Source organism: Pseudorca crassidens, chromosome 1, assembly GCF_039906515.1.
Source record: "Pseudorca crassidens isolate mPseCra1 chromosome 1, mPseCra1.hap1, whole genome shotgun sequence".
NCBI classification, from domain to species: Eukaryota; Metazoa; Chordata; class Mammalia; order Artiodactyla; family Delphinidae; genus Pseudorca; species Pseudorca crassidens.
The window spans coordinates 48,388,587-48,676,944 of NC_090296.1; the positions used below are offsets into that span (position 1 = coordinate 48,388,587).

Genomic DNA, 288,358 nt, shown 5'->3' on the forward strand with positions numbered 1-288,358 from the left:
CTATTGAGTATATTTTGAAATATTTTGCACATAATGGTTTCAATAAAATCGATTATTAAAATTAACTTCACCTGTTTCTTTTTGCTCTTTTGATGTGACTACCAGAAAATCTAGATTAGATATGCAGCCCTGGTCTAGATAGATGATCACGAATATCCTTCTCAGCCTTAGGACTCAGCCAGGGCCACTGTGCACACGTAATTCAGTTTGATTTCCTCGCACTGAGATACGGAAGGACTGGCTGGGAGTGAGCAGGCTGGGGCGGGGACCTGCTGGAAGACACAGACCCCTCCAGCTTTCGCTCCGGCTCGGCTCTCGGAGCGGGAAGGACCCCGACTCCCACGCGGGGCTGGGGGTAGACAGCCCATTCCAGTCTCCGGGCCCCGGGAGTTAAAGGGGCCGGGGGCGGGCGCGGCGCGCCGGGAGGGGCCGAGCCGCGAAGCGGGTTGGTGCGTCAGCCTCACGCGTGGGGAAGGAAGCGGGCCTCAGGCCCCGGACTGCCACCGCGGGGTCCCCGGCACGTCCGCAGGCTGCACCGGGAAGTGGCGGCTTCTGAGAGGCTGGAGAGCCGAGGGCGGGCCTGGGAGGCGGCCGGGAGGTGGGGCGCGGCCGGGGGCAGGCCCGCGCGGGCTTCATCTGCGGACTCACGGCCTGCTCCCGATTGCTGGGGATTCCGAGGCGCGGCGCGAAGACCGCCCGGGGCGGCTATGGACCACCGCTGGGGCTTCCTGATCGGCTTCCTGGGCGCCGTGGGGCTGCTGGGCTCGGGCCACGGCGGGCAGCAGCCCCCGGAGACGGCGGCGCAGAGGTGCTTCTGCCAGGTGAGGGGTGTGCGTGGCGGCGCTGCGGGTCCCGGGACCCCTGCCTCCGCCGTGCGCTCTGTCCCGCGCGCCCGGGCAGGTGGGGCGCTGGGGGTGCGTCTCTGCATCTCCACCCTTCCGGAAGGAACCCCCGTGCTTCTGCTCCCTGGCAGGGGCTGAATCCTCTGCAGCTCGCCTGGGTTGGTGTGGACCGGTTCCCCCCTTCCCCCCCCGCCCCAAACAGCCTGAACCGACGTCGAATCGCCCTCCCCCGCTTCCGATCAGGCGTGGGACGAGAGGTGTGGGTGCACCGCTGTTTCTACCTAGTTGGTTTGTGAGTCTTTTTTGGTCTTCCCTGCCCGGGGAAGGTGTGCGCGCGCGCGGACACACACACACACACACACACACACACACACACACACACACACAGAGTCACACTCAGTATTTTTATTTTCGCAGAACCTGGGTCTTCCTGACTTCTAATTTGACTTGGAACAGTGTGGGCTGTGCCTGTGCTGGATGTCTTCTCCGGCCTTTCTGGCCAGGACAGGCTTTTGCAGGGGGGCTGCCCTCAGATCTCCCTGTCAGGCAGGAGAATGCCTTCGTGTGGCTTTTCTGTGTCTAAGCCTAACTGCCTGGTGTCTTGGGGGCCGCGGTTGCCCTGTGACTACTCGCCCTATGTGTCCTTTGTTTTTCCTGAATGTAGTGAGACTCTTTTACCGTGACATCCATATTGCTGGTCTGAATTGGGAGAACGGTCCTCAGTGCACAAGTTTAATTACAAGCTTATTATGATTATTTCCTTCTGTTAGTAAGAGATGTGGGTTCCTTGAGAAAAAAATTCAAAGAAAGTTACAGGTTTTTGGTGCCCACAATATCTGATATTGTAATATCATTATTCTTAAAGTCACCTTTTGGTTGACTTCTGTTGATAAAAATTACATTTTATACAAAATTGAGATATGGGTATCCAAATTGTTCCTTTTAAGTAGACGTTACTATTAACTTATCAGAAATAACATTTTATGTGTGTAGGGGGGGTAATACTATTTCACAGAGGAAAGAAGAATTTAAATATTATGAGAAGAGGTGTCATCTCTTTCACTGCTTTAAATTCTTGGATTTTATTTTTTGCTGAGTGATTTGGAAGTTGGGGTGAGTGATAGCTGGGAAGGTGTAAGAGAAATTGAAAGAAAATTGCTGCTTTATAACTAAGAGATTGAAAAGCTCCTTTACCTTCAGTGATTATAAACAGTATACAATCAAGTACTTAAAAGAAAAAGGGTAATTTTTCTTCTGCTTACAAATATAATGTATCACAAAGTTTAAACATTTAAAAATAAGTAAATTAGAAATAAGTGGACTTAAAAATAAGGTATTCAGGGCTTCCCTGGTGGCGCAGTGGTTGAGAGTCCGCCTGCCAATGCAGGGGACACGGGTTCGTGCCCCGGTCCGCGAAGGTCCCACATGCCCCGGAGCGGCTGGGCCCGTGAACCATGGCCGCCAGGCCTGGGCGTCCGGAGCCTGTGCTCCGCAACGGGCGAAGCCACAACAGTGAGAGACCCGCGTACCGCAAAAAAAAATAAAAATAAGGTATTCAGTGCAGAAAGATTCCATTGTAACATTTTCAACTATATTCTAGAGATTTGGATAATGGAATAAAAGTACATGTTGAACTTTTAAACGTTCACTCCCCTCCCCCATAACCATTTTAGATATTTGATTAAAATTGGGGAGCTTTTAGTTTTTTATATTCATTTACTTTTTCTTCTGATTAGTGTTAGGCTTTTTTACTCTTTCACAATATTTTCAAGATTAAAATACACAAAAATCTGTTAGACCTCTTTCTTTTTCTTTTAGAACAAGAGTGACTGTTTTTCTTTCCAGAGCCAAATTAAAAAATAATAAAATGAGTAAAAAAAAATTTAAGGGAAATTTAAAATGGTTTAGTTAAATAAACTTAAAAACAGAGACCATCAATTCCAATTCAATAAATGAAACACGTGTACCTTAGTTCTAATTATGTTCAGTAATAGAAGGGATGGGGGAAAGGGGAGGAAAGGAGGGAGGGGACTGTGACGAATAGACATGAAGAGAAAGATGGAGACAAACATATTGACATGCACACCGAAACAGAGGGAGAGACAGATAAAAGAAAAAAGTGGAGAAAGAAAAGATAAGGGGAGGAACAAATTATTCATTCAAAAAACATTTATAAACACTATGTACATTGATCTGAGAGTTTGGAATACAGAAATAACTATGGCATAATCCCTGCTCTGAAGAGCTTACAGTTCAGCACATCATGTTCTTTGGGGCTTGGGAAGAGGTGGGGATCCTAGGTATTTTTAAAAAATTTAAAAAGTTAGTAAATATTGCTAGAAACTAAATTTTCACCTGAGATTTGGAAATACAAGTTCAAATCTTGTCTGGTTCTATTTGCAGTTTCCAACTGGCCACACAGTCCTGTTGACTCTTTTTTGTTTATAGTCACATCCCTTTCTTTCTTCCTGTTGCCTGTGCCTCTTACCACTTCTGCCGTGAGTTACCACACCATCACCCCTCACCACACTGTTGCATGGGTGCCTGACTTAGGGGTTGTGATTTGAGCCAGAGCAGCATGTAGTTAGTTATTCGACCTTAGAAAGTCATTGAAGTAAAATGCACAAAGCTCTACAAATAATCAGACTAAATTCAATAAGCATTTATTGAGGCCTACTATGAACAAATTTTGAGAGATCAAAAAATAAAAAGTTACAATTTAGTCCCAATTCCTGACACTCCAGAGTACGGAGACTGGTAAATAATTGGTGCTCAGCAAGTGTTAGGGAAATTATAATACAAGATGTGAACACTACAGGAGCTGAAGTATATTCTTAATTGAAGATAGGTTGACAGCTTCCAATGAATATTTAAACTTAGTCAGTTACTGCAGCGATCCCCAACCTTTTTGGACCCAGTGACTGGTTTCATGGAAGACAGTTTTTCCACCGACCGGGGCCGGGGTTGGGGGTTGGGAGGATGGTCAGGCAGTAATGCGAGCGATGAGGGGCAGCAGATGAAGCTTCGCTGGCTCTCCCTCCTCTCACCTCCTGCTGTGCAGCCCAGTTCCTAACAGGCCACGGACCGGTAGAGGTCCTTGGCCCCGGGGTTGGGGACCCCTGAGTTATTGCATATGCCTGTTAGTTGACATCACATCCTATTAAAACCATTTTCACTATATGTTGTAAGTTCTTTTGAGAACAGTGCTTCAGCTTAGTTGCTCAAAGTGATCAATTGTCTGGAACTTATAAATCTTCCTTATATACATTCCCTTTCCCCCAATCCCTGTATCATTCTGTTAAAAAAATTTTTTTTACACAGAAAATTGGCTTTTTCCCCCCTGTTGGTATACAAGTTTGTGAAGTCTAACACATGTACAGTTTTGTGTAAAAACCCCATAAATCAGGACTCACCCTTTCTTTAAATCAAAATATCATTGTAGTAGGTATGGGCTTCAAGTAAATGAAGATATTTCAGAGTTTATTCCTTTGTGACAATTATTTCCTCATTATGCACCATTAGATAGAACGAATGCAACAGAACTTAAGTTCCAATTCATGGAATCCCAGGATGCATTTTAAAGAAATCACCTCAGAAGAGATATTGAAGCCCAGATACGGAGGCAGTATGGACATCTTTTTCATCTTTTTAAAATTAATTAGAGATGAGTTTGTAAACTTCTATACTCAGGATGTTTTATCTCTCTTAATATGGCTAATGCTGGTAACCCTCAGATCCACTTGCTTGAATGCAGTAGATCTCCGTCAGGTTAATGAAAGGGGAGTAGTTCACATAATCCATCATAGCTACGTCAAAGGTGGATTATTTTTCCTTTGGAGTGCGTTGTAGATACACTCTGCATTCATGTATTTTAGCAGACTTACTTGTCTGGGTGTCTTGTTTAGGTCAATTTAAAAAAAAGAGTTTTTGTTAGTCAGAGTGGCTGGGCCATGGAAGAGACACTTGAGAATATGCTAAGTGGTGGGTGGAAATAAGTCCAGGATTAATACTTAGTCAGAGGGATCTTTGAAACAGGTTATACTGGAGAGGGGTGCATTGACTGTGAATGCTTCCAACATTCCAGGCTTTTCTGAACAAAGCAAGTGGACCAAAGTGTATTTAACGTTGGTTGCCATACTTTGGGTCATTTAGCAACAATTTAAAGTTCTAGCAAGACCAAGACTTTAAAGAAGAAATAGCTCATAGCATTCCATGTTCTTAGAATGGTGCCTACTAGCCAGGATAGAATCTTTTGGTGTTTCTATTCTTTCTTTAGCAGTTGTCCCAGTCTGCTCTGTCAGTGAATGAATGTTTTTCATGTTCTTTTTCTTTTTTCTAATGGTCATAAAACTCAATAAAATTTAGCACAACTGCAGTTCTTTGCCAAATAAAGCGCATTTTGAGCACTTTTGAAAGGTATTTCGTACAAGTATGAGGAATATATTCTTACAGTGCTTTGGAAAAAAAAATCTATGGTAGGACTGGAAGTTGTTGGGACACAGGAAGACTATTTAGAAAGTGTTTTTTGTTTTGTCTTTCATTGCAAAGTAAAGGATACCTCTATCCAAAAACTAGAGAACAAGCAGGCCAGTGTATTTTCTTTTCCCTTGCCTTTTGTATTTTGGTATTTGGTCCAAACCAATCAGAGTCAATGGAGAAAAAATGGAGCTAGCATTTGGTTATCTAGTTGTGTGTTGCACTGGAGCTTCAGATGTAAAATGTTTGGAGAATTTTAACTGCAAACCTGGCCTTTTGCTTTGGGGGAATAGCAAGCTCCCTGTCACTGGAAGCATTTAAGCAGTGGTAGGGTAATAGTAATGATCAACATTTACTGGGCATTTACTGTGGGTCGTTTTATCTTGATATCAACTCTTTGAGATGGGAACTACTGTTACTTCTATTTTTGTACTCAGATAGGAAATTGAGGCCTAGAGAAGTTAAAAAGCAGGGGCAATGTCAACAGCTAATAAGTAGCAGAGATGGGATTCCACCCTAGAAGGCCTGACTCCAGAGCCTGCCTGCTATCCACTGTTATACACTACCTCCCCTTGAGGGTGTGTGAGGGAGGGGATTGCTGGGTTGCTCTGAAGATAGCAAGAGAAGGCCTTCAAAGGCTTTCCAGCTCTTAAGAGACCAGGACTTTAAACTGGGTGATATTGTGTGTGAGGCCTACCTTGGTCCTTATATCTACCACCCTCAACAAGGGCCTTTCCATTGCTTCCTGTTAGTCTGGCCCTCCACAAAACCAAAGCTGATCATCACCTGAAGCCTAGAGCAGCGAGCTTCAAATTTTAGCATTCATCAAGCACTTTGTGTGTATGTTGCAGAGGCGGGGAGAGGGGTGCGTTTTTAAAAGATTTGGATTCCTATGGTAGGGCCAGAGTTCTATTTCACTTTGGGAGATAGTGTAGTGGTTACTTATGCAGCCATAGCACATTTTGAAGTACAGCATCAAGCCATTCTTCTTATAAATCAGCACCTGTCTTTTGGTCTTAGTTTAGGTAATAGGACTTTGCTTCGTTTCCAAGGTTCTGCCCTGGGTCCATCAACTGGAGTTCTGCCTTAGACTTTTCCTGAGACTCTATTCTGGTAACATGCCTGGTTCTCTACTTTCTAGAACTGGGCCTGGAATCATACCTGCCAGACTTCCTTCCAGGGATCAGGTTCTGCTGCCTATTGGCAAGCTTATCTGAACAGTCAGGTGGCTTGGATTTCCCAGTATCTTCCTGCCTCTCCTTTGCTGGACTCTTTCCATCCAGTGAAACTTCTTTCACCCGCTGCTGTACCTCCTTAGCTGCCCTGTGGCCTGTCATTGTCGTTGGTAATACCTCCTACTCAATTTCTAAGGTAAGGGTCAGGAGATTTTTAAATCTCCCATTGTCCTGCCTTCTCTTCCTCTGTGGCCTCTAGGTTATAAGCCACCTCTGCTCTGGAGGCATCTTGCATTTCTTTCTGATGTGGGGCTTCTTATCATTCCCTTTGTAATTAGGACATAGATCAGTAGAATATTGGACACAAAGGGTTGTTTGCCTTTGCTGCTTGCTTTCCTTGCTCTGTGAGTGCATTCCTGCCCCTTGAGTTGGCATGGTCTGGCACTGAGCACCACCATAGGTGACATGGAAGTACACAGTTATAATTAGGCAGTGCAGTGCTGGGCTCCAGTGAATGAGAGTGACAATGGACAGCATTCATTAATTCATTCACCAACCCATTCCACAAATAATTACTGAGCATCTACTGTGTGCTTTCTACAGTGCTCAGTACCGGGAATACAAAAGTGAACAAACATGAGCCTGCTCTCAAGGATCTTAACTCTAGTGGGTGGGAGTGAGATAGATACATTCAGTACAGTGAGGTAATTCTTGTGTAGGAGTATGTGGAGTGTCATGGGAACACATACGAGAGACAGTTAACTGAGCAGGGGGTGAGTGGTACCTGAGGGCAGCTTTCCAAAAGAGGGGAGGATAGATTTTTACCTTAAAAATGAATTCCTAGGGTGGGGGGAGAAATGGATTGCCTCAAACCCTTCCTCTTAAGATTTTTGTGTTTTTTTCTTTTGTGATTTAATATCTCTATCTGGCATGTGTCTCTTTGGCCTTTGCAGCCTTTGTGCCTGTTGTTCTTTGTATAATAATTTGTGTCCAAGAGGAGAAACAGTAGCTTATTTTATGTTCTTAGAAGTTTTGCTTTGAAGGCTCAAAAGAAAGAGGTGTGAAAAATCAAATCATCTGGGTTAGAAGCACTTCTGTTTTGTTGGTACCCAAAATTAGGACTCTAAGATTCTTGTGTACTCAGATAATTTTTACAGGAAACAAGGACACATTTGCGTATGAAATGAAAATAGTTATTACAGTGACAAAATATGTAGATCAGATTTCTAGAAACTGAATTCTTTAGTCCAAAACAAATAAGACTAGGCAAATTGGCTAAACAAACAAACAAAAAACTTAGCTCTTGAATATTGCCGTCATCATCTCAAGTATTCTTATCTCTTAGGTGAAAAATATCCATTACTGTTTTGTGATGTTCTGAAATTAAAAGATAGTGTAGGATTTTACATATTCCAAAAGGAAAACACCTAAATTCAGTATTTCAATGAAGTATTCTTAATTTGTTTCCTTACCAACAGATTTTTAAATTATTTTTTTATGGTCAATAACTCTCCCTAAAATATAATCCAAAGTGGTTTATAATGTAAATATTCAGACCAAAGTATAAGGATCTCTTTTCTGCAGCATGCTGTATATTAAAAAAATAAAAATTTTAGTTTAAAAAAATCATAATATATTTTTTACTTACTTATAAGCGCTGCTTAATTAATTCTGTTAGGTGTTTGCCTAGTCCCAAATAAACATCTCAGAATTTTAGCTTCACAACTGTTAACAATGTCTGATTATAATATGATTTCCCATTGCCTCTAATTATAACATGATTTAATAGTTTGATTTAGTAAAATCAGTTAAGACATTGGTTTTAAGCATTTGAAGATCAGGATTGGCTTTGTGGTTAACTTGCTATCTCAGTGTTGCTAAGGATAAGTCATTTCTAAGTACCATTTCAAATCTATAAAAATTGTCATGGCCAATATTTGAGGGTTGTTAGATCCTTATAATGAGTTATTGTTTCTCTTATAAATTCAATATCACTTCTTTTTATACATTCACCAAGCTAGTCTGTGACCTACACATCCTGTGGGAAACTAAAATAAAGGAAAGACGGAGACAACTGAATTATAAGAATATAGAGTCTCAGAAAAACCAAGGATGGGAATGCCACTGGGCTTCAGGAAAGATGGTGGAAGTGGGAGCAGGCAAACCCTAGGGAATCCAGCTAGCATAAGTTCTCCATCTCCTATCTCTGCTTCTCTGTGTCTTTAAAAATCTTTCCTCTCTCTGCCAACTGGCTCACGTGGTCCTCAGTTCATGTGATGGAATATGGTCTGAGTTTACTTGTTCACTGGTTTAGTGACGGAGACATTGCTCCTTCTTAGCCTCAATTCCTGATTCCTGGAGAGGGGACCATGACTTGTTTTGGCTTAGATACCCAACCCCGGTCAGTCTTGGGGAGCAGGGTTATAGAGTGGCTGCAGGGGACCAACTCTTTGGGGGTATGTGTGTCATTATGAGCTCAGTACACCCACCCTACAAAAGGTATCCACTGTGTTCCTATAGGTATATAGTAAGAGCAATAGCCTCACTAGATTATGGTCATGTCCCATCTCAGAAAATTATGGGGAGGAGGGAAGCTAGGGGTTGGTTGAGTAAAGGGCTCTTTTATCATAACCATGTAAGGAAAAAACCCTGTTGCGTCTATGACATTTTGATATAATATTCCATTTTCTTTGTAACAGGTTAGTGGTTACTTGGATGATTGTACCTGTGATGTTGAAACCATTGATAAATTTAATAACTACAGGCTTTTCCCAAGACTTCAAAAACTCCTGGAAAGCGACTACTTTAGATATTACAAGGTATTTAAAACAATTTTTTTTTGGTATAGGAACACTTAATGTTTAAATGGGTAATTACATTTTCTTAGGAATCACTAAGCTTCAAAATTGTGCTTATTATTTAAAATTGAGCAAGGCTATATTAGGAAAATGCAGTTCACAAGAATGAACCATATGGTTCTAAAACGACCCATTGGATACTTTTAATTTCAGTAATTGAGTTTTGAACACTAGAGTTAGAACCTAGTTGGTCAAATTGAAGTCAGAACAGAAACTGTTATATCGTTATCAAAGTCATGAGTTGTTCATAACATTCTAAAACATCAGATTTACTCCAATTAATTTAAAAAGAGAAATATTTTTGAGAAGAAGCATGACTTTGTTCTGACCTGTATTGTTCTAACAAGTCACTTGTGACATTTTATCTTGAGATATCTATTGAAAGAGTTTAGAAAACCTCATCATTGGAGTATGTAGTTACAATCTGAGTTCACAGTTGTCTGTTAGCTGTTACTTTCATTAAAAGACTGTGAGTTGAAAAAGAAAAAAAAAAGAAGACTGTGAGTTGAGCAGTGATAACATGAGCTACTTTGGCTCCCCGTTGCCATCTGTTCAGAGTCTGTTTAGTAGCAGAGTTTGTCATTTTAACCAAGTCTACCAATTTATTCATACCAGCTACACACTTATACCACCACTGAAATTTGATAGTGGAAGAAATAGAATAATTGTAGCTGATAACATGACCAGGTTATAGTATCATAATTCCACATCTGTCTGTTATAATCTCAAAATTCTTTTATAACTTTTTTCTAATATTTTATTTTACAGGTAAACCTGAAAAGGCCGTGTCCTTTCTGGAATGATATCAGCCAGTGTGGAAGAAGGGATTGTGCTGTCAAGCTTTGTCAATCGGTAAGAACAGTGTATACGTTTAAGAATTGTCACATGTTTTTTTGAATAATTGTGACTTTTGAAAGGGGCCAGTATAACTGAAATAACATTTCAATCCTTAGGTTAAATATAATGTTGTTTAAAATTAACATATTAAAAACCTAAACTTACAAATATAAAACCTATTTTGAATTATTCTGTCTTCATAATAATAGAATTTAAATTTTGTGGTTAATATAATCCTTTGATTTATTACTGAGATTAATAGTTCTTTTGGCTTGATATTTGTTTTTCTTCTTATGTCTTACCCAAAGTTGTGTTTGTGGTATTAAAAAAAAATGAAATTAATTGAGGTACAAATAAAATCTCTCCCTTTTTCTGTGGATGTATTAATTTTCTTCCTTGGGGAGGGTCTGGACAAAACCACTGGCTTTACTTAGGAATTCTCAGATTGGCTGCCCATAGAGGCTGGACTCTCTGTCAGTCGAAAGGCCAGTTATTTATCCCCTTTACAGTGAATCAGAACAATGTTCTTTCACTTCCATTATTAATTGGCCAATGTGAAAAAGAAAAACAGTATCCAGTGTTAGTCTGGGAATAAGAAATGAGCACTCTGGTGGCTAAGTCTTTTTGGAGATCAATTCAGCAAATGTATCCAAACAATAAAAAAGGTACATATCCTTTGACCTAGCAATTCTGCTAAGAATTTCACTAACTAAAATAATTAGATAGATGTCCAAAGATGGCCATAAAGCAATACTGAATATTGTAAAGATGTCAGTTCTGCTGAAATCAGTCTATAAATTTGGCATAGTTTATTATATGAAAAAATTAGAAACCATCTAAATATCTGGTCATAGGAAAAGACTATACATTGACCTAGTTCAGAGTGTAGAAGAGTACACAATAAAGTGATTGTCCCTGTGTGGGTCCTTCCCTTTGGGCAGGTGTAATCTATTTCAGGAATGTACTGAATATACTTAGCATTAGAATAGGACCCTGCAATTTACAGAGCTCTCCCACATACATCATTATCTCTACTCACAGCATCTCTTTGAGGATAGGCAGATAGGTCCTGTGTTATTAAGTGGCCAACACACAACTAAAAACTAGTACCATTTTCCTCTGAAAGAGGAAAGCGCCTTAAAAAATGGTTGATTCCAAGACTGGAACAAGAGATATATAAGATGAACCTGGAGTATCTTGTCATAACAGAAAACAAAAAGTGCTGTTAAAGATTACTGGGGTAATATAAATAAGACACAAGTGCAGATAAAGACACAGGTCAGATAAAAAAGACACAGGTCAGCACTTAGTGGGTCTTCTAGTGGCCAAATGTGGGACAATTTGAGCATTAAAAGGAATAATGGCGGGCTTCCCTGGTGGCGCAGTGGTTGAGAGTCCACCTGCCGATTCAGGGGACGCGGGTTCGTGCCCCGGTCTGGAAAGATCCCACATGCCGCGGAGCGGCTGGGCCCGTGAGCCATGGCCGCTGAGCCTGCGCGTCCGGAGCCTGTGCTCTGCAACGGCAGAGGCCACAACAGTGAGAGGCCCGCGCACCGCAAAAAAAAAAAAAAAAAAAAAAAGGAATAATGGCTAAGTGGCTATTTTTACATTTCGGTGCTGTAATATAACATGTGTATAATCCATAGCATAACTTGTTGGATTTTTTGTTTACTTTTTTTTTTCCTTTTTGGGTTCGCGGGCCTCTCACTGTTGTGGTCTCTCCCGCTGTGGAGCACAGGCTCCGGACGCACAGGCCCAGCGGCCATGGCTCACGGGCCCAGCCGCTCCGAGGCACGCGGGGTCCTCCCGGAGCAGGGCACGAACCTTTGTCCCCTAGCATCGGCAGGCGGACTTCCAACCACTGCGCCACCAGGGAAGCCCGGATTTTTTGTTTACTTTTAAGAAATATCATAAAGACTGACTAACTATTCTCAGTTAAAAAATAACCTGTTAACTTCAGTAATTTGTTCTGTGAATTTTTCTTATAAATCATAGAGCTTTAAAATATTTTTTCAGAAGATAGAATAAATGTCATCTAAAAGCATTTAAAATTTTTTTTAGGATGAAGTTCCTGATGGAATTAAATCTTCAAGCTACAAGGTATGTACATATACTTATTAACGTGTCTAGTATTGAGCAAAAACTAAAAAAATTCACTTCCCCTGCCAGCTACTACCCCACTTCTCTGGTCCCCTTTGCAGTGAAACCCCTTGAAAGTTATTTGTACTCAGTGGCTGTAATTCTTTTGTTTCTTTTCTTTAACCCTTTATTAAAGAAAGCTTGAAAGGTAAAAGTAGAGGGGAGAAAACAAAATAAAACATGTGTACCCATCATGCAGCTTTAGCAATTACCAATATGTGGTCAATCTTGTTTCATTTGTACCTCCCATTCCATTCTCCCAGTTATTTCAAAGCCAATCTGAGATAACTCATTTTGTTTACAAATACTTCATATACATCTCGAAGACAAAAAGCACTAAAAAAGCCCCACATAACCAAAGTCAGGGTTCCAATTTCTCTAGTTGTTTCATATGTGCCTTAATAGTTGACTTAAAACAGGATTCAAACATATTCCACACATTGCGCTTGGTTGATGTCTCTATGTCTCTCTCTCTCTCTTCTTAAATAAATTAAAAAATTTATAATAGTTTTAGGTTTACAGAAAAATTGTAGAGATAGTACAGTTTTTCCGTATATTCCATACCCAGTTTCCTCTATAATTAACATCTTACATTAGTATGGTGCATTTGTTACAATTAATGAACCAATTTTGACATGTTATCACTAATTAAAGTCCATAGTTCATTCAGATTTCCCTTAGTTTTCCACCTAATGTCCTTTTTCTGTTCCAGGATCCCATCCTGGAAACCATATTATATTTAGTTGTCATGTCTCCTTAGGCTCCTCTTGGCTGTGACGGTTTCTCAGACTTTCCTTGTTTTCGATAAGGTGTTTCAGAGGAGTACTGGTCAGGTATTTTGTGGAGTGTCCCTCCATTGGGATTTGTCAGATATTTTTCTCATGATTAGACTGGGGTTATGTATTTTTGGAAAGAAGACCACAGAGGTTAAAAAAGAAACAGTGCCATTTCATCACATCCTATATCAAGGGTACATACGATCAACATGACTTATCACTGTTAATGTTAACCTTGATCACCTGGCTGCGGTATTTTTTGTCAGCTTTCTCCACTGCAGATTTATTCTTTTTTTGCCCTTTCCATACTTTATTCTTTGGAAGGAAGTTACTAGGCGCCGCCCACATTTTAGGAGTGCTTCATCTCCTTGAGGGTATAAATTGTTTGGAATTCTTCAGTGTGAGAGATTTGTTATCTTTTCCCTCCATTTCCTTATTTGTTCAATCATTTCTTTGTCTTGTGGGTATTTATTTTCTATCGTGGATTATAACCTAGTACTCCTTTATTTTGTTGTTCATATCGTTTCAGTTTTCACACTTGGGAGCTGTTTCAGTTGGCTCCTGTGTCCCTTTGACATACCCCCATCACTTTTTTTTTTCCCTTTTGATAGCACTTCTTTATTTTCTGGTTCTACTTGAACATTTCCTGCTCTTAAGTCTCTTTTAATCTAGATTCATTCCCCACCCCACTGCCCTTTTTCTTTCTTTGCCACTTATGTGTTGAAGGAAATGAATCAATATCCTATAGAATTTCCCACATTATGTATTTAGTGATTGTATCCCTGTCATGTCATTTAACATATCACTCTCTTCATTTTCCATAAACTGGTAGTTAAGTATTATAGCTTATCAGAGTCAGATTCCCCTTTAAAATTACTTATTTTCTGCTTTATTGAGGTACAGTTGACTAATAAAATTGTAAGATGTTTATAGTGTACATTGTGATGATTTGATACATGCATACATTTTGAAAGGATTCCTCTCATTTAGTTAATTAACTCATCCATCATCTCACATATTTATCTTTTTTTTTTTTTGGTGAGATCATTTAAGTTCTACTCTCAGCAAATATAAATGATACAACAACAATGATACATCAACTGTGGTCACCATGTTACACATTAGATCCTCAGACCTTATTCATCTTTATAGCTGAAAGTCTGTACCCTTTTACCAACCTCTCCCTGATTTCCCCACCTCCTTGCCCCTGGCAACCACTTTTCTACTCTCTGTTTCTATGAGTTTGACCTTTTTTTTGTTTCTACATATAAGTGATACCGTGCAGTATTTGTCTTTCTCTGTCTGGCTTATTTCATTTAGCACAGTGCCCTCAAGGCCCATCCATGTTGTAGCAAATGGCAGGATTTCCTTCCTTCTCATGGCCGGATAATATTTCATCATATATATATATCTCACATCTTCTTTTTATATTCAACCATTGACAGATTGTTTACATATCTTGACTATTGTGAATAATGCTGCAATGAATATGGGAGTGCAGATATCTCTTTGATATCCTGTTTTCATTTCCTTGCGATATATACCCAGAAATGGGATTGCTCGAGCATTTGGTAGTTCCATTTTTAATTTTTTGAGAAACCTCTATGCTGTTTTTCATAGTGGTTGCACCAGTTTACATTCCCACCAACAATGCACAATAGTTGCCTTTTCTCTTCATCCCTGCCAATGCTGATTATCTTGTCTTTTTGGTGATGGCCATTCTAACAGGTGTGAGGTGATGTCTCATGGTTTTGATTTGTATTTCCCTAATGATTAGTGATGCTGAGCACTTTTTCAGGTACCTCATTTGTATGTGTTCTTTGTAAAAATGTCTTTTCAGTTCCTCTGCCCAGTTTTTAATTGAATTGTTTGATTTTTTGCCATTAAGTTGTGTGAGTTCTTTAATATATTTTGGATATTAACCTCTTACCAGATAACTGATCTGCATATTTTTCTCGCATTCTGTAGGCTGCCCTTTCATTTTGTTATTGGTTTCCTTTGCCGTGCGGAAGGTTTTTAGTTTGACGTAGTCCCAATTTGTTTATTTTTGCTTTTGTTGCCTTTGCTTTTGGTGTCAAATCCAAAATACCTTCGCTAAGTCCGGTACCAAGGAGCTTACCCTCTATGTTTTCTTATGGGTTCAGGTCTTAAGTTTAAGCCTTTAATCCATTTTGAGTTGATTTTTGCACATGGGGTAAAAAAGGGGTTAGTTTCATTCTTTTGCATGTGGTGCCCTGTAGTTAGATATTAAGGCTTATCAGATTCAGATTAATTTTTTGATATATATTCATTAGAGTTCCTGTGTACTTACAATTGCATCACATAATGTCTGGTTTCCTCTTTTTTTTCATGATGTTAAGACTGATCTTTAGGGTCATTATACGTCCATTATAATGTTCCCTACTAGCTTTTTACCTGAAGGTTTTAGCAGCCTTGATGATTATTACTAGTTGCGTTATTTCATTAGGGGTTTGAAAATATTGATATTCTAATTTTATCATTTTTCCTATACTAACTATCCATTATTATTGTATAAAGACCTTTTCTTGTCAACTCTTTGGATGCCTTGAAATACAGTTTATATAGAACACATAGAATAAATGCTTCATTCTTTTCCTTTGTTTACCAGTTTTCAGAATAATTATGAGTTGATGCCCCAGCACCCTCCAAAGTTGCCCAATAAGGTTTTTATTTTTAAGTATTAATATGAACTTAAGTTTTGACATATTTAATGTATTGGAATCTTCTCTAGTCATTTAGTCATTATTTGTTTCAATACTTGAGTTCCATCTTTGGCCATGAGAAGCTCCTTCAAGTTAGGAATTGTTGCCTTTTGAGATGATCCTAGTAGTCTTAGTAGATTTTTTTGCTTTCCATTATGAAAAGATGTCCTAGGCTTAGTTTGTACCTTTCATGCTTCAGTCTTGGAATTAACCACTTTTCTATGGAACGCTTAGCTCTTTTAGTGAGAAATGGTGTTTAGTGATCATAACCTGAGCCATTGCGGTGCTAATTCTTACTGGGTTGTCATTGTTTCGAGGGCTTTTTGGTGAACAAATTCAATGTTTGATTACAGGGTTTTAAAATACACCCAGAATCTTACAATCTGTATTGCTACTGCTGTATTTCAAGTCATTATCACTTTTTGTCTGGATTATGGCAGTAGCCTCTTAAACGGTCTGCCTACTTCTAACCATGCTCTCTATATTAGTCTGTTCTAAAGACAGCAGCCAGAGTGATTTTTTTCCAATAAATTTATTTATTTATTTAGTTAGTTAGTTTTGGCTGTGTTGGTTCTTCGTTGCCGCCCTTGGGCTCTCTCTAATTGCAGCGAGTGGGGGCTACTCTTCATTGTGGTGCACAGGCTTCTTTCTCATTGTGGTGGCTTCTCTTGTTGAGGAGCACGGGCTCTAGGGTGTGCGGGCTTCAGTAGTTGTGGCTCGTGGGCTCTAGGGTGTGCGGGCTTCAGTAGTTGTGGCTCGTGGGCTCTAGAGCGCAGGCTCAGTAGTTGTGGCGCATGGGCTTAGTTGCTCCGCGGCATGTGGGATCTTCCCACACCAGGGCTCGAACCCGTGTCCCCTGCATTGACAGGCGGATTCTTAACCACTGCGCCACCAGGGAAGCCCCAGAGTGATTTTTTTTTTAAACAAAGAAATCAGATTGTATCTCTCCTCTGTTTAAAGTGTCCCATCTCCCTTGGAGTAAAATCCAAAGCCTTTATTTAGTAACAAGAGCAAATAAAGTGACCATATGCCAAGGTTTGCCTGGGACAGAACCAGTTTATGCTTGTTGTTCTGACATCCTGTCTGATTTATTATTTGGCTCGAGTTTTAAATTTTTTAAATAAAATATTAACAGTTGCATTAAAATAAGTTAGGATAGATTTGGTTGACCAAATGCTTTGTATTTCTAGCTTCCTCTGTTGTCTTCTCTCTTATATAATATTTCAGATGTATGTACACTAAAGACTTCTTACTTCAACACAAAGATGACCAATAATATCTTGTCCTTCCTCTCCTGACCTTTTCTAGATGTCAGGAAACTAAACCTTTCTTTCAAAGACAACATCCTAGGTGACTACTGATAAAATAATTTCAGTCAGTCACAAATGGCTGGGGACAGCTAACTCCTTACAGTCTTTTTTTTTTTTTTAACATCTTTATTGGAGTATAATTGCTTTACAATGGTGTGTTTCTGCTGTATAACAAAGTGAATCAGTTATACATATACATATATCCCCATATCCCCTCCCTCTTGCATCTCCCTCCCACCCTCCCTATCCTACCCCTCTAGGTGGTCACAAACCACTGAGCTGATCTCCCTGTGCTCTGTGGCTGCTTCCCACTAGCTATCTATTTTACATTTGGTAGTGTATATCTGTCCATGCTACTCTCTTACTTCGTCCCAGCTCACCCTTCCCCCTCCCTGTGTCCTTACAGTCTTGGCAAGTGGGGGGAGAAGCATTGGCCACTGCTATGCTGCTGGTTTTGGAGTTAGCAGCCATTTGTACTGTGGTATGTGTCCTACCTGTGATATATCTTAAGCTGCCAAGCTGCCATTTGACTGGTCAGTGAAAAACCTGGGAAATTATAGGTTAGGCTTATGAGAAATATGTATGGGAAACAGAGGATGAGCAATTCTGCATACAGAGAGTAGTCCTTTATAGTGGCTTTATTCTTTATTGCATAGTGCAAATCAACCACTTATTACTATTTAGTACTTTTAAAATTTTACAATGAATCCTTTTGCCTGAAATAACTGAAAGAGGAAAAAGGAAATACATGTTTAATGAAAAATGAAGTACTGAATTTCCATTTCTTAGAACAGTTGATGATGACATGTAACTTGCACAAAGGTCATCGTTTACCCTCCATAAGGGCCATGGAAGTATCACTGATCATATGAAAATCCAAACACACAGATCTGCTGACGCAGCCTTAGCATCTACTTTGTAAGTTAGTGTTTGTTTTAAGAAGACTGCGTTTAAGATAACAATTTGACACGTGTAGCTGGAGACAGTGCATTTACATATCATTCTGGGATATGTGATTTTTCATTTAGACTAAATAACTGTTCTAAATTAAATTTTTCTGATATTTTATTATGAAAATTTTCATGCATACAGCAAAGTTGAAGGAATTTTCCTAAGAATACTCTTATACTAATCACCTAGATTCTTCCATTAACATTTTCATAAACTCACTTTACCACATATCTGTCCATCTGTTGATCCTTCTAGCCATCCATTAAACCATCTTATTTTTTTGATTCATTTCAAATAAATTGTGAGCATCAGTACACATTGCCCTCACTATATGTCATTAACTAGATATATACATAACTGGAAGTATATCATTAAGTAGAGTCCAATATTTGCTTACATGTATGTTTCATAAAATTAATATACAATGAAGTGCACAAATCTTAAGTGTGCATTTGTTAAATACATACACCTGTGTAACTTAGGCTTGTGTTTCAATATAGAACGTTACTGTTACCCTAGGAAGTTGCTTCATACTCTGTCCCAGTCAATCCATACTCCTTCCCCAGAGGCAACCACTGTTCTGCACTTTTTCCACCTTAGATCTAAACTAATTTTGCTCATTTTTGATTCCGCATTTTCTTATTCATACACAGAGTGAAGTCATAGCTATTAATGTGTTGGCTCCAGTGCAGAGCTTTGCACGTAATTAGATGATGCCATTATCAGCTGTTTCCAATAGAAAATCATTTAATTCCAAAAATTGTTTGATTTTTTCATTCAGTTGACGGACTCAAAGTAAAACTTTCGGAAGTTCATTCTGTTGAAGGAAAACACTTGTCACTGAATGTTAGTATAAATTCATTTAAAGTTCAAAATTGAAGACAAAGGGTTTGTTTTGTGGTGATAATACAACTACAGATTTTGATAAAAAACAATGTCCTGGTAAAAAAAAATGTCCTTACTAAATCAAGAAATCTTTGGAGCAGAAATGAATTTGTAATTGGTTGAGGTACATACATAATTCATAATTGCCTCCAAACATGCTGTGATATCTTACCACTTAAGATAGAAGTGGTAATTGCCAAAATATGTAGGTTTTTGTTTTTATATATACACTAAGTAATGACTATAAGGTTTTGAAATGAAGATGATGCTGAAGAGAATATTACTTTAGCATGGCATTAGGACTTTCTTTGCTGTCCACCATCAATCCAATTTTTTAAATGTTTGAGCCTTTGAAGAGCTATTTTGTAAAATAACCCAAGAGTCCTTCTAGGGTGTTGATTGATTTTTAATAAATGAGCCCTCTAAATGTTGGTTGCATTTTCAAAATCAGTAGAAAATCATTATTCAAAGTATGAATTAATGGAATGCTTAAAGAAAAGAACAAAACAAATGTCAGCTTTTGAAGGTTTAGCAAGTTGCACTTATTATAACAAAGCTTGTAAACAAAGACCTTAACTATTTATTCCTATGAAAACGAGGGAGGAATTGTACACATTAAGTGAGGAAAGCTCAAATGGTATACTAGATTAAATTCTGAAATTTTACAATTGTATTTTGGAGAATCTCCCCTTGTGGGAAGAGTCTCCTCTTGTTGAATGCTCGCTTTTAGCTGGATAGATTTATATTCTGACCTGAAATGGAATGAAATTGAGAAGGCTTACAATTTCATAGCATCTCTATTTGGCAAAACATTTAAAATAATTTAAAAAATCAAGACAACTTATTTGATGAGTTTTGTCTTAGAATATTTACTGAAGAAATTTACTTTAGAGGCAAAGAATAGAACTGCGAAAATATGTGGGCTAAAACATTTTCATATATTTACCTGTAGAGAATATTTTCTCAATTAAAAATTATACCTGCAGGGAAGAGTCAGTTGAAGGTATGGATTATTTCAGATTAACCTTAAAATTAACTTTGAAGACGATTGTGGGCAATTTTATGAAACATTGAAAATAATAAGCATATTGGAAAAATTATTTTTCTTCAGAAAAAATGCCAATGGACATAGTTTTGAGACAGACGTGACTTACAAAGCTGATTAAATTATTAAGTTGGAACTAAGGAAAGTTATTTTGTTTAACTTATGTTTTAATATTCAGGTAATTATAATGATAAAGTTAAAAAAATTTTGTTTTAAATATACATAGGTATATTAAAATACATAGGTATATGTTATCTTTTGAACAATTTTGTTTACTTTTTGATAAGTATTTTTAACTTTTTATTTTGAAATAATGTCTAACTTATAGAAAAGTAGCAATATTAATATAAAGGCATTTTGCACACTTTTTATAAACATTCACTAATCTTTAATATTTTGCCTCATTTGTTTTAGCATGCTTTTTTTTTTCTTTTTTTTTTTTGCGGAATGTGGGCCTCTCACTGTTGTGGCCTCTCCCGTTGCGGAGCACAGGCTCTGGACGCGCAGGCTCAACGGCCATGGCTCACGGGCTCAGCCGCTCCGGGGCATGCGGGATCTTCCCGGACCGTGTCTCCTGCATCAGCAGGTGGACTCTCAACCACTGAGCCACCAGGGAAGCACAGCATGCTTTTTGTATATACATATTCTTATTGTTTTCTGAAACATTTGAGAGTACGCTGAATACATCATATCTCTTTACGCATTAATACTTAATTATGTGTAAAAGAATTTCATTTTTGAAAGTAGTTTTTGAATTGAACTGTCTTTAGGTCGACCAGTATAATGAAACAACGTTGTAATTCAGTACATAAGCGTTTCAAAAAATTGTATCATTTCAGTTATTTTAGTGTTCCCTTTTATCCTCAAAAGAGTCCTAGTCTGAACAGTCATTTGTGTGGTCATCCTAACAATAAGGACATAATAGGCACTCAGTTAATATTTGTTGAGTGATTGAATTTGTGGCCTCCTGCTTCCAATGTTGTCTTTTAGCTGTATGGTGGTGATGACTTTTGTGTTGTGAAATCTCATGATCCACACTCACTTCCCCTGTGCCATGTACACAGCTAGCAGAATATATATAGTGACTTAGACATTGAGAAGAAATATGGTTGTTAAAGAATATATTTTAAGCACCTAAAGATATTGGAATACTTTTTATAAGATCTGGTAGGTTCCAGGGCATTTTTAGAATCATGGCATTTAGAGCTGAAATGGATCGTAGACACACAAGATCTAGCCCAACCACGTATTTTATGGAAGAGAAAACCGATGCTGACAGTTAGGTCATTAGGAAAGTGGGACATTGCTCCATGACTCGTTGCCAAGTTGATTTCTTTAACCTCAAAGATTTTCTTAATGGACATTTTGATAATGAGTTATCAGACTATAAACTATTCTTTATTTTGTCAACATAATAGTAAATCGTGTTTGCCAACAAGACAAAGGGCAAAGACTTTTATTTTTTAGCTCCAGGAGGAATGTGGGGCTAATTTTTTTTTTTTGCGGTACACAGGCCTCTCACTGTTGTGGCCTCTCCCGTTGCGGGGCACAGGCTCCGGACGCGCAGGCTCAGCGGCCATGGCTCACGGGCCCAGCCGCTCTGCGGCATGCAGTATCTTCCCGGACCGGGGCACAAACCTGTGTCCCCTGCATCGGCAGGCAGACTCTCAACCACTGCGCCACCAGGGAAGCCCTTTTTTTTAAGTTTTGAAGCCAGGGGGATGGTGCTAGGTATAAAAGAACCCCAAATTCCTTTGAAATTCTTTTTTAAAAGTTTTAAAAATGCAATCAGTTGAATTCTATTTATTTCCCTTTTGTTTTAGTATTCTGAAGAAGCCAATAATCTCATTGAAGAATGTGAGCAAGCTGAACGACTTGGAGCTGTGGATGAATCTCTAAGGTTTGGGGGTTTTTTTGCAGTAGTATTTTATGCTTTTTCATGTGAAATGTTAACTTAAGAAAAAGAATACCTCTATTTCTTTTCTTTGTTTAAAGTGAAGAAACACAGAAGGCTGTTCTTCAGTGGACCAAGCATGATGATTCCTCAGACAACTTCTGTGAGGCTGATGGTATAACATTTTTTTTATACTATACATATTAAGATTGTGCCTAAGGAAAAGAAATTCTTTTAAAATAATTTAAAAAATTATTTCTAACAGTTTGGCAGTTCCCCAAAAAGCTAAACACAGAATTACCGTATGACTTAACAGTTCAACTCCTCAGCATATACCCCAAAATACTGAAGACAGGGAAGCAGATACTTGTACACCCATGTTCACAGCAGCATTATTCACAACAGCCAAAAGGTGGAAACAACCCAAGTATCCATCAGCAGATGAATGTATGAACAAAGTGTGGTATACACGTACAATGGAATACTATTCAGCCATAAAAAGAAATGAAGTTCTGATACATGCTGCAATATGGATAAACATTGAAAACATTAAGATAAATGAAATAGGCCAGACACAAAAGGACAAATATTTTATGATTCCACTTATATGATATATATAGAGTAGGCAAATTGATAGAGGCAGTAAGTAGATTTGAGGTTACCAGGAGTTAGGGGGAGGGGAGAATGGGGAGTTATTGGTTAATGGTTACAGAGTTTCTGTTTGAGGTCATAGAAAAGTTTGGAAACAGCAATGATGGTTGCATAACATTGTGAATGTATAAAATTAATGCCATTGAATTGTGCTCTTAAACATGGTTAAAATGGCAAATTTCATGTTATATATATTTTACCACAATAAAACAATTTAAAAAGAAAACCCAGTTTCTGGAAAAGAAAAATTTACCTCCTGAGTTTTGCAGTTCTGTGTACTTAGTAATATATATAATTTTTGTGATATGTACAGGTATTTTGCATAAATAGATAAAAGGTAGAGATTGCAAAAACCTGCTTTTGATATATTGGCCTTGGATTGTTAAATGTTTTCCTTAATGATGGGCTGTGTTATTTTTGGAAAAGAGAAAAATGAACCATGAGTTATGTCTGTGACATCTAAAACTAAGCCAGAGCTCTGGTATGATTAAAATCTAGGAGCCCTAGAACTCATTAGAACCATTTGATTTATGGATTTATTTATTTAGATTTATAGATTCTCCTAGTCTTCCTTTTTTTTAGTATCTTCTTTTTTGTAAGTTTGTTAGCCTTTTAACTGGCTAAACAAAATTAAACCAAATTGAGTTTTTGTATCCTTCTTTGGTTCTTTTGGAACAGATTAATGATCTTCTAAAAAATCAGTGAAAAGAACAGTATAGATCATTTTAATTATAAGCAAAAGATTAATCTTGCAACACCCCTTCCCCCCAGCAAAAAGAGGGAAGAAAAAGGGAAAGTACTTATTTTTAATTTGTGGCTTCATTTTGGGAAAAAAAGATACATATGCTTTCCTTAATAAAAACCATGACCATATTTTGGCAGATACATATCTATAATCCTTTATTCCTAATTCTCAAATCTGAAAACTTTGAAAAATGAACATTTTTCTCCTTAAATTTAGTACAGTTTCATTCAGTGTGAATATTCATGTTTTTACTGCATGTTTATATTCATGTTTTTATGTGTTTGATTAAAGGTTGCTGTCCCAGTCCCTGCTAGAATAATATTGAACATATGTTGCATGTACTGTATTACCTTTCTAAAATCTGAAAAGTTCTGATTTCCAAAATACATTTGGTCCCAAGGGTGTTGGGTAAAGAACTGTAGACTTATATCTAGCTTTAGGCCAGTAAAGAAAGGGGGATAAAATGCTCTCCCAACCCTAACTTTGCCATCTTTTCTGCAAGGATTCTTTGGCTTAAACATTGCTATGTGAGATAAAATTCAACTTATAACATGCAGCATAATTTTTTTAGGCCTGCAGTGTTAGAGAAAGAATGGTACTACTTTAACCAAAGTATCCTTTTAAGACTACATGCTTACATTTGTGTCACAAATCAATAAGTCACTCCTTATATGGTGGAGTTCTGTTATCTTGGGTGAATAACTTGTCCATTTATATTTGTTTCTTCTGTTAAAGGAGGGTAAATATTAAAAAAAAATGGACAGCTTTGTAAGGAATAAATAATGTATGTAAATGTAGGTAGAGGATAGAAGGTATTTTGTAAATCCTAATTAGAAATTTGAGCTTTTGTTATCTGGCAAAATAAGGTTATAGTAACCTTTTTTTAGTAAAGTTGGGAGAGAGGAAGTATTTGTTGTAAGTAAAATTATGTCAACTAATGTTTATCTCTAATGAGGCAAGATATTAAAAATTTAATCATTCCTTGGTGATTAGTTTTCTGTCTTAAAGTACTTGATGCTGAGTGTTATTTATATATATATTTTAAGAGTCAGAGTTATTTTTTATGAATTTATTATAGTTTGCTATACTGAGGTAATACCTATAGTATTAATTGAGATGAACAGAGATATCTGTTCCTGAACTATGTGATTCCATGCAGATTGTTTTTTAAATTTTTATTTTTACTTCTAGTTATTTTAATTGCTACTTCTGCCTTGGACTCTCAGTTATTTCTAGGTGCTGTCACTGGGCTGTTTATAGAAGCAAATTTTCCCCTAATTTATGACTCTAATGAACTGTGAATTGGGATAAAAATAACCAAGCATAGTTTTATCTTTGTTTTTTAAATGAGAAGTAGGTACTCTAGAGAGCTTGATGGAGTCTTGTGTAAGCATCTTTCTGCTCAGAGTTTTGTCATCTACTTTGGTTGCTTTGGGGCCATTTTCACTCACTTCCTCATTCTTTGTTGGTTCATACTGTTAAGCTTTATCGATGAGTCCGGTATTACTGTGTTATTAACTAATTCCCCAAAGCCACTGAGGACCAGGGGCCATAATTTTTTGGTTTTATTTTAAAGTTATAACACATTATACAAATTTATAGAACATATGAGAAACCAATATCCCACCAATTTTGGTATGTTTTCCATATATCTCTGTAATTAACTTTTCTATAATGCCTTATCTTTTCATTTTATTAGACAGCCTTTGTACTTAACAGTTCTGTTGACTGTAAAATGGTCTATTAAGTTATATCATAATACCAATGCCATAGTTAATATTTATTATACTCTTACTGTTGTGCTAAGCACTCTGCACATATAAACTTCTTTATGTCTCACAGTAATGCTATGAGTATTATCTCCATTTTACAAATGAGGGCACCAAGGCATAGAGAATTTATATAACTTGACCAGGGTACCGAAGTGAATAAGTAGTGGGTCCTGGATTTCTAACCCAGGCAGGGACCGCTCCAGGGACCGTGCTCTGCTCTGTTGGACACTTAGGTTGCTTCTGATTTTCCCTTTTATAAATAATGCTGATACAAATATCATCCTGCTTATAACTTTTTGAATATTTAGGATTATACCTTTGGGGCAGCTTTGTAGTGGATCCTGATGGTGGTCATGTAAGAAGGAAGTATTTGGTAACAAACTGTATGGTACTAACATGTCTTCATTTACCTTAGTTACTGATGAACTCATCACATTGTGGTTAATGTGATGAGAAATGTATGGTATATTCTTTGCCTGGACAGCTTGTAAGAATTGAATTACTATGTTCCTTCAATTCTAAAATTCACATATTCCTATTTTTTTTTTTACCATTTCTAAAACCAAGAGGCTTTTGTAAACAGTGTGTAATTTAATGTGGCTGTGTTTGTTCCTTCTTTTCCCTTCTTTTTAGGATTTCTCCTAAAAAGGTGTTTTTAAATCCTAGACGCATTGTTACATTTGTGGTGCCTTAGAATCGATGGAATACAGTCTGGTCATATTAGCTTTTTAAGGTTACTGAAAAGAAGGAAGATTATTAAAACATTTTATTTTACAGACATACAGTCTCCTGATGCTGAATATGTCGATTTGCTCCTGAATCCTGAGCGCTACACGGGTTACAAGGGACCAGATGCTTGGAGGATATGGAATGTCATCTATGAAGAAAACTGTTTTAAGTATGTGTCATTTTCATTTCGAAATGCCTGAAAGATGTGTTCATTTCTTTTTATAAACAAATAAACAGAATCACAATGATTTAAAAGAACAAATCAAATTCACCTTATTAAAGGATGTATTTGGACATGGAAATGTACTTGTTCATTAATCCCGTTCCCCTCTGGGGAAACATGAGGACATGCGTTTCAACAAATAATTCTTTGTTCTTTAAGAGACTTAGAACAGTCTTAGACTTTTATGGGAATATGGTAGGCATTTCACAAATGTTCCTTAAGTGAATTATAGAATCTAATTTTTTAAATTAATTTTTATTGGAGTATAGTTGCTTTACAATGTTTTGTGAGTTTCTGCTGTACTAGAATCTCATTTTATAGATGAAGTAACCTAGAGCCAGAGAGATCATATAGTTAGTGGCAGGGAATAGATTAGGATGTATAATTCCTAATTCTCTTTTTGGTGCTCTATACTCCTCTTTTTGTGGCTATAGTTATTTTACCGGCTTTAAAGTTAAATTCTTTTCAGAGAATAACTATAATTAGTAACATTTGAGCACTTACGGTGTGCCAGGTATTGTGCTAAGCATGTTACATACATTTTCTCCTTTAGTCCTTGTAATAACCCTGTGTTATAGTCATCACTGTTTATAGATGGAGAAACTGAGAGTTGGAAAGGTTAAGTGATTTGTCTAGTGTCAAAGATCTAGTAAGTGGAAGAACCCCCTTTGTACTGTTACCCACTACAGTGGAAGCTGTCAGTCTGATCACTGAGAGACTGAGACATGCTTCAAGTTTGTTCACTTGCAAGCCTCTAGGTTGTAAACAATGTATGTATTGGTTTTTGGAAGGGATGCGTGTGTTTGTGTGTGCCTGTGTGCACACAAGCGTTACGCTATCTCAGAGATGGGGATAGTTCTGGGAAGATTTCCGGAGTTCCCAAATGTGGCAAAAATACATTTCACTTTTTATGTCAAATATACGCATAAGAGATCAGCAATTTCTTTTTTTGACTTGCAGAATTTCTACAGTTTGGGAAGTGGAGAGTTTTCATTATTTACTCATTTCTGCCACGTGTATCATTTAAATTCTCTTGACTATTATTAGGAATGTTTGGTTTACTGAGTTTATTGACTTACGTTAAAGGTTTTTTTCCTTAATTTTTTTTGATGTGAACTAAAATAAAGTCCAACTAAAGCATTTGTTAGATTTTGTATAAGTTTTGTAGTTATTTCCTAACTAGTTTATATCATGGTCCCCATAATATTTCTAAAATATAAACAACGTATGAGGCACTAAATTGAGGATGTTAAAATACAACTTACATGTTCTGTTCTCAAAATGTCTCAAGCTGGGCAAATTTGTGAAATAGATAAAAGGACATTAAAACAATCCCTACACTCTACTAAAGATACTAATGAATATTTATTTTGAGATTTAAAAACACTTTAGTGACATACTAACTCTCTCTTTTTTTTTCTTGTTAAAAACTACCTATTATTGAAATCATAACAAACTTGATGGCCTCAGGGCAAACTGATGTACTTAAAATTACCAAAGTGGAAAATAATCTACCCACACTGTTTTTTCCCTTTTTTATTTTAGTGCTTGTGTTGGATATTTACATTTTTTGCTTGTTTGTCTTTCAAGTAGCAGTGTACTTTGTGACACACACACACATATATGATATATATAAAAACATATTAGTAACTCTAGGAGAAGAGCTTGACTGGTATTTTTTTCTTCCTTTGTTTGAAGAGGTGATTAGGAAATGACTTTCTGGCTGCTACAATGGGAAAAGATCAGAAACTATTATCACTAAAACAAATAACCACCCTCCCTTAAAGCAGTTAGAGAAAATAAATATTTTATAAGATCAGTAAAACAATTTTATTTTGGATATAGTCATTAAAAAACTTTCTGAGATAAATTCACTTTTACTTAAATAATTATAACATGATGGGTAACAAATTTATATTTTATACTTTAATTCTTTTGTTTGTAGGCCACAGACGATTAAAAGACCTTTAAATCCTTTGGCTTCTGGTCACGGTGAGTTATTTATTTGCACTGTTATTTTTCAGCCAGTGAACTTTGGTTAGAAGGAAGGAGAAGGCAAGATAAGGGTTGGCAAGAGCAGTTGAGATCATATATTCTTGTTTTCACCGAAGTTATGTCTCATTCTTGCAGAGAAATTGGTGTTGAAAATACTTACACTTCAGTAAGGAGTATTTTTTTAATGAAGTTCATTGTGTTAGACTATCATAGGATTAAGTTTAAATTATACATTTATTCTTTTATGCATTTTTGCAGAATGTGTGTGTTCAGGCTTTGTACTCATCTTTTAGTTGAATGAATATCCAAAAAACTTCTGCCTCACATCTTTCCTAAAACTTGAAATTGTTATATATATTGGGAGTCTGATTTCAAATTCACATGACTTTATATCTCATTAACAGTTTTCATTTTCTACTTACACTCAGGGTTTGGCTTAAATGCTGCCTTCCCCGCCCAAATTTCCTTGATCCTCTTAACTGGAAGCAATCTCTCTCTCCTCATAAAGTGATCTTATGTATTGTTTTGTTCCTCTTAACAGCTCTTTCCACTTGCTAGCATTATTTTACTATTATTTATATATCTATTGATCTACCCTGGTACTTTGGACATATGGGCAGCATTTATTGATTTCGTCCCTTAATACAGAGTCTGGAACATAACAGATGGAATAGTTTGTTAGATAAATGATCAATGAAATTCACCCTCCTCACTTAACGGTCTTGTCTACAGTAGTGAAAATCACTTGTTCTTCCAACAAATGATTATCCACCATTTACTATGTGCTAGGCACTGTATAAGTGCAGAGGGGATGTAAAATTGAAGCTCACAAACCCTGCCCAGTCTATAATAGACAGAACAGTTTGTTGAATAAACCATTTCAAGTGTATGATTTCAGGCTTTTCCCTTAGGAAATATATCCCTGTTCTCTGAATATGCGCTTACTGATGAAATCTTTGATGTACTTTTAGCAAATGTGGAAGGGTTTTCATTTTTTAAATTTATTTGAAAAGCTGCTGATCTCATAGAGTCAATAAACATGAATTTCCTCCTGCAAGGCAGTGAGATTGCAACGTTCCCTAAATGTTGGCAGACTCGTCATTCTTAGAAATGAAAGAGCATCTTTAAACAAGGCTTTTGGATTTATATAGAGTCACATATGGTACTCAGTGGAAACTATTGATTTACTATCAGATGAAATGCAAATTCCCAGGCAAGAGATGATCTTCACTATGAACTCACATTATGATCTGATAAGTTAATTAACCACCCTCACTTATTTTAAAGATAAATGGGAACAATTTCAATGTTTATCATTAGGGAACTAGTTAAATGAATTATGGTATATTCATATAGTAGAATATAACCATTCTAAATGTTGCTGAAAATTTATATTCATTTATATCAGTGGTGATCAATAGCACATTTAGGAGAAGAAGCAGGTACCAAACAGTATGTATAATATATATATATATATATATATATATATTTTGCGGTACGCGGGCCTCTCACTGCTGTGGCCTCTCCCATTGTGAAGCACAGGCTCCGGACGCACAGGCTCAGCAGCCACGGCTCACGGGCCCAGCCGCTCCGCGGCATGTGAGATCTTCCTGGACCAGGGCACGAACCCGTGTCCCCCGCATCGACAGGCGGACTCTCAACCACTGTGCCACCAGGGAAGCCCTATAATATATTTTTTATAAAAACATAATTGATATAATATCTAAATATCCTGTACACAAAGAAAAAAGACATTTACCAAAATGTAAACGGTATTTATCTTTGGGCAGAGGGAGTTATGGATGATATTTTTTATTTTATCTTTGTCTTCTTTTTTTTAACATATATTTGCAATGAGCATATGGTACTTTAATAAACAATGGCATTAAATAAAAGTGGCAAAATGGAGACAGTTTTTCAGTAGTTAATGAGCAGCTGCATACAAACTGCTGAACTGTGCATAATTTGAATCTTACAAATAGTCTTTAAAAATATTCCTGAATAAGGTAAAATTTTATAATGTCAGTCCCGGGAGTTTGGAAGCAATAACACACATCTTTAGCAGAAACTGTGTTATAGCTATAGAACAAATAAATAAGTGAACAGACTCTGACAGCCAAATAACTGTGAGTCCTTAAGATATTTAAGAGTACTCTCAGATGATAGATTAGATTTTTCTTTCCTGTCAGCCCATTTTAAATCTTGGACAAGCTGAAAATACTCTTTATCCAGGCTCTTGGAGATGAAACTGTTTAGTCAAATCAGGCATAATTCCTTTCATCACCAGAAAGAGTTGCAGTCACAGGCACATCTCACTCTAAGATTTTATTTATGTGGGTAAACTGATGAACTAAAGGTAACCTCTACTAAGTCTTATTTTTGTGGAAGTGTAGCAGTTTAAAAGGAGCATCTGGAAGGAGTTTTTAATAATAAGCATTTTGTTTTCTTTTTTCAGGGAAAAGTGAAGGTAAGTATAATGTCTTTATCATACATCACGTATATGAATTTGCTTATACATTCAGATGTTTGTTGGGCAAACTTGTTTTGTTCTACCCGCATGTGAGATGAAGAAAAAGTTAATTTTTATTTCTTTACCTGAAATTCTAGGGGTGACAGCATAGGTTAAGGGAAATGTGACTCTTTGTGCCTGGGATCAGGCAGTAGAGACAGCCTGCCTCAGCCTCTGATAAATTCACTGGTACATTTTACCTATTGCATGTGAAAGCTAGACATTTCCCCAGCCTCTGTCAGGGAAAACATCTCCTTTACTGGTTGAACTCTGGTATCTACTAGGTCTCATATAGGAAGGTTCTAGACATGATCAGAGTGTTGAGCTACCGTCTTCCAAGCTTGTGGTGACTCTTGGGTGTAGGTATCATTGCCAGCTCTTTAAGTTAATTGTAAAGCTAAAAGTTTTAACATATTTTAGGTTTACTCTGTCTTTTTGAGAACGTTTTTGCTTTATGAGTGAGATTGAAATGAGTTTTGTTACTATTTGAAGATCTCAACCTATCTCTCATTATCAGAGAAAAGATTGTTAACCTGTAGAGGCTGTTCTTAGAGAAAATATCTTATTTATGAGTATATTTATAAGTATTCATTTTAGTCAAATATGAAAGCTGATATATTAGGTGATTATCTAACTGGATCACATTCAGAGAATATCTACTTCAGGATTATAAAACTGAACTGAAAATTTCTTTAGAAGGCTAGGTCCCAAGCAATGTCACACTCCTACTCCCCCCAATTCATGGTCCAAAACTTGAAAAAACAAACCCTCAAAACCTAGAGGTTCCCAGTAAGGAAACAAATCACTTGTAATCCCACAACCCCAAAATAATTGATAGTGATAATGGCTAAGAAGACATGCTAGTACTTTTCAAAGCAATTTACAAATATGAGTTTATTTAATCCTTCCAACAATCCTAGGAGGTATTATTTTTATCTCCATTTTATAGAGGCGGAAAATGAGTCCCAGAAAGGTTTAGCAACTCAGCTAAAATCTTATGATTTGTAAGTAGCAGAGTCAGGATTCAAATCAGGCAGTTTGGCTCCAGCGTCTGTGCTTTAGTTACTATCTCATACTGCTTCTCTGCTAACATTTTGATAATTATTATTATTTACATGTTTATATTTTTATAATAGATATATCTATAGTTTTATATATTATCATTACCATGTCTACTTGCTTCCTTAGCCTATATCCTCATCAGCTCAGGGTGCTCTAACAAAATACCATAGACTAGGTAGCTAAAACAAAAGACATTTATTTTCTCATAGTTCTGGAGGCTGGGAAGTCCATGATCAAGGTGCCAGCAGATCTGGTTCATGGTGAGGGCCCTCTTCCTGGCGTACAGACAGCTGGCCTTCTTACTGTATCCTCACATGATAGAGAGAGAAAGAGCTCTGGTCTCTTCTTCTACTTATAAAGACACTAATTCCATCATGGTGACCCCACCCTCATGACCTTACTTTGATTACCTCCCAAACACTAATTACCTCCCAAAGACTCCACCTCCAAATACCATCACATGGGGAGCAGTGGGGGTTAGGGGGAGGGTTTAGGGCTTCAACATATGAATTTTAGGGGGGACACAAACATTCACCCATAATAACCTAGATTCCTAGAAATGGATCTACTGGATCAAAGGATAAGGACGTTTTAAGCTCTTGATACATATGACCAGATTGCTTTTTGTCATTGGAAGGGTGTGCTAATTTACATCCCTTCCAGTCATTGTGCCTGCTAGTTTTACCTGACCCTCGTCTGCATTAAGTATTATATTTTTACCTTTACTCTTTAAAGTTGTATCTTTTTAGTTTTAATTTGAATTTTTATTTATTTTTTTATTGAGGTATAGTTGATGTACAATATTATATAAGTTTCAGGTGTGCAACATAGTGATTCACAATTTTTAAAGGTTATATTCCATTTATAGTTATTTTAAAATATTGGCTACATTCCCTGTGTTGTACAATATATGCTTAATTTGCATTTTATTGTTAGTGAGGCTAAACAGTTTTTATCTGTTACTACCATTTATATTTTCCCTTTATGAATTCTCTATTAATATTTTTTGCCCATTTTTAATGGGCACTTTGGCATTTTTATTCAGTTTGTGAGCTCTTTATATACTTAGGATATTATCCTTTGTTGTATTTGCATTTTACCCGGTTTGTTGTTTGCATTTGTTTATAAAGTTTTCTGACACACAGATGTTTTATGTTTTTATGTAGTCTATAAATATATAAATTTATTGTTTATTTCCTTTGTCATTTCTTCCATTACTTTTATGCTTGTTTGGTTCATTATTAATATTACTATAAAAAACTTTGTAAAAAGAACTATATAGTACAATGTTTGTCATTGCTAGTAAATGTATACATAGAATGTTCACATAATTATAATAATTATTTCTTATGCCTTTTTATATATTATTTCAAATAAACATTTTCATGCATTGTCGTGTTCCACGTTCTTCTCATTTCAATAGTTTTATATTATTCAACCATGCTAACTAGTATATAGTATTCTATCATGTCAGCTTAGGCCTTGTATATTTTGATTATTTCAGGTTTTAAAAATTATATATAACATAATCATCTTTCTGCAGATTATCCACCCCCCCCACCTCCATTTTGAGTTATTTCTTAAGACCATAATTCTAAAAGCAGAATTGTCAAGTCTAAGTATATGAACAGTGATCCTATTAGGTCATAAAATATAAACAATGTTTGGTTTTTGTAACATCTCCTTGAATTGCTCTTTTGAAATATTGAATAGCATATAATACTACCAGCTATAATAATATACCTCCAATACTATTTTATAATTTTTATTTAACTTTTCTCATTTTAAAAAGTGTGTAATGAGTTCTTAATTTTTATAGCATGAATTGTTACTAAGGCTAAGTATTTTTCCATGTATTGATTTACTATTTAAATTCTGTGTTTTGACCTCATATAAAACATTTTATCCAGAAAGTTATGAGGCTGGGGCCACCTAAGGTAATGCTAAAGCCTTCTAAAGACCGAGCAGCCAAGTAGAACTTAAAGTGAATCCATACCAAGAACCTCTCTTTCCTTTACAAACAGAATTTGGACCTTTGAATCACTGTTTGTCAAAAATTTGCTATAGTATTTTAAAACTTACGTTTTGGCATTTTTTACAATCTCGTGACTTATTTTTCTTTTTATTTCAGAGAACACTTTTTACAGTTGGCTAGAAGGTAATTGAGCATTTTTAAGCAAATTTAAATAACATTTTTTTCATTTTTAAATGCACATAAAATTAATTTTCTGCCTTACAGATTTCACATATGAAATTTATATTTCCAAATTACTTTTTGTAGGCCTCTGTGTAGAAAAAAGAGCATTCTACAGACTTATTTCTGGTCTCCATGCAAGCATTAATGTGCATTTGAGTGCACGGTATCTTCTACAAGGTATGTGACATTTTAGTTTTATTCACTTTACCACACTTATTTTCAGGTATTCTTAAAATTTTCTTGGTATTTACCTGGATGAGAAAGGATTGACCCTATTGAATATTAGGCAGTAAAAGATTTATTCTTAAATGGTAGTAATCAGGAATGTGGGAACCATGGACCTTATAAGGAAAAGTTCAGCCTGTTCTTAGCGCTCTTCACCTTCTTTTAAGAAGCTGCTCAAAATCATACATGTCACTTTGGAAATGTTCTTTTGTTGTGGGAATTAAAAAAGCTCTCAAGAGCATAGTTTGTTTTTCATTAGATATTACTGTATCAGAATCCCTATATTTGTGTGCCAGCTTCAGGCCTGGAGTTTAACAGGTAAGAGCATTTTTTCTGCTGCTCTTCATGCTTTACGAAGGCTGTTGAAAAATTAGACCATGTTGGAGTTTCATCAATAACATATTTCTTCTAGAATTACGGTATCTTTTACTTCTTAGAAACAAAATCATAGTAACTTTAATTAGGGCTTCAAACTCATTAGTAATGTCAGATAGTCATTTTTGACTTCTGTATCTTGGTTTTATGGATATGTTTATATTCAGAAATTTGATTTTATTAGTCCTGGTTTCTCAGTAAAATATTGAGTTTATTTTCCTTTTAAGGATGGCTTCTAGAAGATAAAATATTAATCTGGAACTATTCAAGGCTAAATTATGTAAAACAGTTTTCATGGTTGTATTGATTATATATTTTAAAATATAAAATCAAATTAGCTTCTGCAGGCATCAATAACCTAATATAAGTAAAATGAAACTTACTTAATTTTAAAATGCAATTTTTTTAATATTTAATTCTTCTTTCTTCTCAGATACCTGGTTGGAAAAAATATGGGGACATAACATTACAGAATTTCAGCAGCGATTTGATGGAATTTTAACTGAAGGAGAAGGTCCACGAAGGCTTAAGAACTTGTACTTTCTCTACTTAATAGAATTAAGGGCTTTATCTAAAGTGGTACCATTCTTTGAGCGCCAGGATTTTCAACTCTTCACTGGAAATAAAGTTCAAGATGCAGAAAACAAAATGTTACTTCTGGAAATACTTCATGAAATCAAGTAAATTGTGTATTACAACTTATACATTAATAGAAGAGTGACAAGTGGTATCCAAAATTAAATTCTTAAATATTCAACTTAGAGAAAGGAAAAGTATCTAAAAGATAATTAAAAGCTAATTCTGCTCATAGGTCTTTTAGAATTGAGTTTTGGTTTTGTTTTCATTTTGACTTATGTACTAAAAGGCACATAGTTTTAGTTTTAAGAGCTATTCTTTTGGTATTTGATACTTGCATTATTTTCATATTTAGTTGAACAGGTTGGGTTTGGGGCATAACTTCTACTATATTATACAGTTAGCGTTTATATTTGAGGATAAGAATTTGTTTGGGGGCATAGAATTTTTGATTTTACTATCTATTCTACTCTATTTTACTTATATTATTCATCACTGACCAGCAAAATGTGGTATCAGCAGGACTTTTAATGTTTTATAATACATGAAAATATTTTCTGTTCTATGCAGAGAATATATGTTATTTATGTTTTTTTTTTTTAATGTAGGTCATTTCCTTTGCATTTTGATGAGAATTCATTTTTTGCTGGGGACAAAAAAGAAGCAAACAAACTAAAGGTAATAATTTTATACTCTAACTTAATTTTTAAATACAAACTCATGCAGGTATGAATAAAGGCCGTGTTTTTATTCTTAACAATAAATCTTGATATACATCCTGAAATTAGAAGAAAAGTCAGAGTCATAATCTTTCTTTTCCTCAAGAAAAAAGATGTCCAAAAGCAGGTCCAACTTAAGATCTAGTTTGTGTTGTTTTCAAAATAACAACAGAAATGTGTACTCTTTACAGAAGGCTTTCATTTCACATTGATGCTCTCATGTAGTAAATAGAACTTATGAATGAAAGGAAAGGGATCTAGAGCACAAGGGGCAGAATTAGTCTTTCGCTGGAGAGAATTCTGAAAATAGTTTTGGCTAAATTACAGGATGCTCTTTAGGAGGAGAGGTTACAGTATTGTTTTGTCAATTCATCTCATTCACTGGGAATTAAAGAAATTTAGTTACACCAGGATGCAGTTCTGGGAAGAACAGAAGACCTGAGATCACACAAAATGGGCTCTGGTCTTTGCCTTACCTCTTAGTAGAGGTATGACCCCGGGCAAGACCATCTTTGTGCATATTTGCCTCAAAATACTACAAATAAAAAATCTCACCGGGAAGATTTATTAAACGCTCACTGGGTGTAGAGCATGATTTTTGTCACTAAAAGGGAGAGATGCTTCTACCCTCAGGGGATTTCTAAGTCTTTTTGAGGACTTAAGTAAAATTATATTACTGTTCTCAGTTATAAAGCTATAGGTAAGTAAAGCAGGTGGCCCTCAGTAGGACTGGGCTGGATCTGATTTCATCAGAATATTTATAACAAACAATCTGCCTTTGTTTCTAATTCTTTGTTTCTTTCGATAATGAAATAACCTGATTTTTTTGCAGCTTGCAAACAAAATACTTTGTGCACTCCATTTTTTTACTGTTAGATAATAGTTATTTTTGACCTCCCATCTACCTCCTACTTAAAGCATTCTTGCTAGAAATATATATCTCAGTGCTTATATAACCTCCCAAACAGTTTCCAGGAACTTAGAAGTGAGGGGGAAGATGCTGTAATAAGACTTTTTTCCCTACTATTTTCGATATCTTTCTTATTTTTAATACACTTGCTGGTTTATGGAGAGTGTTTGGCATTTACTCATTTTATATTGTACAGATTAGAAATATTTCTCACATCGTTTTCATTTTATCGAAACTCTGAAACACTCAGCTTTCATATCCTGTGAAATTTAACATGATTTTTCTGAGTCCTTTTACAAGAGAGGAGTAAAACACCAAGGAAACTTGTTGATATCAGATATTTACTTTTTTTTTAAATAGCAGTTTATGGTGAATATAATGGATTTGAACAGTCATATAAGTTCATTTGAAAATCTCATCTTGTCTCCTTTATACTCTATCAGTGTATGGTTAGAAAGAGAGGACTTGTATGAAAGAGAATTGTTTAGTGTTCAATTCACAACAGAATAGGATCTCACCTGAAGGCTTATAAAACATCTGAGAATTGGGTGAGAATTGTTTTTTGGTCAGTTGGTTTCATTGAATATAGATCACAATGTTTAACCACAGAATGTTTGATTATTCTACCCACTGACTATAATTTTAAGTATTGACTCCAAAACTGTGTAAATTAACAAGGAGAATTTGTAAATGATTTAGGTTCTGGTTATTTTAAGGATCATACATTTTCTAATCTGGGTTAACTTCAGAATATACTCAGGTTATTGGACATTGATTGTCATTTGTGGAAGTCACAAGGATTTTCTCCTTGTTCTGATCTAGTGAATTTCTAGCTTATTAATTTGGTTCTAGCATATTAAGTACATTTAAGCAATTGTGCTTGGTTTTAATTTTGCGACGTTATTTTGGCTCTTGTAAGCAACCACGTTTATTCTCTGTACATGCCACATAGGGATTTACTCAAGAGTTGCCATATTCCAGTGTTTGAATTAGTGAACATAGATTCAAATACCAAGGTTAGACAATGTGTACGAAAGGAAGCACCATCATTTCGAATAGAGGCTTCCAACCTTTACGAGTCTAAGTCAAGAGCTTTCAAGGCCTCTCCCCACGACAGTGGTGTTTTTAGCATCTATTGATTGTGAAAATATAACTGCCAAAAATCCACTATGCATTTAGTAACACTTTTAAAGTAAAAGTTGTGTTTTATTAATCATAAAATTTATATCCATTTGGAAATTTATAGTGCATACGTGTGAGCTATTTGTTCTGTCTATAAACAAATGCTTGTCTACACAGGGATTTTGTAGACTCTTATACCAACTATTAAATCCTCCAGAGGTGAGCCCCTCATTGGATGAGAACATCTACTTTAATTTTAGTGCTCTGTTATTAATGTTAAAAGTGTGAATTTCCTTAAAGTCAAGGTTGAAACACAAGTTTAAAGGAAACGTCAAATCACCAAAAATCTACTTAGGGAAATATTGCTGGGTAAATATTTTTTCTAAGTATGTTTAAAATTAGAATGACCTCTTACTGAACTCAGTCCAAAAGGTACATTGCTAACATATGGTGACATTTAATATTAATTATTTGGGCTTTGTATTAAATCAATAAGATTTAAGATCTGGAATCCTATTGTAAATCTTTTATTAATACATGTAATGGCTGTTTCAAAGTCTCAGGCTGAATGAACCATCTGGGGAAAGACTGTCCCCAGAGTATGAATTGAGGTCTGCTTTGAATAGCAGGTTCCAATCTTTGCTGATTTATTCCCATTTTTAGATCTTTGGTCTTGTTCTCTTTTGATTGAGTCCAGTGTGTGGTTTATCACATAAGAAAAACAAACAAAACATTATATGTTTCCAAAGTTATAGGCCATTTGGTATAATGAATGTTCCATCTGAACTGTATGTCAAATTTCCTGTTTCAAGTACCGTAAGCTTGGGATTCCACTATAAACTCAGGACAGAGGGAGTCACTTGGAGGATTAATTAATAATTTCCACTGTAGTAAAAGAAGGATATGTTCTTGGCTTCCCTTCTTTCTTCTTTATTCCTTAAAGACATGTACTACTTTTGAATGAGTTTAATGCATGTTGCCCTTTTATAAACAATATAATACCCTAGTGTTCATGGATATATATATATATATATACATAAAAAGTATAAATATAAAAAAGGAATGATAAACACCAAATTCAGAATAGTTATAGAAGGTGGGGTATGGGACTTTGAAGGGATACATAGGAGGCTTCATTGTAATGGTTTCTTTCTGAAACTTGGTGGAGGGTACATGGATTTCATTATATTCTATATATTTTTGTGTGTGATAATAATGTCAATAATAATCAAAGGTCTGGTTGATTTACCTAATTAATACCAGAGAGAAGTGTTTTAATTTAACTATTATGAAACCAAAGGTTTTTATTCCTCCCTCCCTCCTTTGTTTTTTTTGTTTTTTTTTGTAAACATCTTTATTGGAGTATAATTGCCCCACAATGGCGTGTTAGTTTCCGCTCCATAACAAAGTGAATCAGTTATACATATACATATGTTCCCATATCTCTTCCCTCTTGCGTCGCCCTCCCTCCCACCCCTCCAGGCGGTCACAAAGCACCGAGCCGATATCCCTGTGCCATGCGGCTGCTTCCCACTAGCTATCTACCTTACGTTTGGTAGTGTATATATGTCCATGCCTCTCTCTCGCCCTGTCACAGCTCACCCTTCCCCCTCCCCATATCCTCAAGTCCAGTTTCTAGTAGGTCTGTGTCTTTATTCCCGTCTTACCCCTAGGTTCTTCGTCCTCCTTTGTTTTTTTCCTCTTTCTTTTTTTGGTAAATGATGTCATACGATCCCCGCCCCCCTCCCCTGATATTGGCATATGGTTAATAATCACATACAACAGAACATCTCAACTCAGTTACCTTTGTGTATATTTATAAATAGTCTAGTTTTGGAGGCAGGCAGGCTGGGGTCTAGATTTGCTGTTTACTAGGTATGGGAATTTAGGCAAGTTACGTAACCTCTCTGAACCTTGTTTTTTTAATTCATTAGGTGTAGACTATAATGATATCTACTTTTGGATTTGTGGTGAAGATGAAATTGTATATGTAAAGATTCCAGTGTGTAGGAGGTACTCCGTGGATGTTGACTTCAGTTCTGTTCCCCACTTTGGTGCCCTCCAGTGCCTTGCATACTGTGAGGCACATAGAAGGCACTCAGAAATACTTAGTACTTGACTATATACTATATTTTAATAAAATTTTAAATTATTTTTAGGAGGACTTTCGACTGCATTTTAGAAATATTTCAAGAATCATGGATTGTGTTGGTTGTTTGAAATGTCGACTGTGGGGAAAGCTTCAGGTAAGCATATCAGGCTCAATCCTATTTTCATCCTTTGCACAAAGAATTTTCTGATTTTTCTTTTTTTCTTGTTTTTATTATAGACTCAGGGTTTGGGCACTGCTCTGAAGATCTTGTTTTCTGAGAAACTTATTGCAAATATGCCAGAAAGTGGGCCCAGTTATGAATTCCATCTAACCAGACAAGAAATAGTATCATTATTTAATGCATTTGGAAGGTTAGTTTCTACCAAAATTGTTTCTGCTAGCCAAGTAAGTCTAATGCAACATGTATACTTTCAGATAAAACTGGGTAAGAAACACGCTTTTTAGTGAAATTATCTCACTACAGAATTCTGCGATCTTATGAAATAACTTTGTAGATACACACAATCATTAAATAATATTCTTTATTTTCATCTGTTGACTTTTATAATCATGATTAATTTACTGAGTGGACTTCAATATTCATCTTGCTGAAACTGTATATTTTTTCTATGTTATTTAAAAGTATTTGTGCTGCCCAAATGTTTTTTTGAAGGTCCTGGAAAAATCATGTTGTGTAATATAGGTGTACACATAAAATTTCCATGTGAACTCACCATTGTGTAAAATGGTTAATAGTTCTTTTAAAAATAATTTGCATCAAAATGATTAGAAAACAAGCTTGAAATAAGGAACTTACCTTATAAAATTTAAGTATAGATACATTTCTTCTAGCCTATTATATCTAAGGAATGCAGAAATTTATTAAAATAACATTTTCTAAGGACTACATTACTTCACTTAAAAAAATTATGACTAATATTTTGGGTTTGATGTAATTGACCTTCAGAATTATTCTCTAGTATACAGAAGCTTGACAGTTATATTTGAGTACTTTGCAACTTTTTTCATGGTGGAGAACAGAGCTAAAGTACACTTAAAGTAACAAACTTTGCTTTTTTATAAAAGTTAGTGAAAACAGTTTGATCACACAATTACTGTTCTCACTCTTTATAGTCCAAAGGCTTTGATTCTTTGTATATTTACTAAATATGGTATATTGATTAGTTTAAGTGTTTATATACTTATGCATATTTAAAATACATATTTTACTGCTTATATACTTTATACCTATGTACTTTAAATACTAAGCATATGAATATACTTCTGAATTCTTAAAATATCCTAATATTTTAATACTTACATAGTTTATAATTTTGAAACTTTAATACTAAGTTATGAATAATTAAAAATAACTAATTTCTGGGCAATATTATCTTAGTTTTGACATGTCAAATTAAGAACTGAAGCTATCTATTTTACATTTGGCATCACCAAATGTAAAATAGATAGCTAGTGGGAAGCAGCCACATAGCACAGGGAGATCAGCTTGGTGCTTTGTGACCACCTAGAGGGGTGGGATAGGGAGAATGGGAAGGAGATGCAAGAGGGAGAAGGTATGGGCATATATGTATATGTATAGCTGATTCACTTTGTTATAAAGTGGAAACTAACACACCATTGTAAAGCAATTATACTCCAATAAAGATGTTAAGAAAAAAAGAACTGAAGTGCATCAAAATAGATTAAATGGTTTATGCACCTTTACATTCACTGAAATAAATTACTTAAATATTTTTCTGTGTTCTGAAAATGGAAAGTGAATAACTTATAGAGAAAAATTATCTAAAATAGTTTCTAAGTGAAATTTTTTTTGGTTACAGAATTTCAACAAGTGTGAAAGAATTAGAAAACTTCAGGAACTTGTTACAAAATATTCATTAAAGAAAACAAGTTGAAATGTGCCTGTTTTTGGACAACGGAGGCCAAAGAATGGAATTTCGTTCAAAGGCATTAATAGCAATGACAGTCTTAAGCCAAACATTTTATATAAAGCTGCTTTTGTAAAAGGGAATTATATTGTTTTAAGTAAACAATTTTTAAAATTGTGTTAAGTCTATGTATAATATTATTGTGAGTAAAAGTAAAACTTTGATAATGTGGTACAACTTTTAAAGTTTAATATTAAGTAAAATCAGGATTATCAAATTCATATATGGTAACCCTAAGTAAATGATGTTTTAATAATTTTGTGTAAGAAGATGTAATATAAATAAAACTATGGCCAATGTGACAAGCATTTATAGGAAAATGCTAAGCAGGCCCCTGATGACCCATTATTAACAGCCTAAAATTTTTCAACATTTAGGGTGACCAGATTTAGTAAATAAAAATACAGAATGCCTAGTTAAATTTAAATTTCAGATAAACAACAAATAGTTTTTTAATACAAGTATGTTCCATGCAATATTTGGGACAAACTTATACCAAAAAATTATTCCTCCTTTAAAATTCAAATTTAACTGGGAGTCCTGTGTTTTATCTGGCAACCCTACGATACATTGGTATGAAACAAATCAGTTTTAGAATTATATTGCTATTTTGATTGGCTTATTTTGGTGTGTAGAAAGATACAATGATAACTCAAAGGCATAGGGGATTTCTAAACAGTGTGAAAAGTTGAATAGATTTATATATTTATTCTCATAATACTTTCCCTAATTCTGAATAAAATTTTGGGGAAACTTTTTATTTTTATATAATTTCAAATTACAGAAATGTTTCCAGGATAGTACAAAGAACTCTTTTACCAGATTCCTTAATTGTTCATATTTGCTTTATCTGTCATGCTCTCTCTGTATACATACACACGTATACTATTTTTCCTCAATCATTTGAAAGTCAGTTACAGGCATTGTGCCCTTTGAACCATGAACACTTCAGTGTGAATAATTTTTTAATGATTTTTTTCAGGAAAAAATATCTGGAACTATATAATACTATAAGCCTTAGAATCAGGAATCATTTTGAGTTCCAATCTAAAATTCTTTTTGAGTTTTGTTACCCTTTTAATGCTCGATCTGTATAGTCATAAGGCATATAATTTTTGGTTTTTGTACATGATGTTCATTTCTTTTTTCTCATGAAAACTAAACTGTAATTTTTAGTGGTTTTCATTAAGAAAAGACCTTCAGTGATAAAAGTATATGAAGGGGTTTAGGAATTTATACCACATGGTAATTGTAGGGAAAAAAGAAACTGTATACCTCAAAGTCATGGGCCCTCTCTGTATGTCTTGGCAGGTATATCATGTTGAGATGTAACATTATTAATAAAGCAGGGTTTATTTATATAATGGCTTAGAAATGCCACTTTATACTACTGTATACTTTTTCTTCTCTATGTCTGTAAGGCCTGGTACAGTGTCAAACACATAGTAGGTGTCCAGTAAATATTCGTTGAATGAATGTATGAAAATGTAGTCAGTATATTTAAATTAATAATCAAAGAACTAAATTTCACAATATATGTCCTATTTTCCTTTTCCCCCTCATTTGAATAGGGCAGGAGAAGAAAGATACTAACCTACTATTAAGCCATTATTCTTGGAGACTCAAAGGACTATGAAGTGAGCGCCAAATATAAAACTCTAAGGACATTTGTAGTACTCTGAAAATATGGTAGATCGGTTTAAATGGTTGTTTCACCTGTATACCTCTCTAACTCTCATCTTATGTCCCTGCCCTTTTTTTTTTCTTAAACAGCTAATCTTTTTGAAAGAATATTCCTATCTTCACTTTGTCACCCTCCACTTGCTCCTTAAATGAAATTTGGCTTTTGGCTCAGTAGTTCTTAACAATATTGTACTCTGAAGTCTAAAATCCCAATTCTAAATCCATGGTTTCGTTCATAAGCCATTTCTTACTTGACCTTTTCTTCTGCATTAGACACTGTTGATAGCCCCTCCTTTAAAAAGCTTTTTTCCCCTGGGTTCCTTATATTTCACTCACTCCTGGGTGCCTCTTTCATTTATTAAGTTATACCTCAGGCTTTCATTCCTGCTCTCTTCACCACCACCACTTCTCACTCTTGAGTCCTTCCCATTAAATGACCTCTAAATCCTTATCTTTACCCCAGACTTCTCAGTCCATCTGCCTTCTACACATCTTCAATTGGTCATCCCATAGACACCTGTGTGTGTCTTAAAAAGTCATTCTCCCCCAAACCCACTCTTATGCCTGTGTTTCTTCCTTTGGTTAATTTTAGAACCATCATCATCTAAATTCTCTAGGCTCACTTCTCTCCTCCACTTCTCCCCTGTCCAGCCGATGTCTAATCTCTAAGGATTTTATCTCCATGTTTCTGATATATCACTGTCTTTCCATTTTCACTGCTCTTCCCTAAATATGAACCTTTCTCCTTGTCCCAAGCCTGTTTCCTTTCTCCTTTCGTCCCACAATGCTACCAAAGTGGGCTTTCTAGAAGCACTCAAACAACATTACTCCCTGCTTAACACACCTCAGAGATTTCATGAGGCTTTAGGAGGAAGCCAAACCCCTTTCCTTGGTGTACAAGCTTCTCTGATATGGGTCTTTCTGCTCCCCTGACCCCATGTTCTGCTAAAAACACACAGTTCTTCAGATGCAGCATAGGCCTCCACACCTTGGTACCTGCTATTCTTTCTATCAAGTGCCCTAGCCATCCTTCCCCACCTGGAAAATTTCTGTGTATCCTTGCAGGCCCAGCATAAAGCAGCACCTCTGTGAAACTGCCCTTGTTCCATCCAAGGAGGATCATCTAACTTCCTCTTTTGTGTCATCACTGTAATTACAACCTACCTCTATTGTGTCACTTATTGTACTGTATTGTTTTTGTTTTATAAAGTCTCCTTTACTAGAATGTGAGCTCCTTAAGGGCAGGAAAAGGAACTTTATCCATTTCTGCATCTCCATAGCATAGTTTTTGGCATATGAACGCTTAATAAATGTTTGTTGAATAAATTGCTTTTAAAGTGACAACTTCATTATGTTAATGGTCATATCTTCACTCCAAATATTCTTTATAGTAAGAGTCAGTAGATGCCCAAGGATCTGTGGATTTTAGGGGGGGGTCAATAAAACTTCTCAAACTGTATTCAAAATTTTGTGTGGTTTTGGCAAGTTATGTAAGGGGCCTATTATGGAAAAAACGGTAAGAACTCTTCTTTCAGAGGAAAACATCACTGAAGAATTTCTTGAATAATCAAAGAGATGCCCAGAATTGTGGGCTAGATAAATTTATACCTGTTTAAGAATCTAAGGGGGAGAGAGACCTTCAAGATGGTGGAGGAGTGAGATGTGGAGATCACCTTCCTCCCCTCAAATACATCAGAAATACATCTACACGTGGAACAACTCCTACAGAACACCTACCGAATGCTGGCAGAAGACCTCAGACCTCCCAAAAGGCAAGAAACTCCCCAAGTACCTGGGTAGGGCAAAAGAAAAAACAGAGACAAAAGAATAGGGACGGGACCTGCACCTAAGAGGAAGCTGTGAAGGAGGAGAGGTTTCCACACACTAGGAAGCCCCCTTGCGTGTGGAGACGGGGTCGGGGGGACTTCGGAGTCATGGAGGAGAGCACAGCAACAGGGGTGCGGAGGGCAAAGCGGAGAGATTCCCGCACAGAGGATCGGTGCCGACCAGCATTCACCAGCCCGAGAGGCTTGTCTGCTCACCCGCCGGGGCGGGCGGGGGCTGGGAGCTGAGGCTCGGGCTTTGGAGGTCAGATCCCAGGGAGAGGACTGGGGTTGGCTGTGTGAACACAGCCTGAAGGGGCTAGTGCGCCACGGCTAGCTGGGAGGGAGTCCAGGAAAAAGTCTGGTGCTGCCGAAGAGGCAAGAGACCATTGTTTCTGGGTGTGGCGCGAGCTGCAGCTATCAGCACGGACCCCAGACATGGGCATGAGACACTAAGGCTGCTGCTGCTGCCACCAATAAGCCTGTGTGCAAGCACAGGTCACTATCCACACCTCCCCTCCCGGGAGCCTGTGCAGCCCGCCACTGCCAGGGTCCCGGGATCCAGGGACAATTTCCCCGAGGGAACACACGGCGAGCCTCAGGCTGGGGCAACGTCCCGCCGGCCTCTGCCGCCGCAGGCTCGCCCCGCATCCGTACCCCTCCCTCCCCCCCTGAGTGAGCCAGAGCCCCCGAATCAGCAGCTGCTTTAACCCCGTCCTGTCTGAGCGGGGAACGGATGCCCTCAGGCGACCTACACACAGAGATGGGGCCAAATCCAAGGTTGAACCCCAGGAGCTCTGTGAACAAAGAAGAGAAAGGGAAATCTCTCCCAGCAGCCTCAGGAGCAGCAGATTAAATCTCCACAATCAACTTGATGTACCCTGCATCTGTGGAATACCTGAATAGACAACGAATCATCCCAAAATTGAGGCAGTGGACTTTGGGAGCAACTGTAGTCTTGGGGTTTGCTTTCTGCATCTAATTTGTTCTGGTTTTATGTTTACCTTAGTATTTAGAGTTTATTATCATTGGTAGATTTGTTTATTAATTTGGTTGTTCTCTTGCTCTTTATTTTAATATATATATATACACACACACACACACACACACACACACACACACACACATATATATATATTTAGTTTTTCTCTTGTTGTGAATCTGTATGTTTTTTTGTGTGATTTTGTCTGTATAGCTTTACTTTTACCATTTGTCCTAGGGTTCTCTCTGTCCTTTTTCTTTTTAAGTATACATTTTAGCGCTTGTTATCACTGGTGGAATTGTTTTTTTGTTTGGTTGCTCTCTTCTTTCTTTCTCTCTTCTTTTTTCCTCTTTTTTGACTACTTTTAAATTTATTGTATTTTTAATATTTATTTTTTATTTTAATAGCTTTCTTTTCTTTTTTTCCTTTTTTTCATTCTTTTTTTCTTCCTTTTTTCTTCCTGGGACTGACAGGGTCTTGGTGCTCTGGCCGGGTGTCAGGCGTGTGCCTCTGAGGAGGGAGAGCCAAGTTCAGAACACTGGACCACCAGAGACCTCCCGGCTCCATGTAATATCAAACGGCAAAAGCTCTCCCAGAGATCTCCATCTCAATGCCAAGACCCAGCTCCACTCAACAACCACCAAGCTACAGTGCTGGACACCATGTGCCAAACAACTAGTAAGACAGGAACATAACCCCACCCATTAGCAGAGAGGCTGCCTAAAATCATAATAAGTCAACAGACATCCCAAACCACACCACTGGACGTGGTCCTGCCCACCAGAAAGACAAAATCTAGCCTCATCCACCAGAACACAGGCACTAGTCCCTTCCATCAGGAAGCCTACACAACTCACTGAACCAATCTTAGGCAATGGGGGCAGACACCAAAAACAACAGCAACTACGAACCTGTAGCCTGTGAAAAAGAGACCCCAAATACAGTACGTTAAGCAAAATGAGAAGACAAAGAAACACACAGCAGATGAAGGAGCAAGGTAAAAGCCCTCCAGACCAAACAAATGAAAAGGAAATAGGCAGTCTACCTGAAAAAGAATTCAGAGCAATGATAGTAAAGATGATCCAAAATGTTGGAAATAGAATCGACAAAATACAAGAAACGTTTAACAAGGACCTAGAAGAACTAAAGAGCAAACAAACAGTGATGAACAACACAAAAATGAAATTAAAAATTCTCTAGAAGGGATCAACAGCAGAATAAATGAGGCAGAAGAACGGATAAGTGACCTGGAAGATAAAATAGTGGGAATAACTACTGCGGCACAGAATAAAGAAAAAAGAGTGAAAAGAACTGAGGACAGTCATAGAGACCTCTGGGACAACATTAAACACACCAACATTCGAATTATAGGGGTCCCAGAAGAGGAAGAAAAAAAAGGGACTGAGAAAATACTGAAGAGATTGTAGTTGAAAACTTCCCTAATATGGAAAAAGGAAATAGTCAATCAACTCCAGGAAGCATAGAGAGCCCCATACAGGATAAATCCAAGGAGAAACATGCCAAGACACATATTAATCAAACTATCAAAAATTAAACAAAAAGAAAAAACACTAAAAGCGGCAAGGGAAAAAACAACAAATAACATACAAGGGAATCCCCATAAGGTTAACAGCTGATCTTTCAGCAGAAACTCTGCAAGCCAGAACGGAGTGGCAGGACATATTTAAAGTGATGAAAGGGAAAAACCTACAACCACGATTACTCTACCCAGCAAGGATCTCATTCAGATTTGATGGAGAAATTAAAACCTTTACAGATGAGCAAAAGCTAAGAGAATTCAGCACCACCAAACCAGCTTTACAACAAATGCTAAAGGAACTTCTCTAGGCAGGAAACACAAGAGAAGGTAAAGACCTACAATAACAAACCCAAAACAATTAAGAAAATGGTAATAGGAACATACATATCGATAATTACCTTAAGTGTAAATGGATTAAATGCTCCAACCAAAAGACATACACTGGCTGAATGGATACAAAAACAAGTCCCGTATATATGCTTTACAAGAGACCCACTTCAGACCTAGGGACACATACAGACTGAAAGTGAAGGGATGGAAAAAGATATTCCATGCAAATGGAAATCAAAAGAAAGCAGGAGTAGCAATTCTCATATAAGACAAAATAGACTTTAAAATAAAGATTATTAGAAGAAACAAAGAAGGGCACTACATAATGATCAAGGGATCAATTCAAGAAGAAGATATAACAATTGTAAATATTTATTCACCCAATACAGGAGCACCTCAATACATAAGGCAAATGCTAACAGCCATAAAAGGGAAAAGCGACATTAACACAATCATAGTAGGGGACTTTAACAGCCCACTTTCACCCATGGACAGATCATCCAAAATGAAAATAAATAAGGAAACACAAGCTTTAAATGATACATTAAACAAGATGGACTTAATTGATATTTATAGGACCTTCCACCCCAAAACAACAGAATACACTTTCTTCTCAAGTGCTCATGGAACATTCTCCAGGATAGATCATACCTTGGGTCACAAATCAAGCCTTGGTAAATTTAAGAAAATTGAAATCATATCAAGTATTCTTTTCCGACCAAAATGCTATGAGACTAGATATCAATTACAGGAAAAAATCTGTAAAAAATACAAACACATGGAGGCTGAACAATACACTACTAAATAACCAAGAGATCACTGAAGAAATCAAAGAGGAAATCAAAAAATACCTAGAAACAAATGACAATGAAAACACGACGACCTATGGGATACAGCAAAAGCAGTTCTAAGAGGGAAGCTTATAGCAATATAATCCTACCTCAAGAAACAAGAAACATCTCAAATAAACAACTTAAACTTACACCTAAAGCAATTAGAGAAAGAAGAACAAAAAACCCACAAAGTTAACAGAAGGAAAGAAATCATAAAGATCAGATCAGAAATAAATGAAAAAGAAATGAAGGAAACAATGGCAAAAATCAATAAAACTAAAAGCTGGTTCTTTGAGAAGCTAAACAAAATTGATAAACCATTAGCCAGACTCATGAAGAAAAAAAGGGAGAAGACTCAAATCAATAGAATTAGAAATGAAAAAGGAGAAGTAATAACTGACACTGCAGAAATACAAAGGATCATGAGAGATTACTACAAGCAACTATATGCCAATAAAATGGAAACCTGGAAGAAATGGACAAATTCTTAGAAAAACACAACCTTCTGAGACTGAACCAGGAAGGAACAGTAAATATAAACAGACCAATCACAAGCACTGAAATTGAAACTGTGATTAAAAATCTTCCAACAAACAAAGCCCAGGACCAGATGGCTTCACAGGCGAATTCTATCAAACATTTAGAGAAGAGCTAACACCTATTCTTCTCAAACTCTTTCAAAATATAGCAGAGGGAGGAACACTCCCAAACTCATTCTACAAGGCCACCATCACCCTGATACCAAAACCAGACAAAGATGTCCTCAAATGAAAACTACAGGCCAATATTACTGATGAACATAGACGCAAAAATCCTCAACAAAGTACTAGCAAACAGAATCCAACAGCACATTAAAAGGGTCATACACCATGATCAAGTGGGGATTATCCAGGAATGCAAGGATTCTTCAATATACGCAAATCAATCAATGTGATAAACCATATTAATAAATTGAAGAATAAAAACCATATGATCATCTCAATAGATGCAGAAAAAGCTTTTGACAAAATTCAACACCCATTTATGATAAAAACCCTCCAGAAAGTAGGCATAGAGGGAACTTACCTCAACATAATAAAGGCCATATGTATGAAAAACCCACAGCCAACATCTTTCTCAAGGGTGAAAAACTGAAACCATTTACAGTAAGATCAGGAACAAGACAAGGCTGTCCACTCTTACCACTATTATTCAACATTGTTTTGGAAGTTTTAGACACAGCAATCAGAGAAGAAAAGGAAATAAAAGGAATCCAAATCGGAAAAGAAGAAGTAAAGCTGTCATTGTTTGCAGATGACACGATACTGTACATAGAGAATCCTAAAGATGCTACCAGAAAACTACTAGAGCTAATCAACGAATTGGTAAAGTAGCAGGATACAAAATTAATGCACAGAAATCTCTTGCATTCCTATACACTAATGATGAAAAATCTGAAAGAGAAATTAAGGAAACACTCCCATTTACCATTGCAACAAAAAGAATAAAATACCTAGGAATAAACCTACCTAAGGAGACAAAAGACCTGTAGGCAGAGAACTATAAGACACTGGTGAAAGAAGTTAAAGATGATACAAACAGGTGGAGAGATATACCATGTTCTTGGATTGGAAGATATTGTGAAAATGACTCTACTACCCAAAGCAATCTACAGATTCAATGCAATCCCTATCAAACTACCACTGGCATTTTTCACAGAACTAGAACAAAAAATTTCACAATTTGTATGGAAACAGAAAAGACCCCGAATAGCCAAAGCAATCTTGAGAAAGAAAAACAGAGCTGGAGTAATCAGGCTCCCTGACTTCAGACTATACTACAAAGCTACAGTAATCAAGACAGTATAGTACTGGAACAAAAACAGAAAGATAGATCAACGGAACAGGATAGAAAGCCCAGAGATAAACCCATGCACATATGATCACCTTATCTTTGATAAAGGAGGCAAGAATATACAATGGAGAAAAGACAGCCTCTTCAATAAGTGGTGGTGGAAAAACTGGACAGCTACATGTAAAAGAATGAAATTAGAACACTCCCTAACACCACACACAAAAGTAAACTCAAAATGGATTAAAGGCCTAAATGTAAGGCCAGACACTATCAAACTCTTAGAGGAAAACATAGGCAGGACACACTATGACATAAATCACAGCAAGATCCTTTTTGACCCACCTCCTAGAGAAATGGAAATAAAAACAAAAATAAACAAATGGGACCTAATGAAACTTAAAACCTTTTGCACAGCAAAGGAAACAATAAACAAGACGAAAAGACAACCCTCATAATGGGAGAAAATATGTACAAATGAAGGAACTGACAAAGGATTAACCCCCAAAATTTACAAGCAGCTCATGCAACTCAATATCAAAACAACAAACAACCCAATCCAAAAATGAGCAGAAGACCTAAATAGACATTTCTCCAAAGAAGATATACAGATTGTAAAAAAACACATGAAAGAATGCTCAACATCACTAATCATTAGAGAAATCCAAATCAAAACTACACTGAGGTATCACCTCACATCAGTCAGAATGGCCATCATCAAAAAATCTACAAACAATAAATGTTGGAGAGGGTGTGGAGAAAAGGGAATCCTTTTGCACTGTTGGTGGGAATGTAAATTGATACAGCCACTGTGGAGAACAGTATGGAGGTTCCTTAAAAAACTAAAAAGGGAACTACTATACAACCCAGCAATCCCACTACTGGGCATATCCCCTGAGAAAACCATAATTCAAAAAGAGTCAGGTACCACAATGTTCATTGCAGCTCTATTTACAATAGCCAGGACATGGAAGCAACCTAAGTGTTCAATGACAGATGAATGGATAAAGGATGTGGCACATATATATAATGGAATATTAGCCATAAAAAGAAACGAAATTGAGTTATTTGTAGTGAGGTGGATGGACCTAAAGTCTGTGATACAGAGTGAAATAGGTCGAAAGAGAAAAACAAATACCGTATGCTAGCACATATATATGGAATCTAAAAAAAACAAACAAAAAAACTGGTCATGAAAAACCTAGAGGCAGGACTGGAATAAAGACACAGACATAGAGAATGGACTTGAAGACACAGGAAGTGGGAAGGGTAAGCTGTGACAAAGCGAGAGAGTGGCACGGACATATATACACTACCAAACATAAGGTAGATAGCTAGTGGGAAGCAGGTGCATAGCACAGGGAGATCAGCTCAGTGCTTTATGACCACCTAGAGGGGTGGGATAGGGAGGGTGGGAGGGAGGGAGACGCAAGAGTGAAGAGATATGGGAACATATGTATATGTATAACTGGTTCACTTTGTTATAAAGCAGAAACTAACACACCATCGTGAAACAATTATACTACAATAAATATGTGAAAAAAAGAAGAATCTAAGGAGAAGGTGAGAGGTGTTGTAAGTTATTTCATGCAAGAATTTTTCTCGGCTTAATGTGTGAATAAACATGTACTATCTAATAGCGTATTGGTATTTTAAATTATGGCATTTCATATCAAATGCGTGTATAATACTGATTAGTGTATACCACCTCTAGATGTGAAGTACATACAGTTATACACTTAATGATAGCTCAACTTAAGATTTTTCGACTTTACAATGGTGCAAAAGCGACACACGTTCAGCAGAAACTGTACTTCCACTTTTGAATTTTGTTTTTCCCAGGCTAGCAGTAGGCAGTATGATCCCCTTTGGTGACCTGGGGCAGTGGTAGCACTGCAGCCCCCAGGCAGCCATGTGATCAGAAGGGTAAACACACCACACACAACCATTCTGGACCCATAGGACCATTTTGTTTTTTTACTTTCAGTACATATTCAATAAATTATACAAGATATTCAACACTCTTTAAAATAGGCTTTGTGTTAGATGTTTTGCCCAACTGTAGTTTAATGTAAGTGTTCTGAGCATGTTTAAGGTAGCCTAGGTTAAGCTGTGATGTCCAGTAGGCCAGGTGTATTAGATGCATTTTCACTTACGATAAGCCAAGGAAGATCTGTAATTATAAGCTCACTGAAAGCAAACGGTCATTTGTAACTCCAGGTATTTTTCTCTTTTCTATGGTAGCACTAGGCTTCTTATCCTTACGTGATAGAAACTCAATCGGTGTAGTCTGTTAAGAGAGATTAAGAAAACCAGACCTCCAGATAAAAGCACAAACACTTTTATTTTTAACAGTAGTGTTTTGTTACAATTTAGTGAAACAACAAATAAATACATTCATTGGCCACAGCTATACTTTTACAACCAGTTTGAAACTGATTATATAGCTGAGAAACACCATTAAACAATAAAAAAGGCAGCTATGCATAAAAAATCCACTTTAGCTATAAATTACATTTTTCATAAAACTACTACCATCTATAATGAGTGGCAAGAATTTCAAAATTAATGACCACCCAAATGAAACGATAAAAACAAGTACTGCTAACCACTGTAAAATTACACACTTAAGCAATGAAATTCTCTGTTCTAATTAAGGAACCAAAAAGAAGGTTTGAAATTGTCATCATGTGCTTCAGTGCAGGATGAACAGGGAATCGATAGCCCTTTGATTTTAAAACAACTCCTTCTTTCGAGACCAGACTTAAAGTGCTCCTAGTGCTTTGGAATTTTTAAGCAAAAACTGGGCCAGAAGTTTATCTTTTTTGTCTTTGGTGATATATTGTGGGAGATGTGTATAAGGAGACAAATGCAAGAATTCAGGTACCCTGGTCAGGGGTAAGAAATTTACAAATCTCAGATTTGGAAGAATCAACTAATGCAGCTGAAAGAACGAAGTTATTTTATCTGAAATAGTTTTAAAAAGTTACCTTTGCTTATCTGGTCAAATAGGAGCATTATCTAGGGAAGTCTAGGGAAGCTTTACTAGAAAAAATTTACTTTATCACTTTGAACCCCGAGGACTAACAAAGGCAACACAGATCTTCTCAGATAGTTCTACATAATTAGATATCTAACATTATTAGGAAAATAAATAGTTGGCATTCTGAAAAGAAACCCAATAACTGAAGTCGCAATCAAAATATACTCAGGTAAGTGCATGTTATGTTGTTCTTTTACTACCAAGGTTAACTTCTATACTATAAATTTTTAAATAATTTGGTTGCATTGAGAGAATTTATTATAAATAAACCCAAAGTAACATTTATAAGTTTATGCTTTTAACTGAATTCAGAATCATTTTGTATGATAAAAAGATGAAATTTCTTTGGCTGTGTACCAGCCTTCCAAAAGATCAAAAGCATTATAAATTTCATTTTTTTCTTGGGGTTTCACTTATTGTTATACTTTTATGAAGTTACTGAATCAATTAATCAAAAAGTTGAAAGGTATTTTATGTAAGAGTAGAAATAAAACATAACTTTCCAATCAAAGTAAAGACAGAAAAGGATAGTTGTATTAGTTCCAGTTCTGAAGAAATAGATCAGCAAACAATTGTATATATAGTTAGTCATCTTTAAGCATGTTGTGACAACTTCCCAGTGTGCCCATTACCTTGGCATCTTGAGGTATTCAGCATCTACTTCTTTCCATATAGACACTGGTAGAAAGTGCATTTTAAAATTCTCTATTACCTTAGCCTACCATGTATTATTTTTTAGATCCAAGGTAGGACATCCAAGACAGTTTTAATGTAATTCTAAAAGTATTCCAATATTGTGAACCACTGGTTTTATACTTACCTAGTTAGTACATTTACATAAGTTGTTCATTTAGTCTACTGCTGGAATTAATTTGAATTAAATTTAATTTGGCCTTTCCCATATACAAGATATAAAAATGTGAAAACTAAAGGAGGAATTACATGTCTTACAAAGTATTGCACTTGAGTTCACTGCAATAACGTATCATGATTTAATTTACCTGAGGATAATCCTGATTCAGTAGGAATAAGTAAGATTACCTATATTTTGTTTCAGCTAAATTGAATGCCTTTGAAAATGTGTTCATGTTTTAACTCAGAATTATACATTTTATGAATAGTTCTTAAATGCATCTGTAAACTTGTTTAGTCCCAAGAAGTTTCTACCGAAATCTCCCTATGCAAAAATTACTATTGCTTTCTTGAAGAATCATGCTTAAACTACTACATATATCTTAATCATACAAAATAATCACTTGACCAAATCTACTCAAAGTAGCCACATAATTTTGACTGGTATACTTTCCTCTTGAAGAAATGACTGTGGCTTTCCAAAGAACACTGCTGGTCCTCACTGTAAAGGATTACTACTGTCATTTGTTTAAAATGATTATTTGAATAATTTCAGTTGGTACTGTACAATCATGCTTAAAAGAACTATCTTCAGTGATTACATACTTTTTGGTAGATCTTTTAAAAGAATGGTACATTTGTATGCCTTCATTCTGTGCACTGTTCACACTATAAACTTTATTGGGTAAGAATTCCACATGGAGTACACTGCTGAATATACAGGCTTTGATTTTTGTAGGGAAATTGCCTCCTAATTCGGTGTACAACATAATATCCCAATGTGAACACTGGGTATGACTTTGGGGACTGCAGTGTACTCTTTCAGGACAAAGATAAAAGTGCAAATATGCAACTATGCATTTGACGTTCCAAAGTCAGGATGCTTGGAGGCCATCAAGTGCCTTAAGATCTAATCCCTCTTTTCTCCTGCTCCAAACTTTCCACTGCACTTCACTTTACCAGGACGAGGTCAAAAGTAACAGCCGTGTCCCCCACTGGACACGGCCACATTTCGAAGCTTGGTTTTCGGTTGCAACAGATAATGGAATGTTTATGTAGATGTAATTTAAACACACAGGATATACACATTCATGGAAAACGATTGAAGAATCACGACTTGGTAATGCCATCAGTTTTGTGGTGTTACATATAAGCTATGGTGATTGTTCATATCTAAATTACTACAAGTAAAGAGCAAAGGAGCAGTATCTGTCATAGGTCCATTCAGGTGGGGAGAGACTGTGTAACTGTTGCTGCCACACCCAGTCATGGTGCCATACCAGCCCAAACCTTGTGAATTTGATAAACTGCAACAAAAAAGGGCAAAAAAGCCAAAGGACTGTGATCAGGATGTAATAAGTCATGTTGGCATTTTTAGTTTTCAATGAATTTTATAATACAGTTAGTATCGAATATATTGAAATATGTTCTTTGCTAAATAACATAATGGTACTCTACAAAATTCAATGACTTTTATCTAATATCCTTGATTCTATATCACATATTAGAAAATAATGAATTAATACCACTCAAAACTAGTAGAACTTGATTATCAGATAATAATAATAACAATATAGTGCTTATTATGTAGTAGGTTCTATTCTAAGACATGTTTGTGTGTGTATATATATATGTGAATATACATACATATGTACAGTATGTTTACACACACACACACACACTCATTTAATCTTTACAACCATCCTATCAGATAGGTTCTATTATAATCCCTATCTAACAGATGAAAACAGACTAAAAAAACTGAGGTTAAGTAACTTCTCCAGAGGAAGTAAGGATTATAGAAAATGCTACATCAAACTCAAAGCATTAAGGTGTGCATTAAGGCTTTCTCTTTGCACTGCCACATAGCTAATGGTATGGGCTTGCAAAGATTTTGGAACAAGTAGGGCACGTGAAGATTTTCTATGGCACTAAGCTTTGCAAGTTTATCTAGGGTTTCTCTGTGGATTTTGAACAGCAGACTAGATATGGAAACATATAAAATCACTATAATAGTATTTCTTCCCTGCTCACCAACCCCCATCAGCTCTGAACTAACAAGGAATCCTGCAATGAAATGGTACCATTTTACCCCCAAAGGCATTTCTCAAATAAAGGTAATATATGGGCTTAGAATCAGATGATAATTCTTTATAGTACAGGTCCCATCATGGGTTTAACATCTACTGTTCTAAGCTCCAGTGTTAAATGATCTTATTTATTGACATATATCAGCAAATCACCCTTTTCATATTTGGGTTAAAGCTTAGATTTGTTCTCTTGAATCTATGTCAGTACTAATTCAGTACATCTACCTTCCTTCTCTTGAACTTCCCAGTCTTGGCAAGTCATCATCACTATCATATCGTCTTGGATTGTCAAAGAAGTATGCTCTGGAACTGTAACTGTGACTATTTATCATGCCAGCAGGTGCCTGTGAACAAAGTATTAGATAGCATAAGAAGATTTACTTTTCAACTAGGAAAGGAGGCCTGGATCTATAATGCTTTTTAGTCTTTGCCAAAAATAGAAAATCAATATAAATGTTCCATTATTTTTTAAAATAAGGAGAACAAACATTAGGTAATATTATGACATCATACCAAGTTCTGGTTTAATCTCTGTGCTCGGAAAAACAGTACCACCGACCATGCTGGCACATGTTCCCACAGAAAGAGGACCATTCCAAATACTATATACTCTTCTCCACTTATGTCTTTTACATGAGCCTGTAAATAGAATATGGCAGAGCAATTTTAAAATCTGTTTTATGTGTAAGAAATCACCCTCCACAATCAACTTGCTTCAGGTAGGGTAAGTTAAAACATCAACTTACAAGCACATAAAACTCTAAATTAATTTTCTATATTTTATGGTTTCTCATGTAGTGATATTTACCCTTTAAAGGTCATAAAAATGCTTTGCTATTAAGTAGAATAAAGAGGTACTAACTTTTTCAATACATCAATTTATGAAAATATTTTAAATCCATGGGTAATGGGGTAGACAGTTTAGGCCCCATAGTCTAAGGAGAATTATAAAAGAGACTACTGGTTCCAGCTGCTCCAAAGGCAAAATAGTTACACTTACCCTGAGTTATACCTGTAGAGAAATGTAACATGCAAGTCGCTCAGCTCTGTTGCTACTTAAAAACATGCTTTTGGGCTTAAACTCCATGTTGGATTTGTTTCTATTCTAATAGATGTGGGAAGAGAGAAATGGGAAAAGGAGTGAAGGGAATCTGCTACATGGAACCACACGTGAAAATTCCTTCTTAGAAAGGTAACTGAAATTCAGATAAAATAGTATCCCACAATGCCTTAAATTCAGTACAAAGTTAAATTAATATAAATAAAGATATGACATGTACCCATGTCAAAATGTACTTCTAGGTAAAGGATGGAGAATGCTGGGAAGTCAAATATGCATAGCTAGGACACCAGGAATCACTACAGAAAACACCTGGACATCCAAGGAACTACGAATGCTCTCCCATTATCAAGACTGATAATGCCAGATTTTCATAAGTCATACATCTAAAACTGAACCAAATATTTAGGTTATATGTAGCTTTTGGGTAAGAGAGAATTAATTTCATCCTAACAAATTAAATATATAACCATATTCATTAGTTAATGACAGGTAACCAATTTATCTAGAGATATTTAAATACTATCCTTTAAAAACTAGTAAAATAGGTTTATGACCAATAGATTTAAGGCACTGTTAGTATTATTAACAAAAAGAAAAGAAAATACTACTTTGAGAGAAGTTCTCTCTGAAGAATGATTTCAAGTGTCACATATAAATGAGGATTTTTAAACATAGAACTTTTAAGTATGATTACTGATAGTAGCTAGAGATTCCATAAAAGTGTTTGTAAGTCAAACACTTAAAACGTTCTCCTAGTCAGGCTAACTTCATTATCATACACTTAGATTGGCAATACATGCTAGGTACTTACCTTATCTGAAAGATTATCCCAGCCATAATTAAATGGACTTTCTAATGTATCCTGAGATATGGTGATCACCACCAAATTATAACATGCTCTTGAAGAGTAGAGAAGAATGACTACAGAGCCTACGACAACAGTCTGGCACAGAGACATACCCTAAAAGAAAAAAATTCATCATCATTAAACCCCGTACATTTGTCATGACAGGCCATTCATCCATATACAATATAGTCACCTCTTGCAATGCACTCCTAGAAAACACTGAGTGAGCACCAGTTGAAATAAACTCTTGATTATCTTACTTTACAATTCCTATTTTTAGAACCACTTGTGTTTAAACTACCCTGTTAATACAAATAAGTTCTTTGCCAACTTGCCCAGTGGCAGCTGGAGGAAAATTTTTTTCTGCCAAGGTTACCTTAAGTAGTATAGGAATAAACAACTTGGCAAAAGATCTGAGCTTTAATTGATGTTAATCAGAGAGGTAGTTTTGTCATAATGAGAAAAGAATGGGAAATAAAAGCATTAGTCCATTTGACACACTTAATTTCCAGTAAGATGAAAAATTAAAATAGAAATACAACTCCTGTGCTATTTGCTTTGTTCTATTAGATTCTGTTAGTTGATGTTATTCCTCTGTTGATGCTGTTATGTTGATGACAAAATGATGCAGGCACCCAAATGCACTTTCAAATCCAAAATATTTTATTACTAAGCCTTTCACCATTTCCCCAAATACTGTAAATTGAGGGAAATTTGTCCTTCGTTTTTTGTTCAGAACTTTATCAAGAATGGTCAACTATTTCAGAAAGGCATGAAACTGACAACAATACTGCTTGTGGTATGTAAAGCACCAAAGCAACACACCTGTAACAGTGTGCATTTATAGCTGTCTCAGTCACAATTTCTATGTATAGATACAAGCATCTGACTACTACATCACCCCAAATTTACATACTGAAATATTTATTAATTACTTTCCTTTTATTTCCTCTTTATATTACAGTTAGGGCAATTGCACTGAACATTTGAAGTTGTGTGTGTAGTTATGTTAAACAATCTATTAATTTCAGATAGACATAGGTTATTAAAATGTTATTAGAAGGGGTCACTGGGTTTGGTAGGATTGAGAACCATTATTATAGCTGATTTCCTTACAAGAACAACACATTTTAGAGGTATATGAGAAGAAAGCAAACTAAAAGATGAAATATATCTTGAAAGATGTTGAAATAGCAAAAGAGTACCTTCTCTGAGCTGACCTACTACCATAGCAAAAAGGATGTGTGAAAATAAATAAAATTCTAGCAAGATTAAATTTTTTAATCAAGGCTAAAATTTTCTACAATGTACATTTTTATTTTTGTGAATCCCCCCAAAAATGTTGTTAATAAAAAGCTGATCTAAAAGCAATCCAGTTTCCATTTTAAAAGTACTATATTATTAAAGAAAAGTTAGGTAGCAAGAAAAGTTAGAATGCTGTAAGCGTTACTGTCCTTTAATATAACGATAAGTAAATTTACAGTCACTGCTTTGAGATATAAAGTGACTGCTAAAAATACATATTATAATATGGAGATACTCTGCTTATACTTGTAAATACTATAAAAACTACAAAAGTATGAGAAAAGAGCAAAGAATAATATCAAAGCAATTAATAAAATTGCAGTCAAATTACACACATAGAGAAAGAAGCCCACCGATTTAGAAAACAAAATAAGATCCTTCTCACAAAATACAGGATTATAAAACAAAAGATAAGGATTCAGCCACCTGGAAAGTGCTCTCGAAAAGTTAAAGAAAATCTTCCTAAACTGAAAAGTCATGACAAACAATTCCACTCAGGAGCAATCCTCAAGGAATGATTCTCCCTTCCTCCACCTCTGACATCTACATACGACATTTTTAGAAATTCCACACTTGACAAGTAAAGAAGAGTTAGACCTCACTCCAGCATGCATATCATTGACTAGAGTTCAGTATTTGTTTGCAGGTATTTTTAGATGCAGATATGCAGAAACCTCAACTTACCATTCATTGAGTTTTGACAAATGTGTATACAAATAGAGAACATTACCATCACTCCCGAACATTCCCTCACATCCCTTCCCCATCAGCCAACTCCCCAGCGCAAATACTCTCCTGCTTTTGTCTTTTACCACAACTTAGTTCTGCCTACTCTAGAACTTCACATAAATGGAATCATAGGATATGAACTCCTTGTGTAGGTATCATTCACTTAGCATAATGTTTTGAGATTCATCCATGTTGTTGGATGTACCAGTAGTTAGGTGTTTGTATTGCTGAGGTGGACTATTAGGGTGACCAATTCCTGGTTTGCTCATAAGTTTCCTATTAAAAAAAAAGTTTCCTAGTTTTAGACTGAAAGTCCCACGTCCCCCAAAACTTCTCAGTTCCAGGCAAACCAGGACAGTTAGCCACACTAATTCCACTGTATAATTACATGAGTTTGTTTACGTGAGAATTTGTTTATCCATTTTTTCTGTTGATGGACTGTTTCTGAACGTTCTTATTCAAATCTTTTTCTGGACATACGCTGCTTTCACTTCTTTTAGGTAAATATCTAACAGTGGAATTGCTGGGTGATACGGTAGGTATAAGTTCAGCTGTATAAGAAACTGCCAGATCTTTTTCCAAAATGGATGTACTTCCAACAGAGTATGGGAGTTCCAGTTGTTCCAATTCCTAGACAACATTTGGGGTTGTCAATCTTTTTCATTTTAGCCATGCTGGTGGATATTTTGGTTTTAATTTGCATTTCCCCCGGTGACTAATTATATTGTGCTTATTGGCCATTTGTATATCTTCTTTGTGAAAAGTCTGTTCATATCTTTGACCATTTTTAAATTGGGTTGTCTTTTTGAAAATTATTGAGTTGTAGGTGGTCTCTATGTATGCTGGAAATGAGTTCCTTATCAGATGTATGTATTGCAAATATTTTCTTGAAGTCTGTGGCTTGCCTTTGCATTTTCTTAGTCTTGTCTTTTGATGGGAAATTTTAAATTTTAATTAAGTCTAGTTTATGAATTTATTCTCTTGTGATTACTTTCAATGACCTGCCTAAGAGACCTTTGCCTATACCCAAATTGTAAAGAGAGTCTCCTGTGTTTGGTTTTAAAAGCTTTAGAATTTTTTCAGTTATATTTAAGTTTGCGATCCATTTTGAATTTGTGTGTGTGTGTATAATATGAGATGGAACTAAAGTTTCATTTTATTTCATGTGGATAACCAGTTCTTCCAGCACTACTAGCTAAAAAGACTTCCTTTCCCTTTGAATTGCTTTAGCTTCTTTGTCAAAAATCAAAGACTATATAAGTGTGGATTGTTTCCAGGCTCTCTATTCTGTTTCATTGATCTGTTTTATGCCAGTAACACACTGTCTTAATTACTGTAGCTTTATACTAAGTTTCAAAGTCATGTAGTCTAAGTCCTCTTCTTTTTCAGAGTTACCTTCTGCACTGTTCAATATAATAGCCATTAGCCACATGTGAGTACTTACATATTTACATTTAAACTAAATTAAATTAAAAGATCGGTTTCTTTCGGACTAGCCCTCTTTCGAGTGCTCAGTAGTCACATACTGAATAGTGCAGATATAGAATATTTTCATCATCGCAGAAAGTTCTATTGGAAAGTGCTACTTTTTAAGTATTTTGGGTCCTTTTTATTTCCATATAAATTTTAGAATAAACTTGTCAATTTCTATTTTTTAAAACCTCAAGGTAGTATTATGATTGGGATTGCATTGAATCTATAGATCATTTTGGGGAGAATTGCTATCTTAAAAATACTGCATCTTCCAATCCATGAACAATGGTCTTCATTGATTTATGTCTTTTTAATTTCTCTCAGTATTATTTTATAGTTTTTAGTATAGAGGTATTGCTTGTTTTTTGCAAAATTTATTCCTAAGTATTTTGTTTTTTTATGCTATTAATGTTATAGAATTGCTTTTTGAATTTCATTTTCTAACTGATTGCTCCTGGTATATATGAAAATACAATGTAATTTTCTGAGAATTTGCTAGTAGCTGTTTAGTAGATTCCTTAGGATGCTTTACATAAACAATCATGTTATCTGCAATTAGAGACAGTTTTACTTCTTAATTTCCAATTTCATACCTTTTTGTTTTTGTTTTATTAGAATATTGAATAGAAATGGTGAGAGTGGGCATCCTTGCTTTGTTCCCAACCTTAGGGGCAGAACATTCAATACGTTAAGTATGACACTGATTGCAGGTTTTTTACAGACCTCCTTTATCAGATTGAGGAACATTCCTTCTATTCCCTATTGGCTGAACATTTCATTGTTGTTATTTTTAAATCATGAATTTTATTCATGTTATTAAATTTTTAATCATGTTATTTTAAATCATGAATTTAAAATTCACGGTGTTGAATTCTGTCAAATGTTTTTTCTACATCTATTCAAATGATTATTTGGTTTTTCTCCTTTGTTCTCTCAATGTAGTGAATTACAGTGACTGATTTTCAAATGTTAAACCAATGTTGCATTCCTGGGATAAACTCTTTTTAGTCATGATGTATTATCCTTTTTATATGTTGCTTAGATTCTGTATCTCTAAGTATAAGAGGTACTAGTGTATAATTTTTATTTATTTATCTATTTTTAATTTTTTTTTTTTTTTGCGGTACGCAGGCCTCTCACTGCTGTGGCCTCTCCCACTGCCGAGCAGAGTCTCCGGACGCGCAGGCTCAGTGGCCATGGCTCACGGGCCCAGCTGCTCCGCGGCATGTGGGATCTTCTCTGACCGGGGCACGAACCTGTGTCCCTGCATCGGCAGGCGGACTCCCAACCACTGCGCCACCAGAGAAGCCCCTAATTTTTATTTGTTTAATAATGTCTTTGTTAAGTTTTGGTATCAGAGTAATGCTGTTCTCATAAAACATGTTAGGAAGTGTTCCTTTCTCCTCTATTTTCAAAAGAGTTTGTTTACTATTGGTGCTATTTCTTCTTTAAATATTTGATAAAATTAACCAGTGAAACCATCTAGGTTTGGAGTTTTGGGAGAAATTTCTGATAACAAATTCAATTTCTTTAATAAATATGGGGCTATTTATATTTGGTATTTTATCTTTAATTAATTTTGTTATGTTGTATTTTTTTTAATTTGTCCATTTCATCTAAGTTGTCAAATTTATCCACAAGGATTTGCTCATAATATTCCCTCATTTTTCTTTTAATGTCTATAAGATCTATTGTGATTGTCCCTCTTTTATTCATGGTATTGGCAATTTGTATTTTCACTCTGCCTTTTTTGGTACATCAAATTTGTTGACCTATTAGAAGAATTAACTTTTGGCTTTAATTTCTCTATAGTTTATTTTCTGTTTCACTGATCTCTATTTTTACCTTTATTATTTCAGTTCTTCTACTTACTTTGGGCTTACTTAAAAACAAAAAACAAAAAACTTTTTCATAGTTTCCCCCAGCTTTTTCTAAGGTGAAACCTTAGGTCACTGATTTTATATCTTTCTCCTTTTCTAATATAGCATTTAAAGCTGTATTTTTCTCTTCAAGCATTATTTTAGCTGCATCCCACAAATATTGGTATATTGTTTTTCACTATTCTTCAGTTTGAAATATTTTCTAATTTCCCTTGTGATTTCTTCTTTTTCCCATGGGTTATTTGTAATTATGTTGCATAATTTCTAAATATTTGGATTTTTAAGAAGATATCATGTTGTTATTGATACTTAATTGCATTGTGGCCAGACTACATTCTTTGATTCCAGTCCTTTTCATTCTTTGATTGATACCTGTCTTATGGTCCACTGTATGGTTTATTTTGATGACCACTTCCATGATCAACTGAAAGGAATGTATATTCTCCAGTTATTGGGAGTCAGTTAGCTCAGAGGTGTTGATAGTGTTGTTCAGATTTTCTATGTCTACTGATTTTTTCTTTTATCAACTTCTGAGTATGGGGCATTAAAATCTCCATCTATGATTGTAGAGATTTTTCCCCCTTTTTTTCTTACTATTTGGTAAGTCTTTTTTCCCCTCTTTATTCCTACAATTTGGCTTCATGTACACATTTATGATTTTTATGTCTTTCTGATGAAATGTACCTCTTTATATTTGGTAATATCCTTTGCTTACCTTTTTATATCTGGTAATACCCTTTGTTTTGAAGTCTCTTTTATCTGATATTAAAGTGCCTTCTAATACTTACTGAATGAATAGTATATTAGTTTCCATCTAATTATTTTTAACTTATTATCTGTCTTTATATTTATTTAAAGTGCATTCCGGAAGCCAGAGTATAGATGGGCCTTGTTTTTTTAGAAATTCATTTTGACAGTCTCTACATTTTAACAGGAGTGTTTACTCCATTAACATTTAATATAATTAGTGATATGTTTAGATTTAGGTCTTACATTTTACTATTTGCTTTCTGTTTGTCCTTCTTGTGCTTTGTTGTTGACATTGTTTATTTGTTGTTCCTCTATCCATCATTTTCTGCATTCTTGTGGGTTAACTGAATATTTTTTAGAACTCCATTTTAATTTATCCATTGAACTTTTAACTATACTTTTCTATTTCTTTGTTTTGTTTTGTTTTGCTTTTTGCCTTAAGTGGTTGTTCTAGGCCAACAGTTCTTAAAGTGTGGTCCAGGGACCTTAAAGATCAAAATCAAAATGATTAAAAAAAAGAGTAATAAGATGTTATTTGCCTATTATATTCTCATTCTCTTTTGTATATACAGCAGAGTTTCCCAGTGGCTCTATGATATATGATGGTTTCAACACTCTGTGTACATGTGTGTTCTTGTGTTTTCTAGGTTCCTGATATAATAGAATTAGGGTATAAATATATGCATTTTCAGAGATTAACTCAGCTTGTTCTCTGTACCTTTACTGGGTTCTTGTTAGTTTTCTTTGGTTATACCTGCTATATCTGATAAAACCTCATTATTACCAAACAAGTAGTTATTTGGAAATCCTAAAATTTTCCTTGTATCTACATGGCAGCACAACAAGAATACGTACAATTTACAGATTTGTTTTATAATATTTAAGAATTTTTTTCAAACACTTAAAAAAATTTTAATTTAATATTAAACTATTTTAGAAATTAATAATTTTACTCTAAGATGAAAATTTTTTTCATATTTAAGAATGGATTATTGGCTGAGGATTGGGGACTTACTGTTTCATTCGTACAAAGTTTCAGTATGGGATGAAGATGTTCTGGAGATGGATAGTGGTGATGGTTGCACAACAGTGTGAATGTACTTAATGCCACTGAACTGTACATTTAAAACTGGTTAGAATGGTAAACTTTATGTTACGTATATTTTGTCACAATAAAAAATATTTTTCTCTACATACAGCTTCTTTGTTTACCTCTAAGATGCTGAGAAAGATGAAAGTGTTAGAATTCTCTGGTTCAATGAAGAAAGAAATCTACATCAAAGTAATTGGGTGAAACTGATTTCTTGTTTTGTTTTATCAAATGAAGTGCAATGAAAACTAACTTTCAATAGGTTTTATAAACGTTAATAATTTACCTTATTGTGTCTGCTGTGACAGAACATTATGTCCAAGTTAAGCTGCAGCATCATTTTGAGACCAATCATTCAGAGTTTCAAGCACAAGGAATTGAAATTTTAAATGCAGGTGTGGTGAGCACTTTAAACACCACAAATTGTTTTTATTACTTTCCAAACTAGAAATTAAAAAGCCACTCAGGCATTTTACAGGCTAAATTACTATATTGCATTGGCTGGCGAAGCACTCATAGTAGCTGAGAGACTAGTAAAGCCTTGTACAGTTAATATTGCTGAATGCCTGCTGGATGAAAAGTCCATAAAAGAAATTATGGCACTGTCATTTTCCAAGATAGAAATTCACTGATTCAAAGATTTAGCTGAAAACATAGTGATTTAATGTCGTCAATAGACTTGTATTTTTGCCTTACAAATATATTAATCTGATATAGAAGGACTAATTTTGTTTATATTCATCAATTATATTCATAATTTTTTTATATTCAAAATTCATTCAGCATTTTGTTTATATTCATTCAGTAGCAACTAATCATCCAAGAGGGCATTCTTTTATGTCAATGCCTGAGAAGAAACACAAGTAGTACTGAAATATTCAAAGTGTTGAAAATTCTTCTGATTGTTTATCCTGGGCCAATTGTACTGATAATCTCACTAATGGTACAAAAGCAATGGTGGGTAAAACTTTCGGTCTTAGCACAAATCAATGCAGTGTCACCAAACTGTATTGTATTCTTCACTACTATGCACTCCCAGTTAAAAAAGAAAGCTTCACTTAAGAATCTCCTTGATGAAGGGACTTCCCTGGTGGTACAGTGGTTAAGAATCCACCTGCCAATGCAGGGGACATGGGTTTGATCCCTGTTCCAGGAAGATCCCACATGCTGTGGAACAACTAGGCCTGTGAGCCACAACTACTGAAGCCCGCTCACCCTAGAGCCCGTGAGCCACAACTACTGAGCCCGAGTGCTGCAACCACTGAAGCCTGCGCACCTAGATCCTGTGCACCGCAGCAAGAGAAGCCACTGCAATGAGAAGCCTGTGCACTGCAACAAAGAGTAGCCCCTGCTCTCTGCAACTAGAGAAAGCCCATGCGCAGCAATGAAGACCCAATGCAGACAAAAAAAAAAAAAAAGAAAAGAAAGAAAAAAAGAATATCATTGATGAAGCAGTGAAAATATTTATTAAATATTGATCCTAGAGTACGTGTCTATTTAATATTCTGTGTGATGAAATAAGACACACACTTAAAGAAATTCTGCCGCATCCTGAAGCATTCTTGAGGAGAGGAGAAGCACTTATGTGATTACTTGACTTGTGAGCTGAACTAACCACTTTTTTCATGAAATCCCATTTTCTACTTAACAGACAACTATGGCAGACAAACAATGGTTATTCAGACTTGGTTAATGGGCATATATTTTTTGAAAAATAAATGAAATGAGCCTGTCATGTCAAAGAAAACATCTGACAGTATTTATGGCCAATGATGAAATATGAACTTTCAAGTGAAAATCAGAATTTTTGAAAACTTGTAAGCGTTTGTATCCACTGTAAGACTGGCAGCTTCCCAAAACTTAAATACTTTTCGAATGAGATTGCTGGTGATATTAACAAATGTGATTTAGGTTATTGTCTAATGAAATGTATCAACATTTTGAAGATCTGTGACCACTCTTTTCTAATGATCAATGCATGATGTTACAAACTCATTCAAAGTGCAAGATAGACCAATGGAGAGTACAGAAAGTTCACTAATATCATTTTAGATTCCACATGGCAACTAACCTTTAAGAAACCTCCACTTCAGAGTTTTGGTGTAGTATTAGAGAAGAATATCCACAATTATCTGAAAAGGCTATTAAAATTCTCCTCCATTTTCCAACTACATATATTTGTGAGGATGGATTTTCTTCATATACTTCAACCTAAACAACATATCACAACAGATTGAATGCAGAAGCAGACATGAAAATCCAGCTGTCTTCTATTATGTCAGACATTAAAGAGATTTGCAAAATGTATAACAATGTCAATCTTCTCGCTATTTATTTTTGTTTTGGAAAATATAATTATTTAGCATAAAATGTTATTCGTGTTAACATATAATGGATTTATTATTGGCATTTTAAATCAATAAATGAATATTTTTAAAATTTCTCAATTTTTTTTCTAAAATGTATATATAGGTAGATATAATCTACATAAACAAAAGCTCTTTGGGGTCCTCAATAATTCTTAGGAGTGTAATGGGAGCTTGAGACCAAAAAATTTGAGAATCACTGCTCTAGGGATTATAATATATATCCTTAACTTTTCATAGTCTAAGCAATAGTTAATATCATACCACTGATGTAAAATGTGAGAATTGCAACCATATAGGCCCTGTCCTTGATGCTACAGTGCTATAGTTGTTATATATACTATATAGAGAATTATGTATTATATCTACATATGTAAGCCTCACATGTTATAATTTTTGCTTTGCACAGTCACATTTATTTTAAAGAAATTAAGAAATTATATTTACCCACATATTTATTATTTCTTGTGTTCTTCATTCCTTCCTGAAGAGCTAAAATCCAAGCCGATTTTATTTCCCATCAGTCTGAGAATTTTCTTAGCATTTCTTGTAGTATAGGTCTGTCGATAATGAACCCTCTTAGTTTTCTTTTACCTGAAGATGTTTTTTATTTCTTCATCATTCTTTATGAATATTTTCACTTGATGTAGATTTCAGAGTTGACAGCATTTTTCTTTCAGCATTTCAAAGACATTGTTACCAAGTTTTCTGGCTCCATTATATCTGATGAGAAGTGAGTGATCATTTGAATCAATGTTCCCTTATGTATATGTCATTTTTCTTTGCTCTCAAAATTTTCTTTTTCTTTTTGGTTTTAAGCACTTTGAGTACAATGAACTTAGGTAAGATTGTCTATATATTTATCCTGATTGGGCTTAGTTGAGCTTCATGAAACTATAAATTTATGTCTTTCATCAAAACTGGAAAATTTAGGTCATATTTCTTCAAATATTTTTTTCCAATCTCATTTTCTCCCTCTTTTCCTTTGGGAATTCCAATTATACATAATTTGGCCCTGAGGCTCTGTTCATTTTATTATCATCTTTACCCCCAATATCCTCTGTTCTTCAGATTGGATAATTTCTGTTGATTTAAGTTCACTGACTCTTCTTTCATCTCCAATCTGCTGCTAAGCACAACTAGTGACTATTTAAATATTGTATTTTTTAATTCTAAAATTTCTGGTAGTTTTTAAAAATAGTTTCTATTTCTCTGAGATTTCTTATTTATTCATTCATTCAAGTATATTTTCCTTCACATCCTTGAGCATATTATAAAATCTTTGTCTGATAAATCCAACATCTGGGTCATCTGTGGGGGACTGCCACCAATGATTGCTTTTTGAGTTTTGATTTTTGTTCTTGAGTATGAGTTAAATTTTTCCTGTTTCTTCATATATCTAGAGACCTTGGATTGTGTTTTGGACATTGTGAGTGCCATGTTTTAGAGTCTGGATGTTGTTATAGTCCTCTGAAAAGTATTTTTTTCTTTTTTTCCCTTAAATTTTTTTTTAAATTTATTTTTAGCAAATAATTAACCTGGCTAGACTCAAATCCCAAACTATCTCCCATGAATGGATAGCAGCTGAAATCTCAGTTCAATTTCTTTATCCTTAACTGTGCTGCTGCTTGGAGTACGTCCTGCACATGCTTAGTTCAGGTATCGGATAAAAATTTGGCAGAGTTCATAATCAGAATTTGGAGCTTCCTCTATCTGGCTATCTTCTTCCCGAGATTTCCCACTCACTTTCCATCTGGAATAGTTTCTTGAATTTTGTCCTATGATTCTTCAAGCAAGTAAAATAGAAGGTTTCTCTTCAAGTTTTGGCTGCCCCATGGATGGGACTTCCCTCAGGCTAGAAGCTGTAAAAAATAGGAAACTCACTGTGTCGGTTCCTTCTTCTAAGGGGTTGCTCTCCAGTGCCTTCAGTGCTTTTTATATTTTGTCCAGAATTTATCTTTGCTTTCTGTAGAAGGTTGGGTCCAATGGAAGCTACTCAGCCAATACCAGAAGTAGAACCCTGCACATGGTTTTTGAATTCATCTCACAAACGCTACTTCCGTTTTGAAATTAGAATGAAAAATAAGAAAATAAGGTAGTCTCAATTAGTAAATTTTAAAATGTATTTTGATAATTATATGGCCTAAAACAGTCTCAAAAAGAGTTTCACTGTGCTAAGACACAATGAAATTAGATATCTGGCTCCTATGACCCTACCATTACAGAATAGATGGCTTTTAGTGGATGGACCTTATGACCATGGAAAAATAAAAAATTCTGAAAATGCTGGCTGGTCTAGTAAAAGAGTCTAGAAGTACAAGGGGAAGCTACTTGAGCTTAGGAGTAGGTAAAAGATATAAACCCAGGGTTGTAAGCAGGGATTTTTCAAATGGGATAAGTGTGTGGAGGGTTGGCTCAGCAGCAGAGTAGAACAGAATAGGAAATAAGGCTTGGGGTATAAGAACTGGAGGAATGAAAGCAGTAAATTAAAGACATACCACAGCTTAAGATAGATAAAGAAAATCCCAGTGACTCAGGAGAGAAATTATAACAGAATATTGGGAAGGTGGCAATAATTCCTATTACAGAGGATGATGCAGCCTCTATTTTTTTTTTACCACCATCCTCACCAAATTCTGGTGAAGTCATATTTCAGGGTGGTGGAAGTGAGACATTAATGGCATTTTAGCCTATTTCTTTAATTATGGCCTAAATTACCATACACTCCTTCTTTAGTCTTATAGGATCAGCTGGTCTGCATGAAAGATCAGAAATGTTGTTTAGCTGAATGTTACTGTGTCTCTGCAAGATGCTAATGATGCCTCCATCCTAATACATTAATTAATATGGCTCAAGGATTGAGTGAACATGGGACAGAAAGGTTTACATAGTAATTAAAACTGTTAGACATTCGGGAGAGAGAGAGAAAATGCATTATTTGTAAATGGCTAACTGGGCAGGGAGATAAGCTGACCTTGAGTCAGATAATGATTCCTTTTACACTCTTATGCAGGTATAAAATTGTATGTGTCCTTGACCAGAGATGTAAGGCTGAAAGCTTAACTTTTATTCCCACCCCACCTTTGAGTGGTCTTTCATGTAGATAATTCCAACTTGCCATTATAGGGACTAAGCATCTACCATCGGTTTATACCTTTTTCTGCCAATTGGTTATTTTTTCCATTAAAAATGATATGTCTCCTATATTTTTATAAATATGCTTATTTTTTTCTAAAATGGAAAGGAATATTAGAATAAAAATAATTTTATTGTATGCATTTTAATGTTAAAAGTTATAATTCTGATAAAAGTAAATAATTTCAAATATACCACAGAAATCATACAAATAAAGGCAAAGCAAACAGCAATAAAAAACCTTAATGGGAGAAAAGGACCAAACCAACAATCATATCAATAAATATAAACTATTTGTTTACACTATAAAGAGTTTATATAAAAAAAAACTCTAAAATATTTTGTTTAAAGTTAATGAGACACACTTGAAATGTAAGCAACAGACAAAAACTTAAAAGCTAATATCAAGAAAAGAAAAAAAATCAAATAAAAAGGCCATTACATAATTTTAACAATACATGTTCCAAAAATTTCTAAGAAAAATGAGTTAAACAATGAAATGTAATCTATCAGAGACTTCAACCCTTACAAAATCTGTGTGGGATGGGATATAAATAGAGTCAAATAAAATTACAATAAATTATTTAAAAGAGAGATCCTGTTCTTCAGGTAATCCTTATTCTTTTACACCGTTCCTTTTGAGAATTTGATTACATATATAGGATCTGTCTCCAGATACAATTTGCCAAAAATTTCAGGTATTCAAGAACTTCCTGAAGCTACATTACCATCCCTTAGTACACATTAGGATAATAATGGCTAACATTTGTAAGTTAGCGCATTCCCAAGTGCGAGGTATTATACTAAATACTTTATATGCATTTTAATTTAATTCTTATAACATCTTTATAAGGTAGGTACTACTTTTACCCTCAAACAGCCTATGAGATCAATACTGTCATTATTTCCATTTTACAGATCAGGAGAGTGACGCTTAGATGTACTGTTACTTGTGCAATGTCATACAGCCAATGAGCAGGAGAGATGGTATTTATTTAGATCATTATCTCTCTGATCCCAGGTTTCCAGCTCTTAATCACTATGATATACTGTCTCTCACTAAGGTCTTTTCATATTAATTAAAAAATCAATATACCTGAAAAAGAGATATAAACATATCCCAAAGTATATCCAATCCCATTTTTTATTTATATCACCCTCATTGCAAAAGAGAATTTGAAGTAGTTACAGAGATACACACAGAATAAAAAATAAACATAGGAATGTGCGGGGGTGGGGGTAAGAAAGTGAGATGAAACTAGAGGTAGACTCAGAAACAAAAATGAGTATCATAAGGTCATCTACGATTGATATAAAGGTGAGTCACATATTTGTTTCTGAACAACATAGTAGCCAGGGAAAAGAAGAATTTAATCAATAATGTTTTACCTAGTACTGAATTGGAGGAAAAGATCTTTTCTAGGGAACACTGATTGTATGGACAATATCCTTAACAACATAATACAGTAGAGACTTTAAGATAAATGTTTCTTACAAGAATTTCATACATATTTCTTGACGTAGGCCAAAGCATAATGTCACAGTATATGTTGGGAAAGACAATTCTATCCAGGGTACAATGCAGTCTCAGAATACAACTCTATAACGAACTGGATTGGGCAGAGGAGAAGATATGGAATAGACAGGGAAATGGACAGACTGTACATACTTCAGGTAATTTTTCCAGCAACTAAGCCTTTGAATTTAACAGTTGATAGTAAATTTTTTCTAACAAGAACCTGGAGTACAGAAATTCTACATTGTTTAGTAGGCCACATTCGTATGCATGGACAATCAAGCAGAGGGTAAAACTGATAATTTCTTATGGAGGTTAGGGGGCCTGAAGAGGACAGATATCTGAATTTTAGACTTTCCACCAAAGGGAGTGTAAAGATAGTATCTATCTATATGTAGAGATAATGTGTAATTCGCACTGATGTGTAAACATGTAGTATTTGAGACATGGCTGGAATCCAAAAGGAAAAATTTTCTTTGTTTTTGTTAAATAAGAATGTTGCTATAATATAGCGATATTATGGAAAGTTGCCAAGGCAGTACTTGAGAAAACATATTGCTCTTAATACCTTTATTAGTTTACAAAATAATAAATTAAGTATCTATATAAGAACATAGATATGGAACAAAGGAACAAAAATTAAAAAATGAAAGAGCAGAAATAAACTATTCAAATTGACAATAACTAATATTTAAAACGCAAGTTAGAGTTGCTACTTTGAAAAAGAACCAAATCACAGCACTGGTCTAGTTGCTAAAAGAATAAAATTAAATTTAAAAGAATTCAGATAGAGAGTTATTTCTAAATTTTATTCTGGAGATGGAGGAGAAGGGACCAAATTGAGGTCATAAAAAGGGGTAACATTAGACTTATGCCTTTAAAGTTGGGTAAGATAAGGACAAACAGGAATAGAGCACTGGGAGGGAAAAACATTCCTGGAAGATGAAACGGCCTAAGGATATACAGACAGGGAAGCATACTGTGTGCCATTTAGAAATAAGGTAGGTAAGACTGGTTGAGACAAATCATGGAGGATCTCATTATCACCAAATATGTAGAAGAAGGAAGGAAGAATAAAGAGAAAAACAGACTGAAGTCTGAACTTTAAGGAAACTCTCTGAGAGATAGCCAGAAACAAGGTCAGTTTGAAAGTGGAGGATATAAATGCTCAACAGACATTTGTTGATGGAATAAAAGAAATGGCCATGACTATATGTTGTTATAGAAGTCAAAACACAAAAATGAGCCTAGTGATTTTACAAAGAGAATGTGAAAGCAAGATGACATACTATTTGAATAAAGAAGTTTATACCCTAATTAGGAAGACCAAGAACTACAGAACATATAATAAAAACAATCGAATATCTCATATTATATTTACCTTTATAGGTGTGTATTTGAACATGTTTCTCTGTAGTGTTCCTAGAGAATTCTGAATCCATGTACCTTTTAAATTTAATACCTTTCATATGATAGCGAGGGAAAGGTATTTGAAATAATTCTGGGGGAGTTATCAGATGAACTTGCCTCCTGAGACTGGCAACTTAACTCTATTCAGAGAATTTTCTATATCAGAGTGAGTAAAACCAAACTTAGAAAGTTGCTAGGTATTCAGAAAAGAAGCTCTTTAAATTCAACCACATCTGTGTATGCTTTATGACTAGACAACAAGAGGTATGGATTCTATGGTGATGTTATCACACTAGGAAAAGATGCTGTTGCTACACCAAAAGGTTATGCACCACAACAACAATGAGTGTATTATTCTTAACACTGAAACTGAAGCCAGAGTTAGCTAAAATATTTAACTTTTAGGAAGTAAAAGTTTAGAAGTTGAATAAAATAATTTTCCGGGTGAGATTAATGGGTTGAAAGTGAGTCTGTCTGTCTATCTGTCTCTCTCTCTCTTCTATTTCTATATTTATATTTCTACTGATATATGTTTAAAAAATAAAGGTAACATCTCCACGTAAACTTAAAGGACAAGTTAATTTCCATGCATTTAATTAACTTTAGTAGGACTATATTAAGGATAATAACAATATAGAAGTCTAAAAATATTTCAGAAGACTGTTCTGTTTAAGACACTATCTTGTTTATCTTCAGTGAATAGGCAATGATGCCACATTAAAGCACGCTTGTATGTATGCATAAGCCCAACGAGCCCAACACCACTCTGGAAGCATAGATGAGGAACTCAGCCTGCGATGGGCTATGAGCCAATATCCATACATCTATGCCCCACATCCAATGCCATACATACACTGGGACACTGATTCATCACTCAACCACATTGTCAATCAACAACAGTAGAAACATTCACGGTTTTCTGTTAATAGGTTAACACTGGTTTTTGTTTACTGACCCAAAGTATAAGGAAAGGGAGAAGCAAGGCATTTATAAATTTAGTTACACGACTAGCTGTTTCAAATGTCATAGGGACTTCATATTATGGGGTGAAGTAACATCTTCTAAACCTTTATACAAATAAACACCCCTTTACCAATATGACACCTTAACGTTGCTAACCCAAATACGAATAGACATCATGCGGTAAATTTGTTTAATGGCAATACTGTCACCCTTACTGATGAAATCTTCAGTTGTTAGTATGGCTTTGTATATTAGACTATTTGTGATACATCTGTATAAATTCTGGTTTCTATCATTTAATTAGCCTCCAGGGTAGAGGATATAAGTTATAGAAAATACAATATGCTCATGATGAGCTTCTTTTTTAAAAAAAACATTGTTTAGTAAGGGCTCAGTTTTGAATACCTTTTAATTTCTTGTGATCATTCTTTCATGCTCAAAAATGTACCTGACACTCAGAATGCTTTCTAAAGAATTATAAAATTTCCATTAAAATATGGTTCATAGGATGAAGATTTGAAGTTAGATTTTCAAGTATAAATTTAAGAAATATACTTACCTTTGATTCGAGGTAGACATTTGCTGATGACATTTTTGTAATTTTGCATATGTAACTAACTAAAGAGATGGCACAAAGAATAAACAGGCTATCGTTAATTAATGCTCGAACAAACACAGTCCATTTCAACTGATTTTCTGGGACATCTCCGTGGACTAGCATTGCACAAGTCAAGTTCACCACTAAAAAGAGAAGACTTGCCAATATAAAGCCCAAATGCAACAGAATTCTGAAAGAAAAAAATGAGTTTATTAGATGTTTATAAAACTAATGAGAAATTAAACTTAATACTGAATTAGTGTGTACTTACTTTAAGTACAAGAATTCCTTCAGTTTAAACTGCTTGTAATTTAATTTAATACAAATTTAATAACTACTCAGAGTTACTTGGGATATTTTTGCCATTATGAAATTAGTATCTAAGCCATTTAAAAATGGCATGAAATTCTAAAGCACTAATTTAAAAATAATCTCATGTGGACTTGAATTCAGTTGTCTCTACCAGGAAGAATAATATTGGACTATTTTAACATTAATTCAAGTAATCCTGAATTTTTCATTTTTGTAACTGCTGAGCACATTTTCATTGACCTTTCCATTCTAAGAATTATCAGGTTTTTATAATTTGCTTGGAAAAGTAATATACAGTATATAAATTTAAATTGATCACTAATATTAACTTTAAGAGGTAAGGGAAATGTGTTTTAAACAATGTTCAGTTTTATGAACATCTGATTATCTATAGCAAACATTTCTTTCAAACAACACTAAAGAGGAACATAGGGACAATATACGTAGAGTTTCACACACTCATCAGTACCTCATCTTCTTATAAAGTTGCATATTTACTATGCATACAGAACTACTCCCAAAGTAAAATGCTTAACCACTTCCCCTAAAAAAAATTGGACCACTTCTAATTTTTAAACTCTTCAGGTAAGGTGTGGCCGTCTGTATCAAGTAGCTGGAACAGCTTCCTGTATGAAAGTAATCCTAGTTCAAATACATTTATACCCCAAATTAACATGATCTAGAAATTTATTTGCCATTCTAATATCTTCCATTTTGGTCACTTTCCATAGTTGGAATCATAAAATGTTGTTTGCCTTTGGGAGTAATTTACACAAGGAAAAATTGAAGGTAATGTGTAATCTGTAACAAGCAATCTTTATTAAGTATACAGGCAAAGTACAAAGATTTTAGTTTGAGAAGTTTAGATCTTAATATTCTCTCAGATTAAACAATAAAAATAATAATTATATACTTTGAAACGCAAAATGGACCTTGAAATTATCCATGCATCCAGGGGATTATAGTAGTTTAGGAAACAAAGTACCAAGAGGTTAGATGAGTTGCATAGCTGGCAAGTTTGTGGGAGAATTGGTCTGAAACCCAAGGCTTCTGATTCCCAGGTTTAGCAATCTCATTTCTGAGGTGAATCAGCACTGAAATATTACTTATTTCATGGAACTGTACTATATATTCTTACTCTAAACAGCATAATCTATCTTGAGTATTTGTGGACCCTATGAAACAGTACTAAAACATCTGACATCTTTAGTGGGCCAGTGACGGAGCAGCAAAAAAAGGTGTTTGGCAGCAATACTGCTGAAGGGGAATGACCAGATTACTCAATTCACTTCCTATGAACTAATCTAACTACTTGATCTTCTATAAAACTGCTAAGGCATCCTCAACTACAAAGCCCTTCTACCTTGGTAAGTGTACTGTGAAAAAAATATAGATCTTGCTACTCATGAAACTTACTTGTGTTTGTCAAGTTCAGTTGCACATCTGACTTTACATATAACCTATAAAGAGAGTACAGAAAGAAAGTTTTGAAACCACGTGTAATATAGTATTCTTAAATTTGTTTTGATTTTGTGTTTCAAAGTGATACAACAAATAATAATAGCAAGTAAAACTCAAAGGTTAACAGTTGAACTACGTTAGAGAAAACATAGGCAGATTTCCAAAGGTTTAATACAATAAATTAATAACTTTCTATGGTATAATCTTAAATTTCTACATTTTTAAACAGAATTAATTCAGTTTAAACATTTATTGAACTTATTTTTTACATTGGAGTATAGTTGATTAACAATGTTGTGTTAGTTTCAGGTGTACAGCAAAGTGATTCAGTTACACATTTACATGTATCTATTCTTTTTCAAATTCTTTTCCCATTTAGATAATTACAGAATATCAATCAGAGTTCCCTGTGCTATACAGTAGGTCCTTGTTGGTTACCCATTTTAAATATAGCAGTGTGTACATGTCAATCCCAAACTCCCTAACTATCACTCCCTGCTACCCTTCCCCTTGGTAACCATAAGTTCTTTCTCTAATTCTGTGAGTCTGTTTCTGTTTTGCAAATAAGCCAGACAATGGGAAGGATGGCTTGCCACCTATTCTAAACTTCATTATATCACTCATGTTTTGTCTTAAAATGGAACGACTTACTTAAATATGAATATGGGTGAGTGTTCTCCCAATATTATTTACCCCTAAGATGAAATAAAATAGTAAAAAGAAAGAAGGGAACAAGAAATGAACACAAAGATGAGATCATATTTAGGGAACTTACTTTCTTCATAAAGCCTTGCAAAAGGCAGGTCCTCAAATATTTGATGAATAAAGTTAATCAGGTAGGTTAAGTAGAATTTGAAATAAACATGGTAACTTCTGAAAACATACTGTGGAAGGTCTCAGTTCCTAACTGGTGAATATGGACTTTATTATTTAGATAATGGGAAGATATGGAGGGTTTTTATGTAAGCACTCCAAATCACAGAATTTCATTAATCTGGCATCAACGTAAGGCAACTGCAGAGAAACTTCAGACTAGAAGTAGAAAGACTAATTACAAGACTACTGAAATAGAGTATGAACTTTGAGCTGGGGGTGGGGGGGCCTGGAAAGAAAGAGGCAAGTACAGAACATTATAAAGGAAAACAGTGTAAGTACTCAATAACTTACTGATTCCATTCAAACAGTTACTGAGCACACACTATGAAGGGTACCATGGATTCATACATACAGTAACTGGTTCTGCCCTCAAGGAGCTCAGTATATGAAAGAAAGAGATAAACCAACTATTTTGAAACATTATGTCATCAATGCAAAAGATGCTACCACAACAGCTAAGAAGGGGGATAGACTAATTCAGTGCAGGAAATGGTGAGAGGTAAGGGGAAAGAGGAGAGACTGTGTAAAGGGTCAGGTAGGCAGGCCTTAGAGAAGTCACATTTGAGTCAAGTTATGAAGGATAAATGAGTGTTAGACAGGTAAAGGCTCAGGCAGAGATAGCAGCTAGTGCGTCTACTCATATCTATTGTATTTTGGTTAACAAGCTAGATGTGATAGATGATTTTAAAATACTACCCTCTTAATCTCAAATTGTACCACTTAAATCATCCTCAGATACATCTGTTTTGTTTGTCTTTACTACTATATAGCCTTTTAATTGGTCTCTCTGCTTCCATTCTTAACTCCATCTGTATCTTTAGAAGATAACTATTCATTTTGCTATTTTTCCTTTATTCTCGCCTCTCTACATGTTTTATTTTTACCTAAAAGTTGTACTCAAATATATATGATATAAAACTACAATTTAACCAGTTTTTAAGTGTACAGTTTCACTGCACTGAGTACATTCACATTGTTGTGCAACCATCACCACCAACCATCTCCAAAACTTTTTCATCCTCCCAAATTGAAACTCTGTATCCATCTAACAATAACTCCTTATTCCTCTCCCCTCCAGCCTCTGGCAACCACCATTCTGATTTCTGTCTCTATGAATTTGGCTACTCTAGGTACCTCATATAAGGGAAATTATACAATATTTGTCCTTTTGTGACTGGCTTTCTTCACTCAGCATAATGTCTTCAAGGTTCATCCATGACATCACACATGTAGATGTGTCAGAATTTCCTTCCTTTTAAGGCTGAATAATATTCCATTTTATGTATATATCAAATTTTGTTTAAACATTCATCCACTGATGTTCACCTGAGCAGCTTCTACCTTTTGGATACTGTGAATAATGCTGCTATAAACATGTCCTATACGTGAACATGTTCTATATATGATTTAAAAAATCATTTGAGAGTAAGTTGCATATGTGATGCCCCTTTACCTCTAAATATTTCAATGTATACTTCCTTAAAAAAGAAATTCTCTTATATAACCAGTATGATTTAAAAAACCATAAAATTGATACTGATAAAATACTATTATCTAATCTGCAGACCTTACTCAGATTTTGCCATTTGGTCCCCAAAATGCCATTTATGGGAGGGAAAAATCCAAGATGATACATTACACATAGATTTCATGTATACTTAATTCCTTAATTGTCATTTTCCCCCTTTGTCTTTCATGATATTCAGTTTTAAAGAGTCCAGACCAGTGATTTTGTAGAATGCTTCTCACTGGGTTTATCAGATATTTCCTCATGATTAGATTCAGAATTTGCGTTTTGGTAGGAATACCACAGAAATGATGGTGCTGCATTCTTCTCAGTGCATTATATCATGAGGTTCATGATGTTGATTTGTCCCATTACTGTGAGGTTAACTTTGATCATTGGTTAAGATGGTATCTACCAGGTTTCTCCATGGTTAAGTTACTGTTTTTCCCACTGTAATGAGTATCACGTGGAGAGGTATTCAGAGACTAGTAAATATCTTTTATTTGTCAAACTTCCATATACTAGTTTTAGCATCTATCAATCATTCTTGCCTGAATAAATTATTACTATGATGGAACACCTTCTTTTAAAAAAGTAAATCTGATCATACTACTCCAGGAAAAAGCCCATACTCCTTTGATACAGAAAAGGTCTTTTATCACCTAGTTCCACCTTCCCATCATTATATCCTTTTATCCCCATCTTCAATCTTATGGTCTGCTCATTCTGAATTATTTACAACTTTCAAATAAGGGGTTTAATTTCACATCTCCGTGCCTCTGTACACGCTTTTACTTTACCTGAAATATGATTTCATGGTCATAGAGCAAATTCCAACTCATCCTTCAATACCTTACTCTTTGTCATTTTTTATGTTGTCACCTTAAGTGCCTTAGGAAGAGGGAAACCACTCTGTATCCCTGCATTACAAATCATACTTTATGGCATTTGTTTACATTTTTATTCCCCTCTTAAGAGAGACCGTAACTTACTCATATGTATAGCCGAAGTGCCCAGCATGATACCTGGTTCACAGTAGGTTCAGAAAATGTTTGAATAAATGAGCAGTGAATTTAGGTCAAAGCAAGTACTTTGGCATGTTGTTGTGGCGTGGGTGAGTATGGGAAATACAGCACAAGCAGAAACTGAAGGGGGAAGCAGTCGTCCAATCACGGAGACCCTGTATAAAAATGTCAAAGGATTAGACCTTAACTCCCACAAACTCTGTAATATGATTTTATGCTCAAGTGATTTCTTAGGTGACAGTGTAGACAATGGATTAGAATGGCATAAAGAATTCCAGTTAAAAGACTGTTGCATTTGAGTGAGTCCATGCAATCTCATTCTCAGGTTTTGAATCTAAAGAACTGATAGAATGAAAGTCCCACTGACAACAATTTTAAAAAGCCAGGTCATAGAATTGATTCTTAGTTTTAAAATTTATTAGATATAGGCAGAAATAGAGATGGCAGATGAGTTTTGGAATATAAGAAGTAAATCACAATCACCTACAGAGGTGACAGCTGCAACTCAAAGTAGAATATATTTGGGGGAGCAAATGTAGAATGAGAAATCAACCTGTGATATGTTCACATTTATTAGTCAAAATGAAAAAGCCCAAAAAGTGAAGAAAAGAAAGATGACCAAAGGACACAGACTTAAGAATCAGACTAGTCACAGCAGTGGAGTACTTTAGAGGTGAAAGGAAGAAAGTTCAGCCATTGTTAAATTCTGCAAAAAGTCAAGAATAATTAAGAAACAACCATTTGATTGAGGTATCTTGAAGAGAATAGTTTTCAGCGGAATGACAGGAAAAAATGCAAGGAAGTAAGATGACAAAGGCAGTGAGCACAGATTATATGAGATATATTTGAAGATAGGAGATAAGAAAAGGAAAATTTGTATTGGAAATCATGTATTGGAATATTGCAGGTTTCTGCATGCCAGGTTTTCTACTATGCAAGGGGTTTGCACAGCAAACATCCTTGAAAATTAGAGATAGTGTCTACCTTAGGGTCAGAGGGAAGATCTGTCTCCTGATTGGTATAATATAGAGAACATTTCCCTCCCTGGAGATATTCCAGGGGAGTAAAGTCTTCCTCTCTCTCCTTGGTGAAGATTTGCTTACATTCCAGAGTAAAGATAAGGTCTGTCTGTCTTCCTCATTTTGGGGTTTCTCTCCTGTAACACACCTTGCTGCATACACAGGTAACATCTGGCTCTCATTGTGTTGCCTTACAGGAATTGGGCTTGGGCGCTTGATTCAAAATATTGCTTTGGTTGCTTTTTGTTTTTTTGCCATGAGTAATAAATGGTATTTTTCTCTGACCCATGGGTCTTCTGTTTTCTGTTGGTGTATGTATTATAAAACTGTGGCAGGCTAACCTGTCAGCTTTCAAGTAGGGTAAAATCTCAGATTTTCACAGTTTCTGATTTAATAATCTGCTGATCAAAAATGAACTAGAGGGGGTGAAATGGTAAATGGAGGAGAGTGGGAGTGAGGAAAGGAGAGTTCAATTGCTAAAGAAGGCTCTAGGTGAGGCAGGTCAGCCCTGAAAAGTAAAACACATACTATTGAGTCAAGAGGGTAGAAAAGACAGTAGAAGAAAAATTTGGAGGTCTGCACAGAAAATTTAAAATAATCTACAAACCTCTCTTTGCTAGAATAAGAAGTGGGGATGTAGCATAGACAAAACATTTTGATGTAGAGAAGATGGATGAGAGAATTTGGCAGATGGATTCTATTCTTTTCTAGTAAAGTAGGAGGCAAGGTCATATCCTGAGAAGGGATGTTAGATTTAAGCCCTTGGAATATGGAAAACATTTGGAACACATGAATAGAAGGGCTATAAAAGATTATATTGAGAAGCAGAGAGGTCCAGTTAAAGTCAGGCAGTTGACAGTATATGTGGTCAATAAGGGTTCCTAAGTTGAAAATTGAAACACTCTAACAGAAAAAAAGATACCATTATAAAAAGTTCAAATAACTACATTGCATTTTTCAAGCAAAAATTTAGAACTATTTAGACACGTGGAACTATTGTAGAGAAAGAAAAAGTGGGTGAGTGAACCACATTGGCACAGCAAAGTCAAGGGATGAGGAATACTAGACTGACCATAGGTTCTAAATGCAAATGACATCAAAAAGAAGCTAACGGAGTGGGGAAACAAAAGGGGTAAAGTGAGTAAAGGTTAGGATGAGGGTAAAAAACATATAAAGGGATGAATTCCGTATGTATAAGGGGAAAGAGAAGAAACTGGTTGGAAAGAATTGCTTCATTTTCAAGAGTTGATCCAAGGTGTGGTCATGCTGTTGAGTAGCTCAAATAGAAATGGAGGGTTTTAGAGCTCTGAGAAGCCACTGAATTGAGAGACATTGGATGCACTATCAATATGGGCTTTGAAGGACATCTATAGATGTTCAAGAGACAGGGCCAGAAGAAAGAAAGTGATGATTCACCCAGGAAAGTGGAAGTTATTATTATAGCCAGTGATGACCTAATCAGATGGCATGGGTTTAAGACAGATGATGATGGTATAACATCAGAAGGTGTACTGGGAAACATAAAACAGGCTGACTGTTCTTCCCACAAATTGAGATGGGGTGTTTACGAAGGGTTGTCTGGAAAAAGCTAGAGTTCAGTGAAGGCATTTAAAAGGTTCAAATGAAGAAGAGAATGGGGACAGGGTAGAAAGTGTAATCTAAAAGGTCATGGGATGGGATAAATAATGAGTGTGAGAGGGAGTTGAGCTGAACAAAGAAAGAATTAAAGGTCAGCAGTGGTCCCAGATTTGCAGAATGTTACAATGCATCATATAAACACAACCAGGTGCTTCAATCACATTGAGATTATAATAAGATTAAAAACGATGACCTGATATTAGTAGATTCCAAGTATTTTGTAGAATATAGCTAACAGGACATGATGCTAGGTAAACAAAATTCATATAAAAAATGTCAAGCAATTATCATTTGTTAAGATGTTAAGACAGTGAATGATAGTTCATGAAGCACAGTAAACATGTACTTTATGTAGATTTCCAGAAGTTTAGAATGGTAAATAGCATACATGTAAATGATTTGCTGATGCCAATTTATGTCAGAGGGGCCATATATTTCCAGGTCTTTCTTAGTATCAGGAAAACTGAATAAATGGGTCATTTTATTTTACTTTTTAATTAAACACTTAAAAAAAATTAAAGTATATTTGATTATATTAGTTTCAGGTGTACAACATAGTGATTCAAAAATTTTTCACAAATTATACTCCATTTAAAGTTATTATAAAATATTGACCATATTCCCTGTGTTGTATAATATATCCTTGCAATTTATGTACTGTGTACATAGTAGTCTGTACTTCTTAATACCCCTATCTTAATACCCCCTCTTCCCTCTCTCCCTGGTAACCACTAGTTTGTTCTCTATATCCGTGAGTCTGTTTCTGTTTTGTTATATTCATTCGTTTATTTTTTAGATTCCACATACAAACGATAACATATGGTATTTGTCTTTCTCTGTCTGACTTATTTTACTGAGCATAATACCCTCCAATACATCCATGTTGTTGCAAATGGTAAAATTTCATCCTATTTTTATGGCTGAGTAGTACTCCACTGTATGTGTATACCACATCTTCTTTATCCATTTATCTGTTGATGGACACTTAGGTTGTTTCCATATTTTGGCTATTGTAAATGATGCTGCTATGAACATTGGGGTGCATGTATCTTTTTGAATTAGTGTTTTCACTTTTTTCAGATATAAACCCAAGAGTGGAATTGCTTGATCATATGGTAGCTTTATCTTTAGTTTTTGAGGAAACTCCATACTGTTTTCCATAGTGGCTGCACCAATTTACACTCCCACAAACAGTGTATGAGGGTTCCCTTTTCTCCACATCTTCACCAACATTTGTGGTCTTTTTGATGATAGCCATTCTGACAGGTGTGAGGTGATATTTCAATGTGGTTTTGATTTGCATTTCTCTGATGATTAGTGTCTGTTGGCCATCTATATGTTTTCTATGGAAAAATCTGATTAGGTCTTCTGCCCATATTTTAATCAGATTGTTTGTTTTTATTGATGTTGAGTTGAATGAGCTGTTTCTATGTTTTGGATATTAATCCCTTATTGGTCATATCTGCAAATATTTTCTCCCATTCAGTAGGTTGTCTTTGTTTTGTTGATGGTTTCCTTTGCTATACAAAAGGTTTTATGTTTGATTGGGTCCCATTTGTTTATTTTTGTGTTTGCTTTCTTTGCCTTAGATCCAAAAAATATTGCTATGATTCAGGTTAAAGAGTGTTCTGCCTACGTTTTCTTCTAGGAGTTTTATGGCTTCTGGTCTTTAATCCATTTTGAGTTTATTTGTGTATATGGTGTGAGAATATGTTCTAATTTCATTCTTTTACATGTAGCTGTTCATTTTTCCCACACCACTTATTGAAGAGACTTGTCTTTTCCCCATTGTATATTCTCGCCTCTTTTGTCCTAGATTAATTGACCATAAGTGCATGGGTTTACTTCTGGGCTCTTTATTCTGTTCCATTCATCTATAAGTCTGTTTTTGTGCCAGGATAGACTGTTTTGATGACTTAACTTTGTAGTATAGTCTGAAGTCAGGAGCATATCTCCAGCTCTGTTCTTCTTTCTCAAGATTACTTTGGCTATTTGGGGTCTTTTGCATTTCCACACAAATTTTAGAATTTAAATGGGCTATTTTAGAAGGATATTATTATTTATTCTAAAATTATGAACAATTATATGGGTTGATGGATATCAAATGTTTTTCATCATATAACCTACTTTTTTCCCTACCTACAAACTAGTAGTCCCTAATTTAGAAAATATCAGTTTATAATTTTTGAATTAATGAAGATTTAAAACACTCATCACTAGCAAACATTTTAAAATATTTAACCTATTTATGAATGATCTGAAATGATTTTGTTATTTTGTAATTCAAACTCTCATTTTTGTCTCCCTATTTAGTTCTTCAAGTAGAGGGAAGAAAGATGAGAGTATGATAAATATATTTTATTTGTGAATGTTATCTAATATAAGTTTAGTTAATACAGGTATCCCAAGATTTGAGGAAGAGTCACCATGGAGCTATATATCATTTACTGTCTCTCATGGCATTCAGAACCATGCTGCTTGGAGATAGTAGATACTGAAATACCTATAGAATGGGTGCTTTTCTATACAATTTCTTTTTTTTAATTTTTTTTTTTTGTGGTACGTGGGCCTCTCACTATTGTGGCCTCTCCCATTGCAGAGCACAGGCTCCGGACGTGCAGGCTCAGTGGCCATGGGTCACGGGCCCAGCTGCTCCACAGCATGTGGGATCCCCCCCGACTGGGGCATGAACCCGCAACCCCTGCATTGGCAGGCAGACTCCCAACCACTGTGCCACCAGGGAAGCCCCTACAATTTCGTTTTGTCAAGTCAATTTTCCCGTGTTTGTTGATTTGAAATAGAAACTTTATTGGAGAACATATCTATATAAACATTGGAATTGATGCAAAAATAAATTGGGGTGAACAAAGTCTCTTCCCCATTCTGAATAGATAGGCATATATTTCCAACTATGTAGATTTCTTTCACAGAAGCAGTTTCCTTAGATTCCATCTCAATTTAAGTTCCTATGGAGAGTAGTGCACCATTCCCAAGCTTGCCCTTGCTAGTGCTGCATATTAAAAAAAAATGAAGCTTTTGGGCTTCCCTGGTGGCGCAGTGGTTGAGAGTCCACCTGCCGATGCAGGGGACACGGGTTCGTGCCCCGGTCTGGGAAGATCCCACATGCTGTGGAGCAGCTGTGCCCGTGAGCCATGGCCGCTGAGCCTGCGCGTCCGGAGTCTGTTGCTCCGCAACGGGAGAGGCCACAGCAGTGAGAGGCCCGCATACTGCAAAAAAAAAAAAAAAAAAAAAAAAAGAAGCTTTTATATGCCTTAGCTATAAGGTGAGTAGCCAGACTTTTCTCAGATGTTCTCTTTCAATGCCTATCCTATATTTCATTTTTTAAAAACTCCTTTTTAAAAATCTTCTAAATATTTTTTCTTTACAGCAGCCTCTTCTTTCTAGGATACAGAGGATACAATCTCTTTCTGTCACTCTCTTAGGATACTAACATCTTTTTTTAAATTTAAAGTTTCTTTTCTTTGCTTAGTCTGTTTTCTCTCAAGTTGCTTAAAAATGATTTTATACAATTAAAGTGGGGTGTTTTGATTTACAATTTAATAAAATTCCATGTTAATACTGAAGATAAATGTCTAATTGTTCTCACCTGAAACTCCACTAAAACAATAGCAAAGGGATTTTCTTAAAAGAGATAAACCCATAAATGTGAGTAGAATGGGAAAGGATACAATAACAAAGTGTTGGAAGCTAGAAAGCAGATGGATATGTGTGCAGAAAAGAGTTAATATAGTATGCCTGAGACTGCTATCCTTAGAAAAGCCTGCTTGTAAGGCTGGTACTTGGCTGGCATTTGGGAACTTGGATTTTTGGGAAGATTCTCACCATTCCCTAAATGATAAATGTATTTCATTGTGCCTAAGCTTTTTGTGCAAACAATATGGTTTATACACAACACCTGCTTTCCTTATGGAAGTCTGGAATTTTGGTGTTGGGCAAAGAGTGCTTACATGACTAAGCCCCAATAAAAAACTTTGGCACTGAATTTCTAATGAGCTTCCTTGGTAAGTAACATTTCACATGTTGTCACAACTCATTATGGAAGAAATGTGGCCCTACTGGGAGAGGACTCTTGGAAGCTTGTTCCTGGTTTCCTCTGGACCTTACTCCATGTGTCGTTTCCCTTTGCTGATTTTACCCTATCCGTGAACTGTAACAAACTGTAACCATGAGTATAACAACTCTAAGTCCTTCTAGCAAGTCACTGAGGCTGAGTGTGGTCTTAGGGATCATCAACAAAATGTGATGAATCCCAAGCCAGTAGTGAGGAGGACTGAGAACCAAGCTGATAAATATTTCAGAACCTTCAAAAGGTTCAGGAACCAAGAGAACCAAGTACCACTGGAACTGAGAGGTGGAAGTGGCTAAAACAGGGGTAGATAAAAGCTGTTTAAGAGCAGTTAGATCCCTAAATCTCTTTCCCTAGCCCATGCCCTGAAATGCCACTTATTCATTCTGCCAGATATCTGGGTGTTTATTCTCTGAAGAGGCTATTCTGGCCTGGAGTAAGAGTTAGATGGCAGGCACAGTTGATAGTTTGGCACCATTCCAAAAAAACAGGGAGCTTAGTAATGAACACCAAGTAAAGGGATTCCCCCATGCCCAAACCCTCTTCCCTGACTAGGTTCTCAAAGTGTTGTAAACTATACCTTTATTCTCTGAAGGATTAGAATACTTTTCCCCCAGAGAAATCTGAGTGGCCCAAGAGGAAAGACCTAAGTATACCATCATCATAGGTTCCCTAACAAATCGTCCAGCCAGATCACCTAGTGTGTACATGCCTCACCCACATGCTTAGAGCTTCCACTCTTAATTATGAACAGACAGCCAAGGATAACCAGATAGCTCAAAAGTTTTCAATGAAAGATAGAGATCACAACAGACTAATAGAAAAAAGAAAATTATAAAGAAAAAACTAAACAATGTTATTATTAATAGAATCAGAGAGATAAAATATTGCGTTCATGAAACAAAAACAAGATGCTGTTAATAAAAAAAAATTCAGAGGAAAAAAAAGAGCTTATAGAAATTAAACAAGCTAGTAGAAATTAAAATGTCAAGAGAGGGGCTAGAAGTTGGGAGAATCTCCCTAAAAAAAGTAGAGACAAAAGACAGATGAAAAATAGGAGAGAAGAGGTAAGAAAAAGATCTGTTTGGATGTCCAACATCCAAATGTTAGGAGTTCCAGAAGGAGAGAACAGAAACAAAGGAGGGGAGAAAATCAATGAAAAATTCAAGAATGTTTCCCCAAACTAAAGGATACATGTGACTAAATTAAAAGGGCATGTTCAATGCCCAGCAAAATGGATAGAAAACAGATCCATGTGAAGAGACATCATTTCAGAACACTAGGGTCAAAGAAAAATCTAATAGTTTTCAGTAAAGAAAAAAACAATTCACATAGAAATGATCAAGAATCAGAATGGCTTTCAAGCTTCAATAACAACACCGGAAGTGGAGCAACACCTTAAAAATCCTCAGGGAAAATTATCTCCAACCTAGAATTCTATAAACTATCAATTAAATATGACAGTAGAGCAAAAAATATTTGACATGAAAAGCCTCCAGAAATTGCTCACCAAGCACCCTTCCTCAAGAAGGCTCTAGAGGATTACTTCACTGAAAAGTATGCAGCAAAGGATTAATTCAGCAGGCCTGAGTTGTCTAAACCCTGCACATTCCACAGAAAGATCTGGCTCTTGCCTAGCTCTTGGAAGATATTTCTGAATCCTTGGAATATCTTGCCTGATAAGAATATCTTTGTTTACCTGGGGCCTTGGGCCATACCAAATAATTTATGCTAACAATGTGATTTATGGTGGCCATGTGACCACCATAATAATTTATGCTAACATGTGATTAATGTGACCCAGGCCATTTGGTATCATTTTGACCTTTGAAGAGGTTGGAGACTGAGTAATTAAAGTCTGCCAGGGAGATGCTCCATGCCTATCTGGCTGATCCCCAATAAAAAACCTGGACAGCATGTCTTAGGTAAGCTCTCCTGGTTGGCAATACTTCATAGGTGTTGTCACATATTGTTGCTAGGAGAATAAGCACTGTCCGTAACACTCTGCTGGGATAGGACAACTGGAAACTTGTCCCAGCTTCTCCTGGACTAAGAGAAACCTTAGAGATTTAATTCAATAACTTAATTTTATAAATAAAGCTGCACTTTAGAGATTAAGTGGATTGTCTAGGAATACACAGGAAATTGAAAGGATTAAAACCCAGGTGTCCTGACTCCTAATTCAAGGCTTATAGGGATCCTGGTTTTCTTTGATACATTTGTACATTTAGATCTTTGATGGTACATAGTTCAAGTTAATTCCTTCATTTTTAGGGTGACAAATACTGCTTTATTAATAGTAGTGTCATATATATGTCACTGCAACTATTTGTTAGCTGCTCAAGATCTGAAGAATTAACATGCCCAAGAAAAATATATTCAGAAACCAAATGATCAGTTTAGTAAAATATAATGATCTAGAAGCAGTTTAACACCTTCATTTTGTGTTATTTTTCAGACTATCAAGTACTTTTACCATACCCTTTACTTAACTAGAAGTGTATATATATATTTTTTTTTTTTTTTTCTTTTTTTGCGGTATGTGGGCCCCTCACTGTTGTGGCCTCTCCCGTTGCGGAGCACAGGCTCTGGAAGTGCAGGCTCAGTGGCCATGGCTCACAGGCCTAGCCGCTCCGCGGCACGTGGGATCCTCCCCGACCGGGGCACAAACCCGTGTCCCCTGCATCAGCAGGCAGACTGTCAACCACTGCTCCACCAGGGAAGCCCTTAGAAGTACATTTTTTAAAAAGCATAAATAACTATTTTTTCAGGAATGAAGTATTAATTTTATAAGGAGGAAAATTTGTGAGTCTTCATTATTGAAAATCACCCTGAAATATAACACATTACTATGGATTGCTCATTAGTTTACTATGCACAGCTCTGAAGAAAATTTAACATATATTAAGGAATATAAAGGATTTATTTCTGAACTAAGAGTCTCATACATTATGGATTTAGAATTGTTAGGAAATTAATCTAAATTGTATTTGGGCTGAAACTGTGCTATCCTTTAAAAAGTTTTTCCAACACAAAATCCCCCATTGTATATTACTGATTTTCATAAAACCTTTCATGCTTTTCAAACTAGGAAGATAACAGAATTGCTTTTTGTAAAGATAAAGACAGAGAGCCAGAGTCATTGGAGAATATCGTTCTGACAGATAATGGTGGGGAAAAAAAGGGCAGAATGTATCAGAAGAAGTAATAGAATATCCCAAGGGAGAAAAAGGCAGAAGGAACACTGCTTGCTTTCTTTCCATCTAGATTTCTTAAGAACAATAACAGTTTGAACATAATCAGTGATGATGATCATTCACATTAGCTTAAAACCTGCTAATTCCACGGTATGACAGAAAAGTTCCCTAGAGTACACAGTATCACCTCAAACCAGCCTAGGTGGCTTCATCAGCAACTGGACAAAGTCCTACACAATAGCTGAGGAAAGAGCACAAAAGTTGAAGAAAATATTACTTAAGCATTTTTATACTGAGATATTAAAGCTGAAAAAAATTGTAGCATGTGATCAACATGCTAATGAAAAATGGCAGCTGTAATTGAATTTTTGTTAAAAGTTAGAACATATTTGAAATATACAGCTACACCTTATTTCAGAAAGCAGATGATTCTAAATATTTAAATATTTATGTCCTAAACAAACTAAACTTTGGTTTTTACATGATATGTGTAATTTAAAAATTGGCATTCATATCTCAGAGGTAGCATTCACAGACACTGTATTAGATTTCAGAACTAGGTCATAAAGTAAGAAGAGATTTTTTAAAGAAACCCTCAAATTCTAGAAGCTTTATCAGTGTCAGACTATGAGAACTACAGGTGTCTTAGATATCACTGAGACTAACCACTTTACAAATTAAACAACTGGCCCAGAAAAGTAGTGATTTGACAAATATCAATTAGCCAAGTAGAATAGGATTTGGACCAGAACTCATATTCTCAGAATTCTAGTTCAGGACTATTGATGAAATTAAACTACTTAAACAGACCCCTCAACAAAGTTAAAATAAAAAGATAACAAGGACACTTAATTTATAGAAGTTTGTCTTTAGTTAAAACAAGTTAGATGCAAAGTTCTACTTCGCTAAGTTAGAGATTCTGATTTTATTTGTGTGGAGGAAACATTTCTTTTAAACTCCTTTACTTTACCATGAATTTGCTCAACCATCCAAGTCATTAAGTATTGATCACACATATTAGGTGCTGAAGAGCATGCAAAATTTCCTTCAAAACAAATGTACAATAATGGCTGACCTAAAGCAATGTATATAGTATAGTAGAGCGAGGCAGACATTGATGGTATATCACAAGGGGATGTATAGTACTTTCTTTATATTTGGTCAAACTTAGAACAACATAAACTTCCCATAAATTAAGGTGTAAATTACTCAGAGTTCATTTTAATGGGTATTAAATGTAATTTAGCTTTGTTATACGGACATTATAAAGAAAATATGGCGTTGATTTGTTTTATTCCTCTAAGGAAGATAATACAGAAAAAACAAAAGGGGGAGGAGAAGGAAATACAGATTAGTAGCCTATGGGTTGGATCTGATTCACAAAATGTTTTGTTTGGCTTAACCAGTGTTAGCCTATGGTATTTTTTTTAAACAATACTTCAATTCCATTATTTAAAAAGTAGATTTCCTATTAAAAAATCCAAATTTCTTTCTCTTGAAAAATCAGATGATTTGTCAATGTCATCTCACAGCTGAAACTGAATTAATGTAGTGCCCTCTTTAGATATATGCTCTCTAATACACCATAGTCACTACCATTCCCTATTATCTCTCAGAGGGTAATATCCAGGGCCCTCTAGGCCTTTGAGTTTGGGACCCCTGTTTTAAAGGAAGCTCTTTTTGAGTAAGACCCAGAGGATATAGACACAGCAATTAGGACGCTAACTGCCATAGACTAGGCAATAGATAGATGGTAGTATGCACCAGGCATTGTGGATGGGAAGAAGTGAATGGACTTAAGAGATGTTAGGAGGTAACAGACAGGATTTGGTAATGGGGTGAAAGTGAGGTATGAGAGAGAACGCAGCAGCAATGACTCATAGGTTTCTGAACTACGTAAATACATGGATAGCAGTGCCAGTCACTGAAATGGGGAAGAAAAGAGGAAGGTGAGGTTTTGGGGAAAATAGGGGTAGCGTGGGGAGAGAGGAGGAAAGATCCTGAGCTCAGTTGAATATGCTGGATATGGATGTGCTGAATCTGAGGGCTTCAGATATCCTTGAAGAGATGTCAAATAGGTGTACAATATAGAAAGCGAGAGCTCAGAGTCTGTGTTAGGATCATAGATATGTGTACGTGAGTCATCTGCTTTTAAGTGGTATGATACCAAGAATGTGGATGTAATCACTTGGCAAGAGCAAGGGACCTAGGCTTAGGTCTTGAGAATCTTCAACCTCTGAGGGCAAGGCAGAGGCAGATGAGCGTGAAGAGAAGCAAGCAAGGTAGTTTTAAAAAAAAAAAAAATCCAGGACAGTGTGCTAGCCAGTGGAAGTGTTATAGAGAAAATTATGGAGTCAATTGCTGCTGAGAGATGAACCTGGGTGAGGACTGAAAAGTGCCTAATGAACTTGTTGATAGGAAGGTCACTGTGAGCCTTAGGCAACAGCTCTTTTGGTAGAGTGATGGGGCAAAGCAGATTAGAGTGGCTGGGGAAGTGAGAAGATGGTGAGTACGTATATGGTCACCCCTGAAGAAATTTGACCATGAAAAAAAAGTATGAGGTAGCTCTTGGTTTTGTTAAGCCTCTTCATTATTATGTTTTCTATTTTATTAATCTCTACATTAATTTCCTTCTGCTTATTTCCTTTGGGTTTATCTTTTTTTTTTAACATAAAATTGGATGCTTACTTAACTTGCTAAATTTCAGGCTCTTCTTTTCTAATGTAAACATTTGAAGTTCCAGATTTACTTCTGTGTGCCAGTTTAGCTGCTTCATATAAAGTTCTGATATATAGTATTTTTATTATCATATTCTAAGTATTTTCTAAATTTCATTGTGATTACATCCTTTACCCATGTGTTCATAAGTGTTTAAAATTTTTCTAAATAAACTTTCACACTTTATTTCTGTTACTGAATTCAAAGAGTTATTTGGGGGTGAGAGAACATAGTCTAAGAAATCCTAATTTTTTGAAATTTAATATTAATAGCTAACAATCATCACCATTTGGCAGGTACCACTCTAAAGATTTTATATGAATTATATACTTTACTCCTCACAATGATTCTATGAGGTAAGTACTATTATTATTCTCATTTTTATAAATGAGGAAATAGGCATAGAGAGGTTATGTCATTTACCCACATAACTTTATGAAGTTACACAGAGCTGCTAAGTGACGGGGCTACACTTTTTACATTCTTCCTCACTTTAGGTCTTATTCTCAGATTATATTTCAAACCTCTGCACTGTTTTTGTTTTTGCAGGGGGAATCAATTTCATTGAGGTATAATATATGTATGTGGGTGCACAATTTGATGAGTCTTGTCATACTTTTGCAACCTGTGAAACCACCATTGCAATCAAATACAGAATCTTTCCACACGCACTAAATTTCATCCTGCCCCAGGCCCCAAGCAATAGGTAATCCACTTTTTGTGACTATAGGTTAGTCTGCAGTTTCTAAAATTTACTATAAATGTAATGCCATAGTGTGAGCTCATTTTTGTCTGGCTTCTTTCATTCTACATACTGATTTTTTAGATACATCCATGTTGTTGTTTTTATCACTAGCACGTTCCTTTCTTACTGCAAAGTATACTCCTTTGTATGGATATACCATATTTTGTTTATCCCTTTGCTTTTTATGGATATTTGGGTTAATTTCAGTTTTGGGCCATTGTGAATAAAGCTACTACGAACATTCACATTCAAGTTTTTGTATGGGCATATGCTTTTGTTTCTCTTGGGCCTCTAGGACTTCAACAGCTGTTTTATGGCGTTTCACTTTTCAAAAACTGTCCAACTGCTTTCCAAAGTGGTTGTAAAACTATATTCCTATCATCAGGGTATATTTTCTTATTAATACACATCTTTGGCAATAGTTGGTATAATCATCTTAATTTTAGTCTTTCTAGTCAATATTTAATGGTATCTCATTGTTGTAATTTTCATTTTCCTGATGACTAACGATCATGAGCATCTTTTCATGTGCTTCTTGGCCACGCATACATCTTCTTTTGTGAAGTGTCTGTTAAAATATTTTGCCCATATTTATTGGATTTTCTTACTGTTGAGTTGTAAGAGTTCTTCATTTATTCTGGATACAAGTACTTTGCCAGATACATGTGCTGCAAATCATTATCCGTTTTGCAAAAAACAAGCTTTTATTTTGATAAAGTCTTGTCAATTTGGGTTCATGCTTTTTGTTTCCTAAGAAATGTTTGGCTCCTACAAAGTAATGAAGATTTTCTTCTACGAGTTTTAGCTTTTACATTTAGGTCTATGATCCATAGCAAGTAGATTTCTAAGTATGGTGTGACGTAAGAATCAGTATTCATTGTTCCCCATATGGATACCCAATTATTTCAGAACCATTTATTGAAAAAAATGTTTGTTTCCTCACTCAATTACCTGAGCACCTTTGTAAAAAGTCTATTGACTATATATGTGTGGGTCTAATTCTGCATTCTCATTTCTTCTCCATTGATCTATATGTCTATCTTTTCCCTAGTATTACAATGTCTCAATTACTATAGCTTTACAGGAAGTCTTGAAATCAGGTAGTGTGATCATCCAACTTTGGTTTTCTTTTTCAAAATTGTTTCCGCTATTCTAAATGCTCTGTATTTCTACATACATTTAAAAATAATCTTGGCAACTGCTACCAAAAAATCCTGCTAATATTTTAATTGGGATTGCATTGAATATATATATCAATTTAGGGGAGAAGTGATATCTTAAAAATAATGGTTCTTCCAGGGTATTTTTTGCCATTTACTTAGGCCTTCTTTAATTTCTCTCAGTAGTTTTGTAGTTTTCATTGTAAAGATCTTGCACATATATTATTTATTCATAAATATTTTAATTTGGGGTGGGGCACTATCGTAGATGGAATTGTTTTTATATTTCTTTTTTCAATTGTTTTCTGCTAGTATATGAAATAGTTTTATCCTGCAAACTTCTTAAATTCACTTATTAGCTCTAGTTGATTTTTGTAGGTTCATTAAAATTTTTTCCTCAATCATGTCACCTACAAATAAAGACAATTTTACTTCTTTCTTTCTAATGTTTGTCTTTTTTTCCTTACCTTGTTGCAATGGCTGAACCTCCAGCACAATGGCTAGGACAAGAAGTGAAGTACCTGCCTCTTGCATAGGGAGTAATCTTTCAGTCTTTCATCATTATTATGTTGGCTACAGGTATTTTTGTAGATGCTCTTTAGTAGATTGAGGAATTTCTGTTCTTAGTTTGCTAAAAGTTGATTTTTTAAAAAAATCATGAATGGTTGTTGAATTTTGTCAAATTCTTTTCCTGTATCTATTGAGATGGTATGATTTTCTCCCCTACACTGCAAATATGGTTTATTACATTGATCTTTGAATGTTAAACCAATGTTGTATTCTTGGGATAAAACATATTTTGTCATGATATGTTATCCTTTATCTATATATTTGGATTTGATTTGTCAAGGATTTTTGAATCTATGTTCATGAGAGATATTTGCAATTATTTTTTTAAAAAAATTATTGTAGTTGATTTACAATGTTGTGTTAATTTCTGCTGTATAGCAAAGTGATTCAGTTATACATATATTCTTTTTCATATTCTTTTCCATTATGGTTTATGACAGGATATTGAATATAGTTCCCTGAAATTATTTTTATAATTATTTTTTTCTGATTTTTGTATCAGTTAGTCCTCACAATAACCCTATGGAGTATGTATTATTATTATCCATTTTTGGAAATGGGACATAGGCAGAGCCAGTAAGTGGTTGAGATGTACTCTCAGTCACTGTGTCTCACTGCCTCTAATTTGTTAAGTGTTGCTTTCATGCTCTAGTATGTTGTCAATTTCTAAAAGTGTTCCATGAAATAAAAAGAAATTATACTCAATGACTGGCATTTTTTGTTATTTCCTTGCATATTTTTTATATTCTTTATATTTTCTAAGAGCAGAAGTAAAACTAGAAAATTAAACAACACATTCTTGAAGAACCATTGGGTCAAGGAAGAAAGCAGAAGGGAAATCAGAAAATATCTCAAGACATTAAAAAAAATGATGTTAGTTGTAGCTTTTTTTTGTTACATTGAAGTATTTTTTTTCTATTCTTTGTTGAGTTTTTATCATGAAAGGGTGTTAAATTTTGTCAAATGCCTTTTCTGCATCTATTGTAAAGATGTGACTTATCTTTTGTTCTGTTAATGTGGTATATTACATTAATTGATTTTCTTGAACCATCCATATATCTCAGAGGTAATTCCCACTTGGTCATGGTGTATAACACTTTTAATGTGCTGTTGGATTCAGTTTGATAGTATTTTGTTGAGGACTTTTGCATCTATATTCATCAGGAATACTGGCCTGTAGTTTTCTTTTCAGGTGGTATCTTTGGCTTTAGTATCAAGGTGATGCTGGCCTCATTGAACTAGTTAGGAAGTCTTCTCTCCTCTTCAATTTTTTTGGAAATGTTTGAGAATAACTGATATTAACTCTTTAAATATTTGGTAGAATTCTCCAGTGAAGCCATCTGGGTCTGGACGTTTCTTTACTGGGAGCTTTTTGATTATTGATTCAATCTCCATACTAGTTAAAGGTCTGTTCATACTTTCTGTTTCTTCATGATTCAGTCTTGGTAGGTTGTATGTTTATGGGAATTTATCGATTTCTTCTCAGTTATTCAGCTTGTTGGTATATAACTACTTATAGTAGTCTCTTATGACCCTTTTTATTTCTGTGGCATCAGTTGTAATGTCTCTTCTTTCATTTCTGCTTTTACTTATTTTGTCTTTTTTTCTTAATTGTCTAGCTAAGAGTTTGTCAATTTTATTTAGCTTTTCAAAAAACTTAGTTTCATCAATTTTTAAAATTGTTTTTTAATTCTCTATTTTGTTTATTTCTGCTCTGATCTTTGTTATCTCCTTCCTTCTGCTAATTCTGGGCTTAGTTTGTTCTTTTTTTCAGCTCCTTGAGGTGTAAAGTTAGGCTGTTCATCTGAGATCTTTCTTCTTTTCAAATGTAGGTGCTTATGGAAATCTCTCTTAGTACTGCTTTTGCTGCAACCCATAATTTGGGGAATGTTGTGTTTTCTTTTGTCAAGACATATTTTCTAATTTCCTTTTTGATTTCTTTGACCCAATGGTTGTTCAACAGTGTGTTAATTTTCACATAGTTGTAAATTTTCCAGTTTTACTTCTGCTATTGAGTTTTAGTTTCATTTCACTGTAGTCGGAAAAGATACTTTGTATGATCTTAATCTTATTAAATGCGCTAAGACTTATTTTGTGACCTAACATGCAATCTACCCTGGAGCAAGATCTATGTGTGCTTGAGAAGAATGTGTATTTTGCTGCTGTTGTGTGAAATGTTCTACATATGTCTGTCAGTGCCATTTGGTCCATAATGTTGCTCAAGCGCTTGGTTTCTTTATTGATCTTCTGTCTGGATGTTCTATCCGTTATTGAAAGTGGGGCATTGAAGTCTCTTACTGTTATGGTGTTACTGTCTTATTTCTCCCTTCCGTTCTGTCAATATTTGTTTTATATGTTTAGGTACTCTGATATTGGATGCATATTTATAATTGTTATATCTACCTGGAGGATTGACCCTTTCATAATATAATAATATAATGTCCTTCTTTGCCTCTTATGACAGTTTTTGACTTAAAGTCTGTTTTGTCTAACTAAAGCAACCCCTGCATTCTTTTGGTTACTATTTGCATAGTATCTTTTTCCATCCTTTTATTTTCAGTCTACGTGTACCTTTAAATCGAAAGTGAGTTTCTTGTAGACAGCATACAGTTTGGTCTTTTATATTTTTAGTCCATTCAGCAACTCTTATGTCCTTTGATTGGGGAGTTTAATCAATTTACATTTAAAGTACTTACTGGAAAGAAACTATTTATATTGCTATTTTGTTGATGTTTTTCTATTAGCTTTGTAGTTCTTTGGTCTGTTATTTCCTCTCTTGCTGTCTTCCTGTTTTGTTAATTTTTTTTCATATTGATATACTTTGATTATTTTCCATTTTAATTTTGTGTAACTTCTATAGTGTGTGTGTGGTGTATGTCCGTGTGTGTGGTTACCTTAAGGCTTACAAAAAATATCTTATGAAACAGTCTATTTAAAGCTGATAAATTCAACTGCATACAAAAACTCTACACTTAAACTTCTTCCACCCACCCTCCAACATTTTATTGTTGTCATAACTTACATCTGTTTATATTGTGTATCTTTTAATATCTTTATAGTTAGTTTAATATTTATTCTTAACTTTTATACTAGAATTAAAAGTGATTTACCCACCACCATTATAGTAATACAATATTCTGTATTTGTCTATATATTCATCTTTATCAATGAGTTTCATACCTATGCTACTGTGTTACTTTTTAGCATCATTTTGTTTCAACCTGAAGAACTCTCTTTAGCATTTCTTACAAGACAGGTCTAGTGGTGACCTTCAGCTTTTGTTTATCTGGGTAGGTCATGATCTCTCTATTTTTTGAAGGCTAGTTTTGCAGAGTATGTTATTCTTACTTGGCGTTTTGTTGTTGTTGTTGTTTTCTCTTAGCACTTTAATAAGATTATCCTGCTCTTTTTCTGGCCTGCAAAATTTCTGCTGAAAAATTTCTTATAGTCTTGTAGGGGTTCCCCTGTGACAAGTCTCTTCCTTCTCTGCTTTCAAAATTCAAAGGCCTTTGACTTCTGATAATTTGATTATAATGTGTCTTGGTGTGGATTTCTTTGTATTCTTTTGACTTCTTGGATCTGGATGTCCATTTTCTACTCTAGTTTTGAGAATTTTTCAGTCATCATTATCATCATCATCGAATAAGCTTTCTGGTACTTTCTTCTCTGTCTGGGATTCAATGTGTATATGGATCTGTTTGATGGTGTACCATAAGTCCCTTTAGTTTTGTTCATTCTTTTTCATTCCTTTTTCTTTTCTGACTAAATTATTTCCAATGACTTGTCTTAAAGTTCACTGATCCTTTCTCCTGTCTGATATCTAGTCTATTGATGAACTCCTCAAGTGAATTTTTCACTTCAGTTTTCATGTTCTTCAGCTCCATGATTTCTGTTTTGTACTTTTTTTTTTTTTTGGCTGTGCTGTGTGGCTTGTGGGATCTTAGTTTCCTTACCAGCGTTTGAACCCATGCCCCCTGCAGTGGAAGAGCGAAGTCCTAACCACTGGACCGCCAGGGAATTCCCTTAACATTTTCTATCTCTGTTGAAATTTCTCATGCTTTGTTCTCTTGCCTGTAGTTAGCATCTTAATGACAGTTATTTTGAATTCTCTGTCAGGTAAATTATATACCTCTGTTTCATTAGGGTTTCTGGAGATTTATCTTGCTTTGTTTGAAACATCTCTGCCTGATTCTTCATTTTTCTCAACTCTCTGCATTACTGTCTGTGCATTAGACAAAACAGGTACCTCTCCCAATCTTCATGGACTGGCCTTGGACAGTAGAACACTGTCACCAATCAACTTGTCCAGAGCCTTTGGGGGCCTCTACCAACTCGTTCCCTCCTCAGGGAGTAGCAGGAAGCTGTAGTTCTGGTTTGCTCGTTCTGTGCTGAGGAAGCAGGGGAGCTATGTTGTCTGCCAGTTCAAATTGCTGTCTCCATTCTCCTCCAGGTGTCTAAACTGTACTGAACCTGTCAGGGTTCTAAGACTGGCAAGACAGAAGCCTGATCTCTGGGGAGCTCCCCAAGAAAAGCTGGGGTGCTGGACATGTGAACTAACCCCTTCCCTCCTCTGGGAGAAGCTGAGACCTAGGAGGTCTCTTCCCAATTTTATGGCACTGTGCTGGGGTCAGGGACTCTGACGAGAGTCTGTCTCAAATCTCCCTACTGGTTTTGGTGATTCTCGTTTTGTGTTCACCTGCAGTGCAGGAGCCTTTCAATTCGTTTCTGGATCTCTCACAAAGGGAATTTGTGACTTGTTGCTGATCAGTATGTTTTCAGGGGGATGGAGGGTCCATCACCATCTTGCTGATGTCACTCCCAACTTAGCTTTTATTTCACCCTTATTATTGATAGTTTTATTGTGGGTAGAATTTTGCTGGTTATTTTCTCTCAGCATTTTCAAGATGTTTCACCATCTTCTGGATTCATTAGTTGTTAATGAAATGCCAACAAAAACTAACTTTCATTCCTTTGTTGGTAATATTATCTCTAATTGTTTTAAAAACATTTTGTCTTTGGTATTTTGAGGTTTTACTCTTTGTTAGTTTTCTTTTAACCTGTCTTGGGTTTTTTGGGCTCTCTGAATTTGAAATTTGGCATCTTTCATAAATTTGGGAAAACTCTAAGTCATTATTCTTTTAAGTAATTTCTCTGAAATTCTAATTAGATATACACTGGACCTGCTCATTATATCTTCATTCTCTCTTAATCTCTTATTTCCATCTTTTATTTCTCTGGGCTATATTCTGGGTGATTTTCTCCCTCAGATCTTTGAGCTTAATGATTTCTTTTTAGCTATTTAATCTGTTCAGTTCATTACAGTTTCTAATTTTAATTGTATTTTTCATTTAAAAAATGACTTTTCTCCAAATGTGCCTAGTCAATTTTGATTATTTCTTTATCATATATCACCAGTGTTTACTTACTTAAATCAGATAAGTGAAAATTTTATACAATCTATCTGATAATTCTGACATCTTCAATCTTTGCAGGGAAGAGTCCCTAGAGTGATTTTTCATTTTGAGCTCATGTTCTTTCAAATTTTATTTGTCCGGATTCTGGGAGTATAGTACACTCCTCAACAGATTATTTGCATTTGCTCCTTCCAGGTCCTTGAGGTTACCACCAACCCAGGATATTTCCCCCTCTAAAATCACAGAAGTGTGATTTCAGGCTTCAAACTTGTGTGAGAATAAGCTTGTTACATATTTTCAGAGAAGACATTTCTTTCCTCAATTTGTACCTCCTTCACCCAGAGCCAAGGCAGACACAAGCATAAATCCCACCGCCAACCTCTAAGGACCTGCTTATTTATCCCATAATTCATCCACTGAAGATGTGTGTTCCGAGAGTCCTGGCATTAAGTTGGAGCAGATGAGTTCTTTGTTTAGACCTCGCCACCAGGTATTGCCTCCTGTGTCACCTCTTCAGAACCCCAGCACATTGAAATCCAGGCTTTAGGTTAGCAGGAAGCAGCTAGCAACTACCCCCAAACCCAAGACAAACATTTGTGTGGTACTTTATAATTTCATATTCACTTCTTTTTTTGTGGTTTCTTGTCTCTGAGGAACTTCCTCACTTACCAGCTCAATCATTCATTGAAAGGGATTAAATGCTCTCTGTAGCATTTTAAGGCATTTCTCGGAATCTCTGTTCAGCCAGATGGCCCTGGTTTCTATTTCTATAAACTAGGAGGCGAGGGTCATGTGCTTGAGTATGAAGGAGGAAAAAAGTTTGCTGGAGAGTGGAAAAGGTTTGAAATGGTGGAAAATGGGAAAGCAAGTTAAATAGTGAGCACTAAATAATAAACAGTGTTAATGGTATTCAGAAAAGTTCACAGGGAGCGATCACTTGACAAGACTTTATAGCCTGTGGGCTATGCAGTAGTCTCATTTCTGATACATATTATATTAGCCATAAAACCTTGGACAAATCACACCTTGTTTATATCTACCTATTTCATAGGGATTATGAAGACAACTGTTATGAAGTGCTTTGAAAATATTAAATCACATAGAATGTAAGGCATTGTAATCAGGTCTTTGCCATGGAACTGTATTGCAAACTCTTGTTTCACAGATGATCTCAGGAAAAACAGAATCAAGTTAATGGATAGAACAGTTTAGAAGATTTGGATAAAAACAGTTCATAATCACAGTTATGGATAAAAACCCAACATTGACAAAACCACGATTTCCAGTAAATAGTAACTGACTCATGATGTGAGACTTGCTTGTTCTGCAGACTTTTCTGTTTAATAGAATTTGTTGAAATCAAATTAGCAAAGCCCTAATTATCATGGGCCATTTGCCATGATATAAGAATAGTTTTGCTAAGCAAAACTCTAATATATTAAAGTGGCTTCATTAGTAAGATTTTACCTGTAGTAATCAGAAGTAACTAACTAAACCAAGAAAATCTAAGAGAATCTTAGCATTCATATCATAAGCAATCTTTTAGGCAGAAAATATAAAGATCCCAGAAAGTACACAAATAATTTACCTCACATATTCATCAAAATTAACTCTCAAATTTTAGATAGCTAAATATTTTCAAGATTTTGGCCTTTTCAAGATTGTCATTCAAAAATATATTCACCATTGTTCTATGAGATTAAAGTATGATAAAATAACTTCTTTTCCTTAAGGAATTTCTATTTTAGGTGGTAGAAATACTTTTGTGAGAAATCACAGAACATGGTAACAAAACCAAAGTACCTGTTAAGTTGCACTCCATGTTGTTTGACATTCCATCAATATTTGGAAGAATATATCCAATGTCAGGGACAATGATAGCATCCATGAATATAAGAGTTAAGATTCTGAATTTAATTTTCCTAGCTGTTTTGGCACTGTGATTTAGTCACTGCATTTTATCCCGATTAAGCAACTGGCACCCATTTTACAAAATTGCAAGAAAAAAATGTCACTATGGGTCATGGAGATGAATTCATTGATTTTGGCATACATCAACAATACTCCAAAGATAGTATACTATCAACACTCATTTTTAGTCCTTTTACTTGTTCCAATGGTAGGTACCATGTTTTATCACATAATTTGTTTTAAAGACTGAAACCTTCTCTGTTAAACATACAGGACTGTGAACCGTTCTCTGGTAAAGTACACGTTCTATTAATCATGCTGGAAAAAGTTCAATAGGTGTTTTTAACTTAGTGTACAGGTTTTTCTTTTTTTCTTTTTTTCAACTATCTGCTTCCAGGAGGTTAAGTATGGTAAATCTAATTATTTCAGAAAGGGCTACTCCCCCTCATTTGAATTCCATTCAAGTGTAGTCAACAAAAGAAAGAGTGGTTTAGGCAGTCTTAACTTTTTTTTTTTTTTCGGTAAGCAGGCCTCTCACTGCTGTGGCCTCTCCTGCCACGGAGCACAGGCCCAGCCGCTCCGTGGCACGTGGGATTCCCCTGGACCAGGACATGAACCCGCGCCCCCTGCATCGGCAGGCAGACCCCCAACCACTGCACCACCAGGGAAGCCCTTAACTTTTTAACATAAATTTATTTTTTATTTTATTTATTTTTGGCTGCGTTGGGTCTTCGTTACTGTGCGCGGGCTTTCTCTAGTTGTGGCGGGGGGGCTGCTCTTCTTTGCAGTGCGCGGGCTTCTCACTGCAGTGGCTTCTTTTGTTGTGAAGCATGGGCTCTAGGCACGTGGGCTCAGTAGTTGTGGCTTGCTGGCTCTACAGTGCAGGCTCAGTAGTTGTGGAGCACGGGCTTAGTTGCTCCGCAGCATGTGGGATCTTCCCGGACCAGGGCTCGAACCTGTGTCCCCTGCATTGGCAGGGGGATTCTTAACAACTGCACCACCAGGGAAACCCAGTCTTAACTTTTCGAAAACTTATTTTTAGAAGAACTAGCAAAATGTATTCAAAGTAGTAATGGTTGTTTTACTAACTTTATTTTTACACTGCTCTATGGTTCTTTGTAACTAAGTCCTTAAAGTTAGGATGTTTTTAATTAGTGAGAAATGGACACAACAAATACTTTAAAGAGGTCAAAAGTAAAATGAAATTGGCATTTAATATGACAGTAAAGACAGAGTGATTTGGTAATCAAGAAGCACAACTATTTAAAACAGATATAAGGGCCTTTTGTTAAAAAAAAGGTCAAATTTTAGTTAAGTTTTGTTTTTGTCACCATGTAGACTTTCCATATCGCTTTGCTATAATACAAAGAACTCACTGGGGGGATTCTCTGGTGGCGCAGTGGTTAAGAATCCGCCTGCCAATGCAGGGGACATGGGTTCGAGCCCTGGTCTGGGAAGATCCCACATGCCGCGGAGCAACTAAGCCCGTGTGCCACAACTACTGAGCCTGTGCTCTAGAGCCTGCAAGCCACAACTACTGAGCCTTTGTGTCACAACTACTGAAGCCCGCGCACCTAGAGCCCGTGCCCCACAACAAGAGAAGCCACCGCAATGAGAAGCCCGCGCACTGCAATGAACAGTAGCCCCCACTCGCCGCAACTAGAGAAAGCCTGGGCACAGCAACGAAGACCCAACGCAGCCAAAAATAAATAAATAAAATAAATTTATTTTAAAAAAGAAAAAACAAAGAACTCATTGGGAAAGCTTTATTCATTCAGAACGATCAATAAGAAGTGTGCTTCCAGTTACTTGAAATTGATATAAAAATTTGAATTCAAATACTATTTTAAATATAGATTCCTTTGGATTTTTTTAGTGAATATGGAAATGATTTCTGGTTAAAATATCTCTTTCTAAACAGGTTGAAAATTTGTTCAAGTTATAGTTATGTGTCTTAAAATTGTTAATTTTACTAAAAAAAAGGATAGACAAACAACCTACACTCTTTCTAGGAGACACTACAAAATGAAAAAAACTTTAGTTCAGCTTCTTTCCAAATTATGTTTTCTAGGGTAATAGAATCTTATTGCTTTTTAAAAAGTACATGAAACAAACAAGAGATCCATTTAACAGGAAGACTTTTAGACGTTTAAATTCTCTGTCACTAGCTTGGAATAACAGCAATCAAAAGACTGAAAACCCAATCTAGATATTGTGTAGTTTATGCCGTAGAAGTATACTTTTAGAATTTTGAGCTTAAATACAGATCCTTTTTTTCTATTGTGATAATGTTTACTCACATTGTGTTTACCTCAGGGTGACAGGTATGACTGGTAAAGGGCACAAGCGGACCTTCTGGGGCACTTAAAATGCTGTATATTTTAATCTAGTGGTGGTAACACGAGTGTATGTAAAATTTCACCTAGCTGTATACTTAAGCTTTATGCACTTTATGTTATATGTTATATTTCAAGAAAAAAGTAAAAAGAGTATTTAGCTACTTTATGAAATGCCCAGCAATTATTTTACGATGAGTCATTAATATGACTTTGTTAGTCAAAAATGCATAGGGGAAAAACAAATTATCTGATACTCATGGCCTAAGGACTGCTAGTCACTCTGAGGTAAATTAACTATATCTGAAGCTAGAGCAAAGCTTTAATGATGAGATGTTGCTGGTAGTGTATCAGAAATTGTGTCAGGAAGAATACAATGTATCAGCTTAACTATGAAGGACTGAAGTGTTATAACAGTTTAAACAACAACTAGAAGATCAGAACATCTTCAAATAAGTGACATGACTGGCATGTTTATTTGATTTATGATTACCCATGCTTTTTACTTACGGCTTCTTAATGTTTGGGTTTTTGTCATTGTATTGCTTGGACTTCCAAATGATGGGGAATTAAAGCTAAATTAGTTTTGTTGCCTATTCTGAACTGTTGTTTTTAGTGTGGTAAAAAGCTGAAGTTATGACTGTGCTTTTAAAATTATGCATTCTACTTCCTAGCTATTATGGGAGAAAAGAGTTGGTTTACGCAGGGAATATAAACACTTAATCTGCCTCAAATGTTTTTTTACTTTTGCTCAGAACTATGTTAATTCTCATCACCTCCAAAAGCCTTTGAGAGGATTAGCTGCATAGACCAATATTGTTCTATATTAGTCAGTATTAAGCATATGATGTCACCTTGTTTCCTCTCCTCCTCAAGATTTTTTTTTTTTGCGGGGAGGGCGGGGGAATTTTTTTTTTTTTTTTGGCAATTCTCAAAATACTGTGGCTTAAATACCACTAGCTGGCACACATGATTGACAACCTTACACTCCCAAACCTGTTTGAAATGGGTTAAATACCTAAGTGCTGCAGAACAATGCAAACCAACCAGCAATTCCTCATAAAAGAGAAAGGGGGTGTGATTAGGTTCCAGCTATTAAGCAAGTTATTGAAAAAACAGTTTGGTGGTTTGTTTCTGCAATAGGCGCAGGTTAAGCTAGTATTTTCTCTCTTAATTAGCTCAAAAAAAAAAAAAAAAAAGACTAGTCTATAAGAGGTAGGATAAATAGCCAAAACAAAACATGAAGCAACTGGGGCAAACACACTCGGGGCTTTACGGAGGTCTTTATACTGATCCTCGACATTGGTTATGGCTTATTAACCCCGCCGGAGAACTATCGAACGGAATCTGTGTGAGGCTTATCGAGCCCGGGGAAAGGAGATGCAGGAGAGAATAAAGCTTCTAATAAAAGAAACGCAGCAACAATAGCAGAGGAACAGCTCTGCCTGGTGACGTAATGGCTGGCAGCAGTCCAGCTTCAGCAGAGCTGCTGCTACCTCAGCATCCAACCTCTCTCAACACAGTCCAGCTTCAGCAGAGCTACTGGGGCTGCTACTTTTTGCGATGCCACTTTGTCGGTGGCACCGACACCTTCCCTTAGAGGGCCAGGACGCTGAACAAAGGCTGGTCCTGCTGTTTCAAGTTGTCGGAACACACACTCTCGCTCACACCCCGCAAGCCCCTCAGTCGCCGAGCCGATCGGCTGCTTAAGTTTAGGACGAGAACCCTGGCGCACACACCATGCGTGCCTCGGTTTCCCCCGGGCTGCTCTCGGGTCCGCCTCTCGCGGTTCGCACCCCCCCCCCCCCCCCCCGCCACCAGTCCTCAGCCCGAGTTGAACTCGGCGGCCCCGCTCTCCCGCCCGGCCCCGCGTGCTGGTCCTCCCGCCTTACCTCCGCTAGGTAGAGGTTGAGGAGACAGAGCGTGGAGAACTGGAGACAGGAGGGGAAGCAGTAGAGCAGCCAGTGGGGGAAGAAGTGCAGGTGAGCGGGCGGCCGGAGCAGGGGCAGGGAGCCGCTGAGCGAGAAGGCGGCGGAGAAGAGGGTGGTCCTGAGCGCTGCCCACAGGAGACAGAGGAAGAGGCAGAGGCTCTGGTAACTCAGCCGCCGCTCACGGTACAGGAGCAGCCGCCACAGCTGCAGGTAGGCAAAGGCGAAGAGCGCGGCGTAGAGCAGGGCGTGCAGGATGCTCAGCGCCAACTGCACGGAGCCCGGCACCGCGGCGCCTCCGCCGCCCCCGCCGGGCGTGGAGGGCTCGCGGCCGGCCGCCGGACCCGGCACGGACGCCCTCATGAGGGGGGCTAGGGGGCGGGCGAAAGAGCGCGGGAAGCAAGGGGCCGGACTCGGAGCCGCTGTCGAGGGGGAGAAGGATGTCTCCCTGACCCCCCACCCACCCCAACCTCCAACCCCAGGAAGCGCCGTGACAGGACCCGGAGCCCCGCGGAGAGCAGCCGCGGCTCCTGGGACCCCGCCTCCTCTCCCCGCCCCCCCCCCCGGGGGGTCTCGGCTCCTCCTGCTGCGGCTCGGCTCGGTAGCTGCAAAAAACAACTCTCGGCTGGAGACAATCAGCTGAGAAACCCGAGCATTTGAGGTGCTCGCTCCGCACCGTGGGCTCCCGCCGATTGGCCCAAGCGGGCTCGCCCCTTGCGCGCCGCGCTCGGAAGGCCACAGGCCGCTGGACCTGTCGCTCCAGGAGGCCAAGCTCTGATTGGGTGCCCGCTTTCCCCTCTTGCTCCTCCCCTTCACTCCCCACCCATGCTGCCGATTGGCCCAGCAACTGCACGGCCAGCTCGCGCCTGCGGGCGGGCTCGGTTGTCGTCTGTCAGCGGGGCGGCTGTCGCTCCGCCCCCTGCGCTTCCCATTGGCTGGAAAGGCTGCACGTAAGACCCACGAGGACCGGGAGGAGCCTCGCGGTTGTTTTTTGCCCAGCAGGCAGACTCCACCGAGCAGTGGAGGCTGCTGGCGCGGAGGGCTGGGAGCGCTGCGAAGCCGCAGGTAGGGGGAGCGGTTCGTGGATGCCCGGCAAGCGAGGTATGGGCCCGCCTTCTGCCTCTCATCCTTCTTGTGGCGGGAACTGTCGGTCAGCCGTCCGGGTCCCAGCCCGCAGGTCTTGTCCTCAGGTCTCGATAGGTAGGTGGCAGCGCGGGTCCTGCAGGCGAGGGCTGTGGTTTCTGACAGCAGGGATGCCTGCGGGGATTCAGACCTGGCGGCTCTCCCCCAGCAAGGACAGCACTGCCCAGCTCTGGAGTTTGGCTTAGAAGGGGCCTCACCTGGATCCTTTTAAGGGACGTTTTGCTTTCTTTTTTTCCCTAGCGTGAGCAGGTAGTAAAACGGGAGCCCTTCTGTGGGGAGAGGGCAAGGAATGAGGCGAAGGCTGAACGGAAGCTCTAAGTAAAAGAACCTCCCTCCCTCGGGATATGTCCCAGAAAGAAGAGTGGAATTAGAATGGGATGGATATGGAAGCCGTCTCAGGGTGGGGGGAAGGTGGGTCTTTGAAACTTAGAATTTGGAAAGATGCTGTGGGCATAAGTTTAGGCAAAACGGCAGAATCAGAATTTTAAGTCTTTGAATGTCTAGAGAGGAAAAGGTAGAATAGTCTGTGCTTCTTAAATTCCACATGTATTCCTTCAAGCCTTAGTCCCCTGTGTGGTGGATGGTGGCGCTATTTCTAGGGCTCAGAGATATACAAAACACATGCTATATTATGTTTCTGCTGTAAATAAATGAGGAATAAATAGATCTTCCCACGTATATTGGACTGAGATAATATTTGTTGACTTTTTTGGGGGGGGATGTTTGGTAATAAAATGAGCAAATTAGTGCAAAATGGTGAGGGAATAATTTGTGTTCCCCTTAGGATGGGTGGCATATCGCTAAATAAGTATCCCTCTGAAAGACAGTGCTACATTTATTGGTGCAGCTAAGACTCAGCCTCTCCTAACTCACCATTCTAAGAAGAGTGTTGCTACTTTCTTTCCTAGCTAAGTGATCCACAGGGAAGGTAAAAATCTCTTGTGCTCCAGATCGTGGGACAGTAGTTTCCCCAGGCACCAGATACTGGTGTGTTTTGGATTCTTTGTAGGTGTGCTGACAAACTGTGATAGATGTTTAGGCCTGGCACTGTTATGTGGAGATCCCTCTGATGAAACATTCAGCTGAGTAGGTTGTGCTGTGCAGCCTACAGTAGAGTACAACTTGCTGTAAGAAGTTAACAGTCCTAATCCAACATCAGCGCTCTAAAGAAGGAGCTCAGCTTTATTGGAATTGAAGACATTTGCCTCATGGATTCATAGGGAATGTGGTTAGGGCAGTACACAGTTCTATTTGAAAGGGGACAGAGTGCTCCGGGCCCCAGTGAGGTAACTGATTGCAGTTATGTGCTTAAGCCCATAAATTAAGCATAAACTCAGAGTTATGTGCTTTTAGGCACTTGTCAAAATCAGGAAAGCCTCTTATTCTCTGGCATGGCCTATTTTTGTATCTTCTATAATCAACGAATCAGGTCATGAATAGATTTTCACCATGAAGGGGTTTTTCTTTTTTTTCCTGTATTCTCTACTCAAAGTGAGAGTAAACGACATTTGGATAGCACCCATACTAGTTTTACATCTTTGTTTGTGAGACTTTTTATTCCAGTGTCATAGCAAATCAGAATATCCGCTTTTTTTTCCCTTCCTTTTTTGGGGGCATATATATGGGGGGTGCAGGTAGAAGATTTTGCCCCACTCCCTTGAGGGAACTCTTAAGTGGATAGATGTTGACTCCTTTTATTGCCTCCTTTGGGTCTTAAGTGGTAAACTGTGATGAGATCTAATCAACGTTTTATTTGAGTCAGGTTCAGTGAGCAGGTTCTGTTCTCTAAAAGCGGCATTAAACTGTAAGCAAGCTAATTTTTGACAGAATGTTCCTACAGGAACTTTGTAAGCATTATATGCCCCATTTGTTGCAGAATATGAAATGTGGCATTTCCCAGAGAATGATGCCTGTAGATCTTGGTGTAATTTGTTTAATGTTTACAGTTGTTAATTTCCTCTCTTTCTTGAGAGGGGAAACCATTAGTTTTATGTTTAATCATAAGGGAAATTTAGGCCTTTAAAGGGGAAACTATCCAAGGGTCTTCTAGAAAAGCTTGCTCCTGGGTAACCTAAAATTGGAAATATGTCCAAATACACAATGGTTGAATATTGTTGTTTTGAGAGAGCAGATTACTCTAGCACAATGTTCTTTCAAACATTTAAAAGCAGAACCATTTGCCAAGTGTTATTATATGTAGGACCCAATCCCAAAGTGTGATTGCTGTAGCTGAAGAGGGCCACCAGTTGCTCCACCTACGCAGAAAGGCAAATCTTTGCCCCCTCCTCTCACTAGCAAGATGATCAGTGTTTTTCTCTTGAAGTACTTCCTCATCATTGCCCTTGGGGGCTTTCTCAGAATTCCGGTGCTGAGCAAAACAAACTTTTGTTGCCTTTAACTTTTTATTTGCAAGCTTTAGCCCTTTTTGTACTGTAGCCTTACTCATCCATTCTTACAGTGCTTGTCATCCTCCTGTATTTGTCCTTAGTTAAATGTCACATATTTTTTCCAACTTTTAAATGACCTGTGCATGCATACTTGTTTAGAGTTTAGGGATCAGGCAAAAGTTACATCTTGCCTACTGACTCTGATTAGTTCCACCAGGAGCGTTATACTGAGGAACTGAGGGCTCCTTCCAGCCCCAAAGGTTAAGAGTCTGCACTTAGTTGTGAGGTGTCTGTGTGTAGGATAGGCAAACATTTGCCTATGACTTCCATTTTCTTTTTGTATTGGCACTGGTTGTGGTACCAGTTGTATTTTAAAGAGTCATCTTCCCTTTTAGAATCTTTCTAAAGTGAAATTGGGTCAATTTCTTGTGAATTCTTTGAAATATACTGCTTTAAAAATCTAGGATATGTATTTATGTTCAAGTCACTCTCCTCTTAGCTGTTACTAAAACAAATAGGGCTAGGTTGGGTTATACTGTAATAACAACCCTAAATCTTCAGAGATTTAAAGTAAAGTTTATTTTATGTTAACACTGAGTTGGCTGGGAACCTTGCCCCATGTTGTCCTCTTTCTGAGACTTGGTTCAACAGAGAAGACCTTGGTTTGAGTGTTTTCAGTCATCATAGCAGAGAACAAAGTGTGTCATGCTTCATGATACATATATGTTAACTCTTAAAAGCTTCCAGAAGTTACATATTCACTTTGCACATTTCATTGGCCAAATCAAGTCATGGCCATACCTAACTCAAGGAAGTGGGGAGTAGGATTTTAACATGTGCAGAGAACTAGAAACATTTGGACAGTCTACCCTTTTTGTCAATAGGTATTCTCCTTCCTACATGTACTTCATCCTTGGCTCTTCTCAGTGGAGATAACCCCTAAATCCCATCCAGTCACTGCAAGCTCAAAGTCTGGGATCTCTGAGTAGTACCCAGTAGCCATAATCTCTTGTAGTCTCTATCTTTATAAATTATCTGTCTCCGTCACCCTGTTGAATACATAGTGTAGGGACAGATAACTATAAACTATAGTAAGTGTTCCCATTTGGAGAGGAGAAGAATGGAAGACATATACCAGACTCTGGACTGTAGCAATTTTGGAATCTTGCTGGGCAGATATTGCTAGAGCTCTAAATTATAAGAAAGATGAAATGAAAAAACACATTGAATGACTAGCCCACTTTAAAAATAATTAGATGCAACAGACACAATATTACTGTGTGAAATTGCTATAAAAGCTTCTAAACATTTATATGCATTTTCTGTGTTTATCTCATTATTGTGGACCAGTGACATACAGTTCATATTCTAGCACATTCCCTGGAGCATAGTTCTCTATGGTCCTTGGCTTTATGCCCTGCAAGAGATCCTTTCATTTTTATTATCTTTGGCCCCACCTGAAGTTGGCTTTGGAGAATGTGGCTTCTTTCCATGGCTGAGCAGTTTTGTCAGCTTGTTTCCGGACCCTACAAGCATGGGGGCTTAAGGATTGTTTTAAGTTTTGAACAGCTTAGTCTTTTGGATGGTGGTGCTTCTTTGAGTACCTTTCTTTTAATACCTCGTTAAACACAATCAACAGCAACTATCACACAGTACTCATTTCTGTCTTCCAGCCTCTTCTCTTAGGGCCATAGATAAGTTCTTTAGCCACGTGAACCTAGCATGTGCTCGTAAATTCATTAGGTACTTGTCACCTCCAACTTACTGTAGCGACAGTTTCATCAAATGTTTTGTTATTCCTTAACATGGATCATTTGTTGAGGTCTTGTCTCTATGTTTCTTTGAGGAGAGTTTCCCTGAGTACTCCCAGAACAGCTTTCCTGCTGCGTGGCGCCTGAGCGAGTATGTGGGGTTCTTGTTAAGGCAGCACCTCACTTCTAGTTTGTACACCAGTGAAGATAAACTAGATTATGCTACAATAAAAACCCCCCAATCTCAGTGGCTTAAGACAACGAAGTTTATTTCTTCCTATATCATATGCTCATTGCATACCAGCTGGGGGTTCTCTGGGCTGTGCTTCATCTGGGAGCCATGCTGACAAACAGCCACCATCTGAGTGTTTTCAGTGACTATGACAGAAGAAAAGAAAGGCAGGCATATGACACAGTAGCTGTTAAACTGTTGCCTGAGACAGGCCACTTTGGCTCCCATTTTATTGGCCAGGGTAAGTCACGTGGTGGCCTCAAACTTCAGTAGTGGTGGGAAGTGCAGAAAGCTAAGTGTGATCCTAGGTATAGCTGACAGGAGAACTGGAACTGTTTACCCCATACTGATGAACCATCACACCAAGGTAACAAGGCCACATTCCTCCCAAGGAACTCAGCACTTTGTGGTGACACTTAAATTTTGAAGCATTAAGTGTTGTTCTCTATCCCATTTTCTAACTACCAGAGAAAAAAGTCACCAAGTACCCTCTGTAGCTTTGTTTTTAACTCTGTTCTTGCTAGGTGTTCTCTTTCCTCACTATTTCCCATCCACACTTGCCTTCTCTTTGTTTAAAGTTATTTTTATGAGGAGACCATGTCTCTGGGCAAAAGCATTTCAATTACCATGCATGTGAAATGAACACTTTTTAGTGACACCACAGGGGTAGATTGGATTAATATGAGTAGTAGCTATGGAAGATTTGATTACATACAAGTAATATTTTTTCTTTTTAAGTCAAAGTGAAAAGGTACACTGTTTAAAAGAGTCAGTTCTAGAAGGCTTCAAAATTCCCCTTGGTATCTTACCCCCTCCAATTTCTTGTTCCTCAGAGGCAATTACTTTGAACCACTCACAGTTTCTTTTGGTGTTGATCTTTCCATTTCCAATAAACTTGGCTTTTGGTCTCGTGAAAAATGAAGATTTAGCTCTCTTTCATCCCTTTTCCCACCCTGACTGTATGCTCCCTTACTTTCAACTCAACTCAACTCTGTTACGGATCTGGTTAAATCATTATTCAGTGTGTATCTTATGACCATATAAGCTGTGTTTCTAGCTGACCCACACAGTATTCTCTGCTTTAAGTAATTTTTTAAATAATCAAACTTACAAAAGGATGGAGAAAACTGCAAAAGTTACTACTGAGTACCTATCTCTGAATAATCACCCACATCTCTAATTGCCGAAATGCATAGTACGTTCATATGGATAATCTAATCTGTCCAATGAGGTGGGTGTGGGGAAGTATTCAAGCATTGAATGTGTGTGGTTAGACCTTTGGTTCTACCAAATACATTCTACGTGAAAAGAGTATGTTAACTTTAGTATCCAATTTAGTGTTTAAATGACTGAATTGTAACCACAGGGCCAGGAAAAAAGATATTTATACTTGGATTTCTCATTTGTGCTTTTACTTAAATGTTTATCCTTTTAATTAGGTTGGAGTTATTTCATACAGTAACATGTTATATTCTTTCGGCCTCAGGATGCATGCATCTCTCCCTCAGAACATAAGGAAAATATTGGATGACTCATTTTATACCATTTTCATTAATATAAAGTGGCTTTAAAATATGCTGGTTTAAAATAGATTTAATGTATAATACTTTAATGTCAAGGATACCTCTTAATTATATTATTAAAATTACTTTTTACATACCTCTCTCAGTCCTCACTCCTCATTCTCCTTGAGTTTTTGAACTCTTGGCTCATTATTAAAAGTTGATGGCAAATTTGTTCACTGCTTGATATAAACTAGTTCTAGTGAAAAGAATTATTAGGAAGTAATCAATAAGTAATTAGCTCCTGTTTTAGGAATACCTGTTCCTTACGGAGAGTTATTATACGCTTATTGATAGTATTGAAAGACCAGAGTATATGGAGTTTCAGTTTATCAATTCTATTGTACAATAAATTGAAGAGTAAATTTTTTCTCATTACCCCTGAAATGCTAAATTGAAGAGTTAATGGTCTTTCATGACCATTGAAATGGTAGGTGTCTAATTTAGTATGATTTTTTCCTAAATTTTTTATTCTTTAATCATTTTTTTACTGAAAAGTTCCACTCCTATCCTTATGAGTAATTCTTGCTATATTCTCCTGTCTCCTGTTTTGACCTAGTGATCTTTGTTTAAAAGATAAGGGTTCGGGCTTCCCTGGTGGCGCAGTGGTTGAGAGTCCGCCTGCCGATGCTGGGGACACGGGTTCGTGCCCCGGTCCGGGAAGATCCCACATGCCGCGGAGCGGCTGGGCCCGTGAGCCATGGCTGCTAAGCCTGTGCGTGCGGAGCCTGTGCTCCACAACGGGGAGAGGCCACAACAGTGAGAGGCCCGCATACAGCAAAAAAAAAAAAAAAAAAGATAAGGGTTCTATTTGAAATTAAAATTAAAACAAAATTCTCACCTATACCTGTGGGTATATCTTTACCTTCTAGAAGTGCGATGTTTAATATAAAAACTAATTTTCCTAAACTATCTTCTTTTAAATGTAGATAATATATATCATCAGTAGAAAAGCTTCCTGAAAGAAGAAATTGTTCAAAAGAAATTTGAAAGTAGCAAAAGTATAAGACAAAGATAATTGACAGCAGATACAGAGGACAGCATGGGAGTAAGTACAGCATGAAAGAAGATGAGATGATAATATCTAGAGCAAATCTGAGTTCAGAAAATAGAATTGAATTAAAATATGAGTTGAAAAAGATATTTGAATTTCTAAACTGTTTAAATAAATCTAAGTCTTAGGAATTACTAAATGTATATTAAGAAGGAATGTTCTTAAATAGTTTTAATAGATATCTTCTAGGGGATTTAAAGTAAAAAGAATGTAAACGTAGTAGACATATATTTTGGCTCTCATTTCCACGTTAGTGGTTTTAATTGCTATTTGAGTGTTAATTGTACATCTACTCTAGGTAGAGAAAGATAAAATACCCAGTTTAAAATAAATGGATTGGATAATGTTTGAAAATTAATTTTAGAATCCTTAAAAATGACAGCTTAGCATACACCATAAATATCTATTAAACTTAACATACTTAGTATTGCATTTTCCAGATATCTTTGATATCTTTTGCAAGTATCAAAAATTCATAGTATTATTAAATCAATGTCATTATATATCATCCCCTCTCATGTTTTTACTAGAAGGAAATAGTAAAGTATTAGTAAAATCAAACATGGAAGTAATGCCTTATATTATTCTTTTTGCAGATTTTACTTCATTCATTTATTTAATGAATTCATTCAGAAAAACTCTGTTGAACGCCTACTCTTGCCAGGTATTGTCCTGGGCAACAGAACACAGCGGTGAACAAAATTGACTCTCCTGCCCATATGCAGCCACAGCTGATGATGTCTTCCAGTTTCAGTGTACTTAGAGTTGGCATCTCTTTTGTCATGATGTGCATTTTTTATATGTCAGCAGTAGACTCCCTACCAGAGCTGAGTCCTCAGAAATTCTTCAGTACATTGCAACCAGGAAAAGCTACCTTAGCTTATTTTTGTCAAGCTGGTAAGTATTTTTTATATTCTAATATGATTTTTGTGATGTTTCTATTGCTGTTTAATCAATATGCTAGGAAGAATTTATTATCAGGATTAATAATAGGTGCTTTAACGCTGCTACTATAATATGCCTGCCTGGGTTTCAATCCTGACTTTGCCACTTGACCTGCTGTGTGACCTTGGTTGAGTCACTTAGCCTCTCCACGTGTCTTTTTTGTCATCCATAATGAGGAAATAGTGTGTGCTTTATAAAATTATTGTGAGGATTAAGTGACTTTACTCATGTGCTTAGTCCATAGTAAATACTAGATAAGAATTAGCTGTTAATAATATCTGAATTTCATCATCATTTCTGAAAGTAAACTTTTGGATATTTTTAGCATGTAAATATTTTAAAAGTGTTTTCAAACTTTAAATATAGTATTAGTAATGCCTTAGTTTAATACTCTGCTTTAGCTGTACCATTAATTATACTGAATTGATTAATATAACTATTGAACATAACTTATCATTATCATGGTTCCATTTAAGTTGTTTTGTGCCTTAAAAAATACTATTCTTGGAATTAGTAAATGAAGTGAATTCATATTTTTGTTGGCTCCCTTATTACAATTGTGATTTGAAAATGGTATTTTAAAATCATTTTGAAAATTTTGTACCTGTGTGTTGTGTATATAGTATTAAACTTGGAAAAGTAACGCCAAATGTGCCATTTAAATTAAACATTTATCCAGTTTATGTTTAGAAAGCATTTAAGGTCACTTACAAAGTGAAAATATGTCATGATAAAAATATTAGAAATAAGAGTAATGAGGCAATAGGAAATAAGGGTACAAGAATTTGTAACTAGGTTCATTTAGTTACTTGATTATTTGTTGTTGCATACTAGTTGGGCAAACTAATATATTTCTTTTTCAGTTTGCAGCTTTGGGCTTTAATTTTAAAAATTCATCTTTCCTAAGGGGCAAGTCATAAAACATTCATAAAACATTTCTTATTTTAGATTCTCCAAGTACCTCTGTATTTCTTGAAGAACTGAATGAGGCTGATAAACCTCTCCAGGACTATGGAATTTCAGTCACAAAGGTAGAAAGATATTTATGTTAATAAATTACTAGTGACAAACATTTTACAACTGTGTGACCTAAGACTGAGTATCTAAAAACACTACATTGTTTCACATCTTTTTCCAAACTGGAAAAATAGTTTTTCTACCTTTTTTTTCATAAGAATAAACAGAAGTATAGTTAATTCCAGATTATTGTATAAATTATAAATACAGGGGAAAAAAAGCTACTTAAAATTCTGGAGCTTAGAACTTTATTTTGTAAACCATTCTATTGGGGCTATGGTGTCATTTATTTTTTCAATCTTCTATTTAAGTTTTTTTTTTTTTGCCTGACAAATATATCATAATAGATGTCCATAATTTAGCTATTAAAATTTTTCTTTTAACACAAACTGAGGTACCAAAATTGAAGTAATTCAAGTGTTTTTTTTTTCTTTCCTATTCTTCTAAGTCTTTATAATTGCTTATGTTGTGGGTTCTCATATTTATTTTTAGAAAAAAGTTAAAACAACCTAATTTGGGACTTCCCTGGTGGCTCAGTGGTTGAGAGTCCGCTTGCCAACGCAGGGGACATGGGTTCGTGCCCCGGTCCGGGAAGATCCCACATGCCACCGAGCGGCTGGGCCCGTGAGACATGGCCGCTGAGCCTGTGCGTCCAGAGCCTGTGCAAAACAACCTAATTTGAAATTACATACTTAATTTTTTTCTCAAAAAGTGTTTGAACTTGCCATGGAGTATTATGGAAAATTTCCACATGCATCATGGTTTAGATAGCTACAGGAGCCTTTCATTTAGTTTAAACTTAGAATTTGTACCTCAGAAAACGGAATGATTAGTAACCCAGTGATTATTAAATTCTTTCAGATTAGTGTCTCCCTGACTTTCTGTGTACATTTATTCTTTCTTAGTTCATTAGCCTTCCTCCTTTGAGAGATGGCTACTGTCCCTCTTGGTCCCTGAAGCTAGAGTTCCCAGGGCAGGAAGCATAGAAAAGTTAACTGTGACTTTTAAAGAGAAACTGTTCACTCTCACCGCAGAACACTTCTGACACCAGATGTGTGTTTTTCATATGAATCAGTTCTGACACTAACAACCCAGAATTAGCACAGACCCCACAGGTTAAGGGCCCAGTCCTATGAGATGCCCCTCACTTCAGATGTCAGTCACAAGGAGTGAGTGGGTCCCCAGGCTCCCTACGACTTCTGTAGGACTTGGCTCCAAATGGCGGTTCTCACAACCCCCTCCTCAGGTTCCATAATTGTCCATAATGTCTCACAGAACTCAGGGAAAGACTTTACTTACTATTACTGACTTCTTATTAAGGATATGTCAGGAATAGCCAAATGGAAGAGCTGTGCGGGGCAACATCTGGAAGAGTTTCAAGTGCAGGAGCTTCTATCCCCGTGTGGTTTGGGGTGTGTCATCCTCCTGTACTTGGATGTGTTCACTGGAAGCTCTCCACACCCTGTAGTTTAGGGTTTTTATGGAGGTTGTTATGTAGGCATGATTGGTCAAATCATTGGCCGTTGCTGATTAACTCCATCTCCAGCCCTAAGGTGGGGAGGTGGGGCTGAAAGTTCCCACCCTCTGATCTTTCCCTTGTCTTGCTGGTAACCAGCCCCCATCTTGAAGCTGTCTAGGGGCCCCCAGCCACCAGTCATCTCATTAGCATGCAAACAGACACTCTTATCACTCCCAGAGATTCCAAGTGTTTCAGAAGCTCTTATATTTCAGGTTAAAGACCAAATATTAGAAGAAAAGATACTCCTGGCACTCTATCATGCAGGAAATTACAGGGTTTTAGGAGCTCTGTGTTAGGAACAAGGGGCAAAGACCAAATATATATTTCTTCTTATATCATGTTTATATACCTCAAAAACCTCTTTTTTAATGTCAATTCTGTTTTGTATAGAGGTCTCAGTTAACTTTGAACCACTGTTTATACTCTGGAATGATAATGGCACTCATCTTTAAGGAGCTTTGAATAAAAATCAAAATTGAAATTTAGAAACAAAATGCTAGGTTGGTATGATACTCTAAAGGGATAGTCATGCTGTTATCTAGTAACTAATAAACTAGTAACTAGTAACTGTGTGTCTAGTAACTAGAGTAGAATATTAAGGTTCATGCCCAGGGGTTACCTTTATGAACTAACAGTTTGTAAAGCTTTTGCAGTTGAGGACTCTTAAGCTATGTGGAAAGGAGACGGTGAAAGAGATAGACCTATATTGAGTACCTAGCTCAGTCCCTGGTGCATAGTAGATACTCAGTACTGTTTATGAGATTGAAACGAGCTTGCTATATTTAGTCTTTTATTGGATAGCAAAATGGCTAAGACCCCAGTCTCTTTCTTTGGAGAGTATATATCCAAAATGGGGCGATAAAACACATTCACAGACTTTTTTCTTTTTTGGCCGCGCTGCACAGGTTGTAAGAATCTTAGTTCCCCAACCAGGGGTTGAACCTGGGCCCTTGGCAGTGAAAGTGAGGAGTCCCAACCACGGGACCGCCAGGGAATTCCCATAGACCATTTTAATAACTAGCAGAACTTGGTCATTATAAAAAGAGATACAAATAAAATGCTGTAGAGGTTTAAAAGAAAGAAATCTTACATGATCATCAAGGTGGAAGGTCATACTATGGTATTGGGAAAGACTTCACAAAAAGTAGCATTTTGAGATTGTCTTCAAAAGTTAAGATTTCAGGAGACAGACATAGATGAAGAAAACACTAAAATATAAATGGACTAAGTGTTCCAGTTAAGAAAAAGATTGTCAGGCTGGGAACAATAACCAAACCTAATTGTAAGCTATTTAGAAATGCATCTTAAAATAAAGGCTTTAGAAATTCTTAAAGCAAATGAAGGAAAAAATATATATATCATGCAAATAATAACCAAAAGAAAGCTGGTATGACTATATTACTGTATCAATGTAGATTTTAAAACAAAAAACCTTTGTCATCCTTTCTGTCATAACCAATCCATCATTAAGTCCTTCAAGTTCTGCTATCAAAACTTTTCACATCTGACCACTTCCTGTACCTTCACTTTTACCCCCCTGCCCTTGTCTAAACTGTCCTCACTTCTCCTCTGGGAAACCACAAGCCTCCTATTTGGCCTTTCTCCTTTCACTCTTGTCTCACTGAACCCTTCTCCACATGTAAGTCAGATCACATTGCTGCTCTCTCAGAAAGGCTTCCCATTACAGTTATACTAACATGGAAACTCCTCTTTGGACATTTAATTCCTCTAATCTCATTTTCTGTTCTTCCACCTTGCTCAGCTTGTTCCTGACACATGCTAGTCATCTTTCTCTTACTTGGACCTTCTAGGTGTGTATTTCCATAAGGCCTTTGCAGGTATTTTCTCCTCTGCTTAGAACTCATCTCTTCCACATATTTGTATATTTGTATGCATCACTCCATTACTTCGGTTCTTTGTGCAAATGTCACCTCCTCAGAGAAGTCTTCTTTGATGACTTACCTAAAATGTTCGGTCATGTACTATCCCTTTAATAGTGCTTTTTTCTTTATAGCCCTTAACATTGCATACTAATTAGTTTTTTTTTTTAATGGTCCGTCTCTACTTTTAGAATGTAAGTTCTAAAGATAAACATTTTAATTTGGAACTTAACTGTACTCCTAGTGATGAGAACAGTGACTAACATATGGTAGGTGTTCAAATGTGTGTTGAGCGGATGAATGGATAAATCTGTCGTCATAATACCAACCATCCCCTATGCTCTGACTTCTAAAAATTAAAAAAAAAAAACTACATACACTAAAATTCACTGTTTTTGGTTATGACCGTACTCTTTTAATTCGAATTCTCTATTCCTCATATCTTTTTTGAGTATCGGTTCTCTTTTAGTAGCTTTTTTCTATAAAACAAATGTAGCTTTCCCACTTGTCACTCTGCTTTCTCAAACTCTGTTAAAATTAACTTGAACAGCAAAAACAAAAAAGCCTCATCTAAAAAAAACCAAAAAAACCCTAACTTAACAAAATCCAAAACAAAATACTAACTGTTCTTCTTCCAGACTTAGTTTTGGTAAGTTATGTCGGTGGCTACCCACTTGCCCCATCTAAAAACCTCTTCATCCTCTTTATCTCTTGCCTTCCCCCATCTATCCCATGTTGCATATTACACGCTCAGTCTTCTCCCTAGTTTTACTTACTGTATTTGTGGAAAGTCGCTTGAATGTCTTCTGTCGTTTTCTGCTTTACTACAGGTCCCAGTCATCCCTGACCTGTACGGATGGGATACACTATTAACCGGCTTCCTTGCCTTTGTGCTCTCATGTCTTCCATTGTATCTCCATGTTGCTGCCAGGATTGGCCTTATGTTTTTCACATAGAGTCCTGATTGTAAGCTATCAAGGGCTGTTGTGGCTTCTCTAACATCATCAGGGACTCAGGTTCATTCTTTCTGTTGCACCATCCTTAGCAAAGGTTTCTTCTTTAAAGATGCCTTATGGTCCATGATGACTGCTGGTGCCTACCTGTCTTGTCAGTTTTTTTTTGTCAGAAAGAAGTGGGAAGAGCAAGAGTATCTATCACTCAACCCCCTTTTAAGATCCTTCTAGGCATCCCAAACCAGTGACTTCTCCTAACATCATTTAGCCAGCCTTAGCTGTTGGGGGAGTCTGGAAAAGTCTTTTAATGGGGCACTTGCTTTTAATGAAATTCTGTTAGTGACGCAAAAGGGTAGCATGGATTTGGGGTTAGGAGCCAGCAATATCTGCTATACCTGTGCTCCAGCTACTGAGATGCTTTCGTGGTCCCAACTTAGCACCACTTCTGTGCTTCCTGGCTTTTGCTCATGATTTTCTTGTCCTGCCTTAATTGTTTCCTTCCTTTCCTACCTCGTTATCTTCTACTTCGTTCATCAGATTGAATTAAATCTTAGGTATAATTAAATATAACTCTTAGGTGTAGGAACAGTTCCTTTCTCCGGGTTACCTCAAGCACTTGAATAAGTGAGCAATTATAGCATACAAATCAGAAAGAAAAGTAAAAAAAATTTGATCTGGAGACAAACTGTAATGTTTAATTTTCCTTTCTGTTTCCCTAACCAAGAAACTTGACCTTTTGATATGTACTCTAAACGTTAAATATAATCTTTTAAAGGTTAATTGCGTCACAGAAGAAACATCGAGGTACTGTGGAAGCGAAAAGAATGTGATGAAAGCATATTTATTCAGGTAAGCTATTTTTAGTTTTTTTGGCTCAGATGGACAAACATAAAGCTATACTTCTAGAATATTCAAGTATATAAAATATCACTAGGCCAGAATAAAGGTGTATGTAGTAGGGGTCATATGAAGCTTAGCAAGAAGTCTAACTAATAGATTTGTTACCTCCACTTTGCTTCCTAATCTGTAAATTGAGGAGATTAATACCTACCTCACAGGATTGTTTTGGCTATTAAATGAGAATCTTATGTAAGCTCTGACGGCAAAGGCCTGGTAAGTGAGCACTTAGCAGATTTAGTGTTCTAAGTAGGTATGTCAGGTCCATATTCGGGTGGGAAATAAATGTACTTTATTTTTGAGGGATCTGCAGATGTCCAGGTTATGGATTCCTCCATTACTTGGGTCTGCTAATCTGAGTTTTCTCAAAATCCTTTCCTCACACTCTTGGGATTTGGCCTAGGAAGTGGGGAGAGATCCTGTCTCCTCAGGGACCTACTGCTGAGGACCCTTCTTTCTGTCTCCTGCTTGTCTCCTTCCCAGCCCATCTGGGGAATCTGTGTGTGCTGGGAGGAAGCCTGGTTGGGACTCCTGTTGCTTCCCAGTCTTTCTGCCAGGCCCAGGGCCTAAGCTTTTCAAAGTCAGTGTATCTGTGCCTGTGTGTTCAGTAAATATTTGAGTGTGTATCATGGCCAGCACTCTGGTAGGTATATCGGCTAGTGGATAAGACACAGGCTCCAAGAACTGCCAGAGCTTCCAGCCTGGTGTGTTAGAGAGACAAGTGAATTGAATGCTAAGGAAATATTTCTGTAATGCTTTTTAAAACTTTTTGCAGGGGTCACATATTACTCAGAGAATTCCCAACCGATACCTTGTTCGATGTGGATGCCATCGTTGCTCATGTTCTCTTGTAAGTACAGGGGATACCCATTTACTTACTCACTTGTTATTTATCTGTTGATTTCATTTTAGACAACCACAGTCCATTACAATATTTTAGGGTCTTAGCATTATACTTGTAAGCATCAGTTTCACACATATTGCTGGTCTGTCTTCCCACACAGAGGATCTAAAATGTCTTGAATGGCAGAGGATACAGAAACATGGAGATATTCTGTATAAAAGTAGGAGGTGGCACAGCACGGCCACCTGGCTCATACAATCGCTCTTGCCTTTGATTCTGTCTGTGGAGTGAGGATGTTACCAGGACAGAAGCTCATCTTTGCTATTCTCACTAGGGTTTTTGAAGTATCTAGCCTCCTTTTCACCCCAGCCTGATTTTTTTTTTTTTTTTTTTTTCCGGAGTCTGTAGCTCCGTTCCTGCTCAGTACGTGCAGAAACATTTCAGGTGTTCCCAGCACGCGCTGAATGTTTATTGAGAGAGAGTGAATCTAATTTAACTTGCCTGGCATGGAATCTTTAGGCCTGGGATTCAGCCCTACCTGGGGTCCACTCCTGCAGTCTCTCCTCAAATGAAGTATTAGTATCTTTGGTAACAGCTAGAAGCTATGACTTTTTCAGGACACGAGTTTACAGGGACTTTTCCAAATTAACGTTTGCTGAGACCTTTGCTGACCTTGACTATCTCTGTTTTCTGTGTGGCTCCCATCTTCCTCCTCTTCTTCTACCTGATTCTCGCAAAAATGGTGTGAAAGTTAAGTTACAGGAAACTCTAAACTTGATAGGTGACAAGTTGTGGTTATCACATGTTCCAGTACTAATAATATATTAATAACAGTCTTTAGAAATCCCGGCCAACCATGGACCCTGAGGCCTGTGGACTGAGCAGCCAGTTGTAAGGCATGAAAGATGGCCTTTTGAAGAAGGAATTCCAAAGACCTGTTGGGCTGCCTTGGAAGCCCTTTCCTGGGATAGAGAAGGGGTGGCTATCTTGAGAGTGAGGGTCATGAAAAGCTTAGCAAAAAGTCCAAGTCATAGATATATTTGTTCTCAAGAAGCTTACTCGTTTATGCTTTTTACAGTGGATACCCAATGACTGTCTTTGACCCAGAAACAAGGGTGAAGAATCAGAGAAAGAAGATTCTTTAAGGGATGAGGGAGGGGAGACTAAGGTTGTCTTTGACAAGTCTGACAGCAAATCCTGGAGCGGCAGGTCCATGCTGGGCAGCCTGATGACAAGGTGGTTTCGAAACAACTGGGCCTTAGATGTGGAGAGGACGCTGTTACCTGAACTGGGTATCCTGTGGGGCTTGTGTCATTCAATCCTGCCATGGTGTCCTATTCCTTGTGCTGTACTAATGCTGATTTATAGAACACTAATTCCACAAATAGAGTATTCCCCACGTTCCTGCTATGTGCCAGACACTTGTAAGGCACTGGAGATGCAAGACAGCGTAAGATGTGGCTCTGTTCTCTAAGAATTTAATGTTTTGTTGCAGAGACAGATATGTAAACAGAAAATATGTAGGAAGTGAAATAGTAGAAGTACGTCTGCATATGTCCACAGGGTAGTGAATAGTTCCTTGTGTCTAGAATGAGGGTGGATGTTTGTTAAGAAGCCTTCCTGAAGGAGGTGGCACCTGGGATGAGTCTTAAAGGATAAGCGGGGGTTTGCCCGGTGAAGAAATGGAAGGTGGAAGAAGCAGGGGAAACTGTGAGCCCAGGCAGGGAGGTTAGGACAGTTTGGAGAGGGTAGTTTTTACTGGAGTCTGAAATGTGAAGCAGGAGGTGAGAGCAGAGAAGTTGGCATGGGGTCAGAGGAAGGGATCTTTGTTTACCACGTGAAGAAGTTTAGGCTTTGGGGTAGCCCCTGAAGGGTGAGGAGGCCAGCTCTGGGCCAGAATCCTTGTGTGATCTTTCAGACCCAACCACGGGCAATTACAAGCTTTGCCCAGCAGGCCTCATAGGGGAAAGGTGCTCTCCCACACCAGACTGGTGCACAGCCAGAGCATTGCAGTTTTCTAGAGAAAATTGAGGTCCAGGACTCAGACCCCCCCCTTCCCAATCCCTCGGACCCCTCCCTCTCCCATCCTTCTGACCAGACTGGCCTTTAGTCCCAGGTGTCTCCATTTGGGGCCTCATTATCAGGGACGTGGCCTGAGGCATCTTCCAGGTGCTTTGCCAAGACCTCCTTATCACAGGTCTTTGGCTAAACACTTTCTCTGCTTTAACTCTGTACTTTTCTTCTCCTCGCCCTTCACCTGCTCAGTCCCCCCACCATTCCACGGGTCCATAAAGAGGCAGGAGCCTTCTTGGAATGAGATGATTCCCACGGCCACTGGCCCCGGCCTGGAGCTGTTCAGTGGCGGGGGATGGGAACGGAACATCGTGGAGGCTGTGCCTCTCCTTTTGCCTCTTGCTTGCACTGTCGCAGTAACTGAATAAAGGCTTGGTTGTTTCTTTTAGTTTGGCTCTCTGTCCTAAGTGACCACTTCAACACCTGATTGCTCAACTGCAGGGTTGTAGGCAGATAAGTGATGTGATCAGAGTAGCACTTGAGGGCTCTTTCTGGTGGGTGAGAGACAAATCTGTGGGGTCCAAGCACATGTAGACACCATTGTGTGGCTATTGTGCAATCTAGGGAAGTAAAGATAGCAAAGAGGGGGTTTTCTTTTTAATTCTTAGGAGGTAAAATGAACCGGGCTTGGTAACGATTAATTTGATTAATCCCTGATCTCTTCTTTTCCTTCCTTCCCATCTCACTCTACCCCACATCTGATCTGATCACCATCTGAAGTAGGCAAGGATGAAGAGCAAATTTACAGGAGAAAATGAGTCTACGTTAACAAGTTGGATGCCCATCTTACCTGAGTCTTGAGTAGGCAGCTGTAGGAATTTGCACCCCTGGGGAGTGTTGTCAACATGTAGGTCATCTAGGGAGCATCCTAGGATAACACCAACATATGAAGGAAGAAGAAACTGAGCAGGAAAACACAAATGTCAAGGAGGTAGAATTCCAAAGAGGCAATGCCCTCATTTTTGTTTCAAATGTAAGAAAACTGACTTGTGGAATACAGTATTTTACAAAAATTTTCAGTAATGATATTTAGAATCTTGAAGAACTGTGCTAAATAGTATGCCATATCATAGCTGTACCTTGCAAATTGCCACGAGGAAAAAAATGCCTCTCAAGCCGTCACCCTACTTCTTTGTGCTAAAAGCATCAGTTTGAAATACCCAGTTCCTGGCAAGCAGTTCCTCCCTTGTACTCTTTTTAGTTGTATACTATTCCTAGAAATGGAACTGAACTGTTGCTTGATATCTTTTGCCCACTTTTCTATCATTTTTTTTTAAAGGGTGATTTTGTCCTAGAGCTGGTTATTTCTTTTATTTATTTATGGCTATGTTGGGTCTTCGTTGCTGTGTGCAGGCTTTCTCTAGTTGTGGGGAGCGGGGGCTTCTCACTGCGGTGGCTTCTCTTGTTGCAGAGCACGGACTCTAGGCACGTGGGCTTCAGTAGTTGTGGCACTTGGGCTTCAGTAGTTGTGGCTCACAGGCTCTAGAGCACAGGCTCAGTAGTTGTGGCGCACGGGCTTAGTTGCTCCGCAGCACGTGGGATCTTCCTGGACCAGGGCTCAAACCCATGTCCCCTGCATTGGCAGGCGGATTCTTAACCACTGAGCCACGAGGGAAGTCCTCTATCATGTTTTGAACTTTTATTCTTATTAATTTCTAGGTGCTCTCCTTATATAAAGGAGACACAAATTGTACATTTTCCTGTTTGTCATTTATCTTTTGAATTTCCCTATTTTGTTCTTTTAAATATCATCAGGTCAAATTTATCTTTTTTCTTTTGACTTCTGGATTTTAAGTTGTACCAAGGTCTCCCTTATGCTCTTGTTACAAAGGACTTCACTTAAAGAAATTAAGACTGTTTTATAGAGCAGTTTTAGGATTACAGAAAATTGAACAGATAGTCCAGAGAATTCCTCCTTTCTCCTCTGTACTGTTTCCTCTGTTAACATTTTGCATTGGTGTGGTACATTTGTTACAATTGATGAATCAATACTGACACATTATTATTAACCGAAGTGCATAGTTTATGTTAGGGTTCACTCTGTGATGTACAGTTCTATGAGTTTTGACAAATGTATGATGACATGTATCCACCATTATAGTAGCAAACAGAATCGTTTCACTGCCCTGAAAATACCCTGTGCTCCACCTATTCATCCTTCCCTTCCACTCCCCAACCACTGATCTTTTCACTGTCTCTATAGTTTTGCCTTTTTTGAGTGTCATATAGTTGGAATTGTAACCCAGAAAAAGAGCTCGTGTGTCAGTTTCACAGAAAGCCAAACTCTGACAGCAGGTGTTTGCAGCAAAGTAAGGGCAGCAAAGTAAGGGTTTACTGCAGGGCGCCAAGCAAGGGAGTGGGTGACTCAGATCCACTCCAGCTTGGTCTTTGAGTTAGGGGGTTTTTAAAGGGAAAGAACAAAGGAGCTGGGATTAATCATTGTCTAGTGACATTTCTGTGACATTTCCTAATTGTAGTTTCAGGAGTCAGGATACCTATGGTTTATTAGCATCTGGTCTGGTGGTCCATGACCCTACGGGGGGTCTGTTAGCTCATCCTGCCCTGGAGAAGCAACTTGTGTCTGTACATTAACAATAAGTTATGAACCACAGCAATTTTAGTACATTAATGCACTAAATGTTGTCGACAATAGCAGTTTTAGTCATCTGACTCTGGTTGATTACTGTTCAGTTAGCACAGGATTGAAGTCAGAGGGGACAAGAAAGGGAATAAAGTTTTGGAGAGAGAGCTTAATCATCACCTTGGCAGGTAGACTTGGTTTTAGTGGGGGCTCGTTTTCAGAATCATATAGCATGTAGCCTTTTCAGATTGGCTGCTGCTTCTAATTAGCAATATGTTTTTAAGGTTCCTCCATGTCTTTTCATGGTTTGATAGCTCATTTCTTTTTATTGCTGAATAATATTCCATTGTATGGATGTATCACTGTTTATCTGTTCACCTGTTGAAGGACATCTTGGTTGCTTCCAAGTTTTGGCAATCATGATTAAAGTTACTATAAAGTTCATGCGTAGGTTTTTTTGTATTGATGTAGTTTTTCAACTCATATGGGCAAATACTGAGGGGTGTGATTTCTGGATCATATGGTAAGACTATGTTTAGCTTTGTAAGAAACTGCTAAACTGTCTTCCAAAGTGGCTGTATCATTTTGCATTACCACCTACATTGAATGAGTTCCTGTTGCTCTACATTCTTGCCAACATTTGTTATTGTTAATTTTTTTTTTAACTGTAGCTATTCTAATAGGTGTGTAGTGGTATCTCATTGTTTTAATTTACAGCTTCCTAAGGACAAAGGATATTGAGCATCTTTTAGTATGCTCATTTGCTGTTTGTATATTTTCTTTGGTGGGGTATCCGTCAGATCTTTTGCCCATATTTTAAATGTTTTTTTTTTTTTTCTCATTGTTGAGTTTAAGAGTTCTTCTGTATATTTTGGATACAAGTCCTTTATCAGCTATATGTTTTGCAAATATTTTCTCCCAGTCTGTGGCTTGTTTCTTCATTCTCTTAATGGTGTCTTTTGCAGAGCAGAAGTTTTTAATAATAATAAAATCCAACTTTACAATTTTTTTTCTTTCATGGATCATGCTTTTGGTGTTGTGTCTAAAAATTCATTGCCAAATCCAAGGTCACCAAGATTTTCTTCTATGTTTTACATTTAGGTCTATGATCCATTTTGAGTTAATTTTTATGAAAGGTGTAAAGTCAGTGTCTCGATTCACTTATTTGCATGTGAATGTCCAGTTGTTTCAGCCCCTTTTTTGAAAAGAGGAGCCTTTCTCCATTAAACTGCTTTTGCTCTTTTGTCAAAGATCAGACTCTATTTATGTAGGTGTATTTCTTCTCAATGTTTTAACTGTTCAATTTAACATTTAAATCTTTGCTTTGTATGGAATTTAACTAGGTAAATAGCATGAGCAGTATATTAGTCAGGTGGCTAAATAATTGTCCCAACACAACTGAAATTAATCTCAGTTTTCAAGGTGTGATTTTTTTATACTAAACGCTCATATATATTGGGGTCTACTTTGGACTTTCTGTTTCATTAATCTATTTTTTTTTTTTTTTACTAGTACTGTTGCTTTAATTACTGAGGCTTTATAATGTAATATCTGAAAGGTCCAGGCCCCTTCATGTTTCTGTTTCTAGAATTGCATTTTTGTTCTGTTTACATGTGACATTTAAAATTAGCTTGTCTGGTTTCTTCCTCTCCCTGACTAAATCCTACTGGCATTAAATTTATAAGTTATTTTAGGGACACTTGACATCTTTAGAATGAATCTTCCCATCCCAGAACCAGATGTCTTTCCATTTATTCAAGTTTTCTTTTGTGTTCTCTAGTAGTGTTTTAATGCTTTCTTCATATATGCTTGGACACTGAAATTTATTACTGGGTATTTTATATCTTTTGTTTCTATTGTAAATGGGATTTTCCTTCCATTATCTTCTGATACATACACACTGATAAATTTTTATGTGATCAGTGATCCACAGTTACACTTGAACTTTGCTTCTTTGTAAACAGAAAAGATCAAGGTTTTAGACAATTTCTTAGTCTCAGAATATAGAAAAATTGCAATTGGGGAAGAATTAAGTTAGTAAAATCTAAGACTAGAATAACAAGTGTAAACTTAGGGTAACCCTATACTAAATATTTACGGAATTGTATATTTTTGAACCATCATGGCCAATTAAGTAGTGTATTTTTGGAGGACATTTAAAATATTCCTAAAACATCATTGATTAAAAATATTCTGAGTAAATGGTCTACTAACATTTTTAACACATTGATTTTTCAGGATATATTAATGAAATAAACCAAGTGTTTAGAGCATAGCATTGTTCTGTGTGTGTAAGAAAGGGAGTGTTAAGTCTAAAACTCTGAAGGGTCTTCGATGTTACCCTCCTTGCATAATACTTGCGGAAACACCAAGCCTCTGAATCAGAAATCAGACACAGCGGTAACAGCAATCACAGTAACATGGTAGTATTGGATTTGCCGTACCCAGTTCTCCACAGAGCTACAAGGTGAGAGCCATACGCTTAAATCTGTACTTACAGCAAGGTTTGGAGAAGGAGAACTTAAATTATGAATCTCTGAGTTTACATAGGAGCTGGCAAATCTGCTTTTTCCTTCTGAAGATAGAGTGCTTATCTTTTTCTCTGGAATTTAAACAAATTGCTTGGGGCAGGAGAAAAAGTTCTCTACCCCTAAATATAAGCATTTAGCTCCAGGGAAGATAAGGAAGGTTTTATTACCTTTGAATGGGACCAGGTGGCTCCAGAGAAAAGGAAACAAGATTAGAACATGAAGAGATGTTTTCCATCTTTGTGTACTGCCAATTTTCATCTTCAGGAGACATGGACTGTATAGGAACACTGAGAAATCTAGGAGGGATAGTTTTCTAACGGAGACATATATAAATATTTATTTATGGCATATATGTATTTGGTATAAATATTTCAAAGCTTCACAAGAACGTGATTATTGGTTTACGGGAAGGGAATGCGGAAGCTGGGATGGGGGGAAGGAGTTGGAGGTGGACTTTTCACTCTTTAACTTTTTGTATACTTCTTGTGTTAGGAGTCCTACAAAAGAGTTAAAATTTGCAAAATAAATAAAATTTAAAATAAAGGTAAGATTACAGATTTATAGTCTACAAATTCTCAGCTCTGTTTTCTAAAATATACATAGTCAAAACCGATGGGGCTTCCCTGGTGGCGCAGTGGTTGAGAGTCCGCCTGCCGATGCAGGGGACATGGGTTCGTGCCCTGGTCCGGGAGGATCCCACGTGCCGCGGAACGGCTGGGCCCGTGAGCCATGGCCACTGAGCCTGCGCGTCCGGAGCCTGTGCTCCGCAACGGGAGAGGCCACAACAGTGAGAGGCCTGCGTACCGCAAAAAAAAACAAAAAAAAAACCCAACAAAAAACCGATGAAATTGTGTGGTTTGGTAACTGTGAGGAAAATTTCACTTCCCAGCTTCTAGATTGGATTAAGAAGGGTAATATTTAGAAAAAGAAAGTAAAGTAACAATCTTTATTTGTTGATTGAGAATATCATATGTAACCAGTCTGAGGCAAGTCAGATGGAGGTGTAGAAGATTGAGGCACTATAATCTCAAATGTGCTTTGGAATGATACATGAAGAAGTCAGGGTTTATGGAGGATTTATCCGTTGTGTGATCATAGCAGTTTATCTTTTCTGATTGCTGGTTTTCCTCATCTCTTAAATGTTAAAAATTGCACTGTCATTAGATTTTTTTGAAGATCAAATAACGTAATACATCTGAAAATATGCTTTGTGTTTTACCGAGCGCTCTACAAATGTTAGTCGCTTTTTTCTATATAAATGCAGGAAATCTCATTTTGCAATTAAGAAAAAAAGCAATCCAAATTCAAATATCTACCTGCCGTTCTGTTGCACACACAGTACTAATAGAAGTGAGTTCATGCAAGTCCGTGCTGTGACAGTTGCTGGGAATGTTTGCCATGAGGCAGCAGTTGCAAAGAAAGGCCGTTTCCCCCCTAGTCATTGTTGACTCATGGAAATCATCAAATGATATTGATACAGAAAGGAAAGACTGTGCAGTACTGTAAGAAACAATGAAATCTCAATAACTCTTTATTAAGGTGTGCTAATTGATATTCTGTGATATTATTTTGTCAAGTGGAAGATTTCTTTCCTTTTAAGTTAATGTACTACTGACGATAATATGAACTACAAATATTATGGTAATTATTTTCAACTATCATAATTTCTGCTAGTAGTTTATTTTTAACACATTATTGCAGAGCCTGGGTTTTGAGCTTGGATAGAACTTCTGGGGAAAGCTCCTCTTGGAGGTGTCTTCCTTTAAAACTCCTGAGCTGTGCTCAAGCTGGTCCCTTCCTAATAGGTTTTGAGCTATTGCTCCTTCCTTTATCTCTATCAGATTTGTTCCTACACAATATTATCAGGTGGGTTCCTGTTTGATAGTAACATACTGGGAAATTGTAATAAAAAATTACTTGCCTTGGATTTGAATTCCTCACAGCTCTATGTTAATTGGTAGTAATGGTTATATCCCCAGACTGTGCCTTCTTACACAAAGTCCTTCTACCAGTGCATAACATCGTGTGTGACATGTATTAGGTGTTGAAAAATATTGGATTGATGGATGAATGAATTGGGAAGCTTCACTTTTTGGTTGTTAAAAATTGGAGGAGCAGAAATCTTCTTATGTTATAAGCCCATAAGATTGTTTCTGGTGTTAAGAATTTTATAAGTGGTAAGCTAGTAGGAAAATATACAGCGTATGACAAAAAGACTTAGACTGATGTTTTTGAACTTTGTTATTACTTGTACTCTCAATTCAAATTTCAGAGATGGCTTCTGTTTGTTTTTTTAACTGTATTAATTTAGAAGATGCCTAATGAAACATTTTGGGATATTTCATTTTATACATGCATCTACCTAGAATACTATACAGTCATCCCTCAGTATCCAAGGGGGATTGGTTTCAGCACCTCCCACCCCTGCGCCTTCCTCACCCTCCGTGGATACCAGAATCCCCAGATGCTCAATCCCTCATATAAAATGGTGTAGTATTAGCATATAACCTATGCACATCCTCCCATATACTTATTTTTCATTTTTTTTGTGGTACGCGGACCTCTCACTGTTGTAGCCTCTCCCGTTGCAGAGCACAGGCTCTGGACGCGCAGGCTCAGTGGCCATGGCTCACGGGCCCAGCCGCTCCGCGGCATGTGGGATCTTCCTGGACCGGGGCACGAACCCGTGTCCCCTGCATCAGCAGGCAGACTCCCAACCACTGCGCCACCAGGGAAGCCCACTGTATACTTATTTTTAACATCTTTACTGGAGTATAATTGCTTTACAGTGGTGTGTTAGTTTCTGCTTTATAACAAAGTGAATCATATATACATATATACATATATCCCCATATCTCCTCCCTCTTGTGTCTCCCTTCCACCCTCCCTATCCCACCCCTCTAGGTGGTCACAAAGCACTGAGCTGATCTCCCTGTGCTATGCACCTGCTCCCCACTAGCTATCTGTTTTACATTTGGTAGTGTATATATGTACATGCCACTTTCTGACTTCATCCCAGCTTACCCTTCCCCCTCCCCGTGTCCTCAAGTCCATTCTCTATGTCTGCGTCTTTATTCCTCTCCTGCCCCTAGGTTCTTCAGAACCTTTTTAAATTTTTTTTAGATTCCATATATATGTGTTAGCATATGGTATTTGTTTTTCTCTTTCTGACTTACTTCACTCTGTATGACAGACTCTAGGTCCATCCACCTCACTACCAATAACTCAATTTCGTTTCTTTTTATGATTGAGTAATATTCCATTGTATATATGTGCCACATCTTCCTTATCCATTCATCTGTCAGTGGACACTTAGGTTGCTTCCATGGCCTGGCTATTGTAAATAGAGCTGCAATGAACATTGTGGTACATGACTCTTTTTGAATTATGGTTTTCTCAGGGTATATGCCCAGTAGTGGGATTGCTGGGTCGTATGGTAGTTCTATTTGTAGTTTTTTAAGGAATCTCCATACTGTTCTCCATAGTGGCTGTATCAATTTACATTCCCACCAACAGTGCAAGAGGGTTCTCTTTTCTCCACACTCTCTCCAGCATTTATTGTTTTTAGATTGTTTGATGATAGCCATTCTGACTGGTGTGAGGTGATACCTCATTGTAGTTTTGATTTGCATTTCTCTAATGATTAGTGATGATGAGCATTCTTTCATGTGTTTGTTGGCAATCTGTATATCTTCTTTGGAGAAATGTCTATTTAGGTCTTCTGCCCATTTCTGGATTGGGTTGTTTGTTTTTCTGATACTGAGTTGCATGAGCTGCTTGTAAATTTTGGAGATTAATCCTTTATCAGTTGCTTCATTTGCAAATATTTTCTCCCATTCTGAGGGTTGTCTTTTCGTCTTATTTATGGTTTCCTTTTCTGTGCAAATGCTTTTAAGTTTCATTAGGTCTCATTTGTTTATTTTTGTTTTTACTTCCATTTCTCTAGGAGGTGGGTCAAAAAGGATCATGCTGTGATTTATGTCATAGAGTGTTCTGCCTATGTTTTCCTCTAAGAGTTTGATAGCATCTGGCCTTACATTTAGGTCTTTAATCCATTTTCAGTTTATTTTTGTGTATGGTGTTAGGGAATGTTCTAATTTCGTTCTTTTACAAGTAGCTGTCCAGTTTTCCCAGCATCACTTATTGAAGAGGCTGTCTTTTCTCCATTGTATATTCTTGCCTCCTTTATCAAAAATAAGGTGACCATATGTGCGTGGGTTTATCTCTGGGCTTTCTATCTTGTTCCGTTGATCTATCTTTCTGATTTTGTGCCAGTACCATATTGTCTTGATTACTGTAGCTTTGTAGTATAGTCTGAAGTCAGGGAGTCTGATTCCTCCAGCTCTGTTTTTCTTTCTCAGGATTGCTTTGGCTATTCGTGGTCTTTTGTGTTTCCACACAAATTGTGAAATTTTTTGTTCTAGTTCTGTGAAAAATGCCATTGGTAGTTTGATAGGGATTGCACTGAATCTGTAGATTGCTTTGGGTAGTATAGTCATTTTCACAATATTGATTCTTCCAATCCAAGAACATGGTATATCTCTCCATCTATTTGTATCATCTTTAATTTCTTTCATCAGTGTCTTATAGTTTTCTGCATATAGGTCTTTTGTCTCCTTACGTAGGTTTATTCCTAGGTATTTTATTCTTTTTGTTGCAGTGGTAAATGGGAGTGTTTCCTTAATTTCTCTTTCAGATTTTTCATCATTAGTGTATAGGAATGCCAGAGATTTCTGTGTATTAACTTTGTATCCTGCTACTTTACCAAATTCATTGATTAGCTCTAGTAGCTCCCGTATACTTTAAATCATCTCTAGATTACTTATAATACCTAATACAATGTAAATGCTGTGTAAATAGTTGTCAGTATATGAGAAATTCAAGTTTTGTTTTTTAGACTTTTCTGGAATTTTTTTTTCCAAATATTTTCCACCTGCAGTTGGCTGAACCTGCAAATGTGGAACCCATGGATACTGAGGGTCAACTGTAATTAATTTAGGTAAAAGTAATTTGTCTGTCTCTCTCCTTCATCTCTCCCTCTGTCTCCTCCTCCCTTTTTGCTTTTTTTTTCCCCCCCTAGGAGTTTTAGTAAGGCAAAATAGAAGGTAACTTTTTTTTTATTGGGTTGTTTAGAATTTGAATAATGGCAGAAATATGATATAAAAGTGGTCTTTTTTTCTGAATAAAGGCTGAGCAACCTGCTGCTCTAAAAGCAGGGTCAGGTGGACTCCTGAGTTCTTTTTTTTTTTTTTTTTCTGACACCCATTCAGTTCTTGGCCATATATCTTATCTACCTAATGATTGTGTTAGGAGGGTCTCTGGAAGAGTATGCCAAGGAAAAGGAAGGCCTTTCTGGGGCAGGAAGAGCTCCCAGGTCAGAGCAGCCTCAGGCTGTTTTACCCCATCTATAGAGCAAGAAAATCGCAAGACAGACTTTTCCTTTAACCCATTTCTCCACTTTGGAACTGGAGTGGAGGAGCACAGGCTCATGGAATGGATCCTAGAGATCCCTAGATGTCCCCATATTCTGGAAGTTAACATTAAAAAATATATTAAAGTTAGGAAGCCATTGGGAGCAATCATGGAGATCGTGAGATTATGAATGTCATTAGTTTTGGTATTATTACCTCTTGGATAATGACTCTTTAATGAGCTTTGGGCATTAGGCAAGGTAACCTCTTTAAGGCCCATGACCTTATCTGTAAAATGGAGTTAATGATAGTACTGATCTCACATGGTTGCCATGAAAATTAAGCACAACTGAGTGTATTGTTGGGTGTTCTCAGTTATAAGCCCCAGAATCTGGGTCTGACTGGCTTAAGCAGAAAAGGATTTAGAGCAGATGTAGGAAAGCTCAGGCTCACTAGAAGGGTTGGAGAACTGGACTCCGGTTTACCTGGCTCTGAATTATTTGGCTCATAATCATGACACGGAGCTAGTCTGCGGGGGACTGCTGCATTACTTCTAGGCATTGGATGCCACAACTTGCATTGCTAGCACTACAGCTGTCATTAGCACTATTGTCATTCCTGCCTTCAAAGCTGACTGTTGCTGCTGCTGCTGCTTCTGGAAATAATTCTGCACTGCTCCTGATTCTGTACATCACTAGCTCCCAGTCTGGGATGTCAGATAAGTGATTCTGGGTCATATAGCCTAGCAGCAGGGAGCCTGGAAAAGCAATTTACAGTATTAGTAGCTTGTATGTGGGGACTTGGGCTCTGCCCACCATGAAGACTTAGAAAACTGGGAATTCCCAAAGCAGAAGAGTCAGGCAATCCCAAAACTGATAAACTGCCACTACTTATATAGTACTTAGTACTATGCCTGACATGTGGGAAGTGTCCCCCCAAACATTGGCTTTTATCAATTTATATTTGCTGGTCTTTATTGAGAAAAAAGGTTAGGGATATTTCTACTCCTAGGTTAGATTTTTGAAGCAAATGGATTAGAGCTGCTAGAGAAGTAAAGGTAAATGGATGGATGTCATTCCCAAGCCGAGAATTTACACGGCAGTCCAATTACTTCACTAGATGGTGTCTTCCAGCAGTTTTGAAGTAACTCAAGGGTAATTCTGGTCTTGCTAGCCAAAACGTATAAGTAGCCAGTAGCCCAGATCGCCACTGAGACTCTGTAGCTATTCATTAGTTGCCTCCCTTTTTACCTGGTTTACCATGTATGAGTGGTCAGTAATAACATAGTTTAGAAAGTTACGGGCAAAGTGTCAGAAGACCTGGATTAGAATCTCAGCTCTATCAGTGACTACTGGTATGACCTGGAGCAGGTTACTTAATCCCTGAGGTTCTTTCCTCATACATATCTGTGTGTGTGTGTGGTGTGTGTGTGTGTAATAAAGAATTTTCCAAGAATATCGTTGAGGATTTAAATGAAAACATGTGAAAATATCTAGCAAATAGTGAGTACTGCCCAGTAAATATTTCTTTTAAAAACAAAACAAGAGCCCTGGGACGTATAGAAATTCAAGTTTTACATTTCTTTTAAAAAGTTGAAATCTGTAATATATAGGTAAATATTTAAGCAGTGTAATTTAGGGCAGCCATTTCAGGGTGCTCCCAAAGTGACAATATTTTTATAATAATACTAAGACGTTTGCCTTTTTCACTTTCCTTCTTTTATGAGTGCGGTTTCTAGAGGCTACATTTTGTGTTGTGTGTGTGATGTCACAACAGAGTGAACGAAGAAGCAGATAAGAGAATCCACCTGTCTTCTATTTAGTCCAATATTAAAGAGACTTGCAAACATGTAAAACAAGGCCACTCTTTTCATTAGATTTTTCTTTCCTTTTGGAAATTTAGTTATTTTTAATAAAAAAGTGTTATGTTAATATGCAATGGTGTTTATTTTTATTTTTTAAGGGATTAATAAATATTTTTAATTGCTATTTTAATTTCTATTTTGGCAACTATTGATAAATGTAACCTACATAAACAAAAGCCCTTTGAAGAGCTCAATAATTTTTAAGGGTATAAAGGGATCCTGAGACCAAAAAGTCTGAGAATTGCTATATTAGTGGAAAGAGCTATGTTTTCCGTAAGAGGAAACTATGACTGACTAATTTATTGGAGTGAACTTTTGCTTACCTAAGTATGTGGAGTTGGAACAGCTTTCAAAAATTCTTAAAGTTTAGCTTAACAAAAATACGCACACACATGCACACACACACACACACACAGATATGCATGTGGAGATTAAGTGAAATTAGTTGTTAGTGATAGAGAATTTATATAGAAGTAAAAAATTTTTAAATTCTTTTGGATGAAGAAATATGATGAGTTATTCTGATCTATACATTAAAAAGATGATTTGGGGGACTTTTCTGATGGTCAGTGGTTAAGACTCCATGCTCCCAGTGCAGGGGACCTGAGTTTGATCCCTGGTCAGGGAACTAGATCTCACATGCCACAACGAAGATCCCGTGTGCCGTAAGTAAGACCCGGCGCAGCCAAATAAATAAACATAAATAAATAGAAATTATATTAAAAAAAAAGATGATTTGGAAGAACTGTGGTCAAGTGGAAAGATCACTAAATTAGGAGTGAGAAGACCTGTTCTATGTTCTGTTTCTGGCTCCTCAGTTCAGTATATGTGTTTTTGAGTAAGTGTTTTGACTTGATCTTCTGTTTCTTCAAATGAAGAATGGCAATAAATAATTCCTGCCCTATGTTTTCTGTCATTCATTCAACAAATACTTATTGAATACTTACAGTGTACCAGGTTCTATTCTGTTATGGGTATAGTGATAAAATATGCAAGGTCCCTGTCACAAGAAGGCAACAGTTTAATGAGAGAGGCAGGGATAAACAAGTAAAAAAATATATGTGAATAATTATAAATTTGATCCTACAAAGGATTAAATAGTGTGAAATTCAAGAGGAAAATGCCACAGACCTACTTATACAGGACCGACAAGGGAGGCTTCTCTTAAGTCAATGATGTTTAAGCTGAGACCAGATATATGAGAAGGGAACAGCTTTCAACAAAGAGAATGGTGTGTGCAAATGCCCTGGGGTGTTGACTAAAGTAGGGTAGACATGAGGAATAGTAGTACAAAATGATGTTGGAGAAGTAGACAAGGCTTACCATTCAGGGCCCTATAGGCCATGGAAAGATGATTTCAGTATAGATGTGTGAAGGGCTGAAATGTATCCATGGCTGAGAGATTTGTAAGGGATTATTTGTCCAGAATAGGATGCTAGTAAATACAGTTTAAATGTATTGAGGTGGTTGTGACGGAGGATACGCACACTGTTTCTCACAAGTGTCCCTGGTTAATGTTCTTAGTGACAGACTAATGATTTAGAGGGTGATTTTAATTCAGACTTGAAATGCTTAGGTTCTTACTATTGAGAGTTTGTTCAAAAGATTAAATTTCTTTTTTGATTAGGTTCTTTAACCTACTCAAAATATGTATTAAATAACTAAGTACATGTCAGATTTTTCTACCAACTACATCTTTATTTATTTCAGTGCTCTTCTTTTTAATGAAGTAAAATATATTACCACTCTGGGGGACCTTCAGAACACAGAAGATGCTCTGAAAGGAAAAGCAAACATTGCATTCTCCTATGTCAGAGCCATTGGAACACCAGGTATGTATCAACTTTTACATTAATCTTCGTCATGCCTCTGTACACGTGTGTTTATGTTGAAGGACTTAACATAGTGTATTTTGACCACAATCTTAATATTTTAAAATAAATTTAAAGTGTCTTTTACTATTATATTTTCTTTCTTCAAACAGGCAGCATAGTATAGTGCTTGAATGAGAACTCTGGAGCCAGACGCCTAGGTTAGACTCCATGTTCCACCAACTACTTACAGTATGACCTTGGACAACTTACTTATTTAGCCTGTTTCCTGGTCACTAAGGTGGTGAAAATAATTGTGCCTACCTCTTAGTGTTATTGTGAGGACCAAGTGAATTTGAATAACTTAAAAAGTTTCCTGGTGCTATGTGTCAGCTATTACTGTTTTTTATTTCCTTACAGTCCTCGTGGTACCTGATATAGTAGTTTATAGTATTTGATAAATGTTGTTGACTGTCTTGGCTTCCTTCTTTACCTTGGTATTTGCTGTTTATGACATATTTTTCTTGATGTTTAAAAAATCTAATTTTGACAGCATCACCTTGCGCATTCATAGGTAATTTTGTCATAAAGAAGTTTTTAAATGTTTCATGAACAAATTATAGTTATGCTTTCAGGATTTTTACTTGTTAATGGTTATAACTTGAACATGTTAATATAAAATGTTGTTAAAGACATTTAAAAAATTATATGTACTCTATGAAATAAAATCATTTATTGGAAATTTCAATTTTTATACACATAAAGGCTTGATGGCTACACAGTATGCCATTGAACTTAATGTACTTGTAAAATAATGCTCCAGAATCAGCCTGTTTATTGTTTACTTTTCAAGGCCCCTCAGGTTATTGTATTTTGTCCATGGTTTGTAATTGTAATTAACGAGAGGGATGAGCTATACAGGGAGCCAGAAATCCCTGATTTATATTTTAACAGGGTCGGTCTGACTTCTGGGTTTGGAATAGACTAGAAGGAGCAATAGTAGAATAAGGGAGAAAATCAGGAAGTTACTGCAATCATGCAGGCAAGAGATGGTGGTAGGTGGCTTGGAACAGGGTGTTAGCAGTGGTGGTGGCAATACATTTGAATTTTAGCAGTAGTTTGGATGTAAGACTAACTGAGTTTTCTGACATATTGGTTGTAGAATGAGAGAAGAATAGCAGAGACCAGGGTGGCTCTGGGATTTTGGCCTGAGCTATGTGAAAGATGAAATTGCTGATAACTAAGGTGGGGAAGAGTGGAAATAGACAGTTTGGAGAGGAAGCTCTAGAATCCACTTTTGAACATTATACTTGTGGAGTACCCATTAGACAGCCAAGTACAGATATCAACAAGGCAGTGGGATTTTACTAGTCTGCATCTGATAGTGGGGATACAGACTAGGGATATAAATTTGTGACGTAAAGTTGTGAGGCCAGAGAAGACCGTGAAGGGAGTGAGGCTGGATGGAAAAGAGAAGAAGACTGAACTCATTAGATACTTCATCTTCCACAGGTTAGTAAAGGAGGCAGAAAGAATGGCCTGTGTGTAAGCAAAGTGATGATAGGATTTTATTGACGAGATAGAAGCAATTGTATCAAAGGAAACTGAAAGGTTAATTAGGATAAGAACTACCAGTTGACCATTATGCTTAGCAGTATGGAAGTTATCCATGCCCTTGATGCACACAATTTTTGTAGAGTGGTAGGGGTAAATGCCTGACAGGGGTGTAAGAGAATAGGTAGAAAGCAACTGGAGACTGTGACTATAGAGACTAATCTGAGAAGTTTTCCTTTTAAGGGAAGGAGAATATGGGGCAGTGGCTGGAAGAGTATGTGGAGTCAAGTGAAGAATTTTTAAAAAATTTTTCTTTAGTTTATTTTTGGCTGCATTGGGTCTTTGTTGCTGCGCACGGGCTTTCTCTAGTTGCAGCGAGTGGGGACTACTCTTCCTTGCGGTGTGTGGGTTTCTCATGGCGGTGGCTTCTCTTGTGGAGCATGGGCTCTAGGTGCACAGGCTTCAGTAGTTGCAGCACGTGGGCTCAGTAGTTGCGGCACATGGGCTCTAGGCTGTGGGCTTCAATAGTTGTGGCTCGTGGGCTCAGTAGTTGTGGCTTACTGGCTCTAGAGCACAGGCTCAGTAGTTGTGGTGCACGGGCTTAGTTGCTTCGCAGCATGTGGGATCTTCCTGGACCAGGGCTCAAACCCACGTCCCCTGCATTGGCAGGCAGATTCTTAACCACTGCACCACCAGGGAAGTCCTCAAGAATTTTTTAAGAAGCATATTTGTATGTTGACAAAAAAGTTCTTGTAGCAAAAGGAAAATGCATCGTGGAGGAAAAAGAGGGTAGAATTACTGGAGCAACATCTTTGAATAGACTAGAGGAGATGGAATCTAGTGAACAGGGGGAGGGCTGGTTCTTTACTAGGAGCACAGAAAATTCGCCTATGGTATTAGGAGGGAAGACAGAGAATATGGACATCAATTTAGTTAAGGGGGCAGATAGATATGGTGCTGGGAGCTTTTTTGGGTTTTTCTTAATTGGTTCATTTTCTCAATGAAATAGAAATAAAGTGATCAGATAGTTTGAGGAAAGAAGAGATGAAATAGTTGTTTTAGAAGGCCTGAAAATAAAGAATGGTTGCTAGGCAGCAGTAATAGTTGATGCCAGTAATCTAAAGTGAAACCATTGACATGGTGATGCTAGCAGGTTCTTGTTTTCTTTCGTTTTTTTTTTTTTTCCCAGCCATATTCACTTTCATGGATGTAAGTACAGAATAGGCAGATTATTTGATTTAATTTGGACTGTGTTTTAGCTAGACAGGCGGGGGAGTGATTATAAAGACTGACCATGGAATTTAAGCTGGTTTAGGAGGGAAGAGAGGACCCAAGGTGGATAAAGGACAGTGAAAATGGTAGGATTGTAGGTCCGGGAAGGTTAAAGTTTTGTACTAGACAGAGTGACCTGGAGATGGAAGGGTGTGTGTGTGTGTGTGTGTGTGTGTGTGTGTGTGTGTGTGTGTGTGTGTGTGTGTTGGGAGGAGTGCTGGACATTTTGGAGGGATTTGCAGTGATTGGTGATTACAAAGCTTGGAGTGGGACCATGGCAGTGAGTGGGTAAGGCAGGGCTGAAGAGAGATCACTGGAGTCTCCAGAGAAAACCAAGGACTGAAAGGCTAGGATTTTGCAAGGATCATCTAGGGGGATAGTAAAATCACCAAGGTTATGTTAGTAGTACTGGAGAGTGTGACAGTGTGACAGAAGCAGAATTTTTCATGGAATGAGGGCGATTAACCCTGGCTCGGGTTGTAGATGACTCCAACAAGGCAGAGTGATGAGTGGAATAATCTGATGATATGTGATTCAAGTGGTAGAAGATTAGGTCGGAGAGGGGAAGATAACTACCTAGAAATGGCAGTGAGGAGAAAAGGGAAAATAAGATATGAAAAGGAAGGAATCGTCAAAGAAATACTTTAAGAAAATTTCCCAGAACTGAGGGATTTTGAGCTTCCAAATTGCAAGGGCCCACTGAATCGCAGCAGAGTGTTTAAATGCAGAGCCACACCAGAGCATCTCATATTGAATTTTCAGAATACTAGCAACAAACGCTATTCTAAAATCTTTAAGAAAGGAAAAAATATTGCAGTTAAAGGATCAAGAATCAGAAGGCGGGACTTCCCTGGTGGCGCAGTGGTTAAGAATCCGCCTGCCGATGCAGGGGACACGGGTTCAAGCCCTGGTCCGGGAAGATCCCACATGCCACGGAGGAACTAAGCCTGTGTGCCGCAACTACTGAGTCTGTGCTCTAGAGCCCGCGAGCCACAACTGCAGAGCCCATGTGCCACAACTACTGAAGCCTGACGTGCCTAGAGCCCATGCTCCGCAACAAGAGAAGCCACAGCAATGAGAAGCCTGCGCACCACAAGGAAGAGTAGCCCCTGCTCACTGCAACTAGAGAAAGCCCGTGCACAGCATTGAAGACCCAATGCAGCCAAAAATAAATAAATAAATTAAAAATAAGTAAATTAAAAAAAGAAAAAGAATCAGAATGGCTTTGGACTTCTCAACTGCAGTCCTGGGAACTGAAGACAGTGGAGCTATGCTTTCAAAATTCTCAGCGGAAATGCTAGAATGCTACATGCCAACAACTATAGTTAGTTATGAAAGTAGAATAAAGACGCTTTGAGAGGTGTAAGGTTGCAAAATTTGTGTATTCCATATATCCTCTCCCAGGAAGGAGCTAGAGAATGGGAGCAAGGGAACAAATTAGTCAGGAAGATGTGGGTAACAGGCCAAGGACCCAACGTAAGAGTGACAATCGGAGCATCCCCAGGGTGACAATGAAGTGAGTCCCCAGGATGAAAGTTGTGCAGCGGGTCGAGCAGCAGAGTCCACATTGGAGCAGATCAGAAGGCTCTGTAAAAATGTCTGCAACAAGAGGGAACTGATAATATAACTGATGTATTTGAAGTATTCAGAGTGTTAGACAACTGTGGAAGAATTTAGGAATAAATTAGCAAGAAATCTAAACAAAAATTTTAAAAGATACCTATAACTGTAGTGAAAAAAATTTCAAAAGGAAATAGTATTTACTGAGTCCCAACAGTGTAAATCCTGACTATTGATCTAATAAAAATTAGGACTATATTGAGTACGTTGAGGGCATAGAATTGTGTATATTTGTGGAGTGGGGTTTTGGAAAGGAGAGCTAATTTATCATCTTCCATAGTGGGAAGTTGATAGAAAATACTAACACTAAAAGAAAAAAAAGTCAGGAAATAAGAGTATAAGAAGGTCATTTAGAGACTTGGAGGTAAATGCGGAAAGGAAGAGTAAAAGAGTTGAAAGTAGCTGTCCCTTGGGAGTTGGAAATGGTGCCTGAGGGTAGAGGAACTGTTCATTTTCTTAATACGCGTTGTAGAATTGTCTCTTTAAACTATATATAAGAATAAATTTGATTAAAAAAAACTAAGCCAGAAATAGTGTACAATATTTGTATATAAAATATAACATGAAAGTTGTATGATGAACTCATATTCTCTTCCCTACTACTGGGAAGAAACTATCACAGATTTGTCATATATTCTCAAGTATAGCTCATTTTCTATTCCCTCTTAGTTCTTCTCTTACCTTAACTAGAACAGACTTTTTATAACTTCTTTAACTGCCTGTATTTTCCCAACTGGGATCCCTACAAAGGCTTTTTATTTAAACATAATAGAGCATAAAAGGGTGTACGAAAGTATTCTGAATAGAATAACTCCTCCTCTCTCCCAACTTCTTTCTCTCTTCTTCAGAGCACAGAGCAGTCATGGAAGCTGCTTTTGTGTATGGGACCACGTACCAATTTGTCTTAACCACAGAAATTGCCCTTTTGGAAAGTATTGGGTATGTATAAGAAGCATAAGTTAACAATTTTAAGTTCACTTATTTCACATTACTTATTCAGCATTTCCATTATACTCCCACAATGTGGACTTACCTGAGGGGAATCGTAACCAGATGTGAATATATAAATGAAACCTGAAATCCTCTTCATTACTATTATCTGCTGTACTAAAATGAACTTAAATATACAGAAGGGATGTTAAACTAAGGTGAACGAAGGCAGTATGCATAAGCCACAAGATGTGATCCCTTGAGTGGCCACGTGTATTTTACGAATAGATCTGCCACAGTGATCAGATAGGTGATAAAATAACAGCTTTCATAACTAAGCTCCAGAGATTCTTCCTGAGAGTTCCATAAGTTACTATACCAGAAAAATCTTAAATATATTTGAGTACAGTTTTGAACAGAATGTTTTACATGTTTAATTTTCTTGTTTCTAGTTTCTAGCTTGTTTTAATTTAATTGTTTAATTTTCTTGTTTCTAGTTTCTAGCTTACAATTTTAGGTAGAGACCTTCTTTGGACTGCTTTTGGCTGGGCAACCTAGGGTTAAAGTTTTTCTTCTGTTTAGTACATGGGGACACAAGGAATAATCAGTGCGTTTGAAGACTTCTAAGTTTGGCTTCAAAATGCTCTTCAGGAAAATGAATCCAAAGCAGGGCAAAATGGTGATTGTGTGACCTTTTTAAACCATGAAAGAGTTTTTTTGTTTGTTTGTTTTTTGCGGTATGCGGGCCTCTCACTGCTGTGGCCTCTCCCATTGCGGAGCACAGGCTCCGGATGCGCAGGCTCAGCGGCCATGGCTCACGGGCCCAGCCGCTCCGCGGCATGTGGGATCTTCCCGGACCGGGGCACGAACCCGTGTCCCCTGCATCGGCAGGTGGACTCTCAACCACTGTGCCACCAGGGAAGCCCCATGCAAGAGTTTTTAACGAGCCCTCCTGCTCACCTCTCAGAGAATAGTGACTATTTGATACAGCACACACAATTAATTAAATCCCAGACATTTTACAACTTTGTAAACATGGAGGTTAGTACACAGAAAACTGATAAAGTGAAACAATTTTTTTTTTTTTTTTTTTTTTTTGGCGGGGAGTGGATAGGCAGAGAGTGAAGTGCTTGCAAAGAAAAGTTATGTTTTTATTGCTCTGTACGACATTAACCAGCATTCCTTTTTCTATCTTCTTATTGAACTGCCATTCTGCTGGTTCCCTCAGTGAGTTAAATAAAACTTTGATGCATGTTTGCTATTTGTATAAGAATTAATGTTTTTAACAATTTGAGAATCATGCTGATGGTACCCTAAAACTTTACGGTAAGTAGTCACTGAATCTCAAGATACTTACAGTGAGCAGTAGTGTAGCCAGCTACTTTGCTCCTCCCAATGTAGACTACCAATTTCCCATCTTTGAATGGGGGAACCTTGAGATTCTCAGTCCCATTATGATTCTGTGCTAGCCCCACACTTTCTCTGAGGGTTGTTTGTATTTTCTCTTGCATTACTAGCTTCTTTATTTTTCTGTTAATGAATAATTGCAAGTAACGGTGACATGCTTAAAACATAGAGGTTTGGTTATTTATTGGCAAGGTATAAGTCCTCTCATTTGTTTTACAAATACTGTTCAGCAAGACAGACTATATATTGATGTTCTTGAAGGATTTATGCTTTCCCCCATTTTAAAAATGAGAATTTAAAAATGTACAGTTATTCTGTTTTTCATAAACTTTTGAGTACATGACATATTGGAGAAGTTTTCATTCTCATTTATTCATGGCTACAAAATGGTGAGGAGTCATATCTGGACCTGATGTCATAGGGAAGGACTGTGGATTCAGAATAATGTAGTCCTGGGACATCACTTCTGAGTGAAGTAGTTAGTGATGACTTCGAGTTGTCTCCTAATGGGGAAGAGGTGAACGTATCTTTTCTTTCATTTGTTCTTTTTATTTTTTTCTTTCCTTTGTTCATTCTTTCATTCAACAAATATTTATTGAATGCCTTCTATGTTCTAGGCACTATTCTAGTTGCTGGGGCTATAACATTGAATAATCTAGTATATTAATTGTTATATCATGTTGGGCCTGAGTATGTTTGAAATGTCGGTTAAGAAGGGTATATATGCTCTGTAATGGCCTATATGGGAAAAGAATCTAAAAAAGAGTGGATATATATATATGTATATATCTGATTCACTTTGCTATACACCTGAAACTAATACAACATTGTAAATACAACATTGTAAATACAACATTGTAAAAAATACTCCAATAATTTTTTTTAAATGGTAAAAAAAATAAAAAAAGAAGGGTATATGTGATAGGTAGAACAAGAGGTAGCGTGCTGTAGAGACACCAGTACTTTCTGCTACCTCCCCATATTCCCTTCTTAAAGAATCTGTGTATAGGCTAAGAAGGGTGTTACCCCTACCTCATACATATCACAGTCAGTTAAGTTGGAGGTGGCCATCTGACCTAGAGTCATCCAATCCATGGACTTACCTGAGCAGATAAGATACCTTTTTCTAGGAACTTGGAATTGGGCATGGAGAAGCTGGACTATACAGCATTTTGGCTCTCTTGCCCGCAGGAATGTTTTGCTCATGTAGAAGTAAAGCAGAGAGAGTGGGGAGGTAAAAAGTGTTGATGGCCAAATGTCCCTGAACTCTTGCTGTTCAGATCTATATACATTTATCCTGTGATCCAGTTACTTGAATTTTCCTTGTATTCTGTGAGATGTTCTTCTAAACTACCAGTAAATCCCCCTCACTCCCACCTTTTTGGTGTCTGTTACCTACAACCAAATGATCCCTGATTAAATAACTTTCCAACATTATTTTATTATTTCAGAGGTTATGATAGGTAGTCCACCTCAGCTGGGTCCTCTTGCTCTCAACACTTTCCTTTCAGCAACATGTGACTATTTACTATTCTTCTCAAAAAGTTATATACTTTGTTTGGGTCTTGGCTATATAGTTCCTTTTGTCTGAAATACCCATTAGTCTTATCTTCTTGGAGAAGTCATTCTCTCTTACTGTTTTCAGTCTCTATGATGATCTCCCTTCCCTTCCCTTCCCTTTCTTCTCTTTCCTGACTTAAGGCAGAATTAAATATTTCTTTGTTTCTCATAGCACTTTGTATATTCTAGCACTTATGAATCACATTTTCATTTTTTTACTAAATATATGTCCTTTAGCCTAAGTCCCTCAAGGATTTGAATCATCTTATTCATCTTATTCTCTTATATTTAGCATAGGGCCTAACAGTGTAGGCATTAAGTAATCTTTGAATGATCATTTCTTTAATCACTGAATCTATTAGAAATTACTTTGCAATTAAATTTGAAATCAGTGAATTTTGGAGCTCAGTTGAAGCATGCATCAAGAATTAAAATAATATTGTAAAAATAAAAATTTGCAGTATTTTGCCAAACTCTACTAATGCCATATGGAGATTTATAAAATGCTATTTTAATTTTGGCAAACCTTACTTACTCACTATAAGTTTATCTTTGAGTTCTCATATTGAAGGGAATGCCAGAACTCAAATTATAAGCCATATTTGCTGAGTTTTGTAATATTTCAGATACAAACTCACTAACTCCCACAAAGTGTCACATGGTTTCTATCTTAAGGTATGTTTTGGCTGAAGTTTATTCAAAACAGATTTGGGTTTAAATTAAACCTAGAAAATTCGTGTTACAAAGCTTTATTTATTTAGCACAGCTATAGAAAAGCTACTATACTTTAAAATAATCTCATTGTCCTCAAGGTGACAGTCTTTTATCTAAAAAAAAAGATTGTGTAGACCTGTCTCTAATTTAGAAGCTACCATATGAAAGAATTCAGGAAAAAAAAATGTTTATACAACTCAGAAATTTCTTATATCCTCTTTTTTGCTTAGGTCCGTTTTATTTTGTTATACTGTTTTAGGATTTTACCAAAACAGTAATTCAAAAGCATGGACAAAGAGATTTGTTATATCTTTCTGCATGGTAGAAGGATCACACGTTGAACTTCAAGTGGGTCTGTCCCTAATTTTTAATTTACAGCACTGAAGATATAGAATATGCACATCTCTATTTTTTTCATTGTAAACCAGTCTTGGACTTGACCCAGCAATGTAGGAGAACACTAATGGAACAGTCATTGACTACACTGAACATTCATCGTTTTATTAAAACAATGGAAGCACCTCTGCTGGTATGTGTCTTATTTAAGTATATTAGATAATTCATATATAAGATTTATTGTTTTGATTCACAGATATGCATTTTACTTAGATGAGCTATATCTATTCCCCTTGGACATATTTATTTCATTTAGGCAGATTTAGGAGTAGTACCTTATTAAAGGTAGAATAGAAGATAGACTATGTATTCATAAAATGATATTTTAATGCCTTGAAGTGTTGTTGTTTTGAAAATGCCTTGAAGTGTTGTTGTTTTGAAATCCAATATAGCACTGTAATTATAATGGTAGTTGTAATGAACTGTGGAAATATTCAGTGGTAGTTATAAAGAACTGTGACCATTCTAAGATCATGAAGATTAATTACATCATGGGTTAAGAAAAGACCTCTTTTGTGAATGTTTTGATCCCTGTTTTAAAAGTTCCTAAATATTGGAACTATAACATTTCCAGTGCCCCACTTTCCTTACTGTCAGCCTGGAAGAATTTTAGACTCAGTAGGTGATCAGCAGACTTTTCTCTCTGAAAGTTCGAAGGGTTGTCCTGAGCATATGTAAAACCTTCAGTAGGCCTTCTCACTCACTATGTCCTTTTTAAATAAAAATTGTGCATATGTGCCATAAATAATCCAAACAGTGCAGCAAAGTATAAAGAATAAAAATTTTAAAAGCCACCAGTTCCCATCATTCAGAAATGAACTGTTAGATGCACACCAGTCATCTCTGCATCCATATAGATACATACAGATAGAGGGATGAATGGATTAATGGACATATATTACATGAGTTACTTTATAGTAAGAAACATTATATTTTATCTTATTTGAATTTAATAGAAGAGAAAGAAACTGATGTGAAACTAGAGGAATTATGGAACTTTTGAGAAATTGTTTCTTCATCAGAGGGCTTTTTAGGAAATATTGTCTTAAGTGTTGAAGTGATTATGAAAAACATTAAGAAATGAAAATCATTATTTAAAAAACTACATATTTGTATTTTAGCTAATATTGATTTACTCCTTGCTGTGAAAGATGAGAATACTAACTTCTTACCTTTATTTCCATCTCAGCTCCTCTTATCCTCCAGATTTTAGTTTTGTGTTATTTTACATTGTAAAGGTTATAATATTTATATTGTGTTCTATAACCATAATTCCCACTTAAAAAAAAAGCCTTTCTTCCACATTTAAATAGATTCAGAGCTCACCAGTCCCAATTTTACTGGCTTCATTCCTGAGTTCTTTATTTTGGTCAGTTTTTATTTGGTTAGATTTTGGCTTCAAACAACTAAAAAAAAAAGCAGTATGTAAATCTTTTTTCCTTTCCTTTCCCTGGGGGATGAGAGGGGACATTTATCTTATTTCCATGGGGAGATAGTCCTCTGAATTTGGTTTGATCTTCCATTTCACCACAAAGCCCAGGTCAGTTCCTTGTACAGTTCTTCACCATTTCTCTCCTCATTTCCTTTTCTTCCAATGTTAAGATATTAAGAATTCTCAGGATTTTATCTATTCACCAGTAGACATTATCTATAAACATTAATAAAAAATGGAAACTGGGATTCAGACTTCTGGTAAACTCTGGATGCATGATCACTGCAATTATATGCATTATTTTACTTCTAAGCATGGGAAAATAGATGCAGGTTGGAGTTTTTGTGTGTGTAGTTGTGTGTGTATATTTGTGTCTATTTTAAGTAGATACAAATGTGTTTAATTATTGTAGATATAAAAGCACAACTGCGTCTTATAATCGTGATAGGGGCATGTCATTTTAAGTCTTGACAAGCTGAGAATAAATCTTAAGCATAGGAATTTTAAGTGATTTCAATCTTAAGTCAATTAAGTGAGATTCTGGCAGGCATGGAGTTACCCTAGATGCCTTCTTAAGATTCCCAGCAATGAAAACAGATGGGAAAATGGTACAATTATTGTGCTGTTGGCTAATACCAAGGACATTTTGGAATGCTGATGATCTTCTCTATGATCAGTTTATTCTGATAGAAAATTTGTATCTGAATACTAGGAAGAATCTTCAAGTGCAAATACCTGATAAAATATTTTAAAATAGATAAATTATTATATAATCATTTTCCTATAAATTTTTATTTATTCTTTGTTTGTGCATCTGAGAGAGCTCTGTCTCAGACAGATCCAAAACACTTGACTTAATTTAAGCCTATTCTTATATAGGTAATTAGAAGGATGCTATTATGGTTTATTCAGTTAGCTTCTATTATTTCTTGCAGGCTCACGTGGCAGTGTACAATATTATATAGCAAGGTGTTGGCTCCTGACATTATTGTCTCATATCTTTTTTTTTCATTGTGGCAAAAAATGCAATTTACCCTCTTCACAATTTTTACAAATATACAGTACAGTATTGTTCACTATATGCACGTTGTTGTACAACAGATCTCTATAACTTTTCCATCTTGAATGACTGAAACTCTGTATCCATTCAGAAACAACTCCCCTATTCTCTCCTCAGCCCTGGCAACCACCATTCTACTTTCTGCTTCTGTGAGTTTGGTTACTTTAGAGACCTCTTATAAATAGAATCATGCAGTATGTCTTTTTTTTTTTTTTTTTTGCGGTACGTGGGCCTCTCACTGTTGTGGCCTCTCCCGTTGTGGAGCACAGGCTCCGGACGTGCAGGCCCAGCGGCCATGGCTCACGGGCCCAGCCGCTCCGCGGCATGTGGGATCTTCCCGGACCGGGGCACGAACCCATGTCCCCTGCATCGGCAGGCGGACCCTCAACGACTGCGCCACCAGGGAAGCCCACAGTATGTCTTTTTATAATTAGCTCATTTCACTTAGCATGATGTCCTCAAGGTTCATCCATGTTGTAGTATTTGTTAGGATTTCCTTCTTTTTTAAGACCAAATAATATTCCATTGTGTGTGTGTGTGTGTGTGTGTGTGTGTGTGTGTATATACAGATGTATATGTATCAATATCACATTTTACTGATCCATTCATCCATTGATGGATGTTCTAAGTTGCTTATACATCTTGACTATTGTGAATAATGCTACAATGAACATGGGTGTGCAAATATCTCTTGGAGATCCTGTTTTCTTTTGGATATATACCCAGAAATAGGATTGCTGGATCATATGGTAGTTCTATTTTTGATTTTTTGAGGAATCTCTGTACTGTTTTCCATAGTAGCTACACCACGTTACATTGCTGCCAGCAGTGTGCAAGAGTTCCATTTTTCTCTACATCCTTGCTCATACTTGTTGTTTTCTGTTGTTTTTGTTATTGTTTGTTAAATATTAGCCATCCTAATGATTGAGAGGTGATATTTCATTGTTGTTTTGATTTGTGTTTCATTGATGATTAGTGATATGGAGCATCTTTTCATATGCTTTTTGGCCATTTATATATCTTCTTTGGAGAAATATCTGTGTAAGTCCTTTGCCTGTTTTTTAATTGGTTATTTTTATTACTGTTGTTAAGTTGTAGGAGTTCTTTAAATATTCTGGATATTAACCCCTTGTCTGATACATGATTTGCAATATTTTCTCCCATTTCATAGGTTACTTTTCCACTCTGTTTATTGTTCCCTTGGCTGTGCAGACATTTTTAAGTTTGGTGTAGTTCCATTTGTTTGGTTTTGCTTTTGTTGCCTGTGCTTGTGGTGTCATTTTCAGGAAATCATTTCCATTCCAATGTTATGAAGATTTCCCTCTGTTTTCTTCCAGGAGTTTTATACTTTCATTTTCTACATTTAGATCTCTAATTCATTTTGAGTTAATTTTTGTATGTGGTGTAAGATGAGGCTTCCTCTTGATTCTTTTGCATGTGGATATCTAGTTTTCCCAACACCATCTGTTGAAGAGACTATCCTTTCCCCGTTATATAGCCTTAGTGCCCTTGTCAAAGATCAGTTGACCATATATGCAAGGGTTTATTTCTGGGCTCTCTATTTTGTTCCATTAGTCTATATGTCTGTCTTTATGCCAATACTACACTGTTTTGGTTACTGTAGCTTTGTAATATGTTTTGAAATCAGGAAGTGTGAGGCCCCAGCTTTGTTCTTCTTTCTCAAGATTGTTTTGGTTATTTAAGGTCCCTTGAGATTCCATATGTATTTTAGGATGGCTTTTCTATTTCTGCAAAAATGCCATTGGGATTTTGAGAGGGATTGAATTGAATCTCTGGATGACTGGGTAGTATGGGTAGTATTTTAATAATGTTATATCCAATCCAAGAACATGAACATGAATGGGATGTCCTTCCATTTATTTTTGTCTTCTTTTCTTTCTTTCAGCAATGTTTTGTAGTTTTCAATGTATGTCTTTCACTTCCTTGGTTAAGCTTATTCCTAAGTATTTAATTCTTTTTGATGCTCTTATAAATGGGATTATTTTCTTAGTTTTCTTTTCATATTGTTCATTGTTAGTGTAAGAAACACAACTGATTTTTTTTTTTTTTTTTTTTTTTTTTGCGGTACACGGGCCTCTCACTGCTGTGGCCTCTCCGGTTGCAGAGCACAGTCTCTGGACGCACAGGCTCAGCGGCCATGGCTCACGGGCCCAGCCGCTCTGCGGCATATGGGATCTTCCCAGATCAGGGCACGAACTCGTGTCCCCTGCATCGACAGGCGGACTCTCAACCACTGCGCCACCAGGGAAGCCCCACAACTGATTTTTGAGGGTTGATTTTGTATCCTGCAATGTTGCTGAATTTATTCATTAGTTCTAATAGTATTTTTGTGGAATCTTTAGGGTTTTCTACATATAAGACCATGTCATCTGTGAACAGAGATAATTTTATTTCTACCTTTCCAATTCAAATGCTTATTTCTTTTTCTTGCCTAGTTGCTCTGGGTAGGACTTCCAGTACTATGTTGAATAGAAGTGGCAAGAGTGGACATCCTTGCCTTGTTCCTGATCTTAGAGGAAAAACATTCAGTTTTTCACCATTGAGTATGTTAGCTGTACGCTTTTCACATATCACATTTATTATGTTGAGGTTCTCTTCCTAGTTTTTTAATGTTTTTATCATGAAAGAGTGTTGAATTATGTCAAATGCTTTTTCTGCATCAATTGAGATGATTATGTGATTTTTGACCATTGTTATGTTAATGAGGTGTGTTACATTTATTGGTTTTCATATTTTTTATTACATGTGTACATAATTATTTTACTGTGGTAAAAATATAATATCAAAATAGGGCAAAGATGCTACATACACCCACATAGAAAATTAGCTATTGATGGAAAATGTTTACATTTGAATAGCAATCAAAACTAAAATTTAGTTTTTTCCTCTATTTTCAATTTCTTTAAGAGGTTTCCTTTTTTTTTGAATTTTCTTTTATTTATTTTTTTATACAGCATGTACTTATTAGTCATCCATTTTATACACATCGGTGTATACATGTCAATCCCAATCTCTCAATTCATCACACCACTACCACCACCAACCCCGCCCCCCGCCGTTTTCCCCCGTTGGTGTCCATAAGTTTTTTCTCTACATCTGTGTCTCTATTTCTGCCTTGCAAACCAGTGCATCTGTACCATTTTTCTAGGTTCCACATATATGTGTTAACATACGATATTTGTTTTTCTCTTTCTGACTTACTTCACTCTGTATGACAGGCTGTAGGTCCATCCACGTCTCTACAAATGACCCAATTTCATTCCTTTTTATGGCTGAGTAATATTCCATTCTATATATGTACCACATCTTCTTTATCCATTTGTCTATCAATGGACATTTAGGTTGCTTTCGTGACCTGGCTATTGTAAATAATGCTGCAATGAACATTGGGGTGCATGTGTCTTTTTGAATTATGGTTTTCTCTGGGTATATGCCCAGTAGTGGGATTGCTGGGTCATATGGTAATTCTATTTGTAGTTTTTAAAGGAACCTCCATACTGTTCTCCATAGTGGCTGTATCAATTTACATTCCCACCAACAGTGCAAGAGGGTTCCCTTTTCACCACACCCCCTCCAGCATTTGTCGTTTGTAGATATTCTGATGATGCGCATTCTAACTGGTGTGAGGTGATACCTCATTGTAGTTTTGATTTGCATTTCTCTAATAATTAGTGACGTTGAGCAGCTTTTCATGTGCTTCTTGACCATCTGTATGTCCTCTTTGGAGAAACATCTATTTAGGTCTTCTGCCCATTTTTGGATTGGGTTTTTTTTTTTTTTTAATATTGAGCTGCATGAGCTGTTTATATATTTTGGAGATTAATTCTTTGTCCACTGATTTGCTTGCAAATATTTTTTCCCATTTTGAGGGTTGTCTTTTCATCTTGTTTGTAGTTTCCTTTGCTTTGCAAAAGCTTTTAAATTTCATTAGGTCCCATTTGTTTATTTTTGTTTTTATTTCCATTACTCTAGGAGGTGGATCAAAGAAGATCTTGCTGTGATTTATGTCAAAGAATGTTCCTCCTATGTTTTCCTCTAAAAGTTTTATAGTGTCCAGTCTTACATTTACATCTCTAATCTATTTTGAGTTTATTTTTGTGTATGGTGTTATGGAGTGTTCTAATTTCATTCTTTTTCATGTAGCTGTCCAGTTTTCCCAGCACCACTTATTGAAGAGGCTGTCTTTTCTCCATTGTATATCCTTGCCTCCTTTGTCATAGATTAGTTGACCGTAGGAGCATGGGTTTAGCTTTGGGCTTTCTATCCTGTTCCATTGATCTATATTTCTGTTTTTGTGTCACTTCCATATTACGTTTAATACTGTAGCTTTGTAGTATAGTCTGAAGTCAGGGAGTCTGATTCCTCCAGCTCCGTTTTTTTCCCTCAAGACTGCTTTGGCTATTCGGGGTCTTTTGTGTCTCCATACAAATTTGAAGATTGTTTGTTCTAGTTCTGTAAAAAAAAAGGCCATTGGTAATTTGATAGGGATTGCATTGAATCTGTAGATTGCTTTGGGTAGTATAGTCATTTTCACAATACTGATTCTTCCAATCCAAGAATATGGTATATCTCTCCATCTGTTGGTATCATCTTTAATTTCTTTCAACAGTGTCTTATAGTTTTCTACATACAGGTCTTTTGTCTCCCTAGATAGGTTTATTCCTAGGTATTTTATTCTTTTTGTTTCAATAGTAAATGGGAGTGTTTCCTTAATTTCTCTTTCAGATTTTTCATTAGTGTATAGGAATGCCAGAGATTTCTGTGCATTAATTTTGTATTCTGCAGCTCTACCAAATTCATTGATTAGCTCTAGTAGTTTTCTGGTGGCATCTTTAGGAATCTCTATGTATACGATTCTCTATGTATAGTATCATGTCATCTGCAAACACTGACAGTTTTACTTCTTCTTTTACAATTTATATTCCTTTTATTTCTTTTTCTTCTCTGATTGCCAAGGCTAGGACTTCCAAAACTATGTTGAATAATAGTGGCGAGAGTGGACATCCTTGTCTTGTTCCTGATCTTAGAGGAAATGCTTTCAGTTTTTCACCATTGAGAATGATGTTTGCTATGGGTTTGTCATATATGGCTTCCATTATGTTGAGGTAGGTTCCCTCTATGCCCACTTTCTGGAGAATTTTTATGATAAATGGGTGTTGAATTTTGTCAAAGGCTTTTTCTGCATCTATTGAGATGATCATATGGTTTTTATTCTTCAATTTGTTAATATGGTGTATCACATTGATTGGTTTGCATATATTGAAGAATGCTTGCATCCCTGGGGTAAATCCCACTTGATCATGGTGTGTGATCCTTTTAATGTGTTGTTGGATTCTGTTTGCTAGTATTTCATTGAGGATTTTTGCATCTATATTCATCAGTGATATTGGTCTGTAATTTTCATTTTTGGTAGTATCTTTGGTTTTCATATCAGGGTGATGGTGGCCTCATAGAATGAGTTTGGGAGTGTTCCTTCCTCTGCAGTTTTTTGGAAGAGTTTGAGAAAGATGGGTGTTAGCTCTTCTCTAAATGTTTGATAGAATTCACCTGTGAAACCATCTGGTCCTGGGCTTTTGTTTGTTGGAAGATTTTTAATCACAGTTTCAATTTCATTACTTGTGATTGGTCTGTTCATATTTTCTATTTCTTCCTTGTTCTATCTTGGAAGGCTATACCTTTCTAAGAATTTGTCCATTTCTTCCAGGTTGTCCATTTTGTTGGCATATAGTTGCTTGTAGTAGTCTCTTAGGATGCTTTGTATTTCTGCAGTGTCTGTTGTAACTTCTCTTTTTTCATTTCCAATTTTATTGATTTGAGTCCTCTCCCTCTTTTTCTTGATGAGTCTGGCTAATGGTTTATCAATGTTGTTTATCTTCTCAAAGAACCAGCTTTTAGTTTTATTGATCTTTGCTATTGTTTTCTTTGTTTCTATTTCATTTATTTCTGCTCTGATCTTTACGATTTCCTTCCTTCTGCTAACTTTGGGTTTTGTTTGTTCTTCTTCCTCTAGCTCCTTTAGGTATAAGGATAGATTGTTTATGTGAGATTTTTCTTGTTTCTTGAGGTAGGTTTGTATAGCTATAAACTTCCCTCTTAGAACTGCTTTTGCTGCATCCCATAGGTTTTGGATTGTCGTGTTTTCAGTATCATTTTTCTGTAGGTATTTTTTGATTTCCTCTTCTATTTCTTCAGTGATCTGTTGGATATTTAGTAACGTATTGTTTAGCCTCCATGTGTTTGTGTTTTTTACGTTTTCTTCCCTGTGATTGATTTCTAATCTCATAGTGTTGTGGTCAGAAAAGATGCTTGATATGATTTCAGTTTTCTTAAATTTACTGAGGCTTTATTTGTGACCCAAGATGTGATCTGTCCTGGTGAATGTTCCATGCACACTCGAGAATAAAGTGTAATCTGCTGTTTTTGGATGGAATTTCCTATATATATCAATTAAATCTATCTGGTCTATTGCGTCATTTAAAGCTTGTGTTTCCTTATTAATTTTCTGTTTGGATGATCTGTCCATTGGTGTAAGTCAGGTGTTAAAGTCCCCCACTATTGTGTTACTGTCGATTTCCTCTTTTATAGCTGTTAGCAGTTGCCTTATGCATTGAGGTGCTCCTATGTTGGGTGCATATATATTTACAATTGTTATATCTTCTTCTTGGATTGATCCCTTGATCATTATGTAGTGTTCTTCTTTGTCTCTTGTAACATTCTTTATTTTAAAGTCTATTTTATCTGATATGAGTATTGCTACTCCAGCTTTCTTTTGATTACCATTTGCATGGAATATCTTTTTCCATCACCTCACTTTCAGTCTGAATTTGTCCCTAGGTCTGACGTGGGTCTGTTGTAGACAGCATAAATATGGGTCTTGTTTTTGTGTCCATTCAGCAATCCTGTGACTTTTGGTTGGAGCATTTAATCCCTTCACATTTAAAGTAATTATTGATATGTATGTTCCTATGACCATTTCCTTAATTGTTTTGGGTTTGTTTTTGTAGGTCCTTTTCTTCTCTTGTGTTTCCCACTTAGAGGAGTTCCTTTAGCATTTGTTGTAGAGCTGGTTTGGTGGTGCTGAATTCTCTTAGCTTTTGCTTCTCTGTAAAGCTTTTGATTTCTCCATCGAATCTGAATGAGATCCTTGCCAGGTAGAGTAATCTTGGCTCTAGGTTCTTCCCTTTCATCACTTTAAGTATATCGTTCCACTCCCTTCTGGCTTGTAGAGTTTCTGCTGAGAAATCAGTTGTTAACCTTATGGGAGTTCCCTTGTATGGTATTTGTCATTTTTCCCTTGTTGCTTTCTATAATTTTTCTTTGTCTTTAATTTTTGCCAATTTGATTCCTATGTGTCGCGTCATGTTTCTCCTTGGGTTTATCCTGCCTGGGACTCTCTGCACTTCCCGGACTTGGGTGGTTATTTCCTTTCCCATGTTAGGGAAGTTTTTGAATATAATCCCTTCAAATATTTTCTCAGGTCCTTTCTCTCTCTCTTCCCCTTCTGGGACCTCTGTAATGTGAATGTTGTTGCACTTAATGTTTTCCCAGAAGTCTCTTAGGCTGTCTTCATTTCTTTTCATTCTTTTTTTTTATTCTGTTCGGCAGCAGTGAATTCCACCATTTTGTCTTCCAGGTCACTTATCCTTTCTTCTGCCTCATTTATTCTGCTATTGATTGCTTCTAGTGTATTTTTCATTTCAGTTATTGTGTTGTTCATCTCTGTTTGTTCTTTAATTCTTCTAGGTCTTTTTTAAACATTTCTTGCATCTTCTCAATCTTTGCCTCCATTCTTTTTCTGAGGTCCTGGATCATCTTCACTATCATTCTGAATTCTTTTTCTGGAAGGTTGACTATATCCACTTCATTTAGTTGTTTTCCTGGGGTTTTATCTTGTTCCTTCATCTGGTACATAGCCCTCTGCCTTTTCATCTTGTCTATCTTTCTGTGAATGTGGTTTTTGTTCCACAGGCTACAGGATTGTAGTTCTTCTTGCTTCTGCTGTCTGCCCTCTGGTGGATGAGGCTATCTAAGAGGCTTGTGCAAGTTTCCTGATGGGAGGGACTGGTGGTGGGTAGAGCTGGCTGTTGCTTTGGTGGGCAGAGCTTAGTAAAACTTAATCCACTTGTCTGCTGATGGGTGGGGCTGGGTTCCCTCCTTGTTGGTTGTTTGGCCTGAGGCGACCCAACTCTGGAGCCTCCCCGAGCTCTTTGCGGGGGCTAATGGCGGACTCTGGGAGTTCTCACGCCAAGGAGTAATTCCCAGAACTTCTGCTGCCAGTGTCCTTGTCCTCATGGTGAGACACAGCCACCCCCACCTCTGCAAGAGACCCTCCAACACTAGCAGGTAGATCTTATTCAGTCTCCTATGGGGTCACTGCTCCTTTCCCTGGGTCCTGATGCACACACTAGTTTGTGTGTGCCCACCAAGAATGGAGTCTCTGTTTCCCCCAGTCCTGTCAAAGTCCTGCAATCAAATCCCGTTAGCCTTCAAAGTCTGATTCTCTAGGAATTCCTCCTTTCGTTGCTGGACCCCCAGATTGGGAAGCCTGACGTGGGGCTCAGAACCTTCACTCCAGTGGGTGGCCTTCTGTGGTATAAGTGTTCTCCAGTTTGTGAGTCACCCACGCAGCAGTTATGGCATTTGATCTTATTGTGTTTGCGCCCCTCCAGCCATCTCATTGTGGCTTCTCCTTGTCTTTGGGTGTGGGGTATCTTTTTTGGTGAGTTCCAGTGTTTTCCTGTCGATGATTGTTCAGCAGTTAGTTGTGATTCTGGTGTTCTTGCAAGAGGGAGTGAGAGCATGTCCTTCTACTCTGCCATCTTGAACCAATGCTGATTTTCATATGTTGAACCATCCCTGCATCCCAGGAATCAGTCCCTCTTGGTCATGGTGTTTAACCCTTTTAAAGTTTTGTTGAATGCATTTTATTAGTATTTTATTGAGGATATTTGCATGAGTTTTCATCAGGGATATTGGTCTGTAGTTTTCTTTTCTTATAGTATCTTTGTCTGGTTTTGGTATGAGAAAAATGTTGGCCTCATACAATAAGTTTGGAAGTGTTCCCTCCTCTTTATTTTTTTGGAAGAGTTTGAGAAGGATTGGCATTAATTCTTTTGAAATGTGTGATAGAATTCTCCAGTGAAGTCATCTCTGCCTGCACTTTAATATGTTAGGAGATTTTTGATTGCTGATTCAGTCTCTCCTTACTAGTTATATGTTTAGAGTTTCTATTTCTTCTTTATTCAGTCTTTTTTTTGGCCATGCTGTGTGGCATATGGGATCTTAGTTCCCCAACCAGGGGTCAAACCTGTGCCCCCTGCAGTGGGAGCATGGAGTCTTAACCACTGCACCACCAGGGAAGTCCTTGATTTAGTCTTGGTAGGTGTATATGTCTAGGAGTTTATCAGTTTCTTCTAGTTTATCTAATTTGTTGGTGTATAATCGTTCATAGCAGTCTCTTAGAGTCCTTCATTTTCTTATATTGTTTTTTGAAAATTTCTAAGTTGTAATCTCACCCCTGGTGCAAGAGTGCTTCTGTCACTTTTGTATATTTTATACTAATTTATAATTTAAAAAATATACATATTTTTATAGATATGTAAAATTATTAGTAATTTTTATGGTACTATTAGCAATCTTCTTGGTACTACTCTATTACTTTTTCTATCTATCAAGGACATTTGTAATTTTGTCTTTTGTCTAATGGAATGGATTATAACTTTATAATTAAGGAACCATGGGGTTTTAGAAGAAGTATACCAGCTTGTATGGAAAGGGACAGAAACAGCACAAAATGAAAAGAAGTCTTTAGACTCCCCATATTCTATGGACAGGAAATGACTGAGAAATCTGCTCAGCTGCAAACACAGGCTCCCTTTTTTTGTAAGCAAGAAAGGATGAGTTGGAGGGCAGGTCAAGAGCCCAAATATGTAACCCAGAGCCTCAGACAACAAACCCTTAGGGAGCAGGACTGAGCCCTAATCAAGGAACTGGCCCATATGCCTGAATGGGCTTCAGAATCCCTACACACTAATGACCATTTTATGCTTCTGCTTTCTCCCCTTTCAAACAGTAATGTGTATAGTGGTTATCTTTTGCCTGTTCCATCATTGTCTATTGAGAATGGGGAAAAATCATTCATTCGTTTCTTCAAATTGAGAGGAACAGTTCTCAAGGAGCTATATCCAAGAGACCACACTAGACCTGAATGTAGATGATGAGATCTTCGAGTTTGCATTGGTCTCAAAGTCTGATGGGATGAGGCTTGGAAATCTTGGAGAGAAGTGTTATTCGCATGGGATAGGGGTGGAAACTGTAGCCAGAGAGTAGACCATTGACTACAACAATTCATATCTGTCCCACTTGCAAAATATACTCACTTCTCTCTCCAAGCCCCCCAAAGCCTCATCCTATCAGACTTTGATTAAATTTTCCAAAGATGGCAATAACAACTCTCCCATCTCATAAACTCTCCTTATCATGTGACATAATCAATGTGCCTGTCCAGCGGTAGGGTCTGTGTCTTCTCTCCTTGAACATGATTGCGCCTTTGTGACTGCCTTGACCAGTAGAATAAGGCTGAAATGATGACATGTGGCTTCTGAGGCTATGTGTCATAGAATGCCATGTGCTTCTGCCTTGCTCTCTTTGATTGCTCATTCTTAAAACCCAGCTACTTTTCCGTGAAATTAAGCCTGAGGAGAAGTCATGTGAAGAGGAATTGAGGTCCGCAGCCCACGGTTCTGGCTGAGCTCATAATAGTCAGCAACAGCTTGCTAGCCAGTGAATGAGCCATCTTTAAAGTGGAACCTTCACCCTCCGGTCGAAATGCCCCACTAATGCAATGTGGACCAGAGATGAGCTTGCAGACATATGGACAAAATAAATGATTCTTGTTACTTTAAGCCATCAGGTGTTGGCGCGCTTTGCTACATACACAGTGATAGATGCTTGGAACACACCCTCATCTGTTTCTATGGCATTAACTACACTGATTCTCAGATTTGAATTTTCAGGTCCGATGTTTCCTCAGAGTTCCTGTCCCATATATTTAACTACTAACTAGATGTCTTTCTCCTAAGCTCTACATGTCTGGCATTAATGTGTTATCCTTTACCATCTGTTCTCGCTCCATTATCTTGGTTAATTTATTGTCCAGTCATTCATGGCAGAAACCTGGAAAACCATTCTCAGCTCCTACATCTCTCTGCATCTAATTTTAGATCTTAAATATCTTTTGAATTCTTCATCCTAACAGCCAGCGCTTTAATCCAGGTTCTCCCTCTCTCTCGTGTACTATTTTAGCAATAACAACTGATCTGGTCTATATTGTATTCCTGTACTTCACTCTCTATAAGTTTATGCTCTCTGTTGCTTGCAGAGTGATATGTTTTATTTTATTTATTTATTTATTTATTTATAAAACATCTTTATTGAGCTATAGTTCACATATCATTTAATTCACCCATTTAAATTGTAGGATTCATTGGTTTTTAGTATATGTTTTTTTGTTTCTGTTCTTTGGGTTTTTTTGGCCACATGGCATGTGGGATCTTAGTTCCCCAGAGTCTTAACCACTGGACCACCAGGGAAGTCCCTTTTTTCTTTTTTTTTTAAACATAGTGATATATTTTAAATACACATATATGATCTTGTTACAATAATTTTTGCAGTTCCTGACTGGCTTCCAATTATTTACAGAATAAAGCCCTACCTTCTTAGGAGGATATATATAGTTTTTAATGATTTGGCCCCTTGCCAGATCTCCAGTCTTACTGTCTGTTCCCCCTTTTTACTTTTTTAATACTAAATTTCTTATAGTTCTCCAAATACACAAAGAAAAAACCAGGCTTTTCTACTCCTTCAGGCTGTTATACCCATTCAGGTTTTGGCATAATTGAGCTATGTGTTGTTGTAGCACTGAGGTTCCCACCTTCTCGCTGGCTGTTGGCCGGTGTTGCTCTTACCTCCTACAGGCTGTTCTCAGATCCTGACCACATGGCCCCCTCAAAAAATTGCAGTTTTCTCCCTCAAAGCCAGCAGACAAATCTCACTCCTTTGTGCTATGACGGTCTTACATGGTGTGACCTAATCCAGGGAATGACTCTGCTATAAGTATCACCCACACTCAAGGAATTAGGATTATACAAAATGTACACCAGGAATCTTGGGGACCATCTTAGAATTCTGCTTACCATAGGTAAATATAGATTTCTCTGTGAAAACTTTTATGATTAAAAAAACCCTCAATAATTAGAAATTTTACAGGAATGCATCTTCCCGTGTATCTGCTATTATCCACTCTGCTGGTTACTCAGTGGGCTCTTTCAATCTGGCAGCTCATGCTTCTTCAGTTGTGGGAAACTTTTGTGTGTATTTCAGTGATGATTTCTTCCCTTCTGTTTTCTCCCTTCTCTCTTTCTGGGACTCCTATTTGAATGTTGGACCCCTTGAACTAGTCCCTCAATTTTATCTTTTCTATTATCCATCTGTCTTTTGCTATACTTTCTGGCAGATTTATTCAACTGTATTTTTCATTTCTTTATGGATAGTCTATCTTCCCATCCTTTTGAGCTTATCAGTGGTGGTTTTCTGAACCTTCTTCTGAATAGTCTGTTTCCTCCACGTTACTTGTTTTTCTCTTTGTTCTGGTCTCTGTCTTTCATGTTAGAGGCTTTCCTTAGATGCTTGTTACTCCTTGTTCATGATTTAGAATCTGAAACTAAAAAAGCTGATTGGAAATTCTGAGGCTGTAGATCGCACTTGTTAGCTCTGAGCTCCGTAGGGTGATTGGATCTGGGCTGCTTTCTGGTGAACCTCAATGTCGGTAGCTTTAGACTTTTTCTTGTGGTTACTCAAGGTCCCCAGAAAAGGAACTTCCAGTTTTCTGCTGGTGTACAGAAGTCTGGCTGCTAGCATACTGGAAACTGAGTGGGAAAGGGCTTAAAGGAGTCTCAGCATTTGGGTACTCAATCCCCCTGCTTTGGGTATGGTATTCCCACTCTCAGCTGTTCCTGCAGTCCGGCCAGATTTCTTCTGGTGTGAGGGAGGGACCTAAGTTCATGGAGTTGGGGAGGGGAATCTAGGGATCTAATGCTTCCTCAAAAGTTTTACCTGTTCCTCCTTATTTTGGAGCCTTCCTGCCATTCCCCTTCCAATATTTCTCTCCCAGTTCCAGAGACGCCAGGCAGTGACAGTTCCTGAGCAATTTTAGGATTCTGCAGTTAAAGTGAAATTGTCTCTTAGCTTTTCCTCTCTCATGGCTTTAGGGTTTTGTTCTCCAGCTTCCAAAATTTTGCTGCCTTTTCTCTTTTCCTTTCTTCACATATGCATGTTTATCTCTTTTGAAAAATCCTACTGCTGTAGTTGTGCTGGGATTTCTGGAGGGGGTGAAATTAGATGTGTATATTCAAGCTGATGTCAACTCAGATGTTCCTCATTGTTCCGTAATATGTCATTATATGTTAAATTCTTATGTGTCAGTATTTGTTCCTTAGTTATCTGTTCTGTTTTGTTTCAAATATCTCTCTCTTTATTTATCAGTACCACAGGTTTTTTATTGGTTTTTTTGTTTGTTTCTTTATAATATCCTTATCCTTTATGGTTGTAAATTTCTGTTTAACTCCTTGTAAAATTTGTTAGTTTCATAATGCTTAAACTATACAGGTACACTGGGAGCATTAAACTTAGAAAATCATGAGACCATTTCTGTTAATGTTAATGGATTTATTTCACAGACTTGTTTTTTCGCTCGTCTTATTGATAAGAATTAGCAGCGTTTAAATCCAAATGTTGGAACATTATTATCACATAGTAAAGACGTTTTGTTCTTTTTCTAAATGAAGACTGAAGTTGCTGAAGATCCTCAACAAGTTTCAACTGTTCATCTTCAACTAGGATTACCACTGGTTTTTATTGTTAGTCAACAAGCTACATATGAAGCTGATAGAACAACTGCAGAATGGGTTGCTTGGCGTCTTCTGGGAAAAGCAGGAGTTCTGCTCCTGTTAAGGTATTTTAAATATAAAGTAGTCACTATACTGTATTTAGCAGAACACTAATATTTTTCTTATATGGCAATCTGTTCACTTATAAGTAAAATCAGATCTCTAATGGACTCTAATATAGTTAAAACCAGTTGCTGAGCTAAAGTCTTGAATTATCAGCTTGATTAATATTTAGACCTTTAAACTTTGCTAAATGAAGCTGTAGATTAAGACAGAGGGTAGAAAATCTGATCTGTGTTTATGTGTAAAATTTCTCAGACTCACTAAATTGTAATCTTTCTTCATAAACATTTTTTAGTATAAGAACTTACAGCTCTATTTTAGATTGACATCCTGGATGACTATTATTCTTGAGATTAACAACATAAAACATTTATTTCCATTTTGAAAAAGGGACTCTTTGGAAGTGGACTTTCCTCAGAATGCTAATGTGGTCTTCAAAAGAGCAGAAGAGGTTAGTCATTTTATATATTGGTCTACAGTGTCTGCTTATTTAATACATGCGGTCCTAAAGTAACATACACTTATTATAGGAAAATTCTGTGAATTGCCACTATTCAAAGATAATTGCTGTTAACATTTTGGTGTGTTTTTTTCATCTGTTACTCTGTCTCTCCGTGTGTGTGTGTGTTTATTTAAATATATATGTATTCTTTATTAATTTTTTTTGAATGCCAAGTGTCTCCTGTACTCTTTTATTATCATCATAGTCTTTGCATCAAGATACATAGCAATGATAGCAGGTTTCTTTTTAAAGCTTAGTATTAAATATTAAATATCTTTCCCCACTTTAATTTTACATTACTCTGCCAAGAAAAAAATTAAAACTCAAGTTACCTGAAGCCTGGACACACTTCCATGATTAGCCGGGCTGTGTAAAAGTTGGTGGCTTTGTTCTTCCTGCTGTGTGAGCAGGTCCAGGCCCTCAAAAGATGGACGAGGTTATCATTGTTTTTCAAAAGTGTGCTACAAAAACGGATGGCCTGTTATAAGCCAGGTTACAACGTCAAAACGTGGGTGAGGGAGGGACAGTTTCTTCTGGAAACAGAATTTCTGAAGAGTCCCAGTCCATCATTTTTCCCCAGAATGGCTGGAGGGGGCGTAAAATCTCAACATGAGTTTCAAAGCCCCATCTCTGTGAGGGGACAGAAGTTGCCTTACTGAGGAGGGCGCGGCTCAGTGGTGAGGCGGCCACGTCTGCCCATCCCCACTGCTCTTAGCGAGGGAAAGGAGAGTTTATTGCCCAGGAGTGTGAAGTGGGCTGAAGATCGGTTGGTACTGAATTCTCTAAGAGGTTTCTTCTAGAAACAGACAACTCAGACCCTTGCTCTCACTTTAGCAAAGAAGTTATTTTAAAAGCACTTGGAAAGTTCCTCCTACGCCCTTGCAGGGCGGCTCAGAGGAGGGAGTCGTCAGTACAGCCCCCTTCCAGGCCATATCGGAACTCCTGAAAGTTGGAGACCCCGTAGCAGTGGACGAAGGTGGCTGCTACCACCAGGACGTGGAAGATCTGATGAGACTAGAACCACATGTCGGATTTTCCAGGGAAGAAGTGCTCGGGAATCCGTGCGGCATAAAGGCCAGCTCTGGTGATGTACATCACAGCCATGAGGAAGAACCAGCCCATCTGGCCCACCGTGGTGGCCTTGACGAAGCCCTCCACGATTGTAAAGTGCATGGTGGGCACGATGCCGCTCAAGCCAAGCCCCAGGAACACCCCTGCTCTTGTCTGCTGGTGCTTAGGAGTGGCAAGCCGGTGCCACTGCACCACAATGATGGCAGAGGTGCCCACGCTGGAGAGGTAGATGAGCCATGGCTGTGGGGAGCAGTAGAAGGAGTAACAGAGCCAGGGGACAAAGCTCCCCCGTAATCAGCAGGGCAATCCCTGAATAATCCAGTTGGGAGAAGGTCTGAGAGACCTTCTCTGAGTGATAATAGACAGTGTGAAAGAGCCAGGAGAAGCTGAGGCAGAGCAGCACGCCCAGGAAGAACATCCCGAGCACCACCTTCTCCTGAAGAGGGGTCATGAAGTACGTGTTTGGTCTCAGCATGGTCAGGATTCCCAGAAAGTGAAACGTCACAAAACCAAGCAGGTGGGTCCAGAAGTTGCCCGTCTCCATGTGGATGCGGAAGATGCTCTTGAAGCAGGCCCGGAAGGAGGGCATGGGCGGCCTGTGGCCGTGCAGCAGGTAGTCGTTGTCCTTCAGCCAGTTGGGGAGCACGTTGTGCGGATGACCCTCCAGTGCCCCTCCCAGACCTTATGCACAAACTCCTCCATCTTCTCCGTGGCATGGTGGGCTTGCAGGGGAAGTGTCAGCACCCACCCCTCCTCCTCCTCTTCCTGAGGCACTGGGCATGCCTGCTCTTCTTCAGCTTTGCTTGGGCTGGCGATGCCCTGCTTGCCTAGCTCCTCTAGCAGGGGGCCCAGCTCAGCCAGCTCTGCTGTGTCAGCCTCCCTGTTCCCGGCAGGAGGCCCCACTGCCCTGGGCCACCACAGGTCCTTTGTGAGAAGACATCTGGCTGGTACCTCAATGCCCTGTGGCTTCAGCTTGGGGAAAGGGTGGGGTCTCTAGGGCCCAGGGAGCAAAGAGTTCCCTGTGGTGGAAGACAGGCGGGCGGTGGGCTCTGCTCGGGGCCGCGGACCCCGTGCTACATCCCGCGGCACTGGAGGCGGCCTGTGGCCAAGCGGTGTGAATCTTCTGCCTATATATATATTGTAAAGAAATTTAGGATCATGCTATATATCCTGCTTTTCATGTACAGTTATATTTCATTACTTGCTATTGTGCTGTGATGCCTGCCTTTGTACACTGTTTTGGACATCTCTGATTCTTTCCTTTTGCTAAATTTCTGGAAGTAAGTTTTATTAAAGGAAATGGGAATTTTTAAGACTTTTAAAATGCATTGTCAAATTTCCCTCCAGAAGGGTTATACTTTTACCAGCAGGGTTTGGAATTTCTTGTTTCTCATACATCTTTGCCAGTACTGAACAGTAATCTTAAAAAAAAAAATCATTTCTATACACAAAAAAAGTTTCAGTATTAATTTGCATGTCTTTGATAACTTTGACTAGTTAGGTCATTTGTATTTCCTCTGTAAATTTCTGTCAATGTCCCTTTTTCCTTAAATTGTTCTTAATTAAGAACTCTTTAATTCTGAACATCTTGTAAATATTATATACATATGCTAAAAAATTATTGATATGTTTATGAACTGCCAGACAGTTTAAACTTAAATTCCCTTGCATAAGTCTATGATAGGAATACTGGGCTAAAGAGTCAGAAGACTTGGATTCTGTTCCTGCTAGTTCTGGGTCCAGATAACTGAATTAACTTCTTCAAGCTCAGATTTTTCATTTGTGAAATAGTCGTAAAACCTCCCCTTCTAACTTACAAGAAGTTTTATGAGACCCAATAGGAAAATACTTTGAGAACTGTAGTATTGTTCAAATGTGTACACTGTGGGGCTAGTATGCTTTGCTTTTTGACCAGGTAATGGAAAGAATACTTTCTGAAGCTATTTTTTTTTACTATTAGGTAAAGACCCCTAAGTAAGAAATTACTTAATTTGTTATCGGGAAATAGGTTTTGTAGAAGAATTAAAGTTCATGCTGTTGTCCCAGTGCATATAAAAGTTATATATATACTATACTGTAGTCTAGTAAGTGTGCCATAGCATTATGTCTAAAAAAACAATGTATATGCCTTAATTTAAAAATTCCTTATTGCTAAAAAAATGCTAACCATCATCTGAGCCTTCAGTGAGTTGTAATCTTTTTGCTTGTGGAGAGTCCCGCCTTGATGTTGACGTGGCTGCTGACCGACCAGGGCAGTGGCTGCGGCGGTTTCTTAAGATCAGACGACAGTGAAGTTTGCCCCGTTGATCGACTCTTCCTTTCCTGAAAGATTTCTCTGTAGTATGCTACAGAGCAATGCTGTTGGTAGAATTTTACCCAGAGTAGAACGTCTTTCACAATTGGAATCAATCCTCTCAGACCCTGCTGCTGCTTTATCAACTTAGTTTTTGTAATATTCTCAATCCTTTGTTGTCGTTTCAACAGTCTTCACAGCATCTTCACCAGCAGTGGATTCCATCTCAAGAAACCACTTTCCTTGCTCATCCATAAGAAGCAACTCCTCATCCCTTCAAGTTTTATCATGAGGTTGCAGCAGGGATAATTTACTAAAATAATCCAGTGGCCTAAAATTTCATGTTTTAAAAATGTTTTGGTTGAGGCTTAGTGAAAGAAATTTTAATGGAATAATTTCAATGGAATAGAATTTGGTATTCTTAAAATACCTAGGGGCAGATAGTATTTTTATGTTTATGGCTAAACAGGCAATTAAACTTTTTAGTGGAATTTTTTTAGATGAAGTATTATTCTGAATATTTCTGTAGAATACAAAATAATTTTGTCTCTGTTTGCAATAAAATTGTATATATTTTTATACCTCAATTGTATTGAGGTAGGAGTTACTGTTATATGTAAAATGCTTCAGATGTCAGTGTAATGTGATCGTGACAAGAAGCAAGCGACACTTGCAGTTCTTTTTTGCCCTCTTTTTCAGTAGCACACACTATCTTTCTATAACGTATACTTTGGATGCTTTTAATAGTGATCGTGGAGTTAATTTACCTTTTTTAAAAAAAATATTAAAATTGAGGTTCAGAGGTTTAGTTTCATTTCATTTTAGTATCAAACAAGTAAAACATTTTTGTATTAAAATGCTTTGTTATATTTTAGTCATATCTTTTAAAATTAATGTATTTCTAGGGAGTGCCAGTGGAATTTTTGGTGTTAAATAACATTGATTTAATCGTATCCCGTGTGGAAAGTAGTATGCACATTGAGGAAATGCACGAAGATGAAGACAATGACATTGAAGGTCCAGATATGGGTAATATGTTTTTTTGATGATCATGCTCCCCTCCCATTTATGCCCAACATCCTTAAGGTCAGTGAAATTTCAGTGAATTAACTGTCACATTCAAGAATGTGAAGAGGCCTGAAGAAATTAATTTTGAATTTCATTTTAGCAACTTGATGAGGTGTAAAGATATAAGGATGCTCTATTTTGTTTAGTGCGATACCTTTCATTGTTACATGTCAGGCTTCTAGCTTTCCACAAGTGTGTCTTTATCCTCCACATCAGTTCTTTCAGCCCTACTGGTCTACTCCATGTTTAAAAAGGACCCAGGAGCCACAGTATGATATTTTATTTTTATTATTCCTATTAGGATATGAAATTCTGATAAATATAGTTGTATTTGTAGTTGTAAATGAATCCAATTGTTAGCAGTATAGGGAGTAAATTTTGATAACATTTTAATAATTCTTTTTAATATGTTATTTCTGTTTTTATTGCTTACATTTTTGAAGTATTCTATAGTTTCCAAGGCTATTTCCCACTCATTATTTACTTTGATAGCTGTCCTCTGAGTTAGCTGAGGTCACCTTCGTTTTGTAGAGGAAAAAATCTGTGTTTTAGCTCAGTTAAGTGATCTGCCCAATGTCACACAAATGGCATGTGGAGCATTCCGACTTGAAATCTTACTTACGATCATTATCATTCCTAGTACTTCTTTTATAACATCAGGCCTATTCTGAAATTGCTTATTTACTTTTCTCTCTATTGGTCTATAAAATTTCTAAGGCAGGGATTATGTCTTGTGCATTCTTGTATCCCATTTAGCAAATACTTGAATTTTTATATAGTACTATTATCATGAGTCCCATTTAGTAAACACTTTTTAAATAATTAATTAATTTATTTATTTTTGGCTGTGTTGGGTCTCTGTTGCTGTGCGTGGGCTTTCTCTAGTTGCAGCGAGCGGGAGCTACTCTTCGTTGCAGTGCGTGGGTTTCTCATTGTGGTGGCTTCTCTTGTTGTGGACCATGGGTTCTAGGTGTGCAGGCTCAGTAGTTGTGGCTCGCAGGCTCAGTAGTTGTGGCACACGGGCTTAGTTGCTCTGCGGCACGTGGGATCTTCCCGGACCAGGGCTTGAACCCGTGTCCCCTGCACTGGCAGGTGGATTCTTAAACACTGCGCCACCAGGGAAGTCCCGTAAATACTTTTTATATAGTCCTATTATCATGAGTCCCAAGATGGAAGTAATTTACATATTGTTTTCATGAGATCCCTTTATTATTAGGATCAACATCTATATTATACATTTAATAAGGGCTCTGAGCTTTAACTGTTACTGGTGACCAGCTTCTTGGTTTGAGCACTGCTCTAGTTTTTTTCTGATATACAGAGGTTAGAATTGCTCGTGATTTAAGCCAGAGTTCTTCTCCGTAGCATCGTCATTGTATAGGCAGATCTGTGTTCTGCTCTCTTGCTCCCTGCTTTATTCCTATCATAGTTCATATATTCTTCAGAGTCAGAGGAATTATCTGTCAATTTAATAAGATTCCTGTCCTCAGTGGTAGTTGCCTGTTTCAAAATTTCATTGTTGCCATGTCCCCTGTTTTACTTCCTGATTCTCTGGCTTTAGTTTGCCCTCTGGTGCTGCCTTCTCTTTTTTTCTAACTCTCCCCTATCTTCTCTCCTCAGCCCAGTTCTCATGTTTCTTAAACAGCTTTCTTTTTTTGCTTTGTAGTGGAATTTTTTGCTTTGTTTTGTTTTTTTGGGTTTTTTTTTTTGGTCTTAACTTCCTATGTTTGTAATCCATACTGACCCATAATATAGTTTGATGTCGTGCCCATATACACAGTTTCCTTCTCATTTTCATTTCATTCCCATTTATATGAGACATGGATGAGGGTTTGGAAAGAGTTTGTTACCATGTAAGAGTGGAATATAAAGAAAAATGCCCTTCAAAGGAAATGGGCACAAGATGAATCAGAATTAAATGGACTGAGGTCTCCAAAAGGAGAGTATGAAAAAAAATAACAAACATGTGTGGCTAAAGAGAGTGTGTGTGTATATATATATATATACATACTATATATATATATATATATATATATATATGAATTGGTGAAAGTTTGAGCTGAGGAATAAATAAATTTATAAATTATAAATTTATAAATGAGGGTGGCTTATTAAGAGAATGGGGAAGCAAGAAGGAGGTGTTTGGACAAGAGAAGAGAAGAAAGGATGGATTGGGAAATAAGAATGGACTGGCAGGAAAATGAAAATACATGAATAATAAGAAAAAAATACAGTAAATGAGAAAATTGGCCTTTATTAATTTTGGTATTGAGGGCATAACTTTTAGTGCCATAGAATGTGGTATTTAAAAGTACCTTAAAATTAATAGTCGAACTCTTATGTTTCACAGGTTTGAATATTGAGACACAGAGTTATATAATTGACTAGAGTTACACAGCTAAAAATTGCCAATATGGTACTGAAATCCAGACCTAGTATTTTATTTTATAGTATTAGCAATCATATGGAAAATAATAATTTAGTTTTCTGAATGCATTGCCTTTCTCACTTCCTCCCTTCCTTTCTTTTTAATATCTTGTTACAGAGAATTATAAACTTACCATAAAGTAGACAGCATAATAGAACAAATCTCCAGGTACCCATTACCTGGCCTCGCCCAGCCACCATCAGTTTATGGCTAATCCTATTCCAATCACTGCCCTCCCTTTATTATTTTGCAGCAAATTCCAAACATACAAATTCATCCATAAATATTTCCCTGTGTATTTCAGAAATATAAGGATTCTCCTTTTAAAATTAACATAATTAATGCTATTACTACATTTACAAAGTTAACAATAATTCTTAATATCAGAGAGTCAGTGTTCAGATTTCAACTTCCTCATGATTTTTCATGCCACTGTTGCTTTGTACATGCTGTCCCTTTTACTCCATATGCCTCTACTGCCTGCCTAAGTTTTATTTTTCTTTTAATGTTCATCTTGTGTCAACTCTTCTAGGAAGCTTGTCTCTCTTATCAAGTTAGATGTCCCTCCAGTGTTATCATACAATCTATATAAATTCCAATAGGATATTTGTGAATTCATAATGTGTTTTTTATTTTTTTACCACATACTTTGATGGATGGATGAATGGGTGGGTGGATGGGTCTATCTGTCTATCTTAATGAAAAGTTTCTTTTTTTAAGATTTAATTGACATGTAACATGTTAGTTTTAGTTGAACACCATAGTGATTCAATATTTCTATATATTGTGGTTAATGAAAGTTTTTTACATATTCAGAATCCACCCTTAACTCAATACACTTAGAATAAAATTCAAAATTCTTGGCTTATATGGCCTCTTATAATCCAGCTACTGTCTAGCCTAGAGTTTTCTCATGTTATTTCTTCAGGCCATCTTGTTTTAGTCAAATTTGCCTTCCCTCAGTACCTAGAATATGCTTAGCTCTTATTTCTCAGAGCTTTGCATGTGTTTTCCCTTTGCCTAAAACATCCTTTTATTGATTCTCTATCTGGTGGACTTTGGATCTCCCAATCTAAATCTCCTTGTTAAAATCTCTCACTATGTATTTTACCTTTCCTCTTAAACTGATCACATTTATAGTTATATATTTATTTAGTGACCAGTTTATTGACTGACTTTTCCATAGATAGAGGCTCTAAGTGGTCAAGGACTATGTCTGTTTTGTTTACCACTTTCCTTAGTGTCTGTCACAGTGCTTGGCATGTAGTAGAAGCTAAAGAAACACTGTCAAATATGTATGGTAGGACTTTTTTGGCTTATAAGTTAATATGTTGATTAGAAATAAAAGAGCAATATTTATATTATTTCTTGACAAGTTTAACGCCTTTTGGAATTGACTAAAACTTGACAATTTCTGGGTCAGGAAGCATCTGAGAGTCATTTAAGATAGGAAGCCAGACAACTGGAAAGTTTTCTAAATATCATGCATTTTAAATATTAAGATTGTATGAATTCAAAAGTTTTTATAAAATACCAAATTTTCACATGCTTGCCTGGGAGAAGAGCTTAAATTTTTTTAATTATACATTTATATTTATATTAATTCCTCTTCAAACATTTTAGATATTCAAGATGATGAAGTGGCAGAAACTGTTTACAGAGACAGGAAGAGACAGTTACCTTTGGAACTCGCAGTGGAACTAACAGAAGAGACATTTAATGCGACAGTAACAGCTTCTGACAGCATAGTGCTTTTCTATGCTGGTTGTGAGTATGAGCCTTTAGAGGTGACTACTATATTGCATATTAGGGCATTTAAATAGGCAGACTTTATTTTTGCATTCTGTTATTGCACATTTTAAAGTGACATAATTTTCATATGTTCCACACTTTGAAATATTTACTTCTAGTGGATTCTGGGGTTGTAAAACTGATTATATATATCTGACTTACAAATTGAAGGTTCATGATTAAACTAGATGTTAAGCTTACTAATTTAGAAAAATTATTGTTATTCAAGCTAATGACTGATTAACAGTTATTATAGATTTATAGGCACTATATTGCTTTTATCCTCAAACAATAGCTGTTCAAGTATACTCCTTGCAGTATGAACGTAGAAACCCTCTAAATGTTTGAACAATATTGACTACTGCGTACTAGGATATTTCTTACTAATAAATAACAATTTGGGGAAACCCCATAAATCTATATGTTTGTTATATATAAGTATGGATGCTTTAGAGCAGGGGTCCCCAACCCCCGGGCCATGGACGCGTACTGGTCTGTGGCCTGTTAGGAACCGGGCCACACAGCAGGAGGTGAGCAGCAGGCAAGCCAGCGAAACTTCATCTGTATTTATAGCCGCTCCCCATTGCTCGCATTACTGCCTGAGCTCTGCCTCCTGTCAGCATTGTGGTGAGTCGTATAATTATTTCATTATATATTACAATGTAATAATAAGGGAAATAAAATGCACAATAAATGTAATGTGCTTGAATCATCCTGAAACCATCCCCTCACCCTCCAGTCCGTGGAAAAATTGTCTTCCACGAAACCAGTCCCTGGTGCCAAAAAGGTTGGGGACCACTGCTTTAAAGATATGTACATTGTAATATCTGTTTAATTTTTTATTTTAACGTAGGGCAGGCAGTATCCATGGCATTTCTGCAGTCCTACATCGATGTGGCAATTAAGTTGAAAGGTATACTGTGGTATGCATGCTTATTTTCCTGATTTTGAGCCATAGCTATTTGTATAACTGTGTCATGCTAAAGATGTAGAAACCCATGTAAAATTTCAGGTTATTAGGTTTGTGTCTCCAAGGTTAATAAGTTAATGAACCATGAGTTTCAGAACTCTCAGAAGCATTCACTTTGATTGTCTTCATAAAACTGTCTTGTAGCTACATAGTTAATCCAGTAATCTTTTTGGCTGAATTCAGTCATTCAGCAAACATTTATTGAGTGCCTACTCTGTGCCAGTTACTGTTAAATACTATTAAATATATACTAAATACTATATATACTAAATACTACTAAATAAAATTTTGATAGATAAGACCACATCCTAATGAAGGAACTAAGATACCAGTGTTCTTGAAGCTATACAGTTAGGATATTTTTTAATAGCCAGGATCTTTTTATTTTAACTATTCTATGAAACCTGATTCAGTGGTAGACAAATAAGAATCCAAGGAATGAACTCAAAATGTCTATGTCACCATCCCAGCAAAGAAAAAAGGAGGCGTAGGGAGGCCTCTTAGCATTAGTAAGAGACAGATAGTGTTGGCTTAGGTTAAGTATAATGTTTTGTAATCACTTGAATAAGACAGAATATATCATGCTTTGTATCTTTAATATGATTTCCTCTACTCTGTTTTTCTTGTTAATAAAAGCTATTATGGCTAAATAGGCTTTTTCTTGGCTACTCCAGGAATGCATCCACCATTTAGTTTTGAGGCACTACCTTATAGGCTCTTTCATTTTTTAGTAAGTTCCTTATGGGTGGAGAGTGTGTCTTATACTCGGCTCACTGGACTTGGTGCATTGCATTACATTACAGGATATCTGGTGTTTAATAATTGTTGAGTAAATGATTAAGCAAATGTAGTAGAGTTTCATAAATTTTGTTTTATTTAGTGGAAAATGTGTACTGGTATACAACTTATATATTGGGGACTTTTGTGAACTCAAGAAATTGATTCCAGAAAGTCAATCCTAAATGCAACATGTTCTATAATAAAAACATCAGAGGTATAAAAACATCAGAGGTATAAAAAATCATTTTTGAACCATTTCTCTTCCATTCATTTCCCAACCACATTTGATCCAACTTTTGATTATTTCATTCCCCAAGTGAAGAGATGATTAAGTCTATAGGTACTGTGATCCCTAACTTTTTTTTTTTTTTTTTTTTTTTGCGGTACATGGGCCTCTCACTGTTGTGGCCTCTCCCGTTCCGGAGCACAGACTCCGGACGCGCAGGCTCAGCGGCCATGGCTCACGGGCCCAGCTGCTCCGTGGCATGTGGGATCCTCCCGAAACGGGGCACGAACCCATGTCCCCTGCATTGGCAGGCGGACTCTCAACCACTGCACCACCAGGGAAGCCCCTTAACTTTTTTTTTTTTTAAAGCAATCTTGTCATTCTCTTTTAGATTCTCCTTTATGGTGGCAATTTATAGACAGATTTAAGTTTCTTCTCTTAGGTTTTCCAGCCTTATTGGTAAATAATTAGAAGAAAGAAAAAGGGGGAAAATATAAACCACAATGAAATAGTAATTGGATAATGTCCCTGAATAATAGAATTATTCCCCCCTCCCCAGCCCATTTGGTTAGATACCAAATGAAAATGGAAAAAGATTCTCTTACTTTCTTCTCTGTTAATGACCAAATAAAGATGTGACCCCTCAATGCAAGGACTCTTAGTTGTGTGTGTTTGTAGAATAAAAAAGCAGATAACCAACCCAAGGGCTTGATTCCTTTTTTGATTAGTATGTTCTTTATGAATAACAATCCTGTTAGTAATTAGATATCAGATAAATGGATTGTTTTGGAAGTTCATGAGGCTTAATATAGAAATGCATACTATATGTAACAATAGTGTTTTGTGTCTGTGGTGAAGCCTATACTGTAATTTTGTAAATTGGGAAAATATTGTAATACTTTGGTCCTTTAGTCCTGTAATCTCTCATGTTGATTTGGGAAAAAGCCACTTTTTATCTCTTAGTACAAGAGGATGGAGAATATTTTATAGTCAGTCACAAGGTGGCAGCAAATGTCAAGTTTTTATAATTACATAGTATCTGTAGCTAAGAGAGTCTGTTTTGCTTTGTTTTTCTTTTAAATTAAGACCCCTATTTGGAATTGCTGCATTGATAAAGTATGTGGAATGTAATACTACAGTCATCTTAGAATATTAGACTATTTCCATTTGAAACATGATTAAGTATTGAAACCATTTTACAGGAAAGAAAATTAAAATGTGATAACTTTAGTATAAGTAGCCTTATAACTTTTAATGATATGTATCAATATTCTTTTTCCAGTTTTAAAGATAACATCAAAGTTTTCAACTTGGACAAAGGAATAATAACATTTTTAGCAGTAGACCCATTGAGGATGCTTATTGAAGGGAAGGAACTACATTTGTAATAACACCATGTTCCATCCTTGGGTGGCAGTACATAATATGATATTGTCTGAACAAGCACCAGTACAAGCACCACTAGATATTTATTGACTAAATGATTAAAATAAAGGATAAGAGAACTTTATAGAGTAGATCCAACTTTACAAGGAATAAGGATTTATTTTTGTTTATATGCACATATAATATTCAGGTATTAATATACTTTAGTGTAAACATTGAAAATTTGTTCATGAAGAAATATCAGGGCACATTTCACAAATTTTTATTGGGCACATAATATGTAACAGACATTGTACTAGGCAGCAGGTTTATAGTGGTGAATAAGACAGACTAGACCCTGCCTATATTATCAAACAGATTGCTAACACTAAATCTAAGGTAGTAAGTTATTGCATCTATGAGATATAATCTAGGATCATTTAAAATGTAAGAAAGAATTTTCAGTATTAAAACTTTTGGCAATAAAATATTAAAATACTGCATTTCACAAGTTTAGTCATATGGGTAGATAACATCTTAAAGTAGGATATAACCTATATTGATACACAAAGATTCCTTCTTTGATCTAATATTATATTAAAGTTTCCTTTTATTAGAATTTATTCTTTCCTTTCATTAGCTGAGTTGTGTGGTGCTTTGTCATTTGTTTTTTGATATCTCTTCACCTAATTAGTTACACATTTTGGAGGGCCTTGCATATACAGTTGACTTAAACAACACAAGGATTAGGGATGTTGACCCTCCATGCAGTAGAAAATCCAAGAATAACAGATTTGGCCCGCTGTATACATGGTTGCGCCATATCTGAGGTTCCATATCCATGGATTCATCCAACCTTGGAATGTGTAGTACTGTAATATTTACTATTGAAAAAAATCCGCATATAAGTGGACCTGCACAGTTGAAACCTGTGTTATTCAGGTTCAACTGTATTAGTATAGAACAAGTAGAAATTTCTCTTTGGGATTCCACTATGATGTGTTTTCTTGGGCTGAGAAGAAATTATAATATTTTAAATAAATAAATAAGAAATTATAATATTTAGACAGGATGGGTATGTGAAGCCCTAAATGAATTCCATGTGTTAGTTTATTCACACACATATTTAAGGTGTTTCATGTTCAAGGACCACTCTAGGTGCTGGAAAACCAGTGGCAAGGAAAACAGACACAGTCCTTACTCTCAGCGAGCTCTAATTGTACAACAACACAGATGAGTACATAATTACATGATGAGATAGGGAAAAGAGCTTGGTCCTCTAAGAGCATAGGAATCTGATGCAGATCAGGGTGTCAGAGGAGGCTTCCTTGAAGTGGTCACATGTGCAGAGATCTGAAGGGGTGAAAAGACCTGACTGCAGAAACTGGTGGGTGTGGGCTGGTAGCAAAGTAGATTTGAGTTTTGAAAAGATATCTCTAGCTTCAGTGTAGAGGCATATCGAATTCAGGGAGATAAATTAGGAGAAATGATAAATGGTGGCAGTGAAGAGAGAGGGACAGATATAAGAGGTATTTAAAATTCAGGTGGTAAAATTGAAGGGCATGCTGATTGATGTGATTAGACCTGTGGAGTTTAGGAATGGGGAAGCGCAAGAGATGATACTTTGTTTTCCGAGTTATACAAAGATGGCAACATTCACCACTATTCAGAGGAAAGAAACCATATTTGTTTTAGACATCTTGAGTTTGAGGATGTTTCTGTTCAAAGGGAACTAGAGAAGGCAGTAAGAATACATTGGTCTGGAACTTTAAAGGATGAGCCTGGGCCAAAGCTATAAAGCTATAAAATTTATAGCCAAAGCTATAAATTTAGGATTCATTCGATGATTATTGAGATTGTCTAGAAGAGAGGGTAGAAGAAGAAGAGAAAGCAGCTTAAACTGAGCCTTGGGGGAACTCCTGACTCCACTGACAGAAGAGCCTGCAAGAGGGACCAAAAAGGAGCAGCTAGAGAGTCAGGGGTGGGGATGGGAGCCAATAGAGGAAGGTGGTGCAGAAAATCAAGGGAAGAGAGTGTTTCAGCTGGAGTGTTTCATGCTGCTGAGAAGTTGTAATAAGAATGGGATATAGAGGCGGGGTCAAGATGGTGAGGTGGGAAGATGCAGAGATAGCGTCTTCCCACAACTAGGGCACCTGCTGGCTGCTGATGGGGGACTCTGATCCCCAAGGAGATGGGAGGAACCCCAAAATGAACTGGCAACTTGCAGGATCCTGGTTCACAAGCCCGGGGTCTGGCCGAAGCTCCTGCAGTGGGAACTCCAAATCAAAGCCACTGGACTAACAGAGAACCTCAGATCCCAGGGAATATTCATCAGAGTGAGGTCTCAAGGAGGTCCCCATCTCAGCACCAATTTATAGTAATGATAATAAAGATGATCCAGAATCTCGGAAATAGAATGGAGGCATGGATTGAGAAAATACAGGAAATGTTCAACAAAGATCTAGAAGAAGTAAAGAACAAACAACAGAGATGAACAACACAATAACGGAAATGAAAAATACACTAGAAGGAATCAATAACAGAATAACGGAGACAGAAGAACGAATAAGTGAGCTGGAAGACAACATGGTGGAAATAACTGCTGAGGAGCAGAAAAAAGAAAATGAAAAGAATTGAAGACAATCTCAGAGACCTCTGGGACAACACGAGATGCACCAACATTCGAATTACTGGGGTCCCAGAAGAAGAAGAGAAAAAGAAAGGGTCTGAGAAAATATTTGAAGAGATTATAGTTGAAAACTTCCCTAACATGGGAAAGGAAATAGTCAATCAAGTCCAGGAAGCACAGAGAGTCCCATACAGGATAAACTCTAGGAAAAACACACCAATACATATATTAAACCAACAAAAATTAAATTCAAAGGAAAAAGTAGCATCAAGGGAAAAACAAAAAATAACATACAAAGGAATCCCCATAAGGTTATCAGCTGATTTTTCAGCGGAAACTCTGCAGGCCAGAAGGGAATGGCAGGATATACTTAAAGTGATGAAAGAGAAAAACCTACAACCAAGATTACTCTACCTAGCAAGGATCTCATTCAGATTTGATGGAGAAGTCAAAAGCTTTTCAGATAAGCAAAAGCTAAGAGAATTCAATACCACCAAGCCAGCTTTACAATAAATGCTAAAGAAACTTCTCTAAGTGGGAAACACAAGAGAAGAAAAAGACCCATGAAAACAAACCCGAAACAATTAAGAAAATGGTAATAGGAACATACATTTCGATAGTAGCCTTGAATGTAAATGGATTAACTGCCCCAACCAAACGACACAGACTGGTTGAATGGATACAAAAACAAGACCCATATATATGCTGTCTACAGGAGACCCACTTCAGACCTAGAGACACATACAGACTGAAAGTGAAGGGATGGAAAAAGATATTCCATGCAAATGGAAATCAAAAGAAAGCTGGAGTAGCAATACTCATATCAGATATAGTAGACTTTAAAATGAAGACTGTTATAAGAGATAAGGAGGGACACTACATAATGATCAAAGGATCAATCCAAGAAGAAGATATAACAAATATATATATTTATGTACCCAACATAGGAGCACCTCAATACATAAGGAAAATGCTAACAACCATGAAAGGAGAAATTGACAGTAACACAATAATAGTAGGGGATTTTAACACCCTACTTACACCAATGGATAGATCATCCAGACAGAAAATAAATAATGAAACACAAACTTTAAATGACACAATAGACCAAATAGATCTAATTGATACTTATAGAACATTTCACCCAAAAGTGTCAGAATACACTTTCTTCTCAAGTGCACATGGAACGTTCTCCAGGATAGATCACATCTTGGGTCACAAATCAAGCCTTGGAAAATTTAAGAAAATTGAAATTGTATTATGCAACTTTTCTGACCACAACACTATGAGATTGGAAATCAATTACAGGAAAAAAACCTGTAAAAAACACAAATACATGGAGGCTAAACAGTGCACTACTAAATAACCAAGAAATCACTGAAGAAATCAAAGAAGAAATAAAAAAAATACATAGAAACAAATGTTGATGAAATCACAATGACCCCAAACCTATGAGATGCAGTAAAAGCAGTTCTAAGAGGGAAGTTTATAGCAATACAGTCTCACCTCAAGACACAAGAAAATTGTCAAATAAACAATCTAACCCTACACTTAAAACAACTAGAGAAAGAAGAACAAAGAAAACCCAAAGTCAGTAGAAGGAAAGAAATCATAAAGATCAGAGCAGAAACAAATGAAATAGAAACAAAGACAACAATAGCAAAGATCAATAAAACTAAAAGGTTGTTCTTTGAGAAGATAACAAAATTGATAAACCCTTAGCCAGACTCATCAAGAAAAAAATGAAGAGGACTCAAATCAATAAAATTAGAAATGTAAAAGGAAAAATCACAACTGACATTTCAGAAATACAAAGGATTATAAGAAACTACTAAAAACAACTATACGCCAATAAAATGGACAACGACAAAGAAATGGACACATTCTTGGACAAATGGACAGAACTTTCCAAGATGGAACAAGGAAGAATTAAAAGTATAAACAGACCTATCACAAGTAATGAAATTGAAACCAGAATTAAAAATCTTCCAACAGAAGTCCAGGATCAGATGGCTTCACAGGCGAATTCTATCAAACATTTAGAGAAGAGCTAACACTGATCCTTTTCAAACTCTTCCAAAAATTTGCAGAGGAAGAAACACTCCCAAATTCATTCTACAAAGCACATCACTCTGATACCAAAGCCAGAAAAAGATATCACAAAAAAAGGGAAATTACAGACCAATATCACTGATGAACATAGATGCAAAAATCCTGAACAAAATACTAGCAAACAGAATCCAACAGCACATTAAAAGGATCGTACACCATGATCAAGTGGGATTTATCCCAGGGATGCAAGGATTCTTCAATATATGCAAATCAATCAGTGTGATACACCATGTTAACAAATTCAGGAATAAAAACCATATGATTATCTCAATAGATGCAGGAGAAGCTTTTGACAAAATTCAACATCGATTTATGATAAAACTCTCCAGAAAATGGGCATAGAGGGAACCTACCTCAACATAATAAAGGCCATATATGACAAACCCACAGCAAGCATCATACTCAATGGTAAAAAACTGAAAGCATTTCCACTAAGATCAGGAAAAAGACAAGGATGTCCACTTGCCACTATTATTCAACATAGTTTTGGAAGTCCTTGCCACAGCAATCAGAGAAGAAAAAGAAATAAAAGGAATACAAATTGGAAAAGAAGAAGTAAAACTGTCACTGTTTGCCAATGACATGATACTATTCATAGAAGATCCTAAAGATGCCACCAGAAAACTACTAGAACTAATCAATGAACTTGGTAAGGTTGCAGGATACAAAATTAATGCACAGGAATCTCTGGCATTCCTATACACCAACAACGAAAAATCAGAGAAATTAAGGAAACACTCCCATTTACCACTGCAACAAAAAGAATAAAATACCTAGGAGTAGACCTGCCTAAGGAGGCAAAAGACTTGTACTCAGAAAGTATAAAACAATGCTGAAAGAAATCAAAGATGACATAAACAGATGGAGAAATATACCATGTTCTTAGATTAGAAGATTCAATATTGTGAAAATGACTATACTCCTCAAAGCGATCTACAAATTCAATGCAATCCCTATCAAACTACCAATGGGATCCTTCACAGAATTAGAACAAAAAATGTTGCAATTCATATGGAAACACAAAAGATCCCGAATAGCCAAAGCAATCTTGAGAAACAAAAATGGAGTTGGAGGAATCAGGCTCCCTGACTTCAGACTATACCACAAAGCTACAGTAATGAAGACAGTATGGTGCTGGCACAAAAACAGAAATATAGATCAATGATACAGGATAGAATGCCCAGAGATAAACCCAGGCACATACGGGCACTTAATTTACGACAAAGGAGGCAAGAACATACAATGGAGAAAAGACAAACTCTTCAATAAGTGCTGGGAAAACTGGACAGCTACACGTGAAAGAATGAAATTAGAACACTACTTAACACCATACACAAAAATAAACTCCAAATGGATTAAAGACTCAAATGTAAGACCAGACACTATAAAACTCTTAGAGGAAAAACACTCTTTGACATAAGATCTTTTTTCTCCCACCTCCTAGAGTAACAGAAATAAAAAAAAAATAACCAAATAGGACTTAATTAAATTTAAAAGCTTTTGCACAGCCAAGGAAACCATAAACAAGACAAAAAAGACCACCCTCAGAATGGGAGAAAATATTTGCAAATGAAACAACAGACAAAGGATCATCTCCAAAATATACAAACAGCTCATGGAGCTCAATATCAAAAAAAAAATCCAGTTAAAAAATGGGCAGAAGACCTAAATTGGCATTTCACCAAGGAAGGCATACAGATGGCCAAGAGGCACATGAAAAGATGCTCAACATCACTAATTAGTAGTGAAATGCAAATCAGAACTACAAAGAGGTATCACCTCATGCTGGTCAGAATGGTTATTATCAAAAAATCTAGAAACAATAAATGCTGGAAAGGGCATGGTGAAAAGGGAACCCTTCTGCATTGTTGGTGGGAATGTAAATTAATACAACCACTATGGAAAACAGTATGGAGGTTCCTTAAAAAACTAAACATGGAACTACCATAAGACCCAGCAATCCCACTACTGGGCATATACCCTGAGAAAACCATAATTCAAAAAGAGTCATGTACCAAAATGTTCATTGCAGCTCTATTTACAATAGCCAGGCCATGGAAGCAACCTAAGCGTCCATCGACAGATGAATGGATAAAGAAGATGGGACACATATATACAATGGAATATTACTTGGCCATAAAAAGGAACAAAATTGAGTTATTTGTAGTGAGGTGGATGGACCTAGAGTCTGTCATACAGAGTGAAGTGAGAAGGAGAAAAACAAATACCCTATGCTAACGCATATATATGGAATCCCCCTCTCCCCCCACCCCAAAATGGTACTGATGAACCTAGTTGCAGGGCAGGAATAAAGAGGTAGACATAGAAAATGGACTTGTGGACATGGAGTGGGAGGGCGAAGCTGGGGCAAAGTGAGAGTAACATCGACATATATACACTACCGGATATAAAATAGTTGGCTGGTGGGAAGCAGCAACATAGCACAGGGAGATCAGCTCGGTGCTTTGCGATGACCTAGAGGGGTGCGAGGGAGGAGATATGGGGACATGTGTATGCATATGGCTGATTGGCTTTGTTGTGCAACAGAAACTGACACTGTAGTGTGAAGCCATTATACTCCAATAAGCATTAAATAAAAGAATGGGATATAAAAAATATTGACAATTCTCAACAAATGAGTTTTCTACATTAACATTTGTAAAATGTGCATTTTCCTTTTATTTAGGCACCTCTACTATGCTGCTTACTAGAGTAAACTGTGCAGATTGGTCTCATGTATGTGCCAAGCAAAATGTTACTGAATTTCCTGTTGTAAAGATGTACAGGGAAGGCGAGAACCCAGTATCTTACGCTGGTATGCTAGGAACTGAAGATCTCCTAAAATTTATCAAGCTGTAAGTATTCAGCTTCACCCTAAGATTTTTAAAATGTTAGGTCTATAAAACTTCTAATTCCCATACTTTTTTGACACACTTTGGATAGGTTAAGAAGGTATGAATTGAGATCACAGGGGAAACACTAATGAGCAGAGCCTATCTACTACATTCCATCACCTTTAGGGAGATAGAAGTTTTGTTTAATGAGGCTGATTTTTTGTTTAGGATAGTATTTAATTGTCTTTACTTTGTCAGATGCTTGTCCTGTGGAATATGCTACGTTCAGTATATTTTACTATTTTTTTTACAAGCTGAAAGGTATCTTTAAAAATGAATTTTGAATATAGTTAAATATTCATCCAGCAACAGGATTTCATGCCCAGTGAATATTACGTCTGTCCAAGAAGCAGAAGAATATTTAAGTGGGAAATTACATAAAGACCTGATCTCCTATTCTAGCGTGTCAGTACTGGGGCTGTTTAGTCCAACTATGACAACAGGTAGGTGGAATTGAACATTTAAATTATGTAATATAGAGCTAAAGACTCATTTACTAGGTTTTTTTTTGAAAGAATATCTTTCTAAATTATAGAGAATTCAATTAGAGAATTTTAAAAATACAGAGAAGTTGGAAGAAAAAAATAAAAATCTGTATTTAGAGTTGTTGAACTTTAATGTAATTCCTTCACTGTTTTTCTGTATACTGATATATTGCATATCTATGTACATTTTAGTGTAATTGGGCTAGTACTATGTATTTAGGTTAGTATCTGCTGTTTTTATTTAACATTAAGTGGGTGCCTTTTTTCATGTGATTAATATTCTTCAAAAAATCATAGCTGTATAATATTTGATTGGATGAATACACCATAATTTATTTAACTATTTGCCAACAAATAATATTTTTGTTTCCCTTTTTTCTTTTTGCTATATGTAAAGAATATTTTTATTTATGAGTCTTTGTGTAGATTTTAGGATTCTCTATGTATAGTATCATGTCATCTGCAAACAGTGACAGCTTTACTTCTTTTCCGATTTGGATTCCTTTTATTTCTTTTTCTTCTCTGATTGCTGTGGCTAAAACTTCCAAAACAATGTTGAATTATAGTGGTGAGAGTGGACAACCTTGTCTTGTTCCTGATCTTAGAGGAAATGGTTTCAGTTTTTCACCATTGAGAACGATGTTGGCTGTGGGTTTGTCATATATAGCCTTTATTATGTTGAGGTAGTTCCCTCTATGCCTACTTTCTGGAGGGTTTTTATCATAAATAGGTGTTGAATTTTCTCGAAAGCTTTTTCTGCATCTATTGAGATGATCATATGGTTTTTATTCTTCAATTTGTTCATATGGTGTATCACATTAATTGATATGCGTATATTGAAGAATCCTTGCATTCCTGGGATTAACCGCACTTGATCATGGTGTATGATCCTTTTAATGTGCTGTTGGATTCTGTTTGCTAGTACTTTGTTGAAGATTTTTTCATCTATGTTCATCAGTGGTATTGGCCTGTAGTTTTCTTTCTTTTTGACGTCTTTTTCTGATTTGGTGGTGATGGTGGCCTCATAGAATGAGTTTGGGAGTGTTCCTCCCTCTGCTATATTTTGGAAGAGTTTGAGAAGGATAGGTGTAGCTGTTCTCTAAATGTTTGATAGAATTCGCCTGTGAAGCCATCTGGTCCTGGGCTTTTGTTTGTTGGAAAATTTTTAATCACAGTCTCAGTTTCAGTGCTTGTGATTGGTCTGTTTATATTTTCTATTTCTTACTGGTTTGGTCTTGGAAGGTTGTGCTTTTTCTAAGAATGTGTCCATTTCTTCCAGATTGTCCATTTTATTGACATATAGTTGCTTGTAGTCATCTCTCATGATCCTTTGTATTTCTGCAGTGTCAGTTGTTACTTCTCTATTTTCACTTCTAATTCTATTGATTTGAGTCTTCTCCCTTTTTTTCTTCATGCGTCTGGCTAATGGTTATCAATTTTGTTTATCTTCTCAAAGAACTAGCTTTTACTTTTATTGATCTTTGCTATTGTTTCCTTCATTTATTTGTTTATTTCTGATCTGATCTTTATTATTCCTTTCCTTCTGCTAACTTTGAGGTTTTTTTGTTCTTCTTTCTCTGATTGCTTTAGGTATAAGTTTAGGTTGTTTATTTGAGTTGTTTATTGAGGTACGACTGTATTGCTTTATACTTCCCTCTTATAGAACTGATTTTGCTGCATCCCATAGGTTTTGGGTCATCGTTTTTTCACTGGCGTTTGTTTCTAGGTATTTTTTTATTTCCTCTTTGATTTCTTCAGTAATCTCTTGGTTATTTAGTGTATTGTTTAGCCTCCATGTGTTTGTATTTTTTACAGATTTTTTCCTGTAATTGATATCTAGTCTCATAGCGTTGTGGTTGGAAAAGATACCTGATATGATTTCAGTTTTCTTAAATTTACCAAGGCTTGATTTGCGACGCAAGATATGATCTATCCTGGAGAATGTTCCATGAGCCCTTGAGAAGAAAGTGTATTCTGTTGTTTTTGGATGGAATGTCCTATAAATATCAATTAAGTCCATCTTGTTTAATGTATCACTTAAAGCTTGTGTTTCCTTATTTATTTTCATTTTGGATGATCTGTCCATGGGTGAAAGTGGGGTGTTAAAGTCCCCTAGTATGATTGTGTTACTGTCGCTTTCCCCTTTTATGGCTGTTAGCATTTGCCTTATGTATTGAGGTGCCCCTATGTTGGGTGCATAAATATTTACAATTGTTATATCTTCTTCTTGGATCGATCCCTTGATCATTATGTAGTGTCCTTCTTTGTCTCTTCTAATAGTCTTTATTTTAAAGTCTATTTTTTCTGATATGAGAATTGCTACTCCAGCTTTCCTTTGGTATCCATTTGCATGGAATATCTTTTTCCATCCCCTCACTTTCAGTCTGTATGTATCCCTAGGTCTGAAGTGGGTCTCTTGTAGACAGCATATATACGGGTCTTGTTTTTGTATACATTCAGCCCGTCTATGTCTTTTGGTTGGAGCATTCAATCCATTTAAACTTAAGGTAATTATTGATATGTATGTTCCTATTCCCGTTTTCTTCATTGTTTTGGGTTTGTTATTGTAGGTGTTTTCCTTCTCTTGTGTTTCCTGCCTAAAGAAGTTCCTTTAGCATTTGTTGTAAAGCTGGTTTGGTGGTGCTGAATTCTCTTAGCTTTTGCTCGTCTGTAAAGTTTTTAATTTCTCTGTCGAATCTGAATGAGATCCTTTCTGGGTAGAGTAATCGTGGTTGTAAGTTTTTCCCTTTCATCACTTTGAATTTGTCCTGCCATTCCCTTCTGGCTTGCAGAGTTTCTACTGAAGGATCAGCTATTAACCTTATGGGGATTCCCTTGTATGTTAGTTGTTGTTTTTCCCTTGCTGATTTTAATATTTTTTCTTTGTATTTAGTTTTTGATGATTTGATTGATATGTGTCTTGGTGTGTTTCTCCTTGAATTTATCTTGTATGGGACTCTCTGCACTTCCTGGGCTTGACTAACTATTTCCTTTCCCATATTATGGAAGTTTTCAAGTATAATGTCTTCAAATATTTTCTCAGTCCCTTTCTTTTTCTCTTCTTCTTCTGGCACCCCTATAATTCGAATGTTGGTGCATTTAAAATTGTCCCAGAGGTCTCTGAGACTGTCGATTCTTTTCATTCTTTATCGTGCTCTGCAGTAATTATTTCCACTATTTTATCTTTGAGGTCACTTATTTGTTCTTCTGCCTCAGTTATTCTGCTGTTGGTTCCTTCTAGAGAATTTTTAATTTCATTTATTGTGTTGTTCTTCATTGTTTTCTCTTTAGTTCTTCTAGGTCCTTGTTAAATGTTTCTTGTATTTTTTCCATTCTATTTCCAAGACTTTGGATCACCTTTACTATCATTATTCTGCATTCTTTTTCAGGTAGACTGCCTGTTTCCTCTTCATTTGTTTGCCCTGGTGGGTTTTTACCTTGCTCCTTCATCTGCTGTGTGTTTCTCTGTCTTCTCATTTTGTTTAACTTACTGTGTTTGGGGTCTCCTTTTCGCAGGCTGCAGATTTGTAGATCCCGTTGTTTTTGGTGTCTACCCCTAGTGACTAAGGTTCGTTCAGTGGGTTGTGTAGGCTTCCTGGTGGAGGGGACTAGTGCATGTGTTTTGGTGGATGAGGCTGGATCTTGTCTTTCTGGTGGGCAGGACCACGTCCAGTGGTGTGTTTTGGGGTGTCTGTGACTTTATTATGATTTTAGGCAGCCTGTCTGCTAATGGGTGGGATTGTGTTCCTGTCTTGCTAGTTGTTTGGCATAGGGTGTCCAGCACTACAGCTTGCTGGTCGTTGAGTGGAGCTGGGTGTTAGCATTGAGATGGAGATCTCTGGGAGAGCTGTTGCCAATTGATATTACGTGGAGCCAGGGGGTCTCTGTTGGAACAATGGTCTCTTGCCTCTTAGACTTTTCCCCAGACTCCCTTCGGGCTAGCTGTGGTGCACTAGCCCCCTTCAGGCTGTGTTCACGAAGCCAACCCCAGTCCTCCTACTGGGATCTGAACTCTGAAGCCTGAGCCTCTGCTCCTAGCCCCCACCCACCTTGGCGGATGAGCAGACAAGCCTTTCAGGCTGGTGAGTGCTGGTAGGCCCGATCCTCTGTGTGGAAGTCTCTCCGCTTTGCCCTCTGCACCCATATTGCTGTGCTCTCCTCCATGGCCCTGAAGTTCCCCCAGCCCACCACTCGTCTCTGCCTGTGAAGGGGCTTCCTAGTGTGTGGAAACTTTTCCTCCTTCACAGCTCCCTCCCAGAGGTGCAGGTCCTGTCCCTATTTTTTTGTCTCTGTGTTTTCTTTTTTCTTTTGCCCTGCCCAGGTACATGGGGAGTTTCTTGCCTTTTGGGAAGTCTGAGGTCTTCTACCAGCATTCAGTATATGTTCTGTAGGAGTTGTTCCACATGTAGATGTATTTGTGATGTATTTTTGGGGAGGAAGGTGATCTCCATGTCTTACTCCTCTGCCATCTTGAAGGTCTCTCCCAAAACAATCTTGAGAAATAAAAACGGATCTGGAGGAATCAGGCTCCCTGACTTCAAACGATACTACAAAGCTACAGTAATCAAGACAGTATGGTACTGGCACAAAAACAGAAATGTAGATCAATGGAACAGGATAGAAAGCCCTGAGATAAACCAATGCACATATGGTCATCTTATCTTTCATAAAGGAGGCAAGAGTGTACAATGGAGAAAAGACAGCCTCTTCAATAAGTAGTGCTGGGAAAACTGGACAGCTACCTGTAAAAAATGACATTAGAACACTCCCTAACACCATACACAAAAATAAACTCAAAATGGATTAAAAACCTAAATGTAAGGCCAGACACTATAAAACTCTTAGAGGAAAACATAGGCAGAACACTCTATGACATAAATCACAGCAAGATCCTTTTTGACCCACCTCCTAGAGAAATGGAAATAAAAACAAACATAAACAAATGGCACCTAATGAAACTTAAAAGCTTCTGCACAGCAAAGGAAACTAAAAGGATGAAAAGACAGCCCTTATAATGGGAGAAAATATTTGCAAATGGAGCAACTGACACAGGATTAATCTCCAAAATATACATGCAACTCATGCAGCTCAATTTCAAAAAAACAAACAACCCAATCCAAAAATGGGCAGTGGACCTAAATAGACATTTCTCCAAAGAAGATATACAGATTGCCAATGAACAGGTGAAAGGATGCTCAACATCATTAATCATTAGAGAAATGCAAATCAAAACTACAATGAGATATCATCTCACACCTGTCAGAATGGCCAACATCAAAAAATCTAGAAACAATAAATGCTGGAGAGGGTGTGGAGAAAAGGGAACCCTCTTGAAGTGTTGGTGGGAATGTAAATTGATGCAGCCACTATGGAGAACAGTATGGAGGGTCCTTAAAAAACTAAAAATAGAACTGCCATATGACCCAGCAATCCCACTACTTGGCGTATACCAAGAAAACCATAATTCAAATAGAGTCATGTACCACAGTGTTCATTGCAGCACTATTTACAATAGCCAGGACGTGGAAGCAACCTAAGTGTCTATTGACAGATGAATGGATAAAGAAGATGGGACACATATATACAATGGAATATTACTCAGCCATAAAAAGAAATGAAATTGAGTTATTTGTAGTGAGGTGGATGGTCCCAGAGTCTGTCATACAGAGTGAAGTAAGTCAGAAAGAGAGAAGCGAATACTGTATGCTAACACATATATATGGAATCTAAGAAAAAAAATGGTTCTGATGAACCTAGGGGCAGGACAGGAATAAGGACACAGCTGTAGAGAATGGTCTTGAAGACATGGGGAGGGGAAGTATAAACTGGGACAAAGTTAAGAGCGTAGCGTTGACTACATACACTACCAATGTAAAATAGATAGCTAGTGGGAAGCAGCTGCATTGCACAGGGAGATCAGCTCAGTGATTTGTGACCACCTAGAAGGGTGGGATAAGGAGGGTGGGAGGGAGATGCAAGAGTGAAGCAATATGGGGATATACATATGCATATAGCTGATTCACTTTGTTATACAGCAGAGACCAACACAACATTGTAAAGCAATTATATTCCAATAAAGATGTTAAAAATTATTTTATTGAAGTATAGTTGATTTACAATGTGTTAATTTCAGCTGTACAGCAAAGTGACTCAGTAATACATATATATTCTTTTTCATATTCTTTTCCGTTATGGTTTATCACAGGATATTGAATATAGTTCCCTGTGCTATACACTAGGACCTTATTGTTTATCCATCCTATATATAATAGTTTGTTCCTGTTAATCCCAAACTCCCAATCCTTCCCTCCCACACACTCCTCCCCCACTTGGCAACCACAAGTCTGTTCTCCATGTCTGTGAGTCTGTTTCTGTTTTGTAGATATGTTCATTTTTGTTGTATTTTAGATTCCACATATAAGTGATATCATGGCATTTGTCTTTCGCCTTCTGACTGACTTTGTTTAGTATGATAATCTCTAGGTCCATCCATGTTGCTACAAATGCATTTTTCATTCTTTTTTATGGCTGAGTAGTATTCCATTGTGTGTATGTGTGTGTGTGTGTGTGTGTGTGTGTGTGTGTGTGTGTGTGTGTGTGTGTGTGTGTATCTATCTATCTATCTCACTCCTTCTTCCTCCATTCATCCTTCATAGGACATTTAGGTTGTTTCCATGTCTTGGCTATTGTGAATAGTGCTGCTATGAACATAGGGGTGCTTGTATCTTTTCGAATTACAGTTATGTCTGGGTATATGCCCAGGAATAGGATTGCTGGATCATACTGCAACTCTATTTTTAGTTTCTTGAGCAACCTCCATACTGTTTTCCATAATGGCTGCACCAATTTACATTCCCACCAACAGTCTAAGAGGGTTCCCTTTTCTCAACATCCTCTCCAACGTTTATTATTTTTAGACTTTTTAATGATGGCCATTCTGACTGGTGTGAGGTGGTACCTCACTGTAGTTTTGATTTGCATTTCTCTAATAATTAGCGATGATGAGCATCTTTTCATGTCTCTATTGGCCATCTGTATGTCTTCTTTGGAGAAGTGTCTATTTAGGTCTTCTGCCCATTTTTTGATTGGGTTTTTTGCTTTTTTTGTTATTGAGTTGTGTGTGCTGTTTGTATATTTTTGAAATTAAGCCCTTGTTGGTCACATCATTTGCAAATATTTTCTCCCAGTCTGTAGGTTGTCTTTTTTGTTTTGTTTATGGTTTCCTTTGATGTATAGAAGCTTGTAAGTTTGATTAGGTCCCATTTGTTTATTTTTGCTTTCATTTCCATTGCCTTTGGAGACTGAACTAAGGAAATGAATGCATCTTATATTTAATTTCAAATTAATGTTTTTGCTTTCAGCTTTGATACAGCACTTACAGCAATTAGTTTTACTTTTTTTTTTTACATAGTATCATTGGCTATAGTGTTCTTTTAATATTACAATTTCTCTATTCTTAAACTCCTATTCTTTCTTTCTTTATTTTTTTTCTGTCCTTCATAGGACTGTGTCTTTCAGTAAGTTTTAAAGAAAGAGTACACAGGGCATTTTTTCTGACCAGTGGTATTACTTAGAATGTTATTATCTTGGCTTTGGAGATGGATGGCCTCTCCAAAACCTGGGTAGCAAAACCCTTAGTGTTTTCCTCATCATGTCGACTGAAAAAAAGTGCATAACATGAGAGTTGTGAGTTAAGCTTTATTTGAGGCAAAATGAGGACTATCGCCTGGGAGACAGCATCTCAGATAGCTCTGAGGAACTGCTCCAAAGAGGTAGGGGGTAGTCAGTATATACGTAACTGTGGTGAAGGGGATACATGCAGTCAAGCACATATTTTGGCAGAAGATTGCTGCTAGTCACAAGAAGGTTGTTGCTAGTCACGAGGAGCAGATGTCTCTGTTAATGCTTTTAGTGCTGCTTTTCTAGATATGAGAAGATGCAAGAAACTGGGCCCATAAAATCTCCTGAAAATAGCTGGCTATCTGAAGGCCTGTTCTGCCAGTTTTTCCCAGAGCACAGAGTGCTTCATTACTGATCTCACCCTGAACTCCCTTCAGGGTGTATTGAAGGTTGGTGACTGCAGTGGCTAGTGACCTCATCCTTGCAGAGGCAGATGGCAAGTAACAATTTTTAGTTGGCAATCTCATGCTAACTCTTTCCATTTATGTAGCAAACTTCCCTCCTTCTTATTTTTCTTTTATTTAAGATGAATTTCAAATTCTGAATGAAATATCTTAAGGATATTTGTATGGGAAGAAGATCCCCCAAAGTCTAGCATTATAATTTTATTTAGTAGATACTATTAGGTACTTATTAAATTTTGCTTTCTACAAATTGCTGTCTAGTAATTTTCCCCTTCTACTTTGTCTTCAGAATTTTTAAAAATAAAAGCCAAAAGAACTCACTAGAAAGAAATAAAAGGAATGTTAATGTGTGCAATGTGGCTTACGATCTTAGAAGGCAAAATCCAGAGGGCATAACTTTTAAATTTGTATTCTCTCTATGAAAAATCATGAAGTAAATGACTCTGTGTTTTACTTCGTCTTTCCCTTTCTCATGTTTTTGCACCCACAGTTGACTTTGTTTTCTACCTACCTCAAGTGCCTGGTGTCCTGAAGTTCTTGTTTATTATTTACACTGGGCCTCCTTCCAAAAAGAATTAGTCTTCAGAAAATAAAAAGCACAAATACAATAAAATCATTAAAACAAGGATAAGAGTTAAGCAATAAAAGTAGGGGATAATTATGTAGAATACCTAGAAACACTGCAGTTGATCCTAAAACTTAACCCTGAGCAATCTGGTAGCAAATAGAAACAGAAAGATAAAAATTTTGCCAATTTATAATCATTATACAATAAATGGCAAACTAGAAGTTAGGGTGCTGAGTCACCCATAGAGAAACTATTTCTCTGATTGTACATGCTTAGAGGAATTTTTCACGTATGTATATATACGTGTATATTTTATTTAGAGACCAACATAAGGAACAGTGTACTTGATCATATTGCTGTACAAATGATGATAAAATTTACATGTAGTTATCTCTCAAAAGCATAATGTTAAAGTATATAAAGGTGGTCTGGTGTGCCAGAATGATGTAATCTGGATATGATGCTTTTTAATTATTTTACTGGATTGATTGTTTCTAAGCCTTTTAAGTCAGGTATTAGTTCCTCTTCCTTTTTGTTTTTGGTTTTTGCAGACATTCATATGATAGTTGCTGGATTTTCAACACTATTTTGAAAATCATTATTTTCAATTTTCATATAAAACATTATTTTCAACATAATTTTCAACATATAGAATGAGAAAACATATAACAGTAAAAGGCTCTTATAATCCATTAACATTTTTATGTACATTTGGATTTTATTCATAAATGCTAACTATTAACATTTGCTGATCACTTATTTTGTATCAGATATTAATTTGTTGTTCATATAGATTCTAATGGTTTGAAGACTAATGTGAGTTCCATGAGGGGTGAAATGTCTCTTTTATCCACTGGTGTTATCTTTCAGGCCCCTCTACTAGAAAGTTACTACTTTTTGCTTTTTAATTAATAAATTTCTTGTAGGGATATAGTTTAAAACTCTGTAAATGTCCTGTTCCTCATTTTATTTTTGCACAGCAGTTTTAAAATTCACTGCCTGAAACAGGTATTACTATGATAGTTGCCAAGTGGGAAATTTCTAACTCCATTATTCCTTCTACCTTTATTAGTTGGCATACTACTCATTTGTTTGTTTATCAGTATGGATGGCTGAGTTGTTATTTTATTCAGTGGATTATAATCAGTTACTATCATTAGATTGCTCAGGTTACCCTAGATAGATCTGGTCAGTGGGAGCCTTTCACTCTATCATGTCCTTTTTTTTTTTTCTTTTCCGTCCTGGGTACCTATGACCTTTTGACATGTCTCCATTATTTTCTGAAAACGTCCTTTTGTCACAAGATGTTCCCAGCTCCATTCCTAGAATCAGCCAGTTCTCCAAGGAGTCCAGTTTCCTTTTAATGGGACACTGAATTTAGAAACCAAGATCTAGGGGTTAGGAATATTTTAGTAATGGCGGTGTTCTTGCCTCTCAACTCTTGTGCTGACAGAGCTAAAATATAGATGTATGTGTATGTGTATAAATATAACTGTGTAATAAAATATGACAGTAGAAAAAAGCAGTATTGCTAAATTAATGTATTTATTTATTTTTAACATCTTTATTGGAGTATAATTGCTTTACAATGGTGTGTTAGTTTCTGCTTTATAAAAAAGTGAATCAGCTGTACATATACATATATCCCCATGTCTCTTCCCTTTTGTGTCTCCCTCCCTCCAACCCTTCCTATCCCACCCCTCTGGGTGGTCACAAAGCACCGAGCTGATCTCCCTGTGCTATGTGGCTGCTTCCCACCAGCTATCGGTTGTATATTTGGTAGTGTATATATGTCCATGCCCCTCGCTCACTTGGTCCTAGCTTACCCTTCCCCCTCCCCATATCCTCAAGTCCATTCTCTAGTAGGTCTGCATCTTTATTCCCATCTTGCCCCTAGGTTCTTCGTGACCACTTTTTTTTTTTTTTAGATTCCATATATATGTGTTAGCATATGGTATTTGTTTTTCTCTTTCTGACTTACTTCACTCTGTATGACAGACTCTAGGTCCATCCACCTCACTACAAATAACTCAATTTCGTTTCTTTTTATGGCTGAGTAATATTCCATTGTATGTATGTGCCATCTGTTGATGGACACTTCGGTTGCTCCCATGTCCTGGCTATTGTAAATAGAGCTGCAATGAAAATTGTGGTACATGACTCTTTTTGATTTATGGTTTTCTCAGGGTATAAACCCAGATGTGGGATTGCTGGGTCGAATGGTAGTTCTATTTTTAGTTTTTTAAGGAACCCTCATACTGTTCTCCATAGAGGCTGTATCAATTTACATTCCCACCAACACTGGGTTGAGAAAAGGGTTCCCTTTTCTCCACACCCTCTCCAGCACTTATTGTTTCTAGATTTTTTGATGATGGCCATTCTGACTGGTGTGAGATGATATCTCATTGTAGTTTTGATTTGCATTACTCTAATGATTAATGATGTTGAGCATTCTTTCATATGTTTGTTGGCAATCTGTATATCTTCTTTGGAGAAATGTCTATTTAGGTCTTCTGCCCATTTTTGGATTGGGTTGTTTTTTTTAATATTGAGCTGCATGAGCTGCTTGTAAATTTTGGAGATGAATCCTCTGTCAGTTGCTTCATTTGCAAATGTTTTCTCCCATTCTGAGGGTTTTCTTTTCATCTTGTTTATGGTTTCCTTTGCTGTGCAGAAGCTTTTAAGTTTCATTAGGTCCCATTTGTTTATGTTTGTTTTTATTTCCATTTCTCTAGGAGGTGGGTCAAAAAAGATCTTGCTGTGATTTATGTCACAGAGTGTTCTGCCTATGTTTTCCTCTAAGAGTTTTACAGTGTCTGTCCTTACATTTAGGTCTTTAATCCATTTTGAGTTTATTTTTGTGTATGGTGTTAGGGAATGTTCTAATTTCATTCTTTTACTTGTAGCTGTCCAGCTTTCCCAGCACCATTTATTGAAGAGGCTGTCTTTTCTCCATTGTATATTCTTGCCTTCTTTATCAAAAATAAGGTAACCATATGTCTGTGGGTTTATCTCTGGGCTTTCTATCAGTTCCATTAATCTATATTTCTGTTTTTGTGCCAGTACCATACTGCCTTGATTACTGTAGCTTTGTAGTATAGTCTGAAGTCAGGGAGGCTGATTCCTACAGCTCCGTTTTCTTTCTCAATATCGCTTTGGCTATTTGGGGTCTTTTGTGTTTCCATACAAATGGTGAAATTTTTTATTCTTGTTCTGTGAAAAATGCCAGTGGTAGTTTGATAGGGATTGCATTGAATCTGTAGATTGCTTTGTATAGTATAGTCATTTTCACAATGTTCGTTCTTCCAATCCAAGAACATGCTATATCTCTCCACCTGTTTGTATCATCTTTAATGTCTTTCATCAGTGTCTTATAGTTTTCTGCCTACAGGTCTTTTGTCTCCTTAGGTAGGTTTATTCTTAGGTATTTTATTCTTTCTGTTGCAGTGGTAAATGGGAGTGTTTCCTTAATTTCACTTTCAGATTTCTCATGATTAGTGTATAGGAATGCCAGAGACTTCTGTGCATTAATTTTGTATCCTGCTACGTTACCAAATTTGTTGATTAGCTCTAGTCGTTTTCTGGTAGCGTCTTCAGGATTCTTTATGTGTAGTATCATGTCATCTGCAAACAGTGACAGCTTTACTTGTTCTTTTCTGATTCGGATTTCTTTTATTTCTTTTTCTTCTCTGATTGCTGTAGCTAAAAGTTCCAAAACAATGTTGAATAATAGTGGTGACAGTGGGCAACCTTGTCTTGTTCCTGATCTTACTGGAAATGTTTTCAGTTTTTCACCATTGAAGACAATGTTGGCTGTGGGTTTGTCATATATGGCCTTTATTATGTTGAGGTAAGTTCCCTCTATGCCTACTTTCTGGAGAATTTTTATCATAAATGTGTGTTGAATTTTGTTGAAAGCTTTTTCTGCATCTATTGAGATGATCATATGGTTTTTATTCTTCAATTTATTAATATGGTGTATCACATTGATTGATTTGCGTATATTGAAGAATCCTTTCATTCCTGGGATAAACCCCACTTGATCATGGTGTATGATCATCTTAATGTGCTGTTGGATTCTGTTTGCTAGTATTTTGTTGAGGATTTTTTCATCTGTGTTCATCAGTGATATTGACCTGTAGTTTTCTTTCGTTGTGACATCCTTGTTTAGTTTTGGGATCAGGGTGATGGTGGCCTCGTAGAATGAGTTTGGGAGTGTTCCTCCCTCTGCTATATTTTGGAAGAGTTTGAGAAGGATAGGTGTTAACTTTTCTATAAATGTTTGATAGAATTCACGTGTGAAGCCATCTGGTCCTGGGCTTTTGTTTGTTGGAAGATTTTTAATCACAGTTTCAATTTCAGTGATTGTGATTGTTCTGTTTATATTTTCTATTTCTTACTGGTTCATTCTCGGAAGGTTGTGCTTTTCTAAGAATTTGTCCATTTCTTCCAGTTTGTCCATTTTATTGGCATATAGTTGCTTGTAGTAATCTCTCATGATTCTTTGTATTTCTGCAGTGTCAGTTGTTACTTCTCCTTTTTCACTTCTAATTGTATTGCTTTGAGTCCTCTCCCTCTTTTTCTTGATGAGTCTGGCTAATGGTTTATCAATTTTGTTTATCTTCTCAACGAACCAGCTTTTAGTTTTATTGATCATTACCATTGTTTTCTTTGTTTTTATTTCATTTATTTCTGCTCTGATCTTTATGATTTCTTTCCTTCTGCTAACTTTCGGTTTTGTTTGTTGTTCTTTCTCTAGTTTCTTTAGGTGTAAGGTTAGATTGTTTATTTCAGATTTTTCTTGTTGCTTGAGGTAGGCTTGTATAGCTATAAACTTCCCTCTTATAACTGCTTTTGCTGCATTCCATAGGTTTTGGGTCATCGTGTTTTCATTGTCATTTGTTTCTAGGTATTTTTTTGATTACCTCTTTGATTTCTTTAGTGATCTCTAGGTTATTTAGTAGTGCATTGTTCAGCCTCCATGTGTTTGTATTTTTTACAGATTTTTTCCTCTAATTGATATCTAGTTTCATAGCGTTGTGATCGGAAAAGATACTTGATATAATTTCAGTTTTCTTAAATTTACCAAGGCTTGATTTGTGACCCAAGATATGATCTATCCTGCAGAATGTTCCATGAGCACTTGAGAAGAAAGTGTATTCTGTTGTTTTTGGATGGAGTGTTCTATAAATATCAATTAAGTCCATCTTGTTTAATGTATCATTTAAAGCTTGTGTTTCCTTATTTATTTTCATTTTGGATGATCTGTCCATGGGTGAAAGTGGGCTGTTAAAGTCCCCTAGTATGATTGTGTTACTGTCGCTTTCCCCTTTTATGGCTGTCAGTATTTGTCTTATGTATTGAGGTGCTCCTATGTTGGGTGCATAAATATTTACAATTGTTATATCTTCTTCTTGGATTGATCCCTTGATCATTATGTAATGTCCTTCTTTGTCTCTTGTAATAGTCTTTATTTTAAAGTCTATTTTTTCTGATATGAGAATTGCTACTCCAGCTTTCCTTTGGTATCCATTTGCATGGAATGTCTTTTTCCATCCCCTCACTTTCAGTCTGTATGTGTCCCTAGGTCTGAAGTGGGTCTTTTGGAGACAACATATATATGGGTCTTGTTTTTGTGTACATTCAGCCCGTCTATGTCTTTTGGTTGGAGCATTTAATCCATTTACATTTAAGGTAATTATCGATATGTATGTTCCTGTTACCATTTTCTTCATTGTTTTGGGTTTGTTTTTGTAGGTCTTTTCCTTCTCTTGTGTTTCCTGCCTAAAGAAGTTCCTTTAGCATTTGTTGTAAAGCTGGTTTGGTGGTGGTGAATTCTCTTAGCTTTTGCTAGTCTGTAAAGGTTTGAATTCCTCTGTCGAATGTGAATGAGATCCCTGCTGGGTAGAGTAATCTTGGTTGTAGGTTTTTCCCTTTCATCACTTTGAATATGTCCTGCCATTCCCTTCTGGCTTGCAGAGTTTCTGCTGAAGGATCAGCTGTTAACCTTATGGGGATTCCCTTGTATGTTAGTTGTTGTTTTTCCCTTGCTGCTTTTAATATTTTTTCTTTGTATTTAGTTATTGATAATTTGATTGATATGTGTCTTGGCATGTTTCTCCTTGGATTTATCTTGTATGGGACTCTCTGCACTTCCTGGATTGATTAACTATTTCCTTTCCCATATTAGGGAAGTTTTCAAGTATAATGTCTTCAAATATTTTCTCAGTCCCTTTCTTTTTCTCTTCTGCTTCTTCTGGCACCTCTATAATTCGAATGTTGGTGTACTTAATATTGTCCCAGAGGTCTCTGAGACTGTCCTCAACTCTTCTCATTCTTTATTGTGCTCTGCAGTAATTATTTCCACTATTTTATCTTCCAGGTCACTTATCCGTTCTTCTGCCTCAGATATTCTGCTGTTGATTCCTTCTAGAGAATTTTTAATTTCATTTATTGTGTTGTTCATCATTGTTTGTTTGCTCTTTAGTTCTTCTAGGTCCTTGTTAAATGTTGCTTGTATTTTCTCCATTCTATTTCCAGGATTTTGGATCACCTTTACTATCATTATTCTGCATTCTTTTTCAGGTAGACTGCCTGTTTCCTCTTCATTTGTTTGCCCTGGTGGGTTTTTACCTTGCTCCTTCATCTGCTGTGTGTTTCTCTGTCTTCTCATTTTGTTTAACTTACTGTGTTTGGGGTCTCCTTTTCGCAGGCTGCAGGTTTGTAGATCCCGTTGTTTTTGGTGTCTGCCCCTAGTGACTAAGGTTGGTTCAGTGGGTTGTGTAGGCTTCCTGGTGGAGGGGACTAGTGCCTGTGTTCTGGTGGATGATGCTGGGTCTTGTCTTTCTGGTGGGCAGGTCCGCGTCTGGTGGTGTGTTTTGGGGTGTCTGTGACCTTATTATGATTTTAGGCAGCCTGTCTGCTAATGGATGTGGTTGTGTTCCTGTCTTGCTAGTTGTTTGGCATAGGGTGTCCAGCACTGGAGCTTGCTGGTCGTTGAGTGGAGCTGGGTCTTGGCATTGAGATGGAGATCTCTGGGAGATTTTTGCTGTTTGATATTACGTGGAGCTGGGAGGTCTCTGGTGGACCAGTGTCCTCAACTCGGCTTCCCCTCCTCAGAGGCACAGGCCTGACGTCCGGTCGGAGCACCAAGACCCTGTCATCCTCACGAAAAAGAAAAAGGGAAAAATATATATATATGTCGTTGCTCCCAAAGTCCACCTCCTCAATTTGGGATGATTCGTTTCTATTCAGGTATTCCACAGATGCAGGGTATATCAAGGTGATTGTGGAGATTAAATCCTCTGCTCCTGAGGCTGCTGGGAGAGATTTCCCTTTCTCTTCTTTGTTCTCACAGCTCCTAGGGGCTCAGATTTGGATTTGGCCCCGCCTCTGCATCTAGGTCGCCTGAGGGTGTCTGTTCTTCGCTCAGACAGGACGGGGTTAAAGGAGCAGCTGATTCAGGGGCTCTGGCTCACTCAGGCCGGGGGTGGGGGGGAGGGAGGGGCGCGGATGCGAGGAGAGCCTGCGGCGGCAGAGGCCAGCGTGACATTGCAGCAGCCTGAGGTGCGCCGTGCGTTCTCCCGGGGAAGTTGTCCCTGGATCACGGGACCGTGGCAGTGGCGGGCTGCACAGGGTCCCAGGAGGGGAGGTGTGGAGAGTAACCTGTGCTCGCACACAGGCTTCTTGGTGGCGACGGCAGCAGCCTTAGCGTCTCCCGCCCGTCTCTGGGGTTCTTGCTGTTAGCTGCGGCTCACGCCCATCTCTGGAGCTCATTTAGGTGGCACTCTTAATCTCACCTCGCGCACCATGAAACAAAGAGGCAAGAAAAGGTCTCTTGCCTCTTCAGCAGGTCCAGACCTTTTCCCGGACTCCCTCCCAGCTAGCTGTGGCGCACTAGCCCCCTTCAGGCTATGTTCACGCAGCCAACCCCAGTCCTCTCCCTGGGATCTAAGCTGTGTAGCCCACTGGAGCCTCAGCTCCCAGCCCCTGCCTGCCCCAGCAGGTGAGCAGACGAGCCTGTCGGGCTGGTGAGTGCCGGTAGGCACCGATCCTCTGTGCGGGAATCTCTCTGCTTTGCCCTCAGCACCCCTGTGCTGTGCTCTCCTCCACGGCCCCGAAGCTCCCCCGCCTCCGCCACCCGCAGTCTCCGCCCGCGAAGGGGCTTCTAGCGTGTGGAAACCTTTCCTCCTTCACGGCTCCCTCCCACTGGTGCACGTCCTGTCCCTATCCTTTTGTCTCTGTTTATTCTTTTTTCTTTTGCCCTACCCAGGTACATGGGGAGTTTCTTGACTTTTGGGACGTCTGAGGTCTTCTGCCAGCATTCAGTAGGTGTTCTGTAGGAGTTGTTCCACGTGTAGATGTATTTCTGATGTATTTGTGGGGGGGAAGGTGATCTCTGCATCTTACTCTTGTGCCGTCTTGAAGCTCCTAATGTATTTATTTTATGCAATTAAAATATGTTTAAAGTTAAAACAACTGAATATTGTAAGTCACCGTTAATATTACACCTCAAGTATATATATATATATATATATATTTTTTTTTTTTTTGCATTACGCGGTTCTCTCACTGTCGTGGCCTCTCCCGTTGCGGAGCACAGGCTCCGGATGCGCAGGCTCAGTGGCCATGGCTCACGGGTCCAGCCACTCCGTGGCATGTGGGATCTTCCCGGACCGGGGCACGAACCCGTGTCCCCTGCATCGGCAGGCGGACTCTCAACCACTGCGCCACCAGGGAAGCCCTCAAGTATATTTATAGTGGTTAAAAAAACTTTTTATTTAGATAACTGATTATTTCCTTATATTTGGGTTGCCATATATTCTGACATATATGCAGTTTTCACCAAGGAGGAGAATGTGCCTGGTTTCAAATATTCAGAGGAGAATTTACACTTTGATTTAGTGGGAATGGATATGTAACTGAGGTCTACAGTCTTAAATGCTACCATTCCCCAAGGAACTTAGGATTTATGTACAAGGGTTTCATGCAGAGGCTTGCAAGAAACATATTCATGAGTTTAGAGTCTTCTTCATGAGGAAATTATATGGGAATATTAGTGTAATTTTCTTATCAAAAAAGAAGCTAAAACAGATTCCATTATGTCATTGCTTTAGATAACAATCATCAATTATTGATCAGAATTTAGAGAAATTTCTCTTAGAAATGAAAGTACAGCACTCAGTTCTTTCTAGTTGCCTAGTTTTCTTATGAATCTTTTCTACTTTGGTATAGCACAGGCTAAAGAAAATATTTTCATGGGTTACTCGTTTCTCATTAAATTTATGATTATAAATGAGCTCTCAGTGCTGCCTGCTGGTGGATTTTGCCACTTTAGTAAGCTGGCTTTCCTACAGTGTTTCCCAGTCTTGTGGAAAGTATGCATCGTTTTTAAAGGAAACAATCTTGTGGTTACCCAAGGTTAACAGTGTTGATGCTCACATCACGAATATAGTGCTGACTACTAAGGTACAGATCTTTTGGGTTCAGCATACCCAGACCTCTAGGTGCTTTATGATTCAATTCTTCCATCATAGTTTTTCTATTTCAACTGTTATGAACCTTTTGTGCAGCGAGCTGAGCTATCATCTGGCCTTCAGTTGTCAAGAATACATCATTTATATCAGTCTACCTTTGCTCTTTTCTCATTAGTCTACAACTGTTTAATTCAGACTTGCTTCTTGGTTATAAGGTCCAGAATATGCTATTATTTATGAAAATGTATTCAGAAACCTACAGAGATAATAGTTCTTATTTTGAAAACGTATATCATAACAAATGGGAAAAGACTGATACACAAATTAATCAAAGTTTAAAAGTAACAAGAACACATTACAGAAAATACAGGAAATAAGAGAAGAAGATACAAATCCCTCATAATTATAGAACCCTAACAGAGACACTGTTAGAGGACTAGAATTTCCAGTCTTCTATTTTTTTCTATGCATATGAGCACTTTTAGATTTTCTGGTTATAATGTGTGTATCATTTCACATACCTGCTTTTCTTTCCAGGTTACATATAGGACAGCTGTCTCCATTTACCTTGCCTTAGGAGTAGATTAAAAAGCAACCAATATTTATTTACTTAATCTGTATGATTAGAATCCTGTAAATCTTATAAATTACAGTTGACCCTTGAAAACGAGGGGGTTAGGGGTGCTGACCCCCTGCACAGTTGAAAATCCCCAGACTGCTGTCTCTGCCTCAAAAATAAAGGAATTGATAAATGACCCACCCAAGGGCAGGAAGCTCAGTTTGGATAGAATTAGGACTCAAACTCTACTTCTTTTGATTCCACGTATTGTGATCTCTTGAACACAGTTGAACACATACTTTTCCCCACACTTAGTTAGTTTAAATGTCTGTTAAATGAAAATACAGGTACTATATTTATTGAAAAAATTCATGTATAAAGTGGACCGATGCAGGTCAAACTCGTGTTGTTCAAGGGTCATGTGTACATTTGGAGTACATTTATTTACAGAACCATAGTTGTATTATATCAGTGTACATTTCTGTAGTTATCAAATGTTATAAAAAGAACACAGATATATTTTAGAACCAATAAGTTATGTAAGGTCTGCACTTAAACATCTTTATAATTGATTAATAATTAAGCACTATCATCTGTAAACATGTTCGTCAGTTGAATAGCATACATAACTTGAAAGGTTTCAGATTTTTAACTTGTTTGTGTATTTATAGCAAAAGAAGAGTTCACTGAAGCAGGAAACTACCTAAAAGGATGTGTTATCACAGGAATTTATTCTGAAGAAGATGTTTTGACACTGTAAGTCTGTTGGTCTTCTAATTTTAGGGAGGAAGAAGTTTGCAAAATAATTTATTATTTGTCTTTACAAAGTTGATGAAGGAAAATAGGGCAGCAACATAACTAAATTTTTAATTTCCTTCTGGGAAGATCTAGGAAGTACTACCTGGCTATTTAGAATTTTTAGATATTCAAAATTCTTCTTTAGGCTAGATGCCCTCATGAGGCAACATTGGATTCATACTACTTCATCTTCCTATAAAAGTTTTCCTCTTTGGATTCTATTACCTGCGGTAAATTCTTTTCAGTTGTCATAGTTTTATGAGGAATTTTATTTCTTGAGTGTCTGGGTTTTGATTTGCCACCAAGGTCTACATAAAAATCAGTTTTTCTATATTTCTCGCAGAGTTTTAGGTGACGAACGGATAGTTCTACTTAATTTTGTTATTGCAGACATACACTTAAGCAGTGCTTCTTTTAGCCACTTAAGTTGCTTTATTTGTAGAATTCGGGGCTCCTGTGAACTATCAAGTATTTCAGTTGCTGCGGAATGAAGGACTGAACTGAAAATTTGGAAATTATGAATACATAGCACGTTCTACACTTATGACTCCTCTTCAGCTGCACGTGGAGTTAATAAGCCCCAGTTTGTGTTTATTACCTTCTGACTATATTATTCCTCATTGTCATTTCTGAGCTTAAATCTTTCATCCTGAATACTGGTGACACATGCTTTTGATGATCGAGCTCCATGAAATCAGTGATTTTTTAAAAGTGAATACAAACTCCAGATCTTTAGGGAATATGAGACCTGTTCACCTGACACATGGACAGTCACCCACTCTCTTCTAGACCAGTAGTTTTCAGAGTATGTTTCGTTTATAACCAACTGGTTATATTACCAACAGGTAATCTGAAAACTGGGCTTTCTACTAATGTTTATAATATTATAACGTCTATACTTTTGTTTTAGCATGAATTAAGCTTTTACATGATATAAATGTGACTACATCACTGGTAATTTCACACAAGACATTTTTTTCCTATTTAGTGATTTTCTTTTAAGTTTAGTTAGCAAAAGTAGTGGTAGGAGGGAGCAGATTTGGGCTCTGTTTCAGTGGAGAGAGCACAGACTCTGTATCCGGAATACCTCAAGTGTGAATTCTGTCTCTGCTGTTTACCGCTCTTTCATCATCAGTAAACAGAGGGTTATAGGGATGTTCTGATGGTTAAGGACTTAACTAGAAGCACCTGGTGTAGTGCCTGGCAAATAACAGGCCCATTCTCATAAATGCCTGTCTCCTTGGCTCAGGAGTTTGGTGAGCAGCCCAAAAAGTGGAGAACCATTCAGTGTGTTCCTAATCCTATTTGGACATTTTCTTGATGAATAAGTTGTCTAGAAATACAAATCTGGCTAGATTACTATCTGTTGCTTTCTTCTAATCTAGATTATCAAGGTTCTTGAACTTGTGCAGATAGCCTCACATAGAAGATAAGTTTGTCTGGAAATCGAGTTCTTTTTTCCTTAGTAGGGCTTCCCATTTGCTGCCTCCGTTGTGACTTCTTGGCCTAACTGTTCATATTTTTGATGATTTGCTATATTTTGGCTGGAAATTTTAATACTACATTTCTCCATAGGTCAAATAAATATGCTGTAACTCTTCCAGCCCTGCTGCTTGCCAGACATAAAGAAGGCAAAATCGAGAGCATTTCATTAGCTAATGTCCATGCTCAAGAAATAGTTCAAATAATAACAAATGCATCACTGGAAATATTTGTGAGTATATTTTCTAATAAGGATGTTATTTGAAATAAGAAAATCTAGACCAGTTAAAGACAGTGTGTTTTAATACATGAGTTTCCAGCTTTTGTTGGCACAGGGCATGATGTGTTGTGATGTCAAGATTCATTGGGTTGCTCTGTTTTATTATTCACCTGTTATGCATACAGCTTCTTTAGTCCACTGCCAAAAGTTTACATGTCTTTGGATTATTTTTATTGCTGAGATGCTTGTGGCTGATGGCCAGTTGAAGTACTCAATCTAGGCTGAAACTTGGCATAAAGCACATAGATTCCAGAGAGCAGACTTCTGGGCTTCAGATCCTTGCTTGTCTCCCTATTGGCTGTATGTAAGCATCTCTGTGCCTCAGTTTCCACATGTGTAAAATGTAGGTGATAGTAGCCCCTGCTGCAGAGCGTTATTGTAAGGACTAAACGAGATGGGTGTTCAGTGCTCTGTGTACAGTGTTTGGCCCCTGGTAAACACTCAACAAATGTTAGCTGGTATTATACCATTTTAGAGCAAAATACTGTCTTACGAAAGTCCTTTTCTGATGCTTTGTGTAATAATGGATTCAGGGGCCGAGCAGATGTAACCTGCATTTCTTGATTTTGGTTGTTTTGCATTAATATTAACTGTAGCTAGAATATTATAAATTTATGCTTTTGTACCTTTCTAAAGTGCCATAGGGGCACTATTATCAACTGTAAATACTGAACGAATATCCTCCTGTTACTGTTTTGTGTCATGCTGACCTAAATGATACTACATTTTAGGCTCAAAGAAATGAATGTATTCTTTAAGTTTTTTGTGACCTCAGTTCTATTGCCTCCCCTCCCCCAATTAAAGTTACAGTTTATAATCAATCAAATCATTAATATTTTCAGGATGTGGTTTTCTAAATTATTTATAAAGTAACATTTTTGTCTTTAATGACATTATTAAATGACTTTCTTTAGCATATACATAGTGTAATATTTTTGGAATTATTGTAAGACTTTAGCTTTTTTTTTCCGAGATAATACAGGAAAGTATAAAGAAGAAAATCAGAATAAACCATAACTTCTTTCACCAAGTTTAAATTTGGGGATATATTTTCCCAAACTTAAAAAAAAATTCCATGTGTATATATGTGTTTATCTTTTTATATTAAGGGATATTTCCACCAAGAAATAAATATTTGCATATTAGTTTTTAAATATTGGCATAATATTCTGTTGTACTAATAAACCACAATTTATCTAATTTTCTGTTTGTTAATATTTAAGATGCCTTTGTTTTGTTTTGTTTTATTCTGGGACCATCCTTGTAGATAATCTTTGGGTGTTGCTATGACTATGTACTTACGGTAAATTCATAGAATTTGAATTGCTAGTCCAAAGGGTAGGCACATTTTGAAGGCTTCTGACATTTATTCCTGTCTCGCCCAACAGAAGATTTGTATCATTTTACTCTTTAATCTTTGCCTAACTGCTAGATAAAAATAGGTATCTAATTGTTTTCTTTAAGATTATATTCTTTAAGGCTGAGAAACTGTGGGCAAGCTTAACAATTATCAATGTTTATAGTTAAGGCAAATTTACAACGTTTTGGTTTGCAGTGTTCAACTAAATAATGAACAGCTGTAATAATATTTATTTTGCTTTTAGTTACGATCTTTTCATAAATTCTAAAACCTTCAAGTGGTTATTAAATTTCTCAGTGCTGCTTTGTGTTGGAGCTTTAAGTCTAGAGCATCAGTGACTGTGTACAGTAGCCAGCTAGCAGTAATCTGTCTCCTGGCCTACACCTAGTTACCAGAAGGACTTTGGATCCTTCCTCTGGATAGGAAAGAGGAGTGGATGGCCGGATGGTTAACATTTTTTACATAACATCGAACTTTTATTTTAATGAACCTGATGACAAATTAGTCCAGGTAAATAGTGCCCAAATCTGAAATACATGATAATTTGCTATGTAAATATCATAAGTAAGCAATGATATATCCAAGGCTGTCACACTTAGAACTATTTGTTAGGTAATATGTTTAGCACTTTTCTCAGATACATGGAGTTCCTTTTTATGTTCTTATTATGAATAAGTTAAGAATATCAGAACCCACACAATTATAGTCTCTTACATACTCAAATAGCCAAAGGTCACCTTCCAGGGACCACATCTGATGACCTTTTCTGTTTCTCCTTAACCTCTGAATAGCAATCAAAACTCTTGATTGTGCTTTTCCTTCTTAAAATTCTCTCCTCCTTTGGCTTTTGCAATTCAATCCTCTCTAGGTACACTTTCAACCCTCTGGCCACTCTAGAATTACATCTTCAACGCTTTTTTCTTTTTTTGCTATGTTTTTCTTTGGAGACTTTATCTATACCCATAACTTCTACTGTCATACCAGCTGATGATTCCTAACTCTGTTTCTAATCATAACCTCTAAACTCACACAACTCTTACTCTTTCTTTCCTGACTTAGGAAAGAGCAGTGCCTGTCACTAGCTTGTCTTTCCACAAATTCATATTCCAGTTAGTCATCTGAAACAGGCCTAACCGTGTCACTCATTTGATACAAAATCTCAGTATTCCTGAGAGCTAGAAAGCCTGTGGAGTCATTTTCCCATCTGGTTTGACAGCCACATTTGCCTCTTGCCTGCCTAAGTCTGGTATGCTTCACTCTCACTGTTCCCCAGATACTCTGCATGCCTTAACATCTGTCTGCACCCTCATGATGCTCCCTATATCTGGAATCCCCGCTCTAAGCGCACACCTCTATCTATCAAGGTCTTATTCCTTATGCAAGGCCCAGATCAAACACCACTTCCTAAAATCACCCATGAGCTCCCCTAACTTGTTTTTTAGTTTTAATTTAGAACCAATAGGTTTCCTTAGTGTCACACATTAATTTTTTTCTTGGATCACAGCAGTTCGTATACTTCTTTCCTTCTCTTAACTATGAACTCTTTGAGGGCAGGGTAAGCACCTTAATTCTTTTTGATTCAGTACCCAGCATAAGATCTTGAAGTTCTCAATAAATTTTTGAATTGAGCAGTGATGGCTCCATTGCACCAGATTCGTCAAATCCATTCTGCTGGCTTGATGAGATCTGTCAATTTTAGGAAGGGGACGTAACTCATGTAGAAGAGAAAAGATGATAGTTAATACAAGAATACAACACAGGGGAGTTTGGAGAAGAAGGGATCTAAGGTTTAAATCATGAAAGAGGAAGGTGTGAAAAGAGGATTTTTAGTGTGAAAGAGAAAGAATTTAAAGAAAAATGAGAATTGGCAGAGGAAAGTGGTTTTGAGAACTAAGTACGGAAAAGTACGTGCCAGAGTTTGGTGTTTGGGAATGAATCGGAGGTGGTTGGCACCATGAAAAAAATTGTTCATTTGGATTTCTAGTGTGATCCAATGAAATGGGAAGCTGGTGAACAGGATGCCTGAGCGCTAGTTTCATTCAACTCTTCCTCCTACTTAGCTGTGTGACTTCAGCAAGTCAGTTTCTCGTCTTTGGTTTCCTTATCTGTCAGCAGGGGATTAGTTTTATGATATAGGAAGATTTAATCCAGCTCATAAGTACATCCAGAAGATGAATTAATAGATGTGGTACTAAAAATGGAAAATGGTAGAAGACTTTAATATTCTAAGTCACTGCTATTTTCTTTTTTAAATTTTTATTGGAGTATAGTTAATTTACAATGTTGTGTTATTTTCAGGTATACAGCAAAGTGAATCAGTTATACATATACATATATCCACTTTTTAGATTCTTTTCCCATATAGGCCATTACAGAGTATTGAGTAGAATTCCCTGTTCTATACAGTACATCCTTATTAGTTATCTATTTTATATATAGTGTCACTGCTATTTTTAATCCTGAATATGTTAACTTTGTTTGTTACTCTTTCAATTCTTATTAATAACAGCCTAGACAAAGTTGTCTTCTACAAATATATAAAAAACATTGTTCTCTTTTAATTAATAAAAAGAATAAAAGGGTAAGATTTCTTATTTCTTACTAAATTTTTTCATTGTTATTTTAAACCCCAAAGAAATAAGAGACTTTTAAAATTTGTTTTAGCATATTATTGAATTACTTTAATTATGCTAAAAACTCATAATTTTGAAACAAAGCAAGATTTTATTAATTTTTAAGTAATCATAGATGTTAAAAGATTATATCTTTAAAGCTCAGCTTATGTTTTTTCAAAAATTTTATAAAGATATAACAAGAATTTTATTTGTCATGTGTATGTTGGCTAGTCTGATCCAGATTTTAGCATAAGAAATTATTAGAAGTGCTACATCCTTGTAAAACAGGGAGCTCCTTTAATTTGTTTTCAAATTCTATTAGTTTAATTTTGAAAATAACTCATTCTTAAGACAAACTGGGTTTAAATTTAAAAAACTCTTGAGATTCATAGTTACTAATCAGTATAGCAAAATCTCCACTTAAATGAAAATGTTTGAAATACATTTTACAAACTAAAATTGCAAGAGTGATTTGAACATTATTTTCTACTTTATACACTATAATTCTCCATTTTTCTTGGTTTGTTTTAAACAGCCAGAAATCACTGTGGAAAATCTTCCCACTTACTTAAGACTTCAGAAACCATTACTCATTTTATTCAGTGATGGCAGCATAAATCCTCAGCATAAAAAAGCAATATTGACACTGCTGAAAGAGAAACACTTGGATTCACTTACCCCTTGCTGGTTAAATCTGTAAGTATATATTTTTTTATTTTTTAATACGTAAAAGGTAAAGAAAGTATAATTATTATTAAATTTTCATTAGGGAATGAAACTCTACTTGTGGAGTTATATATTATGGGACCAATGTGTATGTTATCATGATACTTTAGTAACTAAACTCCCTCAGACTGTCTAAGATGATGTTGTTTTAGACTGAATTCTGTTTTACAGTAAATTCTTTTTTTTTTTTTGCTGTGTGATTTTTTTCCAGCTTTATTGAGATATAAATGACAAATAAAATTGTAAGATATTTAAAATATACATTGTGATAATTTGATATATGTATACATTGTGAAAAGATTCTTCCATCTAATTATTTAATACATCCATCACCTCACATATTTGTTTTATATATATAAACTTTTGGGGGTGGTGAGAACATTTAAGTTCTACTCGCTTAGCAAATTTCAGTGATACAGTACAGTATTATCAACTATAGTCATCATGTTATACATTAAATCCTCAGACCTTATTCATCTTGCAACTGAAAGGTCTGTATTCTTTTACCAATCTCTCCATATTTCCCCCACCCTGTAGTCCCTGACAACTTGTCTACTCTGTTTTTATGAATTTGACTTTTTTTTAAGCTTCCACATATAAGTGATACTACTATTTGGTATTTGTCTTTCTCCTTCTGGCTTATTTCACTTAGTATAATGCCCTCAAATTCCATCCATGTTGTAGCAAATAGCAGGATTTCATTCTTTCTCATGGCTGAATAATATTCCATTCTCTAAGTCTGTTTCTGTTTTATAAATAAGTTCATTTGTATCATTTTTTTTAGATTCTGCATAGAAGTGATATCATATGATATGATATTTGTCTTTCTCTGACTTCTTCCCTTACTTTGATAATCTCCAGGTCCATACAAGTTGCTGCAAATGGCATTATTTCATTTTTTTAATGGCTGAGTAATATTCCATTGTATATATGTGCCTCATCTTCTTTATCCACTCCTCTGTTGATGGACATTTAGGTTGCTTCAGTGTCTTGGCTATTGTAAACTGTGCTGCAGTGAACATTGGGAGTGCATGTATCTTTTTGAACCATGTTTTTCTCCAGATATAATATGCCCAGGAGTGGGATTGCTGGATCACATAGTAGCTTTATTTTTAGTTTCTTAAGGAACCTCCATACTCTTCTCCATACTGGCTGTACCAATTTACATTCCCACCAACAGTGCACAAGGGTTCCAGTTTTTCCACATCCTCCCTAGTGCTTGTTATTTGTGGTCTTTTGTTGATAGCCATTCTGACAGGTGTAAGGTGATATCTCATTGTGGTTTTTATTTGCATTTCCCTGATGATTAGTGATGTTAAGCATCTTTTTTGTACCTTTTGGTCATTTGTATGTTTTCTTTGCAAAAATGTTTATTCAGTTATGTCCATTATTTAATTGAATTGTTGTTTTGTGATTGAGTTGTGTGAGTTCTTTAGTTATTTTGGATATTAATCCCCTATCAGATATATGATTTGCAAATATTTTCTCCCCTTCTGAATGTTGCCTTTTCATTTTGTTGGTTTCCTTTGCTGTGCAGAAGTTTTTTAGTTTGATGTAGTCCCACTTGTTTATTTTTGCTTTTGTTGCCTTTGTTTTTGGTGTCATACAGTAAATTTTTAAAGATAATAATTTTTCTGATTTTAAAAGTAATGGATGTTCATTGAGGGAAATTTGGCAAATACAGAAAAATAAACATTGTGTTATTTTGGCATTTTTCTTTAATTCCTTTTTCTGTATTTCTGTATTTTAAAAATGCAGCCTAAAACTTTACAGAAAATTATCAGTGCATTTACCAACCATATTTCCTGGTATATTTTCTAGATGTGTGGCTTGTGTTATTACATTTAATGTCTCTGAACACAGTTCACATATTTAGATACACTATCCATTGTTCAAAGTCATCAGATGAAAGACATTTCATTTTTAACTCATTGGAAAAATTACAAAAATGGGGCAGTGTACACTTTTGTTGTGAAGAGTTCACTAACAGTACAGCCTACTACTTGAAACAAAATTTTCCCAGGTAATTATCCTTGTAGCTATCTCAGAGTGAAATAGTCCTTTCCATTATGTGGAATGTGCTGTATTAGGAAAAATAGGTGTCTTAAACTTGTGGTTTCCTTGTATGAATACTTTAAAAAATCTTTTTAATTTGAAATTAATCCTGAGGAAAGAGACAATTTTATTTGGAAAAGGGGTATTTATTATTAGTATCTTGTTATTTTATAGTTTTGTAGCCATTTAATTTTTGAGCTGACATGTGATCAGATACTTGACTAAACTTTGGAAGGAACGTATTGATTGTATTGAGACAAAATTGACAAGCCTTTGGACTATGTTTTTCATTAAAACTCATTGGTTGCCTTTTTTCTGCTAAGAGAAATACAGTAAGTACCCTATGTTAAAAGAAACTTTTTATGCCTCTGGTTACTAATAACATAGTTACAGACCTCTTGATTTTTAGGACATATTTTCATAAAATAAACTTCCTCGCATGATACTATATTTAAAGGTTAATATGTTTTACAAACTGTTGTTCTTGTTATTTTGTTATAGAAAGAAATATTAATTAACGTGTTCAGTTGCTCCCTTTTATAGGAAGAATACTCCCGTGGGGAGAGGAATCTTGCAGGCATATTTTGATACCCTACCTCCCCTTCCTCTTCTTGCTGTGGTAAATCTGCATTCAGGCGGCCAAGTATTTGCATTTCCTTCAGACCAGGCTATCACTGAACAGAACCTTTTATTGTGGCTGAAAAAATTAGAAGCAGGACTAGAAAGTCACATCAGTAAGTTTCCTGTTTTAATGTGCACAATTTTATATTTTGTTTCATGGATTTTTTTAAACTTGAATTATCGCTCATGGATGCTAGAATGAGTTGAATTGTAATGTTTGTAAGTATTCTAAATATTAATACGCTGATAGCATTGTCCATGGGACAGTCTCCTATATGGTAGGCATTACTACCCACAGAAAATAAGTGTCATATGAAATTTAATAATAATAGCTAACATTTATTGAATGCTCAGTAGGTGTCTGGCTCAAAGCTACATGATTCACATGCATTATCTCATTTATTCTCACAAGAGTCATAGGAACTATCATTACCTGTAGAAGAGTTAAGTAACTAGTTCAAAGTCGTAATTAACCAGTAAATGAGGAAGCTTGGATTTCAACATGGCTCTGTTGTACTCCAGAGCCAGAATTTTGAACCACAAGAAAATAGATCTTGACCCAGAATTTATAATGCTGGCTTATGACATGCCATTCTCCCTATTTTTCTAAAACCTATGTGGATTTATACCTGTGGTATAGATGTGTATGTTAGTTTATATACAATTGTGACAACAACAGGCCTGTTGATATAATTTAAATTAGTTAACATGTAATCATCTAGATCATTAGTCTGTTGAGGAAATAGTGTGAAATTTGATGTAATGAAAAGTTTCCTAAGGTACTTCTGAGGATTTTGTTATTGAAAACCAAATGAACTATATTATAATAACATTTTGACACTGTTCATGACCGAGTTCTGAAATAAGGGTGTGTGTGTGAATATATATGTATACACACTGTGAATATATATATATATATACACACACACACACACACACACACACACACACAGTTTTATATATTTATATACACACAGTTCTGGTATATAAACTCCAATTCAGTGTTACACTGTCTCTCAGCCAGCATGCATTGTGTGAGTCTGTCATTATGTATATTTATGTATATTTAATCAGATTCTTGAATTTATTTGTTTTAAGTGCCAATCATTGCAGCATACCTGTTCTTCCCAGGAGGTCTATCTACTTCATTTCTGTTAAGTTAGGCAGTTTTAACTAAATTATTGTGTTTAAATAGTCTATAAAAGGTATTTGTATATTGAAATGTAATTCACATACCGTAAAATGCACCCTTTTAAAGTATACAATTTGATGGGTTTTTTTGTATATTCACGAGGCTGTGCGACCATCACCACTACTGAGTTTTAAAGCATTTTCATCACTGCAAAAAGAAACCCTATACCCATTAGCACTCACTCCCCATTCTCCCCTCCCTTCATTCCCTGACAACCACTCATGTACCTTCCATCTTTATGGATTTGCCTAATCTGGACATTTCGTATAAATGGAATCATACAACATGAGGCCTTTTGGGTCTGGCTTCTTTCCCTTAGCATAGGCTTTCAAGGACCATCCATGTTATAGCATGAATCAGTAGTTCATTCCTTTCTATGGATGAATAATATTCTATTGGATGGATATACCCCATTTTGTTTCTCCATTCAGCAGTTGATGGACATTTGCATTGTCTCCACTTTTTTGCTATTATGAATAATGCTGCTATGAACATTCATGTACATGTTTTTCTATTATGTACACAGATAGCATATGGCAGTTGCCCCACTCTCTTGAATACAGCATCTTTGTAACAGGTTTTAAATTGGGAAATTTACATCCTCCAACTCTGTTCTTCATGTGCAGGATTATTTTGGCTTTTCTGGGTCCTTTTAGATGTATATATTTTTAAGTCTTAATTTTCTGAGATAATTTATTAGTTTTAACATTTTCCTAGGATATGTAAAAAAGTAATTAAATTGACTATTTTGTCTTCCATAATCTGAAAGAAGCCTTTCTATGGTTGTTATCACTCAATGTTGGCTTCTTCATTCTAGCCACACAACATAGGGGTCCTTTCGGTTGTAGCTCTTGAGCTCTTCAGATAGTCTATGTTCTCTTCTCTATCTGCATTGCTATTTTATAGAAGCAGTTGAGTGTTGTCATTTTGCAGTTGCTGTGACACAGAGGCCTCGGGGACTCTAAGTCAGATAGGATTATATGTAAGTCGGGCCAGAGTACCTCTCCAACTGAATTGCTTTAAAAAAGGTCGTGTGATGTTCAAAGACACAGAAACCTGAGCTTCTGACCCAGCCTCCTTGATTACTAACTGTGGTTTTAGGCAAGTTTTTTCTTTGTTCCCTCCTTTACAACTATAAAAGGAGATTAATAGTTCCTACTCTGACTACGTCACAGTTATTTTAAAAATCAAAATTAAGTATGCGAAGGCATACGTTTTAAAGTGTAAAACCTAAAGTGTTATTATTCTTCATGTAAAGATCCTTTCCTACAAGGAGCATCCTTGGGGGCTTTGATTCCTCAACTCAAACCATTACTAGAGGAAAGAATCAGAATTATTCTTCTGAGTTTCCTGAGAGACTGGTATTTCTTCCATTGCAATTATGTTAATACCTCTGGTTTCCATTACTTCTTTGTATCACTGCTCCTGATCTGAAGTTATTCCTGCAGCCTCTGGGAATAGGGAAGAAGCAAAAGTCCAAGCAGGACTTTTCTGTATTGGGACTTGTCTTCTGTGCTGCCAGGACCTGCTCTCACCACACCTTGGGAGACAGATCTGAGACAAGGGATGTTGCAGCCACTCTTAGAATAGCCTGAATCTGTAACGTGGTGCCACCAGTCCCTGCCTCACCTTGCTTGCTGCACATCTTAATTCCTGTGAAATTGTCACCACTGGCTATTCTTACTTGAGACTTACACTTAATTTTGGTCAAGTTCTCTGACCTTTCTAGGCCTTGGTTTTCTCACCTATAAACTGGGATAATAATTGTACTTTCCTCATAGGGTTGTAAGGATTAACTACGTAATGCCTGATATATAGTAAAGCCTCAATCAATGTTGGCGATTATTATTATTATCATTACTAATTTGATAATAATGTCTTTATTGACCATATGTGATGAGAATACAGTTTTATTTGTAACTGAAAACATTAAGATCTTTATAGAGTTCCTTCAGGAAATAATTAGCAGAATTAGGATGTCCAGTTTCGGGCATTTTGTCATCATCTCAGACCACTAGGCTGCAGTGTTTACCTTAAAAAATAAATACTGCTAAATCTTTGCTGTGCTTTAAATTGGACTTAAAGACGCTTTATCTGCATATTGCAAAGTATAGTTATTCTTCTTACCTAGTCATTATATTCAAGAAACTATTTTATCTGTTTGTCACTTTTGAGTCTGCTAACCTGACAACACTGTAATTTGAAACATCAATTACAAGGGTAGCCTAAATTTAATACCCTGCTGATGTACCATGGATTTCATATAATTGAGTCTGAGTGAAGAAATCATATATCAATAAGTATAGATATACATATATATTGATGCAGATTTTCGTTTGTGCTTTAATCTACTCTAGGAAATTAAAGTTTCTTAAAATGTCCTAAGCTTTTATTTGATTTATGAGAGATGCTAAAGTTTTTATTTTTGAGCATTACTTTCTTTTCATGTACCAGTGCATAGATTCTTTCACTGGAATTTATTTTTTAAATGTTTACTTTACACATTTCCTTATATATAGTTTATTTCTCAAATAGTATTTCAAATAGCCAACTAAACTCTGAAATTGTGTGAAATCTGTTTTCTAAATGGAGAAAAGCTAGTTTATCTCATATATATGTTGTCAGCGTAAATTCATTTTCTTTTTTTAATGACCAATGTTTTAAAATAATGTTAAGATTCACTGCCGTGATTCCAATCACTGTCTGTTTATAGTAGTTGATTCCATAGCAATTTTAAATGATTTCTTGCCTATAATTATTTTTATAAAATGTACTTTTTTTTCATCAAGTATGTGCAAAGGATGTTAATCAAATCTTCCAAAACAGAAAATGCTTTAAAATGTAAGGAAATACTTGTCTAAATAATAAATCTCTATGTATGTTCCAAATTTTTTTCCTGAAATGTTTCATAGTTATAGTTCTTTGGGATAAAGACAGGGATAGTGAGGGAAGCAAGAGACTTCTTCATTTTAACTTGTCCCTGGCTGTGTGTAATCTCATTACACATATTGCTATTTTTTAAAACCTCAACAAGGGTTAACAGGCAGTGAGATTATGGACCTTTTGTGTTTTTCCTATTAATACTTATCTTTATTTAAAATAGAATAGCTTGTAAATGTAATATATGAAAAATGTCTAATAGTGACAAATGTATCAAGCTTCTTAGACAATGATGATAATAAAATATAGCTTTGCTCAGATAAGGAAAACTGATAAGACCTTTACTCCTACAAATATATTTTGCAAAATAAAACATTTTCTAGTATATTCATGTGATGAGATTTTATATCTGTTCATCTTTAAACCTTGATTCTGTCTTTCTTCCAGAAATTTTACCTGCTCAGAAATGGAAACCTCCTCTGCCTGCTTATGATTTTCTAAGTATGATGGATGCTGCAACATCACAGCATCCTACTAGGAAAGTTCCTGAGTGTATAAAAGAAACTGATGTGCAGGAAAATGACAAAGAACAGCCTGAAGATAAATCAGCAATCAGAAATGAACCTACTGGAACACTGAGAAAAAAGCATTGGAATAGAAGTAATTGGTTTGAAGAAGCCAAAAAACAATTCAGGCATGATAATAAAGAATTATGATGCTCAAAAGTCAGCTAATTTCATAGGGCTGTGGAAAGCTTTCTGAAGTCTTTTTGGCTTATTTGATAGACTTAAGAATTTATTTCACTAAAAAGTAATACTATCTCACCATTATTCAACATAGTTTTGGAACTTTTAGCCACAGCAATCAGAGAAGAAAAAGAAATAAAAGGAATCCAAATCGGAAAAGAAGAAGTAAAGCTGTCACTGTTTGCAGATGACATGATACTGTACATAGAGAATCCTAAAGATGCTACCAGAAAACTACTAGAGCTAATCAACGAATTTGGTAAAGTAGCAGGATACAAAGTTAATGCACAGAAATCTCTTGCATTCCTATACACTAATGATGAAAAATCTGAAAGTGAAATTAAGAAAACACTCCCAGGTACCACTGCAACAAAAAGAATAAAATATCTAGGAATAAACCTATCTACAGAGACAAAAGACCTGTATGCAGAAAATTATAAGACACTGATGAAAGAAATTAAAGATGATACAAATAGATGGAGAGATATACCATGTTCTTGGATTGGAAGAATCAACATTGTGAAAGTGACTCTACTACCCAAAGCAATCTACAGATTCAGTGCAATCCCTATCAAACTACCAATGGCATTTTTCACAGAACTAGAAAAAATTTTTTCACAATTTGTATGGAAACACAAAAGACCCTGAATAACCAAAGCAATCTTAAAAAGAAAAATGGAGCTGGAGGAATCAGGTTCCCTGACTGCAGACTATTCTACAAAGCTACATTAATCAAGACAGTATCGTACTGGCACAAAAACAGAAATGTAGACTAATGGAACTGATAGAAAGCCCAGAGATAAACCCACACACATATTGTTACCTTATTTTTGATAAAGAAGGCAAGAATATACAATGGAGAAAAGACAGGCTCTTCGATAAGTGGTGCTAGGAAAACTGGACAGCTACATGTAAAAGAATGAAATTAGAACACTCCCTAACACCATACACAAAAAATAAACTCAAAGTAGATTAAAGACCTAAATGTAAGGCCAGACACTATAAAACTCTTAGAGGAAAACATAGGCAGAACACTCTATGACATAAATCACAGCACAATCCCTTTTGACCCACCTCCTAGAGAAATGGAAATAAAAACAAAAATAAACAGATGGGACCTAATGAAACGTCAAAGCTTTTGCACAGCAAAGGAAACCATAAACAAGACGAAAAGACAACCCTCAGAATGGGAGAAAATAGTTGCAAATGAAGCAACTGACAAAGGATTGATCTCCAAAATTTACAAGCAGCTCAATATCAAAAAAACGACCCAATCCAAAAATGGGCATAAGACCTAAATAGACATTTCTCCAAAGAAGGTATACAGATTGCCAAGAAACACATGAAAGAATGCTCAACATGATTAATCATTAGAGAAATGCAAATCAAAACTACAATGAGATATCATCTCACACCGGTCAGAATGGCCCTCATCAAAAAATCTAGAAACAGTAAATGCTGGAGAGGATATGGAGAAAAGGGAACACTCTTGCACTGTTGGTGGGAATGTAAATTGATGCAGCCACTATGGAGAACAGTATAGAGGTTCCTTAAAAAACTAAAAATAGAACTACCATACAACCCAGGAATCCCACTACTGGGCATATCCCCTGAGAAAACCATAATTCAAAAAGAGTCATGTACCAAAATGTTCATTGCAGCTCTATTTACAATAGTCAGGACATGGAAGCAGCCTAAGTGTCCATCGACAGATGAATGGATAAAGAAGATGTGACTCATATATACAATGGAATATCACCCAGCCATAAAAAGAAACGAAATTGAGTTATTTGTAGTGAGGTAGATGGACCTAGAGTCTGTTATACAGAGTGAAGTAAGTCAGAAAGAGAAAAACAAGTATCGTATGCTAACACATATATATGGAATCTAAAAAAAAAAACAAACAAAACGGTCATGAAGAATCTAGGGGAAGATGGGAATAAAGACACAGACCTACTAGAGAATGGACTTGAGGATACGGGGAGAGGGAAGGGTAAGCTGGGACAAAGTGAGAGAGTGGCATGGACATATATACACTACCAAACGTAAAATCGCTAGCTAGTAGGAAGCAGCTGCATAGCACAGGGAGATCAGCTCGGTGCTTTGTGACCACCTAGAGGGGTGGGATAGGGAGGGTGGGAGGGAGGGAGATGCAAGAGGGAAGAGATATGGGAGCATATGCATATATGGGGATATATGTATATGCATAGCTGATTCACTTTGTTATTAAGCAGAAACTAACACCATTGTAAAGCAATTATACTCCAATAAAGTTTAAAAAAAAGATACAAGTTACTAATATCAAAAATGAAAGAGGAAACATCACTACAGATCCTATGGATTATAATAGTATATTTAGGAACACTATGAACAGCTCTCTGTCCACAAATTTGATTACCTAGATGAAATGGACCAATTCCTTTAAAGACAATCTGCCAAAACTCACACAAGAAGAAGTAGACCATCTGAATAGGCCTACAGCTATTAAAGAAGTTGAATCAATCATTAATAACCTTTTAAAACAGAAAGCACCATGCCCAGATGTGTTCACTGGGGAATTTTATCCAACATTTAAAGAACAAATTATACCAATTCTTTGCAATTTATTCCAAAAGATAGAAGCCAATAAAATACTTCTAAACTCATTCTATGAGGCCAGCATTACTCTAATATCAAAACCAGTCAAAGTACAAGAAAACTATAGATCAACAATGGGCCATGAACATAGATGCAAAAATAGTCAACAAATTGAATCCAACAATATACAAAAAAAATTATGTACCATGACCAAGTGGGATTTATCCTTTGTAGGCAAGGATGCATCAACATTTGAAAATCAATTAATGTAACACATCACATCAACCATCTAAAAGAGAAAAATCATGAACATGTGAATAGATGCAGGAAAAATATTTCACAAAATTCAGCACCAATTCATGATTAAAAACTCAGTGTCAGAGACTGGACATGTGGAAGGCAAGGATTATATGGGAACTCTCTGTACTTTCTGCTCAGTTTTGCTGGAAATCTAAACTTGCTCTAAAAAATAAAGTTTGTTAATAATTAAATAATTTTTAAAAAACAATACTAAATCATTTCAAGTTTCTAGACCAGTGAGGTCCAATAGAAATATAATGCACCATTTCATGTAATTTAGAATTTTCTGTAGCCCTATTAAAAAAGTAGAACTGAGCAGGTAAAATTAATTTTAATATATTTCACCCAGTAAGTATATCCAAAATTGTTCAGTTAACATAAAAATGATAATTATTTTACATTCTTTTTTTCATATCAAGTCTTCAAAATCCAGTGCATATTTTACAATTACTACACATCTCACTTCAGAGTAGCTACATTTCAAGTGCTTGTTAGCCACATGTGGCTGGTGACTATGGTATTAGACAGCTCAGCTCTAAACAATAACTGGCATAATTTACTTAGTTCTAGCCACAATACATTTTAAACTAAAAGATGAATGTAACTCTAGTTTAATCACAATTGATTCCACAATGGAATCATAGAGCTGGCAGTTATATTTGTCTTATTGTAGTCATGATGTTAAAAAACAGTGTTTCTTAATCAGGGAAAAATTTTGCCCTCTCCCCTCCGCCCCCAGAGGACATTTGGCAATGTCAAGAGACATTTTTTAATTTAGTTTATTTTAACATCTTTATTGGAGTATAACTGCTGTACAATGGTGTATTCATTTCTGCTGTATAACAAAGTGAATCAGCTGTACATATACATATATCCCATATCTCCTCCCTCTTGCATCTCTCTCCCACCCTCCCTATCCCACCCCTCTAGGTGACACAAAGCACTGAGCTGATCTCCCTGTGCTATGCAACTGCTTCCCACTAGCTATCTATTTTCCATTTGGTAGTGTGTATATGTCTATGCCACTCTCTCACTTCGTCCCAGCTTACCCTTCCCCCTCCCCAGGTCCTCAAGTCCATTCTCAAGAGACATTTTTGATTGGCATTATAGGGGTGTTACTGGCATATAATGGGGTTATTAGAGGCCAGGGATGCTAGTAAACACCCTACAATGCATTGGACAGCTCCCCTGCCCCCCAACAAAGAATTATCCTGCCCAAATATCAATAGTGCCAAGGTTGAATAACCCTGTGTTAAACTAGTCCGTGGCAAAATGGTAAATTTACTTTTATAATATTTTCAAAAAGTAATGAAATAACCCTAAAAAGGATGCAGAGTAAGATATATATATATATATATATATATATATATATAATATATATATAATATACTGTTATATGTTATATAATGATTCCCTTATATATTGTTCAAGGGTCGACTGTATATTTCATTGTAACATAGATTATTGCTCCTCCCAGCACTCCTTCCTAGATGTTTTTCTTAGAGCATGTAATGTGTATTATTTCAGTTCTCAGTTGTTTTTATTTCTTACTTGGGAGATATGACAGTGAACTCTATAGTTCTTAGTAATAAAACATCGTCAGCCTAACCATTAACTACAAGCATGTAAAAACATGAAATCAATTAGTCATCGTACCATAGCCAGCAATTTTGACAGTTATTAATATGTGTTCTTTTAATAATTTTAAATAAAGTATCTGGATTTCAGGCTACCTTTAAAAGCTTCTTTTGGCCTCTATCATGCCCTCTATTGGACCACTTTCCCTGTATCAGTTGAAGTTCTTTGGTTGCAAGCAACAGAAATTCAACTTTGGTTAACTTAAGCAAAATGAGAATATTGGGTAATTCACAGAGTGAAGCTATGCTTTGAAAAGCTAGGAACCAAAGCTGTTTTGGGATCTATGTAGCAGGAACTAACAGTTCAGTAATGGATCAGTTCCAGCTGTTTTTCTGTCTTTCATGACTCAGGGAGTCCTGGGAATGTTGGCTAGGTGAACACTAGGCACTTTAAATGTCAGCCCTAACCAGACTTTCACAATACAGAAGAGGTGAACCTCACAAGAGAAATCTAGATTCTGTTTATTAGAAAAAGGGAGAGTGAATGTAGAGAGGGAAAAAAACAACAAAGAAATAGAAAATCTATGAATCCTCAAGACTCCACTTTCTGTTCTTCTACCTAGCCTTTTTTCCTTTTCAGGTGTTTCTACCACATCCTCCTGTCCATTTTTAAGACCTTCAAAAGCCCTCTCTCTACCCCTAAGTGGTTGTAATTTTCCTATATCTCTCCCTGATTCTCTATAAGAGTTGGTGGCCTGTGCATATGTACATTCTGTATAACATCTCATTCATCATGAGTCAGATTCTTTTACCCCCTCCTGACTCACCTATGCTGGAAAGTAAACATCCTTGGTCCATTGTTTCCAGCCCTTGTGATGAAATATTCCATGAACCATTTTTCAGAATTCCTAGAGTTCATTACCCAAGCTTATGCTTCTTTTAAAAACTAAGCATGTATAAGCAGAACATTAAATTCAAAGATCAATAAGTATCTATCTTTGGTAATAGAAAGTAATTAAATAGGTATACCTTGGGAGTTGTGCTTCCATTTAAGATATAGAAAGCTGCAAGAGAATGTTCCTCCCATCCTAAGAAGAAAAAAAAAATCATAACTTTTCTATTACACGTAAGAGAAGGCAGCCAAAGGAACTGAATTTCAGAGTGACAAGCCCCTGAGACAGAATACATGGACTGTTTCACCTTTGGCAGAGAATAGGAGGCTGCCAGTAAAGAAGAAACGTGGAAAGTTCTAAGATTTCACTCTATCTGCAAGTTATGTTAGCTTGCCACAGTTTCTTATATCAGAGACAAGGGACATTATTACTTGCCCAAACAGTATCAATCTGAGTTTCAGTATCTGTGCTGGTTCCCTGATCCCCAATCCTATAGGGCAATGAGTAGAGGCCAGGTAACACCTATACATGCAGTGGGTTGCATTTCAGGAAGGTACCCTGAGCTCAAGGAACCTAAATATTTTATAATGGGTATTAAGCATGCCTCCCCTTGGCTCTGGAGGGAGACATCATTATAGTAGACAGTAATCAAAAGTGTTTCTCTTCCAGAGGGAAATGCTATCTCTGTTTTCCCAGGCTGAGAAGGTAGTCCAGACAGGACAAAGGCAGTCAGTGCCTCTTCACCGATCATGCACAAACATGAGATACCCATGAAGAAGTGTATCCCAACAGAAATCAGCTAAAATTTTAAAGAATTCTTTAAGGGCCAAGTATGGACGAAAGTATTAGCTTAGAGGAAGTAGGAACCTTGACATGACAGTAGTTTACATTCACCTGGGAGCTCCTTTCCACCAGCCTCCACTGGGTGCTAATGAGAACGACTGGGACAGGAGCCTGGTGAGAAGACATCCCTCAGTGACACAGGCATGCAGATAGTGGTTGATCTAATAATCTTGGGTAACAGACATGAAACACTGCCTACTTCCTCAGACCTTTCTCTTGTATGAGTAAAAAAAACATTAACCACTGCTGGAGAGAGAGCATACCTTCCTGCCTTCAGGTCCCAGGCAAAGATACACTGCCTCTGAGGGAGAGGTAAATGCAAAAAACCTTTGGCCCAATCCACCAAAGGGCAGACAGTGGAAGCAAGAGCTACAATCTGCAGCTTGCAGAACAAAAACCACAATCACAGAAAGATAGCCAAAATGAAAAGGCAGAGGACTATGTCCAAGATGAAGGAACAAGATAAAACCCCATAAAAACAACTAGATGAAGTGGAGATAGGCAACCTTCCAGAAAAAGAATTCAGAATAATGATAGTGAAGATGATCCAGGACCTCACAAAAAGAATGGAGGCAAGGATCAAGAAGATGCAAGAAATGTTTTACAAAGACCTGGAAGAATTAAAGAACAAACAAACAGAGACGAACAATACAATAACTGAAATGAAAAATACACCAGAAGGAATCAATAGCAGAATAACTCTGGCAGAAGAACGGATAAATGACCTGGAAGACAGAATGGTGGAAATCACTGCTGCAGAACAGAATAAAGAAAAAAGAAAAGAAATTAGGATAGCCTAAGAGACCTCTGGGGCAACATTAAACACATCAATATTCACATTATAGAGGACCCAGAAGGAGAAGAGAGAGAGAGAGAAAGGACCCGAGAAAATATTTGAAGAGATTGTAGTAGAAAACTTCCCTAACATGGGAAAGGAAATAGCCACCCAAGTCCAGGAAGTCCAGAGAGTCCCAGGCAGGATAAACCCAAGGAGAAACATGACGAGATACACAGTAATCTAACTGACAAAAATTAAAGGCAAAAATTATTAAAAGCAACAAGGGAAAAATAACAAATAGCATACAAGGGAATCCCCATAAGGTTAACAGCTGATTTATTAGCAGAAACTCTGCAAGCCAGAAGGGAGTGGCACTATATATTTAAAGTGATGAAAGGGAAGAACCTACAACAAAGAATACTCTGCCCAGCAAGGATCTCATTCACATTTGATGGAGAAATTAAAACCTTTACAGACAAGCAAAAGCTAAGAGAATTCAGCACCACCAAACCAGCTCTATGACAAATGCTAAAGGAACTTCTCTAAGTGGGAAACACAAGAGAAGAAAAGGACCTACAAAAACAAACCCAAAACAATTAAGAAAATAGTAATAGGAACATACATATTGATTATTACCTTAAATGTGAATGGATTAAATGCTCCAAACAAAAGACTGGCTGAATGGATACAAAAACAAGACCCATATATATGCTGTCTACAAGAGACCCACTTCAGACCTAGGGACACATACAGACTGAAAGTGAGGGGATGGAAAATTACACTCCATGCAAATGGAAATCAAAAGAAAGCTGGAGTAGCAATATTCATATCAGATAAAATAGACGTTAAAAAAAAGAATGTTACAAGAGTCAAGGAAGGACACTACATAATGATCAAGGGATCAATCCAAAAAGAAGATACAATTATAATTATATATGCAACCAACATAGGAGCACTTCAATACATAAGGCAAATGCTAACAGCTATAAAAGAGGAAATCGACAGCAACACAATAATAGTGGGGGATATTAACACCTCACATACACCAATGAACAGAACATCCAGACAGAAAATTAATATGGAAAAACAAGCTTTAAATAACACAACAGACCAGATAGATTTAATTTATATTTACAGGACATCCCAATCGAAAACAGCAGATTACAGTTTCTTCTCAAGTGCACATGGAACATTCTCCAGGACAGATCACATCTTGGGTCACAAATGAAGCCTCAGTAAATTTAAGAAAATTGAAATCATATCAAGCATCTTTTCTGACCACAACGCTATGAGATTAGAAATCAATTACAGGGAAAAAAACATAAAGAACACAAACACACGGAGGTTAAACAATACGCTACTAAATAAACAAGAGATCACTGAAGAAATCAAAGAGGAAATCAAAATATACCTACAGAGAAATGACAACAAAAACAAAACTATCCCAAACCTATGGGATGCACCAAAAGCAGTTGTAAGAGGGAAGTTTATAGCAATACAATCCTACCTCAAGAAACAAGAAAAATCTCAAATAAACAATCTAACCTTACACCTAAAGGAACTAGAGAAAGAAGAACAAACAAAACCCAAAGTTAGTAGAAGGAAAGAAATCATAAATATCAGAGCAGAAATAAATGAAATAGAAACAAAGGAAACAATAACAAAGATCAACAAAACTAAAAATTGCTTCTTTGAGCAGATAAACAAAATTGATAAACCTTTAGCCAAACTCACCAAGAACAGGAGGAAGAGTACTGAAATCATAAAATTAGAAATGAAAAAGGAGAGGTTACAATGGAAACCACAGAAATACAGAGCATCATAAAAGACTATTACAAGCAAATATATACCAATAAAACAGACAACCTAGAAGAAATGGACAAATTCTTAGAAAGGTATAACTTTCCAAGACTGAACCAGGAAAAATGGGAAATATGAACAGACCAATCACAAGCAATGAAATGGAAACTGATTAAAAATCTTCCAACAAACAAAAGTCAAGGACCAGATGGCTTCACGGGTGAATTATATCAAACATTTAGAGAAGAGCTAACACCCATCCTTCTCAAACTCTTCCAAAAACTTGCAGAGGAAGGAATACCCCCAAACTCATTCTATGAGGCCACCATCACCCTGATACCAAAACCAGACAAAGATACTACAAGAAAGAAAATTACAGACCTGTATCACTGACGAATATAGATACAAAAATACTCAACAAAATACTAGCAAATAGAATCCAACAAAACATTAAAAGGATCATACACCATGATCAAGTGGGATTTATCCCAGGGATTCAAGAAATCTTCAATATATGCAAATCAATCAATGTGACACACCATATTAACAAATTGAAGGATAAAAACCACATGATAATCTAAACAGACATAGAAAAAGCTTCTGACAATATTCAACACCCATTTATGATAAAAACTGTCCAGAAAGTGAGCATAGAGGGAACCTACCTCAACATAATAAAGGCCATGTATGAAAAACCTACAGCAAACATCATTCTCAATGGTGAAAAATTGAAAGCATTCCCTCTAAGATCAGGAACAAGACAAGGACGTCCACTCTTGCCACTATTATTCAACATAGTTTTGAAAGCCCTAGCCTTGGCAATCAGAGAAGAAAAAGAAATAAAAGGAATACAAATAGGAAAAGAAGAAGTAAAACTGTCACTGTTCGCAAATGACATGATACTATACATAGAGAATTGTAAAGATGCCACCAAAAAACTACTAGAGCTAATCAATGAATTTGGTAAAGTAGCAGGATAAAAAATTAATGCACAGAAATCACTTGCATTCCTATACACTAACAACAAAAATCAGAAAGAGAATTTAAGGAAACAATCCCATTCTCCATTGCAACAAAAAGAATAAAATGCCTAGGAATAAACCTACCTAAGGAGGTAAAAGACCTCTACTCAGAAAACTATAAGACACTGATGAAAGAAATCAAAGATGATACAAACAGATGGAGAGATATACCATGTTCTTGGATTGGAAGAATCAACATTATGAAAATGACTATACTACCCAAAGCAATCTACAGATTCAATGCAATCCCTATCAAACTACCAATGGCATTTTTCACAGAACTAGAACAAAAAAATCTTAAAATCTGTATGTAGACACAAAAGACCCCAAATAGCCAAAGCAATCTTGAGGGGAAAAAAATGGAGCTGGAGGAATCAGGCTCCCTGACTTCAGACTATACTACCAAGCTACAGTCATCAAGACAATATGGTACTGGCACAAAAACAGAAATATAGATCAATGGAACAGGATAGAAAGCCCAGAGATAAACCCACGCACCTATGGTCAACTAATCTATGACAAAGTAGGCAAGGATACAAAATGGAGAAAAGAAGCCCTCTTCAATAAGTGGTGCTGGGAAAACTGGACAGCTACAATCCCTAACACCATACATAAAAATAACCAAAATGGATTAAAAACATAAATGTAAGACCAGACACTATAAAACTCTTAGAGGAAAACGTAGGCAGAACTCTTTGACATATACCACAGCAAGATCTTTTTTGACCCACCTCCTAGAGAAATAGAAATAAAAAATAAACAAATGGGACCTAATGAAACGTAAAACGTTTTGCACAGCAGATGAAACCATAAACAAGACAAAAAGACAACCCTCAGAATGGGAGAAAATATTTGCAAGCAAATCAACAGACAAAGGTTTAATCTCCAAAATATATAAACAGCTCATGCAGCTGAATATCAAAAAAAACAAATAACCCAATCCAAAAATAGGCGGAAGAGCTAAATAGACATTTCAACAAAGAAGACATACAGATAGCCAACAAACACATGAAAAGATGCTCAGCATCACTAATTATTAGAGAAATGCAAATCGAAACTACAGTGAGGTATCACCTCACACCAGTCAGAATGGCATTGTCAGAAAATCTACAAACAATAAATGCTGGAGAGGGTGTGGAGAAAAGGGAACCCTCATGCACTGTTGGTGGGAATGTAAATTGATACAGCCACTATGGAGAACAGTATGGAGGTTCCTTAAAAAACTAAAAATAGAATTACCATATGACCCAGCAATCTCACTACTGGGCATATACTGAGAGAAAACCATAATTCAAAAAGACACATGCACCCCAGTGTTCATTGCAGCACTATTTACAATAGCCAGGTCATGGAAGCAAGCTAAGTGTCCATCAACAGACACATGGATAAAGAAGATGTGATACATATATACAATGGTATATTAGTCAGCCATAAAAAGGAACGAAATTGGGTCATTTGTAGAGCTGTGGATGGACCTAGAGATTGTCGTACAGAATGAAGTAAGTCAGAAAGAGAAAAATATTGTATATTAACACATATATGTGGAACCTAGAAAAATGGTACAGATGCACTGGTTTGCAAGGCAGAAACAAGGACACCAAGGGGGGAAAGCGGGGTTGGGGGTGGGATGAACTGGGAGACTGGGATTGACATATATACATATAAAGTAGATAACTATATATGTATAATGTAGATAACTAATAACCTGCTGTATAGCACAGGGAACTCCACTTCACTGTACAGTAGAAACTAACACAACATTGTAAAACAACTAAACCCCAATTAAAAAAAGAAAAACGCCTTTGGTCCCTGGGGAGAGGTAGAAAACCTCTTGGGCCCAGGATCCTGTGCCAATACCAAGCAGAGATCTGCTATCAGTGTGAGAAGAGCAGTTTACCACTTTGGGAGGCAGAAGTTTGTCAGGTGACACAGGTAAGCAGGACTTGCTCAAAGCTGAGGGTGGAGCAGGAAAACAGATCCTCTGGCACCCAGGTCTAACTCAAGTACAAGCTGAGTGTAGCCCATCCCTGGAGGAACATGCAGATTGTAGTACACCAAAGGTAAAATGATAAAATCCAAACCCGTTTTGACTGACTTGATTCACTCAGTCCCCCACACTAATGGCCATTTGTAAATATTATTTATCTCTCTCAACTATCCTCCACAAGATGTGTGGCATTCAGTCAAAAATTCTAAGGCCTAAAAAAGAAAATAAGAGAAAAAATCCATTGACAAGAGATGAAACAAATGACAGAACTAAACTCAGAGATGACCCAGATATTGCAATTGTGAGACAGAGACTTTAACTATGATGAACGTGTTAAAGGAGTTACCGGAAAAATAAAAGGCAAGTTTGAACATATCTGGAGAAAACAGGCAACTATAAAAGTCACCAGAACTGATTTGAAGAAGAACAAAATAGAACATTTAGAAATAAAAATACAATATCTATGGTTAAAAATTCGGGCTTCCCTGGTGGCGCAGTGGTTGAGAGTCTGCCTGCCGATGCAGGGGACACGGGTTCGTGCCCCGGTCCGGGAAGATCCCACATGCCACGGAGCGGCTAGGCCCGTGAGCCATGGCTGCTGAGCCTGCGCGTCCGGAGCCTGTGCTCCGCAACAGGAGAGGCCACAACAGTGAGAGACCTGTGTACCGCAAAAAAAAAAAAAAAACAAGACAGCTGAAAAAAGAGTAGTAACTAGAAGACAGATGATAAAAATTATTCAGTGTATACCACAGAGAGACAAAAAGATGGAATATATAGAAAAGAGATTAAAAGTCCAGGGTGATGGAATGAGAAAGATTAACATCTGTTAAAGATTAATAGGAGTTCCAGAAGGAGAGGAAAGAGAGAATGGGGGCAGAGATGCCAAATAAGAAGATAATTACTGAGGATTTTCCAGGATGATGAAAGATAACAATTCACAAATTCAGAAGCTTATAAATCCCTAAGTGGATTAAATAAAAAGAAACCCACACACAGTGAAACTACAGAACATCAGAGGCAAAGAAAATCTTAAAAGATGTCAGAGGAAAAGACAGATTATCTCCACAGCATTGGCGGTTAGACAACAACTGAACCAAAGACTGGCATGATATTTTCAAAAGGCTGAAGGAAAAATAATTGCTAACCCAGAATTTTATATCCAGTGAAAATATTTTTTGAAAGAAAGGAGTAAGTTAAAGACATTTCAGAATAGCAGAGACAGAGTGACCATCAGGAAAAATAGGGAGATTCAGGATATTTACTTCGTGTGGAAGGAAAGAGATCCCAGATGGGAGGGCAGAGAAGCAAAAAGGCATGAGGAGCAAAGTGATAAATTCATGGGTGAATCTAAATGAGAACTGAGAGTATAAAACACTCATAAATGCGAAACTTAAAAGAGCAAACTTGATGGAATTAAATATTAACCAACAATATATGAGTAGGGAAAGGAGTCAATTGAGTTAATGTATCCTAAATTCCCTGGGAAATGGATAAAGTTACTGATTAATTTTAGCTTATAACAGACAGTAAGTATGCATTTTGTAATTTTTAGAGTATCCACTAAAAGGATAGAAAACTTTCTCACTCTGAGAGGGGAAAAATGTAGCTATCAAAAATAATCAAAAGAAAGCAAGAAAGGAAAATAAATGAAACATAGAACAGGTGGGATAAATAGCACAAAGTAAGACAGCAATTTAAACTGAAATGCTGGTAAACAAAATGCAAATGGACCAAATATTCCGATTAAAAGATTGTCAGGCAGGATCAAAAAGTCAATGATACAAAGTTTATAAGAGATACACGTTAAACTTAAATATACAGAAAAGTTAAAGGTAAAAGGACAGAAAAAGATATACCATTCAATTCTAGGTAAGAGGAAGTTGGTCAGATAAGATAGCCTTAATATCAGATAGGAAAGACATTAAGGTAAAAAGCATTACTGAAGATAAAGGGTCACTTCATAATGATAAAATGTTCAATTTGCCAGTAAGTTATAACAATTGTAAATCTGTAATCACCTAATAACAGTTTCAAATTATATGACACAAAGCTAATAGAAGTTCACATATTTGCCATCATATGAGATTTTTGAGCATCTAATTAATTAATAGAGCCAGCAGAAGAAAATTTATCAACGATTTAAACTGTCATCTAATAAACTTAATCTAACTTTACCTGACTGCAGAATATACATTCTTTTCAAGCACACATGGAACGTTTATAAAAACTGACATGTGCTGAGCTATAAAGCAAGTCTCAATAATTGCTAAAGGGCTAAAATGATACAGAACATTCTCTCTGACCACAGTACAATTAATCTAGGGGGAAAAACGACCAAATGATAACTAGATATGTAGAGTTAAGGAGCTGGGTGTGCAAGTCTGAGCTTTAGATAAAAGTCTGGGAGTCATATAGTTTATTAATGGCAAAACTTGGAATTAAACCTGAGTCTCTTTCACATTCATTTAGTGGGATGATGCCGTGTAAAGGCTTTTCTGTCCATAATATTTCTTTTTGTATTGAAAATTAAATATATACAATATGTAAAAATAATACTAAAATGACCTATTACTGGATCATTGAATAAGCAGTGAATTCAAGCCCATCTCCCACTTAGAGTTGATTCACGTTCTAACACTTTATGGTTGTAATTTCCTAGTCTTTTAAAATATGCCTTATTCTTTTTTTACTAAGATACGTTAATGGAAGCTTATCCAAGATTTAGTTTGGATAACCCCAGGGTCAAGTTCTTATATAGGCCTCAAGAACTATAAAAAAAAGATGCAGAATCTGGAGTCTTGTGAAATATTCCAGACAGACCTTCTGACTTACAGTAGGTGATATTTCACGCCAGCCTTTTATTCAAATAAAGCATTCATTTCCTCTGACATTAGGTACAGTCTGAATTTTCTGTTTCTTACGTTGATACTTTATATAGTTATGAAGCCTATTTTTGAGGAATTAACTTTCCTCACATTTAAACGTATTTCCTCATTAGAGAAACAACATAACCTGCTACCCAGTTCTTTGTGCCATGAAACTCCTTCTGAGTGCCTGGTGTCTTGTACTGAGAGTAACTAATGCATTTAAATCTCTTCCCCAAAGTTACCAGGATGGGACTCTAAGGATACACCCGCCTTAGATGGTCTTGACAAGTGTGAATGGTAAGTAAATCCCTAACGAGACACTAAAAGAAGGTAGGATCATTCTTGTTTCTAAAGATATTGATACTTATACTCGAGGGAAGGAGAGAGGGGAGGAAGCTATTGGAAGACAGTTTCCTTAAAAAGAGTCTAATGAACATGTCATTCAAAGAAACTCTCAGGCTTGGTAAAGGGAATTAAGAATACCTACATATCCAGAAACATCTGGGAGAGGCAGTATTGCACTGTGCTTAGAGAACGGGCTTTGGATTTGGACTGAAGAATCTTCGAGTCCTTATTCTTCCAGTCACTAGCTGTGTGATATTGTCAAGTTACTTAAAATCTTTACATCTTAATTTCTTTATTGGTGAACATAATGCCCATCACATAGTGTTGAGGATTAAACAGGAAAATGCATAGTAAGCATCTGATAAATGCCTTCTTAGAGGTGGGTTTATTTATCAGAAATTTTTTCCCATTAGCAAATTAATACATTCTTATAACAAAAATTCAAAGAATACAGAAATAGGGCTTCCCTGGTGGCGCAGTGGTTGAGAGTCCGCCTGCCGATGCAGGGGACACGGGTTCGTGCCCCGGTCCGGGAAGATCCCACATGCCATGGAGCGGCTGGGCCCGTGAGCCATGGCCGCTGGGCCTGCGCGTCCGGAGCCTGGGCTCCGCAACGGGAGAGGCCACAACAGTGAGAGGCCTGCGTACCGCAAAAAAAAAAAACAAACAAAACAAAGAATACAGAAATATAAAAAAATGCAATAGCTGTCTCACTTCCCTCCAACTCTAATTACAGAACCAAGTGGTAACCACTACTAACCATTTGGTTTTTATTTGACCTAAATATTTCACTTCTTATTTTTAGAGTTTGAGATGCCTGTGTTAGAACATGAGTTTTATTCAATTTACTTTTTTCTTTCCATATACAACACTAAAAAATTGTTTTCTTTCATTCTCTGGTTAAATCTATATTTAGTGTCCACACAGAGGTCTGGAAGAATCATTTGATCATAAATGTGGTCCGTAGTTGCTTTAGTATTGGAGTTTGCTCTTCCAATCTGAACTTTAAAAATTAGCATACTTATACCTACAGTGTCCTTTGGCTGAAAAGAACACCCTCCTGGCATCCCAGAGTACAATGCCTCAGAGCACCATTCTGTACTGAGTAGCACGCCACCAGATGTCCTGCTAAGGGTGACCTCCCCCATGAGTCTATGTATCACTTGTGGTTACTAGTGTCTGATGAATACAGCTGGGGGTGTGAATGTTGTATCAATTAAGAATGCTTTAACTGCATATAATGATAATCTGACAGTAGCTTAAACATGTAAAGTTTTATTTAACCGAAGTGACAAGAAGTCTGTAGATATAACGACTCCATGGTAGTACTAAGTTCTGTTTTTTGCTTTGCTATCCATAATGTAATGGCTTGTTTCCCCTTCACTGCAAGATGCTTGCTGAGGCTCAAACATCTAGCAATGTATTCAGGCAGGAAAAGAGGAGGGAGGGCAGTGCCAGATACGTCTTTCTCTTTTATATGGAAAACAAAGTCTTAATCAGAAGTCGCCTGGGAGACTTCTGCTTGTGTATCATGCTTGCGCCAGAGCTGGGCCACACAGCCACTCCTACCTGCAAAAGAGCTGGGAAGCAAGACATGTGTTTGGTTTCCCAAGCTCTATAGTGGGAAACAGCAATGGAAATTAGTGTAACCAATCCACAGTCTCTGGCACAGGAGGGAAAGTGGGAGATGAGGGGGTGGTTTATGACTATTCTGCTTTGTTCTTCTTATCGGTGCTGGTCTGAAGACACACCCCAGTCAAAGTGAAGATGACCCACAAGCTCTTCAATGAGAAGCTCCACGCCAAGGGAAGGCCTGGGTCCCCCAATTGTTACATCTCTTAATGACCAGCTCCCGTTGTTCATACATAGCTTCTTGCCCGGGGCGCCAATGCCCCCTGAGGCTGGGTTGAGGCAGTTCTGACATCTGCCATCTCTTGAGACCCAGGATTCCTGCTGCTCTTCTCTATCAGCTCAGCCCTGCCAAAAATTATCAGAACTTTCTACCCTCAAGGTTTATTTTGGGGACACTTCCCTGTTTTCTCCTGCTCCTGAGCATTGTTCAGGGACACTCTGGCCCACTGGGAAGGTCTCTCAAAGTCCAGGGAGCCTTAGGCAAATAAGTTCACTGCTTCTTGAATTTTGCATACCAAAGGGGACTGGACTTCATATGCCCATTTCTATAGCCAGAGGATCTTGGCTTTCACTTGCTTAACATGTAAGAAGAATTCAAATGACTCTCCCAAGAACAAGGAATGTCACGCAAGGAACTCCCTGGATTGCCTCCTTGCTTACCAGAGAAGTGGAGTTCACCTTCTCCCACCTAAAGAAAAAAGCTGGCTACACAAAAAATTAGAAAATATGTAGTAATTGCAATACTTGCAAGTGGTATAATTGATTCTGAGGTTTCATGCAACATCTCTTTAGATCACATCATTCGTTCATTCCACCACCAAACATCTGTGGTGCCCACTAAGTGCCAGGCCCTGAGCCAAGTACCATGGATATAAAGACAAACCAGGCATTGTCCTTTACCCTCAAGACCTTAGCATCCAGCGTGGGGGAGAGATGTGGAAATCATTTCTGCCCATTGTCTTACGAGTGCTAGGGCAGAGGGGTACCTAGGATGATAAGGAATCCCAGAGGATCCCAGGGCAGCTAAATAGGCTAAGGGCCAGAAAACTTTCTAGGGGACAGGATGCTTAAGCTGAATTCTGAAGTAGAAGTAGAAGTTGCTATGGGAATTTCCAGGGAGAGGAAAGAGCATGGGTGATGACGTGGCGCCCATGGTATTGTTTCTGCATGCATCAGGTCATTTCTGCATAAACCAGCTCATTATACAACTGGTGCATGAAACAAGAGAAGGAGTTCCATATGGAGAAAAGGGTATTTGGGGAAATGGAATCTAGGAAGCCAGAGAGAAAGAGGAACCAGACACTGCAAAGTGTTGTTGAACTAATAAGCTTGAACTCCGGATCTTAGGTTATAAATTTAGGTTACAAGCTTATTAGGTGTTTTTTCCCTGCAAGAATGAAAAAGTAAGCTTCAAATATTTCTATTTTGATGAAAGGGAAAAGTTGAACATGTATTGTGGATTGAGTGCAAAGTCCATGGTCTTCCCAAATGGATAATTACAATTATTTTAGAGTAATAGTTCCTTTCTGCCAGCCTGTTTGCTTGCATTAGGTTCAGTAGATTAAACCCTCTGGGGACTTAAAAGTTGTAGGTGAATGTTTTATCCTGGAAATTATAATGAATTAGAAACTCTCTAGGGCTGAAGTCATTTCCTGCAGTATTTTTTCCAGGCTATTAGAGTATAGTTTATTCCCCTGCAATATAAAATGCAAAAAATGGGGACCGAGTTAGTAAACATCCCTTGGCATTTCAATTACAGTTCCAGGAAACGACTTACGTACGGGAAGAACAGAGACCAATATTTGCACATCAATTTTCTTTATTTCGGCTTCAAAGTGTTCCAATATTTCTCTAGTTTCCTAGAAGATCGGGACTTTGAGAGGCAGATTCCCACAATGAAGTCAATGTAATTCAAGTCAGACAGAGTGAATTTTATTTTTAGATGTTTTTTAAAATTTTCAATTGCAGTAAAAGCATTTTGTTTGTTGGCTTTAAAACCTCTTTATGCATTTTTAAGGTGGTGTTCTGACCTACCCTGAGATTTTATACTGTGAGAATTTCAGCAGATTGTCAGTATTGATGCTTGTTTCTAATCCTCTGTGTGTGACGGTTGCTGCAGAAGTGATTGACAATGAACTTATTCTACTCTAAACCCCACAGAAATATTGACTCATAATACCTTGTTTTATATTCAGTTTGCCAGTTTAGAACACTCTTTCCCATAGATTGCCTGTTTAACCTTCATGATATCACTATAAAATAGACTTGGCATTTTATAAGCTAGGAAAATAATTCAGAGGTTCTGGCAAGTAGATCTCATATTTAAGTCCTCATTTGCATCACCTACAGGAGCTTTTCATAAAGTAGACTCATGTGTTTACTCTCCCACTCAACCTCCAAGACTGCTCTAACAGGTAAAAGGCTGCCCAGATGATGCCGATAGGGAACCCAGTTGGGAACCCCTGTTTAAGAGGACTTTTCTAGAGCTCTTAAGGAATGGAACCAGAACTCAAACTAGAGTTGCTGACTGTAAGTCAGCAGTTTTCCCCATAGATCACAAGTCAGGTAGAAGCAGTAGGTGAGATGCAGGTATTACGGGTGATGGATGTAGACGGGTGTGGATTGATGGTAAAAAGATACATCTTAGAGCAATTTTCCTTCAAAAAAGAATTTTCAACAGTGAAGATGGAGTGACAGTCGATGGTCAGAAATTTTCAGATTGGTAACATTTTACAGGATGATGGGGAAAGAGGACAGACAGGTCGTACATGCTGTTAGTATGGATGTGATATTTGTTTCTATGCATAAAAAACAGGAAATGTGGGAAAATGAGACACAGGAAATAGTTAGATTGTTCCGTGTATCTTTTCAGAAGCCACAGTGGAAAACTATCCATGATAAGTGGGAAAGTTGAAAACAAATAATTGAAAAAATAGTTTCCATCGAACCAAAGTAACTTCCTAGGTATATATATGGGGAAAAGATACTGCATGTTTTAGAAGATGAGTTATACTCAAGCCCTAGGAGGGAAGACCTGAGTGGTAGGTATTTCCAATTTTGTATTACAAATGATGAAACTAGGGTTCAAGGAAGTAAAGGATGTAACTTAATATGCTTGGTGAATGTGTGGGAGAAGGAATTTAAACCTGTGAATTGAAGTTTTCTATCAAACTCTACTAATAAATGGCAGCATAAAGAAGAACCCACAATAGAAGGAAATTAGACTCTAGGAGACTGAAAGAAGGCCTAGGAAATACAACCTACAATCCATTCTGTGATGTTGATGGAATGTAATATCGCCTTCCCATGTTTTTGTCATCAAACAAAACCACAGAGCTATGATCATGAAATTTCTTCCTGTACATTTGACACTGGGACTTTCCAAATTTTTATTATTCAGAAGTCAAGACAAAATTTCAGCCTTGGGCAGGATTAAAAAATGGATTTTGTAGAGAATAAAATTCAGAAAATTTCCTTGTGCTGCCACTTAAGACCTGTTGGTTGAGAATTTTTGTTTTAGATAATGCCATCTTATGTAGTATACTACAAACACTTTATGCTTTTCAGTGTTTGTAGCTCTCAGGATCTGTGATACATGTTATAGAGCATTTTGTAAAATATATTTTTTCAAGGCTATAAAGGACTTCTAGAAGTTTATTTTGATATTTTTAATCATTGATAGTCTCTACAATAGATTGTTGTTTTCCCCTCCAATAAAGCTCCTTTTTGTAGACTTGTCACAAATTTATCCCAGTCATTAGTTCATGTTGTCCAGGTTTCCTCAGAAACTATGTCTCCTTTCCATTTCTTTTCCAAAGGCCTTTCCAAGTGCTAAGACTCAAGATAGTCCTCTCGTGCCTCTTATGTCTTACATAAATCTGAGTTTGGGCTTCAGGAAAACATTAAAGACACAATTAGCACCTAAAACTTCTTCAGTGTGAGTGTTCTGATACATCCCGAATCACTTTCCACAGTCCGTGGAAGGAATTTCTGATTGAGCCCTGCTCTCTGCTTCAGAAACTTTCTAACCATAAGTTGTTTTTCCTGAGAAAGTAATCTTATGAGCAGGAACCCAAGAATTCACAATGGTCATTTTCTTATAGAAACACAGGAAATGATTTGTCTTTCTAAAAGTAAATGCAAAAACCTATAATTGTTCTTTCCCAAGCCTCTAGAAATCATCTCAAATGCAATTATTATAAACATTTCAGATATAGTATTTAACACTGAGAACATAAAATTTAAAAAAATATATTTTTTCATAATGGAAGTCAGAAACGAAACAATACTTATCATATAGAAATTTCTTTTTCTCTTCCTTCTCATAACTATTAACAGACAGACACTGTATAAAGAATTTAAGTTCAGTGGGAAAGAATTCTGGAGTTATTTCTAGTAATTCCCTTATTCCCTTAATGGTATCAGAATTTTAAAAAATATGTAGCTGACTTTATTTTGTTAACACTTGCTCTAATCTTGACTTCATAAAATGGAGGTTTTTCATCTCCATTAATAGAGCAGGAAATCTGAGAGTTCAGGCTCTGTCCGTGGCTGTTGTTCTCCCTGAGAATGGTCTTTAGCTTTTCACCTACTAGAGAAAATAATGATTTTTATGGTTTTCAAGTGTCTTTTTAAAATAGGGCTTCTTTTTACTTTGATGACATATTTCAACTCACAGTTTATATTTTCTGAATGGCTAATCCTGTGGGTAGATGCCCTTTCATACATACATATGATAGGCAGTTGAACAGACAAAACTTCAGTTAAAGAAACCATTTTGTAACTTAAAAAACATTAAGAATTGCATTCTAAATGAAAACTCATAAATTCTGGGTATGTTCATATAATTTTAGAGCTTGGCCATGTATGCCTATATATGTGTATGTGTATATATATGTGCCTGTGTGTGTGTGTTTCTGGTATAAACTGATTGAAGAAACTATTTTAGGATAAAAAAATACCCTTAATTAGCTCTCTTATATTTTACTTTTATTGTGTGAAATTTAGCACACTGAGTGGTTTGTGCTGTTTCTGTGTTTTAATTTGTTTTGCTCGTCATTTCTGCTTTCTAATGGTTACCAAAAATATTATTTGTAAGTATTTGTAACATCCGGCATCTTCCTTCATCTTTGGTTTAATGATCTAAAATTCTTTGATCTTGAATACAAAGAGAAATCCCAGAATATTTCAGAGTGTTGAGGGAAAGGTATTGAAAAGTAATTTGAACCCAAGACCACATCCTACGTAGGCATGTACTCAATACATGGTATGCTACAAATTGACTGCTGAACTGCGGCAGTGGTGACTGTGGTAGAGCGTATGTATTTGCTTCTGTGGACCTCCTTTCTGTAAATATTGTATATCAAAAGAGGGGTTCTTTACTTGGGGTCCATGATATACGTAGGCAAAATGGAGTGTACATGTGCACATAGGCCTTTTTCTGAGGGTTAGATTGATAGCTTTCTTTAAACTGTCAAAGGGTTTCATAACGTGAAAAAGGAAAAAAAACTAATGAACTAAAAATTTAGAAGATGACTGTGTGCAATGAGCTATATATTTCAGATTTTCTAAACATCACTTATGTATCAGGGTTCTCCAGAGAAAAAGAACCAATAGGATCTATCTATCTATCTATCTATCTATCTATCTATCTATCTACCTACCTACCTACCTACCTACCTACCTACCTATATATCTACTGGGTTGGCCAAAAAGTTCTCTGTAACATCTTATGGAAAAACCTGAACGAACTTTTTGGCTAGCCCAATACCTATCTATTGAAGAGTAGATTTGTCACAGAAATTGGTTCAAGCAGTTATGGAGGCCAAGAAGTTCCTTGATCTGTGGTCTATAGGCTGGAGAATCAGGACGGCTGTCCAAGTACAAAGGTCTGAGGATAGAGGTGCTGATGGTATAAGTCCCAATCTGAGTCCAAAAGCTTGAGAACCAGGAATGCCAATGTCTGAGGCCAGCAGAAGATGAAAGTCTCCACTCAAGCAGAGAGTGTGTCCTTCCTCCTCTTTTTTGTTCTATTCAGGTCCTCAACAAATTGGATGATGTCCACCCACACTGGGGAGGACCACTTGCTTTACTCAGTTCACCAATTCAACAACTAATCTCTTCTGGAAACACTCTCACAGACACATCCAAATAAAATGTTTTACCAGCTGTCTGGGCATCCCTTAGCCCAGTCAAATTGGCATACAAAGTTAACCATTGCAACTTAATAGCCTGACACCTAAATTCATCGTGACTTTCTCTTCTGCCTCTTAAGACTGAGATGCCAGCCAAGAAACTAAAGAAACTTTATTGACATGAACGGTACAGGCATATGTCCAGAACAGAGAAAGTGCAGTACAATTTCATTTTATGAGTGATGTGTTCCTGAAGACTTGGCAGAATTCAAAACTTGCATATTTCATGTCTCATTGCTCCCATAGGACTGACAAACAATGTTTACTAGTGAAAGTGGCCAAGACATAAGCCAGTAACATAAACAGTTGGTAATTCATTCATCCCTCCTCCAACTTACAATTATAATTCTTCAAGATTAAAAAATAGATTTATATTATTTCTAATTTTGTGCTGAAAGTGAAACTTTATTGATATTTTAAGTTCAGCCTTTTCAAGTTAGCACAACTCTAATTTGTACAAGGTATGTTACACTGTGTGTGGTAAATTAAAAATTCATTCTATCTTATTTTTAGAAGGCTCAAATTTTTAACTCAATTTTATCTCTTGTAAGATACCATTCACAAATAATTTTGCACAATAAATAGTGTCACTAACACTACTGTTGGTACAATTACTGTAATTAATGGTCCAATTAATCTATAAATGGAAATAAATTTCTCTCCATTCTCCAGTAGTTGTCTATGTTTTGTTGCTTTTATATCCTGTTGTAGTCTGACAACTAAGGAAATCCAACTAGAAGGAGAGGTTGAGTCAAATAAAATATCAATTAGAAGCAGGTGTGAAAATTATATATCTAATTCTGGTTTTCATAAAGTGCATGTGTGTGTATATAAGTGTTTAATTTTAATTTTGAGTCAGTGTTCTGTGGATAATTTTAATTAACACTTGAAGATGGTTTGAGGTATAGAAATTAAGCCATTCATTTTGATTCTTGGACTTCATGGTTTCCCATCCCTAATTGGAAAGGAGGAGAGTATAAATTACCCTTGGTTTGTCTACTATACATCAGTCACAGTAGCATAAGTAAAATCTTTCAGGCTTTATAATAAAAATTAAATGGGCTTCCCTGGTGGTGCAGTGGTCAAGAATCCGCCTGCCAATGCAGGGGACACGGGTTCGAGCCCTGGTCTGGAAAGATCCCACATGTCGCGGAGCAACTAAGCCCGTGTGCCACAACTACTGAGCCTGTGAGCCACAACTACTGAGCCCACGGGCCACAACTACTGAAGCCTGTGTGCCTAGAGCCCATGCTCCTCAACAAGAGAAGCCACCACATTGAGAAGCCGGCACACTGCAACAAAGAGTATCCCCTGCTCGCTGCAACTAGAGAAAAGTCCACGCACAGCAATGAAGACCCAATGCAGCCAAAAATAAATTAATTAATTTAAAAAAAAGATACTTGTTTAAAAAAAATGGAGTATGTCTTTTTTTGCATTTAAGAAATTTGAATTTTAAGGACACTATGATTTATCATGAGCCAAACCTCTGGCTTTTATGTTGTTTTGGCCTCAACTTGTAAAGCTTCTTTATGCAACAAGTAGTTAACCAAAAGTGGCATGTTTGGTTTTCAAGTTACAAGTAACACTGACTCTTGATTGTCTCAAATAAGGGGGCCTTGCTTTAAATACACATGGAAAAAGAGTAAGGAAAAGAGGTGTCTCGGGCCTCATGGGAACCAAGTAATAGCAATGGGACCAGAAGTCATGTAAAGACAGCCACAGACACATATCTCGGCTATATGGCAAGCACAGTGTAATTTAAGAACTAGAAGATTTCTATTCCTCAAGGTCCAGTTCTAGCTTTAGGGACCCATCATGTCACCCCCTCAATAGTTCAAGGAGCCCTATCGCAGTGCTCTGCCATTATTACCCCTCAGCTAATGGTATGGTCTCCTCCAGAAAGCCATCCTTCGTCACCTAAGTACCACTTCTCTATGTTCCCTTAGTGTCCCATGTGCCTTGCTATTGAAGTGTTTCTCATATTGTATTATATTTCTCTTTTTCTTGTCAGACACCTCTACTAGGTTGTAAAATCATATCTGTGCCTTGGTCATCTCTGTATTCCTATCCCCTGGCTTGTCTGTGTGAGTTTCAGTCTTTGCTCCCCTTACCAGCTGCTTTTAACTGACTTTCTTTTTAGGACTCAATACTTTCTCAAAGGGAGAACTAGGCTTGTCATTTAGTCACGATCTTGTCTGTGGGGTAGAGCGTTTGTGCCATATTACCTCCTAGCTGTAGATATAAAAATGGCTGTCCTGATCCAACAGCTATGGCCAAATTGATGAGGGTGGTACCAGCATAATAATTTATGTAGTCTAGCTTGGCAATGGGGTGGGGGCGGGGCGGCATTTTGAGACCTGAGATATACAGTGCAAGAGATCACACTTTTTTTTGATCCCAAAACTTGAGTGAGTAAACACATGAAGAGCCTATATTGGTTATCATCCAGCCACTCCTTTCTGAACTATTTTCTTTTAGATTGAAGAACTAATATTCCTTTGGGGAAGAAGCATGATCTCAGTTTTCAAAAGGCAAAAATTTCATTTCCTTCATTAACATCCCTGGTAACAAGAACCAGTTGCTGAGAAATAGGTCACAGTTATGCACGAAACTCCAATCTGCTGGTGTAATAACCTCAAATGTCAATAGATCTTTAATGAAAAGTTTTCAGTTTTGGGCAGAGTTTTGGTGACTAATTTCTACTCTATAATTTGTATTTGGGATAAACCAAATTCCTCAAAATTAGGTCTGCTTTTCCCTGCCTTTCCCGATACGGTCCTTGCTAGACCCCTGGTTATATTATTCATTTCAAAGAACCATTTTTTTACCACATTGGCACTTCAAGATGTTTGCTTTTCATCTCTGGTTACCCAGCTCTTTAGAACCTTTCTTACTACTATAGTATCTAGGAAAATCAGCACAATCTGTTTCAGCTACTGTGATGGTTAATGTATTTATCAAATTGGCTAGGTTATGGTACCCAGTGGTTTGGTCAAACACCAGTCTAGATATTACTGTGAAGGTATTTGTTAGATGTGATTAACATTTAAATCAATAGACATTGAGTAAAGCAGACTGTCCTCCATCACGTGAGTAGGCTTCATACAATCAGTTGAAGGCCTTACAAGCAAAGACTAAAATCCCTGGAGGAAGAAGGAAGATGTCCTCCCTCCAGACTTCCTTCAGACTCTAGACTGCAAAATCTGGAATTTCTAGCCTGCTGGCCTACTCTGCAAGTTTCAGACTGCCAGCCCTCTGCAATCACATGGGGCAATTCCTTAAAATAAATCTCACTCCCTCTCTTTCTCTCTCTGTATGTATTATATATTACACACACACACTAGGTGAATTAAGATACAGACACATAAACATCCTATTGGCTCTATTTCTCTGGAGAATTCTGGTTAATACAGCTACTATCAGCCTTATTATTATTATTATTTTTTTGCGGTACGCGGGCCTCTCACTGTTGTGGCCTCTCCCATTGCGGAGCACAGGCTCTGGACGCGCAGGCTCAGCGGCCATGGCTCACGGGCCTAGCTGCTCCGCAGCATGTGGGATCTTCCTGGACCGGGGCACGAACCCGTGTCCCCTGCATCGGCAGGCAGACTCTCAACCACTGCGCTACCAGGGAAGCCCTATCAGCTTTATTAATGAAGTGGGATTATTCGCACCTACTGGGAATAAATTAGATCAATGGTTCTAAATCAGTGGGCCCATGGAGGGGTCTCAGAGACTAGCGAAGGGGACAGGTAAAGTGCTGAGAGGAGGTGCTCTCTGTTCTTCCCTTTCTGAGCTTCAACCTGAATGGTTTGACTTTTATCTTATATATTGGAAGATGGTGCAAAGAGTGCTTAGAAAATATCCCACTGCTACAAATAAAACTTGAAAATTACAGGGTTACAGTTAGGATGAACCAACTTCTCAAAGTTTACATAAATCTTGTATCTGAATGAGATTTTTTAGTAAATTTTTCAGTGTAATTTTTGACTGATGTTGGGGGACTATCCCAAAATGTGCCAAATATATATTTTTTGTAGCCTGTAAAGATATTACCTCTATGATAAGGATTTTTCAGGACCCATCTTTCCTAGTAGCTTGATTCTATCCAGCTCTATAGTTTTATACCTATCTAAGAAGATATACATGACTTTGCTTCTCAAATGCAAGTCCATCTTCTTGAGTGGCCTTTCATTAGAGCAATAATCTCTAAAAAATCATGAAAGGCAAGGAAATGTGTATTTGAGATCATATTCCTAATTTGGTTTTTACAGGATCAGTGAAAAGCTTAAATCAAGATGGGGCCACAGGATCAGGGAGTGGTGGATTCTCTCTTGGTTGCCGCCTGCAGGAACTTGGGAAGGAAGGAAAACCTGGACTGATGTTCACCAAGTTCTGCAGAATTGGTGGCAGGTGTGAGGGGGATAAAAACCTGTGAAGTTGTGGGGTGACATGTTGACAGCATTGTGGTTGCAGAACTCAGTGGTGGGCCTAAAGGAATTTGATCTTCCGGCTAGAACCAGCTAGAAACGGTGTCAGAATCCTCTCCATTTAGTCGCATTGTTTGGGTAGGAATAATAGGAGAAGATGCACCTTGGAACAGAAGTGGGCTTCCAGAAATATCTGATGAGCTGGGACCCTGCTATCCAATGTTGCATGGCCCAGCAAACCATGAAGTCTTAAGATTTCTCTGAGCTAGAAGGTCATCATATTGGTTTTGCTATTGAAGGGGATGGGGATTTTGAGGACAAGTAGGAACCTGAGCAGAGACTTAAAATGCATCTGTGTAACCAAAATATTATGGTTCTGGCACAAAAACAGAAATACAGATCAATGGAACAGGATAGAAAGCCCAGAGATAAACCACACACCTATGGTCACCTAATCTATGACAAAGGAGGCCAAAATAAACAAAAATGGAGAAAAGACAGTCTCTTCAATAAGTGGTGATGGGAAAACTGGACAGCTCCATGTAAAAGAATGGAATTAGAATACTCCCTAACACCACACACAAAAATAAATTCAAAATGGTTTAAAGACCTAAATGTAAGGCCGTATACCATAAAACTCTTAGAGGAAAACATAGGCAGAACACTCTTTGACATAAATCACAGCAATCTTTTAGGATCCACCTCCTAGAGTAATGGAAATAAAAACAAAAATAAGCAAATGGGACCTAATGAAACTTAAAAGCTTTTGCACAGCAAAGGACACCATAAACAAAAAGAAAAGACAACCCACAGAGTGGGAGGAAATATTTGTAAATGATGCGACTGACAAGGGATTAATCACCAAAATATACAAACAGCTCATGCAGCTCAATATCAAAGAAACAACCCCATCCAAAACTGGGCAGAAGACCTAAATAGACATTTCTGCAAAGAAGACATACAGATAGCCAAGAGGCACATGATAATATGTTCAACATCGCTAATTATTAGAGAAACGCAAATCAAAACTACAATGAGATATCACCTCACACCAGTCAGAATGGCCATCATCAAAAAGTCTACAAACAATAAATGCTGGAGAGGGTGTGGAGAAAAGGGAACCCTCCTACACTGTTGGTGGGAATGTAAATTGGTACAGGCGCTATGGAAAACAGTATGGAGGTTCCTTAAAAAAGTAAAAATAGAGTTACCATATGATCCAGCAACCCCACTCCTAGGCATATACCTGGAGAAAACCATAAGTCAAAAAGATGCATGCACCCCAATGTTCATTGCAGCACTATTTACAATAGGCAAGACATGGAAGCCAACCTAAATGTCTATTGACAGATGAATGGATAAAGAAGATGTGGTACATATATACAATGGAATATTACTCAGCCATAAAAAAGAATGAAATAATGCCATTTGTAGCAACATGGATGGACCTAGAGATTATCGTGCTAAGTGAAGTAAGTCAGAGAAAGATGAATATCATATGATATTGCTTATATGTGGAATCTAAAAAAATGGTACAAATGAACTTATTTACAAAACAGAAACAGACTCAAAGACTTAGAAAACAAATTCATGGTTACCAAAGGGGAAAGGTGGGGGTGAGGGATAAATTAGAAGTTTGGGATTAACATATACACAGTACTATATTTAAAATAGATAACTAACAAGGACCTACTGTATAACGTGGGGAACTCTTACTCAGTAGTCTATAATAACCTAAATGGAAAAAGAATTTGAAAAAAAATAGATATACACATATGTATAACTGAATCACTTTGCTGTACACCTGAAACTAACACAATATTGTAAATCAAATATACATCAATATAATATTTTTTAAAATATTTAAAAACTGCATCTGTGCATCTCACTCTTCTTAACAGTCTTCAAAAGTTCTGTTACTACTATAGGTTAAAGTCTAGGTGAGTGTTTTTCAAAATGTAGTGTACATCAGAATCACCTGTGGGAACATTAATTGCTGGACCCACCTCCAGAGTTCCTAGTTCGGTAGGTTCAGAATAGGACCTGAGAATTTACATGTCCAATAAATTCCCAGGTGATGTTGATACTGCTGGCTCATGGACCACACTGAGAACCACTAGTCTAGGCGACTTAGCATCACACAAATGGACCTTCTTACTTCAGGCCACGCCAAGCTCTTTTGCCTGTCTTCCCACATTCTGGCCTGCTTATAGCGCATTTGGTAGTTACTGTGCTGTTTCCTGCTGCCTCGTTTCATGTTCTTCCCTCTGCTTGGAATGCCCACTCCTCCCTACTCCATTTATTTACCTGGCTAATTCCTATTAAGCTTTTATGAGTCCGTACCCACCATCCCTCAATAATCTTCTTTATCATTTATGTTGCCTCCCACCTCTCCCACTCCTGCTCTGGGCTAGACAAGCCTCCTCTAAGGCTTCCATCCTCTGAACACCTTTCTGCACGGCACTTATTTCCTTATGCTAAATTGTCAATTTATGTGTCTGTTTCTTCTATAACACTGTCAATTCCTTGAAACCTGAATTGCATCTTATTCTTTGAATACACAGTGCACTTACAATGGAGGTGCTAGATAAATTGGGGGAAGGGAGTAGAAGGGAGGAGGAGGGAGGGGGAAGTGAAACGTGTGCACTTGATTACTGGGGCCTCTAGGTAATACCCAGAGAGCCTCTGAGGCCTCTATCTAATACACAGAGCCTGTGGACCCGGCTTAGAGTAAAGCTTCAGGTGGCTGTCAGGCAGTAAAAGGATTCTTTTAATTCCATCTGTTCTTGATCCTGTAATCTATAGAATTTTAGTGCAAATCAAATAAACAGCACACTGGGGATATATAGCAGGCCATTTTCTATCTCATTTGGCTGTGACCCCTTTCCATAGCATGGAGGCCTATAACGAGGGACATGGGATTATTGTGGCGATGCCTGGCAGGCGTCCCCTTTAACTTCCCCTCAGTTGAATGAGGTACACCCTTATTAAAATTTAGGGCAATTTTAGTAATTTACAGTTAGAATACATTGTTGTTGCCTTGTTTTATATAGCACCCAAGGACCATTGCTTGCACAGTGAAGCATAAAGGGGTACTTTGGTTCACAGACTACTTTAAATAGTCAGTGTTTAGGCTTTTCGGTTTTCCCATTCCTTCTGTCTGTCCTCATGATTTATTATTGTTTTCCGCCCATGGCTCCACTGAGGATGAAACACTTTAGCCCATTTTAGCCCGGAAAGAGCATGAAGAGCATTCCATGTAACCCTCTCATTTTACCGATGCTGAGCATAAGTGGTTTGTCCAGTCCCAGAGCTGGTCCGAATGGAGGACCGGAACCAGGCTCCCGCGCTCACCACTGCACGATGCTGCCCTTTATCATCTGTTTAAGAAGCCCCATTTCACATTTGCAAATTCTACTATTCCCAAAGCAGCAGTATAATTCCAAAACAAACTCAGCCCCTAAAATAGGGCAGAGTAAAGTTGAAGGTAAAATCCAAGAGATACATTGCAAAGGAAGGTATGGTTTATTACTGCCAACCATATAATCACAGGTAACATTTACTGAGGGTTTGCTATGTTGTGGGCACCACTCAAGTTCTTTGCATGCAGTATCTCATTAGATCCTCGCAACTACCCTGTGAGCAGGTCCATTATCATTCCCAGTTTACAGATTGGAAACTGAGGCTTAAAGGTGAAATAACACCCCTCAAATCTACGCTGGTAAAACCAAAATTCAATCTCTGTCTCAGAGCTCATGCCCTTCACCACTACACGAACACAGTAAAACCAGATAGAAATTCCAGTCTGGTTGCAATAGTGACCGAAGCAAAACAATTGCTACCAAAGTTAAACAGTGAGACAACAAGGCGCCCAGGGGCATCTCCTACCTTGCCCTGTGTTTGTAAAAATAGGGACATTGTAATGGGCTGGTGTCATTCTAATTTACCTTCTTGTCTTAATAATTTGTAAATAAATTACATAAACTTAGGTTTGGAAGACACCATGGAGTTGATCTAGTCCAGCGTGACCAGATGAACACAGCCGCCCTTCTTCAGGGTCCCTGGGGAAGAGTGTGAAGTCTTCGTTGAAGACCAGCCTGTGACAGAGGGTTTGCCGTGGCAGAGTCCGCTCTGTGGTTGTTGGTTCTTTCTCATCCTGAGCTAGAGCCTACCTCACCTGCTCCCTTTCCCTCCTGGCCGCAGTCTCTCAAGTAGAGGGAGGAAGCCTGCAGCCTCTGCTCTGTGGCGGCCTGGAAGAAATAAAGACCACGCCTCCCTGCAGTCTCGGCCCTCATCTGGGTACACATCCCAGAACCCCTTCCAACCTCAGTGTTTTCCAGCTCCCCTACATTTGCTCACTTCTTCCAGGACATAGTAAAGTTTTTTCCTACATCTTTCTCCAGAGTATAACACAAAATATTATCTCCTCAGTGCTGAGTGTTGTGGGATCTCTTACTTCTTGAGTTCTGGGTATTACACTCCTATTTCTACCCAAAGCTAAGTTACTGAAAGGCAACCACTTTTCCCCAAATAATTTTGTACTTATAATTAACTATATACTCAGACCTATTGAACAAGAATTGCTTAAAGGATGAACTGAACAGTTAACATTTGTTTAAACTGATTATTATTTTAAACGTTTCTGTACAATACTCTAGGCCTGTCAGGATCATTTTGAACCTGTTGTTTCTGTTAATCAATTATATGTAATGTTCTCACATATTACTAAGAGAAAACGTTGCACCTGACAGGGGCAAGGACAGAGACTGCCTTGTGGCGTGCAGTTAAGTGAACTCTTTTCAGAACCGGTAATCGATATTTTCAATGTATTATTCAATGAGCTGCACCTCCACCTAAGCAGTAATGTTAGCTTTCATTATTCTATTCATAAAAATACCATAAGAAACCTTGCCAAATGTTTTGTAAAAGTCAAGATAGTATATTGAAGATATTCCATTAATTTGCAAATGGTTTTAAATTATGTTTTCGAACGTAGAGTCATTTGTAACCAATCATACTTCCAGTTCTAAGAGTGATGATGAGTTCTTAGGGTATGCCGACTCCCAAGGATCTCCTTTCAAGGAGAATGAGCATTCTCTCACCATTAGATTTGTCCTTGCAGTAGCCAGGTGAAGTAGGAAGGGTTTGCCAAGGTTGACAATGAAAGCCTATGAGTGTGAGAGAGAGAAAATATGAAGGCCTGTTTTTTGATGTGGAAACTGAAACTTTCTTAAAGTCACCTGGCAAGTATATAACCAGGATTCACATCCAGCTCTTGTCCTCCAAATTCAACCTTTACATTGAACTGAACATTCTCTCGATCTGAATCCCCTCCATGCAATTCCTATGACGAGTTCTAGCTCTCTTAGGGTCATGAGCCAATTTCAAAATAGGGTAAACAGAGTTACAGGGAAAAAATGTTGCACTTTTATAAAATATCACTTTTTGTTTGAAGATGGAGGGCATTCTTTTTTATTGGTATGAAACCCAAAGTAATTTGGAAAGTAATGTAAAATTCACATTAAATTTAAAGATGAAACGGGAGATTTTAAAGATATCTTATGCAAGTTTTGGCCCTCTCTGAACTATCAGTTTACCACTGAGTTATATTTATTTTTCTTTGCCATTAGAGCTATTTCAGTGGAAAAATTTGAGATATTTATTATTTGGGACTTTATGAGTTGCAAGTGACAGAAACCCCAACTCAAACTGGCACAAATAAAAATGGTTAACATAAATGAAATTTTGAAGGATAGGATTTAAGAGTCGTTGGACCCAAGAGCCCAAACTCTAACATGTAGACTTGAACTCTCACCTTGGTGCTCCTCTTTCTTCTGAGTTCTGATTTCTCATCAAGGCTTTCTGCTAGTGGTGGTGAGATGTATACTAACCAGGCATCCTTTGCTCTCAGCAAGCCAGCAGAAAAGAGAATGATTCTCAACTGTGCCAGCAGACATTTGATGGGTCCTAATTGCATCATCTTCAGACAGAGCAATGTGGCCAGGAGTTGTGATACTCTGAGTCACATGCCCAGTCCTAGGGCTGGAGTCAACCCCTCTGGAATGTCATGGCCTGACATGTGTGAGGGCTGGCCCCCAAAGGAAGACAGGGCAGCCAGGCTCTTACCAGAAGAAGGGGAAAGAAATGCAAGAAGGCACAAAGCAGACGTCCATGAAAGCCTCACTTACACTTGGATGTCCAACAGACATCTCAAATTTTATAAGTCCAAAATGCAACTCTTTATTTTCACTCTTCCAGTCTTTTAACTTAGAAAATGGCAAAACCTTACTCAGTTGCTCAGATCAAAAACTTTGGAGTAATCCATCATTCTTCTTTTCCTCTTTCCATAGCAAGTTTTCTTGGTTCTAATTTTAAAATATATCTTCCTTCAGACTACCTCTTACCACTTTTATCACCAGCAGCTTTTAAAAGAAATCTCTCATTTGGATTACTGCAATTTCCTTCCAACAAGCCTCTGAACTACTGCTCTTGGTGCTTTGCTCTCTGTTCTCTGTATTATAGTCAGTTATTTTTTAGAAATAGAAATGAAATTTTGTATAACTCTGGTCAAAACCCTACAGTGATGGATCAGAGACCAAACATAAAATCTAAAACAATAAACTTAAAATATAGGAGAAAATCTTTGTAACCATGGGTTGAACAAAGATTTCTCAGGATATAAAAAGCTTGAACCATAAAATAAAGATTGATAAATTGGATTTCACCAAAATTAAAACCTTTCTCTTTTTAAAAGACATTGTTAAGAAAATGAAAAGACAAGCCACAGACTGGAAGAATATATTTGCAAAATACATCTTGGATAAAGGTCTTACATCTAGATCATGAGGAACTCTTATAACCCAATAATAAGACAAACAACCCATTAACAAAATGGGCAGAAGATTTGAACAGATTCTCTTTCATATAAGAGGTATGGATGGTAAATAAGCACTTGAAAATATGCTCAACCTCATTAACCGTTAGGGATATGCAAACTCAAGTCACAATGAATGCCACTATGTAACTACGAAAACAAACAACAAAACTTCACAATGTCAAGGGCTGGCAAAGATATGCAGCAGTTGGAACTCTCAAACACTGCTGGTCATATGCAAAATGGCACAGACATGTTAGAAGACAATTTGGTAGTTTCTTATAAAATTAAACATATCCTTACCATAAGAACTAGCAATCCCACTCCTAGATATTTCCTCAAGAGAAATGAAACATCTGTCTACACAAAGAGCTGCAGGTGAATGTTTATAATAGCTCTATCCCTAATGGCGAAAAGCTAGAAACAATCTAAATGTCTGGATAGAAAACTCATGGTACATCCACAGTGGAGTAACTCTCAGGAATGAAACATAAACTATGCACTGAGACGTGTAAAGACAGGGAAGAATCTCAGATGCATTATACTAAGTGAAAGAAGGTAGACACAAAAGCCTAGACACTGTCTGATTCCGTTCATATGCCATTCCGGAAAAGGCAAGATTATATGATCAAAAATCCTATCAGTGGTTAACAGGGTCTGAGAGTGAGGGAGGGGATAACTACAAAGGGGCACAAGGAAAGGTTTTAGAGAGATGGAAGTGTGCTGTATCTCAGCTGCGGTTGTGGTTGTGTGCTCAGAACACGTTAAAACTCATCGAATGGCACACCTACGAAGGATACATTTTCTTGTACATAAATTACACCTCAATATATATTTGACTTAAAAAAGAAAAATTTAAAAAAACGAAAAAGAAAAATTATCTTTCAGGGGCTTTCGGGGGTTTCCCATCACTCGTAGAATAAATACTCCTCTTTGACTGTTTGACTAACCAAATTTTATATATATATATAAATTATATATATAATGGATATATATATAAATTATATATATAATGGATATATATATAAATTATATATATAATGGATATATATATGCTCTTTTAAAGTACCAGGACTATGACTATATGTGATATTATTTTGTATCCTTCAAAATAAATACATTTTTGTTGAATAATTAATTACATTCTTATATTAGGTCATGTGATCATAAACAAGATCCCTCTATCTCTTGCCTGTGGCAGCATCTAATTATAAGAAAGTCATCTTAGAAGAGGAAAAGGGCCTTCTGACTCCAGAAGGTGCCACCTCAAATTCACAAACTTCCGGCAAAAATCACAGTGGGATTTGTCCCAGTGGTGTTAAGTAAGTTTATGATAAATGCTTTACAACAAATATCACTGTTTGCATATAATACTCTCCAACAAAGGCTTTTCTCCATCTCCCTTTATATAAGCAACTACTCATATAACTTTCAAGACTAAAATAATCATAACAATAGCTAATGTTTCACGAATGCTTAATTTGTGCCATGCTCAGTGCCAAACGCTCCACACAGATGATCTCAGTTTTTATCCTCATAACCCTATGAGGCATGAGTATGTCTCTGAAATCCTCTTCTAACAGAGGAGGGACCGACCTTCCAAGGTTGTGTAGCTTGACAGAAGTTGCGCAGCCTGTGAAGACTCAGAGTCAAAATTTGACGCCGTGTCTGTCTCTTGAGGGCACATGTGTGGTCATTTAGTACAGTCATGCCTCCCTATCTGTGGGCGGTTGGCTCCAGGACCCACACAGATAACCAAAATCTGAGGATGCTCCAGTCTCAAATAAAATGGCAGTAGTACAGGTGGGCCCTGTGGCTGACTATACTGTCTTGTAAAATCTCTGGTCCTGATGTGTTGCAGCCTCTTTGCATATTTTGCCTGGTTTTCCAACCAGACTGTAACCTATATAAAATCAGGTATTGTGATTCATTCATCATGCTATTTTCAAAAGCACCTAGCATGCTGTAGCCTCAAAATAAAAATTTACTGATTGAACGGTAATCCCTCAGACTTACATACCCCACATCTCTGTCCTCTTTGGGGGCATCGGATATATGTTGCCTTAATGAAGGGTGGAAGAAGGATGAAGGTGTTTCTTATTCTGCAGATATTATGCAAAGGAGTAGGTTACTTTCTGACTAATGATTTCAACAGAGCCTTATTTGAGGTTAAACATATCAACATTGTTTCATTTACCTGCTACTACATTTTAGCTCATCTTCAAATACCCATTTGAGAGGAATTAGTATTTGCTATTCATAATCTGAAGAAATGTTTATATTTATTTATATATATATTTTATATATATTTATATCCTATGTTTATTTCTTATTGGGGATTTCCTATAAATCACATATGGCCCAAAAACTTCTCTTTAGTACCTACAGTTTTGGGGAAAAATATGTGATGCTGTGTGCTGGTCTGTTCTGTTCTAAATATACATTTCCTTTCTCTGAATCTGCACCATGTGGTTTTACAAGTGAAGAAAAAACGTCAAAAGAAGCTAACTGGTACAAAAAGTCATGAGGTCAAAAAAATATCAAGTTTGTCATAACATGAAATTTTTAAATGCATAGTTGATTTAATATATAGATAAGCACAATCAATGTAATAAAAAAGGATATTATAAAATGTAAATTCAACTGGCTATGATTTTAAATTCAAATTCATTACTTAGGTAGTTGTAGCGCCCTTGGATAATGATATGGGGAGTATCAGTACCATTTTAAACATTACTGTGTACGTACAGTATTTATTCAACATTCAACAAATATTTACTCAGCACCTACTATGTGTCAGGCATAGTGCTCTGAAGTTACACTGGTAACCAAAGACAGTTTCTGCCCTTATGCAACTTACTTTCTAGAAAGCCCCCCACTCCAAATAAAGAAACACTCCAAATAAAGAAACCCTCGTGCAGGTCCCAACCTGTCCGTGGTTTGGGGTTGCTATCTGCCTCATAAAGCAAAGTAGAGGGTTTGTCTTCTGGGAAGACAAAAGTCATCTTCCGCGCTGAAAAACCTCTTATATAGTTGGAGGGGGGAAAAAAAGAAACCCCAAAGAAGTAACCAAAGTGACGAAGAACTGCAAGTTGTAATAAGTCCTAAAAGGAAACACATGGGGGCTGGGATAGAGTATCAGGTTGGAGAGGGATTGAGGGGCAGAGTAAAAGTGCTTTAGATAGCATGGTAGGTGTTGGCCTTTCTGAGGAGGAAGGAGTTAAGCTGAAAATTGAAGAACGAGTAATAGACGAAAGGCGTGTGTGGTGTGTGTGTGTGCGTGCGTGTGCGTGAGTGTGTGTATGCGTACGTATGCACATGCACCCCACCAACGGGAAGCCACAGATGTAAAGACCATGAGGCAGGAAAGAACTTCAGGGGTTGAGCAGCTGAGAGAATCCCCTTGTGAATGGAAAAAGGTGAATGATCGAGGGGCAGTGGTAGCAGGCGAGATAGGCACCAGCTGGATTGGGCAGGGCTTCACCAGTCATTGCAAAGGAGTTGGGATCTTATTTTAGTCCAGTGGAAGCCATTTAAGGGCGTTAAGCTAGGACATGACAAGATCTGACTTACTGCCTAAGAAGGACATTCTCATTGTGGTGAGGAAAATAGATCCACGGAGGAATAAGGTTAGAAGCAGAGGCTGAAGGGAAGTGATTATGATGCTGGGGTGAAAAATGATGGTAGCTTGGATGAGGTTGGTAGTAGTGAAGGCAGACAAAAGTGGATGGCTTGCTGGTGGGATGAACACGGAGGTTGAGGGAAAGAGAAATGAAGCTTGACTCATCGGTATGCGGGCCTCTCACTGTTGTGGCCTCTCCCATTGCGGAGCACAGGCTCCGGACGCGCAGGCTCAGCGGCCATGGCTCACGGGCCCAGCCGCTGTGCGGCATGTGGGATTTTCCTGGACCGGGGCACGAACCCGCATCCCCTGCATCGGTAGCCGGACTCTCAACAACTGCGCCACCAGGGAAGCCCCTTGACTCATCTTTTTGACTTAAGCCAAACGTAACTGAATGTGGCGGGTGGGGAACTGGTTTTGTGGGAGGTATTGATTCTGTTTTGAACATGTTGGGTTTGAAATGTTTGTATGCTATCCTACGCCCCCAAATGATGTCGAATGGAGAGATGACAAGCTTACAAGTGTAAAGCTTAGAGGAGGGGTCTCAATTAGGAATATTACTTAGGGAGGAATCAGGTTATAGAAAGTATTTAAAACTCTGGGATTAGATGAGATCACCTAGGAAAAAGAATTCAAAAATAAAGAGAAAGAGCATTTAGGAGAAATTCTTGACAAATACTACCATTTGGAGATTGGATAGGAGTAAAGGAATTCGTCCTGCAAAGAGCCTGAGGAAAAAGTGGCCAGACGGGTAGGAGAAAAACCAGGAAACTCCCAAGAAAGATCAAGGGTAAGTAGTCAAAATTTGGACAAGTAACCAAAATTTGGACAAGTAACCCAATACTTCTGTGCCTCTCTTGTCTCATCACTAAAATAAATGCATACATTTTTATTAAATAAGAAATTTAGAATAGCATATTAATTTTCTATTGCTACTGTAACAAAGTACCATAAACTTAGTGGCTTAAAGAAACAAAAATGTATCATCTTACATTTCTGGAGATCCGAAGTCCAAAATAGGTCTTTTACACTGGGCTAATGTCAGTATGTCAGCAGGCCTGGTTCCTTCTGGAGGTACTAAGGGAAAATCTGTTTCTTTGCTTTTTCTAGCTTCTTGAGGCTGCCAGCATTCCTTCCACTGTCTCACCTCCTTTCAACTCTGCCTCCCAGCCTCTCTTCAACTTAATTGAAAGGCCCCTGTGATTACACTGGGCTCACCTGGGGAATCAGGCTACTCTCCCCATCTCATTGTCAGTTGATTAGCAACCTTAATTCTACCTCCTGCTTAACTCTCCTTTATTGTATAACATATTCACAGGTTCGGGGGATTAGGAAATAGGCACCTGTGGGGTTGCTATTTTTCTACCTACCACAGATAGGCCTCAGAAGACTGTTCGGAGGCATAGAAAGGATGAGTCAATACACAAAGTACATTTGCCTGGCATACAGCGAATATTCAATACACATTGGCTACTACTATGATTACTCTATTTCATTTCTAGCTCAACCACTAGATAGTGAGTTTCTCAGGCAAGTATTCTGTTATATTCATCTATATAATATAGGTTATAGATGTTCATAAAATATTTGTTGAGTGACTATATGGCACAAAGAATGCTCAAGAATGTTTAGTGAATAAATGAATGCAGACACGTATACTTCAGATAGAGCTACAGAAGCACCGTACTCACCTCGTTTGACTTGACCTTTCCCGGAACATTGTGGGGTAGACTGGCATTCCTCCAAACCAGTTTGTTTCCTTGACTTCTCCATTTAAGTTCACAGACCCACCATTTACTCATGTGCGAAGCCTCAAAGTTCTTTCGTGGTATGTATTGAATTATTTATACCTAGTCTACTTCCTCTCCCATCTTTGGTTCTTTTTGACACTTTCTCCCCTTTATTCATTCAACAAACGCGTCTTTAAAGTCTTATTGTCAGATATCAGGCTAGACATCCCCCAAACAACGCTGAATTAACCCAGTCTTAAAGGGTAGGCAAATTCTCGACATTCTTCCTCAGTCCTGTCTCCTACTTTCTCTTGCTCCAACTATTAGCTGATTAGGACCCTCACTACCTCTCTCGGCTTCTGTGGAGTCTGTCTCTCCAGCCTCTGCCACGCTTCTTTACTAAAGCACAGTAGGGCCAGTCTCCAAATGTGCCTGATATTTCATGCTCTTGTTCACACTCCTTTCCTCCGCCTAGAGTGTCTTCACTCCCTGCCCGGTAAAATAGACGCCCTCACTTTTTCAGCCCCATTTCCCACCCCACTCTTCTCAGAAGCCTCTCTGACCCTGGCAACCAGGTCTTCTCTCTCCCTCAACATTCTTGTCTTCTTGATTTTCTGCAGAGACACCTGGGTTGTAAACATGTCTGCATGCACTCAATTTTTCCCCACTAGGCTCTCAGCTTGTTCAGGGCGGTGACTGCATTTTATTGCAGCCACACTGACTCTAGATTCCAAGTTTGAATCTTGGCTCTGCCACTTTCAAGCTCTGTGGCTTTGGGCAAGTAATTAACCTCTCTATGCTTCAGGATCCTTATCTGCTAAATGGGATTAATGATATTTCCGGGTCAATAGCGTTACGATGAGAACTGATTGAATAAAACACAGGGGCTTGGGACTTCCCTGGCGGTCCAGTGGTTAAGACTTTGCTTTCCAGTGCAGGGGGTGCGGGTTCGATCCCTGGTCAGGGAGCTAAGATCCCACATGCCTCACGGCCAAAAAACGAAAACATGAAACAGAAGCAATATTGAAACAAATATAATTAAGAATTTAAAAATGGTCCACATCAAAAAAAATCTTAAGAAAAACAAACCAAAAAACAGGGGCTAGCACATGGTAGGCACTCAACAAGCATTTATTGAACTTCTACACATCTAGGTGATTGAGAATTTGATATTACCACTTATCTGGGGGGAGAACAGAGATTTTAAGAGTTCAATAACCCAAATCAGGAAAGAACTAGGTTTAGACGTTACATCACTTCAGCTCCACTTCCCAAATACCTCCCACTTCTAAGTTGGAAGGAATATATTTATTTTATTTAAGAGTGTTTTGTCTTTTTCTTAAATAGAAGGCTGGAGTCAAGCTGCCTAACTTTACAAACTCTGGTTTTAACCTATGGGAGATGATTTGGGCAAACTTCTCAGCCTGTAAGCATTTTCACATTCTGCATTATATCTGGCCAAGCCCCAAGTCTCCGTTGTAAACTCCTTGACCCTAACCCCCTGAGCTACTTGAAAGCAGACTAGCAATTCCTCTCCATTACGTGATTTTCCCATAGTATCTGGAGGGCCCCAGCTGCTCCAGGAGGGTCCACGACATTGTTCCCAGTTACATTGCTTTTTACTTTGGGTTTTGCTGGGCACAGGGTTGGGGGGGCGGGCAGGGCAAAGGCTGGAATGAAAATCTCCAAAGTGCCTTAGATGATACAACTACCTGCTTTAAGATTTAAGGGAAAAATAAAATTATTCCAGGGCTGTAGCTGGCTGGGAGTTGTCAGAATGTCCATTGGGGCTTCAAGGTTTTATTCAACGTTCATCCTCTTGGGCAGACACCGAAATGTCAGTGGATTGAAGGCCCTTCTCTGCTTCAGGAAAACCACAGATTGCAAATGCAAATCTTGTGGTAGCACCACTTGTAGAAGAAGGGCAGAAAAACTCTAGCAGCTCAAGAAGAGGCGAGATACTTGCATACCCCATTTGAACTCTGCACTGGTCTGTTTTAATACAGAAAGACGGTCACATCTTTCTCTGGTTCAAACATTTCGAATGGCTCTCTATTGCTGACGAGATTAATCTAGATCCTCCGGCCTAGCCCATAAGGTCTGCCACCACCCAGCCTCAATTTACCTTTCTGGCTCTAAGACTGACTTTCCCAGCCCTGCCAGTCACCACACTCCTCTTTCCAGTTGTTCTCTAAACAAAGACACAGGTGCTCTAGTCTTGCTGAGGCAATGCTATAATGTAATTTTAAAGGGGGGAAAGAGTAATATCTCACTTCTAATCTCATGGGCTATGTGATAGTAATAATAATGACTATATAACATGCATTGTACAAAAAAGCCCTGCATACACATTAACTTATTTTAATCTTCATAACCTAATCGCCATCACATTTTTATCCATAAGGAAACTCAGGTATTAAGAAAATTGCCCAGGGACCTATAGTTAGAAAATGATGGAGCCAGGATTCCAAGTGACAGTCTGGCTTTTTAACCACTGCGACCTTCCAGAAACACTTGTTCTCTGGGGAGGGATTGTTCTGTTGACATCTGAACCTTCAGGAACTTTTACTGCCTCTGCCGGCTTCTGCCAACTTGGCTGGTTAACGTGGAGCCTTGCGAAGGAGAAAATGGACAAAATCTCCTTTAAAGCCCGTGTACTTCCTAGAGCCCCAGGATGCACGATGATTTGATAATTGCCTGTTTTTTTCTAAAAAGGACCAAAGAAAACTAGGTTCTCTGCATCATCTCCCTTGCTGAGAACTCTTATTGAATTACAAGTTCATAAGAGAAATGTTTATGTGAGTTGTATCATCTAACCAAGCTTTCCATGAGAACGCTCGGAGTTAATGGCTAACAGCTGCGGGGAGCATAAAAACAACTTGGCCATACCTGGAGTGCCTCAGAGTTGGAGAAACTGGCCTGCAGTGGCTCTCCTTCTGTGCTGCACAGTAGAATCACAAGAGAAGCAGAGCTTTTGAGAAATACCTGGTCACTGGGCCCCTCCCCAGACCAATTAAATTGTATTCTGGTGCATTGGTAAGTAGGGGGTTGGGGGGTAGGGGTGGGCAGGCACTGGGAGTTTTGGAAAGCACCCCAGGTGGTACTAATGTGCAGCTATAGGGGCTAGAAATACTGGGCTAGAGAAGAAAAGATGTGTGTTTGTGTATTTGTTTTTAGTGACCTGCAATCCTTCACAGTGATCCCCATCCCTAATTCACTTAAAAGTTGAACAATATGGGCCTTTTCCAGCTGATCAAAATGTATTTTAGAAAATGGGAACAAATGGCAGTACTCTGAATGCTTCCATGAGTTAATGAGACAGAAAACTTCAGATCTGGGTTGTCCTTGTAGCCTTGATACTCAAAGTGTGGTTTGAGGTTGGGCACCATCAGCCTGACCTGGGAGCTGGTTAGAGGCAGAATGTCAGGCCCGCCCTGAGATCTGCACACGTTGACAAAATCCATACATTAAAGCGTGAGAAGCACTGCCTTGGAGATCATCTTTTCCAGCTTCCTCATTTGACAAATAGGGGAAAAGGAAACAGGGTACGAATGAGTTGATGGAACTCCCACCCAGAGGCTAACTAGACTCCTATACTGGGAGCCAAGAGACCATGTTGACTGACTCCTGGACTTGTGACTTTTCCACTACGTTACGCTGATACGCCATAAAAAAATGATTGTGGGTGTCTTTCCCTGAGTGGATCCAGATTCTTATCTTCCCTCTATATCAAGGATGTTTCCAGGTCGGGGCTTTTAATGATCCACTTACGTTTGAAAAAGGGAGAAAGACTCCTATGATAAAATGTATACATGAAAAGTAGAATTGATCTGTAAAATCTAATTTTACCTTGGCCTTAGAGAAAACCATAGTAGAACTACTGTAAAATCTTTTTTTCTTAAGAAAGGAAAAAATGCTTTAAGTATTAAGCCATAAAATGGAATTATTTTCTTTAAACTTTGGTGGATAAAAACAAATCTTAAATAACAAAGGTTGGGTGTCACTCCAGTAAAAGTTTCCACTTCAGCTCTGCTTAAAGTTATTGGTCGGTATAAATTTTCACCAGGGTACAAATTTTTGATGTGAGGAGATATAATTGTTCATGTCTCTTCATGACTGAAATGACTTCGCTCTGCAGCGCTCAATTCTGCCAAAGATGGGAAGAGTGAATACTATCAAATCAGGGTCACTTGATCAAGCAGCCTCTTTGGATTAAACGCTGAGGCAAGAGTCTGAGTGTGCCCCCTCACGTGAAGGATGAGGATGGGGCAAGGGTGCTTCTGTAACATCTGGCACTGGGGCAGGGTACAGGCACCACATGTCACCCCTTGTCGAGCTGAAGGACATCACCTGGTCTGGTCCCATCAACATACCTGGCGTCTGTTGCCCACGTCTGTAGCTTTGCCTGCTGCCCTCAGGGCCATGTTACCTGCACCTGCTTTGTCTCAACTGTCCTTTCTGCTCCGGGAATCTCCCAAACTTACCTGTCGTTCCCCCTGTTCTCCCTACCCTGTTCCTGGCTGGGCCCAGAGGGGCAGAGTGCAAGGCACTGGCATTTCTCAGAGACCTACTGCAGCTGAGCCTGGAGTCTCAGAGTCTAGGAATCTCTCTTGCCTTCCTGGACGTGGAATGCCTCTCTTTTTGGTGGAAACTGCTCTTACATAATTATACATTTTTTCTGCTCCATGGTTCATGGTAAAAATTCCATGCTCTAATTTGGACAGGTTGTGGCTCTTAATATTTAAAAGGAATGTGTGTGTGTGTGTGTGTGTGTGTGTGTGTGTGTGTGTGTGTGTGTGTGTAAGATTTCAAAAACTCCTTTTTCCTTCAGTGCCAGTCTTGTAGCTAAGTGGCGTCTCCCCGGGTGATCAAAAGCCAGGTGCTGAAAAGGGTCTTCCTCTTTCCAGCCGTGTCACCCACACCCTCAGAGCAGTGCGCAAAGAGAGCCCTCAGTATAGGCGGTGGGAACGGAGCAAAGAACAAGGGCAAAAACCTGGACAGTACATTTTTAAACCAAAACATGATCCTGCCAGACTCCTGTAGACCAAACCATATTTTAAGTCCAGTAGGCTATCTTTCAATTTCTTAGGCCTCTATTTATCAGAGGCAGAGAATTCACTTGTATAAACATTTTTCAAGTACTCTGTGCAAGACACTTCATAAGGTCCTACACAGGATGCATATATAGTCCCTGTCCTCAGGTGTCTATCAGGTACCTCTTGCTGCTGTAACAGACTACAACAAATTCAGAAGCTTAAAGCAACACAATTGGATCATCTTAACTGTTCTGGCGGTCAGAAGTTCAAACCTGGTTTCACTGGGCTAAAATCAAGGTGTTGGTAAGCCTGTGTCCTTTCTGGAGAGTCTAAGGGAGGACCCATTTTCTTGCCTTTTGCAGATTCTAGAGGCTGCCTGCATTCCCTGGATCACTGCCCCTTCCTCCATATTCAAAGCCAGCAGTGTTGTGCCTTTCTTCTCTGACCTCTGCTTCCATCCTTACGTCTTCGCTATCTGACTCTGACCCTCCTGCCTCCGTCTTAATCGGTATCTTGTGATTGAGCACATCAGGTTCCCCCAGATAATCCAGGATAATCTCCCCATCTCATGATCCTTCATTGAGTCACATCTGCAAAGCCCCTTTTAGGATGTAAGGTAGCATATTCACAGGTCCAGGGATGAAGATGTGGATACCTTTGGCAGGGTAGGGGGCATTATTCACCACAAGGGTGCCAGGAGTAGAGGACAAGGATGAGACACAAATGGCTGAGAAATTTCCTGAGATACAAGTTGTTGTTTTTCTTCCTGTATTTTATTCTTTATCTTCCTTCATTTAAGTAGGGAGGCAGGTTCTGACCCTGCCTTAGAGGGGGCAGAATGCAGAAGTGGCTGGCTGGCGGGACACTTCCCTTTCTGACTTTTGATTTTTAAAAGTCTAAGTGCCGGCTTCCCTGGTGGCGCAGTGGTTGAGAGTCCGCCTGCCGATGCAGGGAACACGGGTTCGTGCCCCGGTCCAGGAAGATCCCACATACCGCGGAGTGGCTGGGCCCGTGAGCCATGGCCGCTGAGCCTGCGCGTCCGGAGCCTGTGCTCCGCAACGGGAGAGGCCACAACAGTGAGAGGCCCACGTACCTCAAAAAAAAAAAAAAGAAAGAAAGACTTTATGGAAGAATTGACATCTAAGCTGATTGGGAGATGTCAGGCCTTAGTGACTGAAAAAACAGTGACAGAAAAAGGGAAGATGGGAGGAAGAATGTCACCCCAGGGGTTGAAATTCAGCAGGTGCTTTGGAAGCCAAGCTGAGTGCCCTGGCCTTAGGATCCACACCCCTATTTTCCTGGAGCAAGGGGAGGGCATTTTTCATGTTGGTCCCCTCTTTCCTCATCCACCCTTCCACCCCCCCAATTCTAGGGAATTGCTTACTAACATTTCCATAGGTCTCTGGGAGACCTTCTGGACATCCCAGGATGGGATGTGTCCAAGGCCGTGGACAGTGTGTGTCTGGTGCTCAGACAAGTTGCACTTGACTCACCTGTGTAGAGGTGTGACCTGAAGCTGTGAGACTCGATGGGAGAGAAAGTAGAGATGTAAGAGAAAAGTGGTGAAGAGAACCATGAGTTTGATTGTAGGTAGGTGGAGTTTAAAATGCCTCTCCCCAGTAGTCTTTTTTTAGTCAAGTGTTGATTTAGTTTTCCTGGCCAGTCTTCACATCATGACTTAGTAGGCCTGAACTATAATATTCCCAGCAGCAGAGAAATCCCTTCGGATTATGTTGTTTCTGTTTGTTCCAGGTTCCAACAGGGGATTCCAAAAGCTCATATTTCTCCCAGAAACAAAAGTGCCACTTACTCTCAGCCTCTTACTTACACGGGCCTGACTTTCACATATGCCCTAGTGACCGTGGTGGAAGATAGGGCAGGGGGGCTTCCTCCTGGCTGTGGGGAGGGAAGGAAACACCTGTGGAGATGGTGGAAGGAAGAGAGATCAGGAGCAGTGAGGCAAAGACCCCTGCCTGCTGGGCGTGCAGGGGAGGAGCTCACGCAGCTGTGGTTCTGGAGAAGTGGGTCCCTGGGGGGCTGGGCAGAGCACCTCTGCTTTTCCTGCAAGGATTAGGAAAAATCATCTATAGTATTAATAATTCTTCTTCTTCAGTTTTTTTCTCAATTTCACTTCTGACTCTGTCTCCCTTCACCCGTACTGGCAGATAAAAAGGATAACAACAGGTCACCTTGGGTTTCCCGTCTCCTCACATCTTCTTGAATCCAATATCTATGGTTTGAGTGCTTAAAAGGGGCACTGCAGGTGGGAAGGAGCACGTGGCCCTGGTCTATCTGGCACCTGTGGAGAGAGATGCCCACAGCCCCTGCTGCTTGGCCCATGCTTGGAGCACAGGAATTTTGAGAGGCTGCTTCTTTTTCTTCCATCATTTCACCCATGTGTGGCCTGTTGGTTGAGTTTAACCAAACACAGATACTGCAGTGGACTGAATGTTTATGCTCCTTCCCCCTCCCAATTCATATGTCGAAATCCTAACCCACAAGGTGGGACATTTGGAGGGTGCTTAGGTCATGAGGGTAGAGCCCTCAGGAGTGGGATTAGTGCTTCTATAAAAGAGACCCCAGGGAGCTCCCTCACCCCTTCCACCATGTGAGGGCACAATGAAAAGATGGTTATGAACAAGGAAGCAGGCCCTCACCAGACACTGAATCTTCTGGTGCCTAGATCTTGGACTTCCCAGCTTCTAGAATTGTGAGACATAAATTTCTGTTGTTCTGTTTCTGTCTGTTGCCCTAGTCTATGGCATTTTTGTTATAGCAGCATAGAAGGACTAAGACGGGTATACAGTTAGTTTGACCTATGCAATTGAGCCAATTAAAAATTAAGAGTTTGTAACTTTGGATTTGAAAAATCGGAAGGCAACGCTGGGCCCCTACTCATGCTGGGCAGCTGTCAGCAGACCCTGGGTCACAGCTGCCCTTCTAGGTGAGACTTTTCAATCCAAGATGCCATAGCCCACCACTCCTCACTGGTTTTTTACAACCATTTGTGCTTCCCTCACTGATGTCACTTATCTAGCCCCTGTAGGCATCTGAGTTGTAACTCCTGGCCTAGACACAGACATTTCTTTTCTGGAATCTTACCATTTTTACCCCGGTCTCCTGCCCTACACACCAGCTACTGAGAACAGCGTGCAGGTTATTTCTGCTCTCCCACCCTCTCCCTCCGCTCCTCCATTAGGTGGCAACTTTTCCTGTGTTTGTGAGACTCTGCCTTCCCCTTGCTGCTCAATAAGACGTTTTGTTTACGCACATACAAATTCCCTTCCCCTAAGGGTTTGTGCTTTTGGAACACAACAGCCAGAAAGACTGGAAAAGCTATTTTTATTTTTTGTTATATTCCTTGAGGAAATGGACAGACACTGCTCAAATAAAGGGGAGGGAATAAGGGGGAAAACTCCACTGTAAATTAATCTATAAAACTATCATGTAGCCATGATTATTTATTTAACAAAATAAGGCACGCTCACTGTAACAGTTCAAACATTACAGTGGTGATCCATCAGGAAAAGGAAGTTCCCAGATCTTCCAACCATCCAGAGATGACTACTATTCACATATTCTTTCAGAATTGCTCTTTATGATTTTCTTCAGAAATGGGCTTGCACTATTATACTGTTCTATAGCTTGATTTTTTTCACCTTTCCATGTCAGTCCACACTGATTTATCTCATTGTTTTTATTGGTAGCAAGTATCCCTGTACCTGACTGAACCATTGTTTAGTTCTCAAATCCCATAGTGATGGGCCTTTTGGTTGTTTTAGATTTTTATTATAACAGAAGCAGTGAACATTCTTCTACATAATTCTCTGTACAACTCGTGTAAGTATGTCCTGGAAGAGGATCTGCTGGGGCAAGAAGCATGGACATTTAAAATTTTGGTAGATACTACTGACGAATCCCCCAAATTCTACAGTGTCAGTAATATTGAATTAGAATTTCCATTTTTTCCACACCCTTGCCAATATTAAGCTTTATCAAATAAAACTGATTTGAATCATTCCTTACATATTAAAAATATGAATAAAATATACTTTTCTGCCTTAGAAGAGTATAGTAAGTACATTGGCAACAATGGAAACTTTCTTTAATGAGCAAGCATTTTGATGTGTTCCACTAAGGAGATGCTTAATAAAAAATTATCAGCAAGAAGAAACAGAGATGGAGAAGCCTACAGAGACCAAGTCCAGGTGAGGGTGTGGCAGATGAGGCCAGCCTCAAACCAGGTGACGGGGACCAAGGAGGTGTGTGTTTGAGGGGAGAGAAGGGGAGAGTTCATAGAGCTCATCACAATTTGTGATCATTCTATGAATATTCACCTCTTTATTCGACCATAAGCTCTAACATAATGCGTCTACTGGCCAATACAGGGCCCCACATATCATAAATGTTAATAGATGCTTGATGAATGAAATAAAGAAGGAAGAGAAAGAGAGAGGAGGTAGGAAAGGGGAGGAAAAGGGAGAGGTATGGAGGGGAGGGAAGAGCAGAGGGGAGGGGAGGAGAGAAGAGAAGAAAAGAAGGAAGTAAAAAAAAGAGAGAGAGAAATGATACAGAGAGAGAGAGAAAGAGAGGGAGGGAGGGAGGTGGGTTGTAGGACCAAGCCAGCTCGGTGGTGTACACAACATTGAATGGAATCCCACTGGCTATCTGTGCCCTGGGGAGATGAAGGAACCTGGAGTACACTGAAGATCTGGGCAGTAGGGATCAGTAGGTGTCCTAGCTTCTTTATGTGAACAGTCTTCAAGATCATTGTCTATGTTGCTAAGCATTATGGACTTAATTATCAGACATGGGGTAGAAGTACTACCTCATTTGTAAACCCTAGAAGTTATCAGTAAGGATGCTCTGTATATAGTGTCCAGTTGGCCTTGCAGTGGTTTAAGGAGAAAAGCTGTCTAAGATGGAACTAGGCCTGGGACAAAAGTTAAAGTTCAATAAAAAAAATATATTTGAAAAATTAAACATATACATTAGAAAGTATTGATATATTCTAGCTTTTTATTAACAATTTTTTTAGTCAGAATGACCCTGTAACTAAATATAGGATAAATATTTATGAGTAAAATTTATAAATAAAGGATGGTCACATCCTCTAAACACAGAATACCAAAAAACACCTGCAATCTCTGATGGAAAAAGCCACTTAAGCTTTTGTTGACTTGATCATGAATCAGTTAAAATTTTTAAGTTATGGGTTTCAAAGTACTGGAATCAGTTGTAGGAGGTATAAAGGAATGTTAAATATGGTTTATTTACTTACTGTTTGAAATCTAATTGGAAGACAAAATTTAAATACAAGAAACTTGAATAACTTTACTAGATTAGAATATGAGAATTTATCATCATTTAGAAAAGAAAGATCCTTGATGAGGTTTTCAAAGACATTGGAAAGATGGGGCAGTCATTGGCATGTACAGAATTCTGGGTGGGTTCTGGAATGACTCTGGCCTGGGAAATGAGAAATTATATTTGTCTGCTACTGGTCCCACTGCAAGCCCAAGTAGTAAGACAGAAGGTAGACTATAGTATTACCCAGTTACAACTGAAACTTGTTTGATTTGCTTGGGCTTACGCGTATGGCGGACATTTGGAAATTCTGGACTTGCCACCTGCAGAACATTTTAACTAAAAGCAGTAAAATGAACACAGATATTGGACTTTTACCTAGATCATTTTTCTGTACACATGGCCATTTCTGCTTCATACTGAGAGATTTAGCTGGAAACCTTAGGAAGTTCGCATGAGAGAAAAGTTGACTCCAAAAGGAACTCGGAGAACATGAATCTGTGTTCAAAGTTCAGCCACAGTAAAGAAGTAGTTCCGTGTCAGCATGAGTTGCCAATAATAATGTTATAAAAAATGTTTTCCGGAAGCCAACAGTTTTTTTTTTTTTTTTTTTTTTTTTTTGGTCTGCATGACATAACTGAAACCGTACTTTGTAAACAGAAGTTCTGGATACAGTTTAAAACAATAGATCTCCATTGCGTGACAAATACAAATAGAAAGTTAAAGATTGAGAACTTATTCATTCAAAGGTCACTAAGAAGGTTTCCCACAATTATGGAATTTGAGTAAACAAGTATTCACTGAATACCTTTCATGTGGTCAGCGTTATGAAGGTACGGTGGAGGATGGGAAGGAGGACTAACAAAACACCGTACCTGGTCCCTGACTTTGAGGAGCCTTCGCTGAAAGGGAGGAATAAGCATGAAACTGCTGAGTAACCATACAAAGTAGTGTGGTTATGTATTTACATGAGTCGTGAAATACTGTAAGTGTGATGGGTGGTCACGGAAAGCGAATGTAATGGAGACCAGAGGGGGTTTTCCTGGACTAGACAGGGTGTGCGGAGGGAAACCCAACAGAAAGGGCATTCCAGGAGAGGACTAGCAGGAAGCAGGAACGGCATGTAAGGGAGGGAGGAGGGGACTAGTCTGGCAGAATGATCGGGTCAAAGTGACCAGGTCACTTTCTAGCAGATGGAAGTCCTGGCTTCCCTGGCCACACCTGCTTACTGTATCCATCCGTTTTGCTTTACACCCAACTCCAGAGCTCTGCCCGAAACATTAGAGCTGCCCGAAACATTTGCCTCTTCTGAACACTGTGTTCCTCTCTCCCTGCCCAGACTTTTAAAATACTAAGTCAGGAGTTAGACTTCTTGGGTTGAATCCATAGCCTCAGCCAGTACCAGTGTCATTTCTCAGCACTGGCCCTGCCTGAGCGCCCCCCCCCCCACCCTTGGGAAATGCTTCTACAGATGGTGATCATTAAGAGTAGAGGAATGAGGAGGTTGGTTTTGTTTGTGCACAAAGAGGAGACACTGAACAGAGACAGGCTAAGATGAAAATACCTTCTGAAAAGAGTTTAAGTAATTGATTCTACAGATAGAGGAGGTGAGACTTGGAATTAGGGGACCATGTCCATGAATGTGGAATTTAAGGAAAGGGGAAGAGAAAGAGGAGTCAAAGAACAGCAATCGAAGAGAAAGGAGACAAGAGAAGATGCACTTATGGAAGCCGTGAGAAGAACAATTTCAAGCTGCAGCGATTTTTACTTGTGAGCCAAATGAGTATCCCATTCCCACATCAGAATCTGGGACTCCTTTGCCTATGGTTTACCAAACGTTTCTCACAAACCCTAACATTTGGTGACCCTGTCAACACTTTCAGAGGTTCCCGTGGTTTTACTCATTACTGGTAAACTCTCCTGCACACTCACCACTCTTCAAAACTGAAGAGTTGCCCCTTAAACTCAGACGGCCCCAGTTCATGGCCCCAGTTCATGGAGTGCATCTAGTCTGTTTCTCCTTTCTATTTGCCACTAGTCTTTCTGCCACTAGTCTGTTTTCTCCTTTCCTAAAGCAGAAAGGCCAATATATAGTTGTGATGATTTTAAAATTATAGCCATGTATTTTAAACTCTTTGCATTTTTAAATGATGTAGTTCTTGTATGTAATTTCCATTTTCTTTCCTATCTCAACTTCTGCATTTCCAGTTGAAGTTCATGTGTGGTGGACTGCTGATTTATTATGGTCCCCTGAGCACGTCCCTTCACCCTCTGTCCCAAGCCTCTCATTCAGGAAATTACCAATTAATTTTTAGTAAAATATCTCAGAATGATACTATAAAACAAATCTATTCCAAGGACTTCTAAATTTATTCAAGATTCTCCATCTTCCTCTCTGATGCCATCACGTTTTTGCTTTCCTAGCTCTCCTTGCTGCTCCCTAAATGTAGCCGTACCCCAGGATTCATGCGGTGGCTCTCTGCTCTTCTCTCTCATGCTATTAATCTACCCTAAGAGCTTTATATATCTCCTCTATACTGATGTCTTCAAATCTGTATCTCTGCTCTTCTCACCTAAACTTTAGTTGTACAGCTTCCGTTGCCCTGTTAGGTGTGCCACCGTCAGTCCAAGTTGAGCAAGGCCAGGTTCAACACGGCACCATCTGCCAGTCACTGGGACTCTCGTCTGACCTTTCGTGTTCCCCTGCCCTCGTACAAGTTCAGTTGCCGAGCCCTAAAGGTTTTGTCTGCTTCTAACAGGGAGTATCCTATTCTGCCCTCTAAAACAGTCCCTATTAAACTATAATTCCCGTTTGGTTTTATGCTTTTTGAGGATAAAGATTATATCTTGTTCACCTTTAAATCCCTATAATTCTATATGTTTGAAAATAGACATGCAACAAATATTTGTTTGAATTTAGTAGTTGAGTGGCAAAGAGAGTGTTCCATGCTCAAATATATTTATAAAGCCCCGAGTTGAGGTTAATTAGGATTCCTTATTAAATTGCTAGTGGTTATTATTATTAATTCCTAAAGGAGGCATTATATTGTAGTATGCAACAGGGTCCAAACTTTATTGATCTTAGGAACCATTTTTCACAGCACCAATTGCATCTCTCTGAACAAAGTTCCCCAGAACAAAGTTTGTCAAATGTGCGAGGATGACTGATTAACTATTCACATACAAAATTACAAAATACAAAAATAAAACCCACATGGATCAAAATGTTATATATAAAATATATATACATACATATAATACAACTAAAGAACATTAAGAAAATGTAGGTGAATATTTCTCAGCCTTGTGGTGGGGAAGACTTTTCTCAGTATAACATGCATAGCAAGAACCATAAATATTGACATATGTGACTATATATATTTAAAAATTTTAAATGTTCCTATGCATTTAGAAAACTGTGAAATTAATTCCAACACCAGAAGATAGAAAGTAGTGAATAAAACATTGCAATGTATGTGACAGATAAAGAATGGATATCCTTATTATATAAAAAACTCTTAAAAATTAAGAAAAAGATGAACATCTCAAAAGAAAAATGGGAAAAAGACATACACAAGCAATTCACAAAAGAAGAAATACCTACAGATGGCCAAAAAGCACATGAAAAGATGCTCAATATCACTAATTATTAGAGAAATGCAAATCAAGACTACAATGAAGTATCACCTCATACCAATCAGAATGGCCATCATCAAAAAATCTACAAGCAATAAATGCTGGAGAGGGTGTGGAGAAAAGGGAACCCTCCTACACTGTTGGTGGGAATGTAAATTGGTACAACCATTATGGAGAACAGTATGGAGTTTACTTAAAAATCTAAATATAGAACTAACATATGACCTGGTAATCCCATTCCTGGGCATATATCTGGAGAAAACCGTAATTCAAAAAGATACATGCACCCCAGTGTTCATTGCAGCACTATTTACAATAGCCAAGACATGGAAGCAACTTAAATGTCCATCGACAGATGAATGGATAAAGAAGATGTGGTACATATATACAATGGAATATTACTCAACCATAAAAAAGAATGAAATAACGCCATTTGTGGCAGCACAGATGGACCTAGAGATTATCATACTAAGTGAAGTAAGTCAGACAGAGAAAGACAAATATCATACGATATCACTTACATGTGGAATCTAATAAAAATAAGACAAATGAAGTTATTTACAAAACAGAAACAGACTTACAGATCTCAAAATCAAACTTATGGTTACCAAAGAGGAAATGTGGGGGGAAGGGACAAATTAGGAGACTGGGATTAACATATACCACTACTATATATAAAATAGATAACTAATAAGGACCTACTGTATAGCACAGGGAACCCTACTCTATATTCTGTAATAACCTATATGGGAAAAGAATCTCTGAAAGAATAGATATATATATGTATATATATGTATAACATATACATGTATTATATGTTGTTATATATGTATATATACATATATGTATATATGTAGTTATATATGTATATATATTATATGTAGTTATATATTTAGGTATAACTAATTCACTTTACTGTGCACCTGAAACTAACACAACATTGTAAGTCTACTCCAATAAAAATTTTAAAAAAAGAAAAGAAACAAAAAAATAAAAAATGAAACAAACAAAAAAAAGAAATACCAATGGTCAATAATGTTTGGGAAAAAAATTCAACCCAGCTATGTATTTAGTTAAATCCAAATTAATATAAAAGATTTGATGAGAATGTGGGGAAAAATAGACATTCTGTTACATTGATGGTGGAGGAGCAAATTTGTGTAGTTATTTGAAGAGAAATTTGGCAGTATTTATCAAAAGCTTTTACCCAAAAACTCTACTTAAATGGATTTATGTTAATAAATTATTAAAATAAGTATTCAAAATGAATGTATAAGGGTATTCATCATAATATTGTTTATAATAGTAAAAAAAATTGGAAAAAGCCTAATTGTCCAATTCCAAATGGAATTTTATACATCAACATTTAACAGGAGTTTCTCTGGATTAGGGTTAGAGGTAATCTGATTTTTTTCTTTGCACTTTTTTTGTGTGCGTGTTTCCACACTTTTTAGTTTCAACAATGCATTACTTTTTTTTTTTTCTTTTTAGAAATAAGTGACTTACTGTTATTTTTAAAAGCGGGCAATATAATATAATACTCAAGTTTCTGAATGAGGGAATAGAGTTTATTAACCCAAATATCTGATAACATCGCTTTTTTCATATATTAGTTCCCCTTTTAATTTTCATTCCTATTCTTCCCCTTCTAATAAAACACAACAGAGAAAAAAAATGTCTTCTAGATGTGGTTTTCTAATTCCCCTACTACAAATCCTCCTCTTCCCTGAATAATCCAGCCCTCCAATCTGCCTCTGGGTGAACTTCCTCTCTTTGAATGTCAAGTTTCTTGGCTCCCTGTCCTCCAACTCCAGCTCCACTCCTGAATATAGTCGAGAAGGAAGCCTCAAAGCAGTCCAGATGCTGTCTATGGGGTCAAGGCCTTCTCTCTCCGAGAAACCAGGAGATTATTAGTCTAACTCATGTGACAAGTGCCTGTTCAAATTAGAGTGACAAATCTCACTTAACTGGTAGCACTGTTTGCATACAAATCTGTCCTCAGCCTAAGGATCTGCCCCTGGGGGTTGAGTAAGGATGAAAGATGTGTTTTCAATTTGCTGCAAGGTAACTGCTTCTCTGAAATCAGGTTAATCATCACAAAAGACTTGGTGGATCATTCTTTGGCTTCCGTCACAAGCATATTTTCTCTTTCACTCTCTGACCTCCCCAGACTCTGCTCTGACTCCTGTCACTACCAGATTCCTAATTGTGTTACCCAAGGTTCTGACCTCAGCCCTTCCCAAACACTTTCTGCCCTGGCGGTCACATCTTCAGCGCTCACCTGTCAGCCAATGGCAACCGAAGATTTGTCTCCAGTCCAGTGGCTTTCCTGGTCCCAATTGCACGTGCCCAACCCACTGATGAAAAACTACTCCAGGCTGTCCACCTGGTGCCTCAGACTCAATACATTAGGTCTGAAATCAACAAACCATGTCTTCCCCAAACCCCCAGACCTTCCTGTTTCTGAAGCAAAACTTCCTTTTTCCTTTTCATTAATCCCAAAACCTCAGTCACTTTTAGCTCATTTCTCTTTTCCTTCCTGTTTGAAACTCTCCCTACCTCCCATCCTCCAGTCCAGTCAAATACTTCTTCATACTTCCATCCATCTTTTTTCCTCTAGTGCTACCATCTTCTCCCAAGCTCAGCTCCGTCACTTATGCACAGAGGGTGTGGTGACCTCTCGAGTCTTCCCTGTCACCCCACCTCTAATGATTCCCCAACTCACCACCAAGCAAACCTGCTTCGATCCTGTAATTCCTCCACTCAAGCCCAGGGAGGGATCCTATCAAGTCCAGTCCTACAAGCCTGGCATTCAAGGCCTTCTATCATCTTGCCCCAACCTACCTTTCAACCCCTATATCTTACTACTTTGTAATACAAATTTAGCATCTAGTTCACCAGATATTTTGACCATTCTCCTATCCCACCTTGTCCTTCTTATCTCCACACTTTGGCAAAACCTCTTCTCTCATATTTCTTTTCCTCTACATAAGTACCACATCCTCCTTAAATTATGATGGCTAGGTTCCTATAGTGGACTTGGTTTCAAATGGCATTTAACCCATTCTCTACTGCATTACTGTTTATGTTCATATCTAGTCTCCTCCACAGGATTAAAGGCTTTGTCTTTTACATCTATATATACCCCACATCTCCTGGCACATATTAAGTGCTAACTATTAATTACTTGTTTAATGAGGAAATGAATGAACACTTAGATCAAGCTGGCAACTTATTTTTCAGCCTTTCTGTCTCTTAGTAGGAATCACTTCGGGATGGCCAATTGGCTGTAGCATCAAAGTCAGCCTACTTTGCCAAAGATGCTCACGTACAGCTACCATTTTGCAGTGTGACTTTTGTCTCTAATAAAACAAATTGTTGTGATATTTTAGCAGAGAAGACACCAGAAAAAAATTTGCCATATGGGCAGGAGTAGAGCCAACTCTTCTGCCTTTGGCGGTTATGTTTGTTGTCTGTGTGGCAAATCCTTTCACCTTCTTTCTGGTAACGGACCCTGCATACTTTCTCTGGCCCTATTGCCCACCAGCAAGAAGAATGGGAATGTGACAGGTAAGATCCAGTCATAGGAGTCTATTTGTACTTGGGCGCTGAGCCCAAATCACACCAATTAGACTCTTCACAGAGACTTTCTTCTGGAGCTAGAAGGTAAGTGTTTTTAAGGGTATTACCTCAGAACTACCATGGACCACATCTCCAATTAGAAAAAAATAGCCTCCTTATTGCCCAAACCCATTATTTGGCAATCTAAGTAATAGTCACACAGGTATCTTGAATTTTATATATCCTAAATGGAGCTCTCTATTGCTCTAATGTATTTTTCTCCCAGTCTTTCACATCAAAAGAAATGGCACCAGGATCCACCTGATTACTCTAGCGGAGGAGCTTTGATTTCCCCTTTCCTTCCTCTCCCATAACTAACCTCTCAACAAATTCTATTTATTTTCAGTCCAAATCTGGCCCTTTCCTTATCTTCTCTGTCACAGAACAAACTCTCTGCTGCCCACCGGCAGTTGTTTGTCCAGCCTCATTTCATACCAGTCCTCTTCCTGTTCAGTAGGCTCCGGCCACACTGGCTTCCTTTCTGCTCCTCTGACGACTTCACACTTTTGCCTTTGTTGTTCTTTCTACCTAGAACATTCTTTCCATGACTCTGTAATAGGTAATCATTCTCAGGTCTCAGTTCAAATGTCACTTCTTTAAGAGGTCTCACCTGGCAGCCTATAAAGCCTTCTCCCTCTTCAGCTTCTCCTCACTTCTTCATCCTGTTTGTTTCTTTATGACACTTATGACAATGAATAATTATCTTTAATTTGTTTGCCTTTGCAGGCTTTTACTGGAATGTAAGCTCCTCAAGTGTAGACTCTTTTCTGGTCTTCTGTTCTATGTTTAGTAGGTTCAAGGCACTTGATGAATGTTTATGGAATTATTACAACAAAGTAATTCTCTGCAATATTTCCACTCTTTCTTGAAATTTCTCCTCTTTCAATATCTGAGACATAGAATTCTGTCTGTTCCCTGCCTTGTTTTTCTTCCTCTTCCATCTTCTAAGAGTAAATGTTCTCTAAGGCTCCACCTTTGATCTTCTGCTCTTTGGTTTACATTCTAGAAAATAAATTCCATGAAGGCAAGACTTCTGTTACCATTATGTCCCTAAGACCTCAGACAGTGTTTGGTATAGAATAAGGGCTCAATAAAAGTTAACTGAATGAATGAAAGATTCCTTTCCCATGGTTCTGGCATGGCTTCAATTCTTCATGCGTGGGACACAGCCATTTCTCTATCCAGCCCTGACTGATCTTCTGATCATCTGTCCTGCACTTTCAATTCCTACCTGGTGTTTGCCCTTGAACTCCTTGTGAACATGTCCATGTTGGTATTGTATTCATCACTTTCCCTTTAAGGACTCTTCCTCCTCAGTTCCTTTCTGAGCTCCATTATCATTTCTGACGCTGACACCATCATTTTTCTAATCATCCAGGGTGAAAATCTTAGAGTCATTTTTACTTCTTTTCTCACTTATTCCCCACATTTATTTGTTTACCAACTTTTGTTAATCTCACTTCCCCCCATTCGTCCCCTTTTCCCTAGTCCCTCTGTCCCTCTCTAATTCAGTTCTCTCCCTCTTGGCTGGAGTTCTTGGCCTCCATAGTTTCCAACCTCCTTAATATTCTTTCTCACTCACGCTGATCCACTTTCAATCCTCACTGCAGACCACTTCTAGACTTCTTTATCGAAAGCACCCTCCTGCTTGAAAACATCGATTGTTCTCTGGAATGAATACAATCAAATCTAGGCTGGAAATTTAAAGTTCTTCATTATCCATCTCAAACTTCCATTCTGACTGCATCTTCTCCTACCTCCTTTCAAGCTTCATCCTCCCTAGCAGTCCTGCATTAGTGAACATTCCTGTGTCCATCTTGTGCTCTTCTTCTCTGATACCTGTACTCATACTATTCACTCTGTCTCTAATTGCTGTAGTTGTTTTAATTTCCTATGGCACTCAATTCTGCTTTGTATGATACCTATTTGATTGGATCCTATTTATCCCATTAAAACATAAACTCCTTGAGTACAGGAACTATGTCTAATTCATGGTTTTACCCTCCATAGGTCCAATAAATTGTCTAGCACTTATCTATTGAATGCTGAGAGGCACTGTAAGAGGGTAGTTAAGGGTATGGAGGACTTGGATCCAAATTCCAGCGAGTCTGAGCATGTAATAAACCTTACTAAGACTCACTTTCCTGAAAAATTGGAAGAATGTTGCCTACTTCATATGGTTGTTGGGAGAATTAAATGGAATAGTGCATATACAGCACCTGGTACCTAATAAGTGCTATTGTAAAATGAAAGAGACCAACTTTGTCCTTTTCCTTGATCACGAGGAAGTATAAAATCTAAAGAATCCACTAAGCATGAAAAGCTGCCTTCCTTTCCCCTACTCTATGTGTACACATTCAATGACTTGCGTTTATGAAGAGCCCAAAGAGATTGATATGCCTTACAGATGGACTAGGCCAACAAGCAGGCCCTGGCGGCTGCCTTGCCATCACTGCTTCTAAGCATCCCTGCTACTTTTGCTTTATGGGACTAAGTACCTGATATCATGCAGAGTTTTCTGATTTTCAGACTTTGTTCCGGTTGTAGTTCCCCTACTGACTCTGCTATCATGTTGGGCCAGTCATGTTGTTGGTGAATTCCTGAGTCAATTCCTCGCTATTATTACTTCATTTTCTAGCCAAGAACCTGGACCTTTCCTTGCCTGTAGTGCAGGCAGCTCTGGTCCAAATAATTCAGAAGACTGAACTCCAAGCCAGGTACACAGGATTAGGAGATCACATGAGGGTCAAAGTGGAGGGTGAGAGTTCAGATGCTATAACAAGTGGTTGTCAAGCCAACTTCTTCAGAAAGGGTTATTTTCCTTTAAAGGAGCGATTGGTGGTCCAACTCCTTGAGAAGGCTAAGAGAAAGGCAGAAGATTCAATCTCACAGTGTCCCAAGTTACAGAGAGGTCAAGAAGAATAAGGATCAAGAGAAGGCCATTCGGCTTGGACACTAAGAGGTTAGTAGACTCTGGGTGAGAAGTTTTAGTGGCATAGTAAAGGCAGAGTTGTCTTCTGTGTCAGCTGGTCAACAAGTATTTATTGAACACCAGAGCCTGTGCTAGGCATGGAGGCATAGTATAGAAGAAAACAGACATGGTACCAGACACTCTATGAAGAGGTACAGGAAATGTCAGTTACAGCCATTTCTTTGAGGAATTAAGGCAAACCCACAGGAAAAGTTCAATATAAATTATGTAATTCTACATAATGGATCATTTCCACTCTCATAACAGGTTATAGTATATTCATAGAATTTCAGAGTTTAAAAGAAGCTTAATGACTTTCAAGTCTCTCTTTTAATATGAGGAAACTAAAGCCATAGAAACAAATCTGGCCAATGTCACATAGCTACCCCCCTTCCCACTGTGCAGATTTCACTTGTTATAATAATAGTTTTAGGTCATTGTTGTAAAAATCTAATGAGAAGTTTCATGTATTTCTTGTGAAAATTATAACTTAAACACAGAATGACATTAACCATCTTCATGATTTTCATGGATAGCACCTTAGCAAGTATAATATGATCCAGTAACCCCACTTTTGGGTATATATCCAAAGGAATTAAAATCAGGATCTTGAAGAGATATCTGCATTCCTATGTTCATTGCAGCATTATTCACAATAGCCAAGATGTGGAATCAACTTAAATGTCTATCAACAGAGGCACAAAGAAAATGTGGTATACACATACAGTGGAATATTATTCAGCCTTTAAAAAGAAGGAAATCCTGCCATTTGTGACACTATAGATGGACCTAGAGGATATTATGCTACCTGAAATAAGCCAGACACAGAAGGACAAATATTACATGATGCCACTTACATGAGGAACCTAAAATAGTCAAATCCAGAGGAGCTGAGAGTGGCATGGTGGTTACCAGGGGCTGGGGGAGAGGATAATGGGGAGGTATTAGTCAAAGGGTACTAAGTTTCAGTTATGCAAGATGAATAAGTCCTAGAGATCTACTACACAGTGTAGTGCCTAAAGGTAATAATACTGTCTTGTATTCTTAAAAATTTGCTAAGAGGGTAGAACTTATGTTAAGCATTCTTATCATACACATGCAAATAAAAAATAATAATAACGATAATGATAAAGGAGGTGGGAGAAAACTTTTGGAGGCGATAGATATGTTTATGGAATAGATTGTGGTGATGTTTCATGGATGTATACTTATTTCCAAACTCATCACATTGTACACATTAAGTACGTGTAGCGGTTTCTATGTCAATCATACCTCAATTAAGTGGTTAAGAAAAAAACAGTCCTAATTCCCACTTTCCCTAGCAACTGAAAAAGGAGACGATGATGGGGATGTCATAAAACAACTTCACTAGCCTATGTATTGTTCTGCTCCAGTAAAATGAAAATCCTAATCCGTTGACACTTTTTAAATGTTCTGAGACCCTTGGTTGGGTGGAGCAGTAGATACCTGTAAAGTGGTCACTGCCTGGCTTGGTGTTCTTTGATACTCTGAGAACTAGATGCCACGTTTGGTCACAGGGTAAATTAACGTTCTATTAGTTGTGTGACTTTACTGAACAGCAATTCATTTGTGGCTTGCCTTGTAATTTCCAGGTTTCTCATACCCTTAAAAAATGCAGAGTAGTTTACTGTGGAAAAAAAATTAATTCAATTTAGCTCCACTTTGGAGAAAAGGTTATAAGGACAGTGTGTGTCTGGTCTATTAATACACAGTTGCTCCTGTCCGTAATGGATGTTTATGATTCATTGCTTATTGAGGAACCACTTCTATGGAAAATTGCCAAATATCTTCCAAAAATCCAAACAAAATGTCTTGGCTCCCTGATTTTGGGATTAGATCTGAATGTCTCATTCTCAAGTTGCTCAGGGCCACACATCAAGCTGTTGAGAGAAAAGACCAAGGAGACTTAGGAAGCTAAGCCTAGGCCTGGGGGTACAGAGCACCAACCTCAGAACCCAGGTCCTGCTAAAGTTCTCAGAGGAGAAAGCTTTCCTAAGGCTAGGCTGGGAGGAGGGGTGATGCAGAGGCTGTAAGGGTTCTTGTGGAATGTTTTCAAGGCATGGCAGACCAGAGAGGATCTATCTACATCTTCCTACACCAGGCTTAAGGGGCCGCTGGCCAACCTCATTCTTAGAGCACCGGTCCCATATGAAGCTCCATGGAAATGTTAAGGAAAACAACTTCGGGAAATACTAGCTTAAACAAAATTAAACAAGTTTCTTTATCGAAGGATTTCTATGAGCCTTCAATATATATTCATATTCATTATGATTCATTGTGAATCTTCAGTAGAATGTTATTTTTTTCCAAATTTATTTGACCAGGAGATCTCCCCTCACTTTTTGGTAGTACAACTATTAGCATTTGAAGAACTGTTTATGGGGTTTATGAAATTCCAATCTTGAGAAAAAAACAGGAAGCTCCAAACTGCCTTTGATTTGAAGAGTCTCCAGGACTTTCTGACGGCCACCTCAAAATGAATGGCAGGTCTAACTCTTAGTTTTGTTTTATTTTGTTTTCATCTTTCCCTTTGGATTTTGGGTCTGGGCAGTGGGTCCCAAAGCCTAGAATGGCTCCCGAAGAGATCCGGTCTCCCTGAGGGCTTTGGACCGCAGCAAGTGTGTAGCTGATTGGCTCTACTGGAGCTGTGTAAAATATGCAGTGTGGTCGAGTGCTTGAGAGCACTAGCTCCGGAGCTGTGCAACTTGGATAAGTTACTTTATCTGTGTCTCAAATTCCTCACCTGTAAAATGGGGATCATAATAGCTTCTAACCCATGTGGTTATGTGACGATTCGATGACTTAATACTTTAAAAGCACATAAAACAGTACTTGGCACACAGTAAATGCTAAAAACCGTTAGCTATTATTGGGTCTGGACTTCAGTCTCTGAGGCTGTCCTATACATGGAGATGGTAGGAAGGGAAGCTCTTTGTCTCTGCATTTGCCCAGGTGAGAGGCTCTCAACTGGTGGATTCAGTCTAAGTGTAAATTAGCAACAAAATTTTCTCGTAAATGCAATCTTGCCCCTCAAAACTGATCACACATAAACAGCATCATTAGGGAATGCCTGGAAACATACGCTTTCTTCTCAGAAAAGGTAAGCATTTGTTTCTCTCTGAATGAAATGTGATACCTGGCTTATATGATTATTTATGGCACTGTACCTTTGTGTTTATGAAATGTTCAAGAAGCACAGATCATCTTCATAGAAAATAAAAGTATCCATAAGGCTGAATAAGTTTTCCTCATCTCATCTCACTATGACCTTCAGAACTTGCTTATTCGATTTAATAGTTACTGGTGCTGATACACAAATTGTGGGCTGCTTCCTTCTGATCCAGCTTCAGCAGTACAACTTTGAATGGGGGAGAATCTAAGGCTTCTGGCCCATTCTGGAATGACGTCAGGTCATCTAAAGTTTAGAGGATATCTATGAAGACAGGAATGGAAAACACATTATACTTATTCCCACTACGTTCGGCTGAAGTTAAGCTCGTATGTATTTTTTTGCCAGATAATACCATCTAATGGTGGTCTATGTTGAGATAACCTGATTTATTTTAACTGAGTTAAATCAACTCAATAAATCCAACAATTTAATGAGTTTAACTAAAGTTATGTATCAGTTCTCACATTTTCCCCGAGCAAATGTGAATGAAAGTCATAGCATTATCTCTTTCATGGATGGAAAATGAGACAACAACAAAAAGCAAAACAAATTTAGCTATGAATAGTCATTAGAGAACTCTTCATCGATTCATAATCTGCACTTATCATTGATTTACTTTGCTCTTAACATTGGATTATTTTCTTTTCTCTCATATCTTTCTAGGTAATGTATGATTGCACATATAAATAGTTGGAATGAAATGCTTTAATATGTTAACAGTTTATATTAATATTTAATATGTTAATAATTAAAATCATGTTTAGTAATTCAGAAGTTTAGGTCATATAGGTTATATCTGCTGGGTTCTAGATCAGTGATGTTATTTAAGCGGGTTTCCTTGAAGAAATCACAGGATAGCTAAAATATTAAGATTCTTGGTTTACAGCTGGAAGTTAGATAAACACAGTATGGTAACATCAGTTATCTTCTAAAGATCCAACACTTGGATCGAGCAGTCCTTATTAATATAAAATAAGAAAACTAGTGAATTTATTTGCAGTTTGATAGAAGAACAGTCCTTGGGTTATGAAAGATGAGAAGATGTTATCCTAAGATTTCCCCGGGGGAACTAAGATTTGTTTAACTAAATACCTTGGGTTGAAGGGAGTATATACCAATAAAATTGGAAGTTATTTATGGTAGGTAAATTATAATATGTAACTATATATATATAATCATTAACTGATTAACAAAATTATAATTAATAAAGCAAGCAAGGAAGCAATGTCCTAATGTCCTATAAATAAATGTATATTAATCATTCCACAAGATGATATAATCCATCAACAATCCTTAGTCTTGCTGAATCTCTCTGTCACCCCCAAGGTCAAAGCAGTTTGAGGATAGATTCTTCACCTAAGGATGCTAGAGTCATATTTAGATTAAAAGCTAGAAACAAAAATTCCACTTCTTGGTGTAAATCTTAGAGAAAATTGCACATGTATACCTAAAGTAATGCACAAGGAAGTTCACTGCAGCAGTATGATCTATAATATTTGAAAGTTTACAGTTTGTTTTTTTTTTTTTTTTTTTTTTTTTGCGGTACGCGGGCCTCTCACTGCTGTGGCCTCTCCCGTCGCGGAGCGCAGGCTCCGGACGCGGAGGCTCAGCGGCCATGGCTCACGGGCCCAGCCGCTCCGCGGCATGTGGGATCTTCCCAGACCGGGACACGAACCCGTGTCCCCTGCATCGGCAGGCGGACTCTCAACCACTGCGCCACCAGGGAAGCCCCAGTTTACAGTTTTAAAATGCCCACCAGTAGGTGAAACGGATGAACAAATTATAGAGTATTCTCATGATGGAATATGACCAATAGTTAAACTGAATAAACTAGATCTATATTATGAATCTTGAAAAAACAATATTAAGTGACAAAAACATGTTGCAGGCTGATATTTTATAGTGTGATAAGACTTGGATAACTTATTGTAAAATTTGTTTAAGATGCACAAAACCATACTGTGTGTTATTTGTGGATGTATACTTTTCATATACATATATTTGTATATATTTCACATACATATGCTTTTCATATATATGAAGTTAACTTTTCATTTATATATAGTAAACTCAGGAAAGTAGTTGCTTCCAGGAGGGAAGGAGAATAGCTTCAGGGAAGGATATAAAAGGGACTTCAACTGTATGTGTCATGTTTTATTCTTAACTAGCAAATATATTAATCGTATGTTAAACTTTTAAAATTCTGAGTGGTAGGTAAGGTATCATTGTATAATAATACGCTGCACTTCACATGCACTTAACATATTTCATAATAAAAAAAGGATTAAGCCATAGGTACAGGCTCTTTTAGACTCACTACTGTTATTCCACCTTTAAAGGATAAGGAAACAGAAAGGCTTTTTCCAAGGAGGATACATTTGCCTAGCCAAAGCCAAGAGACAATCCAATCTCTTCTTTTGGACAGAAGAGGCAAGATATTTTATTATTGCTCCAAGACAAGTTTGCAATCTGGAAGGACTTCTAGTTAATACTCTTCTAGGAGTGTTAATTTGGGGAATTCAAGCAATGCACTGTTGTTTGTAAATAAACTTGAGTCTGATCTTTTATCCAAGTTTATGTGTGCTTGGGTGAGCCCTGCCTAATTTCCCTGGCCCTGGTCTTTCCCAGCTTTTCCCAGCTGGCCCTCAGCTCTCTCTCTATCAGCAAATGGAGCACTACTGACTCCGGCAGGGGGTCCCTAACCAGCTTCTCTCCCTGCCTCACCACCTCTGTTTGGCCCATCTTGATAAGGACCCCGTTTTCCTGCCAGATTAACGCATGACAAGGCATGTGTGTGTGTGTGTGCGCGTGCATGCGTGTGTGTGTGTGTGTGTGTGTGTGTGTGTGTGTGTGTGTGTGTGTCCCTAGAGATTCTGTCCACGCCTGACTGACTCTCCACACCTGAAGCTGGCTCCAGCCCCAAACCTTCAAGTCCTCTCTTGCTGCCAATAATTCAGCTGTTTCTCTTCATGAGCTCCCAGGATTCTATTGCATTTGGGAAAAATACATTTCTCTTGCATTTGGCCTGGCCATCACTTCCCCGGCCAAGGCCAGATGTCCTGGTATTAGATGTCTACTCACAGCCTAGGCTTCTCCTTTGAGGTCTCATCACAGCTGCAGTTAAATAATTAATTTCACAATTAGTTTAATGTTTGCTTCCTCATCTCTAATGTAGGCTCCCATGAGGGCCTGGACGATGTTCCCAACATGGTGAGCAGCACCACGATTAATGAATGACTGAGTGAAAGCAAACTTTGTTTATACACAGAAAATTGTATATGTATATTTTAAGAATAAAAGTGGAATGTCCTAAAATTTTAGTTTTTACAAGTTGTCCCTTTTAAATGTTTTCAAAAAGTTTTGAAAATATATTCATAAAATAGCTGATTATAATGAACTCTTTATGCAAATACTTCTCTGTGAGTGTAAATAGTGATTAACATTTTGCCGTATTTCATCTTTTTTTTTAATCTATACTTTGCTTTGCTGAAGCATTTAAAGCAAATCCTAGATGTCATGACACTTCATCCCTAAATACTACAGTACAGTATAAATGCGAAATACAGCTCCACACAAAAAGCTCATTTTCCTAATTGCACATAACAAAATTGAGAACAATTCTTCCATCTAATATTCAGTGTGCTTTCAATTTTTCTGATTGCCTTTCTACAACTGTAAGAAAATTCTTTCTACAGTTGCTTAGATTCAGGATTGACTTTTTTTTAACCATTTTTAAAAATTGAAGTATAGTTAATTTACAATGTTGTGTTAGCTCCTGGTATACAGCAAAGTGATTCAGTTATATATATACATATGTATGTATGTATGTATGTATATTCTTTTTCAGATTCTTTCCATTATAAGTTATTATAAGACATTGAATATAGTTCCCTGCGCTATACAGTAGGTCCCTGTTGTTTATCTGTTTTATACATAGTAGTGTTTATATGTTAATCCCAAACTTCTAATTTATCGCCCCCTCCTCATCACCCCATTATGCCCTTTGGCAAGCATAAATTTGTTTTCTATATCTGTGAGACTATTTCTGTTTTGTAAAATAGTTAATTTATATCATTTTTTAGATTCTACATATAAGTGATATTTTATGATATTTGTCTTTCTCTGTCTGACTTACTTAGTATGATAATCTCTACGTCCATCCATGTCGCTGCAAATGGCATTATTTCATTCTTTTTTACAGGACTTTTTTTTTTTGCGGTACACGGGCCTCTCACCGTTGTGGCCTCTCCCATTGCGGAGCACAGGGCTCCGGACGTGCAGGCTCAGCGGCCACGGCTCACAGGCCCAGCCGCTCCGCGGCATGTGGGATCTTCCCTGACCGGGGCACGAACCCGTGTCCCCTGCATCGGTAGGCAGACTCTCAACCACTGCACCACAAGGGAAGCCCAGGATTGACTTTTTGACAAGACTATTTCATAGGTGATGCCACATCCTTCAGATTGCAGCAGCTGAGGAGTGTCACCATAGCTAATTGTCCCACTCTTAGTGTTGGCAAGATTTATCTGTGTGGTGAAGGTAACAGCCTAGTCTCTCCAATATAAAGTTTTTCTTTCCTCCTTATAACAAATAAGTAATCAATGCTTGGCACCCTGCAAATATCTAGTTCCCATTGACCTTTCTTCTAGAGTTTTAGCATTTGTTGATGACCATAGCCTGAATCAATTACTTCATTAGGGATCATAGAATAGATGTTTTTGGATTTTATCATTCCTTTATACACTTAGCAGCTCTAAACATTCAGTAACGTGGTACTTTCTGGCATCTATTACAGCTATGTGGATATTTAGAAATAGAACTTGTGTAGGAAAGACACAATAAA

The 288,358-nt window shown here is 37.3% G+C and overlaps 3 protein-coding genes, 1 long non-coding RNA gene and 1 pseudogene across 10 annotated transcripts; 2 read left to right on the forward strand and 3 right to left on the reverse strand.

Annotated features, from left to right (window-relative positions):
* The first annotated feature begins 231 nt into the window (after positions 1-231).
* On the forward strand, positions 232-44,789 carry ERO1A (endoplasmic reticulum oxidoreductase 1 alpha). Of its 2 annotated transcripts, XM_067735644.1 has the most exons (16): positions 232-821; positions 9,193-9,312; positions 10,120-10,203; positions 12,250-12,288; positions 21,841-21,917; positions 22,013-22,086; positions 25,857-25,977; positions 27,977-28,023; positions 30,482-30,493; positions 33,729-33,755; positions 33,879-33,971; positions 34,828-35,074; positions 35,579-35,648; positions 39,881-39,967; positions 40,051-40,184; positions 41,655-44,789. In XM_067735644.1, the coding sequence occupies exons 1-16, from the start codon at positions 708-710 to the stop codon at positions 41,713-41,715; spliced, it is 1,407 nt and encodes a 468-aa protein (XP_067591745.1). In that variant the 5' UTR covers positions 232-707; the 3' UTR covers positions 41,716-44,789. The 2 variants fall into 2 exon arrangements, with proteins under 2 accessions (XP_067591745.1, XP_067591752.1); XM_067735651.1 differs by lacking the exon at positions 30,482-30,493 and having other exon boundaries at positions 233-821.
* An 8,319-nt stretch (positions 44,790-53,108) lies between these two features.
* GPR137C (G protein-coupled receptor 137C) lies at positions 53,109-108,435 on the reverse strand. Its single transcript, XM_067735663.1, has 7 exons — positions 107,762-108,435; positions 77,622-77,665; positions 75,855-76,083; positions 58,643-58,792; positions 57,282-57,407; positions 56,994-57,112; positions 53,109-55,985 (listed from the first exon to the last, which is right to left on the reverse strand). The coding sequence occupies exons 1-7, from the start codon at positions 108,158-108,160 to the stop codon at positions 55,808-55,810; spliced, it is 1,245 nt and encodes a 414-aa protein (XP_067591764.1). The 5' UTR covers positions 108,161-108,435; the 3' UTR covers positions 53,109-55,807.
* A 310-nt stretch (positions 108,436-108,745) lies between these two features.
* On the forward strand, positions 108,746-224,901 carry TXNDC16 (thioredoxin domain containing 16). 6 transcript variants are annotated; one of them, XM_067735693.1, is made up of 21 exons: positions 108,760-108,862; positions 115,802-115,920; positions 116,523-116,823; positions 117,820-117,902; positions 123,016-123,089; positions 123,913-123,987; positions 140,152-140,273; positions 145,547-145,637; positions 149,688-149,838; positions 166,063-166,229; positions 166,618-166,678; positions 170,999-171,122; positions 175,213-175,356; positions 176,234-176,293; positions 186,149-186,317; positions 186,663-186,799; positions 206,200-206,284; positions 207,902-208,040; positions 212,599-212,759; positions 215,388-215,578; positions 219,985-224,901. In XM_067735693.1, exons 3-21 carry the CDS (start codon positions 116,646-116,648, stop codon positions 220,251-220,253), a joined length of 2,481 nt encoding a protein of 826 aa, XP_067591794.1. In that variant the 5' UTR covers positions 108,760-108,862; positions 115,802-115,920; positions 116,523-116,645; the 3' UTR covers positions 220,254-224,901. The 6 variants fall into 6 exon arrangements, with proteins under 6 accessions (XP_067591824.1, XP_067591794.1, XP_067591843.1 ...); XM_067735713.1 differs by having other exon boundaries at positions 108,818-108,898; XM_067735703.1 differs by lacking the exon at positions 108,760-108,862 and adding an exon at positions 108,875-108,997.
* On the reverse strand, positions 122,091-131,471 carry LOC137223649 (uncharacterized). The gene is made up of 3 exons (XR_010942959.1): positions 131,334-131,471; positions 126,845-126,922; positions 122,091-122,135 (listed from the first exon to the last, which is right to left on the reverse strand). It is a non-coding gene; the product is annotated as an uncharacterized lncRNA (long non-coding RNA).
* Positions 167,385-168,918, reverse strand: LOC137223643 (adiponectin receptor protein 1 pseudogene; annotated as a pseudogene).
* Positions 224,902-288,358: the final 63,457 nt, after the last annotated feature.

What these genes read in the sequence shown, in the direction of transcription:
- ERO1A (XM_067735644.1), top strand. Translation starts at nt 708, where the DNA reads ATGGACCACCGCTGGGGCTTCCTGATCGGCTTCCTGGGCGCCGTGGGG. An exon ending in TTAAATCTTCAAGCTACAAG is followed by an intron (nt 12,289 to 21,840) that starts GTATGTACATAT and finishes CTTTTGTTTTAG; the next exon opens with TATTCTGAAGAAGCCAATAA. An exon ending in GACTGTGGGGAAAGCTTCAG is followed by an intron (nt 39,968 to 40,050) that starts GTAAGCATATCA and finishes TTTTTATTATAG; the next exon opens with ACTCAGGGTTTGGGCACTGC.
- GPR137C (XM_067735663.1), bottom strand. Translation starts at nt 108,160, where the DNA reads ATGAGGGCGTCCGTGCCGGGTCCGGCGGCCGGCCGCGAGCCCTCCACG. An exon ending in AGAGATTAAACCAGAACTTG is followed by an intron (nt 57,113 to 57,281) that starts GTATGATGTCAT and finishes CTTTGTTCACAG; the next exon opens with GCACCTGCTGGCATGATAAA. An exon ending in GGAAGTTCAAGAGAAGGAAG is followed by an intron (nt 55,986 to 56,993) that starts GTAGATGTACTG and finishes TTTTTGTTGCAG; the next exon opens with TTTATCAAATTCACAAGGTT.
- TXNDC16 (XM_067735723.1), top strand. Translation starts at nt 116,646, where the DNA reads ATGCAGCCACAGCTGATGATGTCTTCCAGTTTCAGTGTACTTAGAGTT. An exon ending in CTCCTAAAATTTATCAAGCT is followed by an intron (nt 186,318 to 186,662) that starts GTAAGTATTCAG and finishes ATATTCATCCAG; the next exon opens with CAACAGGATTTCATGCCCAG. An exon ending in TAGTCCAACTATGACAACAG is followed by an intron (nt 186,800 to 206,199) that starts GTAGGTGGAATT and finishes GTGTATTTATAG; the next exon opens with CAAAAGAAGAGTTCACTGAA.